The 209,551-nt window shown below is 41.1% G+C and overlaps 4 protein-coding genes and 1 pseudogene across 7 annotated transcripts; 3 read left to right on the top strand and 2 right to left on the bottom strand.

Moving 5' to 3' along the window:
- Positions 1–5,900: 5,900 nt before the first annotated feature.
- FNIP2 (folliculin interacting protein 2) lies at positions 5,901–143,495 on the bottom strand. 2 transcript variants are annotated; one of them, XM_079770424.1, is made up of 18 exons: positions 143,117–143,495; positions 77,610–77,736; positions 74,298–74,441; positions 71,142–71,242; positions 70,956–71,027; positions 69,025–69,125; positions 68,759–68,848; positions 67,134–67,205; positions 54,565–54,694; positions 46,073–46,274; positions 45,701–45,789; positions 42,093–42,239; positions 41,783–41,952; positions 32,940–34,269; positions 31,905–32,061; positions 15,780–15,980; positions 11,357–11,472; positions 5,901–9,598 (listed from the first exon to the last, which is right to left on the bottom strand). In XM_079770424.1, exons 1-18 carry the CDS (start codon positions 143,227–143,229, stop codon positions 9,520–9,522), a joined length of 3,441 nt encoding a protein of 1,146 aa, XP_079626550.1. In that variant the 5' UTR covers positions 143,230–143,495; the 3' UTR covers positions 5,901–9,519. The 2 variants fall into 2 exon arrangements, with proteins under 2 accessions (XP_079626550.1, XP_079626549.1); XM_079770423.1 differs by lacking the exon at positions 143,117–143,495 and adding an exon at positions 102,918–104,019.
- On the top strand, positions 91,338–91,839 carry LOC307099217 (pancreatic progenitor cell differentiation and proliferation factor-like; annotated as a pseudogene). Its single transcript has one exon. The product of its transcript is annotated as a pancreatic progenitor cell differentiation and proliferation factor-like (transcript).
- A 24,485-nt stretch (positions 143,496–167,980) lies between the features above and the next one.
- PPID (peptidylprolyl isomerase D) lies at positions 167,981–181,268 on the top strand. Its single transcript, XM_079770428.1, has 10 exons — positions 167,981–168,197; positions 169,498–169,638; positions 171,751–171,857; positions 173,560–173,748; positions 175,187–175,309; positions 175,469–175,575; positions 177,242–177,383; positions 179,729–179,815; positions 179,912–179,954; positions 180,706–181,268. The coding sequence occupies exons 1-10, from the start codon at positions 168,113–168,115 to the stop codon at positions 180,792–180,794; spliced, it is 1,113 nt and encodes a 370-aa protein (XP_079626554.1). The 5' UTR covers positions 167,981–168,112; the 3' UTR covers positions 180,795–181,268.
- Positions 181,269–181,416: 148 nt separating this feature from the next.
- Positions 181,417–203,898, bottom strand: ETFDH (electron transfer flavoprotein dehydrogenase). The gene is made up of 13 exons (XM_079770427.1): positions 203,676–203,898; positions 201,600–201,740; positions 200,965–201,194; positions 199,231–199,312; positions 198,684–198,802; positions 195,823–195,900; positions 190,513–190,659; positions 189,026–189,166; positions 187,697–187,840; positions 185,227–185,395; positions 183,319–183,501; positions 182,847–183,068; positions 181,417–181,808 (listed from the first exon to the last, which is right to left on the bottom strand). The coding sequence occupies exons 1-13, from the start codon at positions 203,719–203,721 to the stop codon at positions 181,645–181,647; spliced, it is 1,866 nt and encodes a 621-aa protein (XP_079626553.1). The 5' UTR covers positions 203,722–203,898; the 3' UTR covers positions 181,417–181,644.
- A 146-nt stretch (positions 203,899–204,044) lies between these two features.
- LOC307099216 (renal cancer differentiation gene 1 protein) lies at positions 204,045–207,161 on the top strand. Of its 2 annotated transcripts, XM_079770430.1 has the most exons (3): positions 204,045–204,189; positions 204,367–204,510; positions 205,789–207,161. In XM_079770430.1, exons 1-3 carry the CDS (start codon positions 204,178–204,180, stop codon positions 205,942–205,944), a joined length of 312 nt encoding a protein of 103 aa, XP_079626556.1. In that variant the 5' UTR covers positions 204,045–204,177; the 3' UTR covers positions 205,945–207,161. The 2 variants fall into 2 exon arrangements, with proteins under 2 accessions (XP_079626556.1, XP_079626555.1); XM_079770429.1 differs by lacking the exon at positions 204,045–204,189 and having other exon boundaries at positions 204,220–204,510.
- Positions 207,162–209,551: the final 2,390 nt, after the last annotated feature.

The raw sequence follows: 209,551 nt of genomic DNA, 5'->3' as shown, positions 1-209,551 counted from the left end.
CAGTTTTCCCCCATTACTATGTATGGAATCTTGAACAAGTTGCATAATTTCCCTATACAGGTTCTTAAAGTAAGTAAAATGGGGATATTAGTATCTGTCCCGAATATTTTGTAGTTATCATGAGAATCATGTGAAGAAGGTGTAAGGGTCTATATTCAAATCAACAACTATTTCCACAGCAAAATGCACATTGTGGTCACCCAGGGTCTCGAGTCGGATAACAAGTTTCCACGATAGAAAGGGTAATAGAATCACAGGGACACATTCAGACTCATGAGTCTCCGTGCTCCACTGAAGAATCTTGCCAGCTCCCGAGAATCTTGCTTACCCTCTGTCGCCAGAAATCTGATTCATGAGCCATTAATTATATCTATTGGAAGCGTTCGTGGGGGAGCTGCAGAGGCCTGCTCATGGGCCCTGACCCCAGGGACTCTCTGTGTTGGAAAAGGGAGCAGTTGGGCTGCTGACATTCTTATGTGATCTGAATTTGGGACTGGGCCCAAATGAGATGATTTACTGCAGTGTGTGTAGAGGAGGCTTGGATTAGTTACTTTCCATTACTGAACTAATTTGTGCAGGATTAGCGAGATCATGGATTAAACGATCCCAAAAGCCTCCTTCTATCATTCACTAAATCCAATTGTGCAACCCTATATGGGTTTACTTTTTTTGTTAATCCTCACCTGAGGATATTTTTTCCACTGGTTTTTCTTTTCTATTTTTTTGTGTGTTTTTTGGTTCTTAGAGATTGGAAGGAGGGAGAGGGAGAGAGATAGAAAGAAACGTCAATGTGAGAGAGACATACAGATTGGTTGTCTCCCGCATGAGCCCTTACCAGGGCCAGAGAGCGAACCTGCAACCCAGGTGCATGCCCTTGACCGGGAATTGAACCCGTGACCCTTTGGTGAGCGGGACGACGGTAACTACTTAGAACACTTCCAGGGCTGGGGTTTTTTATAAGTAAAAAAATATTGTACATTAAAAAAATCTGTTAAAAGACCTTATTTTGAAATGATTTCAAACTTGCAGAAGCATTGCAAGAACAATAGAAAGTGAACTCCTGATACATTCTTCACCCAGAATAATCTGTTAATTTGCTTTAATGCTTTCTTCCTATATGTGTGTACACACATACACACACACATTTGATTTTTTCCAAACCATTTGAGGTTAAGTTGCAGACATGACGCTCCTTTACCCCCAAATGTTTCAGGATGTATTTCCAAAGGACACGGATATTCTCACATAACCACAGTGCAAACATAAGATTCTGGAAATTTAACATTGATACAGTATTATTATCTAACCCAGTGATTTTCAACCTTTTAAAAAATCTCATGGCACACATACACTAATAACTAATACTCTGTGGCACAGCAATATATATATATTTTTTGCCGATATGACAAAATAAATAGGTATAAATTTGATTCATTCACACCAGACGGCTATTGTTGTGTTGGTTGTTGTCATTTTTTAAATTTGACAATCTAAGGGAAAAGAGGTCAATGCCCCTGACTGAGTAGTCAGGTGTTGCATGTTTTAAAAATTCTTGCAGCACACTGGGTGAAAATCGCTGATCTAATCTATAGTTCATAATCCAATTTTATTAACGGTCCCAATAATGTCCTTTGTATTTTTCTCTGATCCTAGATCCCACCTAGATCACGCATTACATTTGCTCCTCATGTCTCTTTAGTCTCCTTCAATTTGGAACAGTTCCTTAGCCTTGGACTTTATAACACTGACACATTGGAAGAGTATATAGACCAGTTCTGTAGAATACCTCTTCATTTGGATTTATCTCATGTTTTCTCAAGAGTAGATTCAGGTTTTGTGTTTTTGGCAGGAATCCCAAAACAAGTGATGTTGCCATTCTCAGTGCATCACATCAAAGAGGCACCTGATATCGGTTTACCTTATTGTTGGTGAGAGTAATTGATCACTTGGCCACATCTCATCCCTTTCCAGAGATAAACAAAATACTGTATCATTCAAAATAATCCCTCATTTTATCAAAGAGGCTTTCTTCTAAATATCCAGAGATACATTAGAAACTTGTTATCCAAGTCCATTATTTTTGGATGATCCCACAAGGTTCTTATGGATGACACTTCAATAAGTACTCAAGCCTCCCACCCCTTTAATATAAGTCCTCTTCAGTGAAATAACTAGAAGCAACTGTTCTTATAAATTTAAAAGCAAATAATGAGTACAATGTGTGTAAAGCCTTCAACATAACGTCTCACACTAGCCACCAATCAGTGGCCACCATTATGATGCTTATCAGAGATGCCAGCACACTTTTCATTCTTATGCTAGAAGATTCAGAACCATACGTTGAAAGCAGCCTCAAAAAGGAACAACTGGTCAATGGTACTGAGTGATTTGGGGGAAAATCGTAAAAGCATAACACTATACATAGTATCACGTTTTCTCATCAAGAGGGATGATTGAAAGTGGGGATATTTTATATATTCAGGTTCTTGGGTTTGGATTTTTTCTTATAAACTTAATGTGGAATGTAATTAAAATATTTCTAAAATGCAATTTATATTTAACAGTATGTATCATTCTTGTATACACTTACCCAAAACGCTGTTACAAGTATTTCTGAAAGTTAATTGGGCAAATTTCTAAACTGTTTTTTTTTTTTTTTTTACTATATTCCTCCAAATTTCTCCTTTTTAAAAATCACTTAATGTCTACTAAGTTCTGTCTTCTAGTCCATTTGTTATTTTCCCCCTCTTAAGTTTTGGTTAACATTGTTTTTCCTCCACACAAATAATAGCCACTTAAGTGTTAGCAAATTCATATGCATGCAACAGACATTTTCAGCATCACCCATTTCTATTTCACTTCTTAGCTTGTAAATGTTCTCATTGCCCCCCTTCATTCCATACATGGATACAATTTCAGTGATTGACACATTCTTCCCTCATCCATTCACTCACACTGAGTGCGAAAGCAGTAATTCCCAAATTTTAATGTGCATATGAACCACCTGGAGGTCACATTAAGGTGCAGATTGTGATTCGGTGGGTCTGGGATGGGGTTGGGACACTGCATGCCTCTCCATGTCCCGGGCAAGGCACCTGTTGCTGGTCCTGGGACCTTGGGTAGCCAGGGGCTAGAGGATTTGACACTCAACTATGGCATGCTCAGCTAGGAACAGGAAGGACTTGATGGAGCCAGGGGTGAAGGAGAGGAAACCTAGGAAGAACAGGCTGGCAGGACCAAGGTGACAATAACCTAGCAGATAACCGTGTGGTTCAATATGTCTGGATAATAGTGTGCAAAGAGGAGTATCTAGTGATGGGGCTGGGGAAGAAGGACCAGTAATGTCATTGGAATACATGGTGCTAGGAACTTAGATTTTCCTGGGCTGACTTTTAAACAGAAGTGACAGGATTAAACTTTTAGAAAGATTTAGACATTGCTTGGAAGAATATTAATTAGAACTGTTTTACATAAAAGGGAGATGAGTTCAAAGGGCATTTTGGTAGCTCAACTAAGAAATAAGGAGGGATTAAAAGAAGGCAAAGAGAAAAGGTGATGTATTTGAGACACAAAGAAACTATTCGATTCAACAGCTCTCGGTGCTGACCGGGTGTGGGGAAAGTCTCCCGTTACCATGGGAAAGAAGGAAGTGGGACCTGGCCTGACATTGTGAAGAGTGAGGAGATCCCCAGGAAAGCAGAGGGAGGTGCACAGCTATAAGAAACTAACACACAATGGCAAGGGTATCTTTACACGTAGGAAGGCAGCTTTTCACTCCTACTGTGAATGAAGGGTTACCTCCCATCCTTGCCATCTCAGAGGGCTGTTTCTAACTTATGCTTTTCTTGGGCACCAACATGTCCTTTGCAGCACATTTTCAGAGGACTTGATCTCAACCCTTAAGGGATAACTCTGAAGTCGGTATTGTTTACTGTGTTAAAGATTTTTGCTCCTAAAACTTGGTATGATGATATTCTGACCACCCAACTCCATTTTGAGATTATCATATATATCAATAAGTCAGGATGTATAGATAAATTGATTTTAAATAATTGGCTCACATGATTGTGGAGAATGGTAAATCCCAAATCTGCAGTGTAGGCAAGCAGGCTGGAGACCGAGGCAAGAATGATGTTGCAGTTCAAGTTCAAAGACAGTCTAGAGGTAGCATTCCCTTTTCGTTGGGGACCTCAGTCTGTTTTCTCTTAAGTCCTTCAACTGACTGGATGAGACCCACCTACATTAGGAAGGGCAATCTGCTTTACTTAAGGAATACTCCTTTAAATGTTAATATCATCTAAAAATTCCTTCACAGCAATATCCACAATATCTGGGTACTATGCTTTCACCAAGCTGATGCATAAAATTAACTGTCACAGTTCCCATTGCATCCCTTTTATGTAAATGAAGTAACACATACAAAGGATCTGACAGAACAATCCAGACATCAGGGAACAAAACAGCAACGTGGTGTGGATGTGTGTGTTTCAGTTCTTTATCAACAGCATGGATTTTAAAGATGCTTGAGGGAATATAGAAAACATTTGAAATTTTCACGTAATACAAAAAGGATTTTGAAATACCTAATGTTACTTCTCTCTATAGTCTTAAAACAACATAATTCAGTATGGTATTACGTTGCTACAAAAGTAACAACGAACAGCATATTTTTTCCTGAGACCATGAGTAGCAATGATCTCATCCCTTTCATAGTAAATATTTTATGTCTTTTACTTTCCTAAAATAAAATTCATAAATAATGCAACCTTCTTATACATATAGTTTATAACAAATCAATACAATGCACTACACTTACTACTTAAAAAGTAACTTATAGTAATACTAGAGGCCCGGTGCACAAAATTCTTGCACTCGGGGAGGGGGGGCGGAACGTCCCTCAGCCCGGCCTGCGCCCTCTTGCAGCCTGGGACCCCTCGAGGGATGTCCACCTGCTGGCAGTCAGACATCCCTCTCGCAGTCTGGGGCTCTCGCAATCTGGGACCCCTCACTCTTTACAGCCCACCTGCAGCGGAGGAAGGAGAGGCTCCCGCCACCGCCGCTATACTTGCCAGCTGAGAGCCCAGCTTCTGGCTGAGCGGCACTCCCCCTATGGGAGCGCACTGACCACCAGGGGGCAGCTTCTGCATTGAGCGTATGCCCCCTGATGGTCAGTGCACATCATAGTGACCAGTCGTTCTGGTAGTTCCGCCCTAATGGTTGCTTAGGTTTTTATTATATAGATATTTAAAATACATATAGACATTGGGGAACTAGATTAGAATATAAAATATAATGAAGTGGGTAGATGCTTCCATCTATATATAGTCTCCATGAAGGCAACAGCTATAAATGAAGACTGATACAGGTATTCTGTACTGATGACTCAAATTCCATGAGTACTGTAATTTGGGTAATATTTTCCAAATTATGTCAATTCTTGTTAAAATTCGGAACCTTACAAGGTCAAATCTTCCCTCAATTTATACATCAGTGACATTCCTGGAAAATTCAGCATACATGAAAATCATCTGAAAAATACATTGTGCATGCAAAAATGGATCAAGGCAGAATTAAATTTTCAGCTTAGATCACGATAAACAGGTTCGTTTTTTTACCCACATGAATTCCCAGCATGACATTTCAGTCACGCCAGAGATGGGACAATTCAATTCTTCATTCCATGGGGTATCCCACACATTACAAGATATTTCTCCTTTCATCCTCAGCCCCCATCCCCCGTCACCCTTCATTATGCTGAGCAAAAATGGACCTACATTTCCAAAACCCCCGTTGAAAATCACTGACAGTGAACTTATTTCCACACATGAGTTCATGGAAATGAGACCTCTAGATTCTTAAGTCCTAAGATTCAACATAACAAACAAATCTTCAGATAAATTCAAAAGGTTTATTGCACCAAATGCCACAAAAAATGGATCAAAATAATACATGGACAAGTTTTAAGAAAAAAATTTCCATACAATGACATTGATAGCTATTTAACTGATCAAAAATATAAGGTCCTATCAATTTGTCTTCATGGAGCTTCAATGGTAACAAATCCCAGAATTTTCTCCTTGTTTAAACACCACTTAAATGTAAGCATATTGCAATCTTGCTTCCAAGATATATAGTTCACCAAATTTTGACATTTAAAAATTAACATTCAGAGGGGACTTATTGATTTAGGCAAGTATTATAATAAAGTATCCCCTCCCACAAAACACAGTACAAAACAAATGGTTCACATTTACCCAGAGAAGCTAAAGACTCGATTTAATGGTGAAAGTATGCATGAACAAAATAGTTCCAAAAGTACATTAAGACCGGATAAATCCAGACATTTAAAAGAATTTGGGGGGTCACTTTATATTTTTTATTATTTTATGTACAACCAACTCTAGTGAAGAACCTAAAAAGCTACAGACTAAATTTTTATAAAATCTCAGGACCTAATGATAAGAGCCCCAAACAACAGTTTAGTATCAGTTAGCAAGCAGGAATTTCCCTCCCTCCAAAAAAGTTAATTTTGAAAAATATGGTAAGTTTAAAAAGTTGTGATGTGTAAACGGCAGTTCCATGGGATGTGAAAAGATTATAGTTACTTTCATTAAAAAACAGCACACTTCAGAAAAATGGATCGAAGCCTGTACAAAAAGCTATTTAACACTGATAAAAATAAAATACTTTGGAGTTATGCACAAGTATGGAAGCTACATTTTAAATTTTCATTGTCATGTTTAAACATACACAATTATCTTTACATTCGTATCACGCATCAATCTATTAAAAATAAAACTGCGACATGCTAGATGAGGGCCATACAGGAACACGTACATACTCTGCTCTGTCATGCCTCACTAGCTTGCTTAAAGAAGCAAGATTCTACAAAAGCTACACTCAACAGGTAAGACTTAAAAGTTGAAGAAACCCTAAAGGTGGAATCCTGTCAACTGAGGTAGTTTTTTCAAAAATTTTTTTAAAAAATTTTGTTTTTTGAGGTGGGCATGGGAGAGGGTGGGATCCCTTTCTGCCTCTGCGGCTAAGACAGAATGAAGCCACTGGGTGGTGTACGGTGTGTGAGGGGGTGTATCTCAACACAAGTCCATGAGATTTTTTTTCTTTTCCACTTTTGGGAAGAGGTTGAATTTAAGACAAACAAAACTTGAATGTTATTTAAAGGAGGGTTCTAAAAGAGCTGCAACATTCTCGGTCCGTTTTGAGGATTAGGTTCTGACCGGAACCCTGAGCATCACTGAGACCATGCCCACGTGTGACCCACCTGTGGTTTCCCAACAGACGTTTCCAAGAGAGTTTTGGAAAAGTAGATTAAAAGGCAAATTAAATCTTCTCAGGTTTTGAGGGGGCTGGGCTCAATCTTCTATGTATGAAGTTTAGAATCAGCCCTTTAAATCTCAATTTCCCCCTATATGGGTCTAATTTTCAACATGCCACATAAGAATGGAACTGATTTTGTATTTAGTTATTTTCTATGAAACCCTGGAAGGTGGTGAATGAGGGAAAGTGCCCAAAAGTGTAAACAAGGAACAAGAACAAGAGATGAGGGAATGCTTTAAACTGGTGCAGATGGAAATGATGTAACACCAGCTATTACCATTAATTTACATGTAATGAAAAACAAATGACGAGTGAGCTGAGCCACAGGTAAGGTTCATTCTCTCTGTGTAACATCACAACAAGCAATGATGTCATGGAACTAGAGAATTTAAAATACAAACTCAGATGTTAGGCAAAAGAAAACAGAAAAAATCTAAAAAAGGATGGAAAATTTCAATTTTATGAAAGAAAGACATAAAATAAAAATTAAAGATCTTAAGAGCTTTAATACACTCATCTACATTTCACATCATAAAAAAAAGAGAGAGGAAGGCAGCAAATCTGACTCATTCCTAAGAAGTAATACACCCATTTTTTTCCCCATTAGGTACTCTTTCAAACAAATAATTCACTTGCATTTGTAAAAGAAGAGACAAACTTATGTAACTTGGTGTTTAAGATAGGATTTTATCAAATAGAAAATCTGAAGTCATTCTAACCCCTAGTCAGGAAGTTACTTCATTTTCTTAGGTACAAAGAATACATGGGAAGGACTGAAATTAATTTATAAAAGAGTGAAAGGAAATTGGAGCCTGGTTATAATTAGCTAACAATGTTCTGTTTAACTCGATCAGCTCTTGTCATTTAATGATCAATTTTTTAAGTTTTTTTCTTTATCTTGGATGTCAGTACATCGTCTGACAGGGTAATAGTTTGTGGTCAGCAAACTAAGAAAAATTTCTTTTATAGTAACAGAAAATTACGTGTTTCATGTATTTTATTTTTTTAAAGTCAACCATGCTAGCAAATAAACAATTCCTCATTTTGGCAGGTTCGATACTATGGGGGAGTTAATTTCTGGAACAGTGTTTTGAAAAGTATGTAGGAATTAGAAGGCACAGAGATGATAATGTAAAAATGTAGACCATGTATGAATTGTTTATAAATGTTCAAACTAATTGCTTTCATTAGTCATCCTGAACTGTTGCAGGTTTCATTTCCCACCAGGACAGCTGTGCCTTGTAAAGTATAAATAGTCATTTGTATTAGCTATTACAGGAAGAAAGTGGCTTTGGCTAGAAGAATTTAGCAACAGGAATACTCTTGAGCTTATAGAAATAACTTTGGTAAATGGCCTCTCTTAAAGAGGCTGCTGAAAGCTCTGAAGTATAAGGTTAAACACACGGTATCAGACTGTGTACGTTGCTGCTACAAACCATCCTGATGGGATTAAGATGCTACATTGATTCTTGGGTTTATTGCACCAACAATCCACCTCTAACCTACCTGTGGCTGTATCTGAGACAAGGTAAACTCCACGAAGATGTGAAAAGAGCGGGTCCCTATAGCACTCTCTTCCCAATAGTCAATATTCTTCCCTGTTTTAGGTCAGACTGTCGCTCCCACAGCCACCAGAGCTGTCGAGGGCCCATGTGGCTTTCTTTACTTCACCTTTGTAAAAAGCAAACTCCGACTTGGAATCGGAAGTCCTTTTTCTGATGTCTTCTCAGAATAGTGGAATACGCTTTCTCCAGTGTGGAGAGCTCATGCGTAAGCTCTGAAGCATTTTCCTGCTGGAATGGTTTGCACATTGTTTACCTCCTGCTCCAAAGTCCCTTGTCGTTTGGCCCAAACACACAAGGCGAGCAGTACCAACAGCTTAGTGTTTAGTGTAGTGCATATGCTTCCTCCTCCCAAAAAGGTCACTCTCTCTGTTGACTCCTGGGTAACAAAAGGCGTACAGTATTCATGAAAAACACACATGCCATTATGTCAAGTAAACCTAAGTTCCAATAAAGCATCCACTTGAAAGCAACAAGATAAAACAAGACAAAGCGGTGGAATGACTGTTTCTGTTTGCTCTTCTTATGCTTTGGACATCATGGAGAGCTTATTCTTTTCTCCTTCACATGAGAATGTGTATGTTTTTTCTGCCAAGGAAGAATGGTCCTGAGCTTAAGCTTATAAGAGTATCTGAGCCACATACGGAGAATGAGTACTGGCAATAGCAGTCAACAGAGGCAGGTCATTCGATTCAATCCTGAATATTGAAAAAAAGGGAAAAGATTATTAATTTAAAGTAACATGATTCTGCAGTAAAGTATTATTGCTAGGGACCAAGCTTGCTAGATCATTGCTTAAAACAAAAGAAAAAGTAAGAGGGATGGCAGGATGATAAACCTGTTCTTTTATTATGACTTCCCAGCAGACAATGACCACAGGACAAAGGCCAGGAGGTGTGCTGGGCACACGTGTGGACATACAACTGTTCTTCCACAGCAGGGGCCACCGAGTCCAAGCCCATAACTTTCCTGTATTCCCTGTACAGCCGCATTGTTATACTTTAATGTTCCCTCCACTGCCTCCTTATTCCTCCAGTCAACATCCCGCATGCACACAGACTCTGCTCCTAAGTTATAACTCGTCTTAGGGAAATGATGAAGGTGGCAATTTCTTAAAAAACCTTGGGGTTTGTTCAACAGGTTATACAACTTAGATCCTCACTAAACAACATTCTGAGAGAAAGCAACACTAACAGATGCTGAATCAAGAGACATGGCATCTGATGGACCTGGCTTTGGCGGCCTCTCTTAAAGCAGAGGCGGATACAGCATGGGCTAGGCTAAATGATGACAAATGTCCTGGAAAAAAAAAAAAAAAGGATTGCTTCAGTCCGTGAAATATGTCCTAATCTTTCCATTGAATTCCACAAAAAAATTAAAAATAAAATTTAAATGATCTCATGGAGTTTTTCCTATGCCTTCTCCAGTAATGCTCCCTGCAGGTCTTCTTCCAGGTCTGCCGCACGGTGGGGAAGGGGCTAGTGAGGTTGGGGATGATTCCCACTAATAATGTACTAACAGGGCCTACAGATGACTTGTGACCCGTCTAATAGTGTTGATGATGGACATCTGTCAGAATCAGGGACAGGTGAGTGTCCTGGAAATATAAGACCCCCATCCACAATGGGAAAACTCATGCAGCAAGACCAAAGTATGAGGGTGGTCAAGAGATCTAAATCAGAACTAAAAATAAAATATATACAAGCAAGAGATACTCTGTAAGTTAACTGCAAAAGCAAATGCCTCCAAAGGGGGAAATATCTTAAAAATGAAGTATGTAAGAAAAACGTATAACATGAAGTGCTAAGAGCCAAACACAAAAACACAGTAAAGGCCTGAGTCTTGATACTTTGATTGGCAGGCTTAATAGAAAATTTCAAGGTCAACAATACATATACAATATTTTCTTGCCCAAATTAGGGGAACCATCATCGTAGGTAAGGAGGGCAAGTCCCCAATTCTTCCCTAGAGAAGTCATGGCAGAGACCCTCAGGAAGATGCTGTACAACATGAGTAACATAAGCACGTCTCCTCTTCTGGTGGGCTTATCATCCCAGGGAGGAAGGTACAGCCAGCCCCCGTGAACAGGCACGCAGACCCCTGCCTCCCCCAGGACGTGGCTGCATCTGACAGCTTGTGACTTGGACATCTTACTGAAATGACCTCAGATGGGCAAACAGAGTGGAGTGTAATTTTTCACTTTCACACATAAAATAACCCAGATTAACATAAAGTACCTGCAGCTTAAAGTTCTGTGCTCATTTCCACTATCAGAAACAAAGAACATGCTGTTCATTGGAGAGCAGCAGAGACACATGCCTGATGGTCCCCAAACCCTTCAATGGGCACCCAGGCCTGCAGGTGTAAGGTGGCATAGGATGAATGGGTCAGTGGGTACAGTGCTAGGGACAACCCCATCACAGGGAGCAGAAATGGTGACACTTCACCGAACTCACCCCAGTACGACACCTAATTCTTTCACATGGACTCGTGTGTGCCCACGAAGATATTCAGACAGCATCTTACTTTTCAGGTACATCTCCTGTAGTCTATCTTCAAGATGCATGATGCACTGTGAAGCCAATAACATTCACAATGAGGGCCAGAATGGAAACCTCTGCCAGCATTCTAAGAGCTAGGGTTCTCTTGATTCATTTTGAATCTAACCTCTTTCAAATACACTTAAAAAATTACAAGCCATCTCAAACCCTATCACTAGTAGGTTTTATAAAACAAAGTTTATTTTTTCCAATGATTAGTAAGATTTTCATATATTATCCTCTGGTCTTTTCTAAAAAGCATTTGTTTTTACATAGTTGAAATCATTCTATAAGTGTTTCAAAAAAAACTTTATGATAATCCTTTCCCTGTGTTAGTAAAAATTCTTTATCAATGTAATTTTGTGGCTAATTTTTTTTTAAGAATGTGAATTTACATTATTTACTTAACCACATAGCAATTTGCATTTTTGTTCTAAATATTGTAAAGGACATCTCTGTTGTTGTAATATTTCCCTATATATCAGATTATTTGGGCACAATACATTCCCAGAAGTATATTTTGAAGTTTTGTTTTGTTTTTGGCTCTGGAGTGTATTTTAACTAGGTCTTTAAAAACAATAAAGAAAGGGCAATTATTTTCAGGACTTCACTATCCTTGGAATTGTGTCCAACTTCATTTTTTAGAGAATAGCAACCATCTGTGTCTTTCACCAGAGGCAAATGCTTTTGCATTTGGCAGGCAGAGCCCTCCAAGCATCTTCAGTAAGACACCTGATGGCTTTGGCAAGGGTAATTCTATCACACATAATTTTCTTCTAGACCATTACGCCTGCTATTTTCAAGGTAAAAAAGATTAACAGATGCATTTGAGAATGTTGATCTTGACCATCTGGCCTGATCAGTGACATGGAAAAAGTATCCATTAGAGATGTAATCTTTTCAGTTTTTCATTGGTTTAAAATCTTAAATGCCTTGTGTTGGGTGGATAAAACACAACTGGTAAGTGACTAAGAGTAATAATCAAAGCAAGGAGGACTTCACCAATCCTCATGAAAATGGTCCCCCAAATAAAGAGTTTAGTGGTGAAAGGATCTCCCTCCTGTTAAGTTTTAGTTCCTTATGGAGCAAATGCAAAAATTTTAATAAGAATGTTATAAAATATTAAAAAATATTCACATTACATGAATCCTTTGTGTTTTAGAATAGTTAATCTGCAGAGTACTCATAGTCTCCATGAAAATTATATGCTGCGATGTCAAAATAAAGAGAACATTGGTCTATATGGAATGTATACTATTTTCGAAATCAAAGTATTTAGAATTTTTTTTTAAAGGCTTGATTATTAAATAGAATTGTTTCAGTTTTTCCTTCTCCTTTCTGGTATCTTAATCCTGAGATGGGCTTCTTCAATTTTTAATTTCTGAAAATTTAAATAGCTACTTTCCCTTTCATACTGATGGCTCTAATAGGCATTTAATCATATGTTTCATTGAAATGATTTTTAAGGTGAATTTTAAACTGCAGATGAAATTTCTTCTGACCTTGGTTTTGTCAGGCTAAGTAAGCCATGCATATTATTAAGTGGTTAAACATATTTTGGTCCAAATGAAGTAAAAAAATCAGCTACAATAATTTATTGCTTGGAAAATAAAGATGTCAAAAGTAACAAGAGCTATGTATTAGAAAATAAAATATAAAAGTTTGGTAAATACTTAAAACAGTAAGAAACTATAAAATCTAACATATCTTCCTTCCCTTACAGAAAAAAAGATTTCAGCCTCAAAATCAGCATGATGCAACTTGCTACTAGAAAGAAAAACTGACTCTAAATATAGAACCAAAGTTAGATGATAGGAACCTGAGAGTTCCTCACACGATTACCCCAGGGACAGGTGTCCTGCAAGAGCAAACTTCAGTTTAAAGCCCAAATAAAGATTTTAGTGAAAAGGTGGTGTTGGTCTTTACAACAATGAACTGTTTTATGAAAGTAGTTATTAACAATCACACGGACAGTAGCTGCTTCCTGAGTGCTTAGAGCATCTAATACCATCCCAAGTGCTTTTCGTGAATCATCTAATTTTCTTTTCTAACCATGTGAGTTAGGTTCTATTATTTCCCCAGCTTTACAGATAAGGGAATTGAGACTTTGAGAAGTCACACAGGAAGCAGCTGAGCCTGTGTTTGACTTCAGGCTATTGGACTCTCAAGCCCAGGCGGTGGCCACTACTGTATACTGGCTGTTTAACCTCTGCTTTGATCGCTGAAAAAGCAGTAAGTACCTCAGCCCCAATTTTCAGAGGATTCTCTTAACATGCTTGTTACAAATGAGAAAGCTGAGGTTCAGAGACACTTATCCACCATCACACAACTGATCGATGGCAAAGCCTAGACTTTAACCCAGTCACTGTTAGGCAACACTGTCTACTTAGACAACAGAGGGTTATTTCAAAGCACCATCTTCAAGGCCATAAAAATCCTGACTATTTCTGAGGCATGTGGTACCACTGTAGATTCAGCCATAAGAACTCAGGAAAATTACCCTCCATTAGCAATTAGTGTAGGTAATTAATATTCAGCTTCCAACTTTGTTGTTAAATATCTCTGTATCTTTTGTGGAGGCCAGAAGGGAGATAACAAATGTTCTGGTTTGGGGTTATTCTGCAGAGAGCAGCAGCCTGCAGAGGGAGGAAGGAGCAGAGAAGGTGAGCGTATTTATATCTAAGCCCATGTCCCCAAGGGCGGCTCATCTAGTTTTTCCTAGTGATGCCCTCAAGCCTCACTCCCACTTTTGAAACCTTTCTCCCTTCCTCTCTAAATATATTTTTCTCTCAATCTCTCTCTACATGCACACACACCTTGAAAAGAATTTGCCTTGTATATTAATTCCAATAACTCAGGAAGAGCTGTTGATCATTTCTAGGAGCTGATGGCTCGTTTGTTGTTTGAATTTAATATAATGTCATGAAAGTGATTTTAAAATCCCATTTGAAAAGGAATAACTGATACCATCTTCTATGGGTATGGCACTTCAGAATTTCAAGTGTTTACACAAGCTATATTCTATTTTATCTGCTAACGACTTTGTGAGGGTGGTCCCTGAAAAGAAACTACAATTCCTTCAGGAATCGGTGTGCTTGATATGAATCTAATAAAAGGAAAAGCAACGCGTTCTCCAAAGGAGGGTTTTAAATTTCCCTTTATGCTTTATCCCTCCCCCCACACCTAACTTACTTTACTATATACAGTAGAACCTCGGTTCTCTAAGTTAACCTTTTGCACTCGGATGTCGAGTGTGACTCGACATGGTTAGCATTAGAATAAAGGAATCGAGAAAAAAGCAAGCGAGTGCAAAGGGTTAATTCATTCGGATGGCTGTTCAAGAAGTGATCTGTTCGAAAACCGAGTAATTTTTTTCCCCATTAGAAATATTATAGATTGAATTAATTCGTTCCAGATGCCCAAATCATTCCCTGTTTTAACCTTTCTTATATATAGTACATGTCTAATGTACTATTTTACCTATAAACAAACACTTCTTTTCTTAAAGTTATCAAACCACCTACTAGCCTTAAATGAATCACTTTCAGGACTCATTCCAGGGGTGTCTTTTAGAGGTCAACATGCAGCATCCACTTTTTCACATATCAATGAAATGCAGTCACCAGCTAATTGCTTTTCCTTTTTCCGATCAACAAGTTTTTCTACCTCTTTAATTGCCTGTGATCACTGTTTCTTCCACACCCTAAGCACTCCTAATGGACTCCTTATGTTTTTAATATATATTTTTTATTGTCGATAGGGCCTCTTATCTTTTGAAATTGTGCTAATCATCCATTTTGCCAGCAACAAAGGCAAAACAACAACAACAAACCCACAAAAATATTCACTGCACAATTTCCAAGATTTAGAGGTAAATTGACTGGCATTCTCTCCTTAGTTTGTGGCCTAAGAGATGCTTTTTGTTAAGCTGAGGTATCAGCATGAAAGGGTTGTCAGGTCCAGAACTAAACTTTTGTTCAAAGACTGAGACTTTTTTTTCCATGAACAACCTCGTCAAAAACCGAATTGTTCAAGATGGGAGATGTTTGAGAACCGAGGTTTAACTGTACCTGTTGAAAAAGATTTGCCACTCTACGTTATTTGTTTCATGGAAGGGCTATTGTTTCTAAAGTCTATCATTTGCTGGTTTTATGTTGAATGTTCTATATTTACTTAGACTATCGTCTAATTATACCCAAAACAATACATGTGAATTTATGACTTTAAAAAGTATTGTTAAAAGTGTTTTTAAACTTATCATCAATAGTAGATTAAAACCATTATTTCAAAGAAAAAAAAAGTGTCTTTAAACTTCAATGATGCGAGAACAAATACTTACAAAATCAGCAGGGAGGTGAAGCTTGTAAAGCTGTAAAATGGATTGAAGTAAACTGGACACCTGACTGGAGACCAGGACATCCTGGCCTAGTTTCGTGCTGTCCATCACTTTCCTCTGACTGGTGGCCACCTGCACACTCCACTTGTCCGTGTCTGCAATAATACAGACGGCTTCAGCTATGGGCTCGTCAAGCACTGGATGCTGGAAGAGAAGCACAGCGGGTCAGGTTTTCACAACACTTCAAATGACCTCAAAATGTCCAGGGTTTCAGTCCAGCATTAGATTAAGTTCAGAAGCTGATGGTAAGAGCTACAGAAATTTAGAGATTTACAGGGACTAAAATAAGAGTGTCATCATTAAATAATCATTTAAAAATTAATTTTATAAAAGCCGCATTTAATCGTTTTTTTCTTATACCCAGGAGGTACACTATAAATGTTATTAAGTATTCATACATAAGGAAAAGATACGTGCCCTCCCTACATTCAGAATATTAAAATTCATTTCTTTTTGAAAGGCTGCACTCTCCTTTTGAGATGGAGAATAGATATTAGAATAAGGTGTAGGATTCTATTGCCATATCTCCAATAAGAAGGTGTGGCAGAGTAAATTAATATTCCCTTAAAGTTATAGTTTTAATCGCTAAGCAATGCTTACTTAGTAAGTGTGCTACATGCATAAATCAACTCCAACAACCAACTGAAAGCAGACTGGGATGTGAATTTATTTATCTAGAGAGTCCAAAAGGAAAAAAATCTGGCTCCTGAAGAACGTACTTAAAATACAAAATCCTCAATAACTGAGCATTTAGGGATAGAGCAGGTTAACTAGTAAACTGAACCACAGGGCAAGTGGTAAACACTGAATTAGTCAAGGAAGAGGGCCTTACCAAAAAATCAATTTCTCAAAATTGATCAAAGTATAAAACTGTTTCAACACCAACACCTTTTATATTCATACTAGAGGCCCGGTGCATGAAATTTGTGCACTGTGGGGGGGTGTCCCTCAGCCTGGCCTGTGCCCTCTTGCAGTCTGGGAGCCCTCGGGGGATGTCCTGTGGGGAGCGGGCCTAAGCCGTCAGTCGGACATCCTTAGCGCTGCCGTGGAGGCAGGAGAGGCTCCCGCTACTGCCGCTGCACTTGACAGCCATGAGCCTGGCTTCTGGCTGAGCGGTGTTCCCCCTGTGGGCGCACACTGACCACGAAGGGGCAGCTCCTGCATTGAGCATTTGCCAGGTGGTGGTCAGTGTGCATCATAAGGACTGGCAGTTCCGTCGTTGGGTCGATTTGCATATTAGCCTTTTATTATATAGGATTTAGTATCCCATATGTGTACAAATCAACATTATAACAGGACTGTCCTAGGGCCCAAATTAAGAGAGAGAGAAGGGGGTGGGCTAAGGGGAGTATACAGGACAGAAACAGACACACCTCATGGGCAACAGACATGAGCACATGTTTCTAACTCTCATTTACCAAAGGAAAACTGGTACTGCCTCCTTCTGTCATTCAATCCCTTCTACTACCCGGTGGTGGGCATCTGTTGCTTTTGGCTACTTTAGCATATATTGCTCCCAGTGAGTGCAACCTTATTTCCTTTTGGAGAATGACTTTCTTAGATAAGATCTGGAGGCCCCACCCTTCCTCCAGCAGGGTGTGGTAGCATGACCCAAGCTAGGCCAATTAGATGCTCCTTCCCCATGATTTCCCTGTGGTCAGGAGGCCAAGAATGGTTGGCACCACCATTTTCCTAGTCCTTAGTTCCTGGACTTTCATAGTTGTCTTGTTTTTTGTCTATTCTAAGATTAGTTCTTTGGCCTTCTTATCAATTCTATGAATCCTTAATATCCTTCCAATACTGTTCCTTTTGCCTACATTAATGAGAGTTGGTTTCTGCTACTTACAACAAAGAACCCAAACAGATACACAGCCCTGCCTTGGATCATGATTATCTGAGATTTTAAAGATTTAACACTAGTAGTGAAAAGACTGCAAACAGGAACCCAAGGTGTATGCTGTCACACTGCAATTTTAACAGGGGATTTGGCTCCCTAGTTTCGGGCTTTTTCATTAGAAGGAAAGTCTATCCAGCTTTGTGTTCTTTTTCACAGATGGGAGAAGTGACTGGTGGGCTGGATGGAAACTTAGTGGGGCCAACACCCTTTCCTACACTATGTTCATGAGGGAAACTTTCAGGGATTAGAATATTTTCTTATTGAAATAGTAGCAAACCAGGCAAAGTTTAATGGTCCAACATTTATTTAAGTATATGTTCAAATAATCTCAAACATGAGAAATAAGGAATTTGACAAAGCAGATTCTTGAATTAATAAATCCCAGTTTCCCGAGAATGGTTCTCATTTTCTAGACTTGTTAATCAAACAGTGCAAAAGTTTTCTCACACATGACCCTGCATTCCCACTCTCACCCAAGGGTTTTTGTGGCCCCTCACCCCTACTCTTCTGACACATACTAGTCATATGCATGTTCTCCAAAACAGAAAGCCTCAGTGACTTCCCTTTACAAATTCCTGGAACTTCTTGCTCAATCTATGTGTCATTAATTCACAGCAAGATGACAATGACTTGTCATTGATGTACCTGGTCCTTATGAACAAAGAAAATGGAAATACAGAAATTAAACATGGACACAGACAATAGGGTGGTGAAGGCCTGGGGCAAGGGGCAGGGGCGGCCTAGAAGAGGTCAATGGGGGAAAACATGGTACATATGTAATACTTTCAACAATAAAGATTTTTAAAAAGAAATTAAAAATATTTGTATTTTGAGCTCAATCCTTTTTAATGCTTTGCATTTATCAGAAATTCATTGTATGCTGCATATAGCACAGAACAGATCTATAATATGAACCTTCCCTTCAAGGGACTTACATTTTGAGAGTATATATAATCATTACTGACCATATGCCCATCTTCTACACTAATAAAAGAGTAAGATGCAAATTGACCGTACCTTCGTGGCACCCACCAGCCAATCAGGAGTCAGTATGCAAATTAACCCAACAAAGATGGTGGGTTAATTTGCATACGCAGGTGCCAAGTGGCTTGCGTCGTTGCCACGACAATGCAGGTGTTCCGCACTGTCCCAGCTGCTCTGGGCCTCTTGGCAGCATGGGAAGACAGAAAGGTGGCTCCAGCTGGAGCGAAGGCGGTGCCGGCATCCTGGGGAAGGAAGGCCCATTCTTACACAAATCTTCGTGCAATGGGCCTCTAGTATATCTATACAATGAGTTGAATGTATACCACTCACCTTTCACCTAGATTTCTATCACCTCCCTCTATCAAGGTGTGGTAATTAATACAACTGAGCTAGGCCAATTAGATGCTCCTTCCCTGCTCTTCCCTGTGAGCAAGTGGGCAGGAGTCTGGGAATGCTTGATGTGAAGTCTAGCTTTTTTATGGATTAATTATCTGCAGTAGATATTTGGGTCTAGTTCCTAATTCAAATCATTTCCCTAAGTGATTCCCCACCATGTGGTAGGGAAGGAAAGTGTGTGTGTCAATCCAAGGAAAGTACACAGACTATAACTTACATGGTACCACCACCAACACAAAGAGCTTTGTTTTAAGCAATAAACTGCCAGAACAGGAGCAATGAGGCTCCCTGGGAGGTGATGGATGGGAGATTCTCCAAGCATGAGTTACTTCAGATGGTTGCAGATTCATACATGATAACAAAAGGGGACAGAGAAACTGGCTCCAATTATTTTAAAAGGAGGAACTAAACGGGCTAGAGAATGTAAAAAACAATCAAACGTGAAAAATGAGCATGAGTCGTTTTTAAATCACTGGAGCAAAGAGGCAGCATCTGAGGTGGAAACCTGGGGAATGAAGAAAGACGAATGGGTCCACAGGCTGGGATAAACTGGTAGAAATTTGGGAGCCCATTCCTTAAAACAGGGAGCTGAATCTTTGTTCCCTGTATTCTTAGCCCCTAGCACAAAATCTGGTATTTGAAAAATGTTACTAAATTAATGTGAAACAGGTTAAGCACAAGCAAATGGCAGAATTGATGAGCATGCTCCATTCCCTAACACACGGTACTGCTGATTTTATGTATGCAGGCTCGAGGGACAGAAAGAAACCAGCTAAATGTTTTTTAAAAATATTCAAAAGAATTACACCTTCCCAGGGCACTAAATAACTAACATACAATCCCCTGAATATTTCCACAGGGCAACCCAATTGCCTCCATCTAACTATATCATCCAATAGCTACTCACTTATTTACTGAAAAAAGAACAATTTTAAAGGCAAATGGAAATGGGAGGGAAATATAGTCAAGAAAAAAGAAATGAATGCTGGAGAAGAGAAAAATATCATCAGCAACTACATTAGTTACATTTAAGGGGCACCAGGGCGACCAGTTGCCCATAGATAATATGGTTTAAACTACTGGGGGACAGAGTTAAAGCTTAAGTTCTGGTGATTCTGGAAATTTCTGAGATCTTTCCAAAGGAGACACAACATCATTAAAGAGCTTATTAGTTAATCTCTGAGACTTTAGAAGAGTGATTTTCAACCTTTTTATCTCATAAACTAATTACTAAAATTCTGCAGCACACCAAAAATATATCTTTTTGTCGATCTGATTAAAAAAATAGGTATAATTTTGATTTTTTTCACACTGGATATTGTGTTAGCTGATATCATTTTTTAATTTGACAATCTAAAGGAAAAGAGGTCAGTGCCCCTGACTAGTCAGATATTGCATGTTTTAAAAATTCTTGTGGCACACTAGTTGGAAATCACAGTTTTAGAATTTAAAGAACTCTAAGATCCAGAAGACCCTGTTTGGATCGATCACAGAAATGCACACCCACACACAGCCTCTGCCCTGGTGTTCGGATTAAAGTTCCTGTTAGGAAAGGCTCTACTTTTAAGGCTTATAGAGAACCACAGATAAACAAAGGAAATACTGAATTACATGTAGTATATTTTTAATACTTTTCTTATTAGCCTTATCTTAATTTTAGAAGCAATTAATAGTGAAATCTGTTAGGGATTTTTCTTATCCTCACCTGAGGATATATTTATTGATTTTTTTAGAGAGAAAGGCAGGAAGAGAGAGGGAGAGGGAGAGGGAAAGGAAAAGAGAGAGGGAAAGGCAGAGGGAGGGAGGGAGGAAGAAACATTGATATGAGAGAGAAACATCAATCAGTTGCCTCCCATACGTGCCCCGACTGGAACCTGCAACACAGGTATGTGCCCTGACCAGGAATCAAACCCACAACCTTTTGGTATATGGGATGACACTCCAACCAACTGAACCACCGGCCAGGGCTAGGACAATTTTTTAAGTTCACAATTTTATCACATTCACGTGCACACCAGGGTACAAACACACACACTTCTCAGCCATAACATACATGGAGCAGTACTTTAAAGAAATGCTATAAAACATAAGATGGAATGATTCCAACATCTGTGAAATGCCTGACTCAACCATCTGCTATTCTTAGGGCTTTGAGCTTGGGTGAGGGGACTAGAAAAAAAAACAGCAGGTGAGGCTTGGCTACATCCCAACATGGACACATGAACCAGAGGAGTCTGGCCTCCTAAGGCCCTTCTGTCAAAGGAGACACAACATAAATATCAGCTCAGCAAGTAAGATCACTTAGTAAGCGTCCTCCTCCCAATATGAAACACCTCCCCCAAAACATTACTGTCTCTTCCCAAACATTACTGTCTCAGATTAAACAGAACCTCTGACATTTGAGTTTTGAATGAAAATCTCAAATGAAAAAAATATTAACATTAAAAAGAGTCATTTCCACTTAAAATGCTTGTTTGGTTGAAAACTTTACCAACCTTGTAGATACATATATTAATTTTCCTTTTTTCCTCTCAAGCTTGAAGAGAATCAATTTTAAACTTCATTTCTTGCCCACAGAGTTGGTTAAATTCTCTTATCAGAATGAGTCTATAGTGTGTTTCTACTTCCTCCACAATCTGAGACTTCCAAAAGTTCTGCCTTATCTCCGCCCTTCCGAGTATCCACAGCCCACTACCCCAGAGCTACCAACCCTCAACAGCCCCTAATGCCTTCTTGCCACCTCTTCCAGACAAACCACTGCCAGTATTTCCATGCCTCCCCCAGAAACGTAATCCGGCAACTCAGAAACGTCTGACAGAGACTGGAGGATGAATGAACACTGGAGATCAATAAAGAGCTGCAGGTAGTCCGGCAGCATGGCTCAGTGGTTGAGCAGTGACGTATGAACCAGGAGGTCATGGTTCGATTCCCAGTCAGGGCACATGCCAGGGTTGCGGGCTCGATCCCCAGTGTGGGATTCTCTCTCATCCTTGATGTTTCTCTCTCTCCCTTCCTCTCTGAAATCAATAAAAATATATTAAAAATAAAAGAGCTGCAGGTGGTGGTTAGGGTGGATGGCCAGTCTCCACCAGAGGAACAAAGTAGCAACAATATGCCATTATTATTTCTGCCTTGCTCTCCTTGATGAGAGTTAGAAACAATCATTTATTTAGCTCTACCTTGTCAATAGCTAATTTGTCCAAAATACTTTCCTGTTAAAATTTCTCAAGATAAATGAACAAATGAAATGCTCTGTTACAGATCTTAAAAGGTTTCTCAAATACTTTTTGTTTATTATATCTTGTGGAATCAACAGAACAAGTCTGGCTAATTCACAGGCACTAAGGATTGGTGGGTCTGTGTCCTGGGAGTGTGGGTGCCTAGGACACTCCAACACCCAGGTTCTGGATCAGATCTCTGAGGGTACAAAACACGCTGCTCTGGCTGCTGTGCGCATGACTTCTGCCTGCCTCAAACTTCCAGGAACGTGCAATGTCTACAGGGCCTGGGTAATCAGAAGAGCTGTGGCTCTGACATTTCAACAAAAGGCAGTAAGATAACAGCAAAGGCTCTGAAGTCAGATGGGACTGGGCTTGCATGCTGTCACTTACTAGCTGTGGGACTTGAGCAACTCAATCTGGGCCTCAGTTTCTACATCTGTATAATGTGATAGTACCCGATTCACAGTTTCTGTGAAGTTTAATTCACAGAAGCTTTCTATGAGATACATATGTATGAAACATGTAGCTACGTGCCTAACGCTTATTAGGTATGTTTGATGAGCTTTCTTATACCACTCACTCTCTATATTGTGTCCACTAAACCCTCAAACTTCTTAAAATACCACATTGTCATTTCCCTCACCAACTCAAAAACTTACTCCAGTACATATCACCCAAACACTTAAGTTCAAGCGTCTCTTTATCCACACTTAGAGCTCTCCAGTCTGGGCCCTCCTTCACCTTTACATATTTACCTCTCAGGGCTCCAGAAGAAAACATCTTCTCTGGGCAGGGAGGACGCCTGCCTCTCACCTCAGGCTGTGCCCAGAATGTCTTCCCTGCTACCTCTGAAATTTCCAATCCTTCCAGGACCCAGTTTGGAAGGATTGGAAATCTCCACCCATCCTCCACCCCCACATCCTCTGCTCTTCCTTTAACTTCTGAAACATCTACATTTTGGTGTTTAATCCCACTGTCTTAACTTGTTCTTGATCTCACATCTGTTTGTCTACTCAGTGATTTCATAATTAACCCAAGGAGAAAAATCCCATTTTATTTTTGTTCTTTAGCCTCTGAAATAAGCCTAACAAAGTACTAGGCATGTGCTAAATATCTAATATATGCTGGCTCCATTGGACAATTCTCAACTCAGATTTCTTTACTTTTGGATTCAATCCAGTTCTATTAAGTCATCGCACAATTATTAATATATTTATTTTCCATGTACCACATTTAAATTACTAACATTTCACATAATTACCTATTTTTAACTTAAGGATCAGAAAACACCATTCCCACAAACATGCTCCCTATAACTACTTATTACCTTCATCATGTCTTTTTCCTGTGGGATGGCCAGGAACACAGTCCTGCTCCACAGATAGGAACACTGAGGACAAAACACATATGTGCTTACGAAGTATCTTGGTGTGTCACAAATAGAATCTAGGAACTCATTCAAGTGTTTCCAACTTTTAGCTGGATGAGCCTGCCAAGGCCCGACTTTGAAATCCTAAAACCTTGTTATGATGTAAATCCCTCAGAAGATTGAAAGAAGAGTGAATGACGTTCTCAACGTCAACATGGGAAAACACAGCTGTCTCTACAATGACTTTGCTAAGAAACTTCCCCATCTTTACACTGCTGGCATTGCCCAATAACATTCTCTAAACTGACCCTTTGTTAATCCTCAGAGATGTCCAGCTCACGTGTCTTACAGAAAACAGGAGTACAGACAGACTTCCTTACACATAACCAGCTCTGAAATCTGCCCACTAGTCACAATAGTGCACATTTAACTGCTAGGGCCAAACCACTGGACAGCCTCTTGCAAACACAAAGCCAGCAGGTGACTTAGGTCTCAGATTGTTGGATGTACCTCCCTATCCCTTTTCTTTTTCTCTGGAATATTCTGGATAATAAAACAAGATTCTTGGCCATCATCTGAGTGTCAATTTCTTAATCATTCTATATGAAGTAATGTATGGTGAGTTTAATGCCTCATTCTAGCCTCTATGTCTCCTACTTGCTTTTCCATATTTTTTCATGTTTTTTTTGTGGTGTTTTTTTTTGGGGGGTTTGTTTTTTTGTTTTTTGTCTCAGAGCTACAATTAAAGAGTTGATTTGATATGTGGCCTCCATTTCACAAATTCTAATTCTCTCTAGCTGTATTTAATCTACTCTGCTCTCTAACCTTTGAGTTTTAGTTTCCATTACCACATTTTTCAATTTTAGAAGCTCTTTTTAGTTCTTTTACAAATCTATGATAGTTTACTACATCATATGACCTTTTAAAAAACTGTTCCAGTGCAGAGGCAGGCTAGAAGAGGTCCATGGGGGAGAAAGGGGGACATATGTAAATAAAGATTTTTAAAAATTAAAATGAAAGCTGTTCCAATTCCTTCTTTCAATCTGTAACCAATTTAAACATAATTACTTAAACGTTATTTCAGATTGTTTGAGGCATGTAAATTCGCCTGGTTGTATTGACTCACTCTCCTTTATCCTGGTGTCCTCAGACATGGTTTGTAATTTCTGAACACGAGTTGATCTTGTTGGGAGTTCGTTTTGTTTTATGTGCTATGTGTATCTCTTGGAGACAGGTTCAGTGTCAGTCACTAAAGGCTTAAGAGTTGCAATAAGGTGGAGAAGTGGAAAAGAAGCCACGTGTCTTATAAGCCTGTGGCTGGTAAGTGTGAGTGTGCTTCCTTCTGCCAGTCCCAGAGGTTTGATGTTTCTTTCTCAGGTGGGGATTCCCAAGTCACTTGGGTAGAACAAATCTGGACCCCAAACGCACTCATTGCACAGGCCTGGAGTTTGATTTGCCATGGGTGACTTTATTTTTCCCCACCCATTTTCCACCTTGTGCCTTTGCTGCTTCACTGTTTATGGTTGGAGTTTTCTAGTCCCCTCTTTGAAGCTCCAGGTTTTTAGGTAAAGGGCTCAATTCCAAGTGTGAGATGAGATCTCCTATCCTGAGTGGATCTTATAAACTCCAGACCTGATTCCTAGGACCTGTATCCAGTATGAAATGCCAGAAGGCAATTGTTGCATCAGCCCAAACTTACTGTTCTGGCTTTGATTTCTATGTGTTTCTGGCACAAAAAGATCCCCCCCCCCTTTTTTTTTCTCATGCATACGTTTTATAACAAGGGGCTGGGTGGGGGTGGTAGTATTTTATCCATTATTTTTATAGTTTTAGAGGGGAGATATACCATCTGTATCCTGACGTGTTTCTGGAATCCTCACACCTCGTATCCTGACTGTGGCTGTAAACATAGCCCACAGTACATAAAAGGATGCAGTATTTTCTAATATAAAAATAAACCTCCTCGTCCCCCAAAGCCATCTCCAGCCTCCCTGCCCCGCTCCTGGCCAAGCAAGTTGGCCAGGCCACCTGAAACACAACCATCAGAGACTTCTATTCATCAAACAGACTGTTAACATATGAAAATACTGAAGATATTTATTCATCTTACCATAATTCTGTAAACATTTGTTTATAACAAGTTTCTCTTAGAAGCAGGCTCAATGTCAGCCATTAAAAAGGCGTAAGAGTTGTAATAAAGTGGAGGAGAAGAGAAAACCGATCATTCTGGATGATGGGACATTATCACTGAGGGATCCTGGTAGGTGTATCAACATGAGGACTCTGGGACGCCAAAGACATCATGATGCCAGGACCCGGGGGCAGAGGGAAGAGTCCAGTGAGGCGATGGGGGGGGGGGGGCGCGTGGGGGGTGCACAAAGGAAACATCTGACCTGTATCTGTGACTGTGGTCACCAGGCTCACTGGACTGACCCCCGAGGTCAGCCTGTGGCTTTGCAGATGCAGTGTGCAACTTTGGGGACGGCTGACCTGTCAGGCGGTCACTTGCTGAGGAGAGGAAAGGTGCTCCAAGTGAAAAAAGGTCATCAGGATAAAATTACGGGAGGATGTGCATGACTCCAAAATAAAACGTGAGAAGGTTGGTGGCTTTTTTGAAGAGAACAGCATTGATGTCCAAATATTTTGTACACAGTGCAAAAATTTGGGAAAACATCAAAATTAACCATGGTCTAATATTTACAAAATGCAAGAGAAATGAAGCCCAAGAGACCCATTATAAGCGTTTCACTATCTTTTAGGTAAAGAAAATGAACACAAAAAGCCACAGGCATCATGTCTAAACACATTCTGTTCCTTTATTTTTTAAAGAAAGACTACTATTTCTCGTTATTTCAGAAGAAAGAGACACTAATTGGCTTAACTTTATCCGTAGCGATAAACACATGTTCTATAGGAAATAGTCACATCACTTTCCACGTGCCAGGCACCAGGCGAGGTGCTGAGGTAGGAAAGAAAGTAAGTCTCCTATTGCCCCCCCCCGCCCCCCCAGCCCCTGCTCCCAGTTTCCAGGTGCCTGCAACCATAGTGGGACAGAGAACAAAGGCACAGAGCAATGAGCTAAGGAGCCTGGAGGGGAGAGTGGTTGAGTTCTACCTGGGGGTGCCTAGGATGGTTTCAAAGAAGAGGCAACGCGTGAACTGGTTCTCCAAAAATGAACAGAAGTTTGTTCAACAGGGCCTTAAGCAAAGGAAGCAAAGGTGCACAGCTGGAAGGTGGATGGGCCACTATAGGATGGCAAACAGTATGACCGGAGCAAAGGAGAAGATGGAGGTGTGTAGAGAAGGTGTGTGTGTGTGTGTGTGTGTGTGTGTGTGTGTGCGCGCATTTGAAGGACATAAAGGGGCCATTCCAGCCAAGGAGTTTACATTTTACTCTCTAAAAAAGGGGGAACTGTTAGAGCAGAAGAGTAAGTGATCATTAGAAAGAGCCCTCTTGTGGCACCATGGCACCATGCAGTGTGACTGGAAGCGGGAACACTGGCACTAGGACTGCTAGTTGGGAAGGGTAAGGGGAACTTAAATAAGACGGCAGTCACAATGAGAGAATCACGAACATGTCAGATGGGAGTTGGCCATACTCAGAGATCAATATTTTTTTCAAATACTTTTTAAATCACAATCCACAATAAGACATATATTTTAACATCATAACCCAGTGTGCATGCTTACACACGTGTGACCATGTGTGTCCGCGAATACACGTGTATAAATATGTGCATACACACACACAGATTTCACTAAACAGTAAGACAGTGCTATAGGCCCAGGCATTATCAAGCTCACTATCCAACACAGGGAAACAAAAGCAACAAGAGATGTTCTAAAATAGCAGGTGTGTCCTACATAGATGTTTCCTTTGCACTGCTATTGATTTTAAGGCTATTGTTGACCTGGGACACTTAGTGTTCTCTGTCTTACTTAAGTAATGACTTATCACTTGATGTGACTTGCTGTTCTTTTGTAGTCTTCCTGGCTGATTCCACTGCATGGCTTAATTAGGTATTCATGAGCATATATTACAGCCAAGCTTACAGCAAAGCTGCTTATCTGTGCTACTGATTTCCGCATGATATTTCTGGAGTCAATCTGTTGCTACTCTTAAAATCAAATGAAAGAGGCTGCTATAGCCAACTGTTACTTTGCTTTACAGTGTACTCTATAAAATGCCTGAAGCCTGGAACATAGTGTTGTTTTTTTTAAAGCATTAAAATGTGATGCTAATTTTGATCTAGACAATCCTACTCTGCAGCGAGCCACCTGGCATGTTCCTTGTCGTGTCACAGGCAAAGGGAACACGGGCACTTTTAGCACTGAATGAGCATGTGCTTGGGTTCTGTCCGTCTTCTCCAACAGGAGTTTCCTGGGAAACTCACTTACAAGACACTTTCACATATATCATCTTAATAGCTAACATTCACTGGGCACTTAAGTAATGTGCCAGGCACTGTGCTAAACATGTGATGTGCATTCTCTTATAGCCTTCAAAACAGACCTATAAAAACTGTTCACTTTATGGAAGATAAAACTGATGCTTAGAAAATTAAAGCACCTTGCTCAAGGCCACAAAGCCAAGGAGAGTTGAGCCATGATTCAAACTCAGGTTTGTCTGTCTTCTGAAGCCCAACTCCTAACCACTGGGTTATATTTCATCTGTTCCTCTAAATACATTTTTCTGATGCTTAGCATGCCAACTGATTTACTCTACTCCCAGCGAATGAGTGGTAATACTGAGACTGGCACCTAAGCCATCAGTGGTAAGTCAGTGCTCCTCCACACCCTCCACTGCCCCATAACTTAATCCCCCTGACACTGCCCGTCAGCACTATTCACAGGCCGACAACACACAGGAGAAAAAAGCAAGAGAGGAAACGCTACTTGAGGTACAGGTACAGAGTACAGCTGACTCTCCCCCTCTCTCCTCTCTTCACTTTACCATCTACTAGTAAAGTCAGAAGGAAAACAAGAGGGAAGAATGCACATTTAGATGTAGCATGGAAAAAGGAAACTAAATATTACGTTAGCCTAATTTAAGGCAGCTGTACAATCTATATGTTAGGAGGCAGAGAAACAGTTCAAATGACAGAAAAAAGGTAGTACATGGATTAAACAAGAACATGTGTTTAAATATTTAAAGACCACATTTTAACACGTGAAAGCCAGTAATAAAAATGGAAATGCATAAAATAAAGTTAATATGCCTTTTTTTTTCATAAGAGACTACAGTAAGGAAAAGTACAAAGAGAAATGCTTAGTACTGGAACCCCAAGAATGCAATTCTTCAATGAGGGAAGAAACTCCACAAATTAATCCATCCTGGTTATAAAAATGCATATTCACATAAGATAGATTTTATAATTCAATCATGCCTACATCTAGAAAATATATCAATGAATTAAATCAATGGCTTTTAAACAGTTAATAAAAATCCTCTAAAAACAATATGACTAGCAGTGCCCAATGAAGAATCACATGAACACTGAAAATGAATAACACCCAAAAATAGATTTTGAAAGCAAGTTGTGATAAAGCAATTTATCCTAATCTTCTCTTCCCCAAAAAGTGATTATTTCTGCTCTAACTCTGGTCATGTACTTGTTCTTGAATCTTTGCTTCCTTCTCTGGCAATCTACTCAATAATTTAAATAATTACTAGGCTTTATGAAGCAGTAAATTCAATATGTTTTTTTAAAATCCTCTTAATTTACTTTTCAACAAATATTTGTAAATGGCATTTGATAGTAAGGCTTTTTTTTTTTTTTTAATTTAAACACTGCCACAGACCAGAGTCCCAGTCAGAGAGGCAGTTTAAATGGAACACTACTTTGAAAGTAAAATTCATGATGATGAGTGAGCCAAGTGAAATTAGAAATCCACTAATGCTAATTGGATTCATTCTAAATGCATTAAACTTTTGAAGATGTTTTCATGAACCTTTCGAAATTGCCCATTAACACTCATGCTTGGCTGCACTTTGGATGTACCCACAATTTGACATAATATAGGTTATTATGCTTAATAACTTTCGGTATCTCAGGGTGATTGCGTAGTCTAAAGAAATGAGAAAAGCTAGTGTGAAAGTACTGCTTCTGAAAGGAAGGGGAAATGATATCTGAAAATCTTTAAGAGTACAAATAGAGGAAGCATTGTTTTATTTTTTCAAATATATGAATTATAGAGCTAGATGGTCACCATGAAAACCTAATACACAAAAACCAGAACTTGTCAGCCTATAAAAAATACTAAAAATGTCATGAATGGTTTTGCAGGTAATTTCAAGGAGAGTTATCAATCAATAGGTTATATTTCCACAGTGGTTGGTGAGTGAGTCAGGGACATCTGGGCACCACCTCCCAGCTAGCAAGATTAATGGCACTGAAGAAAATCCCATTAGTTCACACTCGATCTCTTGGCACTTCTGTCAGAACTAGAACCTGGGGCTTCATGGAAGAAAGGTCCACCGAGCAACACCAACGTTCTCACAAATGAAACGGCCAGCAGAGCAGAAAGAAAAACCCCACAGGTTTTGCATATATGGATATAAACATAAGGTGCTGACAGAAAAGGAAAGGAGGTGATCCCCCCCTTAACACCACAGACAGCAGCAGATGGATGCGAGACTGAAGTCGCTGAGAATACATGGTTTAGGCCAGTGGTCGGCAAACTCATTAGTCAACAGAGCCAAATATCAACAGTGCAACAATGGAAATTTCTTTTGAGAGCCAAATTTTTTAAACTTAAACTTCTTCTAACGCCACTTCTTCAAAATAGACTCGCCCAGGCCGTGGTATTTTGTGGAAGAGCCACACTCAAGGGGCCAAAGAGTGTGTGGCTTGCGAGCCGCAGTTTGCCAACCACAGGTTTAGGACAACCCAGAAAGACAGCATCATATAATGAGAGCGCTGTTCTTACCCTGTGGTCCCTGATGTATGCACCTGTGAAATGATGCACAAGTATACAGTGTTCATTGCAAGTATGGAAGCAAAAGTTGAGATTCCTTATACAGCTTTGTTCCAGGAACACCCTGGAGAGGGGTGGTTTCTGACCACAAAGCAGGGCAGGGTAGGAATATTGGGGTCTAATGTGTCCCTGGGCTGGCCTCCAGCTTCAGGTCGCCCCTCCTCGTCTCTTCTCCCATCCCATCTAGGGGGTTAGGAGGACATCTGCTTCACTAGTGAGCTTTTCTTCCCATTTCATACAAATCTTCAGCTGGCCTAGCCTGAGCCTGATGCATGTTTAGTCTTCACAGAGGAAGTGCTCAAGGCCAAAGATAACATGCAGTGCCTCTGTTTCACCTCCCAGGAAATACTTGTTGGGCGAGGAGGTAGACAACAAGCCAAATTCTACTTTCCTTAATGTAATGAGGACTGTCCCTATTGCACAAGATACAATATGTTTCCAATGCTAAACATCTATTTTCGCACATCTGCCCAATAGCAGCTCAATGAAAAACAGGCCCATCAGACTGACACAGCTGCCTTCACTGCTCAGTCCCTGTCACGCTGCATAGAGCAGAGAAGCACTTCGCGGAAGCCACAGGGCAATTTTCCAGGGTGACATGTTCATCTTTACACAGTCATCTCATGCGGCCATCAGAGTAAACTCAATGACAAATCAGTTAAAATAAATTTCTTGGATGAACTTGTATGGGTCGGGTAAAAAGCAAACCATATGTGACACTCTTTCGTCCTCCCTGTGATGGCATAGAATTGTCACCATCTGTGTTATTTATTCTGTAAGACTGGCCTACAGCCCCCATGCGCCCCCAGATGTACTCTTTGCCCTTCTTTGTCCTGTGTGGGCCCCAGGAGGGAGACCTCTGTGGACTGCAGGCCTATGTCTGCATCGGCTGGGCCCAGCCACTGGAAGCAGGAGAAGAGCTCAGAAGCTGGAGAGGAGTGATGTCAGGCATTAGCCCCTACCCTCCTCAGTGCCTCTGCGGCCAGGGAGTCCCCCCTCCAGTGCCAGCTCTACTCTCACTGTGCACTCCCTGACTCCTCCAGGCCCAGTCGCTCCCAGCCCAGCTGCTGCTAATCCCTGGTGTTTCCCCAACCCTGCCCACATCTCTATAAACAACCCTTCACTACACACTCTTCAGTATGAAACAGTCTAAACACCTGTGGCTGGGCAGGACCCTGGTGGACACACCGTCGGCAGCCAGGGCTCCAAGCGGCAAGCACTTACATGGACCGCGTGGACCAGGTCAGCCATCAGGCACTGCCTCAGCCTCTCGTCGCTGCTGGTCCCGTGGAGCACCAGATCAGGCATGTACGTGGGGCAGTAACCCGCCAGAAGGGAGCGGCCAAAGTTCCTTACATTCGGGTTGCTGATGCTCTGAGACCTAAAACAATATAGGTCTGTTAGAATACACATTAAAGATGGGCTCCCTTCTGTGTTACAACTGAAACAAAAACCCAAGCCACACAGGCCAGGTACAGGGTGGGCCATTTCGCCAGTCCTCCAGTAAGCAGAGCACTGGTGCCAGAAAAGAGACGGGTTGGAAAAGTGAAGAGAGTTTTTGTTTGTTTGTTTGTTTGTTCTAATGGTAGTGTATTTCTAATGGAAGAAAACAGTATATTGATGGCTGGTTACGAGTTTGTTCCTGTTTCTCACAAGGCACATCCACCAGGCAGTCTGTGTCAAGCGAGTGAAGAAAGAGAAAGTCGATAGGGAAGCCTGCCAGCTGTCTGGCTTTAGAAACTCGACACATCTGCACAAGGTGGTGCCCACAACAGGGCAGCAGAACAGAAGTCTAATTACTGCTTTCAGTCATCACAGACCAAACCATCGGCCTGACGGAGTGTTAGGAAGAGGTGTTGTTTCCCAGCCGCTTCACGCTGCTCCAACCCGCAGGAGAGAAGCTGCCCGGTGAGTGCAATCCGCCTCCTCCGAAGGCAGGCGTCCGCTGCCTGCCATGCAGCCCCATCCAGATGATGGGACAGTACACTCCCTGCCCCACCACCCCCTCCATCACATCCCCTGGCTCCCCAACATGCCCCAATCCTTGCAAAGGTACCACCTGCCTCCTCACTCAGAGAGCTCGATGCACTCAGCCAGTGGGCATCCCAGGAGAAAGGGCAGGCCGGAAACTGCATCAGTTTGATAAAACTTCTAACACTTCGGGAAAAACAACTGTTATGTGTGACGGCCAACAGTAGCCAACGTGGTCATGGCTGTGTTTGGACCCAGTTCCCTTGCGTCCCAGCCGCCCAGCGTTACCTGGGCAGAGGCAGCTCCACTTCCAAGGACCCTTCAGCCTGGTCGCTGCCGTGACCTAGATTCAGTGTGGCTGAAGCACACGCTTCGTCATCACTGTCTCCAAGAGCGCTATCCGAGCTTTCGTTTCTGGGAATGTCTCCTTCAGTCCTGAGGTCGGCCGTCCCGTCGGCATCCCCACAGGGGACATCGGTAGCGACGGATATGCCCGAGTCCTGCTGTACACACTTGCCAGACACAGGCTCTATCAAAGGTCCCTCCCCAGCCTTCGAATACAACCCTCTCATGTTCTCCAGCGTCCTCTGCCCAGTCCCTGCCGCACTGGCATCAGGGGCAGACGAGTCGGCAGGGGGGCCGAGCTGCCCGGCAGCATCTGCTGCAGCCTCAGTGCTGAAGCCTCTGTCCGCAGCGTAAGTCCTGTCAAAGTCACCTTCATCCCCCTCAGATGGCTGATTCTGAGGACAGCAGACACTCTGCTGGACGCCAGGCAGGAAGGAGCACCGAGAAACCTGCTGGCCCTGAGCCACGTCAGCGGCCACCCTGGGCTCCACCAAGGGACAACCTGCTAACTCTGGATGTTGCCTGCAGGCCTTGAGCCGCTCCTCCATTTTTTGAGTACGGCTTTCAAAGTCAGACTCTGGAGATACGGAGCTCCCAATCTGGAAAGTGACCTTTTCTAAGGGACGCTTCTCCCGGGAAGGTCTGTCCGGGCAAGGCCAGGCCACTGACCGGTGTGGTAGTTTCTTAGGCATCTCCCCTTTCAACTCCTCACTGGCCTTCAATCCTGCCCCCAAACCTTCCCAGCTGGAGAACCTGGAACAGCCATCTCCTGGGGCCTCTTTTTCACTTTCTTCCTCCCCACAAAATGTGTCCTGCGGTTTCCAAGAACTGCCCAGGGCTGGGTCCTGGTAGCCCAGGCCGCAGGCCACAGAACTCTTGTTTCCTTCTGTGTCAGGTTGGGGACAAAGGCCTCTGATGTCCTTGTCCTCGGGGGTCCCAGCGAGGCCCTCAGGTCCAGGGCTCCTTCCCTCAGCAGTCAGTGTTGCTGGCAGGATGGGGGGCAGGAGAGCAGGCTCACTTCTCACCGTGACCACCACGTACTCAGACTCCTCCACCTCTCCCCTCTCCAAGGCTGTTGTGATGTTGCTCCCATTTAACACCTGGTCCCCTTCTCCGTGATTCCCATTCCAGGTCAGATGGTTCTCTTGCAGCTCAGAGCAGCGGAGAAAGTAGGTCAGGACGTAAAGTATGCGCTGGACCAAATCCTTCTGCTTCCCCACCACCACGGTGCGCGTCAGCCTCACTGGAGAGCCGATGGCTCCGTAGAGATCACCTGCAGAGCAAAGTGGACACAAATACAAGTAATCAGGGGTGAGCGTGCCCTGGATATGTCGGCTTTTACAAGAGAAAAACAAATGACCTATAGTCCCAAATAAGAATTGCTTCTTCACACAACTGATTGAGGAAAATAAGTAATGCCTAGTAATTGCTGTGCTTTAGTTTTGCGTCTATAGTGGAGAGTTGGTCTGAAAAGGCGGGGCATGGCTGCAGCACGCTGCTCTTGTTGCAAAGGGTCAGCACTGGTATATACAGCCTTTACAGGTCTGCCTAGCCAGCTCACTGGCTGGCCAACTCCACCTCCTAAGGAAGGATAAAGTAAGAGCCCTGAATATGTGACCAAGTCAAATACTGTATCTTGGAAACTAGAATGATGAGACTTTTTAAGAAGAACCCTTGGACAATAGGCCTGGAATGAAATCCAAATTCAAGGATCTCTGAAGTGCAGTGAATCAATTCAAAATACTTAATGAATGGCCTGTTCAGACTTCTCTCAATATACACACATGCACCAAGTAGAAGCAATTTGATTAACAAGAAGAAAATCACTTAGTCACGAATAATATGATTTTGAATATGAATGAAACTGAATATTTCTATTACTTCACATGAAAATTCTTCTGGAAAAAATATGTCCCATAAGTTATAACCTAACAAGTTGATTAAAAACTGGCTAATGAACCACAAACATTTGCTTAAAGGTAGAAGAAGGGCAAATGTGTCAATAAGCCCCGCAATATAAACTTTTCATAAAAAATATTGGTTAAGCCCTGGCTAGGTGGCTCAGTTGGTTAGAGCTTCATTCCATACACCAAAAGGTTGCAGGTTTGATTCCCAGACAGGGCACATACCTAGATTGCAGTTACAATCCCAGTCAGAGCGTCTATGGGAGGCAACCGATCAATGTTTCTTTCTCTCTCTCTCTCTCTCTCTCTCTCTCTCTTCCTTCCTCTCTCTCTAAAATCAATAAAAACATATCCTTAGATGAGGATTAAAAAAATAAAAGTATTGGTCAAGTGCCTATTAAAATTATTGCATTTGATAAGTTACATAATTGATATTTTGATAATAATGATGAAAATTACAACAAAAAGCCAACATTTACACACTGTGCAGACATAGTTCCAAGTGTTTGACATGGATTTATACCTCCACAGAACCAATCCTGAATTAGAAACCATTATGGGAAAATCACAATTTTCTAATAAATCAAAACTTTAAAATATTCTAAATAAAGGAGAGCCAAGATAATCCTATATAATAAAGAAGTGATATGCAAATTACCCCTCACACCGTAACACCATCACAAGATGGTGGTGTGCACAGCGGGGGCGGGGCAGCAGGGGCAGGGAGCCACCGGGGTTCTTGTGGCCCTGGGGGGGGGGGGCACGAGGGTCCTGGCGGCTGCTTCGCGTGGCTTCTACCAGGGTTTCTGTGGCCCTGTGTGTGTGCCCCCGGGGCCCGGCGGCCACTCCACATGGTCCGGAGGCGGGGCATTGGGGCAGCACTCTGGGACTTGGGGCCGTCCCACAGCACATCGGCCACGTGGGGCGGGACTCCAGGACTCGGGCGGTTCCATGGCGCAGCGGGGAAGGAGGCGGGGGGAGGGGTCCCGGGTCTCACATGATTTTGCACAATAGGTCACTAGTCCTATATAATAAAGAGGCAATATGCAACCTGACCCTCACACTGTAACACTGTCACAAGATGGCACTGCACACAGCAGAGGCTGGGTTCCTGTAACACAAGATGGCTGCGCTCACAGTGGAGGAGGGATTCCCATAACAAGCCATAACAAGGCTGCGTGGTGCTGGACTGGGGTGGGGGACCTGAGGCTGTGCCCCCCACCCCTGCCCGGGGGACCCCTGACACGGTGCCAGGCTGGGGGACCACAAGCCGTGCCCCCCGCTCCAGTGCCGGGCTGGGGGACCTCGGGCCGTACCCCTGCCTTGAGGGACTTGATGGGGGACCTCAAGGCACACCCCTCACCCTGGTGCTGGGCCTGGGGACCTCAGACCGCGCCCCCCATCCCGAGCTGGGGAACCTCAGGCTGCGCCCTCCACCCGGTGTGCACCAGTGATCCTGATGCTGCGCCCTCCCACCCAGCGGGGCTTGACAGGGGACCTGAGGCTGTGCCCCCCACCCGGTGCCAGGCCTGGGGACCTGAGGCTGTGCCCCCCCACCCATTGGAGCTTGAAGTGGGTGGGGCCGGCCGGGCCTGGATCTTGCCCAATGGGGGTGGGGCTGGCTGGGTCTGGGTCTCATGCGATTTCGAGGTGCGTGCATGCATGTGTGCATGCGGGTGGGGATTTGACTCTTGGTCCCGCAGCGCGCCCCAGATTCTGACAGGAGGAAGATTTTCATATACATTTTACTAATTTTCTTTCACCTCTGACACTTCTATTATAGAGAAAGGGCAAATAGCAATATTAAAATATTTCCTCTAATTAATTTCCTTTTAATGTGCACAAATTCCGTGCACCGGGCCACTAGCAGTTATAAATAAGAACTCAGGAAGTTAGAACCCATGTGAGGAGTGCATCTAAGACAGAGGAGAGAAGGCATTAATAAGGGCACATCTACATTAATAAAAGAGAAACATGCAAATTGACCGTACCCCCACTATGCCCACAAGCCACACCCACCAGCCAATCAGGAGTGAGTATGCAAATTAACCCAACCAAGATGGCTGCGGCCACGGAGCAAGCAGGAGGCTTGGGTTTCCCCGGCAATGGAGGAAGCCAAGCTTCCCACCCACTCTGGCCTGCCCTGGCCTCCGCTCAAGGCTACAAAGTTTCAATTATAGAAGATAAATAAGTCCCAGATACCAGGGCCTCCGCTTGGGTCACTGGGGGGTGTGGCCAGCCTGCAAACAACCACAGGCCCCTCGCCCAGGCCGCCCCATGCCCCAAGGTAACCCCCACCCTGATCCAGAACACACTTCAGGGCAAATCAGCTGGCTCCACCCGTGCACCAGGCCTCTATCCTATCTAATAAAAGAGTAATATGCAAATTGACCATCACTCCAACACAAGATGGCTGCCCCCATGTGGTCAAAGATGGCTGCCCCCATGTGGACACAAGATGGCCGCCACAAGATGGCCAGCAGGGGAGGGCTACTAATTTTAGAGTAGATTCCTTTGTTCTCCTGAGTATAATTTTTCAAAATGAAGGCGAGTTGCATAACCATGGGAATAGATTTAACATCACTGAACTGTACACTTAGCAATGGTTAAGATGATAAATGTTATGTTCTGTGCTTCTTTGTTAAGCACAACTTTATATAAAATACAAAGTTAAAATTAAGAGAGAGAAAATGGGAGAAACACACACAAAATGGGGGGGTGTAAAAAGACAACAGAAAGAGGGCAGAGGCAGAGAGAGAATGAAGCAGGGAGGGGTGCAGACAGATTGAGAGGAGAGATCAGGGAAAGGACAAATAGGGAAACAGACAAACAGGGGGACTCAGAGAATGGACACTAGAGAGGAAAGACAGTGAGGAGAGGAACAGAGAGGGGACCTATGGAAGGAAGAGAAGAACAGACAGAGGGTAAGGAGAGGAAAGGAAAGAGAAAAGAGATGGGGAGTGGAGAGGAACAAAATGGTAGAGAATTGGAGAAAAGCTCAGAGGTGAGGAAAGCAGAGAGCGTAAAGCATACATCGGAAAAGCAAACACCGAGGGAGAGGGAAAGAAGATACCAAGGGAAACTGAAAAGATAGAAACAGAAAGTAGAAAGAGAAGGGATAGAATAACAGAGGGGGAGAGAATGAGGTGAGAAGCTGAGAGAATTTAGCAGCATTATAAAGGGGTGGGAAAACTGAGAGGGTGGAAGAGGTGGGGGGACATAGAGATGGAGAAACAGAGGCAGACAAGGATAAACTGAGAAAATTAAAAGGGAGACAAGGAGAGAAACTAATTATCTTAAAGGGACCCTTATTCATTGATTACATTATAATAAATGTGATTATGCTATGAAGTCCCCTTTAAATAGTGTTGCCCTAATGCTAAGCATTGTAATTTATTGCATCTTTAGTATCATTTAGCTCAAACTATTTTCTCTTGCAAAGTATTGTTTGGCTTTCCACAAATCATTGAGGTCATTAGATTTAAAAAAAAAAAAAAAAAGACCCACATGAAACTCCTTCAATCAGTGATGAAAGACGGTGGCTTTCCAACTTAGTATACCCGTCCCAAGAAAGAAATACATTTAGACTGCAACCTCACACTCCCTTTGAAACAAACATTTTACAAAACACATGTGTCACCCTGATATTTTCTATTCTATTGTACTTTTTAAATGCTCTTTTGACCTACTAAGCAGCTTGCACACCCACCATCAGGTAGTTAGCCACACCTGGAAAACCTGTATGCCGAGAGCACATGTGAGGAAAAGTGGGGAAGGTTAAACCCCGGAGCAGCAAACCCAGGAGAATGTGAAGGGCTTGTTGCTTCCAGCTTCTCTCCTCATTTCCCTGGGAATGCTGAGAAACCAGGCAGAAGAGGGCACAGCAGTGGTACTGTTACTGTTGTAATTAACTGGTTAATATTAGTAATAGAAAGAGAGCAAGTGACGGCTAGTCCTTATAAGCATGGTCATCTCGGCAGCTTCACCAGGAAGCTAATGCTTCATGCTCCCCAGGGAACCAACGATCCATTCCCTGCAGATCACTGGGGGGAGGGGTCCAACAAAGGGGGAGATGGGCACATGCACAGTGAAGTTGGGGTGACATGGGAAAGGTACTTGCCTATCAGTCTAGCCAGAGGAACAATGGATTGGCTAGAACGTGGACCCCATCAAAAGCATGCAAAATCTTGAAAAGTTAAAATCCCCAAAGAGTTCCCTCTCTCTTGTTCTTGCTCGCCTGCTCTCTCTCCATAGCCATGTGGCCTTAAGCAGCCACATGGTCCATGGTCATGCGGACCCCACACACAATGGACTGCAGCTGAGAACACAAAATAAGCTAGCCAGATGCTGGACTGGACTGGAGTTTTATACGCAGCAGAAATTCTGGGTAGTGACATTAACTGTGGCCCTGCTAAAGAAAAGATTAGACTTCTTCCATGGTGGGATAGATGAAGATGGGAACTTAGAGGGGAACTCCCTTAATCTTACATCATCAATACAGCTTCCCACAACACCCCACCCTCCCATGGGGGCCTCAGGAAATTCTTTTCCTCATGACAAACTCCATGAGGGTATGAGATGGCGACCCAGATGGGACCCACACTGGGAAGAATATTGGCTTGTGGAAAAAAATTCCTCCACTTCCACTAATAACAGTACCTGTCCTACTAAGCTCTCAGATATGCCTTTAAAATAATTCAAGATAGAATCTTCTCTATTACTTAGAACCTGGATTAAAATTATATCTGCATCAGTGTTTATTCCAGGCAATTTATATTTTCCTGTTTTCTGTGATTTGGTAAACAGTCAACGAAAACATAATAATAATTGGAAATAAGCATCTTCCCCTATCAAATTATTGAAGCCTCTTGATTTTTTATAATAACTGAAACCTAACCATTATTTACACTTGACTTTATAAAGCTATGGCGTGACTCTGCACCAGGCCTTATCCCTTCCTCACACCATTCTGTCAACAGCCAGACACTGCTGCACTGTTAGGGGGAAGGGAGCATGGGAGATTCAATTATACATGATCTCCTTGGAAAGGACTGTGAGCCCACAGGAAGGGACTTTGCCTTGTTAAGTTGAACAAAGAAAATTAATGGTTCACAGTTAATTAAATTTCAAATGAGAAGCATGTCTAATTATAAATACATTTATCTAATTAGATGCATACTACTTAATTAGCATTGTTTTTAAATGGGTGACTTGGCAGTATGTAATCATGTTTCCTTAACATCCAGCCCTCTTCTCTTCACAGTGACCAGTTGATGATGCTACCTTTCTTCAGGACTATTGTTCTGTAACAAGGACAATAAATAATGCTCTGCCTTCCCCAGGAAGAATCAGATTACCCAGAGTGAGTTAGGCACACTCAGAATACTTTTGTGAACTCAGTACTGATTGCTTGTATTAAATCCATTTTAACATCCTTAGATTCTTTATGAATTAATAACTTCTTTATTAATTTATTTAACATGCACCTATTATCTCCCTAACGGTGAGACAGGTATTCTCTTTCTTACACATCTCATGATCCAGGGCACAAGGGCAAGACATCTTTATTACCTATAAAGTGAGGGCAATAGTAATAGATTTGTAATGAGAATCTAATTAATAATATGTGTAAAAAGCACTTAAAACAGTGCTTGGCTCACAGTGACAACTCTCATTATTGTTATTATAACAAGTTGTTTTCTAAGACCTCCAATATTATTTTCAGCGGTAACGAAGGTGCTTTATATATAACTAATTGAATTCCCACAGCAATCAGCAACTATTTTGCCCTGTTTTACAGATGAAGAGACTGAGTCAGAGAGGTTAAGTCACTTGCCCATGGACACTGGGTTTGATCTGAGCAGTTCTGGCTCAGCACTCATGTTCTTAGCCTTTACTAGTACACTTTACAGTTTCTCTCTTGCATCCTTTCTGCACACCCTCAGCAAGGACTACTCAGGACATTCTGAAATCATCTGAATACAAATCTGCCTCCTCGGTTAGACAGCTAGTTTCTGGAGGCTAAGCAGAGCGTGTTATTCAGCCCCATATCTCTGGCATCTAGCACCGGGTCTGGGACAGAGTGAGTGTGCAAGTTTTACTTTGTCACTCTAAACGTTTGATAAATGAGCGGTTCTATAGTATAGCTCTCCTCCATATGAACCCAAAATATGCAAAATTGGTCTCATAAGTCCCAAACTCTGTACCCAACTCTGCCAGAGCATTAAGATTCTTATACCACGCTTTAGCACTAAGCTTTGAGGAAATAATGCCACCAACTAATTGCAAGGATGCAGTGTAGGAAAAGATAAGGTTTCTGACTTATGCTGAAATTTAAAAGATGGTAAAACTATATGTACTACTTTCTTTTTTGTCTTATTTTTCTCCTATCCAGTCCATCTTCTGGGGCAGTGGTTCTCGGCCAGGGGGTGTCTTCTCCCCATACCCCAGGGGACACTCAGCAATGTCTGGAGAAATTGTTTATTGTCACAACTTTGGAAGGGAGGGGGATTTTCCACTAGCAGCTAATGAACAAAAGCTAGTGATACCTTCTAAACCTCCTACAATACACAACAGAGCTCCTCCACCCCTAACAAAGAATTATCTGGTCCGAAGGCCCATAATGCCGAGGTTAAGAGACCTTGCTCTAGGGTGATTTGCTGTGTGGTCTAGGAGAACAAAATTACCTACAAATCTTTAAAACAGTAGAACAAAGCTGCTAGCAGGGAATGGTGAGGAAGCTGGTAGCATCACAATTAGAAATCTGTGGGCCAATCTCCTATTTCCTGTATCACTGGATTGGATAGTTAATATCAATAAAAATTCTAGTCTTTTCCCTATTCTGTCCCATATAGTCTCTGAATAATCAAATCAGGTACTAACCCAGCTGTGCCCAGAGAGGATTGTACGGATGTGTTTTGGCCAGCGTGTTCACCGACTGAGAGGTGCGTTTCTCTGAGAAGGCTTTAATGGGAGGGTGATCAACAGGCATGACCGTCGGTACCCAGGCCAGGTGGTAGGTTAACACTGCAGTCAGTAAGGCAGCAAAAAACCTTCGAGAAACAGAAGAAAATACAACCAGATGAGTTAACGCAGGAAGAGGCATGTCATCTACAGAACATACATTGACCACGGAATGTACATGTCATCTACAGAACATACATTGACCACGCTCCAGAGAGTTAAAGCTTACTGGTTTTTGTTGATCTGTTCTATCAGGAGCGTGAACTCCTTGAGAAAACGCTGGCAGAGCTGGGTTTTTTCCAAAGTGCTGGACATCATGGTGAGCCATACAGGTTCCGCTATCCTTGGAACAGAATATAAGTTCCAGATAGTCCCTCTATGAAAAGAGAAGGAATATACAAAACTGTCACAAATATTATTTTGAATAATCCTACATAATACAGAGCTAATATGCTAATTAGACCGTCTGGATGACCTTCCAGACGAAGCCAGGGCTGCGAGGGCCAGCCAGGTCTGCGAGGTGCTGTGAGTGCCGGCCGGGGCTGTGAGGGGCTGCGAGGGCCGAGCCTCTTGCACGAATTTTGTGCATCGGGCCTCTAGTCTTTATATAAAGGAATAAAGGAGATAACAATAATCTGAATCTATGTAGGACTCAAGGGACTCATACAGAATATAAAATCAGGGTCATCAAACTATGACCCACAGGCCAAATCTGACTGTCACCTTTTTTGTAAATAAAGTTTTATTGGAACACAGTTATTTTCAGCAGTAACGAAGGTGCTTTATATATAACTAATTGAATTCCCACAGCAATCAGCAACTATTTTTGCCCTGTTTTACAAATGAAGAGATTGAGTCAGAGACATTAAGTCACCTGCCCATGGACACTGGGTTTGATCTGAGCAGCTCTTACATATTGGAATATACAAAACTGTCACAAATATTATTTTGAATAATCCTATCTAATAATAGAGTAATATGCAAATCATCACTCCGCTACACTCACAAGCCACGCCCACCAGCCACGCCCCAGCCACGCCCACCACCCAATCAGAGTGAGTATGCAATTAAACTGAAAACATGGCGGCAGCCCCGCCCCCCAGCCTCTCCTGGTCTCTGGGAGTCAGAGAAGTCAGGCGCCAGAGCCCGAGGCTGGCTGCAGCCCGGGAGATGAAGAAGCTGCCCGCCCCATGATCCCAGGCTGCAGCCAGCCTCAGAAGCCTCAGGTCCGCCCGCCTCACGTCCTGGGGAGACGGAGAAACCGGGCCTCAGCACCTGAGGCTGGCTGTAGCCACGGAGACCAAGAAGCTGCCTGCACCGTGATCTCAGGCCTCAGCCAGCTGGAGAAGCCGCCCTCCCCACGTCCTGGGGGAGACAAGAAACTAGGTGCCAGTGCCTGAGGCTGGCTGCAGCCGGGGAGATGAAGAAGCCGCCTGCCCTGTGATCCCAGGCTGCAGCCAGCAGCAGAAACCTCAGGTCCGCCTGCCCCACCTCTGGGGGAGACTGAGAAACCGGGCCTCAGTGCCTAAGGCTGGCTGCGACCTGGGAGATGAAAAAGCCACCTGCCCTGTGATCCCAAGCTGCAGCCAGCTGGAGAAGCTGCCCACCCCATGTCCACCCGCCCCACGTCCTGGGGGAGATGGAGAAACCGGGCCCCAGTACCTGAGGCTGGCTGCAGGAGATGGAGAAGCCGCCCACCCTGTGGTCCTGGGCACCAGTACCTGCGGCTGGCTGTGGCCTGGGAGACAGAGAAGCCGCCCACCCTGCGGTCCAGGTGCCAGCACCTGCAGGTGGCTACAGCCTGGTAGATGGAGAAGCCGCCCACCCTGCAGTCCCAGGCACCAGCACTTGTGGCTGGCTGTGGCCTGGGAGACAAAGAAGCCACCCACCCTGCGGTCCTGGGCGCCAGCACTTGCAGCTGAAGCACAGGCACAGCCCCCTGTCCACCATCCCGAGCCTGCAGCCAGCCTGGGTGCCTATGGCTGACCAGAGGGAGGGAAGCCCGGATCCTGGGTGCCTGTGGTCAGCTGGAGGAGGGAATCCTGGGTACCAGGTGCGGGCCGAGGCAGAGGTGATTAGGGGCAATCAAGCCAGCAGGGGAGCAGTTAGGGACAATCAGGCTGGTAGGCAGAAGCAGTTAGGGGCAATCAGGCAGGCAGGTGAGCGGTTAGGAGCCAGAAGTTCTGAATTGTGAGAGGGATGTCCAACTGCTAATTATCCCATGAGGGGTCCCAGATTAGAGAGGGTGCAGGCCAGGCTGAGGGACACCCTCCCCGCTGCCCCCCCGTGCACGAATTTCGTGCACCGGGCCTCTAGTCCTATATAATAAAGAGCTAATATGCTAATTAGATTGTCTATATATTCATTTACATATTGCAGCTTTTGCACAATGGCAAAGTTGACTAGCTACAAAGCACATCCATTCTTCCCAAATCAAAATAGATAAGATATATTCTGACTTGACTTTCTAGGCTGTGTGCATAAAAGAATTGAGACACAACAGAATTCCACCTTGGCAAAAAAACAGAGCATTTGCCAAGTTAGGTAGCAATGACAAGTTACTGTCACATGAATTGGGATTCATTTACTAAACCCAAGGTCTCCAAGTGCTAACACTTTATTTGTCCCCATTTCTGGAGGGATAGGCTGTTGAAGTAAGAACAAGACCTCTCTATGTACATTGTAAGTGAGGCTTTCTTGTTCTATACTTTCACATTCTTGACCTCTGAAAAATTGATACTCTCATTAAACTAGCAGCCAGACTCTCAAGCACAGGCCAGCTTCTGGTGACCACAGCAGAGCAACAGTTAACTTCAGGTCTATCCTCGTAAACAATAGACGGTTTACTAATCATCAGACTGCCAGCAAAAAGCACAACTTCACACTACCTATTTCTGACATAGGTGGCTTAGGTCTTAACAATCACCAGATAATGACTAACATGACTTAAGTACTTTATTCATAACCCAGGACTTATAAAAGACTAGAATTTTGCTCTAAGGAGTATAGAGTTCACCATCATATACCTTGAGCATCACAAAAAAATCTTCTAACAATAAGAACTGTAAACTTTTTTGTCCCTCAGCTACAGAGCTAAAATATTAACTCACTAACTCCTTACTGCCTTGGAATGGGATGTCATTCCCCACTGAGAAGTTGGCTCTAAGAAATGGTGTGACAATCCCAACTCAGCAGAATCCCTCGTGCTAGCCAAAGCAGGTTACCTTTCCACCCAGACGTTAGGGACAAGGACTCTAGAAAACTAGTGTTCAGAGTACAAAGATCATCAATTAGAAACTAACAATGAAAGCGCACCACAATATAATCATATACTTTCATGTCTAGACTGGACATGTGGGAGGACTGGGTATAAACCAGGCCTACCCTGGCCAGTGAGAATGTAAATCTCCCTAACATAGATACTCTCTCCATCTATGCTTTGGACAAGATCCTTGAACTCAAGTTTCCACATCTGTAAAATAGGGTAATAGTGCCTACTGTTAGGGCTTTTGTGAGGATGACATGAAATAAGGAACAGGCTTATAAGAGACACTGGAATATTAGTTTTATCCATTCAATATTAGTTTTATCCATTCACCCTGTTAAAAAACAATACCAAAGACTGTCTGTCAGGCAGTAATAAGGATTATTTGGTGCTGGGCGACTTAAATTTTTTGCTCCTTTGACCTTAGTTTCCATCTTAAAGGAGCTACTAAAGTGACTAAAAACGGCCAGCTCCCAATTCTTCCAAGTCATGGTCTCTACAGCATGTCTCCCTACATCCATGGCTGCCACTGCTACTCACAAATTTGTTATATTGACAAACTGTGAATTTACCTGAATTCTCCCAGAGCTTCCATCAGACGGCTGACATAAAACTGGACTCGGAGACTTGATTCTGCTATCTTCCTACAGGAGATCATGGCCTTCATTGAAGAGAAACACACCAAATTACTCTCTGGCGAAGAAAACGCTGTATAACTATCTACTAGGCTTTATTAATAAAAGATAATATCATAATCAAAACACTCAAGGTAGTGATGCCTGAAGTCATCAGGAAGCAGTAATTTCTTCTCCTAAAGCCATGCATTATCTGCTATCTAATATCAATGATTTACATTCTCTAGGAAAGTGATCTGATATCTGAATAAAGAGTCTTTAAAGACCCATAATCCCTTCTCTATTTGAGTAAGATTACATTCTCATTACCTTTTCAATTGCACTCTTCAACCTGTTCATGTGAGACTCAAACAGGGGGAAGTGAGAAAAAAAGAAGTCCTGGAAATCCCTTTGGGCCTCCTCTTTCTCACACAGGGAAAAGATGATGCTTATGGCAATCTTCTTCCTCCGCACGATGGCCGGATTAGAACTACAGGTTTCCTCAGCCAAGCTGAATGTCTCATCAGTTGACCTGCAGGAAAGTAAGTTTGATGAGTCACATCAGTGCATCACACTGAAGATAAACTCTGATGTCAGGGGATGACATTCAGGTGGCTAATCCAGAACATTCAGAGTCTTAACCAGGAGTTGATCTACCTCTAATTCATTCTCTTCTGTAATTCTCTGTCATGAAAATATAGCTTACAACCCAATAGTATCCTAACATGAAAATAAAAACTGAAAATAATTTCAAATGTCCCCTTGCTAGATCCTTAGTACTTTTCTCCTGGACTCTGCATCCGAGTGGTGGTATTTAGGAAGGGGTGTGAAACATCTGTTCACTCAAAACATGGGCCCTTTGTTCTGGTTGACAGGCACCAATAGGTAAGAGTATGGGAAGAGAAATGATCCCATGTGGGATTCCATTTAACCAAGGGTCATATTTGGATATTTGCTGGTAGTGGAGGCTCACTTTCCAGGCTGTTCAAATTAGATGAAGTTACTCCTGTAAATGCTCAATTGAGCCATGTGGCTGATTTAGCTCCCTGGGAAATCCCCAAACAGAAAGATCCACCTCTCTTCTGGGATAGTCAGGTTCTCAAAAAACTTAACATCTTTTGAGAGACTCTGCTTCTACAACAAGAGAATCATGAAGCCAATAAATCCTGAATATATATTCAAATATGGGCCAACCATGTCTCTTATTTAACTATTCTGGAAAACCAGCATAACTGCCAAATAGCTATGATCAGCAAGAGAGAAAAAAAAAAGTTGATTTGTTTTTTCTACAAAGAAATCAAAGCCAAGGACATAACATTGCAAAGGAAAGCCCCTAGCCTGGCACATGGTAGTTGTGCAATAAGTTTTCTCTTACTCACTGACTCCACCATTTAGACTCGTATCTCTGCCAAATATGGAAGGATACCACTTCCTCCATTTTCTTTACTACAGATTACAACACAACAATTATGCTTTGCAGGATTCGAGGCAGTTAGCCTCCTACTCTTGGTCTTTAAATTCTCATTTCGTGCTCTACTCAATCTATAATGTGCCTGTGATTTCAAGCATACCCACATTTTAAAGAACACACATACATCAAAAGTTGTATGGTCAGGAACGCTATTTTATTTTTAAAGTAAAGGAGATAGATATTTTGTTCTAACCTCAGAGAGATATGCTATCATTTCTCTCGACTTCATGCAGGATCCCAGAGACGTGGGTGTGGTCGATAAGTCAGGAAAGGCTCTCACTAACAGACATGCCTCTGTAAGGACATGGTCTCCAGAGGCTGTTGTAAATGTGACACATTATGTTAAACCATCACCTGTCTTCTCTGAGAAACTCCTAGATCCTAATCATCTGCTCACCAGAAAAAAATTCTTGGGGCTCTTAGAATTTTACTTAATTTCATACAATGCTCCTTCTTTTCAAAAGTACCTGTACAATAATTTGTTTCCCTACATCAGTTTATTTCTACTCTGAACAGAAAATTCTGAGCTTATTTGATACCAATACTTCCTTGCAACCCTTTTTGTCAATTTCCTATTTCTTATTCAAAAGCAAAATGACCACATCAGCCCATTCATCTTCAGCCAATGTGGTCTTAAATAATCAAATTGCAATAAACACTGAACCCTATGCAGATGTATGCAGTCTTCATCTTTACCCTGTAAACAATAACTATTCCACTTCAACGTAGCAGAGAGCGCCCCCTACTGAATTTCTGAAAAACTTCCATAGCTATCACAGTGTGGGGTAGGTCTTACTTGCTTCACGGAACTCTACACCGAATTCTAAAGCAACTGAGCTTCATTCTGTAGTGTTGGACCAACCAAACAGGAATAAATCAGGTCATGTGGCATTGTAATTATATTTTAAAAATTATCCCACAAAGAAAAGATGTTTCTGAATGTTTTTTAAAATTCAGGTATGCACCCAAATAATTTATCTTATCTTTGCCCTCAGTCACATACAAGTGAGGTACCATAGACCGTTTCTGCTAATGTGGAAAATGAGGCAGAGTGATTAACCAACTTGCTTTAGGAACAGAAAACCTCTTAGTGACAATACTAGGTTAGAACCCAGGGTTTCTGTCTTCTAGTTTAGGTTCATTTCTTGGACACTGGAAATGACCAGGGACTCCACCCTAATCTGATCCATCTGCTGGTGTTCGTGCCATCAGATGCATCATGCCAGGTGGAGCTCTGAGGGAAATACCTGGGAGTAATCACATTAGCCAATAGGATTTTGGGTCAAGCAAAGATTACTGCTACCCACTTCATTTTTCTCCTTATAAAAAAATCAAAAGGAATTCTGTTGACATAAATAAGTATTTACAAACACTCTGAGTACTTCAAGCTCATAAACAATGACAAACTCTGATTATTTAAGTGCATCTCAGTGATCTCTACTAGATATCAAGACTGCTTAGTCTAATTGTTTATGTCAGCTTTGAACTTATACTGAACTACCAGTTAAGGATTGTGAATATCCTCCCTGACTATCTTTAACTCTCTTAGGAAGAAAGGTTTGACTACTGGGAGTTTTCTCTCGAAGCCAGAGACAATCATATTTTTGGTACCCACTGTTGTTCTTTCTAGCACAAGACACTAATTTTCCCACCCACAAACCTGCCAAAAGGAGCAATCAACTGCAACATCCTTTAAATGAAAGGATCGTCACAGGCACAGGTTCGATGCAAAATGTCCCCCGCACTTACAGGCTCAGTATTAATAGTACTGGGTCCAGGCCAGCTCCACGGGCATGCATCCTGGTCACGTGGAGCCCTGCCTGCTCTCAGAAGGACATCAGGTTTGGTTTAATGTTCTGCGGTTGCTGTCCTGGATTCTTAATAATTTTATTACTGAATCTGTAAGTGAAGACTGATGGGACAATGGAGCATGTGTGTGAGCAGTAAAGATACCAGACTGCAGAGTGTGTGGTAGGCTCAAACCCCAGAGCATGCAACCCAGACAATGAGTAACTGGCCTGGTGGTCAGGCACACACGCACATGTCTGGGCAATCCAGGGTGCCACAGGCCCCAACGTGGCAAGGCTGGGACCTGGGCCTAGCTTGGTGGCTGTGACGGTTGCAGCAGCAGCAGCAGCAGCAGCAGCAGCAGCAGCAGCAGTGGTCATGACCATGGGCGAGAGGAAGGACTTAGGCAGGGCAGTGACCCATGGTGGGAGGGCAGCTTGTCCATCATCATCAGGGTCCCCTCCCCATGAACTCTGCACAAATATTTAACTCTCTGACCTGAGTCCCAGAATAGTAAACAATCACCAAGTAAGAGCCTAGAGTGGACACCACAATGAAGCATACCAGGAAGTTATTAAAATTCTTCAAAGAGTTTATAATCTCTGGTTTTGAAAACTGCTGCAACATTATAAATCAAATATCCACAGAAACAGAAAGTAAATGTAAAGATTGAGGCTTAGCCTGGCTAGGTGGTTCAGTTGGTTAGAGCATCATCTCATGCACCTAAAGGTTGAGGGTTCAAGTCCTGATCAGGACACATACCTAGGTTACAGGTTTGATCCCTGTTTGGGGCATGTACGGAAGGCAACTGGTCAATGTTTCTCTCCCACATCAATGTTTCTCTCTCTCTCTAAAAATCAATAACAACATATATTCAGGTGAGGATTAAAAAATTTTTTAAAAGATTGATGCGAGAAAGACAAGTATCACATGATCTCACTTATATGTGGAATCTAATGAACAAAACTGACGAACAAAATAGACGCAGACACATTGAAGCATGCAACAGACTGACATATTTTAGAGGGGAGGCGGTGGGAAGAGATTAAACAAAGAATTTATGTGTGTGTGTGTGTGTACACACACACACACACACACACACACATATATATATATATACACACATACATACATACATATATATATATATATATGCGCTTAATCCATGGACACAGACAATAATAGTGCAGTGAAGGCCTGGGGAGGGGTTGGGAACGGGTGGAGGGGAGATGGGGGAGAAAGGGAGACTTCTGTAATACTTTCAACAATAAAGATAAATGAAAAAAATAAAATAAAAAGATTGATGCATTGGACAGAACCCCCCCCCCAAACACATACTATGTTCATATGAAGCTTCAGATGAAGAAATTATTAACAAGGAAGCCCAGTATAAAATTAATTTTTCCATATTCTTGAACATGCAGTTACAGAATGCATAAGGCATTTTAAATTACATACAACTCATAAAGACACTTTCAGTTTCTTTTAAGACCTCCAGCCCTGGCTGGTGTGGCTCAGTTGGTTGAGCATCATCCCATGCACCAAAAGGTTGCTGGTTAGGTTCCTGGTCATGGCACATGCCCAGGGTTTTGGGTTCAATGCCCAGTAGGGGGCGTGCAGAAGGCAACCAATTGATGTTTCTCATATTGATGTTTCTCTCTCTCCCCCCCCCCCCCGCTCTCTCCCTTTCCCTTCCCTTCTCTTAAAAAAAAAAAAAAATCAGTGAAAACATATATTTTTTTAAAAAGACCTCCATAAGTTACAGAAAATGTCAGAGGAAACATTAAAATAACCTTGTATAAATTTACATTTAAAATTAAATTCAGACTTACACAAAATGAATTTGAGTGAATAATTAAATCATTTTAGAAAAACTGTTCCACAAGAATAATCTGATCTATATATATTAAAATTTATGCTTTGAAATTTTATTAGAAATGTATCTCAATGTTGTCATACCTATAAATTCCAGTATTAGTTGCATTAGCAGAAAGATCTTTCTCAAAATAAAAAGTTATCAAAAATATTTGCCATCCTGCATTTGCCAGGAGTTACTAAGGCTGCTTTAAATTATATTGATTGATGTATAAATTTTGATAACCTATACGAATGAACTTTCAGAAAAGTGAGCCGGAAAAATCTTATGATGAATGAAGGCATCGAATTTTTTTTTGTTAATCCTCACCAAGAATATTTTTCCATTGATTTCTAGAGAGAGTGGAAGGGAGGGGAAGAGACAGAGAGAGACACATTGATTGGCTGCCTCCTGTACGCAGCCAGGGATAAAGCCTGCAACTGGTACGTGCCCTTGACCCGGAATGAACCTAGAACCCTTCAGTCTGCAGGCTGACACTCTATCCACTGAGCCAAACTGGCTAGGGCAACTACTATTTCTTCTATTACATAAAATTATAACACCAAAGTATTACCTTTTGTAATTCATAAATTTGTTTTGTTCATGTGTCACTATTACTATGAGTAATAGTAAAATATTTTTAAAGGGGAAACTACATTTTAAAGTAAAATATTTTTAAAGGGGAAACTACATTTTAGTATACTCTTTAATAGCACTTTCTTACAAGGGCCCCTGCATTTTCATTTTTTGAGCCCAAGATATCTATTTTAGGTGTAAGTTTACTAGAGATTGCTTAGTTCCCAATGCCAGGTCTCAATTCAAATTAGAGTTTTTGAAGAATTTTGAAGGACTGTGTTGGAGAATGCTATTCAACTTTGGATTCAAACCTGAAAAGATGGAAAAGCATTTTTAGTAAAGGGAAGCTTTCTGAACAGGAAGGCTTCTAAGACCCTTCTATTTCTTCCCGTCACAGACAGTGAGGATGGTGGGACGCCTTCTCCTGGCAGTTGCAGTAACAGCAATGATAACGATGGCAATAATAGACAAATATGCAAATTGACCGTACCTTCGCTATGCCCACGATTGGCCAGGAGGCGCGGGGGGGGCGGGACTCGGGGTGGCCGGGGTGGCCGATTGGGCCGGCGGGACGCTGAGCTTGCGTCGCCAGCAGCAGCCCAAGCTCAGCGTCTGCGCCATGGCTGTGCTGCAGCACAGAAGGGGCCTCTGGGGCAGCGAGCTCACGTCCCACCGTGGACCATCAAAAGCGTGGGAGCTGGGTGCCTGTCCGCTCAGGCACCAGGCCTTTCAGAAGCCTCCGCCGCGCCGGAGGCTTCTGAAAGGCCTGGTGCACCAGCGAACAGGCACCCAGCTCCCCCGTTATCGAAAGCGAAAGCGTGTAGGGGACCCTACACGTGCATGATTTAATCATGCACTGGGCCTCTAGTAGTAAATAAGTCATATCGGCCAATATTTTATTTACCATATCTCACCTTGGCCTGACTTAACTGGCTCTATCTCTTCTAACTTTTCCAACAATGTTGTGGGGCTGATACTAGTACAATTATCAAACTGTAGGAGAGGAAGCAACTAATGTTGCTTTAAATTATATCCAGGTGGGATCCGGGTGAGCCTGGGCCCCGGGTCCGGGCGAGGCCGCGGGCCCCTGGATCCGGGTGAGCCTGGGCCCCGGGTCCGGGCGAGGCCGCGGGCCCCTGGATCCGGGTGAGCCTGGGTCCCGGGTCCGGGTGAGCCTGGGTCCCGGGTCCGGGTGAGGCCGCGGGCCCCTGGATCCGGGTGAGCCTGGGTCCCGGGTCCGGGTGAGGCCACGGGCCCCTGGATCCGGGTGAGCCTGGGTCCCGGGTCCGGGTGAAGCCGTGCCCCCCCTGGGTCCGGCCGAGACCAAACCAGAGGGAGTTGGACCTGCATTATCACCATTTGTCCACCATCCAGAGCTGAGGGGTCAGTGCCGACATGTACTCATAAGGAACTGGTGGACATTGATATTGGGTCTCAAAAGAACTGTTGGTCCAGAAAGAAACTCACTACAGACTGATTTTTTGCCTGTCAGCATAACTATTATTGCCCGTCGCACATTCAATTCTTATAAGTACATCTCTAGTGACACATGATTTCGCTCATCTAGGGGAAATGATGAACAACATGGACTGATGAACAAGAACAGAACCAGAAACAAGGAGGCACCGATCGGACTATCGGGCCTCAGAGGGAGGATAGGGGAGGGTGGGGGGAGAAGGGAGAGATCAACCAAAGGTCTTGTGTGCATGCATAAGAGCCTAACCAATGGTTAAGTTCAACAGGGGGTTGGGGCATCCATGGGGAGGGGTGTGGGATGGGAATGGGGGGATGAGGACAAATATGTGACACCTTAATCAATAAAGAAATTTAAAAAAAAAAAATTATATCCAGGTGAACTCATTCTCACATTCACCCTAGTGAGTGACAGAGCGGGGACGTGTTCCTCACACCAAATTCCAAGCTCTTAACCATTCCCCTCCAAGTCCACCAACCAAACAGCAGTTCCTCAGTGAGTGATGCAGCTATAATGTTTGTTTGTCTAGCTCTTGAGAACAAGAGAAGAAACAAGCAGTCTGCCATGTGCCACACATGGACCCTACTCCTGGTTTCTCAGCTTGTCCCTTCAGCACCATCTTTCATGAAGGACCCCAGTTCCCCCCACCATCACCAGCAAGTGTTCTCTTCCTTCTCAGAGTCCCAGAGCACTTTATGCCTCTCTATAGCAGCGGGCACCAACCTTTCGGACCTCACGGACCACCGCTGCTCTATAGCACTTACCGTTTAAGATCTTTATACCATTATTTGTGGTATATATCTTCAGACTACCCAAATGCAGGCAAGCGCCTGAATCATCTTTATACTTTCACAGATTCCCTACACTTGGTGAGTAGTAGTCAATTTACTACCAACCAATTTACATGTAAATTTTCATAGGTACAACCTATCTTAATTCCCTTTGGAGTTTCTGGGTTGTAGAAAGAAGAGGTTGGAAGCTATTGACGTAACATCATCATAAGCCAAAAAGTTATATTTTGGATATAACTAAACTTTAGATCTAAAAGCATTATCAGGGGGATCACTTCGTAAATTATACAAATGTCTAATCACTATGCTGCATACATAAAACTAATGTAAAATAATACTGAATGTACACTGGTAATTAAAAAATAATAAAAATCACCTGAAATGAAGGCAGAAAATATATTAATGCCACCTCTATTCATAATCTGATTCATGACTGCTTAGTTTAAGCATTTAAGTTTTACAGACAGAGTATGTCACAATCTTTGAGTTCATATATTTTCACACTGGTGTCACCATAACCCAAGGAGGAGATTTATTCCACCCTCCTAACGTACAAGAGCTACATTTGGAAGGAAGCCAATGAAAACATAGAGCATACTCATTTTAAATGAACACCATACGAAGTTTATACACGACACAACCATCTAGATATTTCCCAGTGTTTTCCAAACCAGGAGATTTTTTTTTGTTCTTTTTATTTGTTCTTTCCAGAAAACTTCTAACTTGTAAACTCTCAGGCTAAACTGAAGCTCATCAAAAAGTGTCAGCTCTCTTGTTCCCTTGACAATAGGTGAGTTCAGTGTCCTGCCAGTCCCACCAAGCTGCCTACACCAGTCCCTTCTCAGCAAGAGGACACTTGCAGCTCACCTCCTTGGAATGATGCCATTCTCCAAACTTGTTGTCTGACTTCGAAGCCAGCGGCGCTGGTAGCTGCTAGAAGAGGACGTAGAGGAGCTTGGAGATGGGAACGGTGTAATCAAAAGGCTGCTTAGGGAGGCTGCAGGGAGGAAAGTTAAAAGTTGAAAGTTGAGGTAAATGAATACTGTGTAGCTACATTAAAAAATACATGCAAATAACCTAAATTTTTAGGTTCTACCAGTCATAGCCAGAAGGGGGAGACATACCTTCTCCCTTATTAAGACTTATGTACAGCAAAGAAAACACCCTTTAAAAAGGAAAACAAATGAAGAGAAATAGGGATTATAAACCTAGCAAGTGCATCAATTACCTGGCCCCATATTATGAATGCAAACTAATTATTACTCATTCGATTAGAGTGCAGAGTGCATATTGCTCATAAAATGGTCCACATTGAACATAACTGATTATATTGCCACCTGGTAACCAATGAAATATTTGCACAATGCTTACTTTCACAGGTGTAAGTGAATTTAGGCAAATGAGTATTTGCTCCACGTAGTATCTTCTCTCCTGCTCCCCATCACCAAATACACGATATTTACCCCGCCTTCCTCCCCAACCTCCAGTCTCTAATCTTAAATCCATTTTCTGCTTGGATTGCCTATTTGCCTCCGAGCCTCTCTCTGCTTCCTCCTGATACATAATACTAGATGCCTGCACTTGGGCTTGCAGTAAGTATGAACTGGCATGCTGGCCCAGACTTCTCTAACAGGCAGAGAAGGACTGGTCCATCTCAGGTAGGCAAAGGGTTTCTTTTCGAATCACAGTGGCTCAGAGGATGTCTAATGTTTTAGAAGAATGGAAGGAGATGGACTGTCCCCTTTTACTTCCCTAGGGCTAAGGAATTACATACTGAAATGTTACTCAGTCCAGTGGAAAAGGAAATGGGGTGTTACAGATGGCTAGACAACATTTTCAGAAGCAAATCACAGGGCAAAGGAAACTGACTTCAGTAATCATAGTGGACTATGCTCACTGATATCACTTGACAAGGCAGTTTCTCCAAATGACTATTATATTTTTATTTATGCTTTACAGACAGATGGAAATAACCTGGCTCTCTGACCTGAGTTCTTAAATACTACAGGAGTTACCTGGCTATTAGTCAATATTCAGTAAGCTAATGCTGAGTGTCTATCATGTGCCAGGTGTTGTGCTAGGTAACAGGATACAGTGGTGGACAAGACACACACGTATCGGCCTGCATGAAGCTTCAAGTCTAGAAGAATATCAATGAGCTTTCCAGGCTACAAAATGTAGAGGCATAACGACTCAAGCTTTTGCCCACAACAGAGGCCTATGAGATGCTTTGTGTGCCAGGACAGTGCCCTGAATACAGCAGACACTGAATAAATGTTTACTACATACACAGCACTTCTGCACTAAAGTGATACCCAGATGTGGCTGGCTCCAGCAGGTGGCCTCTGTTCCAATCTGGCTTCAGCCTTGACTTAAGCCTGGACATAAATCTCCAAAATCAAATCCACATTTCAAATATCAGTGAGTTAGTAATTTTACTGAGAATTTTGAAATGAGATAAGAGAGAGTTTTTTCCTCAAAGACACACAAAATTACTTAATAAAAAAATTCCAATTAGAAATTTCTGCTCCACCTCCCAAGTTCTCAAAGTCTCCTATAAAAGCCAGAAGGTCCTCGTTCCCTACTCCCAAATCTTCAGGGTCCCCTGTCTTCCGCTGAGCAAATACACTTCTGTTGGCAGGTGGAGGACAGTTGAAGGGTAGTACTTGTATTACAAACATTTTTTATCCCAGCACAGAAGCAAGACTGCTGTGATACACATAGCAATACAATTTATTCTGGAAATTAGTAAACTGTGTAAGAGCCCAAGCTCCTAGTTCAAATCCCAGCTCTGCCACTCAGCAGCTATGACACGTGGGTAGGTTACTTAACCTCTCAGCTTTCTCATCTATAAAATAGTACCACATCTCAGTATTTTTCATTAGAGCCGCAATCTGCTAGTGTGTTGTGAATTGTTTAGTGAGGTGGTCAGCAAACTCATTAGTCAACAGAGCCAAATATCAACAGTACAACGATTAAAATTTCTTTTGAGAGCCAAATTTTTTAAACTTAAACTTCTTCTAACGCCACTTCTTCAAAATAGACTCGCCCAGGCCATGGTATTTTGTGGAAGAGCCACACTCACGGGGCCAAAGAGCCGCATGTGGCTCGCAAGCCGCAGTTTGCCGACCACGGGTTTAGTGGATTGAAACCAACATTTAAAAACAGTATAGAGCAGTGTTAATATTAATTGATGAAACTTTTGTTATTTATAAAGATGTTTGTTACTGGATCATAATGTGAAATGCATCTGCATGTGTTACAGACAAAAGAAAAGTTTGAAAAACACTAATCTATTTCCTAAGGTTCCTGTGAGAATTAAATCAATCCATATAAAACATTTAGCCCAGAGCCCCACACGATGAATGTTAGCTATTCACTCTCTGATAATTCATGAAAAAGGTGGACTAATTAAGACATTTTGGAGTACTAAATGGTTATTAATGCTGATGAGCTAATTATGAAAAGGAACTAGGATTTGTAAATAGAGACATGAAAAGGAAAGGCAAAAAAATTAAAATAAAAAGAGAAGAGACTATTCCTTTTGTCCTCATTAAAAAAATGCTGATTAAGAATGTTTATGGCACACAAATGAAATATTAAGCTAAAGTGCTGGCTTAGAGCTATCCAGCATTTCCTCATCAAAAATACCTTAATACTAGAGACCTGGTGCAAAAAAACCATGCAGTGTGTGTGTCTGTGTGTGTGTGTGTATGTGTGTTCCTCAGCCAGGCCTGAGCTCTCTCGCAGTCTGGGACCGCTCGGGGGATGTCCGCCTGCCAGCAGACAGACATCCCTCTTGCAGTCCGGGACCCCTCACTCCTTACCACCTGCCTGCAGTGGAGGCGGGAGAGGCTCCCGTCACTGCCACTGTGCTCGCCAGCCATAAGCCCGGCTTCTGGCAGAGCGGCGCTTCCCCTGTGGGAGCGCACTGACCACCAGGGGGCAGTTCCTGCATTGAGCACCTGCCCCCTGGTGGTCAGTGTGCACCATAGAGAACGGTCGTTCCACTGTTCGGTCCATTTGCATATTAGGGTTTTATTACATAGGACTAGTGGGCCAGTGCATGAAATTCATGCACTCGGGGGAAGGAGGATCTGCCAGCCTGGCCTGTGCCTGTCACAGTGCAGGAGCCCCATGATCCACTGCCCCAAAGAGGTAGGCCCCACCCACCCATCCGGGGCTCCTCGATGGATTATCCCAAAGAGGAAGGCCGGAGCTGGGGGAGACCTGCGGACCCCAGGCCGGGCCACAGCAGAGGCCTCCCTCTGTGCATGCCTGCCTAACCCCCACTGTGGCCCCAACCCTGTCCCTGACGCTGCAAGGCCCTGCCCACCCGCACCTGCTGTGCATGCCTCCTGCTGAATGTCGTGATATTATGGCATCCCGGACAATTTGCATATTCCTCTATTATTATATAGGATTACTCAATAAGATTTTTATGGAAAAGTACTGTGGTATATATCAATCAGACACTCTAAGAAACAATATAGTTACAACTCTCAGATACAAAACCAGGCCTAATTTTGGCCCACAAACTACTGCCATTTTTTATGAGAAAAGAGTGGATCCAGCTATCCAATCAACATTTAGTGCATCTGATGGTTGGCGAGGCTCAGTCTGAAAGGCAGTGCAGTGCGATACAACGCCTGAGCTCTGCTGTGCAGCCTGTTCACCTGAAGAGCTTGATAAAAACAGAGCTGTGCACTGCCAGGTGGCTCAGCTGGTTGGAGTGTCGTCTTGTACACCAAAAGGTATGGGTTCAATCCCTGGTTGGGGTACGTATGGGAGGCAACTGATCAATGTTACTCCCTCTTACATTGATGTTCCTCTCTCTCTCTCAAATCAATAAAAACATATCCTAGGGTAGGGAATAAAAAAAAAGCAGAGCTGCACAGGCTCTGCCCAGTTGATGCAAACTCCTTCTGCTATGGGGCCTGGCGTCTACTGGATACTGGAGAGTTTTTACACGGGAGTTCAGTGGGGGGCGTTCCAGCCCTAGCTGTGCCCCCAATTAGCTCTGTGAGCTGGGTAAACAAATTCTCCAATTGGTGCCTCAGTTATAAAATATGAGACTTATAAATTATTCCTAGGCTCAATTTAAGCTTTAAAAGTGCTATGTCTAAAGCTCCTTAATATTTTCAATATACTTTTCTTTGTAGAATCCTTTTATAATTAGAAAAAATGATAATACATACATGGATTACAAAGACTTTTGCAGTTTTGTGCGCTAATCAGAAAATAAAAATTAGCCAAAATACCATCACCAGATTACTGTTAACACTGTGTACCTGGTTAACTCCCAATTTAAAAATTTGTGCTTTTTTCCCCTACCCTCCTGTCTGGGGAGAACTCTTCAACTAGCATCCATTTAGTCCTGAAAAATGTACCATTCTGGTGGGTGATTTGATAACAGGGGAGGCTATGCATGGGGTGGAGGTGGGGAAATCTCTGTACCTTCCACTCAGTTTTGCAGTGAACCTAAAACTACTCTATAAATATAAAGCCTATTTTTAAAAATAAGGTATTTTGAAATCATAGTGGCAAACCTAGAAAGGAAAAAGCTAAAGCTAAAGAGTCCACAAATTGTGAAATTGAAGAAAATAAAATATCCATTCCAGTAGAATATCAAAGATCTGCCTTGAAATATGAGAAATCTAAAGAAATGAAGAAATTGAGTTCTGCCCAAGTTTCAGTACAGATTTCCAAGTTCACACATTCAAGAGAAAGCAAAGCCCAAGGTAAAGAGTTGACAGTAAAGGTACAAGACTTTTTTAGATTTGGATAGTGTGTTAGAGACAAAGACAGTGAGAAGAATAAGCCAAAGGTGCCAGTTCCCAGTGATCCTTTTCCCACACGCCAAAAAAAGGACAACACCGACACAAAAGGGGTCAGATGCCTGCCACACAAGCTGTGGGGTCCCCCCGCTGCTGGGGAGCCAGCTTTATGTTCTGCAGCTCTAGGGGCCTGGGCAGGAAGCTCCACATCTCATCAGAACCCTGGAGGTGATGAGAAACTGTCTCAGGTGAACTGCCCAGGAGAGAGGGAGACCTGAGTGGGAGATGACCTCCTAGCAGCTCCTTAGGGCTCCCATTCTCCTGTGGATAGATAGCTGTGGGTAGCTAGAGCTGTGGGTAGGAGCACAAGTTATACCGCCAGGACTCTGATAAATGGCAGCTCAAGCCGTTTCCCATAACGGATGCGAGGTCAACAGGGGGCCATGGCCCTTCCCCTACACCCGAGGTCGGCAAACTGCGGCTCGCGAGCCACAGGCGGCTCTTTGGCCCCTTGAGTGTGGCTCTTCCACAAAATACCACAGCCTGGACGAGTCTATTTTGAAGAAGTGGCGTTAGAAGAAGTTTAAGTTTAAAAAATTTGGCTCTGTTGACTAATGAGTTTGCTGACCACTGCCCTACACAGACAACAAACAGGAACAGTACAGTCTCGGTCTCCTGCAACTCTCTACAAAGCACTGTATCAGGTACAAATGGGATGTCATTTTGCATTATATAATGGTGACGCATGTGGTAATAAAGTGTTGGACTCCACTATTTGATGTTTGACTGCTGATAGCTTTTAAGCTTCACACCATCCCCTCCTTTTCCCTCCTCTCCCCTCCTGGGTGCTCCCTCTTTTGGAGCCGGTAGGAAGTTCATACCATGTGCAGGACCCCTCACCCTGGACCTACCCCCTAACCACCATAACCCCACCCCTAAGCAGTCTCCTTTCCCTTTTCTGCAAGTCATTTTCTGACCAGCTTGAGAAGCCACCCTGCTCTCAGCAGAAAGCCCCAGTCTGTGGTAATAAACCTCACACCCTCTTGGTGTGTGTGTGGTGTCATCAGTCTTGACATCCAAACTACATTCTGGGTGTGGGCTCCATCCTGTATCTGCACAGTGGCCCAAACGCATGGCCTCTTTAAACACTATGATGGTGTGTGTTCTTACCCTGAGGGTTCATTTTAAAACGCCTAAATAAAAATGTTTCAAAGTACATACTAGAAGTTTTCCTCATACTGATCTTCAGTTTATTTTACTGCTCTGAAGAACAGAGGAAATGAAGTTGCACAGAGAGTGGGGGAATTATTTTTCTTGTCGATGAGGTGGACATTTTGGTGAGGAAGAGACTCTAAATGTGTATTAAGGTGGTAGACTAACAAGGCTCAGTGACTCTGGACTCAGTCCCGACCCTCTGAACCTTACTCTACTTAGGGTGTAGCAACAGATTTCCAAATTTTAGCTTCTGCTCCAACTCATCTCTTTACAGCCAGCTTCCTATTTCTAAATTACAGCTGACTACTCAGAGCTGGACAACTTACAGACACTTCTAATAAAAATGATCTCAGTATCTGTCTCCTGCTTTGCCTAAACTGGTTAATGCCATCACCCCAAGTTGCTTCTTTTCCCAAGTTAGGAACTGGAGCATCACCCTTGGTTCCTCCCTCCTGCCCCATCTCCTGTGTGTCCCATCCGTCACCCAGCCCTGCCAATATTACCTTCTGGTATGGCTGAAATTCATCCCTCTTCTAAGACTTTACTTGAAATATTTCTAATGGCAGCCACTAAAAGAACCTCTTAAAAATCATTCATCTTTTTTATTTATATATGCACAGATGATGCATTCAAAATATCCAAAAGAAGATACAATGAGAATGCATTTCCCCTCCATACCTATCCCACTGAACTCCTGTCTCAGAGACAGCCTATGTGCATAATTATCTATCTTTATGTGTAGAGAGAGATCTTGTATATGCCTTTTTTTTGAAACATAAATGATAGTTTACTGTAACACACTGTTGCTATACCCTAAGAGAACTTTCTTATTCCAAGGCCTGCCAAGCTGCTTCAGCCCCTTTAACCGCCTCATTGTATTCCCTTACTGGGAAGTATGTCACTGAACCAATCCCTGGTGATGAACACTTAGGATGCTTCCAATCTTTTGGTAAGCAAAAATATTTCTTCTTGTCTTCCACTTCTATATCTCATCTTCCACAATGGCACTAGAAAAATGGTTCTCAAACTTGTAAATAAAAGTCTATGAATATTAAATTCTGAAAAATATATATGTATTTCTCACTTGACTTCCTTAATACATTCCAAAGATTCAGGGAGTAAGGCAAAGACCTTTAAGTAAACTGCTAATATTACAATGTAAAAGACACTGTGAGATTATTATTTAGTTTATTCCTTTACTGAGGCCTCTTTTAAAAAAAAAGTCTTTCTAACTAGTTAAGGCTGTAAATGAGTTGGATACTCTTGTTATTGCATTATTTCCTATTCTGTGTGTGTTACAAACTATATTAAGAGGCACTGGAGAAATTATGAGTAAAATGCATTAAGGATAGATCAAAATTAAGATTTTCTTTCCTCTCTGTTATTAAAAAAAGCCACTGGATAACCCAGAAAAAAAAAGTATATTTTTCTATGATACTATCCCAAAAAAAGAGGTGAAAAGGAAAAAACCAACAATGGACTAGTTTTCAAAATTTTATGTTAAATCAGATAACCATTTTATACTAGTTTCTCTCTCTCTCTCTCACACACACACACACACACACACACGCACACGCACACACACACACCATACACACACAGTGGCAAGCAGCCTCATAAGTTTGGGAACGTTATATTGAAATAAAGTTAATGGGGGGAAATCCATGTATTGTCCATCTCCCTTTAACCCCTTCGCCAATTATCTATTTTAGCAATAACTGTATTGGTCCAGCTTCTCTGGAGGGGGTCTGTGAAGCGCCGCATGGATCTAAAATATACAGCCAACCAAGTAACGTCCCTTAGCTGCCCCACCAACAAGATGAAATCCAAATTCCTTAGCACAGCACTGGCACCTTCCAATTACTCCTTCAGAGCCGGCCTTACCTTCTGACATGGCCTCACAGTCCCAGCCCTGTAGTCCAGCATTCTAGCAGTGTACACGCAAGGATTTACACCCTTGCACAAACTATTTTCAGAAATGCTCTTTTCCTAAACTCTGATACAGTTCTGTTCTACCTACAAGGTGTCACTCAAATACCTCATCTCCTCTGAGGCAACCCTCTGACTTCCCAGGCCAAGGCCCTTCCTCAGGAATTCCTCGTTGTTCCCACAGTTCTGTGAGAAACTACTTTATCACACGGTATTCTAACTCTTCCTGAGGGCAGGTGCTATCTTTTTACTCTTCTTCAAAAACATCCCAAATTCTGGTACAGCCTGACAACACAGGGGGCTAGAAAATTGTTTTTTAATAAATAAATGTGGCTTGACGGTTGACTAGGCAAGAATTGGTGCTATCCTTCTAATTCCTTTCCTTAACTTCAACTGTATCAAATTGGTCTTACTGTGGAAACGACCAAAATAATTTAGTTCTCTAACAACAGAGTAAGCCCCTTTAAGAATTTAAACCCATGTGACCCTTTGTATTCTCAGAGCATATTATGCACAGAGTAAGTTTGCAGCTACACAGGAAGTAACCTCCTCCATCACTCCTTCCTTTGGAGGTGGCCTGCTAAAGGGGATGTCTACAGAAGGAACTGCCATGCAAGGACAAAGGACCTCAGGTGCCTTTTTGATGGAAAATCTCAAAATCTCCTTTAAAATTCCTTTTTATTTTGGGATGAGTTTCTCTCTATAAATAATGATTTAAAAAACAAACAAACAACAAAAAAGCTTTTCTTTACTAGACTATTGAGAAAAAAAACCTTTAAATTATTCTTCAGAATTGACTCGTGCAATCAGAATTTCTGGTGGCATGCAGGAAGCCATTTGCAAGATGAAATAGTGTCAGCTGTGATTTCAGAGATTCTACTTGCCTGGTACCTATGGCTGCAAAAATTCCCCTATCTCGAAGGTGCTGACCTAAGTAACTTTGGAAATGAGTGGATGTGTGTGAGACTAAAGGGAAAAGGAATTGCACACAAGCACTGTACTCCAGTTAATAAAGTCGTTTCCCGCAGGGTACCAGTTAACAATGCTGACACTGCGATAAATGCATACCAAAGTGAAACAATTAAATGGATGGCAGGTGGTGAGAGTCAGGCTTCTCACTGTGGGAGTGGGAGTCTACAAATAAGCAAGGGGAGAAGGCAGAATGATCCATATGGTAATGGGTTATGAATAATAGAAATATCAGTACAAACTCATGTTTAACTTAATATAGATACAAATGTTACATATATCAATATCCTATATAATCCTATATAATAAAAGCCTAATATGCTAAGTGTCCGGTCGTCCGTTCAACCAATCAAAGCGTAATATGCTAATGATATGCTAAAGGATGCTCAACCGCTCTCTATGACATGCACTGGACCACCAGGGGGCAGACACTCCAACTGGTACTGAGCAAGATGGGCCGGACATGCCCTGGAGCCCTCCCGCAGTCCCTCCCTGGCTGGCCAACCTACTGTGTCCCTCCCCAGCCCAGACTGTGCACCTGTGGGGTCCCTCAGCCTGGCCTGTGCCCTCTCACAATCTGGGACCCCTCGGGGAATGTCGGAGATCCGGTTTCGGCCCAATTCCACTCAATGCAGGAGCTGCCCCCTGGTGGTCAGTGCACTCCCACAGGGGGAGCGCTGCTCAGCCAGAAGCCAGGCTCACGGCTGGCAAGTCTAGTGGTGGTGGCGAGAACCTCTCCCACCTCCACGGCAGTGCTAAGGATGTCCAACTGATGGACATCCCTCAAGGACTCCCGAACTATGAGAGGGCGCAGGCTGGGCTGAGGGATCGCCCCCCCCCACACACAAATGCATGGATTTCGTGCACCGGGCCTCTAGTTTATAGATATACTAAAGGCCTGATTCACAAAATTCGTGCAAGGGGCTTGGCCCTTACAGACACTGCAGCTTGCCTCAGCCCTCGCAGCCCCGGCTTTGTCCAGTCTAATTAGCATACTACGCTTTTATTATTATAGACTAGAAGCCCGGTGCACGAAATTCGTGCACGGAGGGGGGTTGTCCCTCAGCCCAGCCTGTACCCTCTCCAATCTGGGACATCCATCTCACAATCCAGGACTGCTGGCTCCCAACTGCTTGCCTGCCTGCCTTCCTGATTGCCCCTGCCCCCAACTTCTCTACTCTGCCGGCCTGGTCACCCCTAACTGCCCTCTCCTGCAGGGTTGATCACCTCCAACTGCCCTCCCTTGCAGGCCTGGTCCCTCTCAACTGCCCTCCCTTGCAGGCCAGGTGCCTCCCAACTGCCCTCTCTTGCTGGCCATCTTGTGGTGGCCATCTTGTGTCCACATGGGGGCGGGATCTTTGACCACATGGGGGCAGACATATTGTGTGTTGGAGTGATGGTCAATCTGCATATTACTCTTTTATTAGATAGGATAGAGGCCTGGTACAGGGTGGGGACCAGCTGGTTTGCCCTGAAGGGTGTCCCAGATCAGGTGGGGGTTCCCTTGGGGCGTGGGGCAGCCTGAGCGAGGGGCCTGTGGTGGTTTGCAGGCCAGCCACGCCCCCTAGCAACCCAAGCCGAGGCCCTGGTATCTGGAATTTATTTTCCTTCTACAATTGAAACTTTGTAGCCTGGAGCGGAGCCAAGCCTGCTGCTCCCTCCGTGGCCGGCAGCCATTTCTGTGGCAGTTAATTCACCTTCTATAATTGCAACTTTGTAGCCTTAAGCGGAGGCTGGGCCTGGACAGGGTGTTCGGAAAGCTTTGCTTCCCCTGTTGCCGCCGGCAACCCTGGCTTGCTCTCTCAAGCTCCGTTCTGCCGCCATTTCTGTTTGAATTTGTTTACCTTCTATAATTGAAACTTTGTAGCTTGAGTGGAGGCTTAGGCCTGCAACAGCTTGCGGAAAGCTTGCCTTGCTCTGTTACCTGGGAAACCTTGCTCTCTGTGGCTGTAGCCATCTTGGTTGGGTTAATTTGCATACTTGCTCTGATTGGCTTGTGGGCGTGGCTTGTGGGTGTGTCGATGGTAGGGTCAATTTGCATATTACCTTTTTATTAGGTAGGATGTCTATACACAGCATAAACTCCTATTTTTTGCTTGTCAGCTGAGAGGACCTATAAGTAATGACATTCTAGTAGCAATAAGCACATCTTGTGTCCAAATCCTGGAATCTAATATTATTCTCCAAAGAATGTACAGGGCTCCATTGAGAAATGGCTGATTCTAGGACTGGAATAGGAAATATACAAGACAAGTCTGGACCTGGGAGTGCCAGAAAGTAAGGAAGTGCTCAAAATACACACACACACTGATGTGGGTATGTTAAAGTAACACAGGAGCCAACTGAGAGAGCTCCATGGCTTCCATGGCCAAAGCTGGAACAATTTGAGCAAGTAAATAATGTAGAATTGGGTTATAACCCAAAGTATAAAATACATATCTATGAGCCCATGATATAAATGAATGAATGAATTAATTAATTAATGGACAAGCGGAAAGAGACACATATCCCATGCCAAAGAATTCCAAATAGTTTAAGTAAACCAAGATGACTCAACTATTTTTATTTAACCATAAATAAAATGCTGTGCAGTTCACTTTATGTGACATATATAAACCAAACAGCAGGACTCAGTAACAAAGTACATCTAATAACTTGGGAGCAAAGCTGTACCAAGTATGTTGCAGGACTCTGGTGCTACACAGAAAGAGCACAAGGACTCCTCCAAGCTCTTTCTGAGTGCCAAAGCTGGAAACAGGAGTGAGGGAAAGGTCAGGAGGAAAGGTACCTGAGACCTGGATCCAGTCCTAGCACACCGAGCACCAACCAAGGGGCCTAACTGGTGAAGGGGCACATATCACTGGTGAGACCAGCAGGGTGCTCCTAGTCTTCAGTGGAAGGTAGAGGCCCATGTATAATGTATGGCAAAGCCCCACACATCTCCAAGTTCTCAAATTCTACATCTTCAGGTTCCTACCTTTCTTTTCCAGTAGAGAATCTACCTCAGGTTGGAACCACAAATCAAAAATTAATAGCAGAATCGTGTCCTAAAGCAGAAACCAAGCGATCTTACCAGCAGTTCAGGTTTAAAGTAAGGAGAGAAAGGGTACCTGAGATAAAATACAAGGAGTGACTCTCTCTAGGATAGAAGAAAGGGTGACCACGTCAGCTGGCCTTTCCCTCCCTGAGTCATGGGTAAAGTTACTTCCACACATATTTTCTCTCCCCTCATTTTACAGTCAATATTCAGCAAGCAAATTCCCAGTACAATCAGCTCAAGGAAGCTTCCCTCTAAAAATAAATTTCTCAAAATATATTCAGTCTCATATTAGTTTGGGTAATAGAAAAAAACAGCCCATGTTGTGCAATCACTCCTAGATGCTGAGCATCAAAGTTCTAGATCTTCAGATATGTGAGGCTATCTTGGAATATGGTGAAGAAAAAAAAACAAAATCAAACCCCAGAAGATGAGGCCAGTCTTCTATTTTCCCAACTACTTCACCAGTGAGAAGAGTTCACTAAACCAATAAAAGGAAATAAAAATACCTGATCGAGCAATGCCACTGTCCCTGTCTTCATTCTGACCTCTGCTTGGCATGTCAACTGGAGTGCTGTGTGCTAAAGGCAAAAGGAAACCATGTTAGTGGGCTCTTCAAAGAAGGAAGTTGTTTTTTTCAATGAGTACAATAATTTTTGAATTTCAAAATAGGCTACTACTATTGATGATTGGCATAAATTTATATAGAGATTAATTAGAAATCAAAATTAAATGAATAAAAAGACAATAGTGAGAGTAAGAAGAAAGCAGAACCAAGTAACTACTTGCCTTCACTATCCTACTATAGCATATAAACTTTTTTTGAGTGATGCTCATCTCTAAAAAACTGAATAATCAATCAACTACTGATGCAGTTAAAACAACAAACAAACATTCTCAGGCAGATAGTTTTAGCCATTTTCCTCATTAGGAGTAGTATTTAAATAGCACGGTATTTTCAAAATGCTTTAAAATCAGTTTCAGTCGTAACTATAAGAAACTCAAGGAAGAAAAATACTTGAAAACCATTTCATAAATTTAAAAAATGTTTCTCTGTTTGTAACCCACTCTCTTGGCAGATAGAAACCACATATTCATTTTCAAATATTTCTTCCTCCACTTCTTTTCCATATACACCCATACACAGTACTATTGCAGTTACTTAGAAAAACTCATGTCCTGGCATGAATTTTAGAAAACACTAAAGTATTACATTCTTCTAGGAATGCTTCAGATTGATTCAAACTGCATTCTTATCAAGCTAGAGAGCAGATGACATGTTGCCACAGTAAGCTTGAAACCCAGGGCCCTGCCTGATTAATAAACTTGCCAGCTATTTTTTGAAGCCTGTTTATTCTCACAATTTTACAGAGTATATAAACATGTTATCCTTACTCTAAGTAGGTATGAAGGTGTCAGTTTTATTAGGGTGTCAGTTAACTATAGTATTTAAGCATATTTCAGGCCACAAAGAAGAACAGAATACCATTTGCCATAAACACGACCTTTAATGTTATGATGAAGGTTCCCACACTTGTTAATCATGCCAGACTACAACAGCCATTCAACAGCTTTAGCTAGCAAGGCCAATTAAATCTCAGACTTTACCTACCCATAGAGACCGAGATGATTACACCTGTAAAGAACCTAAAAACTGTGTTTAAACTGCTTAAATGAGGGAAAGAGAGAGAGAGAGAGAGAGAGAGAGAGAGAGAGAGAGAGAGAGAGAGAGAGAGATATGTGTCTTCCATGCTTTTATTAGAGTGACTTTTGAAGAAACTCCGTGCAGGTACGAATGCAGGTGAATACATGAATAAAAGATACCATGGCAAAGGGGAAAGGTTCATAGCAGCAGAAGAGGCCTACAAAAATTAGAAAATATAATCCTCTTAGAAACACTAAGGGCTCATTTCAGACCAAAATCAGCTTACCCTAGGGTTTAACAAAGACATTTACAATAGAGGTTCACCGGTGGAATTTTCAAAACACCATGAACTTGGCTGCATTTGAAACGAATATCTCAAGAGCCCTTTGGATTTCTAGAGAGGTACCAAATAGGATTTTTCTCTAGGAACCTTCCCAGGATTTATTAATATGTGTGTGGTTCACACCGTACTCAGCATTCCACACAAACCTGCAAAGAAAGAAGCACTCCGGGTGAGCCGGAGAGGTCCTCCTTCCGCCACCCCTTGCAGCAGCTTGCTGCTGCATGCCTGCAGCAGACCTAGGGAAAGAAACACACAGAGGAGGGCAAACAAAGTATACACAAAAAATAAACACGGATTTAAGATAATGCAAAAAACAACAACATACAACACAATAAACTCAAATAAAGCAAAACACACACTCACAACAGTCGTATTCAGAAAGAAAGAACCCATTCATGGGGCTGATTTTTACCTAGGTTACTTCCAGTACGACAAGGACCCAAATTATTCTGATTTGTGTTCAGCTTTCCCAAGTTGGGGTCTTGGTTGATGTATTCAAAGCTGTCTTGCAAACTAAATCCCGGGAGGGGAGGAAGGGAGAGAGAGAAGAAAAAATGTCAAGAGATGAATAAAGCTGCTTTCTAAAAGACTCTCAAATATGGACACCTTATCAGTTGCCCAGACTTTTCTTTATAAATGAATAGTCTCACATCTACCAGTGTGAAATAAACTTTAGGGGAATTTGCTAGAGAAAAAGAAAAGAAAAGAAAAGAAAAAAGCTTTTTGGAGGTAGTCCAACCTATAAAACCAAACAATGCGTTCCTAACAGTTTCCCATTACATGCGATACCAAACTCTATAAATGTCTAAAAATTCATTAGAGAGAGAAAAATTGATGTGAGAGAGAAACATCGATCAGTTGCCTCCCATATGCACCCCGACTCAGGGGTCGAACCTGCAACCCGGGTATATGCCCCGACAGGTAATCGAACCCAAGACTTTTCAGTGTATGGGATGATACGCCAACCAACTGAGCCACACAGGACCAAACTCTACAAATTTTGATCAGTGGCTGACACATGAAATATTGCTATTAATTTCTAACTTCTGTTTTAGTGACTGACACTCAAGATGTTACTATTCATTTCAAAGGTAATTTTACATAAATCTTCAAAACAAAATTGAGCAATTCAGCAAAAACTTTTTTCAGGAGGAGAATACAACAGAAATTGATATGATTCCTATAGAAGTTTGAGTTCGCAACATCTAAAAATTTAGGATTACTAACACACACAAATGTGAGGGAAGCAGATTTTAATAATTCATTGTATTTACAATAAGTAAAATAAATATAAATATTTTGAAAATAATACAGAATAATGAGGCCACGGTGATTTTTAGTGAAATCTGAGCTCAAGATTCTACTACAGGGAGTTCAGGCAATAAATGTTCAGGTAATATCAAGGGTCTGAAAAAGAATCTCTCACAAGAAATAAACATCACTTCTCATACTGGCCTAAGTCATGACAGTCCAATGTTAAGTGCTCGAACAAATAAATTCATTACTTTGTTGAAGAGTAAGCGAACTTACACGATGGTCCTCAAATCTTCAAAGGAATATACTTTTAATTTCCCAGGATAACAGTCTTCATTTGACTCATAAGGATGCCCCTTTAATTTATAACTAACCTTTCTTTCAAATGTACCAAAGTATAACAAGTGTTTATTTTTTAAAAGTATATAAAATATGCCTGCTAGCAAAGTTCTAAATATATGAACAAATGTACCAGAATAAGAGTTAAGTTAGCTATTTCAGTATTTTTCATCTACAAAGAAGTATATAATTAGAGGAAGAAAAAGACTCTTGAGTGAAAATCAGAAAATTGCACGGCCCAACCACCCGCCGAGCACAGAGGCTACACCAGCCAAACAGGTCCTCAGCAGCCTGGAAAGACTCTGTGTACTTTTTTCCTTAAACAAATAAACAAACACACTAACAGGTTTTCAAGTTTTTTTTAAGGATAAAAAGACTGGTAATTCCACAAACTCATTAATGTGATTCCTCTTTTTTCCCCTTCGATGTTCATTTTCTAGGGTATGGAAGCTTAGTGATGGTAGTAAGAACATAGTGGGCACCAGAGGGACCCAAAAGATACAGAGAAGTGGTCATTTGTTTTTAAGTTCACCGGATAAAGTCAAAAAGCCTTTTCATGTGCACTGTGTATAGGAAAATGGCCACTTTTAAGATCCCTGTGTTAATGTGGACTTATCCTGCTTCTCATTTCAAAAGGCATTATGGCCCTTGAAGAATTACTGTATCTAGAAATAGCCACCTAGAAAATTGGGGGCGGGGGGGGGGGGGCGCGGGCGGGGAGAGAAGTGGTATGCAAAATCCCTTACTTACTTATTTGTGCTCCCACAGAAGCTGCCCATTCTAGCAGAGAAGACTTTACTAATCATCAGTTGCGGAGGAGAGCTGTGCGTGGGGGGTGGAGGGTGGGGGGGAGAAAACAAAATGCATTTTTGAATTAATGACTCAATATCACCATTCCACTTCTCACAACCAGTAGAAAAAGAGGCCCCAACTCACCGTATATAGTGTATCTTTAAGGTGGAGCCCTTGTAACTCATTGCAACTGAGCCAAACATCATTTCCCCTAGCATGTTGACATCTGAAGCTGGTCTTGTGTACTGCCACACACAAAAGAAAGCGAAATCAGTTAGCGTGTGGCACAATGTGATGTGCAAGGCACTAGAAATAATATTCATTAACCTCTGGGTCCCTCTTTAGTTTAGTGGATAATTATTTCTCAACGATGCAATTGATCATTCTACGATCTTAATGATGATAGCCTATTTTTCTCAAATTATTACTAATGTCCATGATTTCTTTTTTATACACAATACCTTCAAGAAGGATCCCAGTGTTTTATCAGATTATTTTTAATTTTGTTATGAGAAACAAATATTTTTATTATCTCCATTGATAAACTCTAAGTAGAAAGATTATGTTATGAAGGAAACAGGGTCACTCTTTCCTTGGTACTAAGAACACATCCTGAAAAGAAATAGGGTTCAATATTATTCAATCAAATAATGAACAGTGTTGGATAAAAATGCCAACTGGTGCAGGCAGGGTTTATCAGGTTCCAAAAGATAACAGATGATTTGGTACCTCTGAAGTTTTACAAAAATATTTTTTGAGTATTTGATGCCTCTAGCTTCTGAAAGGTTTTTCTTGTCCCCTTTGTCATCCAAAAGGGTGGACTGTGCTGCCTCCACTTTGCCCACTCTCGTTTGCTTGCTAACCCACTGCAGCCTCCTCTATTCAAACTGCACTAGAGACTCCCTGTCAATTCCAATGGACATTTCCCAGTTTGCTTTCTTCAATGTCTCTCTTAATAACTCCTTTAAAGCTCTTTTTTCCCAGATCATCCCTTGAACAGGGTTGTTCCCTAAGGGCCCTCCTATTATTCACTTACTACATTCTAGATTGTGATTTTGATTATCCTTTACATATGAATATACACCACATCCTTAGCTCTAGGCTCAAACCTCTCCTTGAACTCTCAAATCCTATATCCAAAATACATTCATTCACATATATTTGAATACAGTAGGTCCTCAGGTTATGTCGGAGATCCGTTCCTATGGCGCGAGATAACTCGATTTCGCAGTAAGTCGGAACTCACCTACATAAGCACCTGCGTCACTCACATGGAGCACATACACAACAGTAAAAAAAAAAAAAAATTTAAAAGAAAGATAACAATTCCTGACCTTTACTTGTGGTAAATAAATAATAAAAAACATAAAGCACATATGTACATATGTTGAAATGACAGAACTTTTATTTTTTTATAAATAAATGGGAGATGGCGATATAACCATGAAACGACGTACGGCGTGTCCGACGTAACACGAGGACTGCCTGTATTATGAACATCTGATATGTGAATGAATGCATTGGATATAGGATTCTAAGGACCTATTATAAATGCTGGTGACACATTGACAAAAAGGACAGATATAACCCAGCACAGTTTGACTAAAACAAAACAACCATCTCTCTGGGACCCAGCCCACCAGCCACAGTCTCTGCTAGTACGCTTTCCCAAAGCAAAGACATGGGTGTCATCCTTAACACCCTCTTCTCAATCTTTCTTTAACTACAAATATACACATGCATACATACACACTGGTACACGCAAGTACACACATACACACACACAAACACATATATACATCTACCTGTATGTGTTTGAAGAGGAGGAATGAGAAACATAAATCTATCAGCTTTGTTTAATTAGGCTTCTCGCTGGTTACAGGTAAAACTAACCTCTTCTCCCTACATGCAGACAGAAACCCAGTTGCTTTCCTATTCTTTATTAACTAGAGGCCCAGTGCATGATTGAATCATGCACGTGTAGGGTCCCCTACACCTTTCGCTTTCGATCACGGGGGAGCTGGGTGCCTGTCTGCTGGTGCACCAGGCCTTTCAGAAGCCTCAGGCGCGGCGGAGGCTTCCGAAAGGCCTGGTGCGGGAGCAGACAGGCACCCAGCTCCCCCGCTTTTGATGGTCTGCGGCGGGACGTGAGCTTGCTGCCCCAGAGGCCCCTTCTGTTCCGCAGCACAGCCATGGCGCAGACGCTAAGCTCACGCCGCCGCTGGCGAAGCGAGCTCAGCGTCCCCCTGGCCCAATCAGCTACCCCGGCCACCCCGAGTCCCGCCCCCTGCGCCTCCCGCTGGCCCAATCGTGGGCGTAGCGGAGTGATGGTAATTTACATATCACCATTTTATTAGGTAGGATAACTTCCACCCATGACCTCCATTTTTATAATCTGCTTTTTCTTGGGCTACAAGATCCATATTCCAACTGTGATTCTCAATCAGTTAACTTTTGGTGCACGAGATGATGATCAACCAACTGAGCCACACCGGCCAGGGCATATTTTATACTCTGAGACCAAGGAGCACTGTGAAATAAAGGCAAATACATGGCACAAATCCTGACCAGGATATTAATAAAGTTCTATAGATGTGTGGCTGCTGGTTATTCCCTTGGCTTTGCTCTCCCAGCAACGTGACAACAAAATTTTACATGGATCAAAAAGGAAAAACTGATATATCTTCCATCAATTATAGCCTCTGCTATTTAATATTTATAAAACTTTTCTTATATCTAGTTAGCCAATATATTTCTCAATAACCCTAATCCCTAGCCTCTACTGCCTTACAACACACACACACACACACACACACACACACACACACACTGACCATAAAAAATGCTCCCAGCCCTCTGTCCTTCACACTCAAGTTATATCTTGCCCTTTCTTTCTTCTCCTATCCAAGGTTTTCTTTTCTCCCTTCTACTGGCAAGTGCTATTTTCTTAGAAGGCCCATGTACATTCCCAGAATCCTTAGAGTTCTTATAACAAAGCTGAAAAATACATGTGTATTAATCAGCTTCTAATAACAAAGGGAGCAAAACCAGAGGGTTTACCTCACTGGCAATATTTCTTCCTCATTGGGTATGTATTATCTCTGCTTGATGACAGTTTTTACCAAGAGATAAAAGCCACTGTATGAAAACAGCATTGATGTGAAACATATAAGAGAGCACGTTTTGTAACACTGGTTCTCATATTCTGGAGTGGAACCCTCCAGCAGGCATTACTCCCTGTGGAGAAATGAGAGTAAATGACTTCACCCTGGGGTACTCCACATGGGAGGGATGGGGTACCTGGTACTTGGGAAGCTGCTCCTTCGCGTATTGTGAGGCTCCCCCAGAAGAACTGAAGGAGGAGATGCTGCTGCTGCTGCTGCTGCTGCTGCTGCCTCCCTGACAGCACTTGGCTGACGTTTTCATAGGGACATCCTCTGTTTTCTGGGTTAGGAGAGACAGGCAAGGTGAGTGTGGCTAAATATAATGGGCTTCCTCAACACGCTCCGCGTTGGCAACTCCTTTGTTAAAACATTCTGCATGTTGTGCTAACTGCATAGAAACCAGAAGCTTTTATTTTTTTACTGAGGACAAAATGTGGTTCCTGAGAATCTATAACATTTAGAAGGGAAAATGCTGGAGAAGAGTACTGGACAGAAGGTGGTGGGTTATGTGTTAAGACTTTACCCTCTTTAAATAATGCAACTATTATTTACTTTCCAATTCATGTTTTAAAATCATCAATGAGCTCCGATCTCTGTATTTGTTATTAGAGGATTTTGAGTATTAAAGAGAGTCATAATTTATTAAAAAACCAGTGAGAAAGACATTGCTTCAAATTCCAATATTTTCCAACTGGAACTAAGAAAACAAAAATATTAATTTGGAAAACCTGGGTTTGTGTATTTAATGGCACATCTCCTTTAAAGCTCCTTTAAAGGTAATCAGAAAGAAAATCATGAGGCTGAGTTTGTGAAAGATGAAGCCAAAACTCTGAAACCGGAGCTATTGCGAATTGCACAGCATGTGACAGAAATTTGGCCTTTAAAGGTTAGAGGTAATAGAAGGTTATCTGCTATACATTCCCTAAACAGAGTTCACTGCTAATTTTATGACATAAAGGTACAAAGATACATCTTTATTAAATTTTCCCTTCTTTCTACACCCAAAGATTGTACTCCCAACAGAAGCATCCTGTGCCCTCTATGATAAACTGCTGCTATTCGAGTCTTGTTTTTCTGTGTGCAGTTTTTGCTTGGAAAACCATGAATGCAACTGCAGCTTATCTAATCTCCAATGTGACAGTCACACTGGTGGTCTAATGCAAATGCCTGCATCATGTGCTTGATACAAACTCATGACGTATTGTGCTTGCCAAGGGGGTGGAGGGTTGAAAATGGGGAAAGAATGTAAGGAAAACGTAAACTGTGCTGGTCCATAACAGCCTCTCCATATCTTTCAAAGCTGCACTTGGCATTCAAAGTTGCACTTGGTTATTCCCGAGCATCTGACACTCCCTCAACACCCTCTTCAGATCTCACTGTTACTTAATACCACTTAAGCCAGAAACACAGCCCCTCAGAAGACCTAAAGTGACACAAAGTCCATACCTGCCTCACAAACTGCTGGAGCCTTTGGCTGGGGTACAACATTCTGAGAAGTCTATAATTGGAGATAGCACCTGGTACAGTGAAGAGAGTGCCCACTGAACCTTCTGTAGCCTTGGGCCCATTACAAACCTCCCTGGACCTCGTTGCCTTTTTGATTAAACGAGTGCTTCCAAAAAAGCTTATATTCCAGATGCCAGTGTCAGCACTGCTCTGACTAAAGATTCCAGTTGCTTTTTGAAAACTAGTGAGAATTATTTCCTCCTCCAGCTGTTATGACCATTAGGAGTCCTCAACTAAACCATCTGTGCAAGGTCTTCAGGGCAACAGGAAATGATATGGGAAATCAAGGGGAAACCATGTCCCGTCCACCAAACAAAGGGTCAAGTGTTCACCTAAACGTTGATGCAAATCCACCATTAAAGCTTACAGGTGAATCACCTGAGACATTTCAAGTCCCCCCCCCCCCCCCCGCGCACCCTGCCCCGCCACCCCTCAAACCTACCTAACAAGCCCAACAACTACTGTAATGATTAGCTACCTGGCAGACTTCCACTTTAATGCACTACAGAATCCACCCAGCTAACTGCCTTTAACCAAACACTTCCTTCCTGCAGAAAGGATCCTTATCAAAAGCAGGAAAACAGCCCCTTGGCCCTGATGAGACAAAGAGCATGACATAAACTATTCATTTACTTTAGCTACGTATTCTGTAAACTGCCAGAATTTTGTCAGTATAGGTAGCAAGTAAAGAATGAATACAAATGGATTTATTTAATTTGCAAACAGCTGAATAACTATTGAAAAGAGAATGAAAGGTCTAAAGGTGACGACTTGCAAGTACTCTAAACTAACCTTCTGGCTCCAAGGGATCAAGAGCTGCTCTGGCCCAAGCCAGTTTGACTTGGTGGATAGAGCATCAGCCTGGGGACTGAAGGGTCCTAGGTTCGATTCCCAGCAAGGGCACATACCCAGGTTGCGGGCTTGATCCCCACTAGGGGGCGTGCTGGAGGCAGCCGATTAATGATTCTCTCTCATCATTGATGTTTCTCTCTCTCTCCCTCTCCCTTTCTCTCTGAAATCAATAAAAAAATATTTTTTTTTAAAAAAGAGTTGCTCTGTCCTCACTTGACCCATCCCCAGGTCCTCCCGTGCCCTGCCCCTCACCACCAACTCCACCACCCTGCCTTCCACTAAAAAAAGGAAATAAATAAAAGCCAGACAGGCTGAGAAGCACTCCCTTTTGAGTGATGACAAGGCATATTAGCATGCCGAAGCCCCACACTGAGGAGAGCTATTTGTGTTTAGCCCAGTGCTCTGTAGCACTGGCTATGAGAAATACTGACAGAGTGATCTAATTAATTTCCCTTCAGGCTAACACTTTATGAATTTTAGAGTCCTCAGATTTCCTATTACACTGCACATATTTGGTATTAAAATCCTACTAGATTGCAACTCACCAGCAAATTCACCTCTAGTAATATTTACAGTACAATGCTTGGCATCTGTCACAATTACTTGCTAACAGTTTCATCGGTGCATTAGTAAGAATACAAATGCAGCCCTGGCTGGTTTTGCTCAGTGGTCCGAGTATCAGCCCACTGATCAAGGGGTCATGGGTTCGATTCCCGGTCAAGGGCATGTACTTTGGTTGCAGGTTCCCCAGCCCCAGTAGGGGCAGGTGCAGGAGGCAATCGATGTGTCTCTCTCACATCAATGTTTCTCTCTCTCTCTCTCTCCCCCACCTTCCTCTCTCCCTTCCACTATCTCTAGAAATCAGTGGGAAAAATATCCTCAGTGAGAATTAAAAACAAAAAACAAAAAGAATACAAATGTAGCCCGGAAGTTGAGGGGAAATCGGGAAGCTTTCCTTAGGTTTCTTCTGAACTATCAATGGCTGTGTACAATATAGCCCAAAGAGACAATTAAGAATTAATAAACGATAGATCAGAGAGATGGTTAAAAGCACAAACAAAAAAGATGAAAGCAAAAGTGCATCTCATACCTGAGTTGCCACCTCTTCAATCTTGTGAACAGCTTTAGAATCAAATAAGACTTGTCTACCTCGCCTTTCACAGTCTTGGTAAACAATCAGGCGAATCTCGTTCAGGTCAAACTCCGAACATGACCAACTATGGATTAAAAAAAGAGACAGAAGTTATGGTATCTGTATGACCTGGAATAATCTTCCCCACCTGTGTGCCTGTGTGCACGTCAGAAGGCCACAAGTATGCAAACAGTGATCCCTTCAGACCTGGGGCAGACAGTCTTGTCTGTGGACGCCAACGGGCCATACAAATATTGCCAGTGTCCATGACTAAGGTTGGGAAGACTGCTTTAAATAATAAATAACTGGTGAGAAAGCTTCTCCTTCCAGAGCCATTTTGGGAAAAGATGGTAGCCAGAAATCCTAAGGACATGTGTAGAGAGCTGAATGTGGATGTCTGGGTCCTGGGAACACAGCTGAGGTCTAGGATGTGTCATTGGGCTGGGAACCATTCAGAACAAGTCAGTAGAGCCTTCTCTCTTCCTCTCCCATCCACCCATGCTCAGGTCAAATTGGGAGAAATTACATATCCTAAGATTTAGTATTTTCATCTATTATAGCTGGCTCTGGCAAAGAAGTTTTAAAAATAAAGTACATTATTGGACAGCATCTAAATTGCTAAAAACAATAACAAATAAAGGAAGCATGGCTTATTCCTAAGCAGACCAAAAGCTACTGGGATAAAGCTGCTCTAAACATAGGTTTGTTCCTGAATAAAAAAAATGAAACCAGAATGCAATAGTGCAGTGAAGGTCTGGGGAGGGGGCTAATGGAGTGGTGGTGGGGGTAACATCTGTAATTCTTCCAACAATAAAGATACATGTTTAAAGAGCTTCTCATATTTTCAGATTAAGGGGTGGGGGAGAGGGGCAGGGAAGTCCCTAAATGATTTAAGGAAGTGACATTTAAACACAAACTTGAAGAAGAGTTAAAGAGATAAAGTGTGAGAATGAAGAACACAGTAAGAGGGAGGGAAATGGTAAGATGTAAAAGTGATGCAATTGAGAAAGCGGGGGGGGGGGGGGGGGGGAAGCCAGAGGGAGAAAGAACTTGAAAGGTAGGCTGAGAAGGCAGGCCAGGATCCTGCCCTAAGTGCAGTCAGAAGCACTTAGGTAAACAAAGGTTGATAAACTCAGGTCTATGCTTTTTTAAAGTTCAATCTGGCTGCTCTAAGGAAAACAGGGTGGGACATAGTAGGACTGGAAGCAGGCAGGCCAAATAGAGTTTATTTTGAGTTCAGGCCCTTCATAATGAAGGCTACAGTGACAGGAGAAAAGGAGACAAATACTAGAGGGATATTCAGGATGCAGAACTGATAAGATGTGGTGGTGAACTAGATGGGTGCCTGAAGCAAAAGGGGTGCTAACTGCTTAGAGAATGCTGGAAGAGGAGGAGTCGTCCTGAAGGGATAGAGGATGGACAGTTAGACACACAGACTGACAAAAACAAACTGTAAAACTAAGAGACAGAATAACTGAAGTGAAGTCAGACAAGTCTGGATTCAAACTCGAACTCTCTGAGCTACCATTTCTTCATCAGCACAATGAGAGTATTACTACCCACCCTCAAAACTGCCATAGGAATTAAAAGAAATATGTAAAGTGCTTCACATAGAGGCTGGTGCACAGTAAGTGCTCCAAAATGGTAATAATTACTTAAGAAAATTGGTAATGCTACTTTTTTTTAAAAAAATCACAAACTGCATTATTGCTCCTTTCCTTTTTCAGGCAGTGGTAGCAGATGTGTTTTCTTAAATCCCAGCACCAAAAAACATAAAAGTTCTGGTTGTACTTTCTTTTAACAACTAAAGCTACCAATTTGTAAGCTACTATGCCCAACTTTCATAACAACATGGCAAGGGCATTCTGGAAATCATTTTTCTTCCACTCTCAGTCCAGAGGTAGTCCACGGTCCAGGCCTGGCCCATTAGACATGACCCTATGATGTCCAGCTAGGCTGTGATAGCCAGTCCCCACTTAGTTGCTCAGCTGATAAATGGTAACCCTAGAGTTTCTGGTGCCATTATGAGGTGAGAGCCTTTCTGAAGATAAAGCCAACGTGGAGGAAAGCAGAGGTAAGCAACGGAATGGAACGAGACTGCTTCCTGTTGGCAATCAAAGGCAGCTATTCCTGAATGAACACCATTTCTGGAGTTACTTTTCTGTCATTTATAACTGAAAAGTCCTCATGATTGTGCCCCAAAATCACTAATACCACTAAATTTTAATTTTACAAGATCACTAAAAACACTCTCTGCAACTATTAAAACATAGCACACAAATTAAAGTTCTTAAAAGTAAAAACTCAACAAAGAATTAGTTTGTGCTTCTTGTTCAATCTATTGCCTTCATTATGAAGGGCCTGAACTCATAATACATTTTTTTCACAATAGCATAATTTACAAAGCAAGTTGTTCAATCCTTATTTCTGAGGGGCAACAATGATTCAAATATCAATCAAACAGAGCATAGCCTGTCTAGAAGAGTTAAAATAATGATTACCTTATTAAAGGTTTCATATTAGTTTTCGACTTTAAAAGATGGAAATAAAAGATGTAGGAAGGGCAAAGTATGTATGTCAAGACTCCAATTTTTTTGACCAAAATTCCTTAAAAGTATTTTCTAAAATATGAGAAAAACTCTATTCACCTTCTTCCATATCAATATTGTCTTTGGTTTAACACCTAATTATAATTTTGGCATCACTAATATTAGGAGAAGCAATTGCAGCTGAGTCATTTGGTGAAGGAACTATATAGGCAGGACAAAGGAGATTAAATGAGCACTTCAGAATGAGACAGGCTCTGCCTCTCACTGACTTAATGGGCTTGGGAAAGTTCCTCCAAGCAACACTTAGGGCCTATTGTGAAGATTAAAGGAGATAATCTAGGGAAACCTCCCAGCACACTGCCAGCTCTTTTCCCTTCCATCCTCCATACACAGGGCCTGAGGTATTCATAATTATGTACACCATTTATTCTCTTTATGTTCACATTCACTTCAACAGTCAACCAAAGGTCACGGTGGAGTGACTGTGGGCACCAACCACATGGTACTTTCCTGAGGGCAACTCGGTATTATTGAGAAGTATGAAAAATATTCCTTGAGCTTTTGCCTTAAAGTATATGACTATATTAAAGACATTTATTTTAATCAGAACTACCTCATTTCTTTGTTTTGAAAGCAAGGAAAAAACACTACCCCTGGCATCAAGGAACATGGTATTACTTGTCAACTTTATGGTCACAGCAGTGTGACATGAGGCACAACAAAATAAGATGATTTGTCTACCTTTTCTTACTGTAAAATGTAAACAAAAAGTTACATGGATCCTTCTAGGTTTTAAAAATCTATGATGCTAAGATTTACCTGGTTGGAAGTGAAGCCAGGTCTTATTTTTGGTCTTATATAATCAAGATCAGAAATCAAGTGAACAAAGTCTAAATTACTTAACTGAAAGGTAAGCAATAGTTCAAATGATTTTAAGTATAAAAAACAGAATTCTTTGTAAAATATATATAACCATATATTGGAGTTAAATTATGTTGCCTCAAAAGACCTGTTCAATTCCTAATTCCCAGTACCTGTGAATATGACCTTGTTTGGAAACACAGTCTTTACAGATGTAATTAAGCTGAGGTCCTACAAGATTAGGATCAGCCCTAATCCAATGACTGGTGTCCTCATAAAAAGAGAGAAATCTGACACAGACACAGAGGGAAGATAGCTATGCAATGACAGAGACAAAGACTGGAGTTATGTTTCTACAAGCTGAGAAAAGTCCAGGAATGCTGGTATTCAAGCGGGATACAATAAGAAATGTCTAAGTCACTACTCTCAAAGAACCTAAAATCTAGAAAACACAATTATGTAGGTAACTACATGAAAATAAGAGGGCAAGGCAAAATATAGAGAGCAAGAGAAAGAACAGAGAAAAATTCCTGGAAGAAGCAATATTTGATGAAGGAAGGTAAGGATTAAACATGTGATGAGGAACAAGGAACAGAGTCCTTGCAGACTAAGGCATGACACAAACACAAAAAGTGAAATGGAACAATGTCAAAGTCTTGGGTAGTTGGAACATGTCTAACTGCAAAAGCATTACATAGGAAAGATAGTTTAGGATTACTTGTGAAGGACCCTGAATGCTATGCCAAGGAATATACTATGTTTGTCCCACAAGCAGTAGTGTGTCAGTCTAACCTTCTGAGAAAGGGAAGGGCATGATCTTACCTGTGTTTTAGGAGAGAACTAAAGCTGTTTGAAAAAACCATTTTCAGGGCAAATGGAGAGGTGGTGCTGACTCGCATACCCAGAGTTTCAAGGAGTCATGGCTAATAACGATGAGAGCAGTAGTTGTATGATTTGTTGTAGAGTGATTTGCTACATCCTCAAAGACCAGTTCTAATGTTGGTGTTTGATGCCTCCCTTGAACTTTTACAGGAATCAGGCTAGAGGAGGGCTCACATACACCCACGTACACCTTTGTTTTTACTCTTGCTGTCACACAAGGAAACAACCCTATGTAGTGAAAAATAAGAGTCTAAAGAAAGTCTTGTGAATCAAGAATGTGAATTTTTAAAGAATCAGATATGATATGAAAATTTAAATGGCCCAAGAAAGGGAAAATGAAACAAAACAAAACCAACAATAATGATCACAACCAAAATTGGCAGATACTATCCATTTAACAATAGCTCCTACTGTGTGCCACACATTCCTCCAGGCACAGGATAAAGCAGTGAACAAATATAACTCCTGGTCCTATGAAATCCTAGCTATATAATAAAGAAGTAATATGCAAATTGACCATCATACCCTCGCACAAGATGGCCGCCCCCATGTGGTCACAAGATGGCCACCACAAGATGGCTGGCAGGGGAGGACAGTTGTGGGCGATCAGGCCAGCAGGGGAGGGCAGTTAGGGGTGACCAGGCCAGCAGGGGAGGGCAGTTAGGGGCGACCAGGCCTGCAGGGGAGGGCAGTTGAGGGCGACTGGGCCTGCAGGGGAGGGAGGGCAGTTGGGGGCAACTGGGCTTGCAGGGGAGGGCAGTTGGGGGCGACCAGGCTGCAGGGGAGGGCAGTTAGAGGTGACCAGGCTGGCAGGGGAGGGCAGTTGGGGGCGATTGGACCAGCCAGGGAGCAGTTAGGCGTTGATCAGGCTGGCAGGGGAGCGGTTAGGGGGTGATTAGGCTGGCAGGCAGAAGCGGTTACAGGTAATCAGGCAGGCAGGCAGGCAGTCCCAGATTGTGAGAGGGATCCCAGGTTGGAGAGGATGCAGGCCGGGCTGAGTGACAACCCCCCTCCTCCCCCAGCCTGCATGAATTTCATGCACTGGACCTCTAGTCTACTATAAACAAGGATATTTTCCAGCCACTCTTAAACTCTTTTTCTGCCAACTCCCACTGCTCCTCTCCTCTTTTCCAAAAAACAAATGGAAACCCTCTCAAAAGCTTTGCTCAGGAACAGCAAGGAGACCCTAATGACTATTAGCAGAAAATAAAGGAAGACTAGGGGTGGAGGAAAAGGGAAAATGTGCTTGAGATGGGAATCGGAGTTCACCAGTTCAGCCCAATGTACATTATTTCCCAACCTATTTATTTTAAGAATAAAATTATGTAAATAGATGGCAGTAACTAATTTCAAAATATTTTGGGCTAGGTTAGTATTCTCAGAAGATGGCTAACAAGATAAATAATTTGCAAATTACTTAACTTTCCTCTCTTCCTCTGTTTTGTACTGATATAGCCTTAGCTGCACAAATTGCCTAGTTTAGTTTCAGAGGAACTACATAAAAAACCACTGAATTGCTGTCCTATGTTCAAGAGTATAGTAAAAAGGCCCTTGAAGGTTCCAAGTCTCATCAGAAAATAATGCTGGCTTAAAGATATAACTTCTATCCCTATTATTTTATCAAAAGAAATTTATATTTGATGTTGGCTGCAATTTCTTCTATCTTCAGGGAAGTAGGGGATATATAAATCCTTTATTCCTTTTGTAAAAGAAATGTGTGGGATGAAATAATAAATCCCTATGATTGGCAGCATGGCATGGAAAGAGCACTCATTGTAACTCGAGTCCAAAAGCACACTCCTGCATTCATTCCTTCCACATACTTTTAACACCTGCTTGACCCAGAGACCAGGACAGATACCGGGACTAGATCCAGTTCCTACCTCAAAATGCTTACAATCTGATATGGGAAGGCAAACCCATAAATAAGTAAGTAAACTATACTGTTACAGGTATGGTGCTAAATGTCTTTGTGGCTTCTGGAGAATTTAAATGATAAAAAGGTTGTCCACACAGTGGGGGATGAGTGCAAGTCAGAGAGGATTAGGAGTATGGATTAATATTCACCCGGGTAAACACAGCTTCTAACTCTAGCTCTGCACTTTCAACTTACTCCACGGCTCAGCATTCCCCAAATGTATCTGCCTTATATACCTCACAAGGGTGTCAGGAAAAACAGAGAATGAGTATGAAATTACTTTTAAAATTGTAGAGCATAACTCAAAGGGAAATTCAGATACACAATCCTTTAACTGAGATCCTTGGGGCCAGATATTTCAGAATTCTATAGATAGAAAGAAGCTTATACTATATACAGTATTATGTAATGCTTCTTACAGGGTCTGAGGTGTAGTCAAGGCCCCAAATCAAACAAATTAATATTTCACTAGCCCAAGTTATGAATATGTATGCCAAGTGGTTTAGATAGAGATTATAATAGCCTTACATCAGTTCAGGTCAGTTCCAAAAATATTTTGAGAGATTTCAGGATTTTGGAATTGTAGGATAAGAGATCATTGACCGATATAATACATACTATGTCTAAGGAAGGTCAAAATTAAAGTAACATTCAGGTTCCCCACATTTTCCCTAATATAACTGATCCTTAACAAAGATGACCATCAAAGTTTATGCATAAGTAGCCTGTACCTGAGAGCCTATTTCTCCCCCCACTGAAACAATTCTATATATGATTGTGAGTATTACATGCTAAAACCACATGTCTTTATATAATGTGTTCACACAGCAATGACAAAATATTATAATATGAGTCACAATAGAGCCTGAGGGAACGCTGAACTCTGAAAGACAGAAGAGGAGATGACAGACTTCCTCCCTTCTTTCCTGAGTTCAGGATCATGTCAGGTAAAACTCTGCAATAGGTCAACTTTGTCTGTGGCATTCACAGCACCACCACCCATACCCCACTGCCCTGGGGCCACCTGGGTATCAACGAAACAGCAGAACCCCGCACTCAGTGTCAGAATGCCCAGGTTCTAGGCAGGATTGGTATTCTAATGCTAGTAACACTCTTTCACCTCTCAGTCCAATGTTCTTCTATAAAACGATGGGTTGGGACTAAAATGATTCTTCAAGGTCTCATCCTTCCAGCTCTAACACATTATAGTCCCAAATTATCTTTTAAGTGTACACAGTATAATTCAGAATAGATAATCCAGGTCCTGAGAGAAAAGCAATCTTAATAAATTAATCAACATTACTGCATGGCATGCTCTAACTCTTCTAGGTGTACTTTATTCCTTGATACGCATGCTTCTTAATATAAACACATCTCCAGTTGAGAATTTTCAGAAGACGCTAACAAAATTTGAAGAGGAAGAGTGTAAGTTCTTTTGAAGTAAGAGGGACACTGGGTGAGCAGGTCATTGTACCAACCACGTCTCTGCCTCTGGCTAGCTTTCCTAGATTTGCTTTTTAATTGTTATTGTTGAAAGTATTACATATGTCCCCCTCCCCCCCCCCACTGACCCCTTCTAGCCTGCCCCCACCCCCTATATTTTGTTACTAATAGTTTCTTCCCTTTCTCAAACCCTTTAATAACTCAGAATCTTTAAATATGGCCCATATTTTCCAAAAGTGATTCCATTAATTTTTTAATAGAGCACTACTCATTCTTTTCTGACAGCAATAAACTAGAAACTATCTGTACTAACCCCACCTCACCGCCCTGGAAAAAGAGCTTTGCTGTTCATCTTCATGTATGGATTATTCAATATTCACTGAGCTAATTCTTTCACACTGTTGTCAGTATAACACAAATAGTTAACGTGCATTAACAAATTCCAAGGGTTATTAAATTGTATACTGGCTCTACTGAAAACCAACCTGCATCAACATGATTTCATCTTTTTTTGAATGTAAGGTTTTTCCATCCTCCCCCCAGAAGAGTGTGTACTAATAACAGGTAGATGAATGAATTTCAAACTAAACATTTATGACATTGCCATATACAGTATATGTATTGCCATATTATATATATTCATTCTAGATCCATTTAAACTGTATACAAATAAGATAAAAATCCTGTTTTCTCAGAGGTTTCCAGAGGTCAAAAGCATGATTCTTTCTATGAGGTCTTCTGTTTGCAACATGAAAAAGCCAAAATAAATAGAAACTGTGCTTATCTTTGGTTGTAAAATATCTCTAAAAGAGATGGGTACAGACGAGCACATGGGGAAGTGGTGGGGCAGATGTGAGGCCAAAATAAGAAGAAAGGTGGTGGGGGAGGGGGAGAGAGAGGGAGACACACACACACACACACACACACACACACACACACACACACTGACTCAGCCATTCTACTTCTAGGAATTAATGCTACAGATCACCTTGCACAGATCCAAAACAATTATGTACAAAAAGATACTCCCTACAGCACTGTCTGGAATAGCAAAGGACTGGAAACAACCGTGGGATAGTTAAATAATGTACATCCACACAATAGAGTACTATACTGATATAATAACAAATGAGGAAGCTCCTTAAGCAATTATAAAATAAGTTCTAAAACATAATTTAACTGGAAAAAAATACAAACCATTGTGTTACAATGCTACTATATATATTTTTAAAAAGGAAAAAAGGAGAAAAACTCTGAATTTTTATCATGTATGTATAGAGTATCTCTAGAAAGTTATGTGATGAATTGGTAAGACTGGCTGTGTCTGGCATAGAGCTGGGCTGCTGAGGAAGAGAAGTAAGCAGACTCATTGCACAGGCACAGGGAAAGGCTTTCCCTACACTGTTTACTAAATCTCTGTCAGAACAGCACAGTGAGAGACAGTGTAGACTCGAGCCAGGCAGCCTGGGTTCAAGTCCTTTCTCTGCCTCTTCCCAGCTATGTGACTTTCGAGACTTATCTAAACTCTGTTCCTTGGTATACTCCTCTGCAACACATGGGTAGTAGCACCTAACTCCTAAGTGTCCTTCTGAGGATTAAAAACAAAGTGACTAACAAAGAGCCAGACACACATAAGTCAGTGTGCTGTAAGTACTTGCTATGATGTTGTCTTTTGAATATTTAACCATATGACTGTCCTCTCATTAAAATTAAAATATTTAAAAATATATAATAAAATTTAAATTAAAAATAAATAATGAAACAGAAATACAACAGGAACACCCTACTCTTTTTTTTTTTAAACCCATCAAAGATTCTATTATTGTCTTAAGACAAACAACCTTAATTACTGTTTGCTTAAAGAGGCTTCCTGGTAGCTGAAGCATGAGGCAGTGGGTGAACTCCTACAGGGAAACCACCTTAATGAATTCAAGGAATTCAGATTGAGTTTCAAATATGTAGTTTGGCTTTAGACAATGACCTTTATTGAGCTTTCTTCTCAGCATGCATATACCCACATTTTCCTGTCCTTCTTCATTCCCTGCCTCTCCCAGGAACAGGACAAAGTCTCTAAAAAAATAATCCCTCTTCTCATTTAGTAAACTTATTTATGTCTTTGAGTTTATTATTACTTTATCAAATTGATTTCCATCATATTAAATAACTGCCTTCTTAAGGCATAATCGCATAGAGCCTGGAGACTATAGTTCCAGGAGGTCTGATGTTTGGCTGTAGGAAGGGGAAGACAGTGATCAGAGCTGCATAGCACACACATAAATAATTGCCTAACATTTTAGAGTCTGCCAAACATTTTTACAGAATTCACCTGAGCTGACCTTCACAAATGTCCTGTGAGAACCGGCATTATATAATATGTTTTACACAGAAGTTAGGAGACTTTAACAAGGTTATAACCATTAAGTGGCAAAGTCAGGACTCAAACCAATGTCTCCTGACTCCAAAGTCTGTGCACTTCCAACTCTGCGACACTATCATCTTAGCATCAGTGGCAAATAAGTCAGGGAAACAGCCTCTACATTCCAGGACCTCCCTCTGAATTTTCTTCTGAGGGGTAAAAACATGCCACATTTGAAAAATAAAAATTCTGGTGTATAATGTTAAGACTGAAAAGCAGAACACCAAATTATGTATACTATAGCATGACCTCAATGTGTAAAAAAAAAAAAAGTTATCTGGGATTTTTTAAAAATTCACAAAAAATTAGCAGCTCGTATTACAGACAAAAGATTAATCTCCCTAATATATAAAGAACAACCAAAAATCAATATAGAAAAAGACTTGCAAACCAAAGGAAAACTAGGCAATGGATACAGATAGTTCACAGGGAGAAAAAAAAAAGTCTCTAAACACATGAAAAAATGCTAGACTCCGCTCTTAGAAATTAGAAAAACAACTTAAAATCATACACCTATTAGATTGGCAAACAATCAAAAGTCAGATATCCCAGATGAGAGAAACAGAGGCAGAGGCAGACATGGTATGACTACATATATGGAGGATAAGTTGTCTTAGGCATCAGAATTTTATTTATAGCAGTGGACCCACTAATCCCACTTCTGGAACTAAACAGATTTTGAAAACCATGTGATTGCAGCATGTCTGATAAGAGCAGAATACTGGAAAAAACTGGAGAGGATATTAGTAGGGACAAATTAAATCACTTATACTACAGTCACACCACAGAATTCCAAGTAGCTGTTGGAGAGAGAGTGTTAGAATGAAAGCAGGACCCATAGATCTCCAGATTATACTCCCAAGTCCAAACAGCAAAGATCAGATTCTTGTATAGAACATGCTACCTTTAGTGTAAGAAGAAAGAATATATATGTCTACACAAAATTAATATAAAAATAATTTTAAGAAATAAAATTGATTACTTTTAAGGGGATGGGAACGAATAAAGAGGTGGAAGCAATATATTTCAAATACATAATTTTTATTGTTGAACCAAGTGAATGCATTATCTCTGAAGACATATAGATAAAATACTTTTTAAAATGTCAAAAAAAATCCACTCATATACATACCCTTTAGGTGGTGATTTAACCTATGAAAGAGTTGGGGGTCTCCTTACTTTTGCTTCAGGTTTCCTACCAGTAGAGGCACAATCCTAAAGAATAACATTCCTGACTGCTCTTCACCTCACATGCTCCTTCCCAGGGGAAGAAGAAATTCTGAATGGTAAATTTCCCTGTGTTTGTGGGCATCTATCCGACTGCAGAGCATACACATGCTGATGTGATCAGCAACTCCTCAACATCAAGTTTTAGAGCGGCAAGCCCCTTTGTGGCAAGGCCTGTGAGTGTGCTAGGCTGCTCAGGATGGGGTGGGCAGACTAGTCTAATTTTGAGGTTCATTACTAGGCAGACCCTTGTTGTTCAATATGCTAGCAGTTTTCCAAATGTAGATATTTTGATTTCCATCTACCTGACCAATTTCTCTCTCTGAATTTTCAATTTCCGTTGAGGAAGAAAAAAAGGGTCTCCTTCAAATTTCCTACAAGGAAAATTCCCTCCCAAGAACCTGTCAGAAATTTGAACAAAAATTGGGCCATTGTCTGCACTATAACTGGAAATCTGAATACCCATTAGCAGAACACACTCAATGCTTTTTGAAGCCATTTAAGAAGATACTACAAGTCATTACAAATTGTTCTCAAAAACATTTTAATAACATGGGGGAAATGTCATGGTATCACAGAGTAAAAAAAGCAGATTATATACCTTGATATACAATATGATTCAGTTAATACAATGTAGTTTATATCTATATCAAGAAAGAACTGCAAGGAAATAAACAAAAATGTTATAGTAGCAAAATTTATGTGATAGCATTATGGGTAATTTGGGTTTTCATATTTTATATTTGCTTGCATTTTCTAATGTTTTGTAATAAAATTGTATCATTTTGATAGTCAGAAAACATACTTAAGAAAAAGATAGAGGGCTGAAACCAGTTTGGCTCAGTGGATAGAGCGTCGGCCTGTGAACTGAAGGGTCCCAGGTTCGATTCTGGTCAAGGGCATGTACCTTGGTTGCGGGCACATCCCCTGTGGGGGGTGAGCAGGAGGCGGCTCATCGATGTTTCTCTCTCATCAATGTTTCTAGCTCTCTATCCCTCTCCCTTCCTCTCTGTAAAAAACAATAAAATATATTTAAAAATATATATATATTTAAAAAAAAAAAAGATGGAGGTATTTAAAAAGAAAAGGGAGGGCTGACGGGAAGCCATTGCTGTTTGCTCTGCCCCTGAGACTCCGCCCCATCCAAGCTGAGTGCAGAGGCTTTTGCATATGAATGGCCTGGTCCTCTGAAATCTAAACTTACCTAACAAACTGCAGCTGAGTCAGAGAGACCCAGAACATCCAAAAGAAGGCCCAAGGCCCCACAGCAGCTTGCACTGCTTCACAGCTGGGCCTCATCTGGGCACCTCCAAAACCCAAACAAAGAAGAGGAATCTGCAGATCTCTCCGTAGCTCCTGCTGGGTGGCCTCAGGCAGAGGCTAAATTAGCACCTCCTTGGAGATCCAAGAGCCAGTGTACCCAGGGGTCAGAGTGGGACCATCCAGATTATAACTCCTCAGGTCCATAAGGGACACTCAGGGGGCAGACTCAGTGAGCACCAAAGCCCCACTGAAGCAAGTCTTGCCACATAAGGGTGTCTCCAGCACAGAAGTTCTCCCATTGTAGACACAGCTGAACCTCACAGCCAATTGGCCTGGAGGTCAATTCCCCCCATTGATACCAACAACAATCAAGGCTTAACTACAACAAGACTGTGCACACAGCCCACAAAGGGGTGCACCAAGAGTGTCCACCTCAGGTAACTGGGGAGGCTGAGCCACTGGGCCCTATAGGACACCCAGCACACAAAGCCACTCTATCAACTCAGGGAAGCAGCCAAAATGCGGAGACAAAGAATCAGGTCACAAATGAAAGAAATGGAGGAAAGCAAACTACTAGATATAGAGTTCAAAACCACGGTTATAAGGTTTTTCAAGAATTTTCTAGAAAAGGCCAATATATTTAGTGAGACCCTTGAGGATATGAAAAAGGACCAACTAGAAATTAAGCATACACTGACTGAAATTAAAAATAATATACAGAGATCCAACAGCAGACTAGAGGATCGCAAGAATCAAGTCAAAGATTTGAAATACAAAGAAGCAAAAAACACCCAACCGGAAAAGCAAAAAGCAAAAAGAATCCAAAAATATGAAGATAATGTAAGGAGCCTCTGGGACAACTTCAAGCGTACCAACATCCGAATTATGTGGGTGCCAGAAGAAGAGAGAGAGCAAGATACTGAAAACCTATTTGAAGAAATAATGACTGAAAACTTCCCCCACCTGGTGAAAGAAATAGACTTACAAGTCCAGGAAGTGCAGAAAACCCCAAACAAAAGGAATCCAAAGAGGACCACACCAAGACACATCATAATTAAAATGCCAAGGGCAAAAGACAAAGAGAGAATATTAAAAACAGCAAGAGAAAAACAGTTTGTTACCGGCGCATCTCAGTTGTGGTGTGGCCTCCCGCCGTCTCCTCTGCAAATGGGCTCCCTGGCCTAGCGCCCCCATTCCCGCCACCGTGATCGCACGCCGAGGTCTGCGAGGGGTCGCTGCCGAGGTTTCCACCCGTCCACAAGCAAGAGCATGGCAGCCATCCCCTCCAACGCTCACTCGTGGCCACCCACGACCACTACTGGCGCCGCCTGGGTTCCACTTCCAGTAACAGCTCCTGTGGAAGTGCCGAGTGCCCTGGGGAAGCCATCCCCCACCACCCGGGTCTCCCCAAAGCCAACCCAGGTCACTGGTGGGCAAGCTTCTTTTTTGGGAAGTCCACTCTCCCATTCATGGCCACAGTGTGGGAGGCCCCAGTGCACTTGGAATATCCCCAGGCCGCCAGCAGCGTGATCACCTGTGACCTGGCTCAGGAAGCCACAAGGAAGCAGCCTGGCAGCCAGCCTGGCAAAGCCAACACTGGGCCCCCATCCTGAGTGGCCGTCACCAGACTTTCAGAGGCGCTAGGCATTTTGAGCTCCCCTTCCCCATCCCCTCCCTCTCCTCACCCCACCTCTTGTAGACTAGGCCGGCTGCAACAAGCAGACGCAGTTGGGTTCTTTTATAGCAAAACAGCAAAACACCAAAAAGGAAGTTGAGAGAGCCCCACTCTTTACTATCCAAGCCACACGCAAGCCTGCCTAACACCCCATAACCATGTGCCTTGCACCAAGTGGAAAATAAATGAGAAGCAGCCATCAAAACAAAAACAAAAACAAAAAACAAAACAGTTTGTTACCTACAAGGGAGTACCCATTCAATTGTCAGCTGATTTCTCAACAGAAACTATGCAGGCCAGAAGGGAGTGGCAAGAAATATTCAAAGTGATGAACAGCAAGAACCTACAACCAAGATTACTCTACCCAGCAAAGCTATCATTCAGAATTGAAGGTCAGATAAAGAGCTTCACAGATAAGAAAAAGCTAAAGGAGTTCATCACCACCAAACCAGTATTATATGAAATGCTGAAAGGTATTCTTTAAGAAGAGGAAGAAGAAGAAAAAGGTAAAGGTAAAAATTATGAACAACAGTCCTGACCGGTTTGGCTCAGTGGACAGAGCGTCGGCCTGCGAACTAAAAGGTCACAGGTTCGATTCCGGTCAAGGGCACATGCCTGGGTTGTGGGCTTGATCCCCAGTGGGGGACTTGCAGGAGGCAGCGGATCGATGATTCTCTCTCATCATTGATGTTTCTATCTCTCTCTCCCTCTTCCTCTCTGAAATCAATAAAAATATATATTTTAAAAAATTATGAACAACAAATACATATCTATCAACAAGTGAATCTAAAAATCAAGTGAATAAAAAATCTGATGAACAGAATAATCTGGTGAATATAATAGAATCAGGGGCATAGAAAGGGAGTGGACTGACGATCCGGGGGGGGGGGGCGGGGGGAAGGGGTGTGGGGGGTACGGGAAGAGACTGGACAAAAATCATACACCTATGGACGAGGACAGTGCGGGGGGGGGGGGGGGGGGGAGGGGGAGGGGGTAAGGGCATGGGGTGGGGTGGGAACCGAATGGAGGGGAGCTATGGGGGGGGGGAAAGAGGAACAATTGTAATAATCTAAACAATAAAGATTTTAAAAATAATAAAATAAAAATAAACTATTAGGAACAGCTTTTGAAAAATAAATAAAAAATAAAAACAAAAGGGAAAAGAAGCCAGCCTGACATGAATGCAGCCATGCTCTAAAAAATCCACATGTGAAAATATTTTTAAATATATGCCAGCAGTTAACAAGTGGAATTTAAAATTAAAAACACAATACCATTTCTAATAGCAGCCCAAAATTACTTAAGTATAAATGTAACAAAATATGTACAAGATCTACTAGTATATGAGGAAAACCTCTGATAAATCAAAGAATTAAATAATTGCAGAGATATTCCATGTTCATGGGTAGGAAGACTCAAATGTCAGTTCTTCCCAACTCGATCTGTAAATTCAATGCAATCCCAATAAAAAAATCACAGCAAGTCATTTTGTAAACATCAACAAAATGGATCTAAAGTTTTTATGGAGAAGCACAAGACTCAGAATAGCCAACATACTGAAGGAGAAGGGCAAAGTCAGGAGACTGAAACTACCCAACTTCAAGACTTACTATAAAGTTAGAGTAATTAAGACGGCGTGGTACTGATGACAGAGAAGACAGAGCAACAGAAAGCCCAGGAGCAGATTTACATACATATAGCAACCATTGTCTTTCAACAAAGGTGATACAACAATTGGACATTCATATGTAAAAAATTGAATCTAGATACAGGCTTCACAAAAACTTAACTTAAAATGGCTCATATACCTAAATGTAAAATGAAAAACTACAAAACTTCTAGAATATAACACGGGGGAAAATCTAGATGATCTTGGGCAAAATGATAACAACACCAAAAGCACAAGCCATGAAATGAAAAAAAGAATTGACAAGCTGAACTTCACTAAAATTAAAAACTTCTGGTCTGTGAAAGATAGTACCAAGAAAATGAGAAGACATTCCCTGGCCACAGTGGCTCGTTGGTTAAAGCGAAGGCCTGCACACAGAAGGGTCTCGGGTTTGATTCCTGGTCATGGGTACATACCTGGGTTGCAGGTTCGATCCCCAGCCCCTGGTCGGAGTGTGTGCTGGAGGTAAACAATTGATGTGTGATGTGTCTCTTTCACATTGATGTTTCCCTCTCTCTCTTCTACTTTCTCTCTCTCCCCCTCCCCCCTCCTTTCCACTCTCTCTGAAAATCAATAGGGAAAAATATCATCGGAGAGAGAGAGAGAGAGAATGAGAAGAAAGCCACAGACTGGGTGAAAATATCTGCAAAAGACATATTTGAATAAAGGCCTGGTATCCAAATATACAAAGAACTCATAAAGCTCAACAATAAGAAAAAGAACAACCCAATTAGAAAGTGGGGGAAAAACTAAACAGACACCTCAGAAAATATATATAGATGACAAGTGATGCTCCACATCATATGTCATTAGAGAAAAGCAAATAAATAAAAACAGTAAGATACCACTACAGACCGATTAGAATGGCCAAAATCCAGAACAATAACAAAACCAAATACTGACAAGGATGTGAACTAACTGGAACAGTTATTCATTGGTGGGGGGAAATTAAATGGTACAGCCACTTTGGAAGTTTGGCAGTTTCTTACAACAAAACTAAACAAACTTTTACCTTACGATCCAGCAACCACACTCCTTGATATGTATCCAAAAGGGTAAAAGTTATGTCCACACAAAGACCTGCACAGGATGTTTACAGCATAATTGCCAACACTTGGAAGCAACCAAGATGTCCTTCAGTAGGTAAATGGATAAATAAATGGTGCTACATCAAGACAATGGAATATTACTTGGTGCCAAAAAGAAATCCATGAAAAGACATGTAGAAATCTTTAATACAATTACTAAGTTAAAGAAGCCAAGCAGGAAAGTCTACATACTATGATTCCAACCGAAAGACATCTATAAAAAGCAAAACTATGGAGACAGTAAAAACATCAGTGGTTGCCTGGGACTAGGGAGAGATGAACAGGCAGAGCACAGAGGAGTTTTAGGGCAGTGAAACCACTCTGTACAAGACTATATTAATTAATACATTTCATGCATTTGTCAAAACCCATAGAATGTACATCATCAAGAGTGAACCCTAATGAAAATATGGTTTTGGGTGATTATGATGTGTCAATGTAGGTCCATCTGTTGTAACAAATGCACCACTCTGGTGTGAGATGTTGACAGCAGGGGAGGCTGTGAGTATGTAGGATAGGAAGTAGACAGGAACTCTATATTTTCTGCTCAATTCTGCTGTAACCTAAAACGGCTCTACAAAATAGTCTTTTAAAAGGAAAAAAAAATCAACTGTCAATTAAAATACAAAAACTTTTAGTAATAAGCACTAGTTTTAAAGTCTGTGATAGGAGCATTCTCTGAAGATCATTTTGGTCTGTTATAGTCTGCCAGAGACTTCCCTGTGAAGATGAACACCATGGGCACATTATTTGAGCTTTGGATATAGCCATCAAAGTCTTGGCCCTGTTCAGCACAATTACAGATGGTCTCCCTCAGTCCTGCCCACCCAGCTGGAAAGGATAAGGTCAGTCCTCACACAGTGCTCTACAGAACACACCCAATCCTCTCATGTGATCTTGTTCTCCCTGATAGAGGAACAAATTTTCTTTTAGTTCCTACTAAGGAATCAGTTACTGCCCCGAGAGAGTAAGGCTTAAATACAAAGAAATGAGGTTCTGATAGCAGGAATTTTTGTTATCAAGCGAGGGCCAATGGGAGAGATATTAGGGGGCAGGCCACCTCTACCTGCCTCTCATATCACAGTGTGATAACCCCGTCTACCAGCACACCTCAGCCTCACTGATGTTCCCACAAGGAACCATTTACTCTTTGAATCCAAATCATCTTTGTCCTTAGGCAACATTTTTCTCTTTAGAGTATATGAGGAACAGAGTTTGTCACCTCAAAATATGCCTCTTTGGGATTTGATTATTTTAAGCTGGTTATTTTTAAGGGAAAAAAAAAAAAAAAAAACAAACTCGGGAAAAATCTTTGACCTTCCCCCCTAACTGCCTAAAAGAATTTTGACAAAGGAAGAACTTTCTCCAGAAAGGGAGTTATCATCACAGACAACTATGTTTTAGTATGAACTAGGTGTGATAGACAGGGAGGAACCTAGCAAAGCCCATTTGACCAAAGTCCTCTGTGTCCCACTGTTTCAAGATAATAAATGTACATTTGCTTACTGAACATGAACTCTTCATCTCTCTGTGAACTGCCTTACTTCCTCCTCCTGAATTCTGAATAACATACACACTTCAGTTTCCCTAAATATCTAGACTTTTCATGCTTATATGAATTTCCCATATGCATGTTATTAAAATTTTATTTTCTCCTGTAAATCTCCTATGTGTCATTTGAATTATTTGACCAGCTAGAATTTAGAAGGGTAGAAGGAACAGGCGCATACCAAGCATGTTCCTGCCTTAGGATCTCTGTATGCTATTCCCTCTGTTGAAAATACACTCTCTTAAATAACCACATGGTTTGTTCCCTCACATGGAAAAAGATTACCACTGTTAAAAGAGAAAAACCACAAGCCCAACATGGGGTCATTTGTGCTAAAGCCCATGACACCAAACCTAGACTTAATACCTGACCTAAATGCAGTTCAACCTTCTCCAGGAATATAATCTTAATTGGTCAATCTGAAATTTCCTAGTCAATACCAATGACTTGTCACATGGGCCCTCTCCACCCTCCCCCTAAAGCAGTGATGGCGAACCTATGACACGCGTGTCAGCATAGCCATTTCTGATGACACGCGGCCGCATGCCATTTGCTGCTCCTGAGGATGAAACATTTGCGACTAGAGTAAGGTGACCAGATCGTCCCGTTTTTGGCGGGACAGTCCCGATTTTTAACAATTTGTCCCGCGTCCCACGATCTGGTCACCTTAGACTAGAGTCTTGGAGTTAGTTTTTTCCTCAAAGTGACACACTACCCAAGTTATGCTCAGCTTTTTGGCAAAGTTTGACACACCAAGCTCAAAAGGTTGCCCATCACTGCCCTAAAGGAAGCTGAATCAATCTGTCAGACAAGACTACCTCCACCCAAAGGAAGGTAACCTTGCCTGAAACAATCCTTTCTTTTCTTTTGCTAATAACATTCTTGCCCTGCCCAGTTCTGCCTATAAAAGCCTTTCAGACTGTACAGCTTTTGGGACTTCTCTCTACCTGCTAAATGAGATGCTGTCTGATTGAGGGATTGCTTAACAAAGCCAATTAGTTCTTCAAATTTACTCGATTGAATTTAATACCACTGAGATAGTTTTGACTCCTTTGATTACCCAAGGTCTTCATATTTTCCTTACATCTTTGGGTCTCATTGGTCAGTGACAGACAATCATAATATTAGAGTTATAAGGGACCTCAGACACCACTTATCATATGAATTAACCTTAGAAGCTCTTTGTGGTGTGTTTTTTGTGTGTTTTTTTTGTTTGTTTGTTTTGTTTTTAATTAACAAAACTTCACAGGCTCCACCTCCAGGAATTTGGTCCAATGGATCTGAAGTCACTTTACATATTTGGGGATCACTGACCCAATCTAACACTTTTGTTTTGTTTATATTTTTTAGAAGAGAAAAAAGAAACCCAGATCCATGAGGGAATGTTTCCAAAGACACAGTGAGTCGAAGGCAGAGATGAGTCCTCAGATCATATCATGAAGGTAGAAAAGGCCCCTAGATCAAAGGTGTTCCTACCATATTGGGTACTATAGTCTAGGGCAGTGATGGCGAACCTATGACACGCGTGTCAGCACTGACATGTGTAGCCATTTCTGATGACACGCGGCCGCTGAGGTTTATTAAATACAATTATATATAACAACTAGAGGCCCAGTGCATGATTGAATCATGCACGTGTAGGGTCCCCTACATGCTTTCGCTTTTCGCGGTGGAGCTGGGTGCCTGTCCGCTGGTGCACCAGGCCTTTCAGAAGCCTCCGCCGAGCCGGAGGCTTCTGAAAGGCCTGGTGCTGGAGCAGACAGGCACCCAGCTCCCCCACTTACGATGGTCCGCGGCCGCTGAGGGAGGCTACCCTGCTGTTGAGAGGCGCAGGGGACGGGACTCCCGCCCCCTGCGCCTCTCAACGGCCGCTGAGGGGGGCTGCCGCGGACACCTGGCTACCCTGCCGTTGAGAGGCACAGCTGGGTGTCCGCGGCAGGCCCCCTCAGCGGCCGCAGATCTGGCCTTTGAGAGGCACAGGGGGCAGGAGTCCCGCCCCCTGTGCCTCTCAACAGCAGGGTAGCCCCCCTCAGTGGCAGCAGATCCGTGCCTCTCAATGGCCGGATAGGCCACCCCAAGTCCCGCCCCCCAGCCTCCCACCGCCCAATCGTGGGTGTAGCGGAGTGATGGTAAGTTACATGTTACTCTATTATTAGATAGGAAGGATTATACATTTATGTTATTTAAACTATAAATATCGTGAAATAATGTTTTTTCCTCAAAGTGACACACTACCCGAGTTATGCTCAGTTTTTTGGCGAAGTTTGACACACCAAGCTCAAAAGGTTATCCATCACTGGTCTAGGGTCTCATTTGTGAGAGTTGAATTTAAAAAAAAATCAGTAAGTGGAAAAACTATCATAGCTTTACTAAGTTCTTTCTTTGTTTATTGGCCTTTGGACAGGGTAAGGCACAAAAGTAAAAGGAAATGGCATAGTGAAAAAAAAGACAGGATTTTAATTCATATCTGTTCTGTAAAGACCTGAGAATAGGTGTGTTTTTTTTTTTACTTTTTCTAAATCAATAAGAGGACTGAACTCTTCAATATATAAACATTAATGGATGGATGGGTATCTGATAACCAACATTTCATATAAACTTGGATCCCATAAAAAGGGAAGAGAGTTGCCAGGAACTCTGGTTTTTCTAGAGCCCACAGGCTAGATTCCTTTTGAATGGCAGTTTAACTGTAATCTTATATGGGGTCACAGGTTATTACTGCACTCACCAATTCCCACCAGGGCTTGCTACATCATTGTTCAGGAGTTATTCAGCTTTTGTTACTGTACCAATAAAAGGATAAGGCTAAGCCACAGTCTGACTCACAACAGAAGCCATAACAGGAGCACCAGGAACTGTGGATTAGGTCAATGAGTATTCCAGTTCAGCATCCAGCTGAGCTCAAACTTGAGGAAAAAATGCCTCCAACAGGCCCAATGGCTGGCTTGCAGACCCCGTGGCTGGAGTAATCTTGTCTTCTGTCTGGAACACTGTCATTCTGGAAACAATTAGTTATGGTGACTAATAACAAGGACTTTACCCTGTTATGTCATCAATACTTAAAATAAGACCGGGATAAAAGTTTGTCAGTTGTCAGTTCCTATGAAGCAAGTTCATACTCACTTCAAAACTCTGTAGGAAGACTGCTCTGATTCATTCCTAAGCGAGATTGCCTCAGAGGGAAAAGATAGATGTTATTTAAACCTAAATCACACATGACTTTGCAGCAATACTAAGTTACCACTGCATTCCTTCATTCATTCACTCAGTCATTCTCAAATTACATCTCTGAATCCCAACTTTCAACTGATAGAAATAAACTTTTTTAACTGGCCAAAGAAAATTCCTCATGGCCCCTAAAATCAGTGAAAAGGGAAGGCGTGCAGGAAGGGTAGAACTTGTGACAGCAATACGCAATGCATCTGAAAGAGTCACGCCCGGTAATTTACAACCTTCCTGTGAAGCTTGTCAGGAAGCACAAGACCATCAGCTGACCAGGGTTTGCTGCTTCTCTCTGCTCACTTCATTTAACCTGTCCAACAGCTACATTTTCTAAGTAGTATCAAAGCAGAAAGGTTTTCACACAGTGTTTCTAAGTGAAGAACACAATGAGAAAACACTCTCCCCACCTCTACAACTTGCATCAGACTTTAATAGCCTTTTACTAAAATCTTCAGAATTCTTTGGTCTGTTGCCTTCACACATCTCTAAATCAGTGACTATTTTTGTGTTTCCTAGTCAGTAATCCTAACTACTATAAATAAAGACTGGTAGTAAAATCATGTTCAGTTCATTAGTTCACTAGGGGAAAACAGACCCTAGTTTCTGTACTTATTTTCTTGGTAAGCAACTACAGCTCTATCTACAGCTCGCCCTTCCTTCCTTCCTTCCTTCCTTCCTTCCTTCCTTCCTTCCTTCCTTCCTTCCTTCCTTCCTTCCTTCCTCCCTCCCTCCCTCCCTCCCTCCCTCCCTCCCTCCCTCCCTCCCTCCCTCCCTCCCTCCCTCCCTCTACTTCTTTCCTTCTTTTTTTTTTTTTAGTAGAACTAGTTCATCCAAATTGTAGAGAAGTTGGATATTTACATTCCTTAATTCTTCTACTCCTTCCAGCCTGGTGATTCCAAAACAGTACAAAGAATCTCTTCTGAATCCTTTTTCAAGATATGAAACTTAAAGCACAGTTGACTCTGAAGTGCTTAGTTTCAGTTCCTCTCTACAGTGTGTGTATGGTATACTTGCAAAGGCAAGGTTATGTCAGATTTCTCCTGCCATCGGAGAAACAATGATCACAGATAAGCTTGGCAAATACTCCCACATTCCTCTTATAAACAGCCCTGTATATGTATCTAGTTTGTTGGGAAAGTTTTAAAAATCAAGTTATTAGCAGCTTTGCGAGATGACATTTTAAGAAAGAAGACTGGAAGCAATTATTTGAAGACTGCACAATATACCTAAGCATCAGATTTCAGAGTTATGAGATCTGAATTGAGTTTTAGCAAGAAATCACTGCCAAAACTGGTTTGGCTCAGTGGATAGAGCGTCGGCCTGCGGACTCAAGGGTCCCGGGTTCGATTCCGGTCAAGGGCATGTACCTTGGTTGCGGGCACATCCCCAGTAGGGGGTGTGCAAGAGGCAGCTGGTCGATGATTCTCTCTCATCGATGTTTCTAACTCTCTATCCCTCTCTCTTCCTCTCTGTAAAAAATCAATAAAATATATATATTTAAGAAATTTTTTATTGACAAACCATTTAAGATGCCTCATCAAACTCTTTAGGTTTTTGTTCATTGTTATTTTGTGAAATAAATTGAACCCCCATAGCTGTCATTCTAGAGAAAAATGAGGATGGAAGTGAAGATACAGAGGACAAACTTCTTTCCTGAAATGTTTCATTCCACATGAACCATAACTGGGAAGATTAAAATGTCTCTTTCTGCACTGATCCGTGTCAGTTTTACACTGTGGCTAACTACTAGGTATCCAACATGACTCCAATGTATTTGTGGAATCTTTCTCATCAACTCTGAATAATTGGAAAATCATTAGGGGGCAGTGGTGGAAACAAACCACTAGTACACTTAACCCCTATATTATAGTACAGAATAACGCAGATGAAGTAAAAAATCTGCATATAACTTAAGACCGTCTGCCACTTGTGGGATGTCCACCATGAATCGAAAATATTGATTTAAGATACCTAAGAGCAAAGAAGGAGTTGGAAGTCATACCTAAGTGACTGCCACCTGACTTGGACAAATAGATAACTCGTGAGCACTTTGGAGCCCGATCCTTACAGGGCAAGCTCCTGTCAATAATTCACTCTACCCTTGAGACTGGCCCAAGTCCTAAATAAATTCAGGAAACCAAATACAATACTGCAAATAACAAATACGGTTTCAAGATTGTAGGAAAGGGAACAGAAAGTGGATGAGGTCTACCAAGACAACTGTTCTGTCTGGAGATGAATTCCAATTAATTGACAAGTATATGTCATCATTGTACAGAATTCTAAAAAACAACAACACTCAGCATCAGAGAAGTAAATGTAAGTTAAAAAAGTGAAAGAAGACAGTGGATATCTAACAAGTTTTAAAAAAGGGGGGGGGGGGAGATAGTGGACATGAACATGTTTTAAGTTTCAAGTGTTGTTTAATGAAAATTATTAAAATCTACCAAAGAATAGTAAGTTCACAGAAAGTGAGAAATGTAAGTACATACCCAAAACTTGAAGTTTTTTTTTTGTTGTTTTTTTTTTTAAATAACTGGGGTGGCCCTGCATATTCTTATGGGGATACTACCTCCTTCCCTGAAATATCTATTTGGGAAATCTAGAACTGTATGAGTAAAAGAAATAGGGAATACAAAAGGTCCTGATGCTACATCTCCTAATCTCTGAAGAAGAAAAAGTATTTTAAATCATCTGAACCAACTACATAGCTTAGCAGGTGAGAGTGAGACCCACAAAAGCTGGGAGATTTGCCCAATATTACAAGCATCTTGGGCAGCAGAGCTGGGGATCAAGTGAGATCAGAACAGGGTTCAAGATCCAGATAAAATGAATGCTAATCCATTACTCCTTCCTTTCACTCAGCTGTCCTTTCTTGATAAGAAACAGATAAAAATAGATAGTATAAAAGTGAAGTTCTTATCTAGCACTCAAATGTATTTTCCTAATGTACCATATTATTCATTACCCCTTCCAAGGTTGTTCTACATATTTATCTCTTTGAGTGGATAGCATGTGACCCAATACCCATAAAATGATTTCCACACTTCTCCCTAACTCTCCAACCTACTGGGTTCTTATACTGGAGTGGACTCTATACCATTTTATTAAATTTCTACTAAAGAAAGACAAAGATTTTTATATGACAGAAACTATATCCTGAAACAACATTTTAAACCAACCAATAAATATATTTATGGCTTTCCTTACTATCTATCTACATTATATTTTGGAATGACTGTCATTCTCAAAGGATTCTTTTTCCTTTTCATTAATAGGGCAATAAAATTCTTTACAAAGAATGCTTCAATTAAGAACTTCTAATAAAATTAATGAATTCTTCTAAAATGAATGAAATAATCAACCTAAAAAGAATATAGCAAGTATGTTACTCTTTTTAGATAAGCATCATTATTTAAATAGTTCATTATAATACCGTCCTGGTACACAGTGAATTAAATTAAAATTTCGCTTAGATTTTGAAATAGAATTAAAATTTCAAACCTGCTGTCGAGTTCCGTGTGATCAGTGCCCCTTCCTACCCTGGCACGTTTTCGAATCTTTGTGCAAAAAAGTGTCTTGCAAGTCCTCCCAGCATCAGAAACAGCATCACTCACATAATTGGCTGAATCCTGCCGGCCAGGGGGCCGGTTTGTGGTCTTCGCAGTGCCTCCACACATCTCCTGAGCCGTTTAACCTCCTTCCGGTTTATCCTGACTATCAACATGGACTTGGACACAAATGTTGAAGAGCCTTTGTTGTTTGAGGGATATTCCGAAGTGACCAGCTACTCTAAATGATCATTGCACTCCCTATACAGTAGGTGAGACAAGCTACTGGGCAGCGGCGTACAAATTCCTCTTTCGAAAGTTTTTTTTTTTTTTAAGAAGAAAAAAAAAAAAAGGAACATTCATTTGTTACGTAAATTAAGCCCGCCAATGATTTAGGAAGTCAGATGCATCCATCACGTTATAAAACATGCTCTCAGCAAACTTATTATAAACAGACAAGTCCAATTCCCACTTCCTACTTTTGTTCCTAAGCTTGTGCTCCTGTTAGCAAAAGTAAAGTCCTCAACAGGTTGAGCAGCCTGGACTGACCCACTCCATCTGTGCTCCTCTGTTGGAGATTATGCAGTAGTAAAGTATTCAGTCACAAGACCTATTCATATGGCTCTGGGCAAATGCAGTGGCTTGCCTTCAGCTGCAAGGTTGTTCTGACATTGGCCACCTCACCCTCCTAATGGCTCTCATGTGAGCAAGCGTCAGCTGACAGGTCTTACTCTGCAACCTTGCAAAACTCTGCCCATGGCAAGTGAAAGAGGTGGTTACCCACAACAGACAAATGTAGGGCTTAATGTATAGAAGATGGCTTAGGGCTGGCAGAGTAGGGACACATGCTTGCTTTAATACCAAATACATACTGTAAACTAATATATAGATATTATGTATCTATATATTAGTAAAAAAATAGTAATAAGTGGGAAGCCATAAACCCTCAAAACTCTTGCACTGAATTCCTGATTCCTGGGCATATTTATGTTGAGAAAGTCTTGACTACCAGAACCAAGAACAAAAGCATTTCCAATTTAAGTTCTGACACTAACATTCTTCATCTGTAAATTGAGAATAATGTTATAAAATTAATATGTTTTTCCTACATTACTGTGAGTTCAAGGAAAAAATAAATTTTCTTTTAGAAGTAAAGCATAGGCCCCTAAAAATACAGGTCAAATCTTGATACTAAATAACTAAAAGATTGTCCCAATTTCTTTCCCTCTTCCTCATCCTTGATTTTGGCTGAAGAAAATATTAACAGATTCCTAATATCTGATGAACACTTGGCTGAGTCTTTAGTTTCAGAAGGTTTTAAATGCATCTTTATACATGGCAGCTGTATTTCACTTCACAAGTGTGAGAAAAATCTCATGATACTGTGGTAGAGGTCTCTATTACCTTAAGACTTTATTATTATGTACGTGACCCTTAAGTCCCTCTATAACAAACCCCAAAAAAGATCTTAAATACCTCCTCCTCTGAGAAACAAAGATTACACACACCTACAATAGCGACTAGACTGCTCTGTGGAACATGCTAAAATGGATAGTGCCAAGATGAAACTACATTAGGAGAAAATGCGGGTCCATTTTTCCAGAAAGGAGAACACATTTTAAAATTAAAGCTTAACTGTATGTCCAGAGTGTGATCATGGGTTCTTCTCCGCCACCGCTCCCCACCCCCCCCCCCCCCACCACCACCACCTTGAACTGTCTTTTTAACAGAGAATCAGAACTTTTCCACTTTAGGTCAGGGCAGCTCAGTGAGCAAAGGCTGAAAGTAAAGCCTTTCACCATCACCAGTGAAGCCCTAAGTCAGCATCTTCAATTCAGGTAGGGTGTACCTGGTCTAAAAGCACAGGAGAAATAAAAGTATAGTTCAATGTTGATGGGGCGGGGTCTTTAAAAATGCCAATAACTGAATTTCATAAAATATGTAGAGGAAACACTGGGTCACACGCTGTCTACCATTGACTGGGCGAACGACATCCCACTTTTTATGTATAAGATTGAATTTTCATTTAAAAACTTTAATCTCTAAAAGATGTTTATCTAGTACTTGATGAAATGCCATGAAACCCTCTTTTAAGATACGTGTTCTGCATATACTACATCTACCTAGTAGTTAGCCACAAGCTGTTCAATAATTCTGATATTTTATATTTTACAAAGGCTTCAAATACTATTATAAAAATACAAATTTTATCCCCTATCCAGATGATGCAAACATTTTAAATGATCAGAATAATATGAGCTGAAAATGACATGGTTACGAAGAATGTTTGGATGAAATAAAGATCAAATGCACTGGGGGAAAATTCCCTTAAACAGAAACCAAATGGCACAGAAAATCCTAAACTTCTTCTGAGTGTTTCCTTCACTCAGCCAGCCATCTTTACCTAAACACTTACTATGTGCCAGTCACTGTTTCTCCCTACACTCAGCACACCTTTTAGCTACCATTTCCTTGGTAGAGTAAGGCTATAACTTTAGCATCTTTATAAACATGAATTGCTGGCCCTCTCCCCAGGGTTTATGATTCAACACTGCTGGGGTGGAAACAGCATTTACATTTCTAAGTTCCTAGGAAACTGTTGCTGCTGGCCTGGGAACCATACACTGGAGAACCACTTCCTCGGTCACAATTCCATCTTCCCCAGGAAGCCTTCCTAGGCTGGAAGATCACCTTCTCTCTTGAATTCCTCTATAATTTTTTAAACCACACTTTCAACACAACACACAACTGCTTTGCAAAAGAGTAGTGTAGATGTCTTAACGATCCTAACTAGATCATAAATTCTTTGAGTATCAAAACTGGGTCTTGGCATTTCTCTTTGTGCCACCTACAGGTCTTACACATGGTAGGTGCCCAATAGACAACTTTCTGATTGGTTTAATGCCACTGGATATTTACATTAAAATTATGACCCAAATCGACTGCAAACAAATAGTGCGCTTCTTTGTACATAAATTCTGCCAAGAGGGTGTTTGTGCTCAAACACACATACTTCCTCTTTCTCTCATTTACTATGAGGGGGGAAAGAGTTCTGGGAATTATTTTAAGCTGGTTATCTGGCTATTTTTAAGAATAAAGAACTGCTTAAAGGATTCAGATAGAAACCCTGCTTAAAGGAAGAGAGCATCACATTAACATATTATGAATTAAGGGTGGCAGACAGGGAGCAACCTAGCAAAGTCTACTGTTTCTGGGTGGCTGACAAGAATTTGTTTACTCAATGCTTTGTGTGTTTTTTCAATCCTCACCTGAGGATATGCTTTTATTGATTTTTAGAGAGAGGGAGAGGGAGATGGGAGAGGGAAGAAGGGAAGGAGGGAGGGAGGGGGGAGAGGGGGGAGAGAGGGAGAGCGAGAGAGAGATTGGTTGCCTCCTGTACCTGCCCCTATTGACAGGGGATCGAACCCACAACCTGGGTATGTGCCCTGACCAGTATGAGAACCCACAACCTGTTGGTGTTCAGGACAACGCTCCAACAGAGCCACCTGGCCAGGGCTGTTTACCCAATGTTTTGCTGTGTCTCATCTACCTGTGAATTACCTACCTTCTCTTTCTTCTTAGCTCAAGATTGCATTTAAGCCTTAATTGCCTGATTTACCTTCAGTCCTATATTCTTACAGAACCCCTGTATGTACATACATAATAAGTTTGGTTCTTTTCTCCTATTACTATGTCTCATGTCAATTTAATTATTAGACCAACCAGAAAAAGTATAAATAAAAATGGGGGGAAACTTTTCCCTCCCCCACAACTATAGCAAAAGTTCCTTTAGACATTTTAACAACTTATGTTCACTCCAATTGATGTGACTCATGTTATCTTAACAGAAAGGACTTTAAGACTTTTAAAAAGTGAAAATGCCATTTCCCCTGTTCCTCCCCTTAATAACCCATAATTTCAGTTCAAAATCTGATAAGATGTAATAAAGTAGTGATGCATATCAAAACCACAACCATTATATACTATATGGTTCCAAATTTCCTTATATTTAAGTAGGAGTCTTCAATAAATGAAAAAACAAGTAATAATTATATCATCACAACCATTCTTCTGAGATATTACAACAGCTCATAGAGTACCTAAGAGAAATGTATGTTTAGACCAGGGGTCTTCAAACTTTTTAAACAGGGGGCCAGTTCACTGTCCCTCAGACCGTTGGAGGGCCGGACTATAGTTTAAAAAAAATATATGAACAAATTCCTATGCACACTGCACATATCTTATTTTGAAGTAAAAAAACAAAAGGGCAAAAACACCCGCATGTGGCCCGCGGGCCGTAGTTTGAGGACGCCTGGTTTAGACCTTTGGTGCTGAAATTCTGTTCTCTTCCTCAATCCAATCTCCCTTTTTCTCAATCTTCTCTTTCCCTAAATGGAATCATACTCTTACATAGGTACTCATGCTATTGCTCATTAGCATGCTGGATACCCTGCTCTTAAATATTAAATAATACACACATTAAAACTGATCATCAGCCCTATCTATAACCTCACTGATGGTAAAGTTCTCTATTTCCTTCATACAGCTCAGAGCGGCTTACACAAGTAGACACGTATCTGCCTCAGTGACTGGACTGGCACACTCCCCCCCGCAGTTTAACATGTCGGCTAAACTGCTGCTGCCACCAGATACTTTCACAACACAGATGAACTTTACCCAATGTTGGAAGGGAGGATCAGAGAAGTGTGGAAGTAGTTGGCATCCGTGTGATCTATGTCAGAAAGGGGGACTACTGGCTCAACTTTTTAAGCTGTATTTGTACTGCTTCCAGTCTCACAGCTCAGGTACTGAGTGGTCCTAGAGAAGAATGTTAAGTTTATAAAATAGCCTAAGTATGATTTAGACCAGCCCAGGCAAAAAGCTGGGACTCAAGATGCCAGTCTAGTCTCTTTTGCCCATGGCCAAAATCTCTAATCAATGAGAACACTGTTTCCTGTTGTGCCCAGACTCCTTCCAAATCCTTCCAATGCAGTGTTCCAGGGACCCACCTCCAATCCAAAATACTTTGCATCTGAGAAAAAATCCATTCCCCTACTGATTCAGAGTAGGGAAAATTAAAGTATCGTATTTTCCGGTGTATAAGATGACTGGGCGTATAAGACGACCCCCAACTTTTCCAGTTAAAATAGAGAGTTTGGGATATACCCGCCCTATAAGATGACACCCGGTGTATAAGACGACCCCCGACTTTTGAGAAGATTTTCCTGGGTTAAAAAGTCGTCTTATACGCCGGAAAATAGGGTAAAAAAAATTTCAAGCTAAGTATTCATGCAATTCTGCATTCGCTTGACTTCACACTCTTCAAGTGATAAACAACACTAATCACTGTATGTGATGTAAAACTAACTCAAAAGCCACAACTGAAAGAAACGGGTTTGAAGCGAGAGAGAGAGAAAAAAAAAGACCTAACATAGTTCCCCCCAAATCCCAGTCTAATTATTCCTATCTAATGAATCTTTCTATAAAGAACATTTCTCTGCCTATTCACTTTACCTTAATGAGAAAAAAGGGGAAATGAACGGCGGAGAGGCCTCGGCAGTTCATGATCTTTATCCGCCACAGAGGACCCTCCTCTTACTGGGGTACAGTAGTCACCTCTTATCTATGGGGGATAAAACAGAATTATAAAAACATACTCCAATAAAAGTTGTGAGAATGTGGTCTCTCTCACAGTATCTTATTGTGCTGTGCTCACCTTTCTTCTTGTGATGATGTGAGATGATACAGTACCTATGTGATTAGGTGACGTGAGGTGAACGACGCTGATACTGTGACACAGCGATAGGCTGCTACTGACCTTCTGATGATATGCCAGAGGAGGATCACTGAACCATGACGATGTCATGTCTTCACCTACAAATGTAATGCCTTTTCCATCTTAACTAAGTACTCATCACCCACTGTAGCTGTAACTTGCACAGTTTGAGTGAGGTGTGACAGCAAAACTAGCACAAATTCCTTTCTTCTTCACAATTTCACAGAAGATTCATTCTTAATGTATATCTTACCACTTAAACATATGAGATTTTTCTTCCCATATTAAGTTGAGAACGTCCCCCTTTTCACTTAAAGAAAGCACTTTACAGCTTTTCTTTGGCATATCCGAATTGCCAGCACCACTTTTCTTGTGCTTTGGGGCCATTATTAAGTAAAATAATAGTTACTTGAAACAGGTACTATACCACAACAGGAGATCTGATAAGTGAGATGCTACTAGGTGACTAATAGTCGGGGAGTGTGTCTAGCCTGGAGACACAGACAAAAGGATGCTTCACTCCTGAGGTGGGATGGAGTGGATGGTGCCAGATTTCGTCATGCAACTAAGAACAGAGTGCAATTTAACTTATTTATTTATTGTTTCTGGAATTTTCCATTTAATATGTTGAGACTTCCAATGACCACGGGTTAAGTGAAACCATGGAAAGCAAAACCATGAATAAGGGGGGACTACTGTAATTTCCTTTCTTCCATAATGCATTTTCCATATACCCATGAACAGCTGATCATAAGCCTTTCTACCAGTGGTTTTCAAAGCATAATCTCCAGAAGGCAACACAAAAAGGTTATGGGATGCTGGTAAACTACTATTTCATGATCTAGGCACTGGTGCTATGAATATGCAGCAAGCAAAATATGTACACTTTTCTGTCCACATGTTATAGTTCAATACAGAGTTTGTTTAAAAAGCGCTCATGGACAAAGAGCAATGGACAAAGGTAAGGGGATGAGAAAGCTTTCTTAAAGCAGTGTGATTTAGGGAAATGGGCTTTGGAGAAAGATCCAGGATTAAGATCAAGTCTATCAGCCCTGGCCGGTGTGGTTCAGTTGGTTGGAGCGTCATCCCATGCACCAGAAGGCTGTGGGTTGTGCAAATACCTAGGTTGTGGGTTCAATCCCTGGTCAGGGTGTGTACAGAAGGCAACCAATCAATGTTCTCTTTCACATCAATGTTTTCTCCACACCCCTTTCCCTCTCTTTAAAATCAATAAGCATAGCCTTAGGTGAGGATTTAAAAAAAAAGAAAAAAGGATCAAGTCTGTCAATACTTAGCTGTTTTCAGAAACAAGACCATGAAGATCTCCAAATACCTAAGTAGTGTCCCAGCCTCATAATGCCAGTTCAGTGTGTAATCAGAAAATAACATACTTGCCCTAATGCCCTCTGAACTCATCTGACAAGCTCGGCATTCAGGAAATTTGGCAATAGGTGCAAACTCAGGCATACAAAGTAGATAATAACTAGCTAGATTTATCAACTGTTCATTCTTCATGCCAGGCATTGTTCTAAGTGTTTCATTTAATCACTGGAAGTTGGTAGCACTACTGCACTAGTATCTTCTTTTAACAGATGAGGAGAATGGAGCACAGAAAGGTTAGGGAACTGGTCCAAATAATGTAGTTTGTCAATGTCAATGGCAGAGCCAGGCCTTCTGTCCAGGTACCCTCCCCCCCCCCCCCCCCCCCCCCCGCCGCTGCTCATGACTGAACCACACCACTCACCCTCGCCTGCTATGTGCACATCTGTGCCTGCCCTGCCATTCTGAGGACTGATTTGGGAAGAGGTTAAAACGGAGGCAGCTGGCCACCTACAACGTTCAGATTCTCACTCATTCAGTCCTCTGTGAGGACAAGACCCCAGTCACATGCACTGTGAGTGACTAAGGCTCTTGTTGGACACCTTGCCATGAACCCTGCCCCGCTCTCTGGTAAACAGCTGCTGTGCCGGAGCCAAGCACAGCAGCCACCCCACGGGATGCCTGCTCTGCCCTCTTCTCTTGACTGGGCCCAGCCCAGCACTGCAGCTAAGGGACTAACTGCTACACAGAGTGATTTTTTGATCCATAAAATCTAACTTAAATATACAATAAAACCAACCAGTACTACTGCTTTGACCTATGTAAGGAACTGCCTGGGAGATAATTTGGTTTTCATATTGAGATAAAAATTACATGAAAATTCAGGATAATCTATCTGTAGTTCTTAATTATAATCCAGATGATTTTCCACTCCCATAGGCCTATAGTTTGAAGAAAACAGCATTTAGCACTTGGCACAGAAAGGGTACTAAGTCACTGAAAGAATAAATGAATGAGTGGCATGTTTACATGAAATCTGTAAAACACAGAAAAATTCTTATGTTTTAAATAAAAAGCATACAGAATTATGCATGCACTTTGGTAACAAGTGTACTTTTAAAAAACCCAACATGGAAAAAAGAATGTTTTTCCTTTTAATCTTCTCTGTTTTCCACTTTTCAACAGTAGGTATATATTATTTACAAACAATGAGTGAAACTACTTTATTTCTTTAAGTCCTTGCTGCCATACCAGAAATGTTCACTTGATTTCTTTATTCTATAACAATTCTGCAGGCTTCATTGTAAGGGAATTGTCAGAGTCAAAACAATTTCAGCCGAAAAGCAAAGCAAAGCTCCATGCTTTAAGTGCAATTCTACTCACACTGTTTTTCCTTCAACGTAATTGGTATCATTAATATTAATATAAGCCAGCAGAAGTAAATACCTGCAACTATATACTAATTTAAAATCTCTAACTAAAAACAAAACTCCTCAATTTCCCTTTATTTGGATACTTAGTACCTAGCAGCAATACCAAACCCATAACAATGAGAGGATTTTTAAGCTACATACATTACATTTTTATTGAAAAAGTGCTTTTCTAAGGCTATCTAACCAAGTACCAACAGGCTGACAATGGAGATAAGGAAAAGAAAGATGAGATTCCAGGAGATCCCCAATGTAATAAATGAAACAGTGGCCTTGAGGAGGAGAGTTACAATAAAAGTGTAGCTGTAACTATCTCATCTCTAACCTTTAACAAGAAAAAGAGGCAGCCAGGCCAGGCCTGCTAAGTCAAGGTTCGTAAGGCTCCACAGTGGAACTCTCCACCCATAAGAAGGGGCACTGCTTACCTTTCTGTCTCAGTATAATGATTCACCCTTTCTGAAATCAGCTAGATAACCAGCAATTTAGATTAAAACAATTTTATCACTTATTTTTTAAGGCCGAATATCAGACCTCAGTCTACAGTACTTTTTCCCTGTGCATGATTTTTACAACCCATCCCCATGTTTCACTGAAATTAAAAACAAGCACACCATTATTTTCAAGACTTCCACAAGTTAGAAACATATTAGTGACAAAATATTACACAACTTTTAAAGTTTAACTCTGATTTCAAGCCAGGCTGTCACTAGCATTTGGACCCTAGCAAAAGTATCTATAGTCCAGACCTGCTTAAGGAGTTGGAAGCTGAGCTATTGGGTTGGGGCCATCATCTCTGGAATCATTCACAGGTCTCTCATTCTCTACCAAGCATGTGATCAGAGCACACACAGTTACAAAGTAAAGTAGAAGTTGCCTTGAAGAGCTGTTGCAGAAATTCTTGTTGGACACACTTGCTCACGCTACTATCTGACCGAGAACAGCTCTGCAGTACTGCCAGTTTTCGGTGCTCCCACTCTCCCCATCAAAATTGTCATTATTCTTACCAAAACTATAATTCATGAGAAGCATGTATCAAAAAATAGCAGTGGAGAACTCTCAACTATCTCCATCTCCCTACAACATAATTAAACTTTTCTGTTGATGCTTTGAAACTATGCAGCCTACATTACTCAAGTGCAATGCAGAGCTGTACAGGCAAAGTCACATGCTAAGTTGCTGTTAGTATTCAGACACAGCAGCTCACATGCCCAAGCCACAACTGAAGCTTTAGCTCCCTTAGCTGAGCATTGAGACCCTCTGCAATAAGCCTAGTCATTCTCTGCACTTGCTCCGTTCAGGTAAACCACACTCCTGTGTCCCATGTCCCACCTGGTCTCTGAGTCTTCCTTGAGAAGAGTTTTGTTATTAAAAGGCCTTTCTCTCCCTCTCTTTCTTACACGTATAACCGTCTTAAAAACATAATGTTTAAGCATTTATAATTTTTTTAACATTTATAACATGGGGATACAACTATTTATCCCAGAGGAATAAATGATTCAATCAACTTACTATAAATGGCATCAAACAATAGCTGTTATTATTGTAACTGTTATAGCCATTGGGATAATTTTAGAACTACTGGGAGTTATTTATTAATCCATTCTGTAATTAAATAAGCCAACAAAATAAAAAGAATTTGACACTCTTATACAATTTATAAAGATATCTCATTGGGTTTGCAGAATAACTTACAAACCTTTCTTAAAACATGCTATCTAAAGGCTTAGGACTTCATTCATCCTTTCAAATATTTGATGTGCCAAGAATAGCTCTGCAGCACTGCCAGTTATCAGTGCTCCCACTCTCCCCAGGCTACACCCGTGTCTTAAACACTGCAATGGTCAGTGTAGGGATGCTGATAGGAAGAAAAATGGAATTAGTGTGCTGACAGTGTCAAGGCAGACGTGGTGATGGTGTGACAGGACCGTCATAATTGGGAGGGTGGGCGAGGAAGGAGAGGCTCTTACTAGAAGTACCCAAAGTACTAAGGCCCTCTCTTTGCTCACCTCTAGTGATATGAGAGCTGAAGAAAGGAAAGAAGTTTTATCTGCAGCATGTCGCGCTCCTGGCTCCCTCTTGACCCCTGCCCATGGAGATACGGCAGCCTACATCACAACTTCCACTGCTGCCTCCCTTGTCCAAGCCCCAGATTTGGCCAAGACGCTTGCAGTAGCCTTCTTACCAGTATCCCACTCGTTCTTGGCCTGCTACAAATCCATTCAAAGGAAAAGGCAATGTACACAGAAGAATAAAGTTATGAGAGTTAACAGAGGTTAGGTTAAAAGGTAAGTTAGTGATGACAGAAGATGCTTCTCTCCTGTTCTCCTTCAGTATGGGTTTGACAGGCAACAACAGTGACACTACCAAAATACAGCTAACATTAAAAGCTTCTCATATAAGATGTCTACCACCGGCCAAGTAAGTGAGAAAGACTCTAATGTGCTTTAAGAAGTCTAAGCTACGAAGACTAAGAAAGCTGCTTGGGAGTGGATAGAAATTAATTTATGAGAAGAGAAAGCTGGGAAATGAGAGGCTGGGAAAAGGATCTTCAGATCTGAATCAGCAGACTCTCATTTCTCTGAGTCAGTTCCTCATGACAAGCTTAGTACTAGGAACTCAGGACAAGCCAGCAACCAGACGAGCAGTCACCATCAGCAGTGTCTCTGCTGCGAGAGGGTGTCATACAAGGGAAAAGAACCCTGGACTAGAAGTCAAGAAGAACTCTATTCTGGCCCAGTCATTCACTAGCCACATGCCTCTGGGGAAGAAACTCAGCTCTCTGAGCCTATTTCCTCAGCTGCAAATAAATGGACGATAATGATACTTCCTCCACCCATCTTACTAGGTGTTAAAAATGTAAGTGTTAAAAATGTAAAAGTCCCTCTGAAAAATTGTACAACTTTAGGCAAATGTGATGTATGTTGTTGTTTTTTAAATATGCACACATCCAAAAGTACTCACTGTCCTGTTTGAGTTGCTCAGCTCATAATCGGCTGCATTGTATTTACACAACATAAAGCCAAGATAAATAACTTTGGCCACAATGACATCTGGCAAATGATAATTCTATCCAAGAAAGTCAACTCCCTACCCCCCCCCCCCCCAAAACATGGCCAATTCTCTGGAAGCTCCAGGCAATTAAACCCTCTAAATTACTCATTGCAAAGTCCCTTGTGAACAATAAACTCTAGAACAAATTAGTGCAACGGCTAGAAAATTATATCTACAAACTAATTAGCTTTCAAATTAACATAAGGCATTCTTTCTTCCACTGATAAATTACTTTTCCACCTCCTAAGTAGCTTCAATCACAACAGTTTCCCCTCCTAAAATACCCTTCATTTAACTCTCCAAGTCAAATCCTCTTAAGTTGTTTTAGGACCCAAACCAAGGGCAAGCAAACCTGTAAAAACTCACAATGAACCTTTTCCAAAGATGTTTCAACATTTATCTATAATGGGAAGGCAGAACGGACTCTCTATATACAATGCTTCAGAAGATTCTCTATTTGTTTATTAAGGCTAGAATCTCCCCAACAGCCATGGCTCAACTTTCCCCCTTTGGCTACACCTGTGTCTTGCACACTGCGATGGTCACAGTGTAGGGAAGAAGGGCTGCAGGCCATGCACAATGCCCAGAAAAGAACACACATGGAAGTGGTGTTGATTCACAGTAACCTCGACCTGCATTTTGTAATAAGAATTTTCAGATTTTAATGCTTTAGCTACTTTTGTTAAGGTATTACTCTCTCCTGGCATTTCATCATCAGATTGTTAGAATATCCCTGGAGAACTACACCAGATCATGAACTTCCATCTTTAATTTCTTTTGTGTTTTCCTTGTGTAGCTAAGCTAACACTGAGCAGAGTGAAGGCACTGAGTAAATGGTTCTTAAGCTAGAAGTGGCCTCTTTTCTCTCATATTTACTAAGGCTGCCTCACAAATAGCTGTTCACCTAAGTTCTGGAAATAGTCACTCATAACCTCATTATGCCTTGGCTGGAGGTGACATAGATTCAAATGGTCCTCTGAAAAATAATTACACATTTAAAAATCTGATTGTGTTTAATTAGTCCAAAACACAAGCTAACACTAACCTTGATATCAATTATGAAAGGGATTCAGTTATATTTCATCCAGTAGAACTGTTGTGACTATTGACTTGATTTTATTTATTACAGAAGGATTTCCAAAGAAAAGGAACAAACTTTTTAGGGAAAAGTTTTCTTAGAAGAGACATTTTTACTATTAGTGACAATATTCTATTGATTTAAAAGAACTACATTCAGGTACACTAGCAACTTCAATGACATTAGAAATAAAAGTGGACCCAGCATTTGGTTTTTAGTAGTAGTAACATCTAATAGTCATTTTCAAAGTATTCCCTGGAAACTCAAAGGGAGCAATGAAATACTATCCAACAGAAATATATTATGAGCTCTGTATATAAAATTTAAATTTTTCTAGAATTCAAATTTTTAAAAAGCAAAAAGGAACTGGTGAAATGAATTTTAATAATTTATTTAACCCATCATATAGGGGTGAGCAAAAGTAGGTTTACAGTTGTTCATATGGAAAATCCTATTATAGTAAAAGGCTAATATGCAAATCGACTGAACGGCGGAATGACCGGTTGCTATGATGCGCACTGACCACCGGCGGGCAGGAGCTGCCCCCTGGTGGTCAGTGTGCTCCCACAGGGGGAACGCCACTCAGCCAGAAGCCGGGCTCAGGTGGCAGGACTCTCTCCTACCTCTGCAGCAGCGCTAAGGATGTCCAGCATCCCCCGAGGGCTCCTGGACTGCGAGAGGGTGCAGGCCGGGCTGAGGGACCTCACCACCTTCCCCCACCCCCCGCATGCACAAATTTCGTGTACCGGGCCTCTAGTAATACAATAATAAACTGTTTCATGTACTCACAACTGTAAACCTACTTTTGTCCATCCCTATATATAAGATCTTATTTCAACATGTAACCAACATAAAAATTATTACTGAAATATTCTAATTCATTTTATTCATACTGGCTTTAAAACCCAGTGTGAATTTCACACTTAGAGAACATCTCAATTCAGACCAGCCACATATCTGGTATTCACCAGCCACAGATGGCTAGTGGTTATCGAATTCAGTACCACAGCTCTAGAAAACTCTTAAGAATTAACAGTGGTAGTGTACATGTGTGATTTGCCTCTCCTTCATTTCCAAACCCCATCACAATGACTAATGAGAAAAGACACAAAATCTAATCCAGTGCCCAGTGGAAAAGTTTTGGAGGCTAGAATCAAAGTGTCCGGAGAGGTGTGAGTGAAACCTTTAAGAGAGTCAAGAGGAAGCTGGCTATCTAACCAACCCCCACACAAACAGAACCGAGAGGGATCATTACCTCTATTTACCAAACCATAAGTATGCACATCCGCCAGTCTCAAATGCCATAATAATGAAAATCACATGACAAGGGAACTGAAAATTGAAGAATTACAGGCACCAAGAGATAAAGAAAATTCTGGAAGTATAACATCAATCTAGCTCTCTATAGAAGAAAAGGCATCTCATGACAATTAGTCAACACTTTGGAGCAACTCTCTCCTTCCCTCCTGCCCCTAAATTTAATCAGTAAACAATCTTGTTGATTTTTTCTCCACGTCCTTCCCATGATACAAAGAGGGTGTACACCAAAAAAGTACATTGTGTTCTGTGCAGTGAAGAACCTTGTCACTCACTTGATCTTTCGCTTAGGCCTCTTTATACCCACTTTTACACCTGGACTTTAAAAATTCCTGGATTGTGTCTCAGGGCTCTTGGAATCTCTGGAAACACGCACACAGCTGCACTCAGTGGGCACTGAAATTGTCTTTGATAGCTCTCTGGGCCCTTTGATCTGTCACTACATTGTCCCTCAGAGCTCAATGCTCCTGAGAACGATGGATCCAACAACCAAAATGTGCTGTTCTGCCTTCTTTCACACCCTTCATTTCTAACCTCCCATTTTCTACTATGACTTTAACTACAACCTCCTATCCTTATATCTGCCTTCTTCCTTCCAAGCCTGACCTCTGACTTTATGTAACCTTCCAGTGTCTTCCTGTATCAAACCCATGCTGGCTTTACTTCTTTAGCTTTCAAGCCCTACAAAGTCATCGCTTTCATTCCCCACCACATCAGTCGTTCAGTTGGAACAGCCCTCAAAACTCATTCTAGCACCAGTTGACCATTTACCTTGTCCACTCTAAGGCTGCTGAGCAGGCACAATACTTCCACTGTACAAGTGATTCTCGTTATGCGCAGCACTTACGTTCTACAAATCTCTGAGAAAACTGAATTAGTGAATGATGAACCATTGCTATTAGGGGAAATAAAGGATTAGGTTCCTGCAAGGCTCTGGCCACAGCATTTTCATCAATTGATTCATACTGAACCATGTTTTATGTATGTTTCTGTTTAAAGACACTTTATTTAATATATATATTGATTGTTGATTCAAAACATCAAAATCACAGCCAACAACACTATACCTCATGCCTGAGCAGAGCTTATCTAACACATATTTTCTTTCTAAGGGACATCACAGACTTCTTGTCTTAGACAGCACCCCAGCACTATGCTTGGGGGCCATTTTAAATGGCAACATAACCAAGAAAAGCACAAAAATGAAAAAAAAAAAGACCACCTCAACACTAAATAGACCGTGAAAAGGACTCTGTGTGCAGCATGAGAGCTGATGTAAGAAGGCAGAGTGCTGCCTTGTTTGACCTTAGCAGGGAATGTGAACATCGGGTGACTTCAGTATTTTGCCCATCTGCCCATGTCCCTGAATGACCACAAAAGCATGGCAAGCATGGACTTGGGGTTAGAAACAAATTTTAGTGAGTAGGCGAATTCACAAACATGGAATTCACGAATAATGAGGACCAACCGTACTTAGTATCTGATATAGTTTTTTGTGACCATTTCCTCTACTTAACCATAAGCCCCCTGAAAATAGATCAGGTCTTAGTCCTCCATTTGTTCCCAGAAACTAGCATAGTGCTTGGCATACAGAAGGCACTCAATAAATATTTGTTAACCAGAACCTTATCCACATTCACCTTTGCCTCCTTATATAGGAAAACGTTTTGCTTCCCCTAGTCCAAGAAAAAGCATAGGGTCTCACTGTCCTCCCTCCCCTGCTCAGGGACACTGCTCCATCAGCTGCCCCACCATCTCTTCCTTTTATCTACTTTCAACCCTTTTACACGTGACACATATTGAACTCAAGATTACTGATTTATATTATCCTCATTTTTTATTCTATACAACGCAGAGAACTTGTGGGGAATGAAACACATAGGGTCATTACTGACAGTCCACAGAGGCAGGGAGTCATTACACTCTGCAAGCCTATGGAAAACAATGACGTTCCAAAAGAGAATTTCCTGTATTTTAACAGTGGCCAGTTGTAACTCGTAAAATTCCTAGTATCACAAACATACCAACACAGAAACTCCTAAGGGTTCTCAATCCAGAATAAACATCTAAAGCCTCGAGTATCTGTGGCCACTAAAAATAAAAATGACGTATAAGAAGGGACTGGAAGCAATACTGCCTGAGAGTGTTTAGAGAAAAAACACAAATTCCTATCACAAATCCACCTTCTCATTTATTGCTGCCCCTTCCTCCATCCACCTCTCACCTTCAACTCTGTCCATTCCACTGAATTAGGGTTCCAGAATACTAGAGAACAAATTCTAATAAAAAATAACCTGGTCCTTATTTTTAGAAAAACATCTGTAGATAAAATGGAAAGACAATAAGAATTTAAAAATTATGAGCTCAAATATCAAAATGACTTAAATATACATATTTAGCATCTAACTCACCAAATGGAAAGATAAAAACCTAAGAAGATGCTAGGTGGGGAAAAAACACACAAAGACACACTAAAAAATAAAGGAATCCACCAAATTCAGAGGCCTAAGTCATTTAACAAATGTTTATGGAGCACTTCTGTAAATCCTCCTTGCCTCTGTTTTCTGGTATAATGTTAGCTCCTAGGACATGCTATAACAGAGCAGTATGGACAAAGCCTTCATGAACTGAACTGCTAAAGGCATTCATTTTTGTATTCTACCAATCTGTTGTACCTGGACTATGGAAAATGTTCAGTAAACACGCTTTTCTTCTTCTTCTTCTTCTCTTTTTAATTTCAAAGAGGAAGGGAGTGGGGGAGCTAGAAACATCAATGATGAGAAAGAACCCTTGATCAGCTGCCTTCTGTACGCCCCGTACTGGGGATCGAGCCCACAACGCCGGCATGTCCCCTTGACCAGAATTAAACCGGGGACGCTTTAGTCCGCAGGTCAATGCTCTATCTCCCGAGCCAAACCGGCTAGGGCAGTAAATGCTCTTGAATAAAGATTTATTGTATGGCGTCCTTACTTTTAGAGTTCAGAACACACGTCAGAAACATTACAAAAGATGGTCAGAGTACCTGTCCATCCAGGTTAACCTATATTATAGCCATTGTTCTAATAGTAAATGAATTAACTATTCTTCATAACATAGTAACATCTTTAACATCTTAACCATGAGAAATGCCTTCCAAATGGTAAGAGCCTGCTATTTTATATAGACACACACACACATTTATCCCATTCTGTTTTAGAGGCTCTGAGGGTAAGGGAGACTGCTCGAAAACCAAGAGTTATGTTTAAGGTATAGCTTAAAGAAGAGAAATCTGAAGTAGCTGAGACTCCATGAATGCAATGTAGTCCCCTCTTGCTCTGGGAACAGAGTAATTCAATGAGGCACCACCACTTCCTGGAGAAACACTGCTTCATTTTTGTCTGCATCTGCATATTAATAAAGAACCAATTACAAGGTGTGACTAGAGATCAGAAAAGGCCTGGTAAGCCTGCGCAAAGGTGAAGTGTTCTCACCCTATATCAGCAGACAAAGGCAATACTGTCAGAAGCACTGATCAATGCATTGAATTAACTTCCCAGTCAGGGCACAGAATAGAAAAAATATTCTGAAATTTTTCATAAATTTCCCTGGACACTAGTCACAATCAAAGGTCTACCCAGTAGAAGACAACATAACAAATGGTTAATTAGCTAACAACTGAGCAGCTTACTATGAGCTTAGCACAGTACTCTGCTCTACTATCTCATCTAATAGGGATTCTATTTCAATGTATAGATATGCAATCTGAGATGGAAAGTAATTTGCCCAAAATTAAACAGCTAGTAAAAGAGAGATGGGATTCAAATCCAACACACATTCACACATACTCTTAACCTCTTAACTGCTATGTATCCTACCTTAAAAAGAAAAAAAACCTAAATTTATTTAAATTAAAATTTAAACAAACTATACATAATGAACATGTGTACATTAGCTTTATGTGAAAAGTGCTTGGAACAGGGCCTGTACATGGTCAGGCTCACTAAACTTTATTATTATCAACTAGAGGCCTGTTGCACAAAATTCACGCACTGGGGGTGGGGTGGGGGTGGGGGGGTCCCTCAGCCTGGCCTGCACCCTCTCGCAATCCAGGACCCCTTGGGGGATGTCCAACTGCCGGTTTAGATCCGATCCCCGTGGCAGTCGGACATCCCTCTCGCAATCCGGGACCACTGGCTCCTAACCGCTCTCCTGCCTGCCTGCCTGATCGCCCCTAACCACTCTGCCTGCCTGCCTGATCACCCCTAACCACTCGCCTGCCTGCCTGATCGCCCCTAACCACTCTGCCTGCCTGATCGCCCCTAACCACTCGCCTGCCTGCCTGATTGCCCCTAACCACCTCTGCCTGCCTGCCTGATCACTCCTAACTGCTCTCCTGTCTGCCTTATTGATTACCTCTAACTGCCTCTGCCTTGGCCCCCACACCTGGGACCCAGGCTTCCCTCCTCCAGCCAGCCACAGGCAACTGGGACCTGGGCTTCCCTCCTTCTGGCTGGCCACAGGCAACCGGAACCCGGGCTGGCTTTGCCCAGGCTGGCCACAGGCACCCAGGGCCCGGGCCGGCTTCACCCGGGCAGGCACCTGGGACCCAGGACTTGGGCTGGCTTCGCCTGGGCAGGCACTCGTGACCCCAGGTGGCGCTGCCAGGGCAGGTCGCTAGCACCCGGGACCCAGGGCGGCGCGGCTTTGTCAGGAAGGATATCCAGAATGACGTCCGGAAGACATCCGGTCTATCTGGTCTAATTAGCATATTACCCTTTTATTAGTATAGATTTTCTATTAGTGCAGACTAGATGTAGTAAGGGAGGAGGAGCAAGCTCATGAAATAGAACTGGTTTTTAAAATGACACTGCTGTGAAAGTCCAGTTTGAGTTAGTTAACCCTGACTTTTCACTATTGTCCCTTGACAATCCAACAGATTCTACAGCAATTAATTGCTAGTCTCACTCCAAATCTTTAATGGCTTTAAACAAAAGAATCACAGCAGCAGCTGACCCCTTCCTCCTAGCCCTTCACCCTTCCCCTTAAGTGCAGCATTATTTTCACCTAGAACATCCCACCACTGAAGAGTAACTGCCAGGACTAAGTCACCACCCCTCGAGTAGGGAAAAAATTATCATTACTTTCAACCAGAAACTATTCTGCTGTTGCATAAGCTTTTCCTTTTACATTGTTTTTATTCTTGACTAAGGATAGAGCATGTAAGGGGGAAAAGTCAAGTGGCTTTGACTGCTACATATGGCCATAGCTCACCTGATTGCCAACAAAAGCTGAATGCCGGGAAATCCTGTGAGTGTGTGTTTAGAGAGCTGGGGCAGGGAGGCTGGGACAGTTATTAGGTTAAATCCAGATTGTGCTCAACATCAACCGGGTGTTCCTCGGGAGACTAGCCTGTTTTTGTGGAACCCACTTTAACATTTTCTTAAAGAATACAGCAACTTTTCAAGAGGCCTGTCCATATGTACAGCCCCTTTTACACTAAGCAATAATGTGCTATAATGTCCAAAATTTCCATAAAGAAACCTAAGCTAAACTAGATGATCTTATCTCCCTTCTCCTAAAATTATCCCCAACAAAAACCCAAAACAAAAGCTAAGATGATCTTCAGGGGAAAAAATGAAAAGCTGCCTGGCTGGTGTTGCTCAGTGGTTGAGCGTTGACCTATGAACCAGGAGGTAATGGTTCAATGCCCAATCAGGGGCATGCAGGAGGCAGCCAATCAATAATCCTCTCCCATCATTGATGTTTCTCTCTCTCTCTCCCTCTCCCTCTCCCTTCATATTTTAAAGCATATTTTAAAAAGAGAAAAGGAAAGCTGAGGTCAAAGACATTAAGCTCACAACATGAGCTAACGGGTCCTTTGTTTATTCATTTATTCAAATATTTCCCAAGTACCTATACATGCCTGAGTGCTGTATCCCAAAGTGAACAATACAGACATTGCAATGGTCCTCCCAGTCCTTGTGGTGGAGTGGTAGGGTCTTGCAAAGGCAATTACAACACAGCAAGATAGGGTGCTAAATGCAATGATGAATATGAGAAAGAGCAGGGCTATCTAGTCCTGGGAGGGTGGAAGGCTAGGAGGGGCCTACTATTAGCAAAGGCTTCCCCCTATCAGAGCATTACTATGTACTAGGCACTGTTCTAACATTGCAAGAAAAAAACCATTTATATCTCATAACCACACCAGGAGGTGGTTACTATTATTCCCAATGTACCAAGAAGACAGCAGCACACAGCACAGAGCAATTCAGGAGTCATACATATCCTACAGCTTTTAAGCATGGTGTCTGAATCTGGTTCCAGAGCCCACGCCCACCCCCAACCACCAGCCTAGGTTGGAGTCAGTAGATTAAAGGCGGAAGGGAGAAGGCGAGTTCCAGGCAAAGAAGTCTTTATAAAGGGAAAGCTCAAAATTGTTTGAGGAACTAAGAAAAGTTCACTTTGACTGGTGTAAGGAGTGTGACGGGAAAAGCAAAGAGAAATGAGACCGAGGTAGCCACGTGAAGGAGTTTAGAGGTAATTTTTATGAGTTTCATGTACAGTTCTGAGCAACGCAATATCAGGAAAGGGCATAAATCTAATGAAAATAAAGTTTCAACAACACACAAAAGAATGCAGATTTATGATCATTAAAAATTTTTGAATGCATTTTAGCTATAAGTTCATAACAGCTTTTAACTGTTAAACAAGGCAACTTGCCATATTTAGGACTAAAAACTGGCTGAGGCCCAATGCAGGAATCAAGAGGCCTGTGTTTCAGATCTGGCCCTACCCATACAGACAACTATTTTTGTGACCCTAGCCAGTGAGCCCGTTTCCTAGTCCATAAAATAAAAATAACTACTTTGGAAAATAAATGAGAGTTATTATGGCTAAGTCCATCTTATCCATTATACTTTCTGAAATACTGCCCTATAATAGACAGACAGCACATTTAACCAATATTCACCTCTCTCTCACCACAATTTATAGAAAAGAAAACCAAACCATAGAAAAATTGGTTTGCATCACAGGTAATTTCTAACTTTATCATCCTAAACTTCCAGCATGGCTTGTTTCTGCTTTGAAACCATCACCACTATATTTCATAGGCTAAACAAATCTTTCTTTGTCTTTGCTAAGGAAAAGAAATGATTCAATTAGAGGGCTTCTTGCTAATTGCTCTCATGGGGGTCAGGGAATATTCCTAACTTTCTTAATAACATATACCGTATTTTCCGGCGTATAAGACGACCCCTAACTTTTCCAGTTAAAATATAGAGTTTGGGATATACCCGCCCTATAAGATGACACCCGGCATATAAGACGACCCCGACTTTTGAGAAGATTTTCCTGGGTTAAAAAGTGGTCTTATATGCCGGAAAATACGGTAAGTGTGAGATCCTCCAATCCCGGACTGTCGCTCCTGACTAGTGGGAGATGGCAGCAGCCACCTGGAGTCACAGGTGCTTCTGTCTCAGACGTAAAATTAAAATCACACACTTGGGAGCTAAAAGAAACCTTAAGGCCTTGAAAAGCAAGACTCAGAAAATAATCTCTCCCCTTGTGTTTCCTATCCCCACCCCACTAAGAAATTACCTCATCTAAATCCATTAAAGTGGCAAATTAAAGGTAGGAAGAACATCATGAAGAGGAAATCACATAGAACCATCATGAGAAGGAAACCCCAGATCAAAATCACAATACCCTTGACTCTGGTTAATTTTTCATTACTCTTTTAGGAAACACAGAGCAAGAATCTCACAGAATAAAGGTTGCAAGGGTGACTGATGGAGCCTCTTCCCAAACTAAGCTGTGGAAAATAAAAACCCCTATCAACTCTCTTTACCATTTGAGGACCAGCTATAATTTATGGGTGAAGTATTTTCAAGCCCTAGTTGGTCGGATTACTTCAAAACTGACATCCACAAAATTCAAATGGGAGAAACAAACTTCTAATAGTCCCTTGAAGCTGTAATAGCATATGACTTATGCACTAGCAAACGCAGGTTGTATTTTTAAACTATGGCCATGGAAAGCCAAAACAAGTGTTCCCTTATTCATCTGAATTTCATCTGCCATTAACGTTTTTACTACATGAACTGCATTAATACAGTGGTATCTGGTCACTTGTTTTTATGAGGATAAAACAGTGTGAAGCCAGTAGAATATTTATCTTGGACAGAGAACTGAATTAGGACCAGAAAACAAAAGTAGGAATAAATAACCATTTCTCTAGACAGAGTGGACTTTCAGTGATGGATGTGAATACTGAATTTAACATTTTCATAACTAATCTAAGTGACAGACCAGCCAGAGGTAGGGCCACATTTCTAAGTGGCATTAAACATTTTTACCAGGAAAATGTTGAATGAGAGGGAACACACAGTAAGATCTTTCAGGGTTCTTTGAACAGATAAGTAAGTAGTAAATTAGTTTCAGGTCATGTCAGTTGAGGTAAAGATGGTGCTTAAGCTATTCTTATGATAGACCAAAACTCTTTAAAAAGCATATTCTGAAAAGAATAAGTCATATATTTCTTTCTGAGGCAGTGAACCTCAGAAATCTAAACTGGAACTGGTATAGAAAAAAATAAAATGATCTATAAAAAAGTCTCTACCCTGGCTTGTTGGCTCAGTTGGTTGGAGCACTGTTCCACACACCAAAAATTTGGAGGTTCAATGCCTCGTCAGGGCACATACCTAGGTTGCAGGTTCAATACCCAGTCGGGGCGCATATGGGAGGCAGTGATCAATGTCTCTGTTTTGCTCTCTCCCTTCCTCTCTCTAAATATATCCTCTGGTGAGGATTAAAAAGAAAAAAAAAAAAAAAACCAGCAGGATAGGGTGCTAAATGCAATGGTGAGTATGAGAAAGAGCAGCACTATCTCTCTCAAAATAGACTTTTATTTAGTTAGAGCCAGGTTTACAGTATAAGGACACTTATTGGTTAAATTCTGAAATACACGCATTGGGAGATGTTCTTAAAGCTTCAGACAAATTTATGCAAAACTGTTAAAGAAACTTTATATAATGGGTAATAAAATTCATACTTCTCTAAGCAGTGGTACTAGCTGAAAACAAATGGGTTCAAATAAATACATTTAAGCATTTTCTGAGCTCCTAATAATGTACTCAGTGCTATGCTACACACTGCAAGGACATACATATAATGTTCCTTGCACTCAAGGTACAATCTGGTAGCATTTGGATAATTAGAAAAACAACTAGTAGAATGTTGTGCCATGAAAAAAAAAAAATCACACACACACAAGAAGTCTAAGTTCAAGAATTCAGAGGGCATGCCCATTTGGGGGCAATCAACAAAGACAATCAGAGGTAGCATCTGAATTGAGTTTAGAAGAACAAAAAAGAATTTCGACAAGAGTAATTATGAGGAAGAGAATAGAAAAAAGTCTTAAGAGCAAAATATGGATTTCCCAGGCTCTCTGGCAAATACTGGCTTAATGTCTCCCCTGACAACCGATGCCTCATAAACATCACTACTTGGAATATCCACTGTATCTCCAACTCAGGATATGCAAAACCAAACGTATACACTCCCCCTTTAAAAGTCATTCTCCTTATAACTGTGTTATTTCCATTAATTATGCTATAAATTCTCCCAGGTTACTCAGCCTCAAAACCTTGATGTTATTTTATACATTACTACTTTTTCAGAATTATTTATCCTTTTTGATAACACTTCCCTCTCTCTCAGTTTCAGATCTCATCTAGTTTTTTCTTTTGAAATATGCACATTCCTCCATGCATTCCAGTTAGGTCCCCAAGGAAACAACATTCAGAGAAAGCAATGGAAGATATATAAACCCTTAATTACTTGTTAAGCTTTGATGCCAAATCTCAGCCTCAAATCTTAGTAAGTTAGACTGGGCCAGGCTTTGGACTGGATGGAACCAGATGGAGAATTCCAGCTGTGATGATTTTTTAGGCCACCCAGAGCCTAAACCAAAGTAGGTCAAAAGACCTCCCCCTCTGCCCCCATAAGGCCACACAGGAACTAAGCTGATGGACCTTTTCTGAGAATGTCAGGAGGTTGGGCAGGAGAGAGGGAGAGAGGGAGGGGAAGAAAAATAAATATAAAATCTGCTTATGGTCAAGATCCCACATCCCACATATTTCTAGGATGGAAAGAAAAGGGAAATCTTCTAAACAGAGGGGAGATAACCGATAGATTAACAATACTTTGGGGTTTGTTTTGAAGGAGAGGAGAGACCCTATTATTTTATCCTTAAGGAAAACTGCCCCTCCCCCACTAAAAATATCTCTGGAGTACTAAAGGCCCAGTGCTTTGCATATAAAGGTTTCTAACATAAAAGGAGAGAGCACAGGTCTAGCACATTATACTAGTAGCAATACTTTAACCCCAGGGAAGTTACCTACTATGGTCTGCTTATTGGACCATAACAATTCTGACAATCAGATGCTAATTTTGACATAATTCTGAAAAGAGCCTTCCTCTTAAACAGCTACTTAATATGCTATAGCAGGGTCAAGGCAATCTCAAAACAACTCACGTAACTACCGCTGTGTTAAACACAATATTGACTTTAACAGTCCAAGCAGTAAATCTCAATGCCGGCTGGAGTAGTCTCAAGAGCAGTGTGACACAGTAATCAGCTGTAAGAGCAAAGTCCAATGCAACCAGATTTGAAGGGAAGAAAACGGGAAGGAGGAAGACAAAACGATGAACAAATCAAAGCGGAGGTTTGTACCTGCTGGAACTAGATTGCTTTTTAACAGTTTTATTTGGAGCAAGCAGAGGTTGCATACTTTCCTTGGCACATTATCTAAACTAGCACCCCACACAATTAGGGACAGTACTTAGCACTTCAGCAAGATGAGATTACTTGACAATTGGAAGTTTTCCCTTTTTCTAGCTTCTGAGCAAATGCCTTTCTCTCTTTCCAGTCTCTTCCCACCCCGCCCCCATCATCACTACCCTGTCCCTGCCCTTTTCTGTGCATGTTTGGGGGTAGAGGGTGTATGGGACATCTCTGTACTTTCCTCTCAGTTTTACCGTAAATCTCAAACTGCTCTAAACAAAGGAAGTATTGAGATTGAGAGAGAGAGAGAGAGAGAGAGAGAGAGAGAGAGAGAGAGAGAGAGAGATCAATTGATCTAATAGGTTTACCAAGTATGGATTTTGCCACAGGCTGGGAGGGAAACATTAAGTGGGAGCAGGATGTTTCTGTTGTATCAGTTTTGTGTTTTCCCTTTGGAAATAAGAGCGGTCTGGGTTTGGGGGACAGAGGGAAAACTAAGGAAGACAGATTCTGCATATTGATATCATAAAACTGCACTTACTTGGATCCCAGCACCAAAAGAGCAAGCTGCTTCATCAATCCACTACTCAAAAGTGCAGTGGCTCCCCAATGCCTTTAGAGAGGGAATTCCACCTTTTGATCAAGACAAGCTACTTGCCATTTCCCTACAATCTGAGATGGGATTAATACAGGGAAGTAGCTATAGGGGGAGACAAATAATATTTAACGCTCTGAGAGTTAAAAGAGCCACCATTAGCCCTAGCCGGTTTGGCTCAGTGGATAGAGCGTTGGCCTGAGAATCAAAGGGTCCCACGGGTTCGATTTCAGTCAAGGGCATGTATCTTGGTTGCAGGCTCCTCCCTGACTTGGGCAGCCCGGCGACGTGCAGGAGGGCAACCAATTGATGTGTTTCTCTCACATTGATGTTCCTTTCTGTCTTTCCCTCTCTCTAAAAAATAAATCAATGGAAAAATATCCTCGGGTGAGGATTAACGGGAGGGGAGGGGAGGGGAGGGGAGGGGAGGGGAGGAAGGAAAGGGAAGGAAAGGGAAGGAAAGGGAAGGAAAGGGAAGGAAGGAAGGAAGGAAGGAAGGAAGGAAGGAAGGAAGGAAGGAAGGAAGGAAGGAAGGAAGGAAGGAAGGAAGGAGCTGCCATTTATTGAATGCATAATAGGTGCCAAGGACTGTGCAGTAGGTATGACTGACATATATTATCTCTAGTCTTCAGGACAATCTGTAAGAAAAGCGATTTTACAACAATTTTACAGATGAAAAACTCAGAAAAGATAATGTGCCCTACATTGTAAGTGCAGGAGCCAGAATTGATCTCAAGAATACAAATCCAAAAAACAAACAACAAAAAGAATACAAATCCAGCTCGGCCAGCATGGCTCAGTGGCTGAGTGTCAACCTATGAACCAGGAGGTCACGGTTCGATTTCCAGTCAAGGCACATGCCCAGGTTTCAGGCTCTACCCACAGTAAGGGGGGCGTGCAGGAGGCACACAGGCTGGGATACTTTGGTTTTTGCTTGTTCATTTTTTTATAAATGAGGACTTCTTTGTTTTTTAGAGAGAGAGAAAAGGAGGAGAGAAATGAGAGTGAGAGAGAGAGAGAGGAACATTGATGTGAGAGAGAAATATCGATCAGCTGCCTTACCCACCCTGACCAGGGATCAAGCTTGCAACCTAGACATGGTGACTTTTGGTACATGGGATGACATTCAACCAACTCAGCCACATTGCCAGAGCTATCAATTACTTTTCAAACCTTAACATTTATTATTTGTGTAATTAAATGGGAAGCTGCTTAGAAGTAATATTTAGACTTCATAATTCCCTAAAAACTCCACAGAATCTTAACTTCTTTGGTACTTCAAATATATTAACCTGCAAAGAGGAAAGAACTCACTGACTTGGGTTTGAATTCCCAGCTCCCTAGTTAACCACTCAGTAATCTCCAGCAAGCCTCAATTTTTCATCTATAAATTATTATAACCTTATAATCTATAAATCACCTAATACTTACTCTCAAAGGATAACTGTGAGACATGAGTGAGATGAATAAATAAAAGCAACTCAGCACATGGTAGTTTTATTTCCTACAGATACTAGAGGTGTGTCCTTTAAAATTCTTGAGACATAGTAATTTTCAGGCATCTTAATTAAGAGAAGCCATTAACAAACATATTCAATAATATGTCCACTAATTAACAAGGTTTACAATGTGAAAATACATCTTAAAGCCATAAATGGCTATTTGCATTATAAAACATTTTCCTCCTAATTTTATTTTTTGCCCACACAATCCTAATATATAAAAAGCCAGGGGCCGTCACGACCAAAACAATCAGACGGATGACCTAACAGCAGGCTGCGTGGGGCGACCAGACTGGCAGGGGGGTTAGTGAGGGACGACCAAACGACTGAACATTAGGCTGTGTGGGGCGACAAGGCCGGCAGGGGGGGTTAGTGAAGGATGACCAAATGACTAAACAGCAGGCTGCATGGGGCAACCGGGCCGGCGGGGGCGGGGGGGCAGTTGGGGGTGACCAGGTCGGCTGGGGGGGTCAGTTAGGAGTGACCAGGACAGCCGGGAGGGGAGGCACTAAGGGGCGACCAGGCCGGTAGGGGGGGCAGTAAGGGGCAATCGGACCAGCAGGCAGAGGCAGTTAAGGTGATCAGGCTGGCAAGCAGGTGAGCAGTTAGGAGCCAGCGGTCCCAGATTGTGAGAGGGATGTCCGACTGCCAGATTAGGCCCGATCCCCGGGATTGGGTCTAAACCGGCAGTGGGACATCCCCTGAGGGGTCCCAGATTGGAGAGGGTGCAGGCTGGGCTGAGCGGATGCTCCCCCCCCCCCCCCGCCGTGCACAAATTTCGTGCACCGGCCCTCTAGTTTTATAATAAAGAAATTTTAAAGGTTATTTACCCATAAGCTCATTACCGCATCACATCAACTGTTGTATTTCTCTGTTTCCTTTGTAGTCCCTGGTCACAATTTACATATTTTGCTAATATATTCATCTTGTATGTACTAATTGATTTTGGTTTCTTCATTTAATATCTCAAGCATTTGACTATATTAACACTAGAGGCCCGGGGCGGGGGGGGGGGGGGCAGGGGTCCCCTCAGCCCAGCCTGCACCCTCTCCAATCCCGGACCCCTTGGGGGATGTCTGACTGCCGGTTTAGGCCTGATTTCGGGGATTGGCCTAAACCAACAGTCGGACATCCCTCTCACAATCCTGGACTGTTTGTTGGCTCCTAATCGCTCACCTGCCTGGTCGCCCCCAACTGCCCCCCCTGCTGGCCTGGTTGCCCCACGTAGCCTGCTTGTTCAGTCATTTGGTGGTCCCTCACTAACCCCTCTGCCGGCCTGGTCACCCCACACAGCCTGCTTGTTCAGTCGTTTGGTCGTCCCTCATTAACCCCCCTGCCAGCCTGGTTGTAGGCAGCCATCTTGTGAGGGAGTTAAGAGTTAATTTGCATATTTCCTCTTTATTATATAGGATTATATTGAATACTGATGTGTTAATGATAATATATTGATAATTATATATAATTAATGTATTATAGTAATTACATTTAATATAATTGTATGTTAACATATTAAATATGTAATTTGATTATATTAATACAATCCTCATAATCATACAACCATTATATAATATCCCATGAGCTAACATCACAATTTAGCCACTTTCCTATTACTAGACAACTATTACAATTGTTTTTAGATTTTTATCATTATAATGATAATGTCTAAAGAACATCTCCATGCATAAAAGTTTTCTTGCTTTTTTGTTTTTTTTAACTTCTTCATGCAAAGAATATTTTTTCTTTTAAATCACTGGGGTCAAAAAAGTATGAGCATTCTTATGTCCACACAGTACAACCAAACTGAATTACAAAAGAGCTTAAAACAATCAGCATGACATTGGACTAGACAAGTGATCAACAAGTACCAAGAGTGCACTGGGTATGAGTTTCACCACCTCCCTGCCAGTATTGTTTCTTTAGGGTACTTGAAATCACCTCCACTAAACAGCCACTCTGCTGTTGGCAGGAGTATAAATAGGCAGGGCTCTAAAGAACAATTGGGCAGAAACTCCATCCTGGGTCCTTATTCTAGAAATATACTTGAGCTTATCTATAAGGATCTTCTGACCAGGAAGTTCACAATCTCTAACAAAAAAAGCCTGAAAACAATATAAGTATCCATCAATAGGGGGCTGGTTAAAATTAGTGCGCTTGGCTGCACATGAAAATTGTCTGACTAGGGTTTCATAAAGACAGACATGTAGGCCCCAATTCAGACCAATTAAATCGGGATCTCTGGGAGAGTGGTGGGGGCATTTAAAATCTCTCTAGGTAACTTTAATATCCAGTCAGACTTGAGAACCACTGGGTTAAAGCATTATACATGCATTTATTCAACAGAATAATGGGCAACTATTAGCAAAATGCTAAACAGTGTGTATATCAACCACAGTTTTGTGTGAATAAAAGATAGTTTTCTTGTATTTGCATAGAATATTTCTGGAAGGTTATAAAAGAAACTGGTATAATAATTTTAGCCTTTGGGGAGAAGGATGAGGGATGTGAAATGAGAGACTTATATTTCAGTGTATATCATTTTACAATTTTCGATTTTTTATCTGGTGCATTTAAAAATTAATAATGTTGAAGAAAGTAAAGTCATAATTTAATTTATAAACCATTTTCAGGAACCCATGCACTAAGCCATGTATAGTATCCTACAGCAGGGGCCAGGTATCAGTGTTCATAGGGTCACCATGGAGCCCAGCAACTTGGAAACAACCAAGAGGCTACCAAGGGTCCTTCTCCCTTTGGACAGAGACAGTAGTTCCTGCTACCTCCTTTTGCCCTAGCAACTTATTCACTGTACCATTTAAAGCAAACAGCCATTGCCTGAAATGCTTAGGGAAATGTTTACTCATAGTTCACTCCCTCATACAGTGTAGCCCATCATTAATGATGTGTTAGTCTGGATTATACTCTTCTTAAAAGAACTTGTCATATTTATAAACTCACTTTTAAGTTATTTTTTCAAATGGAAAGCAGAGATGGTTCCATCTTTTGTCTAAAGCACTTACTTCATGTAACAGTCTCTGCAGGGTTCAGAATACCAATACTGTTTTTATAATTAAGTGTGCTATATTTTAAATTTGAAAGAACCAGTTGGCTAATTTTATTCTATAATGTATTTCGGTTTTACCAAGCCACACAGGAATTCCAATAAATCTAAAATTAATAACGCTCAGCTAATAATTGCAGAGGTTTGCAGATTTTTACTTTTTTCAGTAGGTCATGTTCAATACCTGTGGGACTTTACAACTGGATCTCTTTTTTCATTTTTGTTTTGTTTGAGGAGGCAGCAGGTCCCTTTAGAGTATTTATCCTCTGAATTTGATATCCGAAAAACAACTCATTAATATTAATGAAAAGAAGGAAATATTTTAACAGAGTCCTTTAAAAAATGTCACAATGCATGCCAAAAGAATCAAAAAAGGCAGTTCCCTACTAAAAAAAAAAAACATTATATCAAGAGATCAGATTCTGGAATATCAGAGAATCTATAAGGATCATCAGTTTGAAAAACTCCTATATTCATTCATTCAACAGGTATTTTATTAAATACAATTTCCTGCCAAGCACTACCAACACAAAGGCAGTGGCTAGGATTTAAAACTCCCATATGGGTGCTCTAACCATAACATGTTATTTTCTTGTTTCCTTCAGTTACTTTCAAATGTATGCTTTAAAGTGGCAAATTTTTAAAATATTGTCAATATTTCTCAATCATATTTTATAGAAGATTTTGAGTAAATAGGGATAGCTAATTAAGAGATAAATGATAGCAAACAGCCTGAATTTCTTTTCCATCGCCTCTAAGTTTTCAACTGTAAGGTAGAAAAAAAAAGTCCAATTTTCTGGGTACAACAGGGAGAAAGAGTTGGCAATCTGAAGTATTTATAAAGTGTTAAAGGCAGAACTGATCAAACTGTTGATTCTGTTGTTTCTTCCTAACACATCCTAAATCAACACCTGTTTCATCCCTTGAGGAATGTGCTGGTTAACATCTAACTTGTCCTCAAGTTGTGAAGAAACAGAGTTGCCATGACAACTGAACAAAAAGTGTAGTTAATAGAATTCATTCAATGAAATGCAAAAATCCACTCAATTCCATTTAACTGGTATATGTGTACTCTTAAGCAAATTCTCATATTCTGTTCATAAAACTGTCAAAGTAAATGTTAATGTGTTCTGTGGAAATATATCATAAATAAAATATTGAACACACACACACACACACACACACACACACCTTTTGGTCAGAGTAGGCCACAAATAAATAGAATTAATAACTGTTTGACCATTAAATTTTGGTGATGCTGCATTTAGGATTATAGAGTATTGAATATACATAAAATCAAGAAAAAGCAGACACTTCTAAAGTTAGTATATTTCTTAGGTTTTGTTAAATTTCCAAGTAAACTGGAAAAATTTCCAAGTAAATTTTGTTAAATTTCCAAGTAAACTCATGTACACGTTTACTTTCTGCTGATATCTATATATACAATGTAACGTAGAGTACATTCAAATAACTAGACTCTGAGTTTTCCTAGAAAAATATTTCTGTCATAAACACACCGAGTTAAGGTTGCTGACACATGCTGCTTAATTAAATTATTAATTTCCAACATGCAACTATCTTTACTGGGACCAAGTCTGAGGGCTCCACTAGATATGTCGGTTCTCAATCCAACTCCATAAGTTTTTGGGGGGATGAATTTCTACTGCCTCAATGGCCACTCTCACTTAGACAACCTCCATGAATTGGTGGTCATTTTCAATTAGACAACAGTGGATAATCAAACATCAATGATCATTTATTAAAAGATGTAGAATATCAAATACAGAAATGCGCTTATTTATGATTAAAAAGCCTTAGGTGTGGTGATAAAGTCATCTTCCTAAAACAGTACATGTATCTCTTTAAATACTATGCTGGCCACATATTCCAGAGCACAATCTACAAATTAAGCAAGATTCAGGGACAAATAACTAGAAAAAATATTCTAAATATATACAGAAGTGAAAGGTATACAGTTAAAGAGGAATATGACAGTAAAATCTTATGTAAGAGAAAGAGCACTGTGCTATACAACCCTTATCCACAGCATGATAGTATTAATAGCTACATTTATTGCATTTAATATGTTGTATTATTTTGGCACAAACAGAAAGTGCAATAAGAAAAAAATATGTAGCATGATATGTGAGAAGGCACATTGTCCTTTTCAGAAGTCCATTATAAAGGCAGCTGGACAGATTCTGACTGAACACAGTGGGATGCCAGCCCATCTCCTTCCATCCCCAACCCACCCTCCCATTCGAGCACTGGTTACAAAAGTGCCTGTGTGCCCCTGAGAAGTGAGTCATGGATGTTCCATTTACAGACCGGGTGGAGTTGAGGGAAATCACTATTTCATGCCCAGTTAACTGGAAAAGTCCATCCTGTTTTTCCTCTTTGACATAATAATCATTTTTCACAAACCTGAGATAAAGAACGCTTGCTAAGTAGAAACTCACCAAATATTTCAGCCTTCTTATATGCAAAGGGAAAGACTGATTTGTACAGCCAAAGGCATGACCTCATAGTACAGGCTTAACAATTCACACTAGGCAAGGGACTTGTACAATCAGGATAAAACATTTGTTCCTTTTCGCCCACACCAAGAAAAACAGTGGCTGGAGAAATAAGTGCAGGACCAGTTCCCAAATCAGATTCACCCACCAGGAGTTCACGTTCACAGCCAAAGCACTTTATGAGTGCAAGGACAATCTTTTACAACTTCCTTTGCCAAGAAAACACAACAGCACAGTAGTTTCCTTACACTGACCTCACAAGCAAACCATGAGAAACACAACTTAAAGTCCCAACAAAAACTAATTCTCTCCTTTAAAAAAAAAAAAAAATATATATATATATATATATATATATATATATATATATATATATATATATATATATATATTGATTTCAGAGAGGAAAGGAGAGGAAGAGAGATAGAATCATTGACTGGCTGCCTTCTGCACATCCCCTACTGGGGATCCTGCCTGTAACCCGGGCATGTGCCCTGGCCAGGAATCAAACCGTGACCGCCTGGTTCATAGGTTGAAGCTACTCCGACTGGGCCAGATCCATACTTGTATTAAAAGACCACATGCCCAGACCATCTCTCAAGACCACCCACTAAATCAAATAACAATGTGTAAGATGATCAATTCAGAACTTAAAATTATAGTACATGTTTTAACTTTAAATATATCCAAGCCAAGCCCCTTAACTTACCCAAGTTTTCCCCAAATCTAAAAAGTTGTGTCACTTTTTTATAAACATATTTCAAATAAATGTTAATTAGATCTCTCTTGATCATGGTCCTGCCCTCAGCCATACAAAGCATGACTGTGGTGAGCTCTTAATGCTGTATTTAATGTAGAGATGTAGTCTTTCTCAGTGTTTGAATTATCTTCTTGTTATAGTTTCCATGAGTAAAGGCCACCCTGGACTCTAAGGCTTGGGAAGCAGTGACCCAGCCTGACTAGTGAAAATTTGCACATGTATAATGCCTACAATTATCAGCATCACCAATTAAATTGGCTTCCTATGGTTCACAATGAACTTAGGTTTTAAGTACATTAAAATTCACAGCATATTACTTTTAATAACAGGAACTACTAGTTATTTTAACAAAGAGGAAAAATTCTATGAGTTTTTATCCAAATCAAATTTTTCCATACTTTATTCTCACTTTTTCATAGTGTAAAATACCCCAACAACTATTTAACATTTCAAATAATTTAAATCACAAAAGTAATGTAAATTTATTAGAGAAAAATCCAAAAAATCAACCAAAACTCCCCACAAAAGAGTAAAATAAAATTTTCACCCACCCCTTGGCAACCCGTTAATATGCTGATGTAAGGTGTTCCTAACCCTCGTCCATATATGCATAATCAAACTACACACTCGTATTTTAAAATATTGTTCATATAACTTTATATCTTATTTTTTACTTTTTCTATTGATAACACATTTCCATGTATGCATATATACACAAATAAACCTGTGTATATGTGCATGTATATATGTGTGTGTGTATATACAGTATATATACATATAAATAATGATTTGGCTGCTGCAGAATATCATCCATTGTGGCTATATCATTCTGTTTAACAAATTTCCCCCTTTGGCTAAATCAGATTTTATTCGTGATTTTTTTAAAGAACTTGCAAATAATTCTGAAAAACTAATGCACCAAAGTCTTTAAAATATTTCTGAACTCCCAGTCACCTCCAGAATACAATGGGGAGGTAAGAAAGGAACTGACTGTTCCATCTAATGCTGTGGGTTCTGTTAAAAGCACCTGGGAGACAGATTAAGGTGGAGTTACTGCCTGCTGAGTGTCCTTAACACTCCTCTGAAAACTCGGGTCTGTTTTATCTCTGACAATATCAAGGTAAATAAAAGTAAGTAAATAGAAACATGTCTGTGTTCTATCTCAAGTCTCCCATCTAAAGAAAAATAAAAAGGAATTCATATATATAATGAATATATGATCTGTTGTCCTTTAGATTGAATCATTCTGAAAAATGATTCAATTTTAGTAAAGCTTCAATATGAGTAATACTGAACTCCATGACTTAAAAGGCTCCTGGTAATACTTAAACCATTTGGTATTGCATTGTATTCTGTTCAAAAGGCTTCCAAACTCATGGTTACCTCCTCACCACAACGCTATTTATTACACAGCACTGATGCTGTCATTTTACAAATGAGGACCAGAGAAATGAAGAGACTTGTTGGGTTTCACATATGCATGAAGCTGTACTAAATCAATGGTCTCCTTAATCTGTCTCCCAGGTGCTTTTAACAGAACCCACTGCATTAGATGGAACAGTCAGTTCCTTTCTTACCTCCCCCAAAATCTCTAATAACCCCCCACAATGTATGGCAAGTTTCAAAACAAGAATGTAAGGAGTGTGCCAATAAATCCACAACAGCAGGCAAGAAAACACACAGGAAGACTTTTATTTTTTTAATCCTCACCCAAAGATATTTTGTCTATTAGTTTTTAGAGAGTGAAAGGAAGAGGGAGAGACAGAGAAACATCGATATGAGAGAGACACATCGATTGGTTGCCTCCCGCACACCCCTCCACGGGAGTCAGGGAAGGAGCCTGCAACTTGGGTGTGCACCCTGCACCTGCAACCCTTCAGTCCATAAGTCAACACTCTAACCACTGAGCACCGGCTAGGGCCGGGAAGGCTTTTAGAAAGTAGAGGGAATATCACTGTATTTCATCTCATTCTCCTCCGGAAATGTACCCCAAGAACCCCACTCCCATTAGCAACAGAGAAAGGCAATCCACGCAATTCTCCAATAACAAGAAATCAAAACTATTTATGTGTCACATGTTTTGTTATAGGCATTAAAAATATGAGTGTAGTGGACTAAACTGTGGTTTTTTTTCCCAGAATATTCTCTACCCTACCTCAGAAAAATATCATTAGAAATGCTTGTATCCTGGGAGCTGCAATGGGAGGGGGAGAGAGGAAGCAATTCTGTGTAACATCCCTCTGTGGGGTCATGGTCCTGCCCTCAGCCATACAAAGCACGACTGTGGTGAGCTCTTAATGCTGTATTTAATGTAGAGATGTAGTCTTTCTCAGTGTTTGAATTATCTTCTTGTTATAGTTTCCAAGTGTTACTAGCTGTATACTCATCCTGGTATATAAGCTGTTGTCCTTTAGACAGCAAATTCCAGTAGGCGGGACCAAGGGTGTCCTACCCTGACTTGTACAGGTGGAGCACAAAACCACAAGCACATGAGCCTCAGATGCTATTCTATAATGATGACAAGTGGATTGAATTATATTTATACTAGCCTGGTAACAGATTACTTAAAGTTGTTCTAACAGACTGTGGATTAGCACTAACTAGGCCATTCAGGACTGGAGGGGAGGAGTGGAGTCTACTCTTTCTAGCATTTACACAACTAGCTACTAAGCAGCTGAAATGCTTTTATTTACTCCTTATATCCACATGATATATATGCTTACTCACTTCATTCAACTGGTCCAAAATAAAACATTTGCTAACCCATGATCTTTTTCACCTCCCAGCTGCATATACATTTTAGGTGGAAACTAGTCCACTGATTGACCAGAGACATTTTTAAAAAACCCTTTAAGATCAAACTTCAATCTTGAACCAGATGTGCATGTCACTGAGCATATCTTGGCTTTTAAAAATTTCCTAAACATGTTGACCTTAAATCCAAAGTAACTAAGAACCCAATGCTACCTCTGATTTGAGCCACTAGACAAATAATCTTTTTTTGTTCTAATTTATCCTTCTGGAAAAAAGGATTATTCAAAAATATATTTATGTATCACTTAATTAAAAGTGAAAGCATTCTGAAGACCAGCAAATAGAGAATTTTCTCAAATTTCAAGACCACAATGCAGTTTTATAACTTTAAATAGGGCTTACACTTCACAAATACCTTAATCATATATTGTTCCTAACTATTTCTCCCAAACATGTAAATTCAATCTCTTTGATTCCTTTTGTTTTCCTAGGAACCCCTTTCCTCAAAGCTATGAAAAAGGCTTTTTGGCAAGCTCTGAAAAGATATACACTTAAGGAAGGAATCTTGACTGTGACGATTCTCTTTTTAAATGGAATGCCAGAAAACATGAAGATCTGAAAATGACCTTTGATATAAGCTGCTTATATTGAACAACAAGTTCCTTTCTAATCAACTACAGTATGGGAAAACTAGAGGAATGAGAGAACAGTAAGAAACCCAGGGAAATGACTAGGAAGTGCCCAAGAGTGAACAGAGTAACATCCGGGGAAAAACTTGATAAAAGGCAAAACTTTAGAGACGTGGAGAAAAGTTTAAAATAACTAGTCCAAGTCCATCACAGAAAGAAAAATATATAATAGGCTTCCACAAACTCTAAAACAAAAAGATGTGTTTGTGTGTGCAAACCTTCTTTTTACTTAGGTCTTTCTCAAAAATATATAGCAATCCTATATAATAAAAGGCTACTATGCAAATCGACCGAAAGGCGGAACAACCAGTCGCTATGATGTGCACTGACCACCAGGGGGCAGAAGCTCAAAACAGGAGCTGCCCCATGGTGGTCAGCGCGCTCCTAGAGCACGGCTCAGCCAGAAGCCTGCTCACGGCTGGTGAACAACAGTGGTGGCGGGAGCCTCTCCCACCTCCGCAGCAGGGCCAAGGGGTCCCGGACTGCGCAAGGGCACAGGCCAGGCTGAGGGACCCTCCCCTAGTACACGAATGTCTTGCACCAGGCCTCTAGTATATGCTATAAAACTGCCCAGAAAGTCTACCTGAATCTTTAGGGGACCTTTCACTCTCAAGATCTACAAATTACATTATGTATTTAAATGCACTGAAGAATATAAATTCAAATTCATATTAAGAATACTAGATTTTTAACCGAAATATTTTCTATTTTTAATTATGTTTTTATTGATTTGAGAGAGAGAACCATCTATTGGCTGCCTCCTGCACGCCCCCTACTGGAGATACAGCCTGCAACCCAGGCATGTGCCCTGACCGGGAATTGAACTGGCGACCTCTCAGTGCATGGGACAATGCTCAACCAACTGAGCCACACTGGCCTGGGCTAACAATTTTATCTTAGTTTCTTGAAATCTTTTCAACTACAAAGTGGGCTTCCAAGGGCAGCTAATATCCTGTATGAGGCATTCCCGTCTCCAAAAAGCACATGCTAGCTCCTATTTGGATAAATCTGGATAAGATGAAGCACAAGGTCATTATTTTGCAGGGGAAATTCTCCAGGAGGCTTTTCCCAGGAGCACTGCACAGCATCTAAGAGTTAAGCCAGGTAAAAAGCAGGAGGAAAGACTTGCTTGGGTGCGCTGGTGATTTGTCCTCATTTACTGGGTCTTTATTGGCGGCTGCTGTTTCACATGACCCCTAGATCAGTGATTCTCAACCTTTCTAATGCCGCAACCCTTTAATACAGTTCCTGATGTTGTGGTGACCCCAACCATAAAATTATTTTCGTTGCTACTTCATAACTGTAATTTTGCTACTGTTATGAATCGTAATGTAAATATCTGTGTTTTCCGATGGTCTTAGGCTCTATAGCAGCGGTTCTCAACCTGTGGGTTGCCTAAGACCATCGGAAAACACGGATATTTACATTACGATTCATAACAGTAGCAAAATTACAGTAATGAAGTAGCAACGAAAATAATTTTATGGTTGGGGTCACCACAACATCAGGAACTGTATTAAAGGGTCGCAGCATTAGAAAGGTTGAGAACCACTGCCCTAGATGAAGGGCCGTCATCAAGTGAGAGGTTCAGTGAGAGATCACCTATTCTCCCAAAGACCTTTATCATAAAAACTTGTAGAAAATCCTAACGAGGTCAATTTAAAACAAAACCACAGAAACAGTCCTTGGTACAACTTTGTGTTCTTCATCAGAACTACCAATGGAAAGTCAGAACACCACACTGACAAGTGTTCCCATCAAGTGGGAATCAATTTCCCTAATGTATTGTATTTCCCTAAATACAGCCACAATTTTTTTTGTTCAAAATACACTTAAACTTGTGGATGGAGGAAATGATGGTGAGCAATGGGGAAGAGAGCACCATGTCACTCAACTACCTCCACTAGCATTGAAATGGCTTCAAACGCCTTTGACAAATGGCTGCCAAAGTAAAAACACCTGTAACACACATGCCCTTTTCTCTGCAGGCTTTGTTCCCTTGGTTGAGTCTGGGTTACTAAAAGGGAAGAGAAGAAATTACACACCTTGAGTCTGAAGTAATTCTACCATTCTGAGAAGGAACACAGCATCACTAGTACTCAAGGCAATGAAAGGAATAGAATTCCCTACTCAAATTGTAAGGATTCAGTTAGCCTAAAGGAAACATGAGCCTTTAACTAAGGCAGTTTCAAGTCCTCACAATTTACCTTCCAAACAACAGCACATACCCATACCCACCCCACAAATACAAACTATTGGTATTTAATGTTCATATAAATGCAGTGAGGGGCTGTGTGTGTTTTAAAGGAATGGAATTCCAGAAAAGCAAAATCTAGAATACAAAACTTAATAATAAAATTTACTCATACACTTGCAACTTTTAAAAGGTTTACTACAGTGGGACTAGACTTGTTTAATAATAAACTGCTTTTGCAAGACAGTTTGGGCAGAAAGCCCTAGCAGAGTGTTACAGTTGGAAGTAGATGCTCCATAAGAAAGATTTTGCTGGGGAAGGAAAACAAACAAACAAACAAACAAAAATGTTGAAAGTAAGCAAATGAACTTCCCAACCTAAGAGTGCATTTTAAGGCATCTTTTAAAAGTCAGCCCTTGAAAGCAGAAGAGCAAAAAGATTTTAAAAGACTGGATTCTGTGGTCAAAATGCATGCAGGCTCTGCCAAGTACAGCTGCGGATCTTGGGCAAACTGTTTCAAGTTCTCCGGTGACTTGAAGTTTTCTCTTCTGTAAAATGGGAATTGTAAGAGCACCGACCTCACAGGGCAGCTGGAGAAATAAATGCGAAATCGACAGAAAGCACTTCAGATCTTTCCTGCTCCATACATGCGAGCTGTTATTATGCAAAGGTGTGTGCTCTCCGCGGTCGCACGTGTGAACCATCCGCACCAGCTTGGTCGAACTGAGATCTCGGCCGTTTGCGGAAAAGCATTTCACTCCCCGTTTCCACGCATCAGGCGGCATCCACCTCCCCGATGGGGTGGAAATTAACACACTTTTATCCACTCGTCTGCGAGCTGGTCAGGTACAGCCAGCAAGGAGGAGGAAGATGCCTTCCTCGTGACTGTTGCTCCTCCACAACTTCGAAACACTGTCGTCACGTACACAATGGGTCTGGAGCTGCCCTCCAAATGACAGCTCACCGCTTCGCAGCGCCCGCAGCGTCGCCCAGGCGGCTCTGCGGGGAAAGGGTTCACCCCAATTCCCGGCCAAGCCCCCACCTCCCCGGCCAAGCCCGTGCACGCCCGGGAACGCCAAGGAACAACTCTGGAAGGAGGAAGGGACCCGGAGTAGTGGGGAGAGCGAGAGAGACGGTGAGGGAGAGAGACCGGGAAAGGGGGGACCCTCGTGGTCTCCAAGGTTTCGGGGCCACACTCGGATCCGACGCGCATCCGCGACGACCAGCCCGGGACCCCGCGCCGGCGGTGGGCTGCGACGTCCCGGGCGGCCCATCGACTTCGCCTCCCACCCCCGCGGGCACCGCAGCCAAGTCGGTCCCGTGCCAGCCTCGCCCTCGGCGCCCCCTCACCTAAAGGCGGGTCCTTCCTTGGGGGCCCTGCCCTGGGCAGACGCCGCGGCCGAGCTGCCGCCGCCGCCGCTGCCCTTTTTGTTGAAGAGCTTCTGGAGCAGCGTCGGGGCCATGATGCTGCGGCTGCGGCTCCGGCCGGGGCGCTCCGGGGGCCGGCGGCTCAGCGCGCAGCCGGGGGCGGCGGCCCCGGCGGCGGGGCCATCGCGGCGGCGGGAGCGCGGGGCCGCCGCGGCGGAGGAACTCTGCTCGGGGCCGGGGCCGCCGGCGGCCGGTCATAGGACGGAGCCGGCCCGCTGCCGCCACCGCCTCGCACGCTGACAGTTATCTCCTGCGGGAGGAGCCCGCAGTTCCACCGCGGCGGCAGCGGCGGCGGCGGCGGCGCGGGAGGAGCTCGGCCACCCCGGCGGCGGCCATTGGCCTGACGGTGGCCCGCCCCGGGCTCACGTAACCCCGGCGGGAGGCGCGGCCGGCTCGAGCGGCCCCGTGCTCGCGGCGCGCGGGGGGCGGGGGCGGGGGCGGCGGCGGCGCGCGCGGCGCTTAAAGGGCCCGACGGGCGGGGGCGGGCGCCGCGCCGCCGGGTGGGCTGCTCCGGGGGCGCCGCTCCAGGGGCCGCCGGGCTTCCCGAGGCGGCTTCGTGGTTTCCAAACAGCGAGGGAGCCGCTGGGCGGATCCTTGTTCTTCCGAGACAAAGCCGCTGAACCGGAGTTCTCGCCGTGCACAGGTGCAAGGGCCCGCGTGCAGACCGCGCGCGCTGGAGGACGGGGTGGGATGCACGACGTTTGCTGTTTCCGTTTGAATCTCACACCCCCCGAGGTGTTAGTTGGCGTGTTTCTACCAAACCCAGATTAGATGTCTTGGGTTTTAATTTTTTTTTAACTTTTTATTTGAATCATTTGCTTTGTTTGGCATCTTGGGCCACCATACCACAGTTACATAAAAAGTTGCGTGTGAAAGTGAACACATGGAATTCACTACCATCGATTTAGAAACGGATACTATTGTATAACAAAGGAATGTTTCTTCCCTAACCATCAAGGAGCATAATGATCTGATATCAGCGACAGATACGATTTGGTTTGGGGGGAAAGGAGGTGTTGTGTTTGAATCATCTTTGAGTCCCCTTTAATTCCCAGTTCCACCCACTCTCCGTGAGAACTTCGGCCCGAGCTGGTGAAAGACCTGGCCCAACGCAGAGCAGCTCCTCAATCGATGCCTCATAATGTTAGCTCCCCCCTTTTCTGAGGATGGCCATCAAGTTAGTAAGATGGTGCCCCTGCCTCCGCTGGCTCCTTCTTCACCAGCAGTGAACAGTTTCTCACCTGGATTCTCACTTGTTCAGATGCAAAGAAACGTGGAGACGCAAAGAAACAAATGTGTTCCCATAAATATAAGTAATAAAAAATAACTTCTTGGCTTATTTTAATTTGCATTATCAGTTTTTATGGTGTGGGGTTTTGGCATTGGTAGGAAACTGTGAATGATGATGTGCTGAAATTTCACAAAGGTAAGGGGGAAATGATGGAAATTAAAACTCATTATTTCCTTCTGAATTGTACTCTTAAAATGGTGGATTAAGTACTCATACTGGTGAGCAATCATCCTTTTACACAAAGAAGTGTACACAGAACTCTGATTTGCAACTTTGGTCTTTCTATTTACTGGGAGCATCTACTTTATAGGACTGCCAGTATTGGTCAGTATCCTGTAAAGCAAGTATTGGCCTAATCCAGTGATGGCGAACCTATGACACGCGTGTCAGCACTGACACGCGTAGCCATTTCTGATGACACGCAGCCGCTGAGGCGGCCGCATGCCGAGGATGAAACATTTGCTGCTCCTGAGGATGAAACATTTATGAAATAACGTTTCTTCCTCAAAGTGACACACTACCCGAGTTATGCTCAGTTTTTTGGCGAAGTTTGACACACCAAGCTCAAAAGGTTGCCCATCACTGGCCTAATCTGATGTGACTTTATTAAGACAGGGTCCCAGGTCATATGTCCCAACAACACACTACTCTCCCTTACCCCATCCTTGGGATACATAAATAAAAATGTTCTTTATTCTCCAAACTGAAATCCGCATTCCCTTGATATGCCTATCAAGCTTCTGCAACTGCAAACTGAAGAGGATTTTGACATGGTGTCCCTTGTTCCTCCCCTCCAAGGACTGTTTCAGTTCCAGCTTGGTCCAAGTGTGCAGGATCATCCAAGAGACAATAACAAAAACAGCCTACCCCAGCCATCATCCTCAATTTTGATCCTGGTTGGGCAACTAGAAAGGGAGAGTGTGCATTTGAAATTATTAAGGACAGACTTCTGTTAGGGGAGAAAAAAAGGAACTCAAATGGTTCCTCTCTCTCCCTTGTCTCCCTCTGCTTCCTCTCAATACCACATTCTTCTTTATCTTGGCTCTCCCCACAGCTCTCGTTCTGGGTTCTAAATGTGCAGAAAAATCCTAACCAGCAAGGTTCTGGGAGCCAGCTCTAGACAGCTCTCCCACTCCAGTTGCATCATTTCATTCCTTGGTGGTTGTTTTTTTTTTTGTTTTTTTTGTTTTTTTTTTTTTTTTTTTTTTGTCTGTCATCTATTGGTCACTGCTTCATTCCTGAGACTTATCATAGTCCCAGTCTGCAGCACTCATCTGGTGCTCATCTCCCAATGACATACATTTCACTCACTTCATCCCACTCATACATCTTAGAAAATATATCAGCTGGATGCTCCTGTATGGAGCTGCTGTGGCCACTGTAGCCTACCTAATATCTGTTAGCCCTTCTACCTAACAGAATCCCAGTTTTGTGCAGGTGTCCATACCTCCCCCAGGTCAACGTGCCTTAGGATAAACTGACATTATCTGCAACCTCTAGTCTGAATTATCTAAGTGTAATCCTATTCCTTTCGCAAGGTATTAGTTCAGGAATGAGCATGTGGGGCAATTCTAGCCAAGAAGGCTAGAGGGAAAGGAGCTGGAGGAGAAGGGGTGATTCTGGGAAAAGCTGTCTCACTCTTAAAGAGAAATGTGCTTTTTTTTTTTTTTTTTCCTTCCTTTGGATGTTTACATGTAATGCTAACACTCTTGCTACTAGCCTGAGCATGAAACCAAGATTGCAGATAACAGAGAGGTGGAAGCAAGCTGTGTCCTTGATAACATTATTGAGCCACGATCCCTCTGCCCTAAACTGACCTTTCCCCATTTGAGATATTTATATTATTGAAAGTCAAAAGCAGTCTATAAGAAAGGATCCTGATTTCTCTTCCCGATGGCTTATGTGAGATAAGTAAGTCCTATGTTTAACCTTATACACCAGGGAAAACAGTCATCACCAATGGACCTGCTCTATTTTTTCATGTACTTATTAAAAAGATTTTTATTGATCTTTAGAGACAGAGGAAAGGAGAGGGAGAGAGAGAGAGAGAGAGAAGCACCAATCTGCTGCATTCTATGCCCCCAACTAAGGATGGAGCCTGCAATCTGGCATGTGTCCTGAACAGGAATCGAACCAGTGACCTCTCAGTGCACAGTATAACACCCAACCAACTGAGCCACACCGGCCAGGGCTATTTTTTCATACTAAAAAAAAATAATTCTTTATTGTTGAAAGTATTACATATGCTCCCTTCCCCCCCCCCCATTGAACCCCTCCAGTCCTTCCCACTCCCCCCCCCTCAGGCCTTCAGTACCCTATTGTCTGTGTCCATGGGTTATGCATATATGCATACAAGATCTTTGATTACCTCCTACCCACCCAACCTCCTCCTCCTTCCCTCTAAGATTCTGCACTCTATTCCATGCTTCCATGTCTCTGGGTCCACTCTGTTCATCAGTTTATTTTGTTACTTAGATCCTACATATGAGTGTGATCATGTGATAATTGTCTTTCTCTTGACTGACTTATTTCACTTAGCATAATACTCTCCAGGTCCCTCTATGCTGTCTCATTTTTCAAATCATTTACAAGAAGCAAAGACTAAAGAAATCGTGAAAAATAATCCTATCTAATAAAGAGGGAATATGCTAATTGACCATCACTCTGTCACAAAGATGGCTGCATCCACAGCTGAGACCAAGTTCCCATAAGGAGCCTTAACGAGCAATCAGCAGGGACCTGAGGCTATGCCCTCCCCTGCCCCGTTGGGGCTTGACAGGGGATCTCAGGCCGCGCCCCCACCCAGCAGGGCTTGACAGGGGAGCTCAAGGTGCGCTTTCCCTCCTGGTGCTGGGCTAGGGGACCTCAGGCTGCTCCCCCTGCCCCAGCACCAGGCCGGGGGACCTCAGGCCATGCCCCCCTACCCGGCGGGGCTTGACGGGGAACCTCAAGGTGCACTTCTCATCCTGGTGCTGGGCTAGGGCAGTGGTTGGCAAACTGCAGCTCACGAGCCACATGCGGCTCTTTGGCCCCTTGAGTGTGGCTCTTCCACAAAATACCACGTGCGGTCGCACACGTACAGTGCGATTGAAACTTCGTGGTCCATGTGAAGAAGTCGGTTTTTGGCTCTCAAAAGAAATTTCAATCGTTGTACTGTTGATATTTGGCTCTGTTGACTAATGAATTTGCTGACCACTGGTCTAGGGGACCTCAGGCCGCGGCCCCCGCCCCAGCACCCTGGCTGGGCTTGACAGGGGACCTCAGGCTGTGCCCCCGACCCAGAGGGGCTTGATGGGGGACCTCAAAGTGCACCCCCAGTGCTGGGTCAGGGGAACTCAGGCCACGCCCCCACCCAGCAGGGCTTGACAGGGAACCTGAGGCTGCACCCCCCGCCTGGTGGGGCTTGACGGGGTCCTCAGGTCATGCCCCCCACCCAGCGGTGCTTGACAGGGGATCTCAGGCCATGTCCCCCACCTGGCGGGGCTTGACAGAGGACCTCAAGGCACCCCCCTCCCCACCCCGGTCTGGGCTGGGTGACCTCAGGCCACACACCCCTGTCCTGGCGCCGGGCCAGGGGACCTGAGGCTACGCCCCCTGCCCAGCAGGGCTTGACAAGGGTGGGACTGGCCGGGTCTGGATCTAGTCCAATTGGGGGGGCGGGGCAGCCGGGTCTGGGTCTCACGCAATTTTGAGGTGCATGTGGGTGGGCAGGGACTTGACTCTGGGTCCCGTGGTGAGCCCCAGACTCTGACAGGAGGAAGGTTTTCATATACATTTTACTAATTTTCTTTCATCTCTGACACTTCTATTATAGAGAAAGGGCAAATAGCAATATTAAATTATTTCCTCTAATTAACCCCCTTTTAATGTGCACGAATTTCATGCACTGGGTCACTAGTTTCTAAATAAATTTTAATAAGAATTTAAACATAGCAAACTCAATTTTTTATTCTATATTTTTCTACATTTGAAGGAAACACTAATAGGTCATGTCCTTTGAATATAACTATTGACCAATTAGCATATATAAACAAGGAACATAATTATCTTGTAAATACTGACTCAAATACATCTCTAATGGTTCTAGCTTATTAGTATTTTTGCTTTTTTCTTACACTTGAATCAACAAAAGGCAATACTTGTGAAACTTTGATGGCTTGTATTTTGTTAAAGAGAGGGTAGCCATCTTCTGTACTTAACTGAAAAATATTTTCATTTTTAGATTTATAAATACCAGTTATAATTAGCAATTCAAACACATTGTACACCTTAAACTTACACAGTGTTATAGGTCAATTATATCTGTGGGGGGATAATTAGCAGTTCAGTGAATTTTTTCATCTCCACCACATGCATTTACTTCTAGTCACCTTTGTTTATACATTGCCTTTAGCATTTGTTGACTTACAAACTATAGCAAATATACTTGATGCAAAACATACTAAAAGATGACAAAATACTTATCTTTTTAGGATAGATCAGGTTTTTGTTTCAAAATATTGAATAATGAAGTCATTCCTGTTGAATGACTAACTGGATAAGAATGCCATATTTCACTTTTGTTTTTTGATATATATTGTTAAATCATTGATTCTTAAGTTTGAGAAAGTTTATCTAGAATATCACCATCTAAAGACTCATCACCTACAATTTCACTTTAATTTCACTGTTATTAATATCTAGAGTGTTTTTGTCTGTCTTTTTGCATTTATCTTCTGATTTTTCTAATACTTTTAAAGAGTTTTCCTCTATTAATTTTTTCTTTACCATTATGGGAAGAAAATGAATTCTGAATTCTCATTAATAATTAATAAAAGCTTTAATAAAAACCCCACAAAGATAATAGTTCCAGATTTTTTTATACCTTTTAAAAGATGATGCAGTACTTTGGGCAACATATTATAATAGAAGGATGATGTAATTGTGGTTATTTATTTTAGTATTGAATCAACCTTCTAGGTGATTCTGAATTTTTCTATTTTCTTATTATTTTTGTCTTTCTAGCATAGTTTAGAATGATTGTTGAATAATGTTGAAATAATTCCTAGAATGATAAGACAGCAAAATGTTTTAGATAGCTAGAGAAACTATCACTAAGATCTCATAAGTTATGAAAGAGTCCAATACGTCCCTGTGGTAATTGCAAACTAGAATGATTTATTACATGTTTTAAAAAATATATTTACTCTTTGTTTTTTTGTGTGTTTTTTTTTAATATATTTTATTGATTTTTTACAGAGAGGAAGAGAGAGGGATAGAGAGTTAGAAACATCGATGAGAGAGAAACATCGATCGGCTGCCTCTTGCACACCCCCGACTGGGGATGTGCCCGCAACCAAGGTACATACATGCCCTTGACCGGAATCGTACCCGGGACCTTTCAGTCCGCAGGCCGACGCTCTATCCACTGAGCCAAACCGGTTTCGGCTACTCTTGGTTCTTTGCCAAAAATAAAAGTCTAAGAGAGAATAAAAGTCATGAACTATCTATCCTTTTAAATAGTTATAACCTCTCAGAAAAGAATACAATTGAATCTAATGGATTCTGATGGTACAAGGGTTAATCTACTATGTATTGATTTTCTGATATATCAATAGGACTCAATTTACTCCATAATCTCACCATAGCAATCAATGACCTCCATGGTGCTGAAATTAAGGGACATTTTCTTGTCTTTGCAATCAATACAACTGAGCACTTCCTCCTTTTGGAAAATCTCATTCATTGGTACTGTAGGCCTCCTAGTTTTAACAAGTTACTAGCTACTTCCTCAGTCTCTTCTGGAGGTTCTTCCTCTCTCCAGCCTTTAAAATATGAATTTCCTCAGGGTTTCTTTTTTCATCTCTCTTCTACTCTTCTCATACATACTTTCCCACTTCCTAGATAAACCTGCCCATTCTTGTGACTTTAAATGCTAAGTATGTGTTGCTGACACCTAGCCTTTTATTTCTCCTAGATTTTTATAACCAGCTATCTATTTGATGTGTCCAATTAGATATCCTACAGGCATCCCACACTGAATTCTTGACCTTTGCTTGTTCCAACATGTGCTTTCTTTATCCTCTCCCCATCTCAGTATATAATGCTTCCCTGTACGCATCTGTTTAAAACAGAAACCATTCTTGACACTTTTCTTTCTCTCATCATCCAAATATTTCTCACATCCATTTATCTCCCTATTCATTGCCACCACGCTTGTCCAAGTCACTGTTATCTCCCGCCTGGACTTCTGCAATAATGGTAATCCGTTTCTTTCTAGCCCCATCTCCAATCTATTCTTGTGCAACTGCCATAGGGATCATTTGAAAATGTAAATTGTTTTATGTCATTTCCTTGATTAAAACTTTTCAGTGGCTTTCTATTGCGCACAGTAAAATCCAACATTCTTAACATGGCCAATGAAATTCTTTGATTAGAGCCCTCCCTCCCTCCTTCTCCTCACCCACCTAACTCCCACTCATTTGCTATCCTCCAGCCACACTGGTGTGCTTTCATTTCTACCAGGACTCCTCTGCCAGGGATACTCCCACCCCATTCAACAACTTTTGTCTGATTAACTCCTATTTATCTTTCAGTTTTCAATTTAATGCCACTTCCTCACACATTGCCTGCCTGTTTCAATCTTCATTCTTAAAGACCCCACCTCCCTCCAGTGTTTCTGTTATAGCAATCCTTTCTAATCCTTTAAAGCACTCATAATAATTTATAACTAACCAATAAATGCATATACTAGTATAACACCCTTGTTTCCTACTAGACATATATAGTTCTTTAGGTCAGGGACTATATCTGACTTGTTGATTAATATGCCCAACACATGGTACTTTCTTCAATGTATATTTGTTGAATGAATGAGTCAATGAATGAATGAAATTCATAGTCCCTACTACATGTAAGCTGCAGACCATCACAAAATAATTCTCTGTAGTAATCACTAGATAAGCAAGAGTTCGTGAACTTTTTCCACTTATGTACTTTGGGAGGAAGAAGAGGTCACTGATAGCCAGTTATATGTTCCCATTAGGAAACTAATCATACATGGGGTTCAGACTTTTGTTCCTAATTTCCTGGCTTATCCTTGAAATGCTTTTGCCTTGACATCATCTAATTGGTTCTGCAGAGAATCCTGCCCCAGGTGTGCATTTTGTCTTTCTGTATCGCCTAATATTTAATAGTACTGTTCGCTTTTTCTCTCATTAACCCCTTACACAAAATCCTCTTCCTGAGACAAAGCATACTCTTTAGGATGCCTTTTTGCTGCAAGTAATAGAAGTTCCAACCCAAAAGGGCTTAAACAACAAAGGGATATTTTCCCTCCTAAAATGAAAGATCCAAAGGTAGGACAGAGTCCAGATACTGTGTGTTAGAGCTCTGATTCTGCTTCTCTGGGTTTCTCCTGGCTCTACTTTTCTCAGTGTCAGATTCTTCTTCGGGCTGGTGGCAAGATGGTCACCACAGTTCCTGGAATTACGTGCAGATGCAACAATGTCCCAACAGAAGATGGGGGTGGTCTCTTCTCATGTACCTGATTTTCTCTGCAGCTTTTAATTATTGACAGGGGAAATATTGTGCACCATGACTGGCTTTGAGTAATGAAGATATTCTCTGAATCACATGGGGGGAAAGGGTAGTCACCAGAACAAAACTGAGTTCTCACACAGAGAAGAGGGGCGTGGGAAAAATGACTATTGCATAAATAACCTAGAAAATCTGCTAGACATACATTAATTTATAAATTTTATAATGCCAAGAGCTATATTTTCTGAGTGCTGTTAAAGAACCCACTATACCATGACTATTGGTTCTTTCTTACGCTGGGATGGGACAGAGGATTATGAATTTTTTGCATCTCCAACTCTATACCTGGATTCTGTAAGAAAATAGGCACTAGATACTGTTTTGTTTTTTAAACAAATGAAATGCAGAAATGTTGCTCTGATACTTCCTTCTCACTTTAAAAAATTGCCCACATGACACTTGTTCTGAAATTATTTTTTTGGCTCAGTGAACAATATTTATATACTGTAGTCTCAATAATGTAACATTGACTCTTGATTTAACAAAAAGTTATATGTAACTATACTGGAGAATGGGAGAAGAAAAGTGGAGCTGGGGTAGGGGAGCAATATTCTAGTATTTATTCACAATGGCAGGAAGTCAATAGACAAGGACAAATACAGTCAAATCAAGAAAGAGTGATACCCAGGTTTCGAGCTCGATCCCCAGTGTAGGTCATGCAGGAGGCAGCCAATCAACGATTCTCTCTCATCACTGATCTTCTCTCTCTCTCTCTCTCTCTCTCTCTCTCTCTCTCTCTCTCTCTCTCTCCCCCCCCCCCACTTCCTCTTTGAAATCAATAAAAATATATTTTAAAAAAGAAACAGTGATATAATCATATAACTAAGGAGGGAAATATCAGTCAACTAGCTAGAAAAGTTGAGGGTGATAACCTGTAGGGCTGGGACTGAGTGTGGGAAAGGGTGGAGTAGGAGACTGCTGGTTTTTATTATAAACCTTTTAGGACTTTTAAAATGATACAATGAATGTGTGTGTGTGTGGTGGGGGGTGGTTTTCCTTTGATAAAAAAGTTTATTTTTAAATAGTCTCCCCTGTAGACATTATTAAAAGTCTTATTTCTAGACCTGATCCTGTGAGTTTGCAATCCAGTAAGTCTACAGTGGGACTCAGGGATCTTAACTTTTAACTAAAACCTCAAGAAATTTGGGTGCAGATGGCTCAGGGACAATAATTTGAGAAACATCACTCAGATCCCCTAAAATTATATACAAGGTATTGAACAAATGTGCAGTTTTTTTTGGAAGTGAGTCCATAATTTAAAAATTCTCTTTGATGCCCAAACCCAAAAATTTTTTAAAATTGCTGTTTTATATCTGCCTTCCTTCCTTTCTTCCATTAATTATTTAAGGCCAAAAGCAGCGCTAATGGTTGTCATAGTGAGTTAAACACTTTACAAAATTCATTAATCATATAGACTAGAAAGCACAGGCTAAATTTTCAGTACATTGCTCAGTATATTACCAAGGTGAGTACCTGTGCATTACTACTGCAATGTATCGAATATAAATATAGTGTCTTGAAAAAGTTAATGTGCTTTCTTTCATTTCTCTTTCTTTTTCTCTTGCCATCCCCAATAGATTGTAAACTCTTTCCGGATTGGGAATGAATTGCCCTTATAACCTCCTAAGTGCCTAGAGTAAAGCTATGCTAGAGTGGTTGCTAAGGAAAGAAATGATTGTTGAATAAATAAATCAGTGAAAGGCTTGATTCATAAACTAGAAATGCAACAGGAAGACTCTGAAGGATATGCCAGAAAAGGATTCAAAAGAATTATAATTCCTTAAAATTGGAAGATAAGGGCAGATTTGACAAGTTGCTTTTTTTTTTTTAACTGAAGAAACAAATAACCTGGATATTAGACTAATTCTCCCAGTGCAGATTCACTCTGGGATCCAGACGAGATCAATATAAGCTTCTGATTTCCTCAGACGTTGAGAAAAACGCCCACGCTTTTCTACCTGTGAGGGTTCCTGAAACACTATTTTCATTGGATATCAAGGATAATTTAAACTTTTCTTTTAAAAAGGACGTCTGCTGCCTAAATGCGACAGATTTAATTGTGTGTTTTTTTTAAATAATGAGCAAGTTAAACTCAAAGACTAACAGGCATTAGATGGTGAAGGCATTTTTGAGTGGAGCCCTCTGTACGTTTTGCCTCACTTCATCCCCTCACATTGAGTCTGCTGCCTAGAAGAATGTCATCATTGCAGGCTGCCCCATCCTCTCTCCCTACCCACCGCCCGGCAGACAGGCATAAGGAGGCCAGCAGATATTGTGGTGGAGCCCCTGCATTCTGCATGTGTGGCAGGGAGGGGCACCGTGTTGAGGCGCTAGAGAGGTTGCACCTGCAGATGACAGACCCTCTGTGCTCTGAAGGCAGAGGCTGACAGTGGAAGAAAGACTTCTTCCAGGGCAGGAATTCGTTTTGACAGGAATTTCCCCTGAAGTGAGGCTCATGTGACAACTTAATGAACACAGCCTGGGGAGTGTGGGGAAAGAACTGATCTTGTTGCTGCTTGTCCTACAGGCTTCCCAAAGTGGCGTGGTCCCAAAGTGAGGCCAGGGAGAAGCCACTAAAAACACCAGAATCTTTAACAACCAAGAAGTCCAAGGACAGTCCTGACCTTCCCCTCAAGATGGGGAAGTCCTTTACAAACGACAGCTGTTTTTCTTACTCTGCTAGAATTCAGACAGCACCTTCCCCTCCCTTTGTGTGCACTAAAAGGAGCAAAGAGGAGTCCCCACTCCCTGCATAGACACTTAAAGCCTTCCAACATGACCTACCCCGAAACCATCAGTATAATCACATTAGCCCTTTATCTCTGGTTACATCAACACCACGAGAAGCCAGTGGACTCCCAGGTCATGCTCCATGTCATTTACTCCAATCCCCATGTGACTGTAATCTCATTCCTGCTCACGCCTCCCCTACTCCCAAAACATTCCCCTGTGCTCACTGTAATGCCTAGTCGGTGAGCAACAAAATCCCTACACACCCTCAACCTGCTCTATGAGGGTCCCCTTCACTGTCTTGCTCTAGCTGAAACCTGAATCTCTGCAAGATTACCACTTCCCTGTAGCTCTCTCTAGTGGTGGCCATTCTCTCTCCCGTCCCGTATGACATTCAGGCCTGGGGATGCCGTGAGGGTTCTCCTTGCTCCTCACTGCCACTTTCAAACTCCTCCTCCCCCTCCCCCAAATCCCCAGCTCTGAATCTCTCTTCATCAGATTTACCACCTACTACCCCTCCTTGTCACTTACCCTCACTTCTCGAAGATGTTAGCCGTTGGCTCATGGTCACTTTCTCCAACAGAAATCCTACCATGATTCTAAGTAATTTCAATATCCATCTGGGTCAGCCTTCAAATACCCAGACCTCACTTCCTCCATCTCTTTTCTTCCCTATGATTTTGCCTCTTGCCCTATCTCCCTTCTCCTCTGCATCATCAAATTTTCTCTCTCTGCCCCATCTTTCTCAGAGCATACAAATATGCTTCTGGCCATCTCTTGATCTCCGTTCATGTTCAAAGCAAAAAGCCTGAGATATCTGTCTTTCTTGAAACTAGATTTTGTCTTCATCCCTCACTCTGAAACCATACGCTAGACTTTTTACATAATTTTTATCAGTAACTCCTTGAAATTCTCCATGTCAAGCATCCCTTTGGTACCACCACTATCTCCTCCAGTGCCCCGACCCCAACGCTTCTTTCATTCCACCGAGATCTACAGTCCCTTGACTCGACCACCTTTTGGTTATGCCTCAGACTCCTCCGATCCTCTCATTCCTTGTTACTTAGCATATATCCTTTGGTCAGTTATTGTACTCACTGCCTTGCACAGAGTTCTAATTGTCTTCTAAAATTCACTCATCTTTCTTCAAAATGGTAGAATTGTAGCCACGCGCATAGCTGACCATACACACTGCACTTCCTGGACTTCCTTACGTTTAACTGTAGCCACAAACCATATCCCCTCCTGATAACTAGTAAAAAGATGTGCCTGCTACCCAGTTTCTATGATTTAGAGGAGAAAAAGGCCCCAGGTCACCAAAGAGAAACAAGACAGAAGGCCCCTTCATTCCTTAAATGATCATTTGAAGCTGAGACCCAATGACCTGAAATGGTCACTTCTGCCTGTTGCTTTAAAACCTAAACAATCCCCCTTTAAGTCACAGAATTAACATTGGGTTGCACTGTTACAGCAATCTAACTCTATTGTCAGTAACACAATTCTCAACTCCTGGGTGCTCTCACACTTCTGAATTCTCACCTGGCAAAATCACAACCCTGGTAAAACTCCACCTCTTTTTCACCTGCACTGATTCATGAAATCTGGCCAGAGAAAAACTCTTGCTGATCAGACTCTCTTTAAAATTGTTGGCCACTGAATTCCATTAGGCTTCTAATGCTGCCTGACAATTGGAATTACAGAGATACCATACTTCTTTCTACTTCTTTCTCACTCAAACCTCCAACACTGCCCCGTCCTCACTCTTACCTGATAATCCTGCATTCGATTTTATTCAGGGAATTGAAGGCTTCAAAAGAAAATTTCCACAAGCTCCTATCTGCTCATCTCCCTATCCTCTCCCATATATGCCCACCTTCTCTGTCTTATCTCGCCTCTATTACTATGGACTAACATTCCCACATTTGTGCCAGATCTCATCTCTTCTTATTCAAAGACTTTGCCCCTATGATTCTCCCTTCTCCTCTGCATCATCAAATTTTCTCTCTCTGCCCCATCTTTCTCAGAGCATACAAATATGCTTCTGGCCATCTCTTGATCTCTGTTCATGTTCAAAGCAAAAAGCCTGAGATATCTGTCTTTCTTGAAACTAGATTTTGTCTTCTTATTTTGAAAAATGGCAAGCATGTACAAAGGTAGAGAGGCAGAATAATGAACCGTCATACATCATTACCCAATTTCAACAATTATAAACATTTTTTTTTAAATTGGGGTAATTGCTTTGTCAGGTAATGATGATAAATATTTTGTCAATCTTAATTCATCAACCCTCCTTCCCTAAATTTTCTGGAGTATTTTAAAGCAAATCCTAGACATCATATCTCATCCTATATAATAAAAGCCTAATATGCAAATCGACCAAACGGCGGAATGACCATCGCTATAATGCACAGTAACCACCAGGGGCAGACAACACAGGGGCTGCCCCCAGCCTGCAAGCCCAAGGTCAGCCAAGGCAGGCGCCAGCGGGGGCCCCCCGATCGTCCCGCTGGTCGCCTGCAGAGGGAGACGACCGGCAGCAGCGGCAGGGGGCGGAGCTGGCGGGCAGGGCTGGCGAGCGGGTGGCGCCAGGCCAGCCAAGGCAGGTGCCAGCAGGGGTCCCCCCGTTCGCCCCACAGATTGGCCCTGATCGCCAGCCAGGCCTAGGGACCCTACCCATGTACAAATTTTGTGTACCGGGCCTCTAGTCTATAAATATTCCAGTATACATCTCTGACAGTTAAGGACTAAAAAATGGCAGACACAACATCAATATCATATCCAAGTCTAAATACATAATCAGGGTTTAAATTTCCTAGATTGTCTCAAAAACATCCTGTATAATAAAAGGCTAATATGCAAATTGTCCCCTCAGGAGTTTGACTGACCAGGAGTTCAACTGCTCGCTATGATGTGTGCTGACCACCAGGGGGCGGCGCGGAACAAAGGAAGGCCCCAGTCGGCAGCCAGCAGCCGGGGAAAGGAAAGCCCTGATTGGCCCTGATTGCCAGCCAGGCCTAGGGACCCTACCCATGAACGATTTTCATGCACCAGGCCTCTAGTCTTTTTATAACAGATTTGCCTAAATCAGGCTCTAAACACATATGTCCTTTAAGTCCTCATGGTTTTGTCTAGCATGTTCCTCTCTCTCCTATCTTCTCTAATAAAATGGTAATATGCAAATTAACCATCACTCCGCTACATAGCCACGCCCACCAGCCAATCAGGGCGAGTATGCAAATTAACCCCAATCCAAGATGGCTGCAGCCACAGAGAGCAAGGTTTCCCAGGTAACAGAGTAAGCCAAGCTTTCCATAGCCGTTGCAGGCCTAAGCCTCCACTCAAGCTACAAAGTTTCAATTATAGAAGGTAAACAAATTCAAACAAATGGCAGCAGAATGGAGCTTGAGAGAGCAGGCCAGGGTTGCCGGTGGCAACAGGGGAAGCAAAGCTTTTCACACACCCTGGCTGGGCTCACCCGCTTAAGGCTACAACGTTTCAATTGTAGAAGGTGAATTAACTGCCACAGAAATGGCTGCCGGAGCCCCAGGCTTGGCTCCACTCCAGGCTACAAAGTTTCAATTGTAGAAGGAAAATAAATTCCAGATACCAGGGCCTCCCCTTGGGTTGCCAGGGGGCGTGGCCGGCCTGCAAACCACCACAGGTCCCTCGCTCAGGCCGCCCCACGCCCCAAGGGAACCCCACCCTGATCCGGGACACCCTTCAGGGCAAACCAGCTGGCCCCCACCCATGCACCAGGCCTCTATCCTATCTAATAAAAGAGTAATATACAGATTGATCATCACTGCAACACACAATATAGTTGCCCCCATGTGGTCAAAGATCCTGCCCCCATGTGAACACAAGATGGCCACCACAAGATGGCCAGCAGGAGAGGGCAGTTGGGAGGCACCCGGCCTGCAAGGGAGGGCAGTTGTGAGGGACCAGGCCTGCAAGGGAGGGCAGTTGAAAGGGACCAGGCTTGCAAGGGAGGGCAGTTGGAGGTGATCAACCCTGTAGGAGAGGGCAGTTAGGGGTAACCAGGCTGGCAGCGGAGTGGTTAGGGGGTGATCAGGCTGGCAGGCAGAAGCGTTTAGGGGCAATCAGGAAGGCAGGCAGGCAAGCAGTTGGGAGCCAGCAGTCCTGAATTGTGAGAGGGATGTCCGACTGCCCGTTTAGGCCCGATCTCAACAGGATCGGGCCTAAACGGGCAGTCAGACATCCCTCCAGGAGTCCCAGATTGGAAAGGGTACAGGCTGGGCTGAGGGACAATCCCCCACTGTGCACGAATTTCGTGCACCGGGCTTCTAGTAGTTCCTATAAGTTGGTAGTTATATTTTGAGGCTCTATTTCCTTTCCTTCCCTCCCTCCCTCCCTCCCTCCCTCCCTCCCTTCCTTCCTCCCTCCCTCCCTCCTTCCCTCCCTCCTTCCCTTCCTCCCTCCCTTCCTTTTTAAATCCTCACCCGAGGAAGGGAGAGAGAGAAACATCGATGTGAAAGAAACATTGTTTGTTTGCCTCCCAGGTGCATGCCAACCAGAAATTGAACCCACAACCCAGGTATGTGCCCTGACCGGGAATTGAACCTGTAACTTTTTGTGTATGGGATGATGTTCCAACCAACAGAGCTACCTGGCCAGGGCGATTCTCTGCTTTCTTGAATCCATTCTAGTCATGAATTCACCCTACTACTGCTCAAAATCTGTGTGTTGTCAAGTTCATTAATGACCCACATCGCTAGATCTAATGGCCCATCCTCAGCCAGCTTCTGTTGTGATCCATCAACAGTATTTGATCACTTCCTCCTCCTTAGCGTGTTTGCTTTATTTGGCTTCCAGGACACCACACTTCTGTGGTTTTAGTTTTACCTCACTGGTTGCTTTATCTCAGTCCCTTTTACTGGTTCCTCTTTATAGTTCCTGCCTCTAAATGTCTGGAGTGCTGTAGGATAATTTCTTGATTCTTTTCTCCATCTGCACTAACTCCATTGATGATCTCATCCAGTCCTCAGATATCAATGACCACTTTTTACATGCTGGCTACCTAATATAGAGCTTCAGCCTGGATTTCTCCAAAAAAATCCGAATTCATATCATCAACTGTTCATTTGATATATGCATTTGAATGTCTAACAAGCATCGCAACTTGATCATGTCCATAATTTGACACCTGACCTCCTTCCAAATCTGCTACTTAAGACTTAACTAAAACTTTCCAGTTTTTCATTCAAAAATCTGAGACTCATTCTACACTCTTTCTTTCTACCCCAAATAGAGTCTGTCAGCAAATCTGGGTGACCCTACCTTCAAAATGTACCACAACCTGGTCACTTATCACCGCCTCTACTGTTATCTTGATTCAATCTATTGTCATTTCTTGCCTCATACCATAGCCTCCTCACTGCTCTTTGACACACTCACACACTCGCTTGTTCTTATCACAGCAGCTAGAGTGCTCTTTTAAAATTGTAGGTCACATCAGGTCCTCTACTCAAAATATTCCAGTGATTTTCCCAATTCCTTAGAGAAAAGCTGAAGTCCTTAACTGACCTATGAGACCCCACATGTCCTGCTCACCAATACTTTTCTGACATTCCTTCCAAAATTACTGCCCCCCCTCCCTTATTCCACTCTGGTCACACTAGCCACTTTGCTGTTTCTATCATTTGACTTTCGGTCTTTAAACCCACCTTAGCATATGGTGTTCTTCCTGGGATATCAAAATGGCTCACCCCCTCACATCCTTCAGGTGTTGTCTTCTCAGTGAGTCCTTTCCTGAGTACCCTCTTTATGATTTCACTCCCCTAGAAGTAAAATTGATGGGTCAAAGAGTATAAGTACTTGCTTTTAATAAATATTAACAAATTACTTTCACCAATAATGTATGAATATACAAGTTTTCCCCATAGCCTGGCCAATTTAGGTCATTAACTTTTGAGTTTTTGACAATCAGTGTATTCTTTTTTCATATCCAGAATGTATTTGTTAAAACATCAGCCTCTATGCGGTCTCCACTTTCGGTCCTTGGGTGTCAGGGTTCTCTTCTGCAAGTTTTCCATTGATCATTCAGGAAGTTTTTCTGTATTTTAGTTGTAATATCAGTTTGTTCCTGGCAGCCACTTACTCTGCCGCCATTTTTAATCTCCCACAGTGTATTTTTAATTTGCATTTCTTCTCTTATGAGGGAGTTTTGAACATTAGTTTAAGAGCCATTTGTATTTTCATTTCTGAAAACTATAAATTCATATTCCTTTGTCCATTTTTTAAAAACATGTTGGTCTTTTTCTTATTTGTAGAAGCTCTTTGTATATTATGTAAATGAGTAGTTGGTCTGTGATATGAGTTGGAATAAATTTTTCCACTTGTCATTTGTCTTTGACCTTATGATGGACTTCTCTATGCAGAATTTTTAAAGACTGGAAGTCTAATTCATCAATATTTTCTTTTATGGGTTCTGACTATTGTGTCATACTACAGAAAGCCTTCTCTCACCTGAGATAATTTTTATCACACTTTTTTTTCCTTTTACCATTTAAATCTTTTGCCCATCTGAAATTCATTTTGGAACAAGATGTGGGACTAGTACTTCCATTTATTGTTTTTCCAGATGGCCACCTGCTTGTCCCAACACCATTTATTGAACGCTTCATGTTTTCTGCACTGACATGAAGTGCTGCCTGGGAGATTCTTAGGCAGACTTTAATAGTGTGAGCTTAGGTTGATGTAACAGTGCTTTTTCTTGTGAAACCTCACCTAGCTGGCAGAGACCTCAAACATGCCACTGAGAGCTGCAAACAAGTCAAACCTGTAACATGCTGCAAGTCCACACCCATGCATATATAATGTCGCCAAATTGTAGCCTAAAATGTTGTGAGCACGTGCTTCTTAAGCAGTTAGTTCCTCCACCCAGGAACTAATGTCAAAGGTGGCAGGGAATAGTCCCATGGTTTTTGGCTGTTTGTTTTACAGATTTACTCCATTAACATGTGAGGAAGACCAGAACTTAATATTTGCAAATCACTTTGAATGATGGAGAAGAGTGCTATTGTAATTCTCATGTTATCTTTTTTTATTTCAAGCATGTTATTGTGACATCAGCATTCTAGGCTTACTGAATTTTATTTTAATTAGTATAAATTCATCCCTCTGTGCTCAAGTAGCTGGGAAACCAGGCCACTGGGCGTGGATTATGAGGGCCAATGTTTTGGTAATGGGATGAAACTTTTCAGAACTGGTGATGTCATAGCAGGCCATGAAAGCTGGTTCACCTGGCATTATTGACTAGGATGCTTTTTAAAATAGGACACACATCTGTTTTTCACTGATAATCATACTAATAATGCTGCCAGTAAGATACTGAAAAATCTGGCTATACTTTTTGAATTAAGTTCTGAATTGTCAAAAATAATTATGAAAAATACAAGTTAACATTTAAGGTTATTTGGCTGTGCTCCTTAATGGAAACACTATATAACATAATAGGGAAACCTCTATTCAAGATGCAGAAAGGGTGAGTTTAATCTTGATTCTTTCACTTTTTATCTGAGTGACTCTGAGCAATTAATCTAACTTCTATAAACCTTAATTTGCTCATATATAAATGATGATGTTAACAGCACTTACTGTTATACTGTTTATAAAAAAATAAATTTAAGGCATAAATAAGGCACTCCCCCTCCATCTGACTGGCAAAGATAAAAACACTTAATATTACATTTGGTGGTGAGAGTATGGTGGTGATAGGTACTCTCATACATTGTTTAGGGGAGTGTAAACTGGTATAACCACCACAGAAAACAGTTTGGTACTATCTACCAGAATTACAAATGCACATATAAACCTTTGACCAGCACTTCCTCTACCTGGAAATTGATTGAACAGATGTACTTGTAAATGAACAAACTGACATCTGTATGGGGATACTTTTAACAGTACTGTCATAGGTAAGACAAGAGTGGAAACAACCTAAATTTCCCTCTGTAAGGGGCTGCAGTGATGGACTCCTGCAATAAAATATCATGATGTAATAAAGAACAAGGACACTTTTGTGTTATCAAATGGGAGACTGTCAAGTGTAGAACAGGGTGAAAAACCAGGGGATGGAAAGTACCTAACACACATACATATTTGCTTGTATAATTACAGAAATGCTCAAAGAAAACACTTAAGAAAATGGAAACATTAATTTCCTTTAAAACTGGTATTTCCTGGTGCAATTTTTCTAAGAATTTCCTAAGTGGTCAGGAGACATTTTACTATATAACCTTTCAATTTTTTTTATAATACTGTGAATGTATAACTTAAAGAAAATAAATCAATATAAACTCATAGACACAGACAACAATAGCATAATTACCAGAGAAAATGGGGACCCGAAAGGTACAAGAGAGTATGGGGGGATACATGATGATGAAAGGAGACTTGACTTGGGGTGGTGAATACACAATACAATATACAGATGATGTATTATAGAACTGCATCCCTGAAACCTATAATTTTATTAACCAATGTCATTCCAATGAATTCAATAAAAAATAAAGATGAAAAAAATGTATCAATATAGTTTCTAGGGTACTGATGAACATAATAAGCATGAAATACATATTAGAGCTGATTTAAAATGTCAACTTAATTATAATTATTATTCACTAAAATAAATATATCTTGAGGATGTTTTAAATTAGCTGTTTAAAATACTAAATATTACAAATTTTATAATATATAAGTAATTTTAAACAATAAATGATAAGGGCACATCTTTTAGCCCATGAAGTCCTACAATCTGGATCTGTTTTCATTTACATTTCTAATAAAGGCATTAAAATATTTGCTAATTTAAAATATGGACTTATGCAAAGAATATGACTAGAAGGAAAAGTTTTCCATATACAATTGTGAATTTCTCATGAGTCGGTCTTTGAGCTGTTGAAATTTTTGGTAGATCACAGGTGCCATTTAAGCCTCCCTCAAACATTATTAGATTTTGAAGAAGACATGACAATCCTGAACATGCTTTAGAATTACTTATAGTTCAGTTTTGCTTATAGTTCTGAGTTTCGAATAAGTTTGGATGAATTGAGAACAAATAGAGACTCCTTTTTCTATTTGACATATGCATTAAGGCTCAGACTGCATTAGCTTTTTTCTCAATAAATTGTGCATCTAGGTTCCTCACTCTTATCAGATATTCTAGTACAGTGGTTGCCAAACTGCGGCTCACGAGCCGCAGTTTGCCGCTCTGTTGACTAATGAGTTTGCCAACCACTGACCTAGACTCTCAATCCCAATAATTACAGGCTGTTGTTCCTTGTGATCAAGCCCCTATCCCAGTGGTCAGCAAACTCATTAGTTAACAGAGCGGCAAACCGCGGCTCGTGAGCCGAGCCACAGTTTGCCGACCACTGTTCTAGTATATTCTACTATAACCTTTCATCTTGTTCTCCCTTATACTTTGGTAATAATAGCTTCTCTTCTTTCTCTGGTTTTTAATTTCTTAGACATAAAATTTTAGGCCATGCAATATAATAAAAGCATAATACACAAATTAACCGAATGGTGAAACTACTGGTCGGCAGGGGGCCGGGGTCGCCGAGCAGGTGACGCCAGGCCAGCCAAGGCACCGCCAGTTGGACATCCCCGGAAGGCTCCCAGACTCCGAGAGGGCACAGGCTGGGCTGAGGAACTTCCCTGAGTGCACGAATTTTGTGCACCGGGCCTCTAGTATATATATAATTAACATGATTAGACTCTAATCTCAGGCTGATGAAGTATTTTCCAGGATTTAAGACTTAGATAAAATGGCATCTCCCTATGAAATTATTAGAGTTCCAAAGTTGGATCTCCCAACTTTTTTTCCCCAGTCTTGAATGGAACTCAAGTTATAATGATCTGTCTGTTAGAAAACATTGAACTCCTTAAAAACAGCAACTTTATAGTGCCAGAGCTGGCATGTCTCAGGTACTCAATAATGTCTGCTGAATACAGACCAGTTTTTCCCAGTAGATTTTATACTACTACTAGATGAACTTCAGCAAATATTATCACTTTGAGTGTTTTAGTAAACATAAATTTGTCTGGGTCCTAGTGAGGATCTCAATGATCTACAACCTATGCCTATATAGAGATGTAAACTCAGATGTGTATAAAACACAAGTTTATTTTCCTATAACTCACCTTTAAGTTCAGTTTTGAATTGTCTATTTCAAAGGGTTGGCGATGTCGTAATCTTTGCCAGTTTCTAGTATCCCACCTTTTTCTCCTGGGGTTGAATCTATATTTAAGAATACCCAGTACCCTGGCAAGTTTTTAGGTTGGGAGCCTTTGGTACTTAATGTCATCTATCTACATAGACATCCAATGAAAACCCAACATCCTAACTCTAGTCATTAGTTCTCTCAGGCCTCTCCTGGGGTCAGTTCCCTTCCGCAAGCTCCTTTTCAGGGTGGAGGCTGTCTTTCCTCTTGCAGGGCACACTTGGGGATATTGCTTTGCTCCCACTCCAAGTTAGGGCACAGGAAATCTTTGGGAGTCTGTGTAGTTCCCATCTACCTACTCACCATGAATTCATAACCTGTCTCTGGGGCCTGCTGACCTCCTGGACTTTTGCATTCAGGAATTCTGGCACACCTCCCCCCTGCTCTCAGATCTCACAAACCCATCTATGTAGGTTTGCTGGCTTCTCAGGAATGTAACCAGGGAACATGGTTCAGACTCCTTATCTCTGGGACAGTGGACATCTGCCCCGCCATTGCTTCCCCTCCTGCTATCGACAACCCCCGATTCTCCAGCATAGGAGATGGGTTTGTTTGTTTTAGTATTTTCTGCCATTGGAAAGCTACCTTCTTACAAAAAAAAAAAAAAAAAAAAAAAAAAAAAAAAAGTTTTGTCCTAATCTCTGGCTATGACAGGAGACTTTTTTGTTCCTGTAAAATCAAGCCTTTTGCAACACCAGAGCCAGGAAAAGACTCCCCCCACCCCACCCCCTTTTTTTTTTCTTTCACATTTTTTTTCTTAAAGCTGTAAGCACAGAATCCCTAGCTGCTTGTTGGGGTAGAACAATGGGCAAAGTGATTGAGAGAATACTGGGTGGGGGAGGAAATCTGTTAATATTATCCCACCACATTTATGAAGAATAGACAGAATTAATAACAATAGGGCTCTTAGAGCAAATATTCTTCTCTATCCAGATGAAATTCTGTCCTTAGCCCTAATAAATAGTGCAAGGTCTTGGTTTTGTTTCTTGCTACACATGGGCAAGAAGACTTCAGAAGTCAGAAGCCTTATTTTAAGTAAGCGGACTGACAACGGGGAAAATTGTCTGCCAGGGTGGTTTATCTTTTCACTAGAGATCAGTTTTGAAGTGGTTTTGAAAGGTATGATTCTGTTATTCAAGTTGGTTCCAGGAATATGACAGTTTATGTAAAGCTGTTACTTCACTGAAAAATCTAGACACAGTGAGAGTAACATTTAGTCTTTTACACCTAGAAACTTGTATAACAGGAAGAATCACGTTACATATTCTGAGAATGCAGAGGCATTTTCAAAGCACCTTTCCAGTTTTTATTTTCATTTTAAAGTATGTTAGTATTAGTAATTATAATACAGTATTAGGTATTTGTAATTAATTATTGCTGACATGTCACATATGAAAATATATAATTCACTTAATCCTTATAAAAACCTTAAGATACATATAATATCCTAATTTAGAGATACAGAAGCTGAGGCACAGAGGCTAAGTCCAAAGTCACAAGTTATTATCTATAAGGTTGAATTAGAAACCCAGAAGTATGATGGTGGAATAGAAGTGTGTATGCTGCCTAGTTGATCATAATGATATTCATCATGATAATAATGGTTAGGAGATTATGGCATAAAAGCAACAATTCTTTGAATAATAATCTGAAGACTGATTTTAAGCTAGTAAATTAAAATAAAAATTTTAATGTGAATTTATTATTTGGTATTTGTGAGACAAAGTGTAAGTTACCAGTCTGCAGCCTGGAAATGAGACTGAGTTAGAGAACAATTGATTGTGACGCTTATTTATCCAGAGACACAGAGGTTCTGTGCTCAGCTGTTCTTGATCTTCAGGGAACCACAAGGTAAAAACACCATGGAACATTTTATATTAATTTAATTTAATTTTTTAATTTTTTTAATATTAATTTTAATGTGCTGGACTTTGAAAGGATCAGCATGAAGAGTTGATAATCCTCTCAAATTATACATAAAAGGCACAAGGAAATAAAAATTTTAAAAAATCCCCACCCGAAAATATGTTGTGTGTGTTTTTTGTTTGTTGTTGTTTTTTTGGAGAGAGGCAGAGAGACAGAAACATTGACGTGAGAGAGACGAAACATCCAAGGGTTGCCTCCCGTACCCACCCCTGACCGGGCACCAACCCAAACCTTAGGTATGTGCCCTGCGGGGGGATAGAACCTGCAACCTTTCTGGTGTACAGGCGAGGGCGCTCTAACCAACTGAGCAACCTGGCCTGGGCACCTCTCTTACAAACATTCTCAAGGCCATCAGCATTGTGTAACTCATCCTCTCATTCAAAAATATTTACTGAGCACAGGTTATGTGCCAGACACTGTTAGAAGTGCTGGGGATAGAGCAACGAAAAAAACAAAATTTTTGTCCTCGTGGAGTTTAACGGGAGGAGAAAGGTGAAAACAGTAAATGAACGAACAATTAGAATAGTACCAGCGCTGAGGAGCATACCACCGCTCTCCTCTGTCCTCCCAGCTTCAGCCGCCTGGAGCCTTTAGCCTAACCTCTGTCACCTATACCGCGAATGTGCAGACCGAATTGTAACAATAACGCGCAACTAACGAGTCAGCTCCCACCAGGCTGGGTCACGCACTGTGCCAAGTGCTTTACTCCCTTCGTCCCTAAGACGCCCCTCCGAGGTAAGCCCTTCCACTCCCACGTTCCAGAGAAGCCAACACCAGCGCGTGGCAGACCTGGGGCTGGGAGGGGAGGACTTCCTCCGAAGTTCTCCTACACCACGATGGCAGCCAAGGCGATGAAACACAAGCGGAAAGGATAAAAAGATTGAAGCTGCAGCTTCACTGAGTGAGAAATAAAGGGAAAACCAGAAGATTGAGCCACTCGGGACCCGACGCGCGCCGGTCCCAGCGCGTGGAAGCGCGGCGGGGAGGCGGCGCCGGAAGTCGAGCTGCAGCTTCCGGTCCTGACGCCGGAAGTGGCTCGTCAGCGCCGCCTTCAGGTCTCCGTGGACACAGCCGCTGTTGGGGTTTCGGTGACTCTGCAGCCACGAGGTGCCTGGAATCGGCTTCCAAGCGCGTCTGCAAGTCACAATGTCGCACCCGTCCCCCCAAACTAAGCCCTCCAACCCTAGTAACCCCCGAGTCTTTTTTGACGTGGACATCGGAGGCGAGCGAGGTGAGCGGAGTCCGAGACACGGAGAAGGGCCCCGAGGAGGCTGGGCTTCCCGGGATTCCAGGGTCGCCGTGGGGGGGGGGGGGGGGCGGTCCGCGTCGGGCCGGGGGCTGCTCAGTGGAGCAGAGGGAATGGCCACCCGGACGGTACCGCCTGAATCCATTAGCCTTGGATTTGGGGTTGGGTCGAGCCAGCGCCCTTTGTCGAATGCCACCGATCGTGCGGAAGTTTCTGGAAATTTCTGGTTCGGGGATTGTGGCCATTAGGTTGGTCTCTCCTATTTGCACCCCCCCGCCACCTGGCAGCATTACGTTGGCATAAAATAAGATTATTTTATGGTTTCAGTGAGACATCCAGGAAACCCGGGGATGTGCGTCAGTCAGGGGGGCTCCCGTCCCGCCGTGTGTTCGGCCACGCGAGCTCTACCAGCAATTGTCATGTGATTTACAGATTAAAGTGACTTTTGCGTGTGGCTTCTTCCGTATTACTGATTCTCAGCTCAGCGGTCCAGTCGGATTGGTGACCATTTTCTCTGTTTGGGCCTCGGGGAAAGTCAGTTCCCTGTGGCGACGGGGTTGCCTAGGCTACGTGAGCAGCCCCGAAGCTCCCTAAACTCGTGGATGCGCCTATTGCTTGGTAACCGAATGGCGCCTGTTCTGGAACGTGTTAGAATTGCTGACCGGGCAGTGTGTTTGAATGCTGTACAGACGTACACAACAGGATTCAGGGATCCCCGTGGATGATCGTGTGGACACACACACACACACACACACACACACTTATATGTACATTCAGTTTGGTGTGAAACTGGTGCCAGGTTTATTTTTACCTGCCTCAGGAGTTAGCTAGAATGGCAGCTTTTCCAGCTTTTGCTTCAAGAAGCTGTAGCAGGCAGGTTCCAAAAAGCACAAAGGCTACGGCAATGCCCAAAACTCAGGCAGTCCGACTTACACAAAGAATTTTTTAATTTTTTTTCCCCCTGTAGTTAGTTGGTGATTGAAAATTCCGAGTACATGTTGAAGAAATTACTCAGAACTTAAAACATTTGTTCTTCATGGTGTCCCTTATATGGTGCTGGTCTTCTGGCTGTTGTATCTAGGAACCATTGTAAGGTGTAGAAACATAATTGTTTCAAATTTGTATGCTTAAGTAGGCTAAATTTGAATACTAGAAAAATGATTTAAAAAAAAGAGAACTTGAAATCTTAGTCGTCATAATTTTACTAACTGACCTTTTATCATTTGCTTACTTGGTTGTTTGTTTTGCATACTGACACTGTTTCTTATTTATTTATTTTTTTTAGTTGGTCGAATTGTCTTAGAATTGTTTGCAGATATTGTACCCAAAACTGCAGAAAATTTTCGTGCATTGTGTACAGGAGAAAAAGGCATTGGATCCACCACTGGGAAACCTCTGCATTTCAAAGGTTGCCCTTTCCATCGAAGTATGTAAATTTTGTGAAACTGATTCTTACACATAATCAAATCCTGTCCTATAGGAGTTGGGGAAGACACTGTGGGGCAAAGGTTAAAAATTACACTATTGGTTTCCAAGAGGATGCTTTGACACCTGAGGCAATAGCTCCGTTTCATAAAGGTTGGGCTGAAAAGGGAGAATTAATTATAGGAGTGTACTAAGGTTTATTTCAAGAGAAATGCAATACACTAGGTTCACCAGTCCTCTAACTTCAATGTGCTTAGATTGAGAAAAAAGGGAGTGGCCATGATAAAAAAGTAGACCCTGGATAGCTTGACCACCAAGTGATAAAAAAGTTAAATCTCCTTCTTCTTGGGCAGGATTGCTTGGGAAGGCTGCAGCTGGTTTAAAAATTTAGTGTCTTGGGCACATGGTGTGCTTTGTGATTAAAAGTTGACATTTCACACAGCTTACCACACTTCCTAATCATACTTTTGTTTAGTGATTGTCTGGTGGTTCTCCCAATAGACTGAAGGTTCTAAAGAATTAACATAGCAGGCCCTGGGACTGCTGTCCTTAGAAAGGTCTGCTCGCAAGGTTGGCCATTGAGTAGAGTCTGGGAACTTGGAACTTGAACCATTCCCAAAATCATAAAGGTGGATTACTATGCCTAGACTCTTTATATTATATAAGTAATTTGATTTCCTTTTGGGAGTCTGGAATTTTGGTACATACTAGGCAGAGGATGCCTCTATGATCATCCTCAATGAAAATCTAGGGTGCTGAGTCTCTACTGGGCTTTCCTGGGCTGAAACAAATCATATATGTTATTGCACTTTCTTTGCTGGGGGAAGAAAATGCTCTGTGACCAGCTTGTGGGAGGGTGAGAGCACAAGGAAGCACATGGATTCCTCTAGCTCTGCCTGTATCTTTTCCCTTTATTATCTAGTTGTGTTTCCTTACTGTATTGCTATAATACAACCAAATGCTGAATCCCATGAATCAAAGGGAATTTCTGAACATTGGGGTAGTCTTGGGAATCTTTGACACCAAGAGATGATTTTTGCTGAAATATTTCTACTACAGTATAACCAATCTTAGAATAATTGGCCTTTATTCCGTAGACATTATTGAGTGACTAATATGTGCCCAACCATACACATAGTTACAAGGATGAAAGACAGAGTTGCTGCCCTGGCTGGTGTGGCTCAGTTGGAGCATTGTCCCATATACCAAAAGGTTGCGGGTTCGATCTCTAGTTGGGGCCTGTACGGAAGGCAACTGATCAGTGTTTCTCTCACATGGATGTTTCTCTATCTGTCTCTACCTCTCCTTCCCTCTCTCCCTCTCCCTCTTTCTAAAAAATCAATAAACATATCCTCAGGTGAGGATTAAAAAACATAGAGTTGCTGTACTTAAGGAGTTATTTGTTAGAAAAGACAGGTCATTATGATATACTAGAGGCCCAGTGCACAAAATTCATGCACTCGGGCAGGGGTGGGGGGAGGGAGAGGGTCCCTCAGCAGCCCCTTTGACCTCTCGCAGTCCGGGAGCCCTCAGGGGATGTCTCACTGATGGTCGATTTGCGTATTACCCTTTATTATATAGGATGTTATAAAATGGAGGTAGAGTCTAGCAACTAGGGGAGAAAAATTAGGAGATCTAACTTTGAGGTGCCAGTGATAGTTTTATTGCAGAGGTGCCATCGGAATTAATTTTCTTAGTGTTCGTGGGGGATCAGGCAGTAAAAGTACTTTGGACTCAGATTGTAAAAAGTCTTTTAAGAGTAAAATGGTGGGGAAAGGAGAGTGACATGACTAGAGTCATTTTAGGAAGTTGTCTTTATTATATATTCACTAGACACCCAATGCACGAAATTCGTGCAAGGAGCTCGGCCCTCTCAGCCCCAGCTGGCTCTTGCAGCCCCAGCTTCGTCCGGAGGGTTGTCCGGATGGTCATTCGAATGACCATCTGGACAGTTGTTCTGCTGTTCAGTCTAATTAGCATATTATCTCTTTATTATATAGGATTAGTTAACATTGCTGAAGTCATAGCTTTGTTTCATTTTTTTTTATTAAATACTTTTGGGTGACAACATGAATATAGCTTTGTTTCTAATAGCTATTTTCCTTTTTTGTAGTTATTAAGAAATTTATGATTCAGGGTGGAGACTTCTCAAATCAGAATGGGACAGGTGGAGAAAGTATTTATGGTGAAAAGTTTGAAGATGAAAATTTCTATTATAAGGTAAAGTAGACAAAATGCATGTTATGATAATAAAGGGTACTATGCGTGGGCACTTGTTGGGTTAAGACACTGATAAATGTCTCAAGTGTGTTGAGATTCTCCTCTTTTTAAAAGGTGTCATATTTGGCAATATGCATCTTTGATATGGAACATTTTCATCCAGTAATGATTTGGCAAAAATACTATAGTTATTTCAGTGTGATCCAGGTTTACATACTTCAGTAAAGCTAATGAGTTTAAAGTGTGGCCACCATATGGCAAAATTGTTTCCAGGAAAATGTTCTCATTATCAGAAGGATGGTAACTTGTGCATCTTTATGCTTGAATTTGAAGAGAAACAAAACCATCGCTAATATCCAGGATATCAGGGGATTTGCAAACTAGAGGATATGGTTAATGTCCAAGCTCCTAAAGGACATTAGTGGTGCCTGTGCCTTATCTTCATTGTCCCAAGATGTAATCGGGTTATATTGCATCATTCAAGTTATAAGAATGGACATGTAAGTACAAAAGTAAAGTGATCTTTTTGGAAAAGAGGAAAATGAACAAGGTAATAACTTCAAAAGAAAATCTCATCAATCTTTTAAGCAGTATTTATTGACTGCAACTGTTTGAGTTTAATACTGTCACTGGCACCAAAGGGTTTATAAAAATGAAAGGGCTTGATGACAAGGAGTTTATAATCTTACTGGGAAGATAAGATTAAAACACATGGGACAACTGGAGAATAACAATATGCCTGCAATATCATTTATTTGGTCTGGCCCTGCCAAGGCATTACACTATATTGTTTGATCTAAATGATACTACAGTTTACCATAGTTTTGTGTATGGTCAGTATTTAAATGTTTGACCAAATAACAGGCTAAGTTTTAAGTTGATAATTTTGTATGGTCCTCAAATAATGTTATAAATATTCAGTGGCCTTTGGCAGAAAAATGGTTCCCCACCGACACAGTTCTTGCCTTCTACAAACTTTGTAACCTTGAAAGATGAATTAGATTTAGATTGGAGAGTTAAAAGGCATTTTAGGTGGGAAGACTAACATTAGATTTACAATGCTTGGCCCAACAATGAATAAATTTAGAAAGCCTGGTGCCAAGGAAGAAATTTGATTTCAATGTGCAGTAGTTTCTTTTGGTCATTCCCTGAAGAAGTGATTTACATGGGATGAAAGCCATAAGTTTTGGATTCTTTTGAGATTAGGGAAGTACCTAATTGAATATCCTGTCTAAATTGAATAACCTATCACTGTTCCCTGTTTATTGATGTGTAAAGGAAGAATCATAATGTAAGCCCATAAAAGTCAGAAGACTGTTTAGTGTTTCTCAGAAAAAAGACCATCGATCCCTCATAAAAAAAAAGGGCAGAGTATAATTATTAGATTTCCTTAATGTAACATCTTCATCTTAAAGATGAAATATAAGCATTTTCTTAATATGGCCAATTTAGAAATACACCCCCCCCACTGTTGTTTGTTATTTTATTTGATTTCATCAGCATTTGTTGAAGTTTAAAGAGTGATTAAGTAACCCTACATTTTGTGAATTAAAGGTTGTTACTAAAATAAAGTACAATTACACTATATTGTTTGATCTAAATGATATTACAGTCTACCATAATTTTGTGTATGGTCAGTAAAAGAACAATTCAGACTAGTACCTCTAACCTTGATTTTCTTTTAATTAATTTTGTTCTACAGCACGACCAGGAGGGTTTATTGAGCATGGCAAATGCAGGCTGCAATACAAATGGTTCTCAGTTCTTCATCACAACAGTTCCAACTCCTCATTTGGATGGGAAACATGTGGTATTTGGCCAAGTAATTAAAGGAATGGGTGTGGCAAGAATCCTGGAAAATGTAGAAGTGGAAGGTGAAAAACCTGCCAAAGTAAGTAAAAGTTTACCCTAGTTGCTATCTTAAAGAAATGTAAGTAAAAGAATCTGATGATTATTAGCTGGAAAGTGTTAGGATGACTTTTTGTATAGAAGCCTGAATCTGCCACTTAAACTCAAGGAAAAGATTAGGGCACCTTAAAAAGATTTTTATTATTTCATTTTCAATCTTGATGATTTAAGTCTTCCTATACTTGGAAAACTTTGAGTCAGCCTGTATACTAGTTCATCACAGAAAGAGGACAGGAAATGAAGAATCCTGTCCAGACTCTGCCATTTAATTGGTGGTTTGGCCTTGATCTTATTCAATTTTTCTTGGCCTGATTCCTCATTCTACATAAACTAGAGGCCCAGTGCACGAAATTCGTGCACGGGGTGTGTGTCCCTCAGCCCAGCCTGCACCCTCTCCAATCTGGGACATCCCTCTCACAATCCAGGACTGCTGGCTCCCAACTGCTTGCCTGCTTGCCTTCCTGATTGCCCCTAACCGCTTCTGCCTGCCAGCCTGATCACCCCCTAACCACTCCCCTGCCAGACTGATTGACGCCTAACTGCTCCCCTGCCAGCCTGATTGCCCCTAACTGCCCTCCCCTGCAGGCCTGGTCCCCCAACTGCTCTCCCCTGCAGGCCTGGGTCTCCCCACCCCCCAACTGCCCTTTCCTGCAGGCCCAGTCACCCCCAACTTCCCTCCTCTGCCGGCCTGGTCACCCCAACTGCCCTCCCCTGCAGGCTTGATTGCCCCAACTGTCCTCCCTTGCAGGCCTGGTCCCTCCCAACTGCCCTCCCCTGCTTGCCTGATAGCCCCTAACTGCCCTCCCTTGCAGACCTGGTCCCTCCCAACTGCCCTCCCCTGCTGGCCATCTTGTCGTGTCCATATTGTGTCCACATGGGGGCAGCCATCTTGTGTGTTGAAGTGATGGTCAATTTGCATATTACTCTTTTATTAGATAGGATTACTTAAGGGTTTAGACTAGATTATATAACTCTGAAGATCCTTGTGTTTTAAGTCTGAATCAATGGCCATACTACTACCCAACTCAATTGGTAGAGTTGTGAGAATTGGGAACTCTGATACCTGTAGGAGATAGGCTGTCACTCAATAGTAGTAAATTGAAAGCAGTGCCCCTCCTAAAGAAAATTATATAGAGAATGATAAAATTTTCAGTTCATTTTGTGTACACTGAGGTGCTGAAGAGCAATAAAAGACTTTTGTAAAATAGGGACATTGTTCTATTACTTGGAATGTTTATAAAAGGGCTTTTGTAATTAGAGCAGATAGGTGAGCCTCCTAAAGTCAGTCTGTCATTTTAGAAGTGACTTGGACCATGTTGCACATAACTTGCAGCTATATAGCTTTTAAACCCAGACTTTTTTTTTTTTTAAATATCATTAATATGTTAGTGCACTTCTACAATTTAGGATTATTTTTACAGTTGTGCGTTATTGCAGAATGTGGAGAATTGAAGGAAGGGGATGACTGGGGAATATTCCCAAAAGATGGTTCTGGTGATAATCATCCAGATTTCCCCGAGGATGCAGATATAGATTTAAAAGACGTGAGTACTTTCAATTAGTCAAACTTAATTACTTAAATTACTAAAAATATTTAATACTAAAATTTTGAGATATTTGTGTCAATCTGTCTTAGTGATAGAACCCAGCATTAAACCACATTACTTACTAAAATCCAACATATTTGTATTCTTTTTATACAGGTAGATAAAATATTATTAATAACAGAAGACTTAAAAAACATTGGAAATACTTTTTTCAAATCCCAGAACTGGGAGATGGCCATTAAAAAGTATACAAAGGTTTTAAGGTAATAAAATATTTTTAATAAATTGCTTTTAAGAACTTGTAAACTGAAATTCAAGAGCTTATTGTATTTTTGGCAGATTATTTGTAATTACCAGATGTGTTGAAATAGCTGCATTTTTTTGTTGCCTCCAGCTTCTTATTTTGAAAAATTTCCAAATTCAGAAAAGTTGAAATAGTACATGAATAAATGCTCATGTACCTTAACCTACGTTCATTAGTTAATTTTTACCGTTTGTTTTTGAAGAATCACTTTTTAAGAGGAAGCTGCTGATACCATGATACTTCACCCCTGAATATTTGTTATTATAACCTAAGAAACAAAAACATTCTTCTACATAACCTTACTACCATTAAAACTACCCAAAATAGCATTCATACCATATTGCCTAATATGTAATCCACATTCACATTTCCCCAATTGTTTAAATATTTTACTCCAGAGTCAATTGTATCATTTGGTTTTATGTCTCTAGTTTATTCATCTTTAATAGTTCCTATTCTACAAGTTATTTGTCACTTATACTTTGTAGTCTTAAGTAGGATGTCTTATACAATACCATCTGTTTGATTGCTTCCTCAAGGTTAGGTTGAGGATAAATATTTTGGCAAGAGGACTTAACTAGGTGATGTATATTTTCTATGACATCACACATATTGAAAGCACATGTCAGTTTTGAGTTTTGGCACTTGATTAAAGTGATGTCAGCTATAAAAATGCCTTTTCCCCTTTGTAAATAGTAAGTACTCTAAGGTGATACTGTGAGATTGTGTGCATATTCAGTTTCTAACATTTCATCCAGTGGTTTTACATCATCTAAAATCCTTGCCTAATCAGTTATTGCCTTGATGATTGCAGAACTGATTTTTCTAATTTTATCACTCATTCTACAGTTATTATAAGCTGGCATTCTTCTGTTTGAAAGAACCTTTCCTCTCCCCCCCTTTCAAGTATCACTATAGACCTGTGGATTTTTTTCAGGTCTTATACTATTACTATAATTTTTTTTGAAGCCCAAAGGGTTCCAGATTTTTCTAGTGGAAGGCCCCTTTTCTACACCCTTTTGACATATTCCTCTTAGTCTGTGATCACTTGGCTTACTTTTTCGCACAAGATGTTCTAGGCTCATTTTTATACTTAACCTGTTTCCAGATTGGGTATCGGCAATTTCTCCAAGTAGCGCTGATTCTTTTCAGTGGGGAATAGACTTTAAAGAACAAATTCTGGGGACCAGGTATGCTTATTGTTTCTGAGTCCTTGTCAGTGGACAGAGCTAGGAACTGTATTAAGTGACAATTCAAAACCAACACTACAGGGTTCTTCACCTTTCCCATTCCATTCCCTGTGACACAATGAGAACCTTGCTTCTCAAAGTACATAATAGAGACCTGGTTTTTAAAAATAGTGTCTAATAGTGCACAATTATCTTTAGATATGGGGATTATTCTTAAATTGGCCTGTTTGAACAATTTGGAAAAAAGTTGTAACAAATAAATTATCTGAAGAAAAAAAGGATTTAATGAAAAGATAATGAATATTAAGAATATTAATATTAGCATTTGATAAACTTTTTATATCAGAAATAACCTAACATTTTTTGGCATAGTTGAAGAAGCAGAATATGTCTTATGCTGGCTTTACATTTTACTTTTATTAATCTATTCTCCAGATATGTGGAAGGTTCAAAAGCTGTTACTGAGAAAGCAGATAGATTGAAGCTGCAACCTGTGGCTTTAAGTTGCATGCTGAATATTGGTGCTTGTAAACTAAAGATGTCAAATTGGCAGGGAGCAGTTGACAGTTGTTTGGAGGTAAGTCTGTTTGCTGTTAAACTTTTTGACAGGGTTGGATTATGATTAATGAACTTGAACAAAACAATTTTATATACTATAACTAGAGGTCCAATGCACGAAATTCGTGCAAGAGTAGGCCTTCCGTCCCCTAGCTGCCAGCATCGACTTCTCTTTAGCACCTGGGACCCAGGCTTCCCTTGCAGCCCCGGCTTTGTCCGGAAGGACATCTGGTCTAATTAGCATATTACACTTTTATTATTATAGATGCAGGTTCGGGCCGAAACCAGCTTTCCGACATCCCCTGAGGGGACCCAGATTGTGAGAGAGCGTAGGCCAAGCCAAGGGACCCCACTGGTGCACGATCAGGGCCGGGGAGGGACACGAGAGGTTGGCCAGCCAGGGAGGGCTCCAGGGCACGTCTGGCCCATCTTGCGCAGTCCCAATCGGCTGGACCCCAGCAGCAAGCTAACCTACTGGTTGGAGCATCTGCCCCCTGGTGGTCAGTGCACGTCATAGCGAGATGTTGAGCAGCCTTAGCATATCATTAGCATATTACGCTTTGATTGGTTAAATGGACAACCAGACACTTAGCATATTAGGCTTTTATTATATAGGATATATCATTGCATAGGACCTGATGAGACTCAATAAACATGTCATTTCATCTCTAAATATTTTGGACATCAGTTTTTCTTTCAATCCATTTACTTAGCTTATTATGTTACTTAATATCTATTAAGATACTTTTCCTTTTTTCCTCAAAGCACATGTATCAGCTCACTTATTCATTTAACATATTGAACACCTGTTATGTGCTAGGCATTGGAAGACAAAGCCAGGAATGATTAAGAATATGGGTTATGGATTCAGTCAGACATAGTTTTTTTATTAGACCTCTCACTTACTAACTTTGTGATCTTGGGTAAGTTCCTAATTTAAAAGTCTTCTTTATATTTAAAGTGGAAATAATACCTGCCTTATGGATTTGTTATAAGGATTATATAGCACTAGAGGCCTGGTGCACGAAATTTATGCATGGGTAGGGTCCCTAGGCCTAGGCGGCGATCAGGGCCTTCTGGCTGCCGGCTGGAGCCTTCCTTCTCTGGCCGCCAGCCTGGGTCTTCCTTTATTCTGTGCTGCCCCCTGGTGGTCAACGCATGTCATAATGATACATCAAACTCCCGGTCGAACTCCCGAGGGGACAATTTGCATATTAGGCTTTTATATATAGATAGATATAGATAGATATGTAAAGCATTTAACAGTGTTGAGCACATGTTAAGCACCTTTATGGAGACATCCAGAAATACTAACAGCAAAAGCTAGAAAGGTAAAAGCATACCTTACTTAAAAAGCACAATTATGACTTTCTCCCTATTGCAGAGCTGAAAATTTTCCATACTAAACCATGTATTTTAGAAAGACCACCTCCAATAATTTTAATGTATATTGCACATTCTGCACATAGACCAGTTATGTCCATAGCAAGGAGAAATAAAATGAGATCCTAATTTGGTAGGGTAGGTGGAATAGGGATAAGAATATAATTAGAATGGAGTATACAACAGACGAAAGATGTTATCAAAGGAAAAGATTAGTCTTCACCAATCGTCTGGATCTCTTTTTGACCTTTGTGAGGCAGATAATGTACCCTTTTCAGTAAATCTAAGTACTGACCTTTAAAAGATAAGTAAAAAAATATTTTTAAAACATTTCAGAGTAGAGACCTATTAAAAGTTATTCATCCTCCTAAAAAATTACATGTATACAGGCTTTTATTCAAATTGGCTTTCTTTGATAAGTTAGGGCCGAATCAGGAAATAGAACCATAGAGAACTTTAAAATAAAAGAAAATGTAAGGGGACTGGAATAATAAGGGATTAGCTAGTAAAGAGAATTCCAAGGTGATGGGACCAGCGTATCTGTTTCCCCTAGGTGGGTGTGGAGCCCCTCGGAAGAGGCACCTCTCTAGACCGCTGGCTGAGGTCCAGACTCTTTGGAAAGGGGATGGCCATGGCTTTTGTGTAGCAGAGGCAGTCATTGAGCACCACACTTGTGCCACTCACTGGAGTGCCTGGGGAACTTGCCTGTGGAGAGTTGCTTTATGCTACTGACCAAACTGTGCAGGAGCCTAATAAGAGGAGCACATTGGAACCTGGAAGAGAAATCGGCTTTCTCTTCTATGTCCATGTAGAGCCCTCTACTGACAAAACTTAACATTGTGCTAGCTGGCAGAGGAGAGATTTATAGGGTTCATTTCCTTCACAGAGCAGTGAAGGGTTGATTTGGAACTGATAGGCAATAAATTTAAATCGATACATTTAATACTTAATATGAAGTATTAATTTGATTCTTCTTTCTAGGCTCTTGAGATAGATCCATCCAATACCAAAGCACTGTACCGTAGAGCTCAAGGATGGCAAGGATTGAAGGAATATGACCAAGCATTGGTAAAATTTTGTCCTAAATTTAATTTTTTAAAAATAGACAACCACCTTCATAAGTCATATACCTAATATTTCCTAAAAACTTTTTTCCAATTAAAGGCTGATCTTAAGAAAGCTCAGGAGATAGCACCGGAAGATAAAGGTAAGTTGGCAGTTTTTGTAATGAAAGTTCACTTTGTCCTTTAAGAATTTCTCTTCATGAAACACTGTACAGTTTGCCACTTAGTATTTATTCCACAGATATTACAGAATGCCTGTCATTGGGCCAGGCAATGATCATACTGCATTGAGCAAATCAGGGTCCCTGCTCTCAGAGAGCTTACATTCTAGTCCCTCTCCAGAATACTATCTTCACATATCTGAATACTATTTGTCCTACAGTATCATTTGAGTTCTAGTTCCTATTAATTTAATTCTAGTCAAAAGTACCAAATGAGTATTATGGTGAATTTAATGTTTAGGACCATTCCTTAAGCTGAATGTGGCCATAACCTAAATATTCTAGCTAATAGACTAATAGAAAAGCTTTCTGATGCCGTGACAAAAATAAGTTTGTCTTTCAAATACTCCAACTGTTAATAGTGATACTACATCTAGATATTAAAATATACCTTTGGCTTCTTTAATACTAAAGTAAAACAGGAGGCACTTCTCTAATGGAGAAGGCAAATCTGTATAATTCAATTTGAATTCTCTCAATAGACAGTTTTCTAAGATTATGCTTCATGATCATGTATTTGTGCCATTGCTTTCTCAGTATACAATTATTCTGTTAATAGAGCAAGAAGAATTTTATCAAGGGAAGTTAACTATCATACTAAAACATCAGTGTGTTGGTCAACCTAATTTTTGGATGTTTGAAAACTAACTCCTATTACATATTTATTTTGCAGCTATCCAGGCAGAATTGCTGAAAGTCAAACAAAAGATAAAGGCACAGAAAGATAAAGAGAAGGCAGCGTATGCAAAAATGTTTGCTTAATAGGAATTCAATTATGCTTAAATATTACACATTGATGTATAAAGGCAATAAGAAAATTTAAGGGATTTTTGTCTATTAAATATGATCCCTAATGTGTTTCCTTTGATACTTCAGTTCCCCATTGTTTACAGTTTAGAAATACTGATATCGGTTCACTCTAATAAAAGTGTTACAAAGTACAGTGAAGTTGACCCCTACCCCCCAGGCTATCTGTATTACAAAGAATAATGGTGTTCAACCTATTTTTAAACTAAAGATACATCTTGTTGAATAAACAGATGAAAGTTTAAATTTGTGTTATTTCCCTTAATTCCTTGATACAGCTTTCTGTAAACTGGTTGGTTTGTGCTGGTGTTTTATACTCATAGGACCAGATAGTAAATTTTTAGGACCATTGTATTCTGTCACAATTACTCATTTCTGCAAGGGGAATGGCATGGCTGTATTCCAAGAAAACTGTAAGAAAAGTGGTGGGCTAGATGCCAACCTCTGCTCTAAAGTATACATTTATTTTTATACTTGAAGTTTTGAATTTGGCAAGTCAAATGTACACAAAAGGCCACATTCAGCTTTATTTTTGCTGTTGGTAATGAATCTCCGAAGAATTGAAGAGGTAAGTAAATGCTACATCACTAATAAAGTTTTATTTAAGATAAATATTGATAGTTTTTTATGGGACAAATTTAGGTATAGTATAAAATTTCTATTTCCCTGATTTTTTATGAACATTCTGATCAGTAATATGCTATATGTTGACACTTGCTAACTTCTCAACATTTTAGAGTTAGCTTACCATACATTTTAAAGAAAGTGTTTATCAGACTTGCCTGCAAATGAAATTAGTTATAGTTTACATTCCATTGTAAGCAGGTCCTCCACCACCTTCAGGTACCACCCAGTTAATATTCTGACTTGGATCTTTAATATCACACGTTTTACAATGCACACAGTTCTGAGCATTTATCTGTAACCGAAATCCATCACCTTGTTCCAATGGTACAAATTCATAAACTCCTGTAAGGAGAAATAATATTGTTAAGTACCTAACTCTTTGAACTTTCAAAATTCAAAAATAGAAATTGAAGTCCTTGAAATAGTAGCTACAGAAACCTTGAAAGTTTGTTTTCAGAATGTTTACTCATAGAGCATATTACAAAGATCTTGGCTGCTTTTGAGTTACAATTCTGTATATATAATGTGCTATATGCTGCTGTAGCTGAAAAAAACAAAACAGAGCCAGTCTTAACCCTGTTTATAACCTGGTATTATGACAGAAATGGTTAAAATAATAAAGTCAAAAGACAAAGTCCCTGCCCTCAAAGAGACATTCTAGTCCCTCTCCACAGTGTACTAATTTTTACACAGCTGAGCACTATTTTAGTGTATCATTTGAGACTCAGTTACCATTTTATAATTCTAGTTGAAAACTCAGCACTAAAAGATACAGTATTCATGATGAATTTCAAATTTGGGACCATTTCCTTGAGCTGAATGTGGCTATAGCTTGTATTTTAGCATTTTGTTTAAAAACAAATTGTTTTTAAAGTTATGGGAATGTGGAAAGAGGTATTCTTTGGTTTTCTTTTTCTTTTTTTAAAAAAATATATTTTATTGATTTTTTTTTTTAACAGAGAGGAAGGGAAAGGGATAGAGTTAGAAACATCGATGAGAGAGAAACATCGATCAGTTGCCTCTTGCACACCGCCACTGGGGATGTGCCCACAACCAAGGTACATGCCCTTGACGAATCAAACCCGGGACCCTTCAGTCCGAAGGTTCGACGCTCTATCCACTAAGCCAAACCGATCAGGGCAGTTTGGTTTTCTGTGGGCCTTATCTTGGCCCGAGGGTAGACACAGAAAGACCTCTTGAGAAATGTCCTCTGAATTAGGCTTCAAAAGAAGTCCCTATTTTAACATTGCGAGAGTAAAAACCATAAAATAATATTTTCTAAAGAAAGCTGGATATAGGAGTCATTTATAATTTCCAAGCAATGGAAACATTTCTTACATGTTTAAAGCGAATAGGAATGAATAGAAATACAGTACTGACCTGCAGGGCAGAAGCGCTGCTCGGGCCCATCATATATTGACAGATTTCTATTTACAGGTATACTGTCATCCTTTAAGGTTAAATGTGCTGGCTGGTCATGTTCATGATTAGTACCACTCAGAGCCACAGATGACAGAAGGTCAAAACTAATCTGTCCATCAGGTTTCGGATACTCAATAGGTGTGCAATCCTTGGCTGGCTTGAGCCGATCAGAGTCAGCACCTTCAAAAGTTTTGAGGAAGATTTTAAATAAATATACAACACTAATTTTAAAGTACTTAAAAAACAAACAAACTTGAAAATATACCAAAGAAATAAGACTACGCTCATAATAATGATACGCTGTTCACTTAGACTGAATCTGTCATTAATAAAGCAAATTTAAAACAAATAAAGATCACTCTTCAACTGCTTAATGGATTCCATTCATGAGTTTTAATGATTATAACACACTCAAATATGTTGTAATTACCTTTATGTTTTAGAGTCCATGGTTCCATTCCTCTAAATATCCAGTAAAAGATTCCAGTGTAAATCATCCCTCCATATAAACCCAGGAATCCATGGCAGGACGGTCTTATATTTCTAACAGAATATAGCTCTTTCCACACCCATGATTTCTTCAAATTGTCCTCATACTCAGTTACCTGGAGTCCTTTTATTAAAAATACGAAATGTTATGTGTGAAATTGTCTCAAGGAGTATAAAGTACGTTAATCAAGTTATTTTGAAACTTCTGATGAGTCAATCTTAAATTTAAAAAACAGGTGGTCACAAGAGCACATGAAGATAGTTTCATATAAATGTTGGCAGCATCTAAATTTGATTTCTTATACTGGTAGCATGGAAAGTTAAGTTTTAAAAGTAGGGAACCTGAAAAGGAAGCTCAAGATAAAGAGTTTATGCTTCCTATAAAAGTAAAAAAAAAAATTAAAAGTGATCAATGAAATACTTCTGTTACGGGTTGAATTGTGTCTCCCCAAAAAAGATATTTTAAAGTCCAAACCTCCCAGTATTTAAGAATGGGTCAGAATGGGGTTGTTGCAGATGTAATAGTTAAGATGAGGTCATATTGGAGTAGAGGGAGCCCTTAATCCAGACTGGGGTCCTTATGGGGGACAGACAAGCAGAAGATGGAGGCAGAGATTGGAGTTAATTCTATCACAAACCAAGTGAATGCCTGAGGCTTTCAGAAGCTTGGGAGGCAAGGAAGGATTCACCCAGAGACTACACAGAGTATGGTCCTGCCAACACCTTAGTTTCAAACTGCTAGCCTGTAAAACTCAAATTTTCTGTTGTTTTAAGCCACCCAGTTTGTGGTACTTTGTTGGGGCAGCCCTAGGAAATTGTAACAATACCTAATACTTGGTGCATGCATTTAATACTTAATGGGACAAAGTTGTTCTTATAAATGTTTGTGAGTTACATAATGACTATTTTTTTAAATGTTTTTATTGATTTCGGAGAGAAGGAAAGAGAGAGAAAGTTCAATGATGAGAATCATTGATCGACTGCCTCCTGCAAGCCCTCTACTGGGGATCGAGCCCATGACCTGGCTGTGCCCTGACCCAGAATCAAACCGTGATCTCCTGGTTCATGGGTCGATGTTCAACTCCTTATCCACACCAGCCAGGCAGTGACTATGTTCTTTCCAGTCATTATTCCCAGTCTGGATGTACTTGCTCCAGTACTTTCTGTGTGTGGTATTATGCTTACATGACAAGTTGGTCCAAAAAGGTAAGATACTTGGCAAGAAAATTAGAAAAATGTTCCACTCCTCAACCATCACATTCCACCTTGCTGTTTCTGTTCTACTTTTCTTCTCCCACACCCTAGGCCTCCTTTCCTACAAAGATTTGAAGGCATAATCAGGTTGTCCTTCTAAGAGACAGGAGACAAAGACAAAGTTGATAAATTATGTAGTGTATCAGGTGGAAAAAATTATAGAAAACTTTGTGTGGGGTGAGGGTGTTGAGAGTGCTGTGTGTTGCAAATCAATTGGATTCACTGTGAGAGTGGTATTTGACTAAGGTGAAGTCAGAGGGTGAGGGAACTTTGGCGTTTACTCTGAGAAAAGTGGAGAATCATTAGAAGGTCTTTTTAGACTAAGGGCTCACTGAGGCCTAAGTGCTAGCTGTTCCTCTCCACCGCAGTAGAAGTGTCATCAATGCTGGTGCTTGCCACCCCTGCCAAGGATGGTGCTGGATTCTGCAGTTTGCACAGCTCTCCTGTTTTCAGACAAGACACTTCGGTATTTGTGAGGTATCTTACTGTGTATGTTATATGTGTGTAATGTAATGCAGTACTCTCCAACTTGAAATCAATGTTTCAATGAAAACCTAACCAATTTCTATACTTTAAATAAATAGGAAGTTCTTACCTATCGTCTTTGATTGGAGATTTTCACTAGTTAGTTGATTAAAAATAGATTCTGCTGCCAAAACTCCACTTTTCATTGCTGTGTGGGTACCTTTAATCTTGGGAACATTCATGAAACCAGGACTACAGCCAATTAGTAAGCCACCAGGAAAGGTGAGTTTTGGTATAGACTAAGGAAAGAAACATTTAAAGTGTACTGTTAGCTCAAATTAAACATGCAAAACTGACCACTCCACATTATTAGCCTCTTAAGTAAGTTTAAAGATATAGAGAAACATTTCTTTAAAAAAGAAGAAAATGAATATACTGAAGGAAAAAAAAACAAAAACACAGAGCAAGGGCAGTTTTTTCCCCTCCCCAATGAATGAGGATTAGAATTATTACCATTTTTCTATTACAAATTTTTCCTTCTTCCCATGACTAACCTATATGAAGTAGATTTAAGACCAGAGGTTGAACATTTAAATAAAATGTTTTCATGTACACATATCATAGTGAAAAATATTCCCTAAACCTGGATGACTTATCTAAATTGTGATCTGCTTTTACATCATGGTAACATGATATACTAAGGATGGTACCTTACCTCTGTATACACTTTTTATTTTACTTTGATATCTACGGATGGAAACATAGGTTCTAATCATGGCATCACAATTAGCTATTACCTTAAATAACATTTTAATTAACTTGAGAATAAGTTGAATTTCCCCCTCATAATTTTAAGATAGTTGTTTGGGCCTCAATATACATTACTGATAAGGAATAATGTAATAAAGGCTGGTGATATTTTTGTGTTAGCCAATAAAAGCTTATATAAATCCCATAATGTGGCACCTAAATTGTAGGTTGTTTGCATGGGAAAATGTACTATAATCTATAGTTTGAAAAGGAAAGGAGAGAGGCGAGACAGAGTTGTTCATTCCTCCTGCATTTTTTCTTCTCTGTGGGTTTCCTAAAGGAAGCCATGGTCTTTGTTGAGAAAGTGGTGGATGGTCAAGTTTGGCTGATGGTGCTGAAAGCGACTCAGAGGACAGATAATTAATGGGGAAACAACTGCCATCGGCTGCAGGAAGACATGATGACCAATCTGTGGCCACAGGTCCCTTCAATTAGAAAATTCTAACTATAAGGGAAAGGTGGTGAGAAGCAAAACGAGGTAGAAGAATGCTGGTAAAAGGACCCCAACCTTTTTACAGTACATGTGGGAATGAATTTATGACTGTAGTTCTCTTGGACCAAACTCAAGAGCATCACATCAGGATCACAGAGCAGACAGTATGGGTAAAGGACTTTCTGGAATGCCATTAGCTGAAACCAGATAATGGCTAAAAACTTGGATAATGACAGCACTTCTCAAGGCTGTGATCTTGTTAACACTAAATTTGATTCAAGAACTAGAAGACAAGATGTGGATTGTTAGTGCAAGTTCTTCCAAATTGGTGCTTAAATCCTAAGAGTAAAAATTGGATGGCACAATGAAAATGTGTGTTTTTAAGTTCTGGGAGGATCCCCTGTGTGGACAGTGTTACAGGCATTTTGTTCTGGGTTGACCAGTGGTTGAGCCTGGTCAGGGCACATGCCCAGGTTGCAATGTGAGCTCCAACCCCAGTAGGGGGCATGCTGGAACAAGGAAAAGTTCACTCAGAAATGCTGTATTCTGGAACATTCATTAAACTAGGGCTACAAATAATTAGAAACCTATTAGATAAAGGTGAGCTCTGGGTATAGACTGAAGGACAATAAAAATAGTCATGTAATACTTGTTAGATCAATAAAAATAAAACAATGTTCCAAATTACTGCTTTTATGGTCTTTAAAACTAACTGAAAATAAGTTTCTGAAACTTTGACTATTTAAATCGGAAAATTTAAGTAAAAAGTTTAGGTTTTTTTCCCTAAAATCCATCTGAGATGTTGAAACACACAAAGCAGATGTTTTAAAATGAGAATGTGTATGTGCTATTGAATATAACAAAACCTAGAATTTGCCTTGGAATTTCCTGGCAGCTAAAGAATAAAAGGCCCAACTCGTGTTGCTCAGTGGTTGAGCCTGGTCAAGGCACATTCCCAGGTTCCATTGTAAGCTCCATGCCCAGTGGGGGGCATGTGGGAGGCAGCCAATCAGTGATTCTCATTATTAATATTTCTATCTCTTCCTCTCCCTTCCTCTCTGAAAGAAAAAAATATATATATTAAAAATTATAAAAAAGGATAAAGAAAAATATCTTGGGTCACATAGTTTTACCTTTCTGGTTAAAAAACAAAAAAAGCCAGTGAAGTCAATATATTCTTTAAATTCATGGTGTAATTTATTTAACTACAGTGTGACAGAGTCTTATAAATACTAGGTGACTTGCTGAATTACCTAAATTTCTCCCCATGAAGTGATTTTCTATTCTTCATAACATTATATTTTCAATGTTGAATTTATAATACATAAATAAAGAATAAAAAAGTTGGGAGACTTACCTGAAAGCCACCTTCATTGAGAGCTCTGGCTCCGTACGCAATCCTTTTTCCACCTTCCAATGTTGGCTGAATGCTAGGATGGTGTTTCCACCTCTGGAACTCTCTAAATGGACTCAGGTATGGATTTTGATAGTCCAGACCAACCTTAAAATTTTTATAATTAAATTTGATATATTTATGCAATTAGACATTTGATTTCAAATTATATCAAGCTAAAATGTGAGCAATTTTTATCAGAAAACATGTACATTAAATTTCTTATACTCAAAGTACTTAGAGAAATATACATAGTAACCTAAATTTAAATAAATAACTAAATAAAATGTTTGGAAAAGAAAGTGTAAACAAAAGAATACCTTGTGTTAATAAGAAAACTTTAAATATTTGGAATACATTAATAAATCACTGTGCTCTATTTATCGAAGTCCATATTAGAAAAATATTTGTAGGTAAGTGTCCCTCACATTGTGTTTCTACAAAAGGAATTGTAATAATTATTCAGTTATCAATACCAACTCTACCAATAAATAAGCTATATGCAGTACTACTGAGGCAAAAATAAACAGGATATAATCATACTTAGAAAAAAGAGGATAAGAAATATAAAAGGTTACATTTTAAAGGCATTACTGTAGTGCTGAAATTAATAACCATGCCTTTTTTGCTTTGAAAAGATTAAGTCACTAGAATAACTACACAAAGGTGATCCTACTGAAACTTGTCTGAATTTCAGAAAGCACCTAAGTTTAACAATGGTTCATATGCAGGTTTAATCATGACATTAAACAATAAACTGCCACCAATTCCAAGGTACAGAAATTCGCTATTTTTCTGTTCCTCGTGATGTTCAAGATGTAATTTACTAAAGATATAAGTGGCCAAAAAGGGAGAAAATGCTCATGTTTTTAAAAAGTTGTAAGTTCAAACCCAGTGCTGACTAAATTTTCAGGGGCAGCATGCCATAATGGAAATGGGCTTTGAAGTGTGTAACTGCCTCTGTCATTTAATAGGTGTATTTGGGAAAGTTGTTTAACTTGTTTGGACTTCCCATCAGTAAAAAAGGCTATACCTACTTCATAGGATTTTATGAAACTTAGAGTTCTCAGTGAAATATCTAGCAGTGCCTGACACAGAGGAGCTCCTAGTAGTAAAGCTATGTGTGTTAAGTAGACTAATGTCTCTAATAACCATAAGCACTTTACATGCTGATTACATTAGAACATAAGCTTTAAGTAAAGCATTTTACATTCTTCAGATTCAAAACCCTTGTTTTATAACCTTGATGATCCAGTGACTAACAGAACTTTCCATAATGGGCGTATAACTTACCACAAAACCAAGAGCCACCAGGGGTTCCCCTTCATTTAAATGGTAGAGGAAAGAGCCTCCATAAGTGTGTCTGTCCAAGGGCCAGCCAACAGTGTGATCTACTCTTCCAGGTTTCCACTTCTTTTCATCAATAAGCCATAGCTTAAAAAAAAAAGTCCTAGAGTATTATTTAATTTTTTTATGTCACTACAATGTATAAAACTTACCAAGTTTGTCTTATTTATGAAAATTACAAGTAAAAACTGTAACAAGAGAAACATAAAAAAAATACTTTAAATGTCAAAGAAAATGATACCAAAAATGTAGCATGATGAATCGGAGTAAAGAGAAAGGTCAGAAATGTTATGAACACTTTTATACATTAAGATGTTCAAATCTATAAGACTTTCATACGATTCTAGGAAACAGCCCAGAAGAGATGAGGGCAACTTTTGGGGTTTTGGTAATATTCTATGTCTTAATCTGGGTGGTGGTAACATGTGTGTATTAACCTTTTAAAAATTAATTTTTTTATAAGGTACACTTAAGATCTGGTACTGTACACTCTGTTATTCTTCAAGTAAAATATTTTACTGTTTCTTGCACAGCCCCCTCCTCAAATTAAGCAAATTATTCATCCTAGTTTTAGAATGGTAAGTTCAAATTTTAAATAATTTCCATCTAAGATATTGTCTAAAAAGCAGGTAATATGTGCAATCTACCAAACAAACACTTATTCACAATATAATGAACCTACTTATATATAGAATTGAACCTTTCTGAGCTTTACCCTAAAAATAAATTTAAACAAAAGGATATAATGAAACTTATATTCTAACTAGAGGCCCAATGCACAAAATTCGTTTAAGAGTAGGCCTTTCTTCCCTCGGCTGCTGGCACCAGCTTCCCTCTGGCACCCGGGACCCAGGCTTCCCTCTGGCCGCCTGCAGGCACTGGACCTGGGCTTCCCTCGAAGTCCCGGCTTCATCCAGAAGGACATCCGGTCTAATTAGCATATTATGCTAATAGTCTAGCGAATGGATAAATTGAGAAAATATACAACACTTAACCTAACTAAATTTTAGGTTTCATGTCAATATACCATGACTGAGTGTAAGTTTCATAAACGAAGTTATCTTCACATTACAATTTTGAATGAACAATTCTTATAGGATGTGGTCATCCTATAATTAGCATATGAATAGCAGGTCCAATACTATCACGGGAAATGGCATTACAATAAAAAAATAAATGTTACAAATATTTTCAAGTTCAAGACTTCTTTCAGCAATATTTGATAAAACAATTACAACATATAGATGCAATTTAGATAATAATGAATTTTGATTGTAATATTTTCTAGCCCTTTGAAAAATATCCCAAATATTTTCAGTCATAACATTTTAAGTCAATGAAAAATATAACTGCAAAATTAAATCAGCATTATAATACAATGAATTTAAAGTTCCGTATTTTAACATAAGAATTACAAAAACAAGCCAGGATACCTCCTTCAGTCCAATTCCGTAGGTTTGGGGTTCACAATTGGCCCTCAAATCAAACTTCTTATACAGTTGCTTGGCTAGATGTCCATGGCAACCCTCTGCAAAAATTGTAACTTTGGCATGTAGTTCTAGTCCTCTCTCAAATGTTGTCTAAGAAATAAAAACATGTTAAATTGCAACATTTGATAATTTAAAACATATTCACATCCTGGTCAGTTTTGAAGTGAACTATGAGTCGGGTATAGTAGAGACAATGCACATATATTAGAAGTAAAATTAAGTACTGTTATAAGTGGAATCTAATTGAAATTTAATAATATATTTTGTGTCTTTGTGATATTTTTCTATTTTACTTCAAAAGTACTTGATTGAACAGTTAAGTTTGTAAAAATTAAAGTTTGTAAGAATTAAAACAGCAAATAAAGCACTTTTGCCCCCCCAAATTCTCTACAAACAAATATAAAGCGAAAAGTGAAAGGCCATTTCCCCACTGTTCCTGACTTCCCAGTCCCATCATTTGAAGCAAAAAATAATAGTTTTCTTGTGAAATTTTCATGGCAGAAAATTTCCATGAATGAAAAACAGAGCCTATTTATATCCTTCTAACACAAATAGGATCATACTAAATATATTCATCTAGTTGCCTTTTTCACTTTTACTTGTTCTGTATTGTTGAATGTACATTGTAAAACAAATGTTTTCTCCAAGGGGAAAAAAGCTATGATTAAAATCTTATATCTTTTGCTCTCTTATATTTTAGTAGAGGCCCCGTGCACGAATTCATGCATGGGTGGGGTCCCTCAGCCTGGCCGGCGATCGGAATGATTGTGGCCATTGGGGCCATTGGGGCTGGCCAGCTGGCCTGAGGGAGGGACTGTAGAAGGTTGGTCGGCCAGGGGAAGGGACCGCGGGAAGTTGGCTGTGGGAGTGGATTGACCACCATGGGGCAGCTCCTGTGTTGAGTGTCTAGCCCCTGGTGGTCAGTGCTCATCATACTGATGGGTCATAATGGTTGCTTAGGCTTTTTTATATATAGACTAGAGGCCAGGTGCATGAAATTCGTGCATGTGTGTGTGTGTGTGTGTCCCTCAGCCTGGCCTGCACCCTCTCCAATCTGGGACATCTCTCTCACAATCCGGGACCGCTGGCTCCTACCGCTCACCTGCCTGCCTGCCTGATCGCCTCTAACCCCTCTGCCTGCCTGCCTGAGGCCCCTAACTGCTCCCCTGCCTGCCCGATCACCCCTAACCGCCTCTGGCTGCTTGCCAGATCACCCCTAATCACTTGCCTGCCTACCTGATCACCCCTAACTGCTTGCTGGGGGGCGGGGCCAGCCCTGAGAGGGGCCGTCTGCCTACCTGATCACTCCTAACCGCTGGTCTGCCTGCCTGATTGCCCCTAACCACTCTGCCTGCCTACCTGATTGACCCTAACTGATTGCTTGGGGGCAGGGCCAGCCTGGCGAGGGGCCATGGTGATTCTGGTCTAACGGTTGTTATGGTCGTGATGCCATTACGATCTCTGGCCTTTTATTATATAGGATACTTACATCTAGCACATGGTAGGTACTCAATAAAGTTACTGAATAAAGAAATACAGAATAATCAGGAAAGTGTCATGAAATATATCATTACTGATATTTCTCTACTCACATATTTGCATATGTGAGTATGCAGACACAGTCACACCAAAAATAATTTTACACTGGCAAACTGTTTTATTACTGTTTTTGTATTATATCACAACTAGAGGTCTGATGCATGAAAATTCGTGCAAGAGTAGGCCTTCCTTCCCCCGGCTGCCGGCACCGGCTTCCCTCCGGCACCGGGGACCCAGGCTCCCCTCCTCTGGCCATGGGCAGGCACCCGGGACCCGGGCTGGCTTCCTCTGGCCCCAGCTTCGTCAGGAAGGACGTCTGGAATGACGTCCAGAAGACATCTGGTCTAATTAGCATATTACCCTTTTATTATTATAGTAGTGATTTACCTAAGGCAATATATACCAAATAAAGCATTCATTTTGAATGCTTGAATAGATTCCCTTAATTTTTCAACCAATTCTTAATAGTTGGACATGTAGGTTGTTCCAGTGTTTCACTGTTGTTATAAGTACTGCTCAGATGAATATCCTTGGTGCCAAATATTTTCAGTCTAAATGGTGAGAATTATTTCATTATTAATTTAGTATTTTTGGTTATTAGAGAATTTGAATATCTTTCATATGTTTACTGGTAATGTCTATTTTCTTGTACAGTGCTTACTCATGTCATATATATGCATACATGTATATTGTACATGCACATACATCCTACAAATTACTCAGGAACTTTTAATTTTGTTCTTATCTCCTTCCTCTCATTACACCTCACTCATCCATAAACTATGTTAACAACCTAGTATGTGAGGTTTTACCCAAATATATATACACATACACATCTGGAGATGCATATACACTTAAACTATTGGGGGTTTATTTTACAAACATAGGATCATATAATACAAATTTTTGTGTGTCTTACCTTTCTCACTTAAAAGATTTCCTGGGAATCTTTTCAAGTCACTGAATAGCTCAAATCTTTCTCTTTATTGGCTGGTAGTAGTCCAGGTGGAAATACCATAGGTTATTCAGCTAGTGGGTGATAGCCATTCACTCTGTTTCCAGTTTATTTGCAACAATAAACAATGTTATAAAACATACACCCTTCTGTGTGTGTGTATCCTTTTACTATTGGTGCTTTTATTCCTGTAAGATAGACTCTGAGGACTGGCACTGTTAGCTCAAAGGGCACACCTATTGTTACTTTATCAGACATTGCCAGATTGCCTTCTAAAGAGCCAGAAACAATGAATATTTCCACCAGCACTAAATAAAAAGACCCTTTTCCCTAGATATAACTGTTCCTTATACATCTTAGCTAAGTGTAGGAATAACTCACTGCTATGTTAATTTGCATCTTCCTGACTACTATTTTCAGCATTTCTTTTTGACTCAAGAAATATTAAATGAACACCTACAATGTTCTAGGTTCTATGTTAGTCATTGGGAATATAGAGATGAATAAAAAAAGACATGTCCCTTTCCATTGGGCTAGTCATAGAGGCAGACATTATGTAAATACCTAAGTATATAAAAAGAAAATATGACCTAATGCTATAAAAGAAAGTACTGGGTGTTATGAGAGAAAATAATAGAAGGGAACTATTCTGGACAGGATTGGCCTTTTTGGAGAAATGACATTTAAGATGTGGACTGAAGAAAAGGTATCCAAGTATCTTTCTGTATGATTAGTGATCACCGTGACTTGCCATTCTGTAAGTTGTCAATTTTTGAGATATTGCACATTTTTCATCGTGTTGTCTTTCTTTTTAGTTGTTTTTATTTAAATTTTATTTTTTAATTAAATTCAATATTATTTTGTATTAGATTTAGGTGTATAGAATATTTCTTAGACAATCATATACTTTACAAAGTTATCCCCAGATATTTCAAGTACCCACTTGTACCATAGTTATTACAATACTAGAGGCCTGGTGCATGAATTTGTGCACGGGTGGGGTCCGACCCCAATGGGGTCGATCAGGGCAGGGCCAGCGGGGGGTGGGGGGTAAGGGGCCGTGGGCTGTTGGCTGGCCGGCCCTGCCCCTGATTGGGGTAGGGAGGATGGTTGGAGGTGGAGCCGGCCAGGGGGAGGGGCCACGGGTGGTTGGTTGCCACAGTGTGCGTCATATCGACCAGTCGTTCCAGTCTCTTGGCTTTTATATTTGTAGATTATTGACTATATCCCCTATGCTGTACTTTACATCCCATGACTTTTTTTTAAAATTTAAATTCTTTATTGTTGAAAGTATTACATGACTCCTTTTTCCCCCATTGACCTCTCCCCAGTCACCCCCGCCCCCCAGCACATGCTCTTGCCTGACTACTGTCTGTGTCCACTGGTTATGCTTATCTGCAAGCATACAAGTCCTTTGGTTGATCACTATCCCCTTCTCCCACCCTCCCCTGCCTTCCCTCTGAGGTTTGAAAATCTGATCGATGCTTCTCTGTCTCTGGATCTACTTTTGTTCATCAGTTTATGTTGTTCATTATATCCCACAAATGAGTGAGATCATGTAATATTTATCTTTCTCCAACTGGCTTATTTCGCTTAGCATAATGCTCGACCTGTGGTGGTGGCGGCAGAGGGCAGGGCCGGTGCCAGCGGGGGCCCCTTAACGCCCTGCCTGCCGGTCACCCCACAGATGGCCCTGATCAATGGAAAAATATCCTCGTGTGAGGAAAAACAACAACAAAAACAAACAAACAAACAAACAAACAAACACAGCTTTTGAGGCCATAACTATCAGACATGCCAAGTCTCAAGACCTCATCTGATACTGATTTAGCCAGTCAAACTACTAGACAGTGATGGCAAACCTATGACACGCGTGTCAGCACTGACACGCGTAGCCATTTCTGATGACACGCGGCCGCATGCCGAGGATGAAACATTTGCTGCTCCTGAGGATGAAACATTTGCGACTAGAGTCTTGGAGTTAGTTTTTTCCTCAAAGTGACACACTACCTGAGTTATGCTCAGTTTTTTGGCCAAGTTTGACACACCAAGCTCAAAAGGTTGCCCATCACTGTACTAGAAGAAGCAATGTAACAGCTAAAACTCAAGAGCTTTGGTATTAGGCAGCAATGCAAATGATTGTTGTCTATAGCAATGAAAATTGTTCAGGTGGCAATGCAGTTGATTGATAACCTACATATATGTATGTTTTTTTTAACACTCTTTGAGTTGCTTGTAATATCTTACTGCTTCCCTCATTAATGAATGAGTGAAATAAAATATTTGACACGTTTTATATCTTAAATATGTTTTTATTGATTTTTAAAAATTATATTTTTAATAGGTTTTCTTGATTTTTAGAGAGAAGGAATGAGAGAGAGAAATATGTATCAGCTGTTGCCTGCAAGCTCCCCACTGGGGATTCAGCCTGCAACCTGGGCATGTGCCCTGACAGGGAAACAAACCGATAACTGCTTGGTGCATAGGATAATACCCAACCAATAGAGCCACACCAGCCAGAGCATGTTTTGATCTTTTAAAAAATTATTCTTAAACATGTTTTATCTACTTAACTAAATGATGTTTAATTCAAAGATGCCTTTATATATTTTTAATGTGAGAAAAATTCTAAATTAATAATTCTATTCTAACATACATTTAACATGCAGTTTGTAGCAAAACTAAATTATTAAGTTTAAATTGACTCTTTTTTTTTTAATTTGTCAATTTGTTAAGCACATAATTATTAAAACATTTACCTTTGGTGCACCATCCTTTTGTATGCCTACATCGTTAGTGGCAATTCCTTTTATACTACCATCTTCATGAAAAAGGACCTAAAATGAAAACATATTTCATTATCACCTTAGGATTCATAATGACCTAGAAAAGAAACAATAAGCAGCCTTAGATTTTTTTAGAAAGTAAACATGTTCTCTAGATTATAGAAATACAGGCTTTAAAACACTCAGGCAAAAGGAAACATGTTCTTAAAATACTGCCTTTTAGAGTATAAAAGACACAGCTCAAACAGCTGGAAATGAAAGACATGTCACCACCTTGATCAGGAAGAAAATGGGGAAGCTATCAGAGAGCTCAATAAAACATCAGTAAGATGAAACCAAAAGCTGTTTGAAGAGTTCAGATATCAAAAACATGCACAGAACCTGAAATCAAGGCCTGTAACAAATGAAGACCATCAGCATGGATGGAAAGAGAAGAGTGTCAGGAAAGCTTCTGTCCTAAATGAGTAAAGACTCCCTCCCTTTCCACACCCCCAAAAAGAACTTTCAAACCAAAACCTAACAACAACAAAACAGGTTGACAACAGCCCAAAGCCGATTAAAGTTTATTTCTGGAGCAAGAAGAAAGGAGGAAAACTGGTCAAAAGTATACTTCTGAGGATGAGAAATAGGTTCCTCTGCTTTTGTTTCCTCTCTGGAGGAAAATGCTCTTTGGATAGGAAAGTACAAAATGTACATTAAAAGCACATAACAGAAAGCACAGGAGTGGAAAGGTACAATAAGGGTTTGCAGCAATGGAAATGAAAAGAAAAAACATTTTATATGATACCTAGAAAATGAATTAACAGAATATAGCTATGAACTAGAACTAAAGTCTGGTTCAGAGTCCCCCAAAAATGATATCTTATTGATAACTAGAGGCCCAGTGCACAAAATTCATGCACGGGGGGGTTCCCCCTCAGCCCAGCCTGCACCCTCTCTCAGTCTGGGGGCCCCTCGATGGATCGCCCCAAAGAGGTAGGCCCTGCCCACCCGGCCGGGGCTCTACAATGGATCATCCATGCAGAGAGAGGCCCCACCCACCCGCCACCGCAGGGTAGCCTAGGCCTCCCTCTTTGGGGTGATCGTGGAGCTCCTTGATTGACTGCCCTGCTAGCTGGTGGCCTGGGCCTCCCTCTGTGGGATGATCATGGGGCGATGGTGGGGCCCCGCTGACCAATCGCATCGCACCCGCCTTAGCTGGCCTGGCGCCAGTGGGTATCATAGCGTGGTCGTCCTGATGGTCATTCCACTGTTCGGCCATTCAGTTGATTTGCATATTATGCTTTTATTATTTTTATTTTATTTTTTAAAATATATTTTATTGATTTTTTTACAGAGAGGAATAGAGAGTTAGAAACATTGATGAGAAAGAAACAGTGATCATCTGCTTTTTGCACACCTCCTACGGGGTATGTGCCCACAACCAAGGTACATGCCTTTGACTGGAATCGAACCTGGGGCCTTTCAGTCCGCAGGCTGACGCTCTATCCACTGAGCCAAACCAGTCAGGGCATGCTTTTGTTATTATAGATGATATTTAAGGATGAAAAAGAGGAGGTATTAGAGACTTGAGTGTTTGTGTACTCAAAAAAAGTGAAAATCATGGATTCTACACACCACCTATTTGTGATTTTGACATGAATCTCAAGACATTTTAACCAGGAGAAATGTAAAGCCCCAACCTTGGGCCCCAAATACAAAAGGCATATGTATGGGCTGGAAAAACAAACTAGTAACAGCAAGTATAATACAGGGACCTAAGAGTTTCTATTTGACTTACATACTGTAAGGGTAAATACAAATACAAAATTATTTTGAATTTTCCCTGGCTCTAAAATAAGAGATTCTTTCAGCAAATCTGTTAGAAAACCTAACTGTAAACTCATTCTCTGAGATATATGTGAATCATTTTATTTATTTTTAAAACTGTATTTTTATTGATTTCAGAAAGGAAAGGAGAGGAGAGCGATAGAAACATCAACGATGGGAGAGAATCATTGATCGACTGCCTCCTACACACCCCTACTAGGGATTAAGCCCGCAACCCGGCCATGTGCCCTTGACCAGAATGGAACCCAGACCTTTCAGTCAGCAGGCCAATACTCTATCCACTGAGCCAAACCAGCTAGGGTGAAGATTTTGTTTTTAATAACTTCCCCAAATAATACTTAGTGAATATCAACAGTATGATATGATTGCCAAGAGTTATTTTGAAAGAATTAACAGAATAACATTTTCTAGAATGAAGAAGGTAATAGCCCTACTCCACACTAGGCTTGAAGTAGTGTATGCATTCTGGGTGGCACCTTATAAGGGAATGAAAGAGAAATGTATTCAAAAGAGGGCAGTGAGAATGCTGAAGGAACTCAAACTATTGACACGATTGAAAGAATTGAGAATATTTAACTTGGGAAAGAAAAACCACAAGAGTAAAGGTAAGGAAGAAGGAAGAGCAGGGCATAATTATAAATGAAAGGTTTCTTTCCAATTGGGAGAGGGCATAGATTTGTTTTATATAATATAAAATATAAATTTCTATTCAATATGAGAAAGAGTGCATTACCAAAAATCCATTACCAAATGAAAATTTAGAGGTCTTTTAATCTCTGATGGGGTTCAATCATAAGTTGGACCATCATTTGATGTGGGTACAATATAAAGAATTCAAGTACTCTTTGGATTAGATCTTTCTAAGATTCCTTCTAATTTTGCAATTCTAAAATCCTATGGCTTTTTCGACATATTTATTTCTTTACCTCTGTACCATTTTTTGCTTATTCAAAAGAAAACATCACTTTCTATAAATATCAAACACAAAACAAAACCATACAAACCTCAGCAGCAGCATAACCAGGGTATACTTCAACACCAAGGGCTTCTGCTTGCTCTCCCATCCAGCTTACTAAATGTCCCAAGCGTACAATGTAATTGCCATGATTATTCATTGGAAGACCTAAAAATAAATGCTTACTTTATAAATCTGACTTTTTATTGATAAAACTAAAAAGCATAAATACTTAATTTAAAAATTCAAATCAATGTATAATTTCTGCATAAATATACACAGTCTCTTATGGTCACAATTTTAATTTCTTTTCTATAATTTTGGTCTAGAACTCTATTAAATTAAAAACAATATTACAGCATTAAATTAAAAATTCCTAGTTGGCTTTCAAGACTATCTCAATTCTTCTAGACTGGAAGACAAAATAACTGGGTTCCACTCCTGCTTTCCCATAAGCTAGCTGTGTAACTCTGGGTAAGGAACAAATCTCGGGCCTCAGCTTTCTCATCTGTAAAAGGACGGAATTTCATCAGATGAAATGTCGTTCCTTCCAGCTGTAGAATTCTATAATTCTGTGATTATTTATCATATCTTACCTGGAAGAATTGGCACAGGAATTCTATATTTCTGTGTTAAAATTGCAAACCTGTCTTCTGTTACAGGCGTGTTAAGTGGAGCCTAGAAATAAAATATGTTAAGAAAGGGAAGTTTTAGTTCATATTTGTAAGGGTAAATACAAATAAAAAACAAAAACTATATCAAAAAGTAAAGAGACAGCATGGATGGACCTTGAGAATATTATGCTAAGTGAAATAAGCCAGTCAGAGGAAAGACAAATATCACATGTTCTCACTTATATGTAGAATCTAATGAACATAATAAACTAACCATCAAAATAGGTCCAGAGGTATGAATGCATGGAATAGACTGACAAATCTTAGAGAGGAGGTGGCTCAGGAGATGCGAAGAGAATAACCAAAGAACTTATATACATATATGCATAGCACATGGACACAGATAATAGTGTGGTGAAGGCATGGGGTGGAGCAGGGGCTGGGTGGAAGGGGATCAATAGGGAGGGAAAGGGAGACATCTGTAATACTGTCAACAATAAAATATGTATAAATAAAAATTAAAAAAGGGAACTACCCTCCTCAATTTTCTTTCATCATTTTCTTTAGAAAATTTGGACTGTCTTTGTCTCTTTGAGATGTATGGGGATCTTTTTTAAACTTAAATAAGTCAGTTTTGCATCCCAGGAATGTCTTTCTTGGGGACCTTGGAGACATCTTTGAAATGTGAACATCAAGGAGGATGGCTTCCTGTCTCCCTGTCTGTGGGAGTTTAGCCTAGGAGCTTGCTCCAAGTTGTAATTTCCTGCTTGATGAAAACATAAGACAAGTTTTATTTTTCCTTTGGAAAAAGATAATTAACAAGTATACAATAGATTGTTTCTGCCTAGCTAGATAGGGCTTTGATGTGAAAAACTTTCTCTATTAGAATTGATATTAGTCAATAATCATTCACTGATATCTATTTCTGACATAATATTGAAAAGAGAAAATTAATTAGACATAATTAAAGTTTTTCTACTTTAAAGGAGCTTGATATTTTAGAAAGAACAGCAGAAGTTAAATTTTTGGAATTTAGTTTACTCTACATGGGAAAAATACAGAAATATTTATACAATGTTTTACCTTTACAAAGCGTAGTCACAGATACTAAATATTCTAACCTTAAAGGTAGGATATATATAACATAATCCATCTCACATAAGAAAAAACTGAAATATATAGAGTATAAAATTTTAACCAAGGCCATACCATTATGAGAGCAGTAAAACAAACACTTGGTTCTCTGCATATCATACCAGTGCCTTTTCGGCTTAGATATGGGTGACCATGATTCATTGCTTTAGAAAATTAGATTATACTCCTTGGCTTTAGATATTGCAATGTCCCAGTAAATTTAGATAACACTTTATTAAGAACAATGATATAAATACTTATAAAGTTAGGAAATACCCTCAAAATTAAAATGCTGTATTTTTTTCAGTACAAATATTAAAAGATCTTCTCAAGATAATGCCTTTTCATAAACCCAGTCCATAAATACAACATGTAGAAGGCATTATACAAAAATGAGTTAATATCTTAAAATTATAACTATATTTGACACAATTTTATCTATTCTTGCTCCTTTTAAATAAAAAAATCAGTAGTTATCCTTTTCAAGATAGAATTACATGAAAAGAGTTTCCATTATTCCAGTAATTTGGAAATAGAGATTCAATAAAGATTAGACTTTTCATAAAAACCAATTTTTCATACTCCCTTCTCCTTCCAGTCTGGGAATAGTTCTTCAAAAGCACGTGGATCAAGGCAAGCCCCTGAGAGAGTATGAGCTCCTATTTGAGAAGCTTTCTCCACTAGACACACACGGATGTCCTTTTCATGTTGAGCAGCCAACTGCTTTAGCCGAACAGCAGCAGATAGCCCTGCAGGGCCCGCACCAACTATTACTACATCTGCTTCTTCTGCAAACCTCTCCATGCTCACTCCTGTGAGGAAAAAAAGTTGAAGAAGTACATAAAAAGTCTGGGATGAATATGACCTGCTTATAAATACCCACTATGCTCTAGAGTCTAGAACATTATTATTTTCAGAAATTGCTCCTCTCATTTGCATGAGAAGTGTACTAAGGATATTACTGTATTAATTGTATGTTCTCTTACTTCTGCTTCCAGTGCATGTTTTATTTTTGCTTCCATAAATGAACTTTTGGCTTTGAGATTTATTATTATAAATTTAGCAAATATTTGTTTTTCTAAATATTAATATGTAATTGATTTTATAAATCTACATATTATTAGATATTTTTACAGTAACATGAAAAATATTTCCCTCTACAAAGTGATACAAAGTATCTATAAAGTCTCAAGAATTTTGCATAAATTATTACCTACCTTCCCATCGTTTGTCCTTATCCCGGGGATAAATAGTATAGTGGGTAGTAATTCGAGGTACAACAGAAGTTGAAGCCCATCTTGTAGCACACAGAGGTAGATAATTTTTCTTAATTTTTAAGGCATGAAAGCACTGATATGCTGCACAAAAATTATGAACATTATTATTTTTTCAATTAGCTTTCCTCAGAAATAGACTGAAAAAATATATTTTAAAAAATCTAGGATTGAGGATCAGAGCTGGTTTCTAGTTGGTTTTCTATTAATTAATCCTAACACCTTAAAAAATCATTTGATTTGTTTCCTCATCCAAAAAAGTCTGTTTTTGATAACCACTCTTAAGTTGGCAAGTAAACTAAATTTTTCTATTGCAAATGCATACTAGAAATGTTTTATTGGGAATAATTTTTTAAACCTTAAATAATCCTTCACATATCCTAAATCTAAAAAAAATATAAGACACATAAAGATATTATAGAACTCAGTCCCAGTGTTCAAATATAGTAATAGCATCATTCAAAAGAGCATTTAAGAATATTTATTATTTATAATTTTTATTAAAAGACATAGCAATATTTTAAGTTTTAGTTTAGTGTAGCATTACTGTAGTTTAATGTTTGGAAGTTTTCATCTGCTTCTGAAAACTGATGATTTGATATCAGACAAAACTGTAATTCTATTGCTTATACAGCTAGTGATTTTCTTGAGAATATTTGGAACTGGGTAGTCTGATATCCTCTGGGGGGTTAAAAAAAATCATGACCTTTACTCCTTTTCTGAAAACAAATCTGACATTTCACTTTAAAGTGTACACTTGGGCACCTTGGCTTAATTTTGGTAGAGAAGTGAGCTCAAAAGTCCATTGAACTCATAACATCACCCTATCAAAGTCACACTGACAGTGCATTTGTGCTTGTCTCTTTGTTGCCAGTAGTAGTAACTCTAGGCTGTGAAAATGGCAATGATTTAAGCATCCAAGGAAAATGGAAATGGTAAATTTGGTGGAATTATGTTAGCACTTGGCCCAAGAATGACTTCTAACTTCAACTAAATTAGGTAGTAGGGCAGATAGCAGCATCTGACTACTTTGATATTAAAAACAAGAACAAAAAAACCCACGACATAGCTACACATTAAGTGTAGTAGTAATACATGCATGAGTAAAATGAACTTGAAACAAAATTTTACTTATTTAATATACATACAATGGCCAAATTTGACAGAATTCCACTTCAATGAAATTTACATAATAAGAACATCCTTGAAGTTGCAATATGTATACTTGTTTATTCCATAACCGAAAATTAACTTAAATAAGATTAAAAAAAATTAAGCCAGCGGTGAGAGAATTCAAGATCCTGTAGTGAACTTTTATTTTTTATTTTTTGGAATTTTAAGACTTTTTTGTTTTGTTTTTAAGTAAAACAAAACAAAACACCATCCAAGTGCATCATTCTACCTTTTTTTAAAAAAAGTGACAGGAGAGGCAATGTGGTATTTTCACGTGTCATCGCGAGGGTTCTAGGGACACCCATAACACGATAAAGGCCCTAGAGTTAATTTTACACAATGTAGAAAGATTCCTGGCTCTCGATATAGTTTGGTGACTTAGGCAGCACATCTGAATGTTAATCACCATGATTAACATTCAGATGTGTTCGGTTGGCGGCAAAGACGCAACTCAGGTCAACACCAAGGAGAAACACGGTGCAAATATTCTTTTACCCATTTCCAACAATGCGAGAGACAACACCTGAGCTTTGGGATAAAGGGTCCGCGCCAGAATTGGGGACGATTCAGTTCAAGAGTCCACAGGGGGACCGTGCGGATCAATTCCCTGGGCTCATGACCTTTACCCTAGTTGTCAATTCTTGGGCTTGGGACACCCAGTCCCAGGAGGATCCCGGGGCCCACCACCAGGTGCGGACGGCGTGACCTCTGTCATAGGTTAGCGTGAGCAAGCGGACCGGAGGAGACGTGGGAGGAGGAAGGTGCCCACCGTCCCCAGCTGGGACCCCTTTCCCCCTACCCACTCGACCTTCCCCCACTAATTCCCCTCCGGAAATTCCCTCTCACCCGGGCAGGACAGCTTGGCTAGTGGCACCAACATGTTCACTGTCATCAGGACTCTCGTCGGACACAGGCGGAAGGAGGACTGCCGGTGGCTCGCCGCGGGCGCTGGACCTCTAGGCCTCGGGGGGCGCCATTACCTGCCGGGAAGCACCAACCCCTCTGCTGAAGTCGGCCTCTCTGCTCAGCCCACCTCTCAGGCTTCACGGCGTTCCCGCCTCTTTCTCGTTCTGCGCCGGCGCCATGCATGACGCAATGGCTAGCCGAGGCTTCCGGGTCGTGTCCCGCGGCCTCCGGTGGTGGATTGAGTTTGTGTCCGGCCATCTCCCAAGCCCCATGGTGCACCGCGCTCGCAGCAAAAAGCAGTGAGAGGCGAAGCGACGCGTACGGCATCCTGGGAGTTGTAGTCTTCTGCTGAAGAGCCTGGTACGCCTGTAAGGAGCTTTGCGCTGGAGCCGGGAGCTGCCCGCGGTGAATCGACTGATATCTGATAGGCTGTCCTGAAAAAATGCAGTTTTCGGTATTGGGCCGACGCCCACAGGGGCCTGGGCGGGATTTCGGGGGAGAGGAGGCGGGGCCTCTGGGCTTAGGGCGCGAGCAGTTGAAAGACGGTTGGTGTCGGTTCCGATAAGTTCCGATTCGGCCGTCCCAGCACTTCTCCATGGCAGACCCTCAGGAAGCGCGGGTTTCTTCGCAGCCCCCGCCACCTTCCTTCTCTCCCTCGTCTTCTGAAGCCTCTTCCACATCTTCCCCCGGCATCCCAGGGAGTTTGGACTGCCCAGTTCCGAGCAGGAGCCCCACGGTGGACCGGCTGGAGGAAGTGGAGCTGCAGATCGGAGACGTGAGTGGCGGGGACTGGTGCCCGACTGCGTCCCCACGCGGCGCCCGTTGGCAGACCGACCACGGCGGGGTCGCGGAGCGAGGGACTGGGGATCCTAACGCCCAGAGGGACGGAATCCGCCCTTAGATTTAGCGATGAGGAATTGGGGGGTATGCCTCCACTATCCCCGTCCCTCCGTCTTTTTGCCTCGCCCTCTGGTTTCCATCATCCCGGTGACCCGAAGCCGCGCGCTCTGCCGCCAGGACTGGTGCTGGCTCCGTCTGCGCTCCCCCCGCCCCCCGCGCCGTCGGAGGGCGCTCTGGATCCGGCTGTGACTTCTCGCTCCCTCCGGGGGACCTCAGAGCCGCAGTTCTGGTTGGCCACCTGCCCGGAGCCAGCTGACCAGGCTATTGTCTTTCTTTCCCAGGCTTGCTTTGCGCTGGACCCAGTTTGGAGGGGTTAGTCCCTGCCCCTAGTAGCCCAGATTGTTTCATTTAATGGTGCTAGGAATCAAAGGGAGGGGTCTTTGACTGGTTGGTTTCTGTTGAATCTCGAATTTCCAGAAACTAACGCCCGTGTGCGAGCGCGAACACACACACACACACACACACACACACACACACACTACACACACACATACACACACAAACACACAGGACACCTCCCCCCCCCCCCCAAACACACACACACCTGAAACCCTAACACATAGACATCATCGGAGGGGGGGTCACCGTTTCTGTATTTAAAGACTTAAAGACTCCTGAGTGGGTCAAGTGAATGAAGGATTTAGTGAATGAGGTGTGATCTTCCTGGGAGAAGTTTGAGGAGTAAGACCCGCCTGTGCAGATTGGAAACTGGGGGATGAACTGGATTGTATCATGGCTCAAGTATCTGTGTGTTGTTGTTTTTTTTTCTTCTTCTTCAAAAATAACAAAATGCTGACACAGCTTTTTTTTTCTTCCCCTGAGCAATACTGGTTTCAAGTGAATTATGTACAAAGGAGTGCAGATGTGTTATCTAGGAACAGTGTTATTTTATATCAGTGTTGTTTATATGAAGGAAACATTTAAGAAGTGAGTTTTCCACCAAGAGTTGGATATTTCCTGCATGTAGTATTTTGATTGTGTTGATTTTGTCAGCTCAGAGTACCTGTTTTTTAGTTTGCAGATTTTTTACTTTTAAAGAAAATAATTTAGGCATTGGTTTTAAGCTATTTTGAGACTACTTATAAGATGAAATGACAATTTAAAGAATAAACTTCTATTGTTTGACTTTTTTCTTTTTTTAATATAATTTCAGGCAGCATTTTCATTAACCAAACTGCTGGAAGCCACATCTGCAGTATCAGCTCAAGTGGATGAGCTTGCCTTGAAGTGTACAGAAAATGCACGTTTCCTGAAAACATGGCGGGACCTCTTGAAAGAAGGCTACAATTCTTTGAAGCCTGATAACTGACTTAGCTGTGGAATAACTCATACTTCCTCATTTATGATATTTTCACATGTATCATATGTATAGGAGAATCCCCAGTAGTTCTGTACACTCAAAATGGAATTTTTCTTTTGTGAAAGCAGAATACTGATGATATTTTTGATGCTGGCTAGTATTTCTTTAATCTTCTGACTAAACTTTCATAGAATCTTTTATGAAAGTTAATTTCATCAGTAGACTAATATACCACAGTGTTACCAGGAGCAAACGAGGTAGAACATTATTTTATTTGATTTGCAAGAAGATGCCAAGAATGGCAGAGTTTAAAGTTACCAAAGAAGGTAACTTTAAGGTTAGTAATGTTAGATCCGGCTCCATTAGGCTAACTTCTCTAGACCAATCGCCAGCACCTAGGACAGTGTCATTCTAAAGAGTCAATCTCATTGACTTAAAGGAAAACATTTTTTTTTTTTAATGGAGATTTGAACTTTTACTGATGACAGCTTTTTAAAATATATGCTAAATATTTTTTGCCTTCTAGGATGCTTTTTAAAAAAGCTTTTACTTCAGAAAATGAAAGCATGTATAGAAAGAATGCATATTTCCCCCCATATTTATTTCTAAGATTAACTGCTTCTAGAGATATTTCTTGCATTCCATGTTGTTAGGTCTTTGATTGTTCTCTTTAAAGTGCCTTATCACAATTATGGCTCTGTACTATTACTTTTGGAACTTTGTAAGTAATAATTATGAATTCTAAATATAATAATTTTAAAGAAGTTACTTTGTTTTTAATGCACCAAATTTAAATGATGTGATTATTTTCATATTATTTGACTTTATTGACAATGTTCTATTTTACTTGTCCTGTAGCTTATGTTGCTTTTCTCTCTCTAGTGGTTTGTATCATATGTCAATGAATAAGCCCACTAATTCTCTACTATATAACTCTGGACATCTTTGATATAGAATCTTATTCTTTGTAGTTATGGAGATGTGTACAAAACTGTATTTTAAAACTCCACAATGGGGCTATGAAAGGGGACAAATGGATGGGCAAATAGTTTTGTTTAGCATATTAAGTCATAGTGCTTGATTAATTTTTTAAAGTTAAAGATAACACATGGTATATACCTGTACCACAGAGATGTTTATTTTGATATTAGAAAATTTTTTATATATCATGAAAATTGAAATTAAAATGTATAAAAATAAATTTGTTAAAAGCAAATTTCCATTTCCTTGGGTTCATTACTCTAAAATTTTTGATTGAAATATTTTCAAACATAACAGAAAAGGTGAATGATTTAATGGACACCAATGCATTCCACCATACAGATTTAATAAATGTTAACATTTGGCTATATTTTCTTCAAATCAATGTATGTATAGAAGTTACTGTATTTGGAGAGGTGGAAGGATGGAAGAGTGAATGAATTAAACAGGAAACCAAATGGCTTCTAGAAAAACATTTGAAAATATTTTAGATGTTAACAGGTAGTTTCAGATATATATTTTTATAACTCACAGCAATTCAAAGACCCTTAATCCTAACACAATTTCTAAGACTCACAATCATAATTTTCGTAGGAATACATTTTATCTATTATGTCTTCATGATTACTACTTTTTTATTCTAGATACTCTTTTTAAGAAAAATGATTTTCCATTCCATCCTAATATATAAAAACCTTAGGGTCCGTAATGACCAACCGAAGGCTCCACCAAACACCGGAAGTCAGTCCTGCAGTAGATGCAGGTGCAGCGACCCAGCACTGACTGCTGAGAGGGCTGTGGATCAGACCTGGAGAGAGGCCCGAAGAGAGAGGCAGGGTCTGATCCGCAGCCTCCGTGGCAGCTGTTGATCAGCTGTTGATCAGCTGTTGCCTCTCTCTTTCTCTCTGAGCTTTGCCAGCAGCCGTGCCTCTGTTTCTCTCCAGGCCTCCCTGGGGGCTGCTGATCAGCCCTGCTTCTCTGATCAGGCCCGGAGATAGGCCTGGAGATGCTGACTGGCATAGAAACTGACCAATCAAGAACCAAATCTGGGTGAAATGTGAGGAGCCAATGGTTGCCTAGGAGGCGGAGCTTTTGATGCTGACTGGCATAGAAACCGACCAATCGGAACCAAATTGGCTGGTAGGAGCGGGCAGTTGGGGGCGATCAGGCAGGCAGAGGCAGTTGGGGGCGAGATTAGGCCGGCAGGGGAGAGCAGTTGGGGGCGAGATCAGGTCAGCAGGGGAGGGCAGTTAGGGGCAATCAGGCAGGCAGGCAGGCAAGTGAGTGGTTAGGAGCCAGCGTTCCCAGATTGCGAGAGGGATGTCTGCCAGTTTAGGCCCGACAACCAGCAGTCAGACATCCCTCAAGGGGTCCCTGATTGGAGAGGGTGCAGGCTGGGCTGAGGGAACCCCCCCTCCGTGCATGAATTTCATGCACCGGGCCACTAGTTATTTAATAATAGTAATAATACTTTAGTCCTGGCCAAATAGCTCAGTTGGTTAGATCGTCCTCCTGATATGTCAAGATTGCAGGTTTGATCCCGGTCAGGGTACATACAAGCATAAACCAACAAATGCATAAGTAAGTGAACAACAAATCAATAAAAATAAAAAATAAAATTATCAATAGGTGTTAAGAAAATTTAAAAAAATAGTAACATTTAATAAATAATCAACAAATAAATGTATTTGTACTTTTGTAAGCTTTTTAAAAAGTATAATCTTAAGTAGTTAGAGAATTTAATATTATAAGCAGAATTATAGCTTTCTATTTGATTTTTATTGAAAGTATACCACATTCCTCATGCAGAAAAACTGGAACCATTTCAAGTGAGAACAGAAAGGACTCAAAGCAATCCATATTTTTAATAGAATTAGTTTTCAGGTAATTTATTTTCAAAATAAACCTATACTATTATATACTCAATAAATATGTTTTTGAGTCCATTATTTTAATGTTCAAACATTTTTGGTGTAGTTAAAACTACTAAAAAACATTTTATTCCTTTTTAAAGGTTTTAAATTCTGAAAGCATAAGATTCCTATAGCTCAGAGACCAGAAGAATTAACTAGCAATAAAGTAGTATCTTATGATCTGGTTGGCCGTGCAAACAGAAGGTGGGTCCATCTCTTGATGACAACTATTTTGTCTTTAGAGCAAAACATGTACTAGATTTTTTCTTCCTGAAGTTAAGTTCCTGAATGTACATTCTAGCTCTTTTTTCTTTTCCTTTTAACTGCTTTATTGAGATATAATTCATGTACCATAAAATTCACCAATCTAAAGTATATAGTTCAGTGGCTTTTAGTATAAGCAAAGAGTTATTTATCCATCATCATAATCAATTTTAGAACTTTTTCTTTTGCCCAAAAAAGATATTCTCCACTTCTTAGGCACCACCTTCCCAACCCTCCCACCCCCAGTAAACTCTAATCTTTCTGTCTCTATGACTTTGCTTATTCCAATATTTCATGTATGTGGAATCATACAGTATTTGTCCTTATTGGCTGGCTTATTTCACATTCATCATGTAGCATGTGTCAGAACTTAATTCCTTTTTATGGCTGAAAAATATTCCATCGCATATATAAACTACATTCTGTTTATCAGTTGATAGGCACTTGGATTGTTTCCA

This window comes from Cnephaeus nilssonii (assembly GCF_951640355.1).
Source record: "Cnephaeus nilssonii genome assembly, chromosome: 5".
NCBI lineage: Eukaryota > Metazoa > Chordata > Mammalia > Chiroptera > Vespertilionidae > Cnephaeus > Cnephaeus nilssonii.
Note: the sequence above shows the minus strand (reverse complement) of the source record. Positions and strands in the feature narration are given on the sequence as shown.

Excerpts from the sequence above, each read along its gene's own strand:
- PPID (XM_079770428.1), top strand. The coding sequence starts at position 168,113 with ATGTCGCACCCGTCCCCCCAAACTAAGCCCTCCAACCCTAGTAACCCC. Across the intron at positions 169,639-171,750 it reads AGGTTGCCCTTTCCATCGAA|TTATTAAGAAATTTATGATT; the intron begins GTATGTAAATTT and ends CCTTTTTTGTAG. Across the intron at positions 177,384-179,728 it reads CAGTTGACAGTTGTTTGGAG|GCTCTTGAGATAGATCCATC; the intron begins GTAAGTCTGTTT and ends TCTTCTTTCTAG.
- LOC307099216 (XM_079770429.1), top strand. The coding sequence starts at position 204,331 with ATGGCAGACCCTCAGGAAGCGCGGGTTTCTTCGCAGCCCCCGCCACCT. Across the intron at positions 204,511-205,788 it reads TGGAGCTGCAGATCGGAGAC|GCAGCATTTTCATTAACCAA; the intron begins GTGAGTGGCGGG and ends ATATAATTTCAG.
- ETFDH (XM_079770427.1), bottom strand. The coding sequence starts at position 203,721 with ATGACAGTGAACATGTTGGTGCCACTAGCCAAGCTGTCCTGCCCGG. Across the intron at positions 201,741-203,675 it reads AGCCAAGCTGTCCTGCCCGG|CATATCAGTGCTTTCATGCC; the intron begins GTGAGAGGGAAT and ends ATTTTTGTGCAG. Across the intron at positions 185,396-187,696 it reads TCAATGAAGGTGGCTTTCAG|TCTATACCAAAACTCACCTT; the intron begins GTAAGTCTCCCA and ends TTCTTTCCTTAG.
- FNIP2 (XM_079770423.1), bottom strand. The coding sequence starts at position 103,093 with ATGTGTGGAGGCACTGCGAAGACCACAAACCGGCCCCCTGGCCGGCAG. Across the intron at positions 54,695-67,133 it reads CAGTGGCATTGCTCGATCAG|CCTCCCTAAGCAGCCTTTTG; the intron begins GTATTTTTATTT and ends TCCTCCCTGCAG. Across the intron at positions 46,275-54,564 it reads AATGGCATCATTCCAAGGAG|GTCAACTGATGAGACATTCA; the intron begins GTGAGCTGCAAG and ends ACTTTCCTGCAG.